At 46.2% G+C, this 277976-nt stretch overlaps 1 protein-coding gene and 1 non-coding gene across 2 annotated transcripts; both read left to right on the top strand.

Annotated features, from left to right (window-relative positions):
• The first annotated feature begins 12107 nt into the window (after positions 1 to 12107).
• Positions 12108 to 12180, top strand: TRNAR-UCG (transfer RNA arginine (anticodon UCG)). The gene has a single exon. It is a non-coding gene; the product is annotated as a tRNA-Arg (tRNA).
• A 23805-nt stretch (positions 12181 to 35985) lies between these two features.
• On the top strand, positions 35986 to 255798 carry LOC144828364 (uncharacterized). The gene is made up of 9 exons (XM_078686480.1): positions 35986 to 36670; positions 68753 to 68813; positions 75426 to 75521; positions 99472 to 99636; positions 165639 to 165752; positions 177667 to 177887; positions 178757 to 178788; positions 209515 to 209585; positions 252062 to 255798. Exons 1-9 carry the CDS (start codon positions 36135 to 36137, stop codon positions 253784 to 253786), a joined length of 3021 nt encoding a protein of 1006 aa, XP_078542606.1. The 5' UTR covers positions 35986 to 36134; the 3' UTR covers positions 253787 to 255798.
• Positions 255799 to 277976: the final 22178 nt, after the last annotated feature.

The raw sequence follows: 277976 nt of genomic DNA, 5'->3' as shown, positions 1-277976 counted from the left end.
TGATGCACATACGCTGTTAAGGTTTAATGCAAGTATTTATTATCGGAGCGCCGGGGCTGGCTTCTACTGCGGTCGGCGCTGCAGAGAACAGTATGGCTGCCTTCCGCTTCCAGGTGACGTGGCATCCGCTTCCGCTCTAGAAACACTAGAGCGCTACCACATATCTCCCCCCTTTATGCATAACGAACAAATATACAAAAGTCTTACTTCCAGTCCATCTCATAGTCCTTGAATCTCTCAGGTACCTTAATTCTCCGTCCTGCTCGAGTTTCCACTCTCTCACTTTTTCTCTCTCCTCCCGTAGTCTCGTGTTCCCTTCTCTCTCTCGTACCTTCTGCTTCTTCGTCCCTTGCCTTCTTCTCACTCCCTTCTTCGCCTCCTTCCGTTGTCTCTCTCCTTACTCTTCCTTCACCTGCTGTTTGTCCTTCTGTTCTGTTCACATTCTCTTCTTGCCTTTCTCCCCCTTCACTTTCTCCTTCCTCAAAGACATTCTCTGTTCCTTCTTCCGCCTCATCTTCCCACTTCAGTATCTTGCTGCATTTTGCCATTCTGTCCATGGACCAAATCTTACCATCGCTCAGGAGGGCTGATCTAGCATAGGGTTCCACCACTTTGAGGGGTGGCGAGAATTTGCTCTCTCCTTCTTCTTCATGATGGCTAGCTTCACCCTTACCCAATCGCCTTTGTCCAGTTCTGTACTCTGCGTGTTCCGTCTTCTGTTGTAATGAGCCGTGTAGACTTCCTGGGCTCTCTCTAAGTTTTTCCTGACCACCGCCGGTGACCACTTACTCTGGACAATCAACTTTCTCCATGCTGCATTGTCTTTGGTGAAGGCCTCTCTGCCTCTTAAGATCTTGAAGGGGCTGTAGCCTGTGCTACCCGGTGTGATTCGGTATGCCCAAATCATCTTCTCAAGCTCCTTTCCCAATCCATACCATCCTCAATGGCAGCTTGTATGGTGCCCATTATCACCCGATTAAAGCGTTCCACTTGGCCATTGCCCGCCGGATGGTAAATCGGGGTGTGCTTCACTTCAATTCCGTTTCTGTTGGTGAAGGCAGTCCACTTTTCTGAAGTGAACTGAGGTCCATTGTCGCAGGTGATGATCCTCGGGATACCTTCGCTGACAAATGTGGTCCGCAAAAAACTTTATCACTGCCTCAGTGTCCACTCGCTCCAAGACCTGTAGCTCGGGCCACTTGGAATACCTATCAATGGCAACCACCACGTACTTCTGAGTGCCCTCCTTGTTCAGGACTGGTCCCATTATGTCCACTGACAACATCTCCCACGGGCCGTCTGGAATCGGAAATCTTCCCAGCGGTGGTCTCAGCATGCTTTGAGCCTTGTCCGACTTCGCACAAGACTCGCAAGAGCGCACATGTCTTTCTACCTGCGCGTCGATGGCTGGCCACCAGTATGCTTGTCTGGCCAAAGCTTTCGTTTTCGTGATTCCCTGGTGCCCTTCATGCAGTAAGGACATCAACCGTTCCAAAATGTTCCTGGGCGGTACCACCTTGTCCCCTCGGAGTAAGAACATTGGGTTTTCAGCCAAAGACAGTTCCTCTCGGACTTCCCAGTATCTCTTCAGTTCCTCCTTTAAGTGTCTTTTCTCTGGCCAGCCATGAACTACATATCCTTTTACGGCCTCTAGGTCTGTGTCTTCCCTGTAGGCCTCTTCCCAGTCCTGGGCGCTTATCACCTCCTCAGTGTCCTGGATGGTGGCTACCACGTATCCATCCCACTCTTGCCTTTCTTCGTTCCTTGCCTCTTCCATGGCAGCTGCCCTACTTAGGAAGTCGGCTACTTTGTTCTGTGGACCTGGAATGTGCTCGACCTCATAGACAAAGTCCAATAGCCGTAGGGTCATCTTGGCTATCCTGGGTGTAGCATGGTCATGTCCACTTGATGTCAGTACGCGAACTAAGGGCTTGTGATCGGTTTTCACGAGGAACTTGGCACCCCACAAGTATTGCCTAAATTTCTCCACCGCCCAGACCACCGCCAGCATTTCTTTTTCCACCACACTGAACTTCTCCTCATTGGGTGATAACGAGCGGGAGGCGAAGCTGACAGTCGACATCTCTCCTGACTCTCTCTCTGCATCAGTACTGCTCCTAGGCCTCGATCACTGGCGTCTGTGGTGAGAATAGACTCAGCCTTGGGGTCAAATCCTTTGAGGGGAATGGCTGTTCCCATTTCTTGCTTGAGTGCGTCAAACTCTGTTTGCTCTTCTTTTCCCCACTGAAACCTGTTCTTTTCCTTGAGCAGTTGTCGTATGTGGTGTGTCTTTGTTGCGAAATGAGGAATGAATTTGCTGTAATACTCGGCCATTCCTAGGAATGACCGAACATCTTCCTTCTTTTCCGGTGTGGGCGCCTCCATGATGCTCTCATGTTTGTTTTCTTCGGAGTTATTCCTTGTCCACTCACCTCATGGCCGAGGTATGTGACCGACTGGACTCCCAAATTGCATTTGGTCCATTCGGCAGTCAATCCGCTGTCTTGCAGCTTCTGTAGTACTTTGTGAAGTTTCACATTGTGATCTTGCCTCGACTTCCCCATTACCAAAATGTCATCCTGGAAGAAGAGGACGTCCTTCATGTCTTTTAGGAGTTTGTGCATGATTTTCTGGAACACGGCAGCGGCAGAAGCTAGGCCGAAAGGCATCCTCACGAACTCGTAGCACCCGAATGGTGTGATGAACGACGTGAGGTGGGTGCACGACGGATGAAGCTTGACTTGATGGTAGGCCGACGAGAGGTCCACCGTGGAGAACCATGTGACGTCCTTCGTTTTCGCCAGCATTTCACTGATGCGTGGCAAGGGGAATTTGTCTATGACAATGTTTTTGTTTAATTCTCTTAAGTCCACGCAGAGACGTACCTTGCCGTTGGGCTTTTGGGCTACGACCAGGGGAGACAGCCACTCCGCACTCTCTATCGCCCTGATGACTCCTTTTTCTAACCTTTCTAGTTCTGTTTGTACCGCCTCCCTGCTGCGGAACGGAATGTTCCTCACTTTGTGGACCACTGGTACTGCCCCTTCTTTCAGTTTGATGAGGTGCGTGTATTTGCCCAGCTCGCCGATCTGCCCATTGAATACTTTGGGATATGCCTTCCGCCACAGCTGCACGTCTTCCCTGACTTCCATGTCCATGAGTAGGATTTTCTCTATGCCTCCCGGGTTGAGCTGGATCCCTAAGGCTCCTTGGTCCTTCCAACTCAGCACGGACGGGCCTCTCTCTGCAACGTACAGCTTGCACTGCGCGTGACGGCCTCTAAATTCAAACAGGAGCGGGCAGTAACCTAGCATGGGGATCTTTTGTCCAGTGTACGTTACCGGTCTCACATCCATGGGTAGGAGTGTTTCTTTGATCTTTGACGCAAAGTTGTCTTCCCATACCTGCCTCTGGACGATCGAGATAGGCGCTCCACTGTCCGCGATCATCTCCAAGGGTATGCCCCCTATGTGCATGTCGAGTCGGGGCCTGTCTGAGTTGGAACCATCCATCTCCAGAATCTGGACATCAATGTACAGGAATTCCTCCTCTTCCCCTTTGTCGTCCTGATCGCTGGAATCGTCTCGCTGATCTTGGTCTACCAAACGCACCACGGCATTCTTCGGTTTCCTGCGACACACCTTCTCGTAGTGTCCAAAGATGTTGCAGTAGGAACACCTGGCCTTGAAGGCAGGGCACGCCTTGTCGTTTCCCAGGTGGTTATTGCTCCCGCACCTGTAACACTGGTTTTTTCCTGTTTTGTGTGACTTGCTGTCCGCCTGTGATTTGGTGGAGGAATCAGCTCTGTTTCCTCCCTGGGTCTTCCGCGTCTCATTTTGCTTCCAGCGGTCGTTTCTGTTTGGCGCCATTACTCTACACACCGCTTGCGATTCCTGGGCGTCTCTCTTCGCTGCTTGAGCGCACCTTCTCGATAGCTCTGCTTTCTTGACCATCGCCCAGATTTCCTTGAGTGGAGCGTCGCCATTCACCCACAATTTCTCCTGTATGTGGGCACTAGAGGTATGCATAATAATTTGGTCCCTGATGAATTCATCATGCAGTCCCCCAAATTTGCACGTGACAGCCAACTTCCTCAGTGCTACGACGTACTCGTCAACAGACTCTCCGCTCTTCTGCTTCCTCTGAAAGAAGTTGAATCTGTCAATGGCGACACACACCACAGGCCTGTAATGTGCGTCTAAGTCTTCGATGGCATGATCAAACACTTCCGTATCCGTTGCGACTCTTTCCCCTTTCACAATGGTGTCGTAGATCCTGAGCCCTTCTGGACCTAAGTTATGGAGCAAAATCTTCTTTTTCCTCTTACTCGTGAATGGGGTGTCGCCTTCTTCTTCCAGCGCCTCCAGATAGTTAAGGAAGTACCTCTTCCAGTCTTCCCATTTCCTTTCCGGTTCTCCGCTTTTCGTGAGGAATGGAACTAATTGGGTGAGGGATGTGCTCTGGCTCGCCATGGCTGGGGCGTTCCTCCTGGCCTTAGGTACAGTGACTGTTTGCCTGGATGGACTCCCTGGGGCGTCTTGCTCTTCTCCCTCGTCCTCTCTGTGCTCCCCCTCGCTGTCCTCTCCCAGTCCACCCTCTGTGGTGGGAGATGCAGCTCGTGAGCTGCCTCTTGTCTTTGTACTCGATGGGCCTGCAGTCTCCGCCAGCGTGCGCCTCTTATCTTTAATGCTAGGGCACTAACGAAGACCTGCAGTGATGTTACGGGGCTTGGTACCTTGTAGTATCCCAGTAGGTGTCTTCTGCTGCTTTACTGTGCACTCTACCCCCTTCGGGCGGTATTTCTCCGTGCAGTGGCCTTTTCTGGGTTCTGGTGTCCGTGTAGTGCCCCCTTCTGGCTTGTGAGCGTGCTGGCGCTCTTTCCACGCTTCTTGCCGCCTTGCCTGCTCCTCTGCCGCGCTCCGTGGTCGTTTTCCGCCTGGTTTTCCGTCTCACGCGTAATGCGTGCAATCGCTAGGGGTCGCGTGAGTGTTCGGGTTTCACTCGTCCCGACTCGTCGCCATTGTAATGATGCACATACGCTGTTAAGGTTTAATGCAAGTATTTATTATCGGAGTGCCGGGGCTGGCTTCTACTGCGGTCGGCGCCAGAGAACAGTATGGCTGCCTTCCGCTTCCTGTGACGTGGCATCCGCTTCCGCTCTAGAAACACTAGAGCGCTACCACAATCCCCCCCCCCACACACACACACACACACACACACACATCTGCTGCTGTGTCTCAAACAACAACGCAAGCACATTCATGATGCAATCTAGCTCACAGATGGGTTCCATTTGAACGTTTAAAAAAAGAATGGCAAAGTAGTTAATGCTCAGAGAGGAGCGGAGGTCTACTTTATCCACCACCACTCCCAAACAAAGCACTATATTTAAGCGCCGCAAATTAAGACGGGCTTCTAGCCTTTGCAAAAAAGCGCGGCGGTTGCAGATAACCAAAAGCGCGCAGAGGCAACAAAAATCACACCCGCCTCTTTTCCCTGTCCCCGAGCCAAATACCGACGAAACAGAGCAAATCTTTCTTATTTTCCGCTCTAGTAAGCTCTCCCCGAATCTCCACACAGTCTACGAAGCAAGACTTTCTCTGCTCGCCTCCCTGGAGCCAGCGCCTCAACTTCCGCTTCCGTCCCTTGCAGAGGAGGCTCTACTCTATGGTTCAGGAAATAGAGAATGGACCAAGACACAGTATTAAGTGTGTGTGTGTGTGTAGTCATCAAGCACTGGCAATGACAACCGATCTCCTAACTTGCAAAGATGGGCGCCCAATTGGCACAGCTCTTCCTCCACCAACATGTTCTTGTATGTCTCCTTTGAAGCCAAAACAAATACCTGGTAAGGTCTGTGGTAGCGTTCTAGTGTTCCGCAGCAGGAACAGGATGTGGGAGCACAGGAAGCGGAAGGCGGCCATTTTGTGTTGGCGCCGACCGCTAGCAGTCAGTCGCATTCTCCCGGCGCTCCGGAATAAAGAGTTTCAAACCACTCATAACGTGTGCGCTCGTGCATTATTACAATGGCGACGAGTTATGGGATATGATCCCGAGAACATACGCGACGGCACCGCGAGCACACGCATTTCGCGTGAGAGCAGCACATATAAACGGAGCGTGGCAGAGGAGCAGCCGACAGACCAGAAATTAGCGCGCATACAGCCAACAACCCGAGGCCACCGCAGCACACAATTCCACGTCCAGTGCAGTGGAGAGAGACACCACTCCACCCTAACCAGACCAAGGTGAGCGGAGGGCACTGCAAAGCAGCTGGGGACCGCCCATACCATAGGCACTGTGGTACCCGGACCAGCAGACCATTGTGGTCCCTACAGAGTGACCAGGCACCCTGGCAGATAAGCAGGCACTGGCGGAAGCATCAGTCTCCTCGAAACCAGGTGCAGGAGGCAGCTCACAGGCTACCCCAAACCCCACAAAGAGAGGACAAGGGGAAAGAAGTGACGAGGAGTACAAAGAAGAAGACGAAGGGGGGCAGGAAGCTCCAGGGAGTCCGATCAGGCGGACGGTTACCACGGCAGGGAACAGAAGAAACGCTCCAGTGATGGCAGCCCAGAGCACATCCCTCACCCAACTAGTACCATTCTTGACGAAAAGCGGCGAACCAGAAAGAAAGTGGGAAGACTGGAAAAGGTACTTCCTTAACTATCTGGAGGCGCTAGAAGAGGAAGGTGACGCCCCGTTTTCCAGCAAAAGAAAAAAAAAAGATCTTGCTACACAATTTAGGCCCAGAAGGGCTCAGGGTGTATGACACCATTGTCAAGAGTGAGAGAGACGCCGGGGACGCGGAGGTGTTCGATCACGCCATCGCTGACCTAGATGCCCACTACAGACCGGTGGTGTGCGTCGCCATCGACAGATTCAATTTTTTTCAAAGGAAGCAAAAAGGCGGCGAAACGGTGGACGAATACGTGGTAGCGTTACGGAAATTGGCCCTCACGTGCAAATTTGGAGGGCTGCATGATGAACTCATCAGGGACCAGATTATCATGCACACTTCGAGCTCTCACATACAAGAAAAGTTGTGGGTGAATGGCGACGCTCCGCTCAAAGAAATCTGGGCAATGGTCAAGAAAGTTATCTAGAAGGTGCGCTCAGGCGGCGAAGAAGGATGTCCAGGAGTCGCAAACAGTATGCAAGGTAATGGCGCCAAGTAGAAATGACCGTTCGAAGCAGAACGAGACGCGGAGAAACCAAGGAGGCGGAAAGTACGACAACACCACCAGACACCAGACGGACAGCAAGTCCAACAAAGGAGGAAAAGCTCAATGTTACAGGTGTGGTAGCTATGCCCATCTGGGAAACGACAAGGCGTGCCCCGCCTTTAGAGCGAAATGCTCTTACTGCAACATTTTCGGTCACTACGAAAAGGTGTGTCGCAGGAAACCCAAGAATGCCATGGTACGCTTAGTAGACCAAGAACAGAAGGAGGAAGCCAGCGACCAAGACGAGGCGGCGGAAGAAGAGGAGTCCCTGTACATAGATGTCCAAATACTGGAAATGGACGGTTCGAACTCTGACAGGCCCCGACTCGACATGCACATTGGGGGAATACCACTAGAAATGATTGCAGACAGTGGGGCACCCATTTCTATCGTTCAAAGGCGAGTTTGGGAGGACAACTTTGTGTCACGCATCAAAGAGACTCTCCTACCCATGGACGTAAGGCCAGTCACTTACACGGGGCAAAAGATTCCCATGTTGGGATACTGTCCTCTCATGTTTGAATTTAGAGGCAGACACGCGAATTGCAAGCTGTACGTCGCGGAGAAAGGCCCATCCGTGCTGAGTTGGAAAGACCAAGGAGCGTTAGGAATCCAGCTCAACCCGGGTGGCATCGAAAAGATCTTGCTCATGGATATGGAGACAAAGGAAGATATGGCGTTGTGGCAGTCGGCGTATCCCAAAGTGTTCAACGGCCAGATTGGGGAACTGGGAAAATACACACACCTCATAAAGCTGAAAGAGGGAGCCGTGCCGGTGGTGCACAAAGTGAGAAATATCCCGTTCCGTAGCAGAGAGGCAGTACAAAGTGAACTGGACAGACTGGAAAAGGAAGGCGTCATCAAAGCTATCGAGAGCGCAGAGTGGCTCTCGCCCCTAGTTGTAGCCCAAAAGCCCAACGGCAAGGTACGTCTCTGTGTGGACCTCAGAGAGTTAAACAAAAACATCATCATAGACAAGTTTCCTTTGCCGCGCATCAATGAGATGTTGACGATGACAAAAGACGTCAAATGGTTCTCCACGGTCGACTTGTCATCGGCCTATCATCAGGTGAAGCTTCACCCATCATGCAGTCACCTTACGTCATTTATCACTCCGTTTGGGTGCTACGAGTTTGTGCGGATGCCCTTTGGCCTGGCCTCGGCCGCAGCAGTTTTCCAAAAGATTATGCACAAAATGTTGAAAGACTTGAAGGACGTCCTTTTCTTTCAGGACGACATTCTTATAATGGGGAAGTCGAAGCATGACCACAATGCGAAGCTCCACAAAGTATTACAGAGACTGCAAGACAACGGACTGACCGCTGAATGGTCCAAATGCAAGTTGGGAGTCTAATCTGTCACATACCTTGGCCACGAGGTGAGTGGACAAGGCATTACTCCCAAGAAGACAAACATGAAGGCCATCTTGGAGGCACCCACTCCGGGAAAAAAGGAAGATGTTCGGTCATTCCTCGGAATGGCCGAGTATTACAGCAAGTTCATTCCTCATTTTGCAACGAAAACGCACTTCATTCGACAACTGCTCAAAGAAAAGAACAGATTCCAGTGGGGAAAGGAAGAACAAATGGAGTTCGAAGCCCTCAAACAGGAGATGAGCAAGGCCATTCCCCTCAAGGGATTCGATCCACATGCAGAGTCCATTCTCACCACTGATGCCAGTGACCGAGGCCTAGGGGCAGTACTGATGCAAAAGGAGAAGTCAGGGGAACTGTCGACCATCAGTTTCGCCTCCCGTTCGTTGGCCCCAAACGAAGAAAAGTTCAGCGTGGTGGAGAAAGAAATGCTGGCCGTGGTTTGGGCGATGGAGAAATTTAGACAATATTTATGGGGAGCCAAGTTTCTAGTAAAGACAGACCACAAGCCGTTAGTCCGTGTCCTTACATCAAGCGGTCATGATCACGCAACTCCCAGAATCGCCAAGATGACCCTCAGGCTATTGGATTTCGTCTACGATGTGGAACATATACCGGGACCGCAGAACAAAGTGGCGGACTTCCTGAGTAGAGCTGCAGCCATGGATGAAGCAGAGAATGAAAGGAAGCAGAACTGGGAAGGATACGTAGTGGCCACTATCCAGGACACAGAAGAAGTGATAAGTGCACAGGACTGGGAAAGGGCCTACAAAGAAGACACGGATCTGGAGGCTGTGAAAGGGTATGTTGTCCATGGATGGCCAGAAAAGAGGCACCTGAAAGAAGAATTGAAGAGGTACTGGGAGGTCAGAGATGAACTGTCGTTGGCAGAGAACCCAGTGTTCCTACTCAGAGGCGACAAAGTGGTCCCGCCACAGAACATCCTGGATCGTCTGATGTCTTTACTCCATGAAGGGCACCAAGGGATTACGAAAACGAAAGCTTTGGCCAGGACAGCGTACTGGTGGCCGGCCATAGATGCACAGGTGGAACGGCATGTGCGCACGTGCGAGTCATGCGCAAAAGCTGACAAGACTCAGAGTATGCTGAGACCGCCTTTGGGGAAGTTCCCCATCCCGGATGGCCCATGGGAGATGATATCTGTGGACATAATGGGTCCCGTCCTGGATAAAGAGGGGACTCAGAAGTACGCAATAGTAGTCATTGACAAGTACTCTAAATGGCCGGAATTAGAAATCGTAGAGCATGCAGACACTGAAGCAGTGATTCGCTTCTTGCGGGCCACGTTCGTGAGGGAAGGCATTCCGAAGGTCATCACATGCGACAATGGCCCCCAATTCACGTCGGCCAAGTGGACTGCTTTTACCGACAGGAACGGCATCGAAGTAAAGCACACGCCAATGTATCACCCAGCGGGCAATGGCCAAGTAGAGCGCTTCAATCGCGTCATAATGGGCACCATACAAGCAGCCATTGAGGATGGTCTGGACTGGGAGAAGGAGTTGGAGAAGATGATTTGGGCCTACCACATCACACCTGGGAGCACAGGCTACAGCCCCTTCAAGGTTTTAAGGGGTAGAGAAGCGTTCACGAAAGACAACACAGCATGGAGGAAGTTGGTGGTGCAGAGCAAGTGGTCACCAGCAGTGGTCAGAAAGAATCTGGAGAGAGCACAAGCAATCTACACTGCACAATACAACAAGAGACGCAACACCCGAGAAGCAGAACTAGCCAAGGGTGATTGGGTTAGGGTGAAGCAAGCTGTCATGAAGAGAAAGGGAGAAAGCAAGTTTTCACCACCCCTCAAGGTAGTAGAACCCTTTGCCTGGTCAGCCCTTCTGAGCGATGGGAAAGTATGGTCTATGGACAGAATGGCGAGGTGCAGCAAAATACTGAAGTGGGAAGAGGACGTAGAGGAAGGAGCAGAGCAAGTATTCGAGGAAGGAGGAAGTGAAGGTAGAGAAAGGCGTGGAGAGGACATCGATGGAGCAGAGGATCTGGCGGCAAGTGGAGAAAGGGAAGAGAGAGAGACTACGGAGGAAGGAAGTAGAAGCAAGGAAATATGTGATGTAGCAGTGAAGGACAGAGAAGAAGAAGGAGCAAGAGAGCGGACGGAGAGCAAGGCGACAGGAAGAGAGAGTAATAGTGAGAGAGTGGAGACCCGAGCAGGAAGAAGAGTAAAGGCACCTGAGAGATTCAAGGACTATGAAGTAGACTGGAAGTAAGACTTTTGAATACTGTTTTATTGTTGCATAAAGGGGGGAGATATGTGGTAGCGTTCTAGTGTTCCGCAGCAGGAACAGGATGTGGGAGCACAGGAAGCGGAAGGCGGCCATTTTGTGTTGGCGCCGACCGCTAGCAGTCAGTCGCATTCTCCCGGCGCTCCGGAATAAAGAGTTTCAAACCACTCATAACGTGTGCGCTCGTGCATTATTACAAGGTCAATGAACTGCTTTTTATTACAGTCATGCTGCCAGCTACAAACAAGGCCACATACATTAATTTCAACATCACTGATAACAGTCCAAAACATCACACTGCTACGTTCAGACTAAATATTTGTAAAATAAGGGTGTTGTCTTTGTTTAAAAACAGATGTTACAAGCTAGAAGAAATTGTCAAGCCAGTAGCTCTTGCAGAGGCAAAACCTATTGGCGTTGCCAATGCTTGTTAAAATTGTAAACAGTGTCCGAGCATTGGTAGCACCTCATTAGTACCAGTTTAACTACCAAATATAGCAAAAAGCCTCAGAAGGGTGCCCAGTCAACCTTTGCAAAGAGCCATCCACTGCACATGCCGCTGCGCTTTTAGTAACTTTTGAATTGTTTGAGCTAGGAACAAACTTTGTTTTGTTAAAATCTACAGATTATGTGGCAGATGGTGGATTATGTGGCAAATGCGGATAATCTATAATTATGCGGAAATTGCTGCTGCAGCCAGTCAATCGCATACTTTCAGTGGATCTGACTTTAGGAGAGGCTACGAGATCAGGCAGAAAAAGAGAAACTCCATTTATCTTTCTTTATTACTTTTATGGCCATTCACTGGCACAGATGAGAAGTAAAAAGAAACAACGGGTCCAGGAATCAAAAGTCTTGTGTAAGGTTCAGCACAAACAGAAACGCACAGTTTTCGAGGCTGCTGCACCGATGCATTACAGAGGAACAAAAAAGGAAGGGACTATAGAAAACCGAAGTGTTAGACTGCTTCTCTTTCTGCACACATTTTTTTTAATTTTTTTAAATCCTTGCTTAACCATGACATGACATGCAGTAACCATGATTTGTTTAAACGAACAAACGCAGGGTTTCTGAAGGATGTTGTGGTCTCTCTTACTGATTGAACAGGTATGCAGAGGGGGGGGGGGGGGCCTGCACAGAAGAGGCGGTTCTCCCTTCCAGGAGCACACACGTTCAGCCGGGCCCCTTGATCCTCATCACAAGCAGAGTGCGTCAGGACACATCTGTAGCAGGGAGCTGTAATCAGTGACCGCGTGGCCTAATGGATAAGGCGTTTGACTTCGAATCAGAAGATTGAGGGTTCGAGTCCCTTCGTGGTCGAAATTATTGGGCAGAAAATGTGCCTTTTAATTAAACATATATAGGCAACATTGGCCTGTATTTCATACATCAGCAAAGTGAAAGCGTTGCTTCAAACTAAAACACGTATAACTGCAGACCTCGTGTTCACTCGCTGTGTTCAAGAGCAGGATGTCGTATGGAGGTGTGGTCGCGTCAACCAGTACCAGCACTGTTTCTTTGACACACAGCTGATGAGGAGAGTTGGGGTCCAGAGTCTGCAGCTGTGGAGCACCTCTTCACAAGCTCTTTTTCTTAAACTGGCAATTTGGCATCAATTTATCACAACGAGGACCTCCTGCGAAGTTAATGCCCTTCCATTTTTAGTGGTTTGCAGCAGTTTTAAGATGATCTTAAAGAGTTTCTCGGTCCTCAAATGGGTGTAATATATATATATATATATATATATATATATATATATATATATATATATATATATATATATATATATATATATATATATATATATATTACCTACTGGCGGTCGCCAGTAGGTATATATAGTTAGGATTTTTTCTCTATGGGTTTTTTGAAAATTCTATGTCTAATAACTTTGCCGTTTGTGGACGGAATTGGCTGAAATTTTCAGGAAAATGGCACATTTTGTTTCTGAGCAGCCTTTGAAAATTTGGGGGGGGGTTCGTCAAGGGGGGGCCGAGAAAAAAGGGGGGTCCCAAAACGCGTTTTTCCCATGTTAATTTCCATAGGGCGGTTGGCCTCACTTTTAGCCCGAACGGCTGAATGGATTTGCACGAAACTTGGCAAAATTGTAGGGACTGGTAGCCCGATGTGCCTTTTGTAGGTCTCAATATATGTGCTCCAGTGGATTTTGAGAAATTAACGTTTAAAAAAAGATATATATCTGTAAGCGCGGACCAGGCAGCGGTCTGGTTCGCGGACTTTTCGCGCAACGGAGCTTTGTGAAGCGAAGCTGATTGGTTCTCCGGCGTCTGTCAACATTCCAAACAGTCCGTAGCGGCCGCCATCTTGTCTCTCGGTAGGATCGAGAGACAAGAGGAGGCGAAAGCGAAGGGGCAAATGACCATAAGGGGGAATAGTAGATCCTCGCTGACCCCCTAGGTTTGATGTGGAGGTTTTAAAAGGGCCCCGCGGGGCAAAAAAATAAATAATAATAATAATCGAACGGCTGAATGGATTTGCACGAAACTTGGCAAAATTGTAGGGACTGGTAGCCCGATGTGCCTTTGCTAGGTCTCAATATATGTGCTCCAGTGGATTTTGAGAAATTAACGTTCAAAAAAAGATATATATCTGTAACAGCGCTCCGCTTCGCGTACTTTTCGCGTTACGGAGGTTTGCGAAGCTGATTGGTTTTTCGGCGTCTGTAAACATTCCAAACAGTCCGTAGCGGCCGCCATCTTGTCTCTCGGTAGGATCGAGAGACAAGAGGAGGCCAAAGCGAAGGGGCAAATGACCATAAGGGGGCATAGTAGATCGTCCCTGACCCCCTAGGTTTGATGTGGAGGCTTTGAAAGGTTCTCGCAGGGCAAAAAAATATATACCGTTTTTTTAGTTTTTTTGCGTGGAGTGCGCTCGGTTCGCGAACCGGGAAGCGTTCTGGGGAGCGTACTTTCTTGAAAATTAGTGAAAAAAGTTAGAGTACAATAATAATTGTGAGTGATCAGATGTAGGGTAGCTCTGAGAAGAGCTTTTGGGTTTATGGTACATTTAGGTACTTATAAGTAGGTACCAATGCACATTCTTAAATTCAGAGTGAAAACTCTGTTGCCCTCATCTGAGAAGTGAACTCCATCTCCTCTGTAGATATCTTGCATGTAGTAACGCAAGTTATTGTTGTACATGGAGCCCATTCCATGGTCTCTCATGTAAGCTGAAACAGATTTGTTTACATGCTTCCTCGATTTCTCAATTTGTGGACAAAATTGGTTCGACCACCTCCATTTCTGTCTTTGGCATATATTTGAATATACCAAGGCAGTCTGAGGAAAAAGTGCCATCAATTGCTCAAAGGTGTCCTTTAAAAGCATTTCCAGACCTACCCCAGTCAAAGTGCCCAAATCATTACCTCCACAGTGCACAATTAACAGGTCAGGTTTTGGCAAATGCATAAAGGTTTTCACCAATGGTATCAATTGGTGACATTTTAATCCTCTGTGGCCAAACCACTTAATTTCCACATCTTGTAAATTGAGGTTAGGTAAATTCCTGTTTTCAGCGTACCTTTGAGCCCAATAGATGTAGCTATGTCCAACAATCCAGACAGAAAACATGGCGAGAGAAGGTTCTCCTGCAGTCAGATGAAGTGTGGCAATGAAATGGCAGTTGAAAAAATGAGAGTGTAAAATGAAAAAAACTGAGGAGTTTCTGTGTTAATGAAGCAGTAAGAGTGATTGGTGGATTTTGATTGCTGAAAACAGAAAGTTAGTGTGCATGGATGAGTTCGTTGAAAGATGTATTTTGAGTGGCGAAGAAAAAATCATTAAATGAAAGAATGCTTTGGATATGCAGGTGCACTGAGAGTTCAGAGTTCAATTGCAACATTGTTGTGTGAGAGGTCTTGCAAGAGGTGGTTGCTATGCAGAAAAAGCAGAGAGGGGGCAGAGGGGGGAAGGGTTTTGCTTTGAAAAAAAGTGAGGGAAGAGTTTTGATTGGGTGACATGAGAGATCTGTGTGAGGAATTACAGCATTTCTGTGCTTTTGATAGCTGCAGACTCTGGAGTGCATACCTTTTGCTCTGCTGAAGACAAATTGGTGTGTTTCTGAGACTGTTTTGAAACTCAAAGTATTTGCTAAGGTGAGAAAAAATTTCTTTAATTTAGATAGAAAATAGTGTGCTTTAAGGAGAAAATTATGAAGAAAGTTGTATTTTCAAATGTTGCTTTGTCTCAAGTGTTTCACAAATAGATTTTGTTTGTTTGAGAAATTGTAATTGGAGAAAATGTGAAGTATTAGTACTGACAGGGCTTTTATGTGCATAGGAGCTGTGGAGTGTTTTCAAATTATGACTTGTAAATCGTTTTTGAGAAAAAGCAATGGTTTTAATATTGATGAGAAGGACATAATGGTGTCTGCTTCTTTATAAGGTAATTGAGAGTCTTTCCCATTTCAATGTAAGAAGTTTGTCTGTGGAGCAAATTGCTTGTAAATATGCTCCCACCTGTGCATGGCAAATTTAGATTTTGAATGTTTCCGTTACATAGGCATGTTAAAGGTGACTGAAACATGCTGCAAAGGCAATCAAAAAATGCTTTTATGTGTCTTAAGGACATTTTAAGTCATTTCCCCATGTGCAGTGTTTTCAAATTATGAGTTGAAAATCGTTTTTGAGGTAAAGGAATGTTTTCAAAATTTATGTGCGCCATATGACCCCAAATTTTTTTTTCAGGGGTGCAGCAGGGTGTTCTTGAGATACCCCTGCACCGTCGGAAAAATTCGTAATTTGCGATGAGGTAATTGCTAATCGCAAATTGCACCTTCATTCCTATGGGCCTCCTGCTGCATGGAAATGAATGGGTAATCTTGCTGAAATGCAAAGTCGAATCTGTATTTAAAAGGGTCTGCACCTCTGTACGGGTGTTCGCTATGTGAAGCACGAAAGTTTCACGGGCCGAACTCAAGGCCACCTCTCTCTGAGACAAAAGAGCTCTTATTCTTGCCATGCTGTTGAAATGTGCTCCCAAGGTTGGTATTTGTGGCCAGATTGAAAACTCCCTATGTTCATGTGTGGGAGGAAATAGAACATTTCTGCAGCAAATAACCCGTTCATTTACTGTTACGATAAAATGAATACTTTTAATTAACCCAGAACAATCTTCATTATTGAGCATCAAATAACTACCATTTTCCAAGAACTTGAACGTGGGGATGATAGCAGGAACTGGCGTGCCTTGCAACACGCAAGCCATATTTGGTCGGTGTTTGTTGCATGAACCGTGTAACTGTCTGTGCCTACACATTAGTGAATGATCTGGCGTCTCAGTGCATTCCTCTCCATTCAGATAAAGTTCTTGATCATCTTTGAAAATCTGTATGTGTATGGAAGCGACCAGACTTGATGAAGAAAACCACTACCTAAAGGTTAATAACGACCTATTGGTATATATTTCATACAATTTGAAAACTTATATAAAGCAAAAGGCAGCGTTATTAAACCGTGGATAAGGCACATTGCCAAAGCAGTCAACCTTTTGGATTTATACTGGAAATGTTAAAGGAAGAATTACGGAGTAGGGCCTGTAAATCTTTAATAGACAACGAGTAAAATTACTCCAACCATCGTATTCCTCTAACTCCGGGATAGTAGGGGTGTTTAATTTTTTAGAAGTAGCCAATCCAAAGCATTTGGTCTGGGAAATTGTTTCATTCACAAACAACATATGTTTTGGGATGAGACATGCACGGTGGAAAGCCTCAGTGCCTTGTACCTGCCAGGTTCGTGAACCCCAAACTGATGTAGATCCTGGATATTTTTACTCTGTATTACGTTAGCATGGTCTCATTACTGGTTTAAACGCCATTTTTCCTTTTTTGTAACTTCTGCACACGACACTTAGTTGTTGCTTTAGCTTTCAGCCTACCTGCGTCAAGATCTATGCCTGCTTCAAGCAGGCGCAGGGTTTTGATGTAGCTTTGTCCTATCTGATTGTAAATGCGGCACACCGTGGGTGGCAGAGCAGCGGTGCACGTTAACTGGTGCATCCCTGGGGATGTGCTAGTTAATATAAATCTGCCCCTTTACATTTAATTATGTGCAGGGGACACAGAGTAGGTGAGGTTTATCCAAGGTTAAGAAGAGATGAGTCCTGTTCAGTGAAAAATTGGAGATAGGCTTCAGTATATTATATACTTAAGTAGTGTGTTAAGTTTTTGATGACTGTTATTAATTTACTGTTGGGTAATAGTGGTTAATAACATTTTTTATTATATTTTACCACAGATTCAACTGCAGATTATTTCAAGATTTTAGGATGCCTAGCAAAGAAAGAGTAAGAAAGGCTGGAAAACGTCAAAGACAGCAGGAGCATGGAATATTGCAGCAGTCCTCTAACAAAAAGATTTGTCAAGTCACCAAGAAAGCACCGGGTAAGAGTCGAAAAACAGTCATAAGAAATATGTGTAGTAAAAAAAATATTACTACAGAAAATGTTTCACTCCAGAAAAGGAGACAGAATTCAAATGGTAAGGAAAGGCCAATGAGAAATATTACTGCTAGAGTAAGAGAGAACTCTATGCATGAAAGTAGAAGGAAACAACAGTTTAGGGATATTCGTAAACGAATGTTCCGCAACAGGATAATTGGGAATTTGTTAAAAAATATTAAGAAAGGTCAGCAGAAAGTGGTTTTTTATAAGAGAAAAAAAATAGTTGAGAAAGTTATTGATCAGGCATTTGAAATTAAACGTAAGTTATTTATTTTGACAATCAATAGAATTAGGAAGCTAAACAAGGTAATTTATGATTTCAAAAGAAATAGTAGATGGAAGAGAATAGTTAATCGTAGTAATTTTTGTGAAGTTTTTTCTGGAGAATGGATGCATAGTTCAAGCTCTGAGGCATTTTTTAATGAGGAGAGTTATTTCCAGGATAATGATTTGGTGCATGCAGTTGACACCAGTGGTCGAGCTTATGAAGTGAAAGATGGTTGTCCAGTTGAAAAAGAAAAACTTGTGAGAACAGAGATAGAAGAGGTGTTAGGTAATGAGGTTTTAGGGAGACGTCCTAAGGGTCCTGTGTACACCTGGAAGTGTAGTAGTATTTGCAGTGTACGACAGGATTCCATCAATTTGCTTTGTGATTTTATACGGTCATTTAGTAAGAAAAGTTTGAAGCAGAAAATGAAGTTGTTGCAAGAATTAGATCCTTGCAGAGTGAGAGAAGTGATAGGTTTGCATGGTCATTCACTGGCTTGTCTTTCCAGGAGAGTATGCCAGAGTGTTTTTCATCATTTCAGGATGCTAGCAGTGCATCATAATAAAGTGAGGAAATTAGTTAGAATGTTGTATTATGCTAAGAGTCCAGCAATTATGCTAAAACAATTATGCGCTGCTCTTTTGCATGGTTCTGAAATAGATGTGAAGAATATATGTGAAGAAATTGAGTTTTGTTACTTTGGAAGTAAAGAGGAGAATGTTGAAATTGACCAAGAAGAAGAGAGTAATGTGGAAGATAGTGTACAGGTTTCCAGTACAGATAATTTCCAGAGGGAAATTGCGACGTTTGAGGTGAAATCAAGTGAGAGGCCAAATTTCACTTGTGTGTGTTGTCGACGCACTTATTATAAGAATCAGACTAAGTTAGTGGATTTATATGGAAAAAGTGAAAGGGAAAATAATAGTGAATGGAAGGATTTTACAACATACTTGATGGTAGAAAATTGTTTTGATTTGGGATTGGATCAACGTGTGTGTACTTATTGTTGTAACAAATTAAATGAAAACCAGATGCCTGCTAGAGCAGTTCATAATAATCTGGAATTGGTTGAAATTCATTCTGAATTGAAGGATTTAAATACTTATGAATCTATTTTGATTCAAAGTATCCATCCCTTTCAGGCTATTGTAAGAATGGAGCCAAAGACAGGGAAATTGCCTCCATCAGATTTACAGAGAGGATTAAAGGGAAGAGTTGTTTATTTGCCTCTAGATTTGAAGAAAAACATTAACACAATTGGAGTAGAAAAAGTGGAAGAGGAACCTCTGGTTATCTTAGTTAATGGGGTTCCGACAAAGAATAAGAAAATATGGCAAGATTTAGTAGATGTTAGGAAAGTCAAAAGGGCAACATTGTATTTGAAAAAATATAATAAATACTATAAAAATGTATATGTTGCAGAAGAGGAAGTAAGTGAGGAAGAGGATAGCGATTTGTGTGCTGGTCAAATTGAGAAAGTAGAACCCTGTACTAGTGAAGAAATATATGAACATTATAGTGTTCATCCTTTGCATTCCAAGGAAGTCATGGGGAATGCTATTGAGTTGTTTCAAATGAAACAAGCGAAAGGGAGTCCCATTAGTGTTTGGGAGGAAAGTTTGGAAGCTCGGTGTTTCCCACAGCTTTTTCCAACAGGTCAGGGAGGAAGATATGATGAGCGACCTCATCAAATTCCTGCTTCTGAATACCGGACTTTGCGATTGTATGCAGGAGATCCTAGGTTTCGACAATGCATTCCTTATTTGTTTCATCTCCTGTTTGAAAGCGATCTGTCTGGACTGTCATATGCAGTGAACCACATCTTGAAAAGTGGTATACACATGCAAAACATCTCGGCAAGTGACTTTATGGATAAAGTCAATGTCCAAGACAGTATTTTGGATTCTCACCTGATTAATCTCATGGCGTGTCAGCGTGGTACTAATGAGTACTGGTACCGTCGTCATGGTGATTTAAAATGTATGCTGAGGAACTTAGGAACTCCCACATGGTTCCTCACTTTGAGCTGTGCTGAGTATGGCTGGGAAGACTTACTTGAATTTCTAAGAGAGGCAAATGCTAACGTAGAAAACATCGAATTCAAGACACCCGGAGAACTGTGCTCTTTGGATCCAGTCAATGTATGTAGGTACTTCAATCATAGATTTGAAGGTATGATGTCTTTCATCATGAATAAGAAGAATCCACCTCTTGGAGAGGTGTTGGATTTCTTCTGGAGGAAGGAGTACCAAGCAAGAGGTGCTCCTCATATACATATGTTGCTGTGGATCAAGGATGCACCTAAATTTGGAACGGATGCAGACGACTCAGTGATGAGTTTCATAGAACAGTATTCTACGTGTGCTGTTCCAAACGCAAAGGAGAAAAAAAGCCTAAGAGAAAAAGTTCTACGTTTCCAAAGCCATCGATGTGGAAAGTACTGTCGTCGTAAATTCCGGAACAAAGACAAGTTCTACACCAAATGTCGTTTCGGCTTTCCACGATCGGTGATTTCTAAAGGAAGAGTGAACAGTTTGATGTCTTCGCTGCGACATAATGTGATGAAGAAATCACCTAAAAACACATACAATTTGAAGAGGAACGAAGAGTCTAAGTACATCAACGACTACAACCCGGTGATTTTGTCCATGTGGAATGCTAACATGGATATACAGTTTGTGGCTGATAACTGTATGGCTGTGGCTAGGTATGTGACATCTTACATCACCAAAAAAGAGAAGACAGAATTGAAGGATATGTGGGAGGACATTTCCCATGAAAAGAGCCTCAGCAAGAAGTTGTACAGTTTCAGTCTGAAGATGTTGTCGCATCGAGAAATCGGAGCTTACGAATGTTCTGACCGGTTGTCTTCAGCAAGTCTCTATGCCAAGTCCAGGAGTATCGTTTGGGCGAGTGTTGGTCTTGCTGCAACGCGTAATCGAGTTCTGAAACCTGTGCGGGAAATTGAGTATTTGGCGGAAAAGGAGCCAAACAGTACCGACATTTTGAAGAGCAACATGTTGGATACATATTATCCAAATCGAAGCAGTCACCTCGAGAATGTTTGTCTGTATGAGGTTCTGCAAAATTACATATTCAAGAGGAACATCAAAGAAGATACTGAGAAAGGAGTGTATGCTGTAATAGGAAGTGAGGGATGTCTGGTGAAGCAAAGAAAATGCCACTTGATAAACCATCGAAAATTGAGTGGCGAATCTCCTGAAAAAAAGGAGTTTTTCTATTTAGCACTTTTGCAACTTTTTAAGCCTTGGCGTGCAGAAGAGGAACTGCTTGGAGATTTCCTCTGTTACGAAGACTCTTTCAATGCTGCCAAGGAGACCATAGAATGTCCTGCTTTTCCCAAATATGTAGAAATGTTGAATGTGGAAATTGAGCAGGAAGCAACGATTGCAGCCGAGATTGCCAGAGACAGTTCTCAGGACAGTCAGAGTTCTGCTTCATTGAGTCAGGATCCACTAGGAGGACCTCTTATCGAAAATGAAGCTGCCACTGCTATGAATGAAGTGGAAAGAGCCATGGCACATGCTCAGGAGGATGCGGTTAACTTAGAAGAGTTGGAAAGACAACTCAACGTTGAGCAGAGGAAAATATATGACGAACTTACCATGCAAATTGATCATGGATTAAGTCATGATAAGAAAGAGTGCTCATGTACGTCGTTGAAGCCTGTCCGACTGTACGTGAGTGGAGAAGCGGGAACTGGAAAAAGTTTCCTTATTAAAGCAATTTCATGTTATTTGCAGGAAAGGACAGAGTCCTCGCTGTCTTGTGTTGTCACCGCTCCAACTGGACTGGCAGCACATAACATTAAAGGGATTACTTTACATTGTTTACTGATGCTGCCAGTGGAGCATGACAACAAATTAGAATATCACAAGCTATCTGGAGATGCTTGTTTTGAAGTTTCAAGAGTCTTGAGGAAAATGAAACTTCTTATCATTGACGAAGTAAGCATGGTTTCCAATGTTATGCTTGCCTTTGTGCATTTGAGAATGCAAGAAGTTCTCAAAACAGAGTATGATGTGTTATTTGGTGGCAAACACATCATTGTTTTTGGAGATCTTCTGCAGCTGACACCAGTGAAAGGGCAACCTGTGTTCAAAATGCTCACGCATGAAGATACCAGGAAGTGCTTAGGGAGTATTGGCAACGTCAATATATGGTTAAACTTCAATTATGCTGAACTGCATGAAAATATGCGTCAGGCAAAGGATGAAGTTTACAAGACTATTCTACAAGATGTTAGAATTGGAAAAGTGACCGAGCATGGGAAAGAAGCTTTACATGCACGATTACTGACAAATTTATATCCAGACGAAGATGTTGTGCCTGAGAATATTTTTCAGAAAGTTACTGAGAAAAAATCTGGAATATGTTTGATGCCAACTCTTGCAGAATGTGCCAAATTCAACAACAAAATGTTGCATTTAGAAAAGCAAGAGATTGTGAAATTGGAAGCTATTGACAGAGTAGAGCATATGGGATCAACAATTATTTTGTCTGAGAATCTGAAATCAAAATTGGATTCATTAGAGAAGAGTATATCTAAAACTGCGGGTTTTGAAAAGACTCTGAATGTGTGCTTGAACTGCCGTATAATTTTAAGAAGGAATTTACATGTTGAAAGAGGTCTGGTAAATGGATCAATGGGTAATGTTGTTGATTTTGTGAAATACAGAAATAGAGATGGAATTGAATTTTTAAAAATTAAATTTGATGGCATTGAGGAAGTACAGCTAATTGCTCGTTGTTCTGCTAGATTTTTGCTTGTAAAAGACTTATATGTTCGTCGTAAGCAGTTTCCTGTTTGCTTGGCATATGCGGTGACAATCCATAAATCGCAAGGTTTAAGTGTAGACTGTGCATTGGTGAATATTGGCAGTTCTGTGTTCAAGGAGGGTATGGCATATGTGGCATTGTCACGAGTTAGGACTTTATCGGGATTGTACTTGATTGAGTGTGATGTCACAAACATTTGTGCGGATCTAGATTGTGTTAAGGAATACAATAGGTTGAGAAGAGAGTATGCGCCACATTTGCCTCAGTATCCTTTGTTTGAGAAACGTGTGGTAGGCCGGAAACGAAGAAATGTGACCAATACTGGGGAGGTTGTAGCAAAAAGACGAAAAGTTGATGAACCTGAAATTATAAGCAGAAACAAAAAGGATTCTGTTGAAGATGTTGTTGGTTTTCAATTTGAAAACAGTTCTGGTGTCAACTGCTATGCTAATGTAGTGGTTAATGTTGTCTTTTCTCTAGAAACTTTAAAAGAACAGATTGTGGTCAATTCGGATCAAAGATTTTGCAGTTTGTTAAATTCTGTGTTAGAGAAATGTAGCACTGATAGAACAAACATAGAAAGTGTGTCTGAAATTCGAAATCTGTTAGACAGATGTTCAGGCCAAACACAATTCTCTCAAAATAGTCAGCAAGATTGTCAGGAGTTTTTAATGTATATGCTTGATGTATTGCATGATGAAGGTGTAGATGTAGATCACCTGTTTGGGCTTTCTTATCAATGGCAGCATGACTGCGAGAACTGTAGGGTATCAGCTACTACTAGTGTAGACTCAGAAAGATTTATATATTTAACTTTGCCAGACAGTAAATCAGTCTCTTTTAATAAGCTAGTAAAAGCAGCTGATCACAACATGGAGTGTAGCCAATGTAAATCTGAAATGATGTCCACTTTATTTATACGAACATATGGCCAGTATGTCATTTTAATGTTCCAACGATGTAGGCCTGATGGAACAAAATTGACAACTTTAATTAAAAATGTTGTGGCTTCACAGTTGTCAATATCAGGAAGGACTTTTGTAACTGTAGCAATTATATATCATGATGGTCCTTCAATAACATCAGGACATTATACAGCTTATTTAAAGTGTAGAAATGGCTGGTCATTCTGCAATGATTCTGTTTTAATTTAAAAAAAAAAATTGCCATATGACCTTAAAAACTCTTACCTGGTGTTTTTAAAACCAAAATTTTAGGGAAAGAATCTCGGGATGTGCTCTGAGGAATTTCAAGAAGTTCTCATGGCTCCTACACTATTTGGCCTTGAGGATAAGTGTAGTACAGAGACATAACTTTTTACCATAACACTGGACGTTATTGAGAAATACGTGCACTTTGAATGAGTTCAGAAAAACTATTTCTTTTTATAAGCTAATTGAAGCAGTGAATCAAAACATGGAGTAGAGGGAATGTAAGTCTGCAATGCTGTTTACTGTTTTACATTGCTTTGTGATTAAAAGTGATGTAGAGAATTAAATAATTGTACTAGTCATAAAGGTAGTGTAAGTCTGCTTCATAGTAAGCAGTATCAGTGTGATAGGAAATGTAGAACATGATTGAGCAAGAAGGGGAAGATATTACTAGTCCAGGATTGTGTAAATGATCTTCAACATTTTAATTCTGAAAGTTGCGGAAATGCGAAAAGACGGGATTGGCTTACAAGAAATCCAAGAGTTATACATGGCTCTGACACGATTTGGCCTTGTGGAATCGTGTGGTAGAGAGCGAGAAGTCATTTATTGTATGTAACATGTTTTTGAAAACGATGGAGGTTTTCTTTCAGAAAGTGGCGGGTTGAAAGTAATAACAGCACAACAGAGTGTAAGCTGTTCATAGGACATCCTTGGCCGTCATGGAAAGTAAGTTAACTTTAAGGAGTTCTGAATTCTGATTTGTAATGTATGGGTTTTTTAAACACAATCATTTTGATTGTGTTTTTTTTTCCCCGCTGTTATATGATGAATACCTTCAAGTCACTGTTTTAGTGAAATTTGATACATTCTGAGAACAGCAAAAATAAACCATTTAACATGTATAATTAATTCTGTTCTGTTTGCATTTATGATGTACATGTAGAACTGTGTAGGAGGCACGGAGAAGGTGAGGCTTCTGTCAGTGTCAAAGTTGTTGCATACAGTGCTCATATTCTACGTAGTCTTTTATATTTCATTACTTTCACTGTTTCTGACAGATCTAAAAATTTTTTTTTTAAAAGAACAGTAAGTATAAGGGAAGGAAACAGACAGTTATGTTAAAAGAAACACAGCTATAGGGAATAAACTAGGGATACTGTTACCCGCAATCCTCTGCTGATGATGTCACTGAGCATGTCATGAATGATGTAATATGTGACATCATCAGCAGTGGATTACGGGTAATAGTATCTCTAGTTTACTCCCCTATAGCTGTCTTTCTTTTAACATAACTGTCTGTTTCCTTCCCTTATACTTACTGTTCTTTTTTATAAAAAAAAATTTTTGGTTCGCTTCCGGTTCGCGTACCGGGGAGCGAACTGGGAAGCGAACTAAGAGAAATAGAGGTTGGCACAGTTGCAAATATTGTACCAATTTTTTTATAACGGGGAGGTAGTTCTGAAAAGAACTTTTTTTTAAATTGTTTTTGTTGTTTTATATTTTTTTTATTATTTTTCTGAACATTTTTTTACTTTTTTTGAATTTTTCTGAACAGTTTTATATTTTTTTTGGTTTTTTTTCGGAGGGGGCAACGAAAACGATTCATTGTAAAGGGCTCAACAGGAGGAAGAAAACAAAAAAAAGAATTTATTGTTTGGGGAGTTTCGGACAAACATGAGCATGATTGTTAATAGCTCTGTTGATCAGAGTGATGCTACTTTCTGCGTAGCAAATGATTCCACTGCAATGTACGCAGACTTGTTTTACTTCACGAAATCTCGTTTGTATATTTGGCACCATCTCCCTGCCCTCTGGTCCCGTTACTTCCGGTACAACAGATCTTCTGGCCATAATAGGGAGATTATCTAGGTCGTCCTGTTCCTCTTCTTCCTCTTCTTGCTGAATTATAACTTTAGCAGGTGGTCCACTCTTCCTTGGATGTGGTGGAGGTGGTGGGGAAGCACCAGCTGAAGCTAGTAAAGAAGCCATTGCTCACTGGTAACAAAGGGTCTTTCTCTCACAATGATGAAAGTCAGAGTGAGGAAAGAAGGAGGGATTTTCACCATTTGGGAAAAAAAATAGTTCTCAACCAATGAAAAGTGTTCATTTTAGATCATATGACCTAGTCTTACATCATTAGGAAACCGAAAGTGAAATGAACCAATGAAAAGTGTTATTACCAAGTCACATGACCTGCTGTGTTTACGTTACGCGCTTTGCAGGGCCTCCCGGTTTGCTTCCAGAAACCTGTGCTTTGCGACTCGGTAAGCGTACGAGTTCGCTAACGTAGCACGTCATATGACGTATCACGCGACAACGCGAAACGTCATGCGGACGGGAGGCGTCACGATGTTGTTTTCTAACGCGGCAGTTGCGGTAAAGAAACGTTTACCGGCTCGCGGTCTATTTCGCGGCATCAAGGTCAGCTAACGGGAAGCTTCCCGATTCGCGAAGCGGGAACGAAGAAAAAAAAATATTTAAAAAAAAAAATTATTCATAAACATATAAAATATATTTTTGGATTTAAAGAAGAATACATTTTACAGCTACAGATATTAGCTGTTAAAAAACCAATGAAATTCACAGAAAAAACCATAGGTTATAGACCATATATAGTTAGGAATTAGCATTTACAAAACCTTGAAAATTCACTGAAAAAACCATAGGTTATAGACCATATATAGTTAGGAATTAGCATTTAAAAAACCTTATTTTACTCACAAAAAACCATTGAAATTCCATATATAGTTAGTTGCACTAACTATATATCGCGCACCCGTAATCCACTGCTGATGATGTCACATATTACATCATTCATGACATGGTCAGTGACATCACTGATGACATCACTGATGACATCTCAAATGACATCACTGATGATATCTCATTTGACATCAATGGTCACATCAATGATGATATCATTAATGTGACAATACAATGCATCTCCTCACACTTTAATATAACCTCTGTTACACCCAGTGTTAAATACATAGTATAATTTTTGAAACCATTGACACACCAATACTAGTTACTACATACCCACTCACTGATTCCTACGTCTACACACACATTCACTCATTCACCCATACAATCATTCATACATACAATCACTCATCTTTACAACACTATCATATGCACTCATACACCTATACAGACACTCACACTCTGCCACTCATCCATGGAGTTACTCACACACCTAGTCAGTCCTGTAAAGAATCAATCACAGTTCCATTTTCTAATCTACACAGTTAAACATAGAGTACCTTACATTTTAAAACATATACTAACACATACTTACTCTCTTATAGAATCACTGATACAAGTACACATTGATCTGCACAGAGTCACACACCTCCCAGCCAGTCATACACACACTCAGTCTCCCATACAAATACTTGTGCAACCAATCAATAACCCATATAGCTACTTATATAGCTACTGATCAACACATGCAGCAGCTTGCACAACAACAGACATGCTGATGCACACTTTCAGACAGTTTAGTCACTAACCCGTGCATTTAGTAAGACGCATTTAATCACTCACTCATACAGTCAATCACGCACCTACTAAAACCTTCATTCAGACACTTATACATCCACTCATTCTTCAATATGTAAAACATATTTAAACTTTACAGAAACACATAATCACTGGATGTTGTCATCAGTGATGTCATTTGAGATATCATCAGTGATGTCATCAGTGATGTCACTGACCATGTCATGAATGATGTAATATGTGACATCATCAGCAGTGGATTACGGGTGCGCGATATATAGTTAGTGCAACTAACTATATATGGAATTTCAATGGTTTTGTGTGAGTAAAATAAGGTTTTTTAAATGCTAATTCCTAACTATATATGGTCTATAACCTATGGTTTTTTCAGTGAATATATATATACACATATATATGTGTGTGTGTGTGTGTCCTTTGTCTTCATTACTTGATTTTGCTCGCGAGAAAGTGTCACTCACGGTCGCCGAATGTCACTCATAAGTACAATGAAATTTTAAACATGTCACACATAAGCAATCTGAAACCTTGGCAGCTATGCGAGCCTACAAATTAATAGCAAGTCTGGAGTTGGCTTAGGCTGTAAAAACCAGTGCACGAGCAATATTTGGTACGCGAGGATGCAACAAATCTCATGTTACAATAAAAGAAATGTGTCTTTAAACTTTTGAGTAAGTGCATTTCTTTCTTATGTTTTATAAATTGCTATCTTTTCAAAGTGAACGTTTTAAACAGTAAACTAAGAAACAATTCTGGCCCGCTCTGATAACATTTCTGAACTAAGAGACATACTCAGTGAGAGGTCTTGCGTATCACTGTATTTGCAGTTGTTTATATAGCGCGAATAATCTATTGGAGCGCTTTGCACGAGCAAACGGGCATTCATACCAAACCTCCCGATTCAGGTGGGAGACTATCGACTTTGAGACTAATCTCCCGCCTCCTGATTCATGACTGCAAAAATCCGACTTTGGGAATCTGCTGGTGCCAGACAAGGTAACTCAGAAAGTGGTGGAAAGACAGTGGCAGTGTCTGCACACCGCTAGCTGGCTCGCTGGCTTGCTGAATCAAGAGGGCAGAATCAATTTTGGGACAGATAGAGCGCATTTGCCAAACAAGCGCTTTTTAACACAACTTGCTTTTAAAATACTCGTGTGCACGATTTTAGAGTGCACAGCTCACAATTGTTTAATACTTATTTTAAACTGATCCGGAGTGCTGGTCTCGATTCCTGTGCCTGCCCGCCTCGGTCCGACTCGGTAATTCATTACCGTTGTGCGGAGGGCGGACAGGTGAGGGCCAGGCACTTCCGGGAGCGGTTAGCGCTCTAGGTCTCAACTGGGGCTATTTAGCCATCGCCTCACAGGAAGCGCGCAGCGTTTGCGCGCAGCCTCATCACAGCCGAAGACCAGCCAAAGAGCTGCCCGTCTGCGCCCGTCCGCGACAGGACGGGGCGCCGGGGCGGTAATTTTACATCATGCCGGCTCTTAGTGCTAACATCCATATCAGGTATGAGGCTTTGCAGCTGAAAACATTAAGGCAATTCTCCTCCCCATGCTATCCAGAGAATAATAGACCGTGTTTTGGAGGTCCATTCTCATGCAAAAAATGTCATTTTTCTTCGATGCAATTTCCTGATTCCCAAGAACTAATTAAGTCACCACATGATTTGCATTGCATTCTTATTAATGTTCGTTCGATGCCCAAGCACCAAATTGAGATCTGGGACCTAATACACTCTTTGACCCCAGATCTCTGTTTCATTACGGAAACTTGGCTAAAGCCACATACGGTATCTGCCATTAATGTAGGAGTGCCTATGGGTTACAAACTTCAACATTCTGACCGCCTTGATAAAACTGGCGGTGGCATCGCTATAATCTATAAAGATTCTCTTAAACTAGACATTTTAGATAAACAATGCAGCAAGGAAATGGAAATCATGATCTTTAGAATTACCCTCCCTAACAGAAAGACCAGCAAAGGTGCTCTTGTTTATAGACCACCTTCTTCATGTCCCAGCTTCTCCACATCTCTCTTAGAGATGTTAGGCCCCTATATACGGGCCAACGAAGACTTTCTTCTCCTCGGAGATTTTAATATTCATACTGACCAACCTGATTCCATTGGGACTAATGGTTTGTTTATTGATATGGCTACCATTGGTCTTACACAAAGGAATCAGGATCCCACTCATGAAGGTGGACACTGTATTGATTTGATATACACTAATTTTGATAATATTTTGTGTTACAAACCCACTAAAGTCAACTGGTCAGATCACTTTTTATTACACTTTACTATTTTTAAAGTTAACAATGGTCCTCAGAAGACTTTTTTACCTCCCACTATACGTAGACAGTGGCAGAAACTTACGCTAGAGTCGCTAGAAAAGGTGTGGAAAAAACCTGAGATCAGAGATACTGAGGATGTAGAACATAAGTTAACTATGTTTCAGCATTCTCTAACTGTGGCCATAGACAAAATCGCCCCTTTGAAAACTTTTAGACAACTACCTGTGGCCAAACAAGAAAAATGGTACACTGAGGCTCTCAGGAAAGAGAAACAAGAATGTAGGAGGATAGAAAAGAGATGGCGGCGATCACATACGGAGGAGAACAATAAGGCACATCGAGCAGCTCAAACCAATTACTATAAACACATCAAAGCTGCACGCAAAAATAATATTGCCCAACAGCTCGTGGAAGCCGGAAATTCTCCGAAAGAATTGTATAGGATTCTGGAAACATTTGTAAAACCTGTGGCTTGCATAAGCCCTGATGACTTTTCACAAAGTCTATGTGATGAAGTCTCATTATATTTTGAAAACAAAATAGAGACCATCCATGAAAAACTTCTAGTATCCCAACTAAATAGTGCCACTATGAATGTTTCCTCCCCCAGCAGAAATGCCAACCTTACATTAACCACATTTCCTCCTGTTAACATTGATGAACTCCACACCATAATGACCCAAATAAAATCTGGTTCACCGGATGATCTCATCCCCGTTAAAATCTTAACTTCCCTTCCTACCCTGTTAGCTCCCTACATTCAGGATGTAATTAACCAGTCTCTCAAAGAGGGGAAAGTTCCAACTGAATGGAAAATTGCAGTGGTGAACCCTATTCGCAAGAATGCGGCTCTCCCGTGGACGGAACTTTCCAACCTCCGTCCCATCTCCCTTCTGCCATATTACAGCAAGATGGTCGAGAAGCATGTAAATGCACACCTGTCGAATTACATCGAGGCAGCGGGTGGCCTAGACCACTCGCAATCTGGTTTTAGGCCCAACCATAGCACCGAATCAGCCCTCCTGTCAGTGACAGATAACATCAGAATGTCACTGGACAGGGGGAGCTCAGTGATTCTGGTGCTATTGGACTTATCCGCTGCCTTCGATACGGTGTCGCATGAAATTCTTCTCGACCGTCTGAAGGGAGCGGGAGTAAGGGGGACCGCTCTTGCATGGCTTGAAAGCTTTCTTGAAGGCAGACAACAGGGTGTCAAATTAGGCCCCCATAAATCTGTCTGCAGGAAGCTTACCAAAGGTGTGCCACAGGGCTCATGCTTGAGCCCTACGTTATTTAACGTGTATGTGGCCCCTCTGGCCGAGATTATTAGATCTTATGGGTTCTCACCAATTTCCTACGCTGACGATACTCAGCTGTTGTTTCCCTTTCAAACCATCACACCTGCAGTCATGCAATCCTTTCAAAATGGCATGAGGGCGGTAGCTGGTTGGATGGCCCAGAACTTCCTCCAGTGCAATGTGACCAAAACAGAGGTCATGTTGTTTGGAGGGGCCACCCTGCTATGGTCGCCGGATTGGTGGCCACTTGAGTTAGGACCTGTCCCATCGCCTAAACAGACCATCAAAAATTTGGGGGTACGACTGGACCAAAATCTGATTATGAAAGATCATGTCAGTCAGGTTGCGGGAACGTGTTTCCGCACAATTGGTCTCTTACGGCGTATCTTCCCTTTCCTACCGAACATCCATAGGAAAACGCTGGTACAGGCTCTAATTCTTGGGCGGGTAGACTACTGCAACAGTCTCCTTAGCTCCGCCAACCATGAACAACTACGCAGACTGCAGGTGGTGCAGAACACCGCGGCAAGACTCATCCTGAATGCTCCCCCTCGTACCCCTTCCCGTCCCCTCCTCTGCCACCTTCACTGGCTTCCAGTGCGACAGAGGGTGAGTTTTAAACTCTGCTGCATTATGCACAAGTGTATCTATGGGTCTGGTCCTAAATATTTAAAAGACATTTTTTTCCTTTACTCTCCCGGACGTGCTCTGCGATCCAGCAACACTATGCTGCTACACATACCAAAAGTTACCAGAGCTAGACAGGGAGGTCGAGCACCTTCCCTAAAAGGCCCCCTGCTGTGGAACTCTCTACCTACACAGCTGAGACAAATTTCCAATCTTTTCTCTTTTAGGAAGGAATTAAAAACTTTCCTATTTACTTCTGGTTAATTTGATCTTTTCCTCTGTCATTCCCCTAATATGATCTATCCCTCTTACTCAGGAGCCACGCGCGGAGATATCCCTTCGGGGCTGATTCAGGCGCGTTATAAGAATATAAATAAATAAATAAATAAATCTGCAATTCATTGTCAGCCTGGCATCCTAAACCTGCTAATTATTATGCGTAGCTTCAAATGTGGGGGGTGGAGTGGCTAACAAGCACGAGCTGAGGAAAGGTATTCACGATTCGGTGCCAGTCAATGTGCTGCCTGCACCTCCGTTTGACGTGATTGCAGTGACAGGCAGTGGGTCGCCCGGTACTTTGAAGTGTGCAGCGAGTAATCTGCTGCTCCAACCTACCAACACCTTGCAGCACTCTAATGCACCATGGTAATCAAACACTTGTGTCCCTCTGAGCCACAGCGCTCTCTGTAATCTGGCCACAGTTATCGGATAACAAAGTATTTATCCGCTAATGTAAAGCGGTGCCAGCCCACAGCAATACGGAGTGTGTATTGTGGGGGTCCTTCTGTAGCACAATCGGATCTTTCTGAGGCTGCTTCTTCCCTAATGTAACAAACCAAAAAAAGCTACCTAATTTGCTCTGCTCAGGAGTCAACTAGTGCACCATGTGTGCATTATTACTTAGCAATGGGAGAGGTTGTGGCCTTACGGCCAGATCTGCCGACTTTGGAGCGGTCTCGGCAATGACGCTGCTGTGATTCTGGGGAAGGTATACCCTCCCATGAAGTGAACGTTACTGGTGCTCGGGTCGGGTTTGCGTTGTATAAATCTGCACAAAAAAAACTGCATTTTAGAGCTCTGAGATTTTCACATCCCATAAAACAGGATCTAGACTTTCATTTAGTTAAGATTTGTTCTTTCTATTCTGGTGCTAATAGGTCGGAGTTTTATACACTGAACTACAAGTACCAAAATGCAAAGAAAAAATCTGGAATGGATATACTAAGATTGTTCCAAAAGGAGAGAAATTCGAGGCAAGACCCTACGCTCTCCCGCACCTGCACATAAAAAAAATAATTCTAGGTGTGTGCACATATTTCTTATGGGAAGTTTGCAAACAAACTGGTATATACTATGCAATACCGTGCAAAAGTAAAGTATTTCAGCTAAAGAAACAGCATTGCGATGCCAGATGCTCAACATTCTTTCACTTAATTTGAAGCTGCAAAACACTGCACTCCAGAAGAGAAAACCTTTTATAATGGTAAATGAACTCAGGAATGAGGCTGCTGGTGAAAATAAATAAGACCATAGATAGGCCAGATAAAGAAGGCAAAGTGAAAGTTAGGGTAGAGAGACTGCCCATAAGATTGCCTAGTTATACATGTGCAATGTTAATATTAAATACCTACTTCCAGGAAGGCAGCCAGGTCCGGACTTGGTATGCAAACCGGCCCTGTTAATTAAGTCGGACCGCCCATTGGTGAGGGGGAGGGCGGGAATGGGGTGCGGGAGGGAAGCACTGCTGTTGTTGCTTTATAAGGGGCCAATATTGCAGCACTGCTGCAAAATAGGCCCCCTGTTCACAAAACAGCCCCCACCGGTCCAAAACCGCCCCCCACCCTTCCAGCCCGCGGGGTAACGCCCGGAGCCAGCTACGGCCAGTCCGGCCCTGAAGGCAGCATACTACATTCTACTTACTGGTGTGTAAAGAACTTATTTGTATGAAGCACCATTTATTTGTATGTACATGAACATTTGTGAAATAGCTAAATGGTGTTCATTGTTCACTAATCAACAAATAATTCTGAAATTATCAATAAGGCTTATTTTTGTAAGAAAAATGAAACCAAAACAGAGAAAGGCTCTTGAAGTAAAAAGTAAGCCCTCCTCAAATAATCAGGGCCTGTTTAATTTTGCGAGGGCCTATGAAGTAATCAGATAGTCATCTTCAAAGCATCCTCAAATCCTCAGGAACAATCTCATCTTCAGACGCATTCGACTGCTCATCCCCTGATCATCAGGAACAATCACATCTTGTGGAGTCATCAGATACTCGTTTTCAAGTCATTCTCAAATCATCAGGTTCACTTTTCTAAGCTCTGCTGATGACTTCAAGAGCTTGATGATGTCTGATGATGTGAAAATGACGTCTAGAGTAGTTGGATGATCATCCAATCACTCTGGGATGGCTTCTACAGTAATCCTGTTTGACCTGGGCGGCGCACCCTCTCGCCCCCACTCCACCCGAATCAGGCTCCCTGGTAGAGAGACCGGAGCCACGACCGAAGGAGGGATGTGGATAGAAATGACTCCGCATATCACGGAGTAGGACGACTAGGGAGCACAGCGGCGTGCCAGACGATGGTGAACGACAGCCGCGGGGAGAGTCCACGCCTCTGAAGCTAGAGCCACTGATCCAGCATCTAAGAGCTGCTTGGCCTCCCGGCAGTGTGCCAGCGTGGGCCACGGCCCTGGTGCCCACCCAGCCTCAAAGTGGTGCAGCACCGAGGTAAACCATGCGGATGCCCCCCCACGCAGCAAGCAAGCCTGCATGGGCCATCGGCCCCGGAATAGCGCGGCTGCCATGACCGTGCAACTGCGGGGAGGCAAGCATCGCTCCCAAGATAGTGGACCGGGGCCCCATGGAAACAGGCAGCAAGGGCCCTAGCTGACCAAAGGTACTCCACCCCCAAAACCGCGATATGTGCTCCTGCCCCCACGCCGCTCTGAAGCGGGAGCCTAGCTGCACTCACTGGCCCTCTTGCCCCCGGCTCACCCCAGGCCGGCACAGAGCTGGGTCCTGCCCAGGGCTGTGCGACTTGGCTGAGTGGCCCAGGATGCTGGCCAGTGCCCACCGGGAGCTGCCCAACCCCCCCCCCCCCCTCGCCCTCAGGCGGGCAGCAGCCTCAGCGATGGCCGGGCTAGATCCCCTGGGGACTGCTGCCCCTGTAATGTGGACGGAGGGGGGGGGGGGGGGGCTGGCTCACCGCGTAAGCAGCTCCCGGCGGTCTCGGCAGGCGTCCAAACGGCATAACGGGCAGCTACAAAGAGGCCGCCAAATGGGTGGTGGGAAGCACTTATACTGCATCCCCCGCCCACCTCTTACCAGAAGTGACAAGGCACGCAGACCCTTAGTGGTTCCCTAAAAACTGGACTGACTCGTGTGCCCTCATGTGGAAATAAGGCGACCGCCCTCTTTGGCGGGTCCCCTTCGTGGACCACGGACAGCCGACAGAGTCCCTGCACAGCTGCTTAGACTCATACAGTATATCATGCGTGTAACCTTTGATCTAACATAGTGGTGGCTCCCACTGTATCATGCAGGCCACCCCAAAGAAGTAAAGTATCAGCTCGTGCACTTGCATCTAAACCTTCACTCTTCACGCGCACTTATCGAATACAAACTGCGCACACTTAGCCCAACACCTCCCATGCAGATCAAGGTAAAACCAACATACTTTTCAACCATGCACCCAAGACTCTGGTGCAAATCAGAATGCTTTATGGCCCCTAGCAGGGGTACGAAGCGCTGTGTATATAGTACTGCAGAATACAATGTGGTGTTCGATTGCAATGTGGATGATGCACTACTAACTATACTTTGAAATTACAATTGCAGGCTGTTCGTGGCTTAGTAGCTCAAAGACTCAGCTTACAGTGCATTATGGTCATTGAAGTTGTTTATGTGGTAAGGTAGTTCCTCACAGTACGCATCAATGCAACTCACTACTGTCTGTGTAATTATTGGCTTGGATTGTACAGTTATATTACTAGAAGGCACACTATACAGTTAAGGTCTGACTCATAAAGCCATTAACTGTAAACCTTTGTTTATAGATGAAAATAGCTCCATTTATGTCTGTCCAAGCAAAAATACCGGGCAGGTGTAAATGGTTTCCATAACTTTATCCCACGACTGCTTCAATTATACAGCAGTAAACTACATGCAGTGGTTGGGAAGTGGGAGGGACAGCGATAAGTTTGATTTTAGAGTTTGCACATTTTCGCAAACCTGGGTTTTATGGCATTTACAAACACATTTCTGACCCTTTCCCATCCTGGAAATCGTCAAAAAGTTGAAAGGGGAATGGAACGCCCCCGAACTGCGTGCGCGACAGTATCTTATTTCCTCTGAGGAGAAATTGAATTTCCACTCTCCAGCATTTGCTGTATTTTTGACGCTACAGCGGCATCTTTTTAGATTTTGTGGTGCTCAGCAAATCACGGAAACTAGTAAATAAAGACTTTGGTGCCCCTCCCTGAGCTGGTTGAAGTGGCTTTCTTTGCCTTCGTGCAAAAGAAGGAGGATGCTGATATGAAAAATAGGATTCACTGCCCTGGGCGCTGGGCGGAGTGGCCATACTGTCATGCCTGAAACCAAGATGATGGCAAGGAGTGGTTTATGATGCATTAGGTATGCAAGAAAGTGGGTGTGACGCGGTATAAGAGGCATTGCTTTGCTTGAAGAGAAGCAAACACTCATGGTTTTCCACTACATTGAACAAAGGAACTCGGACCTTCAGAAGCTATTCTTGGTATCGCCTCAGCCTATCAGTGCAACTTCTGATTAGTGGACAAGGCGACAGTGCAACAGTTCGAAGACCCAACTGTTGAACCAACCAACAAGCACCATGTCCTTTCGACAATCGGTCTATTCACCTTTCCATCCAGGTGCATTATCCTCTCAGCATGTGGCTGGTCCTCCCATCATTGGCTACACCATGGGCAACTTTGATGGCCGCAGGACTGCTACCAGCTCCTTCCCCTTGGTACTTGGGTTGTCCTGCGAGCTGCTGAACAGCCCTATGCCGGTCGAGGCCCCCCAACTTTCAACGTCCTGGGGCAGTGCCAGCGCCCCGATGGCGTGGTCATACCCCAGTGAAGGAGACGTCATGGAGGGCAACCGTAGGATGCTGAGCAGGGGCTACAGTGACAGGAGCGACCTGCAGAAGCTCAACGAGCGCTTCGCTTCCTTCATCGAGAAGGTGCGTAGTCTGGAGCTGAATAACACCGAGCTGAGGGGGGAGCTCAACCAAGTGAAGACCTTGAAATCCCAGGGCACCACTAACCTCTTCCAGCGACACCTCAAGAAGCTGCAGGAGAAGCTAGACCAGAAGACCAAGGAGCTGAACTGTGTGCTGATGGAGAGGAACAATCTGAAGCAGAGGTGAGGGCCTGGTGGGGCCCAGGGTGGGAGGACAGGTGGATGACCCACAGAAGAGAAGGGGAGAGGAGCAAACTGAAGCAGAGGTGAGGGCCTGGTGGGGCCCAGGGTGGGAGGACAGGTGGATGACCCACAGAAGAGAAGGGGAGAGGAGCAAACTGAAGCAGAGGTGAGGGCCTGGTGGGGCCCAGGGTGGGAGGACAGGTGGATGACCCACAGAAGAGAAGGGGAGAGGAGCAAACTGAAGCAGAGGTGAGGGCCTGGTGGGGCCCAGGGTGGGAGGACAGGTGGACGACCCAGAGAAGAGAGGGGGAGAGGCGCAAACTGAAGCAGAGGTGAGGGCCTGGTAGGGACTGGGGTGGATGGCCCAGAAAAGAGGGGGAAGAGGAGCAAACTGAAGCAGAGTGAGGGTCTGTGTGGAGATACCGTGCTACTGCATGAGGAAGACACCATCATTGCCCATGGGGGCCTCTGTAAGCTACAAATTAACTCCAGTACGCCAGGGCCAGTGGCAGAGTAGCAGCTTAGCAGGCCGACGCACATTCACTCATACCCACTTACATTCACTCGCTCACATTCTCTCTCATTCGCTCATTCTCATAGTCTCACTCTCTCTGGCATTCTCACTAAGCTGCACTTACAGCGACAACCTGAAACAGAAGGGAGGGTCCTGGGAGAGGTACGGGGGCAGCAGGACTGATGGAAGGGCATGTGAAGTTGGGGTAGGGTGTGGGGGGGACAAACTGAACCTGAGGTAATGGCCCATGATAGAGACGTGGAGACATGGGCTTAGGGACGAGGAAGACCCCAATGAAAGGGTGAAAGTCAGAGTTGAGGGTGTGAGGAGTCCGGGGAGAATTGGATGAGCAGGTGACGGGAAAGATGAACTATCTGATACAGAGAAGAAGATTTGAGTGGTCAATGGGCTTGAGGGATCCTGAAAGAGCATAGTGAAAGGTGCGAGAGTTACATGGGAAAAAGGTGTGAAAACGGAGCTGGACAGGCAGGAGGGCGGGGGTAGTGCAGAGTATTTGGAAAGCCTGGAGATTAATACAGCTTAAGCGGGAACAAGAAGGAATGGAGTGGTGGGACAACCTAAAGAGGTGCCTAAGGTGTTTAAACCAGTGGTGAAGTGTGGTGCGCCAGTGGTAGAAAGGGACAGTGGGGGTGGACAGAGTGAGGAGTGATGAGCGGCAGCTGTGACAAGATGACGAGGAGAGGGTGCCATTGGGAATCAACAGGATTGAAGATGTATGCTCTGTTTCCAGGGGCCTCCATGTCTAACGCGAGGAACTGCATGTGCTGTATACTTTAAGAGAAGTACAGAATAGCTTTAACTTAAACGAGGGCGAGACCTATTGCATTTTCTGTGCCCTTCAGTTGATCCTAATTTGTAGTCTATGTTTGTGAAATGTTCCAGTTGTTTTCAAAATCGGGTTGCTCTACTCATTGCATCTAAGAATATGATAGAAAAGCATTAGCAATGCGTATAGGCTTCAACTTTAAAATGTGATTGCTAATCTATAGGCTTAGCCAATTGTAAGAAAAACCGGAGGGCAGAATCCAGCTAAAAGAATAATGACGGATTCGGGAGGTTTGAGATAAAGTTCCAACCCCTTCGCTGCTAGGCCTCGAGACCCCCCTCCCCCCCCCCCCCCCCGCCGTGCCAAGCCTATGTGGGGTAGTTTGTGCTTAGGCCCCTGTAACCTTTTGACCACATAAATTCTCCACGCCAAATGTGCATCCTTTTCTTTTAATATCATGGGGATTCTAAAGGTACCCAGGGTTTGTGGATTCCCCTGTAGGGGACCCAGAAATTAGCCAAAATACAGCAACATTTTGTTTTCTTTTGGACAAAAGGGAAAAGGTGCTGTAAATGAAAGCATCTGGTTTTTTTTCTATGCAAATGATATCAACAAAGAGTTTGTGGGACTGAAATCACAATTTTCCAAGCTTTCAGAGATTGACAGATTTTTATTAGAAAACCAACATTTTTTACACAGTTTTGGCATTTTACTGGGACATAGCCTATTTTTGCTTTTTTTTGTGCTTTCAACCTTTTTCCAGTTATTTGTAGAAATGGGTATGAAAGCAATAATTGATCCTGGGAAGCTATACATTTTTGAAAAGTAGACCACATTCTGAATTCATCAAGGGGTCATTTGCATAGATCCTTCAAGGTTTTTAATAGGAAGTAACAGTTGAAAATAGGAAAAATTGAACATGAGTTGAAAAAAAGCCATTTGTGCCAACGTTTTCACCTGTACCTTCTTCTAATTATGACAGATGTTTGAAGGCAATATAACGTTACATCCGCTGGACCTTTTTCGTTATGGGGACTTGTAAGTTCACCAAGAACCCGATAAACCTAGAGCCAATAACTGAGCAGCATCTTGCAATGGTTTTTTATTATGTACTGGGTACATAGCAATTCATTTGGGAAAATATATACAGTGAAAAATCGGAATGAAAGACACCTATGTATTTCTGAAATTGGAACAAAATATAGAGTTTAGAAACAGTAGCTATTTGCACATTTCTGAAATTGTGAGTACCATACTAGCATGAGAATTATAGGACATTTTTCAAAGTGACTTCTTTTTTACACATTGTCTTTCATTTGGAAGGCACAAATGCACCAAAAGTCAATAGGTAATAACAGTTGCTCTACAATTCTGTGTTATCCTAAGTCTCCAGATAAAATTGGTACCTCACTTGTGTGGGTAGGCCTAGTGCCCACAACAAGAAATGGCCCAAAAAGCAACGTGGACACACTTTATTTTTACAGTGAAAACTGACCTTTTTTTTTAAAAAGTGCCTAGCTGTAGATTTTGAACCCTAGTTCTGCCGGCACTTAGGGAAACCTAGCTAACCTATACATTTTTTAAAACTAGATGGGGTGACTTGACTGACTTTCACCAGGTCTGTTACCCAGAATCCCTTGCAATCTTTAAACCTTGTAAAAAAAACATTTTCCTCAAATTTCTGTGGTGGAAAGTTCTGGAATCTGTGTAGATCCACAAGATTCCACCCACCCCGCAAAGACTTCAGAGAAAAATGTTACCTCACATGTGTCATTAGGCCTAGTGCCCGCGACAGGAAACGTCCCAAAACGCAACGTGGACACACCACATTTACACAGTGAAAACGGACCCCTTTTTTGCAAGGTGCCTAGCTGTAGATTTTGAACCCTAGCTCTGCCGGCACCTAGGGAAACCTAGCAAATCTATAAATTTTTTAAAACTAGACACCCAGGGAAATATAGTATGGGGCGACTTGTCTGGCTCTCACCAGGTTTTGTTACCCAGAATTCTTTGCAAACCTCAAACTTTGTCAAAAAACCCACATTTTCCTCGCATTTCTGTGGTTGGAAGTTCTGGATGGATCCACAAAATTCAACCCACCCGCGTTCCCCAAAGTCTTCAGAGAACAATGATACTTCACTTGTATGGGTAGGCGTAGTGCCCGCGACCGGCAACGGCCCAAAACGCAACGTGGACACACCACATTTTCACAGTGAAACCTGCCCCTTTTTTTTGCAAAGTGCCTAGCTGTAGATTTTGAACCCTAGCTCTGCCGACCTCTAGAGAAACCTAGCTAACCTATATATTTTTGAAAACTAGACACCAAGGGGAATCCAGTATGAGTTGACTTGTCTGGCTCTCACCAGGTTCTGTTACCTAGAATCACTTGCAAACCTCCAACTTGTACAAACTTGTAAAAAGAAAACAACAAATTTTCCTCACATTTCTGTGGTGGAAAGTTCTGGAATCTGCGTAGATCCACACATTTCCTACCACCCAGCGTTCCTCCAGGTCCTCTGATAAATATCCAAGTACCCGGGTGCGATAGGCAAGGGCCCAAAACATATTGAAGAGACATGAAAATGACCTATCACAAAACAACCTGGTTTTGCAAGGGGAGTCACCTGGGTTTTTCACCCCGGGCTGCACTGCAATCTTGGGAAACCCACCAAACCCACACATTTCTGAGAACTAGACACCAAGGTGAGTCCAGCGAGGTATAGCTTGCATGGGTCCCCCAACATTTTCCTAACCAGAATCCCCTGCAAACCTCAAATTTAGCTGGAAAAAACGATTTTTTTCTCAAATTTCTGTGTGGGAAAGTTCTGGAATCTGCGTGGATCCACAAATTTCCTATCACCCAGCATTCCCCCAGATCTCCTGATAAAAATGGTACCTACCTCACTCGCATAGGTGGGTCAAGTACTCGCGACAGGCAAGGGCCCAAAACGTATTGAGGAGACATCATAATGACCTATCACAAAACAACCTGGTTTGGCAAGGGGGGTTACTTGGGTTTTTGGTCCGGGCTCGGCGGCCATCTTGGGAAACTACCAAACTCACACATTTCTGAAAACTATACTCCTGGGGGAGTCTAGCAAGGTATGGCTTGCGTGGATCCCCCAAGGTTTTCCTTACAGCAGTGTAAGGTTCCAACCTCTGATCTACTCTATCAACTGTCATCATGGCTGGTAGTCAGCATGTACACATCCCTCCTGTCCACAAATTTCATAGCTAGCAGTTCCTCACTATACAAGGCACTGCACTTTCCCCTCTGAAGCTTTTTGCAAACAAGCTCTTTTGGGTAACCTTTACGGTCAGAACGGATTGTGCCACATGCAAAAGTGTCCAATTTGAACAATTCCTTTAACAATTGCACAGCAGTGTGGAAGTTATCAAGTACAAATGGTGACCTCTGTTAAATAGTCCTCTAGCAAGTTCCCACATAAGTATCTCTGAAACTCCAAAAGTGGACGGACAACCAGGGGGGTCAATAATGGAATCCCTACCAGGGTACACCCGGAAATTATAAACATAGCCTGTCCTACTCTCAGACAACATATACATCTTAATTCCATAACGTACCCTCTTGCTAGGAATGTACTGCCTAAAAACCAAACCGCCCTTGAACAGGGCCATAGACTCTTCAACAGCCATTTCTTCCCCTGGAGTATAGATCTCTGAAAGTCGAGCTACAAAGTGATCAAGAACAGGCCAATCTTAAAAAGACAGTCACAGTCAGGGTGATTTTGTGGCAACGCCAAAGCATTTGGCCACAAAAAGGAGCATCCGAAGCAAAAGTAAATACTGATCACGACTCATAATTGCAGGAAATATGCCCTTTGCTTTTGTTGGACTTGGCCCTTCTGGCAGGTTCACCCCTAAACTGTTTGCTTCTAATGGTGACCTGGTGTTAGTGATTTTTGGCTTCTGCGCACTTTACCACGGTGTCCCAGGGTAAAGTTCGTGCGTGTAGTAAGGTGGGCCTGCCCTCCCATAGGAATGCATGGAGAATGTATGTGTCCCTGGTAATTCCTAATGCGTGGGGAGTGCAAAGGTTGAGTTTGGTATGTGCGATCTCGTGAGATTAAATGCTGCGCGATGATGTGTGCGGCGTTCATGTGTCTTACCTACACCGCTGAATGGGTTTTTATGCATCATGTGTCTTACCTACACCGCTGAATGTGTTTTTATGCGTCATGTGTCTTACCTACACCGCTGAATGTGTTCTTATGCATCATGTGTTTTACCTACACCGCTGAATGTGTTTTTATGCGTCATGTGTCTTACCTACACCGCTGAATGTGTCTTCATGTATCATGTGTAAAGCTTGTAGCCTATACCCCTAAATGCATTTTTGTGCTTAGGTGGTTGTTTCTCCTAGTATAGTTATGATAGTGAGTTCATGGTTCCCTGCGTGATATATGCCTAAGGTGTTTAGGATTGCGTAGGTGTTACTTACCTTTTGCCAGTGGTTACTGGTTGTGGTCTACAGTTGCTATTTGGCACTATAGTTATTATATGTGCTATGTGCTAATTCTACCAAGTGCTAGTTCTAAAAGTGCTTATTCCTGACAGTGGTCCATGTGGCCCTGTCCCATGTATATAATCCCCTGTAAAATCTGCCCGTGCCTATGGCACATTGTAAAGTGTGTGTTTCTTATCTAATGTGTTTGGTATAATACAAAGGCTATTTTTATATAAACTTGTGTGGAGTTTCCTTTGTGGTGGGCCTTGGGTGTTGTTGCTGGGTGCGCGCGCAAACACTTAACCTACATTGCCTCCGGGATAAGGATCTTGCTGAATACTTTGTGAATTGTGTACTTCTGTTTTAGCTCAGACACCTAGGTTCCTTGTGTAAAACTTTTCTCGAGAAAATGGAGCCTGATTTTAATTCCTGTGGTCTGTTTACATACAGTATGTTAGAGTTGGTAAGGTTCTGTGAAGAGAGAGGCATAGAGGTGGGTGAGTCAGACACCCAGTCCAAACTGAGGGACAACCTGATCCTATGGCAAAAGGATCAATGGGATCTTGAGCGCAGTGAGGAGGAAGAAGATGACAGTGCAGGGATGCCAGCAGATAGTGAAGACCCCATAGATAGGGAGTCCCTTGCTGGGTCCAGTAGCGGAGGCAGTGCCTCATCCCTTTTCCTGTCCCCAGAGGAGTGGGTAGATAGGAGGGAAGAAAGAGAGCACCAGTTGGCTTTAGAGAAACTCCAGAAGGAGAGCTATGAGCATATGGAGAATAGGAAGTTAGCCTTAGAGGAGAAAAAGGCATTATTGGCTCAGGAGTTGAGTCTTAAGGCGTTGGGCCTTGAACAGCAGAAGCTAGAGACTGAGAGGGTCTTAGCGCAGGAGAGGATAGAGGAGGCTGAGAGGGCCTTCACCAGAGAGAAATTAGCTCTGGAGGGTAGACTATCCCCTGTGCGCCGTTATAATTTTCTGGATTCCCCAGGGAGGGTTGAGTCCAGTGGTGGCAGCGATATATACTTCAGTGCAGGAAGTCCCATTCCCAGTTCCCAAAGTATGGTACCTGTTTCCCAAGAAGAGGAGTATAGGTTGAAATTCAGGGGCAGTAGGAAACTGCCTCACCAGTCTTTGGAGGAGTTTGTGGATGAATGTGAGGATGCACTGTTTGATTGGATGAGTTCCCGCGGAATCTGATTTTGACAAACTGTGTGATCTGGTTCGCAAAGAACATCTGCTCAGTTGTTTTTTGCCGGGGTTGCGCCAACACCTGTTGGGGTGTGGATTGTCTGGGCCATTTGAGCTTGCAGATGAAGCAGAGCGCTGGTAAAGTGCCAGAGGTTCTTTAGAGTCATTGGTGAGTGACTCCAAAAGTAGTGGTTCAGGTATCTTCAAGCTCAGCGTGGTGGGCGAGGTTCAGAGTAGCCCAGCTAGGTCCCAGAGTAGCGAGGGGGGTGTAGGGGCTTACTACCTGTCTCAGTGGAGCGGGAGTGAGTGGGTTACCGAGAGTCCCCAGATGCCCGAAGCCCTGTCTCAGAACCTGGGGGGTTTCTTTAGGGAACACCAGGTTGGGGACCTAGGCTGTCCTGTTAGTCCATTTGAGGAGGATCTCCTAGTGTATAGAGGACCTGGAGCATCTGTAAGTGGAGCTCCAGTGGTTCTAGTGTCCGGCAGTGCTACTCCAGTTGGGAGGGCACAGGAGTCCGAAGTGAGGAGTGATTGGGGGATGAGATCCCCAGTGGAAGACCCAGTGGGTCAGGGACTACCCAGTGGGCTAAGTTACCATGTAGTGATCATGGTGACACCACTCTTGTTCTGGGGGATCTTCCCGCACTGTCAGGTGGACAGGGGACGGAAGATCTGTGCCAGACAGACAGTCACACAACATATGAGTCATTTATTAGCCTCAGGGGGATGGTGTGTAAGTCCCCAGAAGTCCTGGAGTGCCAGGCAAGTATTCCACCAAAGGTTTTAGACCAGAGGTTGGGAGGCCAGGTTCAGGATCCGCCTGACCTGAAGGGTAGGACGTCTGTAACCAGCGTCCTGACCGGTTCATCTTCCAGGGGTTCCGCTCCAGTTGGGAGGGTGCAGAACTCTGGAAGGGGGTGCAGAGGGTGGGAGAGCCCGCCTCTGACCCCTGTGCAACCTGAGGGGTTAAACCCTAGGTTGGGAGAATGGCGTTCTAAAGGTACCTGTCAAAGGAGGAAGAACCCTAGGAGGAGAGCCTCCCCGGTGACTCCTGGTCCGCCTGAGGGTGTAGACCCTAGGCTGGAGAACCAGTGGCAGTCTAGCCCTGTCCTACAGACAGGAAGAGTGGAGAATGGCTACTATGTACCAGGGGTTACTACCCCCCACTCTGTGAATAGGCAAGGACCAGTGGCACCTGGGTGGCCTAGGGCCTGGTCCTGGCCGCGGACAGCTTGGGAGTACCAGTGGGGTAGCCCAGTTGTTCCAGACAGTGTTTTTAGAAGGAATCCCATGGGTTCACCATGGTGTAGAACAGGAGGGTGTCCCTGCAGTTGCAGGCCCGCTTCCGTGTTCTATCGCCCCAAGCAGGGAAGCCCATCAAGGTGGTGATTGGTCTACCCTGCGTTTTGGCTGGAAGGGGGTTGTGTTGGACTTGGCCCTTCTGGCAGGTTCACCCCTAAACTGTTTGCTTCTAATGGTGACCTGGTGTCAGTGATTTTTGGCTGCTGCGCACTTTACCACGGTGTCCCAGGGTAAAGTGCGTGCGTGTAGTAAGGTTGGCCTGCCCTCCCATAGGAATGCATGGGGAATGTATGTGTCCCTGGTAATTCCTGATGCGTGGGGAGTGCAAGGTTGAGTTTGGTATGTGCGAACTCGTGAGATTAAATGCTGCGCTATGATGTGTGCGGCGTTCATGTGTCTTACCTACACCGCTGAATAGGTTTTTATGCATCATGTGTCTTACCTACACCGCTGAATGTGTTTTTATGCATCATGTGTCTTACCTACACCGCTGAATGTGTTTTTATGCGTCATGTGTCTTACCTACACTGCTGAATGTGTTTTTATGCGTCATGTCTTACCTACACCGCTGAATGTGTTTTTATGCATCATGTGTCTTACCTACACCGCTGAATGTGTTTTTATGCGTCATGTGTCTTACCTACACCTCTGAATGTGTTCTTATGCATCATGTGTTTTACCTACACCGCTGAATGTGTCTTCATGCATCATGTGTAAAGCTTCTAGCTTATACCCCTAAATGTATTTTTATGCTTAGGTGGTTGTTTCTCCTTAGTATAGTTATGCTAGTGAGTTCATGGTTCCCTGCGTGATATATGCCTAAGGTGTTTAGGATTGCTTAGGTGGTGCTTACCTTTTGTCAGTGGTTACTGGTTGTGGTCTACAGTTGCTATTTGGCGCTATAGTTATTATATGTGCTATGTGCTAATTCTACCAAGTGCTAGTTCTAAAAGTGCTTATTCCTGACAGTGGTCCATGTGACCCTGTCCCATGTATATAATCCCCTGAAAATTCTGCCCGTGCCTATGGCACATTGTAAAGTGTGTGTTTCTTATCTAATGTGTTTGGTATAATACAAAGGCTATTTTTATATAACCTTGTGTGGAGTTCCTTTTGTGGAGGGCTTTGGATGTTGTTGCTGGTGGGTGCGTGCGCAAATACTTAACTTACATTGCCTCCGGGGTAAGCCTTACTGCTCGTGTCATGCTACCAAGGGGGTGAGCAGGGGTTACCTTGGCGTGTAACTCCCTTGCCCTGACTAGAGTGGTGGTTTCTGCCTGGTTTTCGCGCCAGCCTTAGCCAACCAGAAATCCCATTTCTAACAGCCATCAAGAGACTGGTAGACCAATATAAAGCCAAGGACGGCTTCCTTATCCAGCCAATCAAAAAAGTCAAACCCAAAAACTTCTTGAGGGATTCCACTGGGTAGCTCTAGAGCGGGGTCTAAGTCTGGCACTGTAGTCCCTCAAAAACTGTTCAGAATACAAATTAGTCTGTTGAAAAATACATCATCCATAAACAACTGAAAAACATGTATAGGCAAAATAAAATCACAATCCACTCTACACCCTGCATCGCCACTAAAGGCAGACAACACCGACTGCACCATGTTTGGGGCAACCCGGAGTCCAGCACTTCCAGTAGGCAGCCTTGCAGCCAGAGGCTGCAATCCTCTTGCTGCACCATCGACACATCAGTGCCCTTCTCTAAAACAGGCACTTCATCAGCACCGAGAGTAGCTTCATCCACACTGAGAGTAGCTTCATCATTAGATGATTCCTCGTGGACAGAAAACTCACTGCCAGAATGTTGCACTCCCTCCTCTTCCTCAGACGCAAGGTCAGTCTCATAATCCTGCTCAGAGGAAGATTCAAAAAGCATACCAACCACCTGCTGAGCAGTAGTTCTACGGCTAGCCATATTCCTTACTAATAAAGGTAAGTTGTCAAACAAGTCAACAACAACAAACACTTTGTAAAATAAGTACTAAACAATATGTGGCTTTATCATAATGACCTATATACTCCAAAACTATACCACTCACTTGTCAGAAGCAGCTAGACTCACCACCACCTACTCTGCAAAGACACAGTAAGAATCAACAATATTCCACTAAAAACGAAAAAAGAAAAGAAAATTACACATAAGACGATGCAAAACACATCGCAAAGAATTTCTCTCTTTTAATTTTTATTTTTTTAATTAAAGAGTATACAAAGTACAAAAATATTCATACATGAGCAATTTTAAATACAAATGTAGCTAAAATATAATTACGAAAGAGCTTATTTTCCAACATTTCATAGAATAAAAAATCTCTAATCAATTATTTACCATCATAAGATCTAAAACTATGGTTCAGTCTAAATCCTTACATACCGGACTGTTTCAAGATCCATTTCCTCATAGGAGCCCAGATTATCATCCCTCTCCTGCTTGCAGCTCGGCCTTTACATTTATATAGTGATTTCTTCAGGTGATATATAGCAAGCAAACAACCTAACCAAGCCTGAAACAAGCGAGGGTCCTCATCTTTCCAGGGTGTAGCAATGAAAATCGGTGTCACCACTATTGAGATAAAAACAAACTTGTTTTTACGATGGTCACATTGTGTCTTCTCATCATATCCTAACAGCATTAGAGTTGGAGTTATGTTAATTGTAGTATCGATTGTTGCTGATAGAAACTCCTCTATTTGTTTTATCAAGATGCCCAATTTCTCGCAGCCATAAAACATGTGAATTGTGTCCGCTGGCCCTTGATCACATCGGGGACATTTATCGTCCTCTCTTTTACCCCAGCGATGTAATTATGCGGGAGTAAAATAGAGGTCATATATCATGTAGTGATGTTGGGTTTTTAAATTGGCTGCAAGGAATGTATCCTTGGCTAACGGTATTGAGTTATACAAATCGATATCCGGATCTCATACTCTAATTGCCCACTTAGTTTCTACTGCGTCAAGATCATCAGGAAGTGTATCTATCAAGATTTTATATATGGTTTTAATTCTTATCTGGGGTTGAAGCATAGTCTCCATTAAAAAATTCCTGTTCACAGTAAATCCCTCTTCATTAATTTGATTTAAGAAACTAGTAAACTGTTTATATTTAAAATGTGTTCCGACCATTATACCATACCTTTGCTGTAACTCAGTCTTTGTTCAACTAGATAAAGATCTCCCACCTTCAAAATTCCCCTTTCCTCCCATTGTCTACCCAATTTGTCATATATTGACATAGGAAAGAGAGGAGATCGCCACAATGGTGTATATCTATTGTATTTTGCTATTTTCATGACTCCTACCATTCTTTTCCATATTTTCCAAATCGCTGTTATCACCTTAAATCTGTTTTTTTTTGTAGTAGCTGGTCTCTATCTGTCGGAGAAGTCTTCCCTGTGCAGTTGTTCCTATGGCTAGCTCATATATTGTGGGGAGGACCCTATCTACATCATATTGCCTATCGTCAGTACCTGATGAGATCACATAAGCCATTTGTTGTAAGAAGGTTGCGTAATAATAATATCTGAGATTGGGAGCCGACCATCCAACTCGGTTTCGTGGTAGTGTTAAAAATTTGAGGGATCGTCAAATCTTTGAATATTTCCAAACAAAGTTGCTAAATATGGTGTCTAGGTTCTTTAAAAATAAATCTTCAATTTCTAGAGTTTTAAAGCAGGTCTCCGAGGGGAAACAATCAGTTTTGTAGGGAGGGCCATAAAACAAGAGAAGAATGAAATTCATATTTTGATAACAGAACTGGAAGAACTGGAAAAAACACACTAGTGCAATTAGACAAAAACAAGAGAGTGAAGAACTACTACTACGACAGAAAATAATGATTATAAAAGCCAAAATAAATAGCTATTACACTAAGAAGGGGGCAGCCACCTATCAGGCATACAAAAGCGAGAGATATGAATATGGGGAGACCGTAGGTAAGATACTGGCCCTGGGGACTAAACAGAGACCAGCCAGAAATAATATAACTGAAGTTAAAGATCAACACGGTATACTCCAGACAGAAACAAAATACATTATTAAGACTTTTGAAAAATGTTATCAAGATTTCTATCAACAGGATAATCTTGACCCCATGCTTTCTAACAAACTGAGCTAGCACGAGGGAGTCAGCGCAGGCTCAGCGCAGAAGTGCAACAGGAGATCGATGAAGAAATCACGATGGAAGAGGTATTACTAGCTTTGAAATTCATGGCATCAGGAAAAGCGGCAGGTCCGGATAGAATTCTATTAGAAATATATAAAGCAATTCAAGAGGAAATAGCCCCGCTGCTGTTAGACTTGTTTCTCTGAATACAGTATAGTGGGTGTGAGAAGTTGGCCTGGTATATGATGTTCACTATTCTAGTGAGCACCTTGCACCAGTGCAAACAACCCTTATGGTGATGGTTGTAAAGTCAACCTTACAGACCAGCTATCCTAGTGGTAGCATGGACAAAGCAGTCTTAGGCTAAAACTTCAGAGAGCATGTGAAGCCAGCTGTTTTACCATATGTAACCCTTGAATACCAAATGAAAGGACACCACACAGGTTATATATAAAATATATGTATTTATTACTAACACAACCCCTCTGAACTCTTTGAGCTCAGAGGCCAAAGCACATAACAAGATACTTCATTATCATACAATAAGTTGCATAAAATACAGTCGAGCCCTAGGGGCGTTGCAAACCATATACTAAAATAGTGGTATAAGTACTACGTCACGAACAGGGAGTAGGCCTAGGGCCTAGGGAAGCGCTGGGGCTACGCTGTACTACCAAAGGTTAGGAAGCAGGAGGCCCACGGGATGCGTGTGCAGTGTCTAAACACACACGCGAGTTACCATAGGGATACAATGGGAGTAAGAGTTTGAAACTAGTTGATTTAGGACACTTCCGGATGGACTAGGAGAAAGCTACTGAAAACTAGGACACTAGGATAGTCAATACCCACAGGAGCACCGGAGTACTCGCGTTACCTCACCCACCGGAGCTGGGAGCATAGGTGTCAAGTTGTGTCGGGTTTCGTTGCTCAATCCTATGGAGACCTGTAAAAAGATGCTGCAGGCGACCAGTAGAGAAGTGTCCGGTTGGATACAAGGGTGGATCGAGGATGAAGAGTACCTGAAAGCAGAGGGGACAGAGGGATGGGCAGAGCTGAGTGGAGATAGGATGTTGTTCCATGGCCAGCTGCACGTCATTTCTCATGGTTTCTGCTTTCTGTAGAAAGAAGGAGGCAAATTCCTCACAGTTTAGAAGTGAGTTGGCTCCAACCAGTGTCTGATTGGGTGCGCAGTTCGATTGTGTTTTTATTAAATCACATTGTTTTTGGGTCAGTTGCTCTGAATGTTATCTGAATACACTAGTGACTTTTCACAACTTAATGGAGCTTACTCACACATTTCCACAAGTGACTCACACATGCTGTGCTAGGTTTCCTGTTATCATTATAAGCCCAGAGGGTAGATACTGTTAGCCTGCTAGAGAGTACAATACTATCGGAGAACTCTTCAATTGGTGTAGAACCCTGGGGTGGAGAATTCTCAATTGCATCCAGCAGTGGGATAGTCTAGCAGAGATAATTCTTGAGTATTCTTCATCGGAAAGGAATCCAAAAGAGGACTTGTGGAAGTTTGGAGTATTTTCCATTACCACCTAACTCTAAATTGTGCTTGAAAACCCCCATGCAAATAAAAAGTGTCTGCTCCTCCTGGCTCTTGTGTTCAAATGATGAAAACCTTTTCACAAATATTACAATTCTAGGAAGTGTGTATGTATGTATGTATGTATGTATCTTGTAAAGCGAACTGCTGCCCTGAGGCGTCGTGGCGCTGTAGACCGCTGGGGAACCCGTCCTGGCTATCCCTGTGAGATGGTCCCTACTGGGTGTCTCCAAGGTGAAACCAGGCATCCCCTGCGAATGTGGGGGGCCGTTGTAGAGATGAGGCAAGCTAATGCCCAGAGTTGCCGGGTGTGATCCCTGGTTAGAGTAGACTCCGAGGCGAGAATTATCGAGTGCGCTGACCCTGGTCCACGACCCTGCCGCGTCGGGAATTGAGCCCTGGTCCCGGGCCGTTCTCTGCTTCCGGGTCAAGTGCATGCCTCTACTAGCTGGCTACATTTCCAGACATTAGGCTTCATGCCTTCAGTCTACCCTTTGACAAAATTGACTCCTCTTCATCAGATGCATTCATATTTGAGTCAGTGATTTTTTATGTGTATTGTGAAAGCTGGTGCCAAGGATTGGCATGAGTTGACTCAGCATCTCCTTCTCATCCATAGCCCGATTACTAGTTAGATGAGATTAAGAGAAGGAGGTAGAAGCCTTATTGTCCACCAGCTGTTAGATGATAAATGTTAATTGCCCTTTCCTTCATTATTGACCATGACTTTTGGCTCAGGCGAACTACAAGAGCAATGCTAAACACACCTGCACTAACATCTTTGTATAGCATGATGCACAAATAAATGGCAGCCCGTCCCCGGCACAGGGTCAGAGCTGATTTGCATATAGCCAGTGTCTAACCCAGGGTGGTGTGGAGTGCAAATAAACGATGGATTTAGGCCCAGATCCTTGTACTGGGGTGGATGTATGACATTGTTCTACATTCTGTCCATCAACTGTGTTCTTTGCAATTTTCACCCCGAGTGTGCTGGGTATGCTCAGACGTGAGTCCCAGGCTCTCCACACCACTGGAGTCAAGCTATCCAGGCTGATGAAGGCTGATAGCCAGAAACCGGTCCTTGGATGCTTGATTCCGGTCTGGGAAAGACATGGCTTGGTAGTTCGGACTGGACTGTTCCCATGAGGCACAGGGTCAGAGCTGATTTGCATATAGCCAGTGTCTAACCCAGGGTGGTGTGGAGTGCAAAAAACGATGGATTTAGGCCCAGATCCTTGTACTGGGGTGAATGTATGACATTGTTCTACATTCTGTCCATCAACTGTGTTTTTTGCAATTTTCGTCCCCGCTCCTAGCCTGGCATCCAAAGGAACATTTACTGGTATAAATTAGGGGTGCAATAAAGGAAAAGTTGCCTAAGGCAAGGCGATAACTTGAGCTACTATGGACAAAGAAACCATGGACAAACAGATTGCTATACAATTACAGTAAACAATGACATACAAAGATATGATGTTCAATGGTTTAATTTGTAAAAAAGTAATCATAAATATTTTATATAAACATGTTTCTGTATATATATTTAAAATACATTTCTTGGCATGAATTGATGATCATAATTATTCTTTATAGCAAACAACAGGATGTGGGACCTCCCAGGCAAGTTTCGCCCCGGGCATTCTGGTAAATGCAGTCTCTTGTAGCTCGCTCCGATATTTTTAAGTATTTAGCCAAGGTTGACGCAGATAGTGCTGATCTCTAGACACTTGTTTCTGGTTTATTAACCGTCATCAGTAGAGAATACAGTCTTTATTTGGGGGTTTGCTGAGTAGGCTGCCAAACATTAAATCAGGTCCGGTACCTCACACTGGCGCGCAGGTGCTTAATCGACGAGCTCGTCAGCTCAATGACTCACAGGTGTGCTTTAAATAGACAACAGGATGTGGGAGCACACCGCTGACCTCTCAGGCAAGGTTCGCCCCTCACATTCTGGTAAATGCAGTCTCTTGTAGCTTGCTCCGATATTTTTTAGTATTTCGCCAAGGTTAGCGCAGATAGTGCTGATCTCTAGACACGTGTTTCTGGTTTATTAACCATCATCAGTAGAGAATACAGTCTTTATTTTGGGGTTTGCTGAGTAGGCTGCCAAACATTAAATCAGGTCCAGTCCGGTACCTCTCACTGGCGTGCAGGTGCTTCATCCACAAGCTCGTCAGCTCAATAACCCACGGGAGTACTTTAAATAGACAACAGGATGTGGGAGCACGCCGCTGACCTCTCAGGCAAGGTTCGCCTCTGGCATTCTGGTAAATCCAGTCTCTTGTAGCTCGCTCCGATATTTTTGAGTAATTCCCCAAGGTTGGCGCAGATAGTGCTGATCTCTAGACAAGTGTTTCTGGTTTATTAACCGTCATCAGTAGAGAATACAGTCTTTATTTTGGGGCTTGCTGAGTAGGCTGCCAAACATTAAATTAGGTCCGGTACCTCTCACTGACGCGAAGGTTCTTCATTCACGAGCTCGTCAGTTCAATGACTCACGGGAGAACTTTAAATAGACAACAGGATGTGGGGGCACACCACTAACCTCTCAGGCAAAGTTCGCCCCTGGCATTCTGGTAAATGCAGTCTCTTATAGCTCGCTCCGATATTTTTGAGTATTTCACCAAGGTTGGCGCAGATAGTGCTGATCTCTAGACACATGTTTCTGGTTTATTAACCGTCATCAGTAGAGAATACAGTCTTTATTTTAGGGTTTGCTGAGTAGGCTGCCAAACATTAAATCAGGTCCGGTACCTCTCACTGGCGCGCAGGTGCTTCATCCACGAGCTCGTCAGCTCAGTGACTCACGGGAGTACTTTACATAGACAACAGGATGTGGGAGCACTCCGCTGACCTCTCAGGCAAGGTTCGCCCCTGGCATTCTGGTAAATGCAGTCTCTTGTAGCTCGCTCCGATATTTTTGAGTATTTCGCCAAGGTTGGCGCAGATAGTGCTGATCTCTAGACACGTGTTTCCGGTTTATTAACCGTCATCAGTAGAGAATACAGTCTTTATTTTGGGGTTTGCTGAGTAGGCTTCCAAACATTATATCAGGTCCGGTACCTCTCACTGGCGTGCAGGTGCTTCATCCACTAGCTCGTCAGCTCAATGACTCACGGGAGTACTTTAAATAGACAACAGGATGTGGGAGCACACCGATGACCTCTCAGGCAAGGTTCACCCCTGGCATTCTGGTAAATGCAGTCTCTTGTAGCTCGCTCCGATATTTTTGAGTATTTCGCCAAGGTTGGCGCAGATAGTGCTGATCTCTAGACACGTGTTTCTGGTTTATTAACCGTCATCAGTAGAGAATACAGTCTTTATTTTGGGGTTTGCTGAGTAGGCTGCCAAACATTAAATCAGGTCCACGAGCTCGAAAATATCATCGAGCTGACGAGCTCGTAGATGAAGCACCTGCGCGCCAGTGAGAGGTACCGGACCTGATATAATGTTTGGCAGCCTACTCAGCAAACCCCAAAATACAAGACTGTATTCTCTACTGATGACGGTTAATAAACCAGAAACCGGTGTCTAGAGATCCTCACTATCTGCGCCAACCTTGGCGAAATACTCGAAAATATCAGAGCGAGCTACAAGAGACTGCATTTCCCAGAATGCCAGGGGCGAACCTTGCCTGAGAGGTCAGCGGTGTCCTCCCAAATCCTGTTGTCTATTTAAAGTACTCCCGTGAGTCATTGAGCTGACAAGCTCGTGGATGAAGCACCTGCGCGCCAGTGAGAGGTACCGGACCTGATATAATATTTGGCAGCCTACTGGGAACTAGGAGTGGAGTCCTTGGTAGACCAAAGAACCGGCCGGCCAACTGGCCACAGACCCATCGGCCTATGGCTGATTGCCCGCCTTGCCAATCCGAGGCTGTTACTAGCTCATAATTCAAGAAAGATAAATGCCACAAACAGTGCTTTAAATGGAAAAAAATACGTGCGGGTACTCACCAAAAATAAGCAGTGGATTCGGGGTGGAGTTTGGGGTGGGGCAAGGGGCGGGCTATGTTTTTTACCTTTCTACGCTTTGCAAGCAAAAAAATATGCATGCATTGTAAAAATTTCAAATCATTTACATAGTATTTACCAATAAGCCCTTAATATTAACCAAAGTAACCTTTTTAGCAACCTTATAATAAAACATTGAGAAAAAAACTGCAAGTTTCCTAACGTGTGCCTTGTAGTTTGCATGCATATCCTTGATGCAGAATCATAAACCACTGAACTATATGACAACGTTTTTAATTTGTGACCTGCATGTAACACAATGATCTCTGCAGCAAAAAGAGTAACCAACAGTGCTCTCAATATAAAAAAGAAATCCGTGATCTGCATGTTTCATGCTGTGCGTTGCAGCAGGCACATTGATCCTCTATGCCAGTGGTTCCCAAACGTTTTCAACTCATGGCTCCCTTGACCTATTAGCCGTTGGCCGCGGCTCCCCACTATGTTACTTTTTTTTTAGGGTGGAGGATGTAAGCCCGGCCTCAGGAGTACTTCATGTGCGTCTTTTGTAGCCGGAGGTGCACTGCTACAAGCAACTGAGTTCTCCTATCAGGCTACAAGAGCAACCCATAAACCTATGGAAACCTGTTTAAGATACAGTATTAAGGCAATAGTGGTTCTCAATTGGTATCTTTCAGAAAGATAATGTTTCAATAGAAAGACTAAATAGCCTATATGCTTCATAGTATATAAAAATAAAATCACACTAAACCATCTTAATTGAGATTAATAGCTATTTATATATTCACTTTTTAAACAAAGTCCATGAGAAGTCACATTGCAAATTGCAACACAATGTAGTGTGTTCCATTGCTGCAGCCAAACTGATACAACTATCAGAAAGTAAAAAAAAAGGTTAATGTATGAGTAACAAACAACTCCAAAAGTTCTCTAAACATTCCAATTTGCAGTTAGAAAAGTTCTTTGTTTGTAACCAAGGGGTGTCTGCAACATTTCGACCTGATACTAGGGTCTCCTCAGAACCAAGAAGTAACATCCTGTAAGTACAGATAGAAAGAATTGGTAAATTATGGTGGTTTAAGTGGTGTGCTAGTAGGATATTTAACCACTTCCGCGCTCATGACGAGCTGAGCTCCTCATGTAACGCGGCTTTTTTTAAAACGCAGCGCGCAGCGGGAAAACCGCTTGAGCGCATGCGGTTAATAAAAAGGAGTTACCGGAAAGTCCCTGGATTACAGGGATTAGAATTCAAAGTCATACAGAGTGGCACACAATTGCACACCCTGATGTGAAATTTGAAAGGTAAGTAAGTACTCACTCACGGTGCAAGCCTATAATCACAAAAACAAAGTACGTATAATAAGTCAAAATGTAAAAAAATTACACATAAAGGGCCCCGTAAATTTTTACTACTCCTTTTACTCACCTCTGGGAGTCAGCTCCTATGCACAAACAGAACCACAATCGGCTGAAGGACTAAAGAGCGGCAACTGTAGTAAAGGTGCCAATATAACTGAGGACAGCGCAGAGGACCTGAATGGTCTGATGTAAGCATGCACTTGAAGTGCGCTTGAAGGATTGAAAAGAAATCTAGCCTAATTATCAACTAAACTCCATGAAAATAACAGGGTCTTGGAGTATCGAGTGCTCCAATGCCACGGCAGGCAGTGCGGTGTCCCAATCACTGTCAATGGGAACACGAACACTCGCTCATGATGCTCTATGAAGAAGGGGTTAAAAGGGAGGCTTGAAAGCAGAATGCAATCCAAGCCTCATTGTTAACAGATAAAGAGGACGTTAGTTCACAATCGCAGGAACTCAGTCGAACAATGTACAGTTACATGTATAAATATATGCAGAGCTACAACAATATAATAATGATCATAAAATGTTGTCAAAGGCCAAGACGCACATGTATTCAGACATTAAACAGAACCAATAGTGCAATGATAATTAGATTCAAAGTTCAGAGACCAAAGTGCTCCTATCAGCAGCCAACTCAAATAGTAGGTTGAGCAGCACTCTGTTAGATCCATCCTTAATGGAGTGTATTAATCATGAGGTTGGGAAATAAAACCCCTCTATTCCCCAAACAAGTTTATCCCTTTTGTAATGGAACTGCACATAATGATCCATTTGCATTCAAGTCTTTGTATATTGGAATGGCCGTGAGCTTGTTCAACGCGCTTGCGGTCATTGAAATAAAAAGAGGACCGCACGAACACGGTCCTCGGAGGATGCACTTCTTTCACCGCTCTATGCAATTTGTGGCCCACAAACTTTTATGGAAGAGGATGGGCGTGCCAGGTCATTGCATGACGGACGCATTTGAGAGTCACATCACTGCTGAGTGTCTCCGGGTGACGTAGAAAAAGTCTAGCATTGGATAGAAGGTGCACGCAAGTCTTACAGGTGGCAGAGGACTCTGTACAGACCCCCCAGGCTATAGCGGCATGGATTAGCAAATTTAGCGGCACAAATATGGAAATTTAGCGGCAGTTTTGCGGCATTTTATGTGGCCATTTTTCCTAGGTGTGGGGGGGGGTGTTGGTCCACTAGCGACAGTAATGATGACTCCTTTGTCTACAGCTGAGTGCCAGGTTCTCAGGTTACAGGAGAGATGCTGGATGGCAAGCGGGTACTTAGAAAGCTGTTGTCACTTCATGCAAATTGACAATTGACACATGACCCATGCTGGGAGACACGTCGCAGCTCGGTGCATGTCATACTCCAAATAACAAATTGACTTCTTCAGGCTTTGTAAATACTTGTTGTTATTTACAGATCCAAGTGGCATCTGCCATGTTGGTATGGTAAATAAAAAAAAGTTCGAAAATAGTGTCATTCTGCTGGTGCATGCATGCGTTGTGATACACTGCGCCTTTCAGTAGGCCGGGTCACCCCCCTTGTTCCAGCCGCTACCTGCTCCTGCTGGGACTCCCGCCCGCCTGCTCCTGCCGCCGCTGCCCTCCCTGCACCCGAGCGACCCAGCCTCAGCTGAGCCGCACGGCCGCCAGTTTTTCCCGCCGCTGACCCCCTGTGGCCCCGCCCACTACCAGCCCATTGGCCGCCCGCTCCCGCCAACCCAGCTGACCCGCCCTCCCGTCCCCCTACTTAAGGGGTCGTCGGGTGTGCTTGGGAGTGACCACTGCGCCTTTCAGTAGGCCGGGTCACCCCCCTTGTTCCAGCCGCTACCTGCTCCTGCTGGGACTCCCGCCCGCCTGCTCCTGCCGCCGCTGCCCTCCCTGCACGCGAGCGACCCAGCCTCAGCTGAGCCGCACGGCCGCCAGTTTTTCCCGCCGCTGACCCCCTGCGGCCCCGCCCACCACCAGCCCATTGGCCGCCCCGCTCCCGCCAACCCAGCTGACCCGCCCTCCCGTCCCCCTACTTAAGGGGTCGTTGGGTGTGCTCGGGAGTGACCACTGCGCCTTTCAGTAGGCCGGGTCACCCCCCTTGTTCCAGCCGCTACCTGCTCCTGCTGGGACTCCCGCCCGCCTGCTCCTGCCGCCGCTGCCCTCCCTGCACCCGAGCGACCCAGCCTCAGCTGAGCCGCACGTCCGCCAGTTTTTCCCGCCGCTGACCCCCTGCGGCCCCGCCCACCACCAGCCCATTGGCCGCCCCGCTCCCGCCAACCCAGCTGACCCGCCCTCCCGTCCCCCTACTTAAGGGGTCGTCGGGAGTGACCACCGCGCCTTTCAGTAGGCCAGATCACCCCCCTTGTTCCAGCCGCTACCTGCTCCTGCTGGGACTCCCGCCCGCCTGCTCCTGCCGCCGCTGCCCTCCCTGCACCCGAGCGACCCAGCCTCAGCTGAGCCGCACGTCCGCCAGTTTTTCCCGCCGCTGACCCCCTGCGGCCCCGCCCACCACCAGCCCATTGGCCGCCCCGCTCCCGCCAACCCAGCTGACCCGCCCTCCCGACCCCCTACTTATGACGCCCCCTGAGCGACCGCACAGCGGACGCGCGCAGCGGGAGCAACGAATGAGCGCCGAAGGTAAGCCCGTCTGCGCCCGTCCGCGCCTGGACCGCGCCCAGTGCCAGGACTCCTGTCTCCCGCAGACACCAGCCCACCCGCCGGACCTACAACGCCACCGAACTCTACGCACTCAACGCCGGCCGAATCCCGGGCTGCTGCCGAGCCACCCCGAGACGCACCCACGGACCCTTCTGCTGCCACTCCTGCAAGTTCACCTGCATCCGGACCTGCACTACACCAGCACCGACCAAGCCGAGCACCAGCAGCAACCACCTCAAGTGCATCCTGCTCAACACCCGCTCCGTCCACAGACACGCCGTCGAGCTCTGGAACCTGCTCGACACCACAGCCCCAGACGTCGCCTTCCTCACGGAAACCTGGATGAACGCCTCCTCAGCGCCCGACATCGCCATCGCCATCCCGGACGGCTACAAGATCATCCGGAGGTACCGCGTCAACCAGACAGGAGGAGACATCGCCATCATCCACAGGAACACCATCCGCATCACGACCAACACCGACGACACCCTCGCACCCGCCGAACACCTGCACTTCCAGATCCACATCAACCCCAAGACCACCCTCAGAGGCACCCTCATCTACAGACCCCCAGGACCACGCACACAATTCAGCGGAGACATCGCCGACGTCATCAGCCCGCACGCCCTCCTCTCCGCTGACTACATCCTCCTCGGGGACCTCAACTTCCACCTGGAGAACAACAACGACCGCAACACCACCACCCTGCTGGACAACCTCGCCAACCTCGGTCTCAAGCAGCTGGTGACCACCCCCACCCACTACGCCGGACACACACTCGACCCCGTGTTCTCATTCAGCAAGGACATCACCTTCAGCCACGCCACCGGACTCCACTGGACGGACCACAGCTGCATCTACTTCAGCTTCAGAAGGACCACGATCCACCACCACCAACAACAGGTTGCACGCAGAAGCTGGAACAAGATCACAGCCGACCAGCTTGCGACCTCCCTGAGCATGAACCCTCCCACCAGCGCAACTAACCCAAGCCAGGCGGCCACCAACCTCACGAAGTGGATTAGCAACTGCGCAGACGACCTCGCCCCTCTGAAGACCCCGCCTAGCAGACCCGGCAGCAAGAAAGCCCCATGGTTCACCGACGAACTCAAGAGCTCCAAGAAGAACTGCCGAGCACTCGAGAATGGCTGGCGCAGAGACCCTACACCGAACAACATGACTGCCCTCAAGCTCGCCACCCGAAAACACCACCAACTGATCCACGCCACCAAGAAAACTGCATTCAAGGAACGACTGGACAACAACGCACACAACAGCAAGGAACTCTTCAACATCGTTAAAGAGCTCTCCAACCCCAACGCTGGAAACAACGACATCACCCCTTCGCAAGACCTCTGCAACTCCCTAGCCTCCTACTTCCACAACAAGATCGCGGACATACACAACAGCTTCAGCACTCAACCGACGCACGCCACGACGGAACCACCGCCCCCCACCACCACCCTCCACGCCTGGACCCCGATCAGCACCGAAGACACCATCTGCACGATGAACTCCATCCACTCCGGATCTCCGACCGACCCCTGCCCTCACCACATCTTCAACAAGGCCGACGCTGTCATCGCACCCCACCTGCGGGACATCATCAACATCTCCTTCAACACCGCTACCTTCCCGGAGAGCTGGAAGCACGCCGAACTCAGCGCTCTACTAAAGAAGCCATCAGCCGACCCCACAGACCTCAAGAACGACCGCCCCATCTCGCTGCTCCCGTTTCCTGCAAAAGTCATCGAGAAGACCGTCAACAAGCAGCTGGCCGCCTTCCTAGAGACGAACGGATCCCTCGACCTCTCGCAGTCCGGCTTCCGGGCCAACCACAGCACCAAGACCGCCCTGATCGCAGCCACCGATGACATCCGAGCCCTGCTCGACAACGGAGAAACAGCGGCCCTCATCCTCCTAGACCGCTCCGCGGCCTTCGACACTGTCTGCCACCGTACCCTAGTGCGGCGCCTCAGCAACGTCGGAATCCAGGAGAAGGCACTGGAATGGATCATCTCGTTCCTCGCCGGAAGGACACAGAGAGTCCGCCTCCCCCCGTTCAGATCAGAAGCCACCGAAGTCATCTGCGGCGTTCCCCAAGGCTCCTCGCTCAGCCCAACCCTCTTCAACGTCTACATGAGCCCCCTCGCAGCCATCGCACGCCAACACAACCTCAACATCATCTCCTACGCCGACGACACCCAGCTGATCCTCTCCCTCACCAACCACCTCGCCACCGCCAGAGCCAACCTACACGAAGGGATGACAGACGTAGCCAAGTGGATGATGAACAGCCGCCTGAAACTGAACTTGGACAAGACGGAAGTCCTCATCCTGGGATCTTCACCCTCTGCCTGGGACGACTCCTGGTGGCCCCCCACCCTGGGCAGCGCACCCAAACCAACAGACCATGCACGCAACCTGGGCTTCATCCTGGACTCCTCCCTCTCCATGACCAGACAAGTCAGCGCCGTCTCCTCATCGTGCTTCAACATCCTGCGCATGCTACGTAAGATCTTCCGGTGGATCCCCACCGAGACCAGGAAGACGGTCACCCAGGCCCTCCTCACCAGCCGTCTGGACTACGGCAACTCCCTCTACGCCGGAACCACCGCCAAACTCCAGAAGAGACTCCAGCGGATTCAGAACGTCTCTGCACGACTCATCCTGGACATCCCCCGACGCAGCCACATCTCCGGACACCTGAGAGATCTGCACTGGCTCCCGGTCAACAAGAGAATCACCTTCCGGCTCCTCACCCACGCACACAAAGCCCTACACAACCAAGGCTCAGGATACACAACAGCCGCCTCAACTTCTACGCCAGCTTCGATTGACCGGCCATGCCCTCGCCTCCGTCCCCCGCATCCGAAGAGCCACCACAGGAGGAAGATCCTTCTCCTACCTAGCCGCCAAGACTTGGAACTCCCTCCCGACCCACCTCCGCCTGACCCAGGACCAACTTGCCTTCAGGAAGAAGCTCAAGACCTGGCTGTTCGAGCAGTAGCGGACCCCCCCTCCCCTAGCGCCTCGAGACCCTCCGGGTGAGTAGTGGCTATATAAATGCTTTGATTGATTGATTGATTGATTGATTGATTGTCTGCGGAATGCTTCAACTGGGTATGTCACATCATTGCGCCTTTTTTCTGTCTATCTCTCTGTCTGTTTACTTATCTTTCTTTCTTTAACCAATGTTGCACAGCATTGAGTTGGGAAAGGCATTCTTTTTCCCATTCTCCTTCCTTCCCCAACACTGTAAAGCGTCGCTAAAAGCCAGTGACCAAGCAATCAGGTACCAAGAAACAAGACCTATTGACTTTGCCAATGCCTGTTTTGACTAAAGCGCAGCCATGACTGTAAAGTGATAAATGCTCCCATAGTTTGGCCCTGTTTTCCAAGTTTTGTATGGTATTGCACCACCCTGTCCTCGATCTTGATCAGCATACCTAAATAATATCTTTGTCTGATGCATCATTTAGCGTAGCACCTTGAAGCCCTAATATTCATGTGGGGAGCAATACTAATGTGGCAGGTTCTCAATTCACTTTGCAAACATTGATTATATTTTGCCCTGAAAAGAGAGGGTGGTGCTCTGCGAGTGTCATTTGAAAGCAGATCAGACAGCAGAGCAGAGTTACAGGCCACAAAATGTCTTCCTTTTATTTCAACACACCTCTGCTTCTCTTTTTTTCGTCAGTGCCGCCCGTGTTTTGTATTCAGATGTAGCCGCTCACATTTGACAACGCGAATAGGTGTCCTAAATGGACGTGTTAAAGCCCGCCATTTTGACCGTTAGCCACAAATATTGGAAGCTCGCATTCACTTCGCTACGTGTTTTTGTATAGACCTTATTTCTATGCTTTCTCGGGGAGAAAGTAAGTGCAGACATACAAAACAGAGTCCACCGCCCCTCCTGAGAATGCCAGTCTCACTATGCTTAAACTAAAGTATATATGTAGAAGCCCTTGGAGGCACCACGTGCCATAGAATTGCATCGGGCTGCTGTCTTTACCATGTGCTGTGAGTGCACATCGGAGTGGCAGGGGCGTAGCTATCAATAGTGCGGCGTGTGCAGTGGCACCGGGACCCGCTGCACCCCAATTATAGCAGTTTATTTAGTGCTAAATCAGGGACTGGGGCCCTTGTTTCTTTCTTCTGCGAGGGCCCCTGCACCCTTGCCACGTCACTGCGGAGTTGGGAGGGACGCTCTGTGAAGGGTGTACACACAGGAGCTGATGGTGTTACCCTCCTGTGCGAGGGTAACAGGAGCTGATGCCCCAATGCACACAGGAGCAGATAGGGGGGTTATTTGAAGTGTCGATACACAGGTGCTTTTAGCGTTACATTGTGCATGGCGTGTGCGTGTACACTGCATACATCATTGCTGATAGCTCACTGTGTGCAGAGTGTGTACAGGTGTTTGCTACGTTTACGCAGTGGCTTTTAATTTTGCAGTGAATGCCAACGTCACACGAGCGCTACCTTATATAGGTAGACGATGAACGGTATGCGTCGGCACTGACCAGCAGGCATTCATTCTGTCACACCCTGGAGGGACTATAGTCGCTTGTGATTGGTGGATAAAATGAGAACAGTTGAAAAAACGGTGTTTGTTACGATTTATAGGCGGAGAAGAGGATTGTAAGATGCAGGTGCAGTTGTAGCGTTTCCGAGGCGCATGTGCATATCCCAAGTGTGGCTGCAGTAGCTGCCTTTAGAGACTCTGAATACCAGGCGCATAGTACGTGAAAGATCCCAGACTGTGTCCTTTAATGTGACAGGCAGTGCTTAGTTTGTAAATGAATAATTAATTGCCAGTGTAGTGACGCTGTCTAGTTGTTGCACGTCACGTAACAACGTGAAGTGTGTCGGCCATGTTTAGGGCTGCGCGCGCATCGCGCTTCATTGGCGCGAATAGCCGAGAGCCGCAGCAGCGGCTCGGCGCTCCTTAGGGCACATTTAAAGTAATAAACACCTGTTAACCCTAACTGCAGTAGCATCCTCATTGGGGGAAACCTCATCATTACAATGGCGACGAGGATGGGATCCTAGACCCCCAACCCCCCACAGAGAACAAGATCACCGAGGGGAACAGCAACTACCGGTGGCCACAGGTAACGCAGAGAGGAACAGAACCACGAAAACCTGTGACCAGGAGCAACAGACCGTCAGGAAGAGGCTAGCAGCCTCCACGCAGGTACCATACCCCAAGGAGCGTGGCAGAGCCCGGCATCTCCCAGGAGGGGTAATTATCAGCCCAAGGAGGCTACCCAGGCCCCAGAGACAACAAGCAACGCACGCTTGAACACGCGACGACCACCCAGGATTCCCCACACAAGTTCGAGGGAGCTGGCGAAGGTGGTCCCCAGGGTCACACAGGCAAAGAAGAGCAGGACAGCACGCCGGGAAGTCCCATAGGCCAAGGGAGCACGCATCCACGATCAAGAGTGAGAAGATGAGCGCGCAGGCGCGGTACGCAATGGCGCCAGTGCAATTCCTGCCCAGACCAGGAGAACCGTTAATGAAGTGGGAAGACTGGAGGGAGTACATCGACAATTTCATAGGAGTCTTGGAGGATGAGAATGAAGAACAATTCAACCCCAAGAGGAAGAAACGCATCCTACTCCTCAATCTGGGCCCGGAAGGCCTGAGAATTTACAAGAGCCTAGTGCCAAAAGAAAGAGGAAGCACCGATGGGGACGTGTATGCCCATGCCATTGAGGACCTGAACGAACACTACAGGCCGGCGGTGTGTGTCTCAGTGGATAGGTTCAATTTCCAGCAAAGGAAACAACGCCAGGGAGAGACGGTGGGGGAATATGTAGCTGCGCTGAAAAGACTAGCATCCACGTGCAAGTATCATAATTGGGAAGAGGAGTTCATCAAAGACCAGGTGGTGATGCATACCACGAGCACAGCAGTGCAGGACAAGTTGTGGGCCAGCGGAGACACCACCCTAAAGGAGGTAATGGTAATCGTTAAAAGGGCAGAACTGGCGCGCAGGTGTGCGGAAGCAACGAGGAAAGAGACTGCCCCCAATGCCATGGTGAACAGAATAGACCAGGAGGAACCCCGCAGGGACTATAAGAACAAGGGATCATCGGCGAAGGGGCCCAATAAATGGCAAGGTAACCCAGGCCCTCCAGGGAAACAAGCGGGAAGCAGCAAGAAATCATACTATCGGTGCGGGAGCTGGTCCCACGAGGCGCACGACAGGAAGTGCCCAGCATTTCGCGCCAAATGTTTGTACTGCGGGATAGTAGGCCACTATGAGAAGGTGTGTCAGAGAAAGTCCTCGAAGAGCATGGTAAAATACGTCGGTCAGGACAGTGAAGAACAAGAAGAGGGCACAGAGGAAGACGTCGTCACAGTCATCTACATAGAAGATCAAGTACTGGGTGTGGATGTGCTGAGCGTCGACGGCAAGAGAACGATGAAACCGGTCCTGGAAATGCTCATAGGCGGAATACCGATAAAAGTGGTGGCTGACACGGGCTCACCCTACACTATCATCCAGAGAGCGGTATGGGAGGAGAGTTTTGCACCGCACCTCGGCCCAGACTTGGAGAAGCTGTACATCCGCCCAGTGACGTACAATGGGGACCGTATTCCCATGGCTGGATTCAGACCGCTGAATTTTGAGTTCCGAGGCCGGTCCGCGTTCTGCAAGCTGTACATATCCGAGAGAGGACCATCGGTCCTAGGTTGGCTTGACCAAGGCGACCTGGGCATCAAGCTGGACCCAGGGGGCAAGGAACAGATACTACTCGCTGAATTGGAAACCTGGCCTGACCTAGACAAATGGAAAGCAGAGTACCCCAAGGTTTTTGGAGGCACAGTCGGAAGGATGGAGAAATTCACGCACAAGATAGTCCTGAAGGAAGATGCCACGCCAGTCGCCCACAAAGTGAGGAATGTTCCTTTGGCGGTGAGGGACGCAGTGCAAGAAGAACTACAGGATCTGGAAAGGAAAGGGATCATAGAACCCATCACGTGTGCGGAGTGGCTCGCGCCCTTAGTGGTAGTGAAGAAGCCAAGTGGGAAGGTCTGGCTGTGTGTCGACCTGCGCGAACTGAACAAGAGCATTGTTGTAGAGAGATTCCCTTTGCCCCGGATTGAGGAGATGCTGGCTAGAACCAGGGGGGTCAAATGGTACTCGACCATAGATTTGACCTCCGCATACCACCAGATTGCCCTGCACCCAGAAAGCCGGAAACTCACGTCTTTCATCACTCCATTTGGGTGCTATCAGTTCTGCCGCATGCCGTTTGGGCTAGCCTCGGCGGCCGCGGTGTTCCAAAAGTTAATGCACCAACTGTTTAAGGACACAGACGGAGTCCAATATTTCCAGGACGACATCCTGACAGACCGGATCACGACAGCAAACTCGGAAAGGTATTGAAGATCCTCGAGGGTAAGGGCCTCACAGCCTAATGGACCAAGTGCCGGATAGGAATGGAGTCCGTTACTTACCTGGGACACGAGATAGGGGTGCGAGGGATTACCCCGAAAGCAGACAACGTGAGAGCCATCTGTGAAGCGCCACCACCCTCCAACAAGGAAGAAGTCCGATCGTTCCTCGGAATGGCGGAGTATTATAGTAAGTTTGTGCAGCACTTCGCCTCCAAAACCCACCACATGAGGCAGATGACCAGAGACAACATAGAATTCCGCTGGTCGGAGGAAGCACAAGGGGAATTCGAAGTCATCAAGAGAGAGGTGGCCGGAGCAGTACCCCTCCAAGGATATGACCCCCAGGGAACCACTGTGCTCACCACGGACGCCAGCGACAAAGGGCTGGGTGCCGTCCTGATGCAAGATCGAGGTCAAGGTAGAATGGAAACGATCAGTTTCGCATCCCGCACGCTGACTGAAACCGAGAAGAAGTACAGCGTTATCGAGAAGGAGATGCTGGCGGTTGTGTGGGCCATGACCCGGTTCAGGCAGTTCTTGTGGGGCACGCGGTTCTTATTGAAGACAGATCACAAGCCCTTATTGAAGGTGCTAACGTCCAGCAGACATGCAAGTGCTACGCCAAGAATCTCAAAGATGACCCTCAAACTGCTAGAATTTAGGTACGACGTGGAACACATCCCCGGCAGCAGGAACAGGGTGGCAGACTATCTGAGCAGAGCAGCAGCCATGGACCAGAGTGGAGGAGACCAAGCAGGGGCAGACGAAATGGTGGCACTCATGGAAGACCACGAGACAATCATAGGTCATCAGGAATGGAAACAGGCATATGGAAATGATCAGATCCTGGAGGAGGTAAAATCATACATCACTGGGGGATGGCCAGACAAAAGACAAACCCGTGGGGACCTCAGCCCATACTTCGAAGTCAGAGAAGAGTTGTCGATGGATGACCTAGGAGTGTTTGTTTACAAAGGGGAGAAAGTCATCCCCACGGCAGGAATCATCCCCAGACTGTTGGACATGCTCCATGAAGGACACTTGGGGATAGGAAAACTGAAATTGAGGTCCAAGCAAAACTACTGGTGGCCATGGATGGACGTAAGGGCTGAGAGGCACGTCAGGGACTGCCCACAGTGCCAAGGGGCGGATAAAACGCTCAAACCACTGTGCCCCGCTCTTGGCAAATTTGACCCCCCGAGGAATCCGTGGGAGGAATTGTCAGTGGATATACTGGGCCCTATTCTGGATATGCATGGAGTCCAGAAGTATGTTTGCGTCCTTGTGGATAGGTACTCGAAATGGCCTGAGTTGAAAGTAGACGAGGCAATGGATACGGAGACCGTCATAAAGTTCTTGGCCGACACATTTGTGAGGGAAGGCATCCCGAAGTCCATCTTAAGCGACAACGGTCCCCAATTCAGATCAGAGAAATGGAGCAACTTCATGCAAAGAAATGGGATTCTGGCAAAACACACGTCAATATACCACCTGGCTGGGAACGGACTCGTGGAGCGATTTAACAGAGTGGTGATGGGCTCAGTGCAGCCAGCCATCTCCAACAACAAGGACTGGGAACGAGAGATAGAACACATGGTGTGGGCGTACAGGATCACCCCCACAGGAACAGGGTACAGCCCTTTTCAAATACTGAGAGGCCGTGAACCATTCACCAGGGACAACCGTGTTTGGAAGGAAAAGGTCATAACAAGCGAATGGTCCCCTGCTGTGGTGCGAGCCAACTTGGAAAAAGCACAAGCCATTTACTCGAGACACTACGATAACCGGAGGAATGTGAGAGAGACAGAGTTGGAGAAAGGGGAATGGGTACGAGTAAAGTTGGCCACGCTACGGAGGAAAGGAGACAGCAAGTACAGCAAGCCCCTGCAAGTCAAGGAAGTGAGGGGTAGAGCGGCTTTGCTGAGCGATGTAAACGTGTGGTCACAGGACCGCATGGCAAGATGCAACAGAGTGCAACGATGGGACCAAGACGGAGAAGAGGTAGAAGAAGAGACTCAAGAACAAGAACGGTCAAATGGAGACATGGAGCTGAGCAGAGGAGAGAGGACTGAGAAAGGTGATCAGGGAGCAGTGAATGAAGCGGAAATGAGCAGACGAGAGGGAGGCGCAGCCGCGCTTGGAAGTGAAGGAAGGAACGAAGGGACACAGGAAGGAGTGAGTTTGCCTGCTCCCCTGAGAATCACACGGAGTGGTAGGGCGGTGAACAAGCCCTCAAGATTTCGAGACTTTGATATGAACGACGGACAGTGAGTTAAATGTTGTTTGGTAAAAAGGGGAGATATGTAGTGACGCTGTCTAGTTGTTGCACGTCACGTAACGACGTGACGTGCGGCGGCCATGTTTAGGGCTGCGTGCGCTTCATTGGCGCGAATAGCCGAGAGCAGCAGCAGTGGCTCGGCGCTCCTTAGGGCACATTTAAAGTAATAAACACCTGTTAACCCTAACTGCAGTAGCATCCTCTTTGGGGGAAACCTCATCATTACAGCCAGTGCCCTAAATTTTTACCCTTAATCTCACTCGTAATGGATCTTTTCAATCCCTGCTTTGTCCCTTTTGTCACGATTTTTTCCATTTTTCCTATTATCCTTTTCCCCCCTCCTTGTGTATTTTTCGCTCTCTTGCTCTGGGTCAAAGTCTGTCACGGAAAATAAGAGTCAAATTAAATGTACATTCTGAGATAGTGATTTCTCAAGAGATACTCTCAGTAATGTCTCCTTTCTTTCCTTCACTGTCTCAGGCTGGACAAGGAGGTTCGCACACGGATAGAAGCTGAAACCAATTTCAACATGTGCTCTGAGGTGAGCTGCCAGTTCTTAAGTGCCTATCACATTCTCTTACCCCTTTGTACCTTCATCTAACTTTCTCCTTTGCTCTCTGCCTCGATCTCTCAATTTCTATTTAAGTCATATCCATCATTTGAAAAACCTATTTTTTAGTGACATTTCAGAGTTTGTTTAAACATACGGTAAGGTGTAATGAGAAGAAGAGACCATAATTTAACTTTGGCAAAGTTTTCTCAGGGATTTTGCTTTTTATATGGTGTACTAAATCCGGCTTCTACATGGACTTGTGAAGTTGAGGTTTGCCGAAGGGTTTGGTTATCCCACAACACTCTTCAAAATCCCAAAAATTAAAAAAAACTCCATGAAACCCACAAAAACAAGGACATTTGAATTACATATACAACTAAAAAAAATTGACAACACCCCATTATAACTATTTCAAAGTGTAAAACTATAGTAAACTGCAGCACTATCCTAACAACCTATCCCAACCATACACATAACAGCCTTAATTGTTAGCTAGAAAAGGCTCTTTACTGTACCAAGAGAACCACTTCGAAGAACCACCACACTGAAGACCCACAACTGAACAACAAAAACAAAGATAGGGTGCAAAATTCAACAACCATAAAATGCAGAAAATTAAAATGAAAAAATACTTTCTTAACATAGATAAAAATAGGATAAAGAAATATGACCATTGTAAGTTTATGTATGTCTAAATAATTTAAACATTTTAATAAACGGCAAAAAAGTTCTAAAATGTTAAATTGTTTTATAAAATATTGTTCATAAGATTGTAAAAATATATTAGAAAATAGCGGAACAGAAATAACATTCTATTTATTTAAAATATTTATTAATATGTATAAAAAGTACATTCAACGGAAATATGTCTAAAATGTATGTTAAAAAGTATGAGAGTAAAATGTATTAATAAACCATTAAGACATTTGTTTGTCACACAGAAAGTGTATTTGTACTTCATTACATGTTTTAGGTAATACAAATTGGAAATATTTTGTAATTATATTATTGGATTTTTTTATTTATAAATACTATTATTGAAATATTGTTCATTCAGAATTATTGTTAACTGTAAAATTATATAAAATATTAAGAAAACTTTTTAAATAATATATTATTTTTTGAGCAACTAATACCAAGCACTGCAACTCAAAATTAAACCTCATTTGAGAAAGTGTTGGACTACAGGGTCTCAGATTTACTATTACCACTCTTAATTTATCCACATTGGGAAAAGTGTTGGACTCTGGGGTGTCAGATTTATTATTCCTATTCCAAACATAACAACATGGGTACAGTATGAAACTCTAAAATGGTTACATTTACGCATGCCACTGAAAGCCTAGGCCTTTGACAAAAGTGTTTAGACACTTTGAGGTTTTCAATTTACTATTTACACTCAAACGTTAGCCACTTTGGAGAAAGTGTTAGACTTTGTGGTGGAGAGGGGCTAAAAAGTTACTTAAACTCTACAAAAATAAACAATACATATATACAACAGAACCATACTATTAAAAATCATGATTTCACAACATATTTAACCAATTTAGAAATAATTTAAGAAAATATAAAACAAACAAACTTTAACATAGAAAAATGTGACAAACCAATGTGACTAATTACATAAAGTACTAAATGAATGACCTGAAAAAAACGGTAAAACATAATATAGCAATTATCACAATAGGAAATCAACTACCTCAATAAATAAACAAATGCTAATAAATCAATAATATCCTTTCAGTAAACATCTGGTTAAAAACTACATATTATTAAATAAATTAGTAACTTATTAACAATGTTTACAAAAAGAATGTAATTACAATATGACATTTCAATTTAAAAATATAAAATTATAAATATATAACATTATTAATAATTAATAGTAACATAACCCCATAGGCCTCTACAAAATGTCTTAACATTTTTCTCACTTTTTAATTAATACCAATAGTACAAATAATATTTTAAAAGGAAACAATAATAATAAAAGTCAATTAAAATGGATTATATTAAACTTTTAATGAATTAAACAATTAGAATGTAAGTAAAAAAAATAAAAAATATATCAACAAAAACAATTTATAGAACAAAATTATAAAATGTAAATGTAATAATAAAAAAACATAAACTGCAATCAAAACTATTTTTTCTAAAACATGCTCAATTAGAAATATGTGAAAATAAACAACACATTTCTAAAATAATTTCCACCCTACTCCCCTGTGCCTTGAATATAATTAGAAATACACAAAATAAAAACAATAAACAATGGTTCCTTACGATGGTGCGGCGTCCGGCAGTCTCCCACATTGGTTATTGACTCCACAATGGTTTGCGGGAGGCGCTGGCGTTTGTTGGCGTCGGATGGTGCCCTTGGCCCAGATGCAGGCAGAAGCTTTGGTGATGATGTTGGAGTCGATGCAGGGACGACATTGGCAGGCGTTGGGGCGGCAGTGATGTTGCAGTCGGTTCTGCACTCACCTAGCGAGCGATGACCACGGCATCAGTGCAGGCAGCGGCCTTGGAGACAGCATGGGAAATCTTCTTCTTGGGGTTTGCAGTGTACACCTCCAGGGGCCCAAAACTGGGATTGGCACCACTAGGCAGGTCAGAACTCTGATCAGTGGAGATCAGGGATGCTGCAAGTGAAGTCTTTCTGTACCTGAGACTTCAGAACATGAGGCAAGGAAACACAACCCTTTCAAGATTTTTCTCAAGCAGGTTCACAGCAAAGCCCAGTCTTTGTCCTCTCCTTGGCAGAAGCAGCATCTGCAGGCCAACCCAGCAAAGCAGCACACAGCAAAGGGGCAGTCTCCTCCTCACAGCTCTTCAGCTCTTCAGCTCTTCTCCTTGGCAGAGGTTCCTCTTGATTTCAGAAGTAATCTAAAGTTCTAGGGTTTCAGGTCTGATATTTATACCTCATTTTCTCTTTGTAGTCTTTATTTCCAGAGTCTCTGAGCTCAGTAAAACAAGTTCTGTCCTCCCTGGCCCAGCTCCACTATAGAGGGTGGAGACAGCATAGTGCAGAGCAGACAGAGCCTATTCAGGTGCTAGTGAAAACTCCTCCCACCACTCTAAAGTAGTGTAGAAAGGTCTATTCGGCCTGGCTACGAGTCACCCAGGAAAGGTAGGACACACCTTGACCCCACTGTGACTGGCTGGAGTGAATGCACATTCCCAGATCCTGTCACTCCAAAACCAGACGGTGAATACACAAATAGGCAGAGGCACACAGGATGGTTAAAAAAGAAATGGGCCATTTTCTAAAAGTGGCATTTTCAAACACACAATTTAAAAACAACCTTCACTAAAAGGTGTGTTATTTAAATTTTGAGTTTAGAGAGCCAACTCCAAAACTCTAACTGTTCCCAATTGAAAGTTATACTTGTAAAATGTTACAAGGGAGCCCCAATAATAGCCTATGTAAGAACTAGTCCTTTTAATTGTAAAAAACAAAATTAGCAGTATTTCGCTAACACAACATGTAAAACACACCAGTACACATCCTACCTTTCATATTTACAGCACCTTGCCATGGGAGTGACTTGGGCCTACCTTATGGGTGCCTTACATGTAGAAAAAGGGGAAGTTGGGGCCTGGCAATTGGGTGCACTTGTCAGGTTAACATGGCAGTTAAAAACTGTGCGTGCATACACTGCTGTGGCAGGTCTGAGACATATTTATAGGGCTACTCATGTGGATGGCACAACCAGTGCGCCAAGACCACTAGTAGCATTTGATTTACGGGCCCTGGTACACGCAGTACACTTTAGTAGGGACTTACCAGTAAATAAAATATTTCACTAATGGATAACCAGTCAGAATCACTTTTTTCACAGGGAACTCTTGCACTTTAGCACAGATCAGCAGTGGCAAAGGGCCCAGAGGCCTATAGCAGTGGGGTAACGAAAGTTGCACACGGAGGGGCCCACACTCCGTATTTAATCCAGAGAATTTGGGGCTGAGTACTGTGCTAAGGGGGCCCCCTGCAGCTCAGGGTGCCCCCACACCACGGGGGCTGCTGGGGCTTGTGTTACGCGCCCCTGGCCTATAGCCAACAAAAGCATGTCAGAAAAATAGGAGGCAACATGTTTGGGGAAAAACCTGCAAAAAGGGCCAGGTCCCAAAAACACCAACAATATTTTTTCCAATACTACTAAGGTGGGAAGAACCCTTTACTTTACCCTCATTAGATGTGCCACTCCAGAGTCCAGTGGGGTTGGATACTCACATCCTATCTGGTAGCCCTTGTTCCACAGATGGGGATTTAGGAGGCATTATGGGGATGCAGAAAGTGCAATAGATTTCCAAGTGTGGCTTCATATAAAAGAACAAGTCTTGATTTACTGATAATGTCAGAGTGGAAATTGCATTATGCCTCTTTTTCTGCCAGCTAGAGGTTTTGTCCAGCAAAATGTGCATGTAGCATTTGTGGTTTATGTCTGGAAGTAGGCTAATCAATAGAACCTTAAATTCCTTTACAGTCAGTTTTATTCTACTGAATGGTGTCAATTCTCATTTGATATTATAGTTATATAGTATGAATATGGCTAGGTAACAGCAGAGCGCAGTGTGTAATTCTGAGGATAGCAGATGCTTTGACTGATTTGTTGGGAGTATTCCACATATTGGCTTTGTAAAGGTTTGAGTGCACACCTATCCGGAGCCCTGTGATGCCTCGGCATGTTACCCCATTTTTGGCATGCATTGGCATGCATATTCCTTTTTCTATTCCAGTAGGTTAGGACAAAATGAATTATTCGATCTCTATAAGTTTTCATGTGCCTTATAGATTCTTTTACTGTCCCTCTAGTGCAATGTATCTTCTTAAGGTGCCTTGGTATTCATTCAGTTCTCCAGAGCTGGTATCTGGTTCTCTATGTTTTCGACTGGGCAGTTTACTAAGCTCTTTGTGAAGAGCTACAAGGCCAGAGTCTAATCAAGGGATCTGTAGCTTTTCATGCTGTCTCTATCATATGGTGTACCCACAGTTCCCACACTTAATGAAAGTGTGTGATATCCCTAGAAGTGAGTTTCATTTCCTTGGGTTTGAGACAGCACACCTTTTGTAGGAAGAGCGTAGGTGTGTTCCTCTTTCTATCGAGGTTTTACTCACATTGGGCTCTGCAGAAGTTTGTCCTCAGGGGCTTTTGCTAAAATGTCAGTTTGGTGATAGTCGAAAGGTTTCTGAAGGCGAATCTTTGATTAAATTGGTTTGGGTTTCAGTGATTATATTATTTATTATACTGTTCTCAAAGAACAAACTGTTCGAAAATCAGACATCTTTTTCTAGTAGTACAAAGCCTTAGGGCTTTGCATAGATGTATTTGCTTATTTAAATCACTATTTATTTTGCTGTGAGAGCGGATTCTATGTTTATTAATGACATGTTGAGATATAGCTTACTGCTGTGTCTGCTCCTGCTCTTGGGCTCGACATACCAGATTATTCACCAAGGTCTAGGAGTGGAGTCTCTGTCATGCTGAAGGTGTCCTGGCAATGGAAGGGAACTCAGACATGAGTCCCGTGCTCTTCATGCCACTGGAGTCAAGCTAGCCTGGTTGAGGGGTGATAACTAAAAACCGGTCCCAGGAGGCTTGTTACCAGTCCAGGGAGGATCTTGCATGGCAGTTCGGGCTGGACTATTCCCATGGGGAGCAGGGTTAAGACTGATTTGCATAGAATGAGTCTAAACTCGAATGGCATTGTGAGCACAATTACGATGGCTTTAGGCCCGGATCTCTGTACTGGGGGTGAATGTTTGTCATTGTTCTGCATTCAGTCCATCAATTGTTCTTTTTGAACGGGTATGCCCAGACGTGGGTTCCGTGCTCACCATGCCACTGGAGTCAAGCTAACCTGGTTGATGAGGTATGATACCCACAAACCGGTTCCACGATGCATGTTTCTGATCCTAGGAGGACCTCGTCTAACAGTTATGGCCGGACTGTTCCCATGGGGAGCAGAGTTCCAGACATTTGTACATGGCTGGGTCCAAATAAGAATGGCATGGGGAGCATAATTACGATGGATTTAAGCCCAGATCTCTGTACTGGGGTTGAATGTTTGACATTGTTCAGCATTCTGTCCATCAATTGTTATTTTGCCATTCACTGACTGGATGTTTTCCACGACCATTTACCTGGTAGAGGAGCGTTTTGCTTGTGGTTGGCATTAGCTTCCCCTGTGGTGTCCTACTCTTAAGATTTACTGTTGCACACCCCATTCCTGACATGCAACTTCCATAATGAACCATTCCTTCTCCTAGTTTCCACACTGTCACGCTTGCATGCGTCTCTCCTGCCGCTCAGCATTGAAACCCCCTTGCTCTGTAGTTTCAAATCCATCTCTCTCGTTCTGCTCCACAGTGTCCCTCGAGGTTTCTTATTCTATACATGAGGGAGCCTAGCTCTATATATGTTTTCCTCTGTTCTCCTCTCTTTTTCCTCTCTCTTCCTCTCCAGTTCTCTCTCTCCTCTGTCCCTGTGGCTCTACTCTCCCCTCTCTACGTCTCTCCTCTGTCACCTTTATCCCACAGTAGAGCATTAACTTATCCCCCACATCTTTCTTCCTTCCTTTGGTCCTGCCTCCGTGCAGCAAGTTGACAATGCTACGCTGGAGCGCCTGGAGCTGGAGCGCAAGATTGAGTCATTGAATGAAGAGATGGAGTGCTTGAGGAAATTCCACCAGCAGGTAATGGGGGAGCCCAGGGATGCGGGGTGGGGGTTGGAGAGTTGGTCCCCACCTGCCTGGAGCAATCTGCCATTTTTCAGATAGGGTAACACATTTTTAGTAACACCAAGGGCTTTCAGATACGGGGTGTAGAAAAGTTTGATATCCAAGCTTGCGAGCACAATAATTCCCACCCAATACGGGTTCCAATTAAAAGGGATATTCTGATTCTGTTTGCTGATTAAAACACATATCTTGAGGATTTACCGTAACTCTTACTAAGGAGAACACTACTCTATGTGCAATGCTCCTGTAAACTATTGTCCTGAAAAGTATGTTTTCACCATATACCCCATATATGCGTTTTGACTGATTTTATTCATCAAGTAAAACAATAATCAAACTTTAAGGATCCCTTTCTCAATATTTAACCTGTCATCACAAATTAAAATGTATTATTCATCAATTGCATCTTACACCTTTTAATTACTTTAAATGTTTGTCCTGATATGCTCGCCCTCCCACTCACTCCCAGGATGAGCTTTTACCGAAACGGCGTTGCTATTGGACACATGTATTCTTGTTCCACCTTCTGTAATAAGTACGCTCTTTATTTTTAAGGCAACATATCATATTCCATGCGCGCAATGATGCAAACGTGCCCTCAATAATATGCTGTGTCACAGTTAATTCAGATTTGGGGTCGATTACGATTCCGCATTACCGTGAAGGGACCGGTCGACATGTAGTCGGCAGTCCCGACCACCAAATTTAGGGGCATATTACCAAGCAATAGCGATAATTATCGCTATTGCTTGGTTAGAGAGAAAATTTTACCGCTGAGCTGCGGCGATTTTTATCGCAGATAAACCTTGGTATTACCAAGGTTTATCGCAAATGCGATAAAAAACTGCCGCAATGCATGAATATCGCTGAAAAGTCAGCGATATTCATGCACCGAGATAATGCTCTTAGCCATGTTATCCACCTCCCATTGGATAACATGGCTAAGAACTGCTCAGGGCAGGTGTTAGCTTTTGGAGATATTCGCGCTTAGCGCGAATATCTCCAAAAGTTGGTAATAGGAGATAGCAATGTTAGCGACTGTTTCCAGTCGCTAACATCTTGGTGTAGTGTCCTCCAGTAATTATACATGGACACTTGCTTGATTGTGCTTAACTCTTTATTGCTACGTCTGCTCAGTACCCCGTCCCTACTCTAACTAACTCCTTCCTGTCCTGTCCCCACCTCTTCCCCTCAGCCTACCTAGCTCCGCCCCCCCAGCTACTGGACTGCTAACTTCTTTACATCTCCCCCTTTCTTAATAAATCAACAAGTGAAAATAGGGATCAGTCCATCTCTGTGATCAGTCTCTTGGGAGGCTGCACGTGACGGCCGGGCCTCGCTGGTGTGGACACGGCGCCTTCAGTTGAGGGTTCCTTTACTGCTGAGTGCCTGGTGTCGGGTGCGACAGATTCAGGATTGTCTCGGGCTTCAGGTGTGGGGATCATGGTTATATTTTCATGGTCCTCAGGAGAGCATTTCTTGAAATGAGAAGCGTTGCGGGTGACTCGCCGGTTCTCTGATTCCGCAGTCACCATAGTGCCCTTTTGTTGGGTAATTGTTAGAGGCTCATCTTTGAAACGACAATCAGTCTTGTGGCGCTGTTCCTGCCTGACAAGGACTCTGTCGCCTTCCCTCAGGGAGGGGGACCGGGCTCTTCGTTTGTGATCCGCATACTCTTTCATTTTGTCTTTGCGGCGCTGATCTGTTGCGGCCATGTCTCGGTGTTGTTGATCCGACAGGGGCTTCCCCAGTGCTCCGTCCCATGTGGGAATTCGATTTCTCATTGTTCTCCCGAGCATGAGGGTCGCAGGGCATTGACCCGTTGTGGAGTGGGGAGTGGTTCTGTAGGCACTGAGGACCTCGTTCAGCGCTGACTGTAGATCTTTCTTCTCGGCCGTGGCTTGCTGGAATGTTCTCTTAATGGTGGACATGAATCTTTCCACAGTGCCGTTGGCTTGGGGCCAGAGTGGTGTGACTTTGCGGTGTTGAAAGTCCATGTGTTTCGCGAAGTCGCTGAATTCGTGACTATTGAATGGGGGCCCGTTGTCTGTCTTGATGACCTTGGGGACGCCCCATGTCGCGAAAGTTTCTTCAAGTACCTTGAGGGTGCAGGCGGCACTGGTGGATGATATGAACTGGGCCACTGGGAATCTGGAATATTCGTCCATGATGACGACTACATACTTCCCTGATTGCAGGGGGCCATAAAAGTCCATGGCGACTTCTTGCCATACCCCATCAGGCAATGGGGTCATCTGTAGAGGTGCGGGTGGATTACCGTGGCTTGTCAGTTGACAGAGGTGGCAGTCTTTCAATGTGTCTTCGACCATCTGGTTGAGAGCTGGGAACCAGACACGTTCTCTCAGAGCTCTTTTGGTGGACACGACCCCTCGATGGCCTTCGTGGGCCAGGTCGATTACTCCTTGCCTCAGTGCCGCTGGGATGACTAGTCTGTGATCTCTGAGGAGGAGGTCGTCACTGGTTACAGAGAGTTCGTTGGAGACATGTCGGAAGGCTTGGAGTTCTTTCTTGACAGCGGGGTTTTCCTCTTCCTCCTGCGGGTGGTATCTCCATCTGTTGGTTTGTGTACGCTTCATTACTGTTTGTAGGATGGTGTCTTGATTGGTCGCTTCCCGAATGGCGTGCATGGGGATGGCCGGTGGACGGGCATGACTCGTCACAAAGTGAATGTATTCTTCCGCGATGGAGGGCTCAGTCTCTGAGGAGTCTCGGGGGTGGCGGGACATATAGTCAGCTGGATTCTCAGCCTTCCCTGGTTTGTGGATGATTGAGAACGTGTACTCTTGCAGCCGTAGGCCCCATCTTTCGATCCTGGGGGGCATCTTGCACTTGGGATTCCCGTAGATCGTGACAAGGGCCTTGTGATCGGTTATGAGTGTGAAGTGCTTCCCGAATATGAAGATGTGGAAGTGTTCGCACGCCCACACAACAGCCAGGCTCTCTTTCTCTGGTTGGGAGTACCGTTTCTCAGGGTCGGTTAGGCTCCGACTGGCATAGGCGATGATTCTCCTCTGATCCGACTCGTTGTCGTACTGTGCCAAGATGGCTCCTAAGCCCACGGGGCTTGCGTCCACAGTGATTTCCGTTTTCCTCTTGGGGTTGAAGTAGGAGAGGCAATCAGCCGATTCCACTGCGCGTTTGATGTTCTTGAAAGCACGTTCACACTCCGGGGTCCATAGGAATTGCGTGCCAGCTTTCGTGAGGAGCCTCAGTGGATGACTTACAGTGGCGTAATCACAAATGTAGCGGGCGCAGTAACTCGCCATTCCGAGGAAGGAACGTAGGTCGTTGACGTCAGCCGGACTCTTGGTGTTATTGAGCGTGGCGATCTTGTCTGGGTCCGGTTTCATGCCACTAGCCGAGAAAATGTGTCCGAAGAATTTCAGGGTCGACTGATGAAATTCACATTTCTCCTTGTTGAGGGTCAGACCGGCTTCCATCAGGGCGTGGCAGACACGATCGAGAGCGATGTCATGCTCTCGCGCGTCTGATCCGTAGACCAAGATATCATCACTGTAATTAATGGCGTTTGGAACGTGGTGGATGACGAGTCGTATGGCCTCCTGGAAGATTTCAGCGGCTGATGAAACGCCAAAACTGAGCCGTTTGTAATGGAATAGACCAAGGTGTGTGGCAAATGTCGTGATGGAACGAGAACTGTCATCGAGTTCGAGCTGATGGTAGCCCTTGTTCAGGTCCAGTTTAGAAAACACTGTTGCCCCGTTGAGCGCTGTGATCATGTCGCTCAGGAGTGGGCCGGGGTGTCTCTCCCGTTCAATGGCCGTGTTCGGTAGGCGCATGTCCACACAGAGGCGGACCTTGTTGTGGGTCCCTTTCTTGGGGACGATGACCACCGGGGACACCCAGGGAGTGGGGCCCTCGGTGCGTTCAATGATGTCAGCGTCCAAAAGTTCCTGCAGTTCATTCTCAACCGCAGATTGCAAGTGAAATGGCACCCGTCGCGGGTGTTGAGCCACCGGTTTGATTTGCTCGTTGATGTGCAGATGAATTTGCCGGCCTTTCAATTTTCCTAACCCTTGGAACAGTGATGGGAATTTCGCAGCGCAATCCGAGCTGTCATTAACGTTGAAGAGGATGTGCACCAACCGAAGGCGTTCAGCGGTGGGAAGGCTCAGCAGACAGTCGGCCTCGGGCCCTTTAATGACGTGGATGACAGCAGGTATTGAGACGTCACCATACGTAAGGGTGGTGTCAAACTTGCCCAAGCATTGGAGTGGTTTCTTCGCCATCCAAGTGTAGACACGGACAGGCGCGAAACGCAGACGGGGTTTTGGATTCATGCGGTCATGTTCAGCAACCGATATGTAGTTGAGCGACGCTCCACTGTCCATCACGAACTTAGCAGCGTGGTCGCCCACCTTGATGTTGAGACGTGGATAGCGTTTAAACTGATCGTGGTCCGCAAAGTTGACGTATTCAACGGTGTATGACGACCGCCTGGATGAGGATGATCCGGAGTCCCTTGATGGAGAGCGACGGTCCCATCTGGAGCGTCGAGATTCGTGACTGGAGTGTGAAGACGCGGGAGATCTAGGTGGCTCTTCTTGAACTGCTCTGATGTGATGACGTTTGGCCTCTGATCGTGAGGGCCGCTGCGAGCCATCGCGTCTGTCATTATCGCTGCGTCTTTCTTTGTGGTAGTCCCCACACATGGCCTCAAAGTGGTTGGACCGTCCACATTTCCTGCACCGTTGGCCCATGGCAGGGCAGGAGTCGATGTGAGGGTAGTCGTATCCGCACCTGAAGCATCGCCTCGTGCGTTCGGGTCGTCGATCCCTCCTTTCAGATTCTTTCCTCCTGTAGTCTGGGAGTCGCCTGGGCGAGAACCTGGAGCGCCGTGACCTGTCTCGCGGGCGACGTCTTCCACTGTCGCGCCGATCCTGTCGTCCATGCCGTCGTTCAGTAACACGGTTGGCGTGTTCACGGCTGGTACTGGGTCCAGTTTCGATTTCCACTGCATTTTCTTCAGCTTGGTCGTACAACCGGGAGTTCTCTTCGATGTCAGCTAGTTCCTGTGGTTTTCTTAGCAATCGTCGTCGTAGCGATTCCGAATGGCACCCAGTGATAATTTGGGATTTGATGGCTGCATCCGGCGAGAAGTTTGTAAACTCACAATGTTGGGACTGCCGTCACAGTCGATGTATGAAGGAGCTCAGTGGTTCTTCCTTCCCCTGGCGCTGCTGGTGGAATTTGTGTCGCTCATAGTCGACGTTTCTCTTGTGCAGGAAACGGTTGTTCAGGACGTCTCTTACTTTGGCATAGGTGTCACCATCTGCGGTTGGGATCTCTCGTACAATTTTGCTTATGCTTATCTCGTGCCCTCCTAGATTGCGAAGGGCTATTATCTTGTCTTTGTCCGGTTCTATTTTGGACCCTTCAATGTAATCCTCAAAGTCCTCTAGCCATTCTTGCCATTTTAGGCCCATGCTGCTTCCTGTTGTGACAGTCAGTGGCTCAGGTGCTCGCAGGTGTGTGCCTCCCTTGATTTCCTTTTGCGCGGGAGGGTTAGACATCCTGGCGGTGAGGTTCCTAGTGCTTGTATCCGCTTTTGTTTTAGTGACTGGTGTGCGATTCCACGAATTGTCCTCTTGTGGCTATCAATGCTTGTTTGCTTCGTTAGATCCGCTGGCGTCTGTGCCACAGCCGGAGAATTTCACTATAAGTGCTCGTTTTATTATATTTTTCCTCTTTTTTTTTTTTTTTTTTGATTCTTGCCTGACTCAAAGATGGCCGCCGTCCATTCACGTAGGGTCTGTTCTCCAAGTTGCCTGACCTCAAGATGGCCGCCCCCTCTGCAGCACACGAGGTTCTCTCCCTCACTCCAGATACACGTCCAGGGCTGCTGGACTCACAGGTGATGACGGCGTCAGTGCTGGCTGGTGCGCTCTGCCACTCACTCGCGTGGCGCTTCTCTCGCTTGTGCTGCGCTTTGGGAGAGTGATGGGGCAATGTCGGAGTGGGCTCCCGACTTTCACTCACGGTTCTGTCGGGTCTTCGCGCCCATGGATCTCGCGCGTCCAGCGCGACCGGCTCCTTTTCTCTGGCGCTCTCGCTCGGCGCTCTTTCTTCTTCCCTCGGTCTCTCTGCTTTCGAGGTCGCTGGGTCACTCCTGGGGCCTCTCTTCTGTCGCCGCAGGGTCACGGTCGCAGCGGAGCTCGGGACGCTCCACGCTGCGGGACGGGGTTCGCTCTGGTGGGTTTGCTGCTGAATCCCGCCTTCTGTCGCCAGTTGTAGTGTCCTCCAGTAATTATACACGGACACTTGCTTGATTGTGCTTAACTCTATATTGCTACGTCTGCTCAGTACCCCGTCCCTACTCTAACTAACTCCTTCCTGTCCTGTCCCCACCTCTTCCCCTCAGCCCACCTAGCTCCGCTCCCCAGCTACTGGACTGCTAACTTCTTTACACTTGGCACGCCCACTTTGCATGTCATTAGTGATAAATATCACTGACATGCAAAGTGGGGCCCAAGATGGTCACTATCTCCTACTAGCTGTCGCTAAGTGGTGTTAGCGACAGCTAGGTAATAGGGAGATCATTTTATCTCCGCTTTTTTGGCTTTTAAAGCCAAAAAAGCGGAGATAAACCCCCTTGATAATATGCCCCTAAGATCCAAATGCCGTGGAGGCGGTCGGAATGCATCCTTGCATTGAGATTTGTGAAGCCCGGAAAAAAGCCGCAGCACAAGGCCCAAATGCAAAGAGGCATGTTTTTAAACATCCGTGCACCCTGTATTGTTACACGTATTGTTACTTGTATAGTGCATGGCTACCCTGGAGGCATCCCAGCGCTGCGCGGATCTGAAGGGGGGTGGGAGGACGGGGTGGAGAAAAGATCTTTTGCAGCCAGGTCTTCTGTTTACGGAATTTCAGATGATTAGGTTTGCTCTCTGCCTGCCACACGATAACAGGAATGTTTAAATGCCGACCCATAGCTGAGGTCCACGGGGGACAGGGGCCCTGCCAGGGTTCCCAATAAAACCTTTCCATCAGCCCTTTTAAGTCGAAGAACCAATGTGAAATGGCTGGTGTAAAGGTGGACCATTATCCCCATGGCGGTGCCCGAGAAGGCACTGCCTTAATTGTGGGGAATGCGATCCAACCAAACTCCCACAGGCTCCTTGAGCCCATCGGAAGCTGTCGGTCAGTCCCTGGGGTACTGCAGTCCGAATGACTGCATCGTAATGCGGCGGTCTGACCGCGGGTAGAGATGTCGGTGGCACAGACACCAACAGCATGTCGTGTCGGTCAGACCGAAATCATAATCGGCCCTTTTATGTATTGAATCCACTGTTTTGAGCGGTAGTAGAGCTACTTCATCCACAAAAATACCCCTTCCATTTTGTGGAATCCAGAGCCTGTCGGTTATTCATTTTAATCTTAAATTACATCATTAAGTCTACCTGACTTCCTCCGAGGCGTTTTAAGGCATGGGCAAAGTGGGCGATTGCCCTGGGCTCCCACCCTCTAAGAGACCCCAGTAGGAAAGTGATTGTTCCCTCAGCTTCCCGTCTATTTTTCAGCCCATATTCTTCTCTCTGCCTTTTCACTCTGACTCTCTCTCTCTCTCTCTCTCTCTCTCTCTCTATAGAGTGGTATTTTAAGGAGTTTTGTGACCTGGGTAAGACATGCTTCCGATTGACCTTGTTTCTGAAAGATTAAGTTATAATTCAATATTAGCTGGCATCATGCAAACTTGAAATAACAGAAAAAGAGTAATGAAAGTTGTTTAAAACAGGGGCCCCGGGGGCATGGCCAAGATGGTGGCTGGTAGGAAGCACTGTTCTCGGTTCCTACCTGCCGCCCGCCTGTACCAGCACAGCACAGTCACCAGAGGTGACTAGGTGAAGCGCCGCAGTGGGCACTGGACCCGGCCGGTGCCCGAAAATCTGACCTGCACAGCCTCCACGAGTCTCCGGCGGGAGCCGCGGGAGACCACTCCGGCCGCCCTACATCTGGGTGGCCTCGACAATGAGGTGGCTGGCGGAGTCACCACCGAGGCTAGCTTCCATTCTCCCGGCTCCCCCAACTCATGTTTGCAGACTAGTTGCCCAGGGCCGGCCTAAGGCATGTGCAAGCTGTGCACCTGCACAGGGCCGCCAAACCCCAGGGGCCGCCACGCCAATATATATCCTTAGATACATATTTGCGTGGCGGCCCCTGGCAGGGATTTGGCGGCCTCGGGCCCACTACCTACACTCCCTGCTCAGGGCCTCCGTGAGCCTAGAGCCGGCCCTGAGTTGCCCCTCCCGGCGTGGAGACTGCCGCTCATCGGGCGACCCACCGGAGGGGCTGTGCCCGACACCATCAAGGGAGGAGAGGAGCGTCAACATCGTCATTAGCACCTCACGACGCCTCGGGAGTGCGCCGAGGGACCCCTGCTGAGCGCCTTCGACAGGCAGCAGGCAGGCTTCGGGCTGGACTGGAGCGCCGAGCCCCAGGGGTGCTAGGCCGTGCGAGCCTGCCTCAACAGAGATTCCATTTTGAGACCACCGCTAAGGGCGCACAGTTCTGCACACAAGGGACGTAGCAGGAGATCTGCGGTTCCACCTATGCCTCCGCCTTCTACAGTTCAGAAAAGGGGGTGGTGATGAACAGAGTGTCTGAATTAAGCAGACCACTCTTACCCAGTCCAAAGATCAGGGCTTGATCCATCACCGTTATTTAGCTCACTGCCCCATCCCAGCTCAGAACCTGGCTATATGCAAATTAGTCTGTCCCTGGCCCAGTGCATCATGGGAACAGGGCAGACCAAACTACCAAGCCAATTCTTCACCAGAAAGGAGACAAGCTACCGGGGACCGGTTTCTGGCATTTCAGCCTCGTCGGCCCGGCTTGCTTGAATCCTGATGGAGCAGTGAGCAAGGGACTCATGTCTGATTATACCCTGCCACACCTATAGTGGCCAAAAACGATTCAGAAAAGGGGGTGGTGATGAACAGAGTGTCTGAATTAAGCAGACCACTCTTACCCAGTCCAAAGATCAGGGCTTGATCCATCACCGTTATTTAGCTCACTGCCCCATCCCAGCTCAGAACCTGGCTATATGCAAATTAGTCTGTCCCTGGCCCAGTGCATCATGGGAACAGGGCAGACCAAACTACCAAGCCAATTCTTCACCAGAAAGGAGACAAGCTACCGGGGACCGGTTTCTGGCATTTCAGCCTCGTCGGCCCGGCTTGCTTGAATCCTGATGGAGCAGTGAGCAAGGGACTCATGTCTGAGTATACCCTGCCACACCTATAGTGGCCAAAAACGATTCAGAAAAGGGGGTGGTGATGAACAGAGTGTCTGAATTAAGCAGACCACTCTTACCCAGTCCAAAGATCAGGGCTTGATCCATCACCGTTATTTAGCTCACTGCCCCATCCCAGCTCAGAACCTGGCTATATGCAAATTAGTCTGTCCCTGGCCCAGTGCATCATGGGAACAGGGCAGACCAAACTACCAAGCCAATTCTTCACCAGAAAGGAGACAAGCTACCGGGGACCTGTCCGACCATGTCCTGATCTCGGAGGGCACTGCAAGACAGCGGCAGTGGTGGCTCACGGACCGCGATTGGGTCAGTGGCAGATCCCTCTCCCTTCCCCAACCGGAGCACACATTGGTGATGGATGCGTCCCTCCTGGGATGGGGGGGGGGCCACATGGAAGAGGCGGAGATCAGAGGTCTCTGGTCTCCGGCGGAGTCCCGGCTCCATATCAACCTTCTGGAGTTGCGGGCGATCCGCCTTGCAGTGAAGGCATTCCTTCCCTCTGTCCGAGGAAGTGTATTGCAGGTGTTCACGGACAACACCACAGGCATGTGGTACTGCAACAAACAGGGCGGGGTGGCGTCATGGACCCTTTGTCAGAAGGTTCTGCACCTCTGGACATGGCTGGAACACCAAGGCATTACCCTTGTTACGCATTACAACGGTCTGTTGTACGCCTTTCCGCCTATACCACTTCTGCCCAGAGTGCTGAAGAAGATCCGACGCGACCCTGATCTTTGGACTGGGTAAGAGTGGTCTGCTTAATTCAGGCACTCTGTTCATCACCACCCCCTTTTCTGAATCCGCCTTCTACAGTGGCATCTGCTGGTATAGCGGGCGTCCCTCCCTCCATTCATCACACGAGAGGATGATCGCCGGCTGGCTACCAAGTGCAAGGAGCCCCCGGGTACATGCACAGCTTGGATACAGGAGGTTGGTTCTCCCATTCAGTAGGATATTTAGCTTCCTGCTGAGAAGAGGGCCAGGGGAGGCCACAGAGGATATTCGCGAGACCGGCGGAGCGCCAGGTGCCCCTGCCCTGCCGACCCTATCCTAAGAAGCAACTTGTTCATTCACCAGCCCACCACAGTGCAGTTAGGCGACGGCTGGACAGCATGTCCAAAACCAGGAACAACAAAGCAAAACACCTTAAAGATATCTTTGGCCGCTCACAGTCCTAACCAAACATGGCCACTGTGACTCCCGAGGCTGGGACCTCAAAGCCCTCCACAGCCACCGGAGATGAACCTATCACGAAGGCCTTCCTGGAGTTGCTGTTACTCAATTTTAGGGAGGACATCCAATCAGTGAAGTTGGAATTCGCCAAGTCAGAGAGATCCGCTGGGACATATATGGAGTGGGTGAACGAGTGGCGACTCTCGAGGAGAACAGCGACGCTACAGCATCCAAAATCACCCTACTCCAGCAGGAGGTCATCCGACTTCAAGACCAGAACGTGGACATTCAAACCCATATGGAAGACCTGGAAAACCGGTCCCGAAGACACAACATTAGGATCCGTGGAGTTAAGTCCTCAGATGACACCCGAGATCTCTTCACGTTTATACAGGGCCTCTTCCGTCACATACTGGGGAGTCGCAGGATGCGGACATTGTATTGGACAGGGCGCATAGAGTGGGGCCGCCACGCGCCCCCAACGCTCCGCCGGCAGACATCTTGGTGTGTGTCCAGGACTTCAGGATCAAGGAAGCCATCCTCGCAAAAGCAAGAACCCTCCACCCTATCACGTTCCAGGGTCGCTCCCCTGTACTGTACCAGGACTCGGCTCTGATTACCCTGCAACGACGGCGGCAGTTCTGCCCAGTGACTGAGCACCTCCGGCAACAGGGGAAATCGTATTCTTGGGGGCATCCTTTTCGCCATATTGTTTGCCATAATGGAAATCTCCATCAACTCCGCTCATTAGTGGAAGCATGCCGCATTCTGGGAATGGCGACGCCGAGTGAAGACGATGAAGATCGTAGCACTACTTCGGGACCCGAGACGTCCCCATCAGGATGGCAACACCAGGGCATATGGCAGCGTCCCAGACATCTGCACACCTCAGAAATTGCCAGAGGTCGACAAGCAGCCCTGACAGCAGCCACCGAAGCGCTTGCCGGAGAAGACTCTACTGCCAAATGATCACCTTACAGCGTTGAACCCTCTATTTGCTTATTTGCTGAGATTGGGAGGGCGGCGGGGGGAATGCACCCCCTCTTGGTTCCACGATGGACCCCAACTTGTTGACTGACCAGTCGTCCCAGGACGGCGGACTATTTTTGTTTATTGAACTTGTTCGAACTGTTCTCAAATGGGGGTGGGTTGGGGATAGGGGTCTTTTCTAGGGGGTTTTTGGGGGTTGTTTGGGTTGCTTCCCCTCGTCCACCTTTCCCCCTACTTTACGGGCACAGTTCGCCCGCTGGCGCACCTTGATACTGTCTCCATACGATGCATACCCAGAACTCTCCTACAGCGCAAGACATGGCCTACTCCCCTCTCAAGAGGAAAGGAAACGCATGTTGAAACTCCAGTTCAACCAACGAGGAATACGCACTCAAAGGCATGCAGTTCTTGCCTGCTTAGTTCCCGACGACCCGCAGTTGAACTGCAGCTTGGTGAAGTTTATGAAGGAGGTGGTGAAAAACATGCAGAAACTTGATACTTAACTTAGTTTGTAGTTACTTGAACAAGCTGACCTATACTTAAAATGATGGTTAATATTACTAAATCTACGATGGTGGCGGAAAGAGGCTGCTGGAACTCGACCTTCTCTTTTAAAGCTTACAAAGAAGTCAATCTATTATTTCATGATTTAAAAAAAAGAATTATACAATTTTATATGTAATATTAGGACTACGGTGATAATGTACAGTATGTATATTTTTTTTAAATGGAGAAATAGCAATGGTTTTTATTAACTATGCAAATAAAATGTACTTACTTACTTACTTACTTACTTACTCCCCTCTCACATACTAGATGACACATAAACCACTCAGGATTTTAACACTCAATGTGTGAGGCCTCAATAACCCAATCAAACGCAGAGCTGTCCTCAATTATCTGGAACAATCCACTGCCGATATTTGCCTACTGCAGGAGACACATCTAATCCCCGAAGACCACCACAGGTTGAAATTCCGCGCCTTCCCCACACAGATGTTTTCCTCCATTCTATAAAATCGGCAGGGGTGGCCATACTTGTTTCCCGCTCCTTCCAGGGTAAAGTTCTCTAAAAAGAGGCTGAGATCAAGGGGCGCTTGCTCACATATCAGTTTCTGGTAGCTGGGGTGTCCCTCATAATAGGATCCATATACGCCCCTAATGAAGGTCAGGACAAATTCTTTCACAATGCACTCACTGAAGCTATGGCCAACACAGAACGACGCCTGCTTTTGGGGGGAGATCTGAATTTGGTCTTTGACAATCTCATTGATCACTCCTGTCAGAGCACAAGCCAGGTAGGGGCTCTAGCTTTGGCGGGGTTGGTTTGTGTCCGGGAATTTGGTCTCGTAGATCTAAGGCGCCATTTCCATCCCACAGCCGCACTTACACCAATTACTCAGGGGCTCATAAAACTTATGCAAAATTAGATTATTTCCTTTACTCCATCCCTTCACAGGCGCTAGGTACTCACAGCGTCCTTATCAGATGATCCCCCAGTTATGGCCTCTTTCCAGTTTCCACACATGCAGCAACCACAGCTACACTGGCACTTGCGGGACTCGATATTGCACCGGGCCTCCAACTTGGACCAAACTAAAACTGCCATTTCAAACTATCTCGCCCTTGGCCCCAACTCAGACACCTCGCTAGCAACGCAGTGGACTGCTCTTAAAGAAGTCCTGAGGGGGGAATTCATAGCCATTTCCACGGCCAGCAATAAAGAACATAGTTAGAAACGGGCAGAGCTCACTCAGTGGGTGGCAGAACTAGAACAGATGCACCAACGTACTGGGGCAGCCAGGGCATGGCGCCAACTCTGCTTAGAGCAGAAACAGTTACCAGCGCTGGATCAAGATAGAGCCGAATACGCGGCTCTTCGTCTCCGCCACTCCAATTACACTGGGGGTGACAGGTGCGGCTGCCTCCTAGCTCACAAACAACGAGAGGTCTGACAATGGCAGGGGGTTCAGGCTATCCGACCCTCGGGGGGTGACCCTACTGAAGACAACGTGGCTATCGCGGAAGCCTTTTGAGACTTCTACGCTCAGTTATACACAGATGATTCTCTGAATGCTCTCCACAGCTCAACTTACTTGGAGGCCTCACCAATACCCACTCTTAACGCAGCGCAGGCAGCTCACTTAGATAGAGATATACGGACGGAGTAGGTGATCGCGGCGATATCCCGGCTCCGGCCCGGTAAATCGCCTAGACCGGATGGTTACTCAGCAGCCTTCTACAAAACCTTTTGCAACCAGGTTGCCCCCCTGTTTCTGGACTTGTTCAACACCTTCACACAACAGGGAGAGATCCCTGAGGAAATGCTAGCGGCATCGCTTGTAGTTATCCTGAAACCCGGGAAAGACAAAACTCTCTGTAGCTCATACAGACCAATCTCCCTCCTTAACATAGATATTAAGCTCTACACGAGCATCCTTGCGACCCGGTTAGCGCCCTACATGCCGCAGGTGGTGGAGCCAGACCAAGCGGGCTTCATACCACAACGGCAAACAAGAGACAATACAAAGAGAGTTCTGCACCTCATTGAGAAGGCGTCTCGCACGGACCGGGAATACATGCTACTGGCCATCGACACTGAGAAAACCTTCGATAGGGTGCATTGGCCTTATCTAGAACTAGTCCTGCAACGATTTGGCTTTCGAGAGAAGCTGCGTACCTGCATCCTTAACTGCTACCGCTCCCCCAAAGCCACAATCCGAGTTATTGGTCAGACTTCATCCCGGTTCCCCATAGGTAGGGGTACTCGACAGGGATGCCCCTTGTCCCCCCTCCTTTTTGCGCTCTACATGGAGCCACTGGCACTGAGAGTTCAACACCACCCCCTCATCACCGGGATACAATTTGGTGGAGATACACATACAATCAGTTTATATGCTGACGACATCCTGCTCTCTCTCTGTAGCCTGGCCCAGGCACTAAGGGCTCTCTTTGTCGAACTACAGTGCTTCGCACAGGCATCGGGTTTCAAGATCAACATGGACAAATAAACAGCACTTAATATCTCTCTCCCCGACTACGCTAGCCCACATACAGGAAGAACATCCTATTTAATGGTCCTCCTCCACGATCCCATACCTAGGGTTGTAATTAGGCTCCCCCATACAGGCCACTATCACCGCCAATTACGACAGGCTCCGCACCCACATTCGCAAAAAACTGGGCCAATGGAAACATCACCCCCTCTCCTGGCTGGGTAGAATAGCAGCTACCAAAATGACAGTACTCCCCCAGATCCTCTATCTCTTCCAGACCCACCCCCTGCGCCCTCCTGCTGGCTGGATCCAGCAAACTCAGTCAGACTTGGCATGATTTATTTGGCAAGGACGCAATCCGCAGTTTAAGCACGCAATCGCAATCCTACCCTCGGAGCAAGGAGGAGTAGGGGTCCCTGACCTACAGCTCTACTTCTATGCTACACAGGTCCGCTACTTGGTGGAGTGGAACCGTCTGGAATCTGAAAAGCACTGGCTGTTCCAAGACCAAGCGGTAGTGGGCAGGCCCCCGCAAGGTATTCCCTTTCTCCGGAAGATGCATAGGCCACCCAATCTATATGCATCTTATATGACGAGCACGACCATGGAGGCCTGGGATCGCACTGCTACCGCCTACAAGCTGACGTCCTTCCCTTCCCCTCTAACGCCGCTGTTCAACAATCCTGACTTTCACCCAGGCGTGGACCCTAAGGCTTTCGCGAACTGGCGCCCCACCCCGTGTCAATCTCTTGGACACCTATTTGACTTAAAGGGAACCATCCCGTTCCCACAACTCAAAACAGACTATGGCATCCCAGAAATGGAGTGACTGCCCTATTTACAGCTCAGGCACTGGGCCCTTCAGCCACAGGTTAAACCTGGCGCTCAACGGCTCTTGACCCCATACGAGAAATGACTGATTACCTGTTCCTCTGATAAAAAGTTAATTTCTGACCTCTATAAACACTTACTAACGACTACTGCACTTACATACAACGCAGTTCGGACACGCTGGGAGTGGGAACTGGGTAGGACACTATCCTGCAAAGAATGGGAAGGCATCTACTATAGGGCTTGACACTCAGCATATCACGCTGGTCTTACTGAGACACTCACCAAAGTGGCCACTTATTGGTACTATACACCAGAGCGTCTTCATCAGTTTGACCCCATCTAAGCACCCTGGCTGGAGAGGTTGTGGGGGGGTGGGCACCCTAGAGCATCTTTTGTGGAGCTGTGACCATATGCAACCATATTGGAACCCAATCCTGGATGACATAGACGCTCATCTCGATACACAGCTCCCACGTTTCCCGGCGTACATCCTTCTGGGGCTCCCCAACCCGATAACGTATCCTTTGAAATCCAGAAGGGGTCGACTAATTGCCATTGCCCTGGGAGCAGCCCTCCAGAATATACTGGCACATTGGCGCTCTCCCCAGCCTCCACCACACGCAGGCTGGAAGCAGAGGCTGTGGATGATACTAAGAATGGAGAAGCTCACACTCACAATAGCAGGCAGGGGACGGAGTTCCCGGAGCTGTGGCGTCCCTTCCTGATGCTACTCGTCACTGAATTCCGGGAGCTGACACATCCACGATACCTCAGGCTTCTCCGCCTCTCTGACACACAAATTCCTCAGGAGCGTAACCCCAAAAGGCCTCGATAACACTCCGTGTTTTGCTGTTTTTTTTTTTCCTTCCCTTTTTCTGTTTGGTGGACGAGGGGTGGGGGGTGGGGGGCAGGGTTCTATATGTTGATCTGTTTCTTCAGCCCCTGCTGAATGTTTTTTTTCTACAGATCCGCTTCATGCATATTACTGGGTAATGCTATCTTTAGCAACACTTGGTGTCTGTATCGCAATGTCTCTAAGGAGTTGGGGTCTTGTTCTTCTTTCTTCTATCTGAAAATCAATAAAAGATTTAAACCATAAAACAGGGCCCCAAAATATGTCATGCTCGGGCCTAAAATATTCTTATGTTGACCCTGGGCTTCCTGCATGTCACCTCAGGAGTAGAGGTGGACAAGACGTCCATCTCGCTATCTACCTCCTCTTTTTCTTTCTATCATTTTCGAACCCCGACCCGCCCCCCTGTTTTACTCCCCTCAGCTTTCTCTTTTTATCTTTCTGTCTCCTCTCTTTCTAGCTCCACTTTCTTTTACTCTTCACTCCCTGGCTTTCTCCCTACAACATCTCTACCTTTAGCTGATTCTCTTTTGCTTTGTGTTCTTTTCCTCTCACTCCCTGTGCCCCATTTCTCTCTCCCTCTCTCTCTCTCTCTAAGAATGACAGACACAGGTTAAAGTTTGGAAATTTATATCAGAAAGTAATACGCCAATTACAGGAAATATGTCACCAGTAATCTTAGTAGCAAAGCGTACAAATCATAAGTACAAAGACCTTAGCAAAGTTCTATAAGAAATCCGGCATAGATTCACCCTGTGAGAATGGGAAATGGCGGTTCCAGGATACAGAGAAAAATTGATCCTTTTATAGGACTTTAGCCAATGCTTTTTTACATTACTACACAAGTACATGTTTCTCAGGAAATGTACCATTGAGGAATAAGCAAGAAGAAACATTTTACTACAGAATACATTTGAGGATTCTCTCAAAGTACTATTACATTGGGTTCAGTTGTTCTCACAGTTTATTCAAGCATTGTAATTAATACATTGTACAATGATAGCCTGGGACAGTTGGGATATCCTTGATTAGGAATAGAGCGAGATAAATCTCTGGGAACATTTACCATTTATTTTTGTAAAGCTTGCAATCCTTTATTTAGAACAGTAGTAGTCATCATGTGGTGTATTACAATATCACATCAATTCAAGACGGAGGACAGTATAGCCGCTTCGGCGCGGTATATTTTCCCCCGCCGTGCGGGGGCGAATTCCACGCTTGTACCGAATGGATGGCCCCGGCCGTCCTCCGCACATTCCCACCTTGACGTCGGACGGCCCCTGGAAGAGGATAAACACTGTTTATGTTAGCGTAAGCTCAGTTTCTAATGTATTTAAAGCTAACAAAAGGAAACACTGCCCTCAAACCCACTTCTACTCAGGAAATACTGATACACAATCCTGTAACTCTTTATATAACTCTGATATTTTCCAACATTCATTAAGTATCTCATCTGATTTTGGGTGTACTTTTCTCAGTCATGTTCCCTTCTACAATCTCCATTTGTGAAAGTTCTTTTTGGCAACCAGATTTTCTTGTCCAGCATATTTCTTTTTGATCATTTTAAGTGACAACTAGATAAGAATAAGCTCGATTTATTCCAGTGGGGTTTTGATATGTGCTTGCAGTCAATAACATTTTAATAACATTTACTAACTAACTTTTGAACTTTAAGAACAATATTGATACTCTGCTTTTTTCGTAAACAAATTTCAAACTGACTTTATTATTAGTTGTATTATATTCTTATCAGTTTGTCAATAAATTACAAAGGTTCCATGGCAGGCCATATCATTTAGCTATAATAATACATGAGCATTATATATTATCTATTATATATTGACCTGCACCATGCCCTCTTATCACCTAATTTAAGGGTTTGCATATGAAGGAGCAAGGACACCCCTCCTGCAGTCCAATTTGCCAAAGGTAGTTATTGTCACTAAACATAGAATAATAATATCTGATGACAAGCACTAACATTTGTAGTTGCATTCCATTCTAGCTATTAAATATAGGGGTGGGCAGAATTTGCGTAGCTGCATGACGCAAAGTTCTGTGAAATGGCAAAAAATCTCCGCAAGCACACGGAATTCTGCATGCTCGCAGAGATTTATTTCTTGTATTCTGCCTAGTGACCTTGTAACATTGCCACAGCACCGAAAGGCGCAGAGATCCTTTGAGTGAGCTGTCCATCATAGTGGGTAAAGGGCTGGAAGACTTGCATACCGCTGGTGTGTGTGGGGCGGGGAGGGCAGGGCTTCTATTCAAGTTCACATGCCTCTTGTTAATAAAAGGTCCGAGACCAATAAGAGCAGCAGATGAGGAGAAAGAACCTCCTGGTCACAGGAACTACACGGGGATTGAGCCCGAGAAAGTCATGGATGGAAAGACCTCCATCACCCAACACAGCTAATGTTTGACTGTAGATATGGGGAGAAAGCACACCTGCCCAGCCTCGACCGAGCTCACAAATTTTTGGAGCTGATTAATGCGTTACCGATTTTGAGCTGCAACTCAGCTGCTTCATTTATATCTCTAAGTGCTTCCTGTTGAAGTTTAATTTTTGGGACAGGAGCATCGTGCCAGAATGAATCCTGCCCTGCATATTAGTTCAATAAGATGCCACTGTGTTGCGAAATATCTCTACTCAATGGGAGTACTTTCTGCTGGCTAATCATCAGTAAGTGCTACCTCCGTGGGTAAATATATAGTGCTTTTCCTACACTACAGCTGCGGGCCAGAAGAGTTGTCTCCAGTGACCATGGGTGTCTGTAACTTTGCCACCATGCCGAAAGGCACCAGGGTCCCTTGAGTGAGCTGTCAATCATAGTGGGTAAAGGGCGGGAAGACTTGAATACTTCTAGTATGTGTGGGGCGGGGCAAACAGGCAGGGCTTTTATGCGAGTTCACCTACCACTTGTTAATAAAAGGTCAGAGACCGATCAGAGCAGCACATGAGGAGAAAGAACCTCGTGGTCACAGGAACTGCACAGGGACTGCGCTCAGGAAAGTCATGGATGCAAAAACCTCCATCACGCATCACAGCTAATGTTTGACGGTAGTTATGGGGAGAAAGCACATCTGCCCAGCCTCAACCGAGCTCACAAATATTTTGGGCTGATTAATTTATTTATTTATTTGTATTTATTTATTTATTTATTTGTAAAGCGCACCACTCATCCCGAGGGATATCACGGCGCTGGAAGCAAAAATACGAGGCCTGGCTGCTGAGAGGGGGTGCGAGTCATTTAATGTTTAGAAAATAGGTGAGTTTTTAGTTTTTTCTGGAAAATCAGGTAGCTGGGGGTGAGCCGTAGGTCCAAGGGGAGTTCATTCCATTTCCTGGCTGCCAGATATGAGAAGGAGCGGCCTCCAGTCTTCACCTTCTTAATACGCTTAGTTCTGGCTTATGCTTGGTGTAAGGAGCAGAGGCTCCTTGTAGGGACATAAAACTCAATTTTCTCCTGGAGGATCTTTGAGCCGCTTAAATACAAGGCTCTGTGTGCATGGCAGAGCAGTTTAAATACTGCTCTTTGACAAATAGGTAGCCAGTGGAGACTTTTCATGCACATTGATGCAGAGCTAAATTTGTTTTTATTGCAGACCAGTTTGGCTGCGGCATTTTGAAGTACATGCAGCCGCGCAAAAAGGTGCTCATTCATGCCCACGAACAGTGCGTTTCCATAATCGAGCTGACTTATGAGCAGGGCCTGTGTGACTGTTCTTCTGCAGTCCAGCGGAACCCAGGGGAAGAGTCTGGATAGCAGTTTCAGTGTTGCGAAACCTTTACCGCAAAGGGCCCGCACATGGTCCTTCATGGAGAAGGGCATCATCGATAAGAATGCCCAGGTTTCTTACCCTTTGTTTAGGGACAGGGGCAGCTCCGAGTGTTTGTGGCCACCAGGTGGCATCCCAAATTAGTTTGGCCCCTCCAAAGAGCAAGATCTCCGATTTCCCTGCGTTTAGTTTCAAGCAGTGCTCGAGCATCCACTGTGCCATCTCCGAGAGGCAGTTGTGGAGTTTTATTTTCGAAAATTCTGTTTTTTCCCCCAGGGCTACCATCAGCTGTGTGTCATCCGCATAAGAGCAAATTGCGATTCCCCACTTCTCGCAGATTTTGGCCAAGGATGATACATAGGCATTAAATAGGGTGGGGCTCAGTGATGCTCCCTGCGGGACACCATAGCTGATGGCGCTTGGTCTGGATTGGAACTGACCTAGTTGGACTATTTGTGTTCGGTTACTAAGGAATGAGCTGAGCCATTTCAGAGCTTTTGAATGAATTCCTTTTTCCTAAAGGATTTCCAGAAGCTTGTTGTGGGAGACCGTGTCGAACGCTGCCGACAGGTCTAAAAGTATAAGAGCTACGGCTCCTCCCTAGTCCGTGCATGCTCTGATGTTATCCAACACTGCCAGTAGCGTAGCCTCTGTACTATTGTTGGCCCTGAAACCAGTATGTGATGGGTCCAGTCCACCATTCATTTCTAGGTAATTTGAAAGTTGTCTGTTTACCATTTTCTCCATGACCTTGGAGAGGTATGGCAGTTGTGAAATTGGGCGATAGTTTTCCGGATTAAGGATGTCTAAGCCTGCTTTTTTGATCAGGGGAGTTACTATTGCCTGTTTCCGGGTATCGGGGAAGGTGGCAGTCATGAGGGAGTGGTTAAGAAGTTGAGTAATGTATGGGCAGAGGGTTGGTGAAATCTGGGTGAAAATAAAGTAGGGACATGGGTCAAGGGGGGATCCTGACCTTACTTCGCCCATTGTTTTAAGACCTCTGCCTATGTGAAGGGCGTGAAATCACTTAGAGCTGGTGATACTTCCGAGAGTGGAGTTTGGAATTTCTGAATAGTTATATCCGCTTTTGTGGTGGGGCTAAAAGTACAGTAGATTTTTTTAATCTTGTCTGAAAAGAAGTTGCTGATTTTCTCGCAAGCATCTACTGAAGCGGGTAGAGTTTGGGACATGCTAGCTGGTTTGCTTAGTTCTTTCACTATGTTGTATAGCTTCTTCGCTGAATTGCGGTTGTCATTTATACGTTGTGCATAATAGGTCTTCTTTGCACTCCTTATGGCGTGATTATAAGTTCTGAGTTATACTGTAGCTTGTCAGTATCCAATTTGGACAGCCTCCATTGATGTTCAATATTCTGACATTTCCTTTTTAATGCGTTACCGAATTTGATCTGCAACTCGGGCACCTGCTTTATTTATATCTGTAAGTGCTTCCTGTTGAGGTTTAATTTGGGGGATAGGAGCATCGTCCCAGACTGAATCCTGCCCTGCATATTATTTATCCAAGAAGATGCCACCGTGTTGTGAAATACCTTTACTCAACAGGAGTGCTTTCTACTGGCTAATCATCAGTAAGTGCTACCTCCTTGGGTTAATGTATAGAGCTTTTCCTACACTACAGCTGCGGGCCAGAAGAGTTGTCTCCAGTGACCATGTGTGTCTGTAACTTTGCCACCACCCCAAAAGGTGCCGGGGTCCCTTGATTGAGCTGTCCATCATAGTGGTTAAAGGGCGGGAAGAGTTAGATACGGCTAGTGTGTGGGGCGGGGCAAATGGGCAGGGCTTCTATGCCAGTTCACATGCCTCTTGTTAATAAAAGGTCAGAGACCGATCAGAGCAGCAGATGAGAAAAAAAGAACCTCCTGGTCACAGGAACTACACGGGGATTGCGCTCGAGAAACTCATGGATGCAAAGACCTCCATCAGGCATCACAGCTAATGTTTTCCGGTAGATATGGGGAGAAAGCACACCTGCCCAGCCTCAACCGAGCTCACAAATGTTTTGGGCTGATTAATGTGTTACCGAATTTGAGCTGCTATTTGGGCGCCTGCTTTATTTATATCTGTAAGTGCTTCCTGTTGAGGTTTGATTTTTGTAACAGGAGCATGATTTCCGTTCCGCAGCGGATCGTGGAATTTTTGTCAATTACGTGTTCCGTGCGGAACGCGGATTTGCGGAAATTTTGCAATATCCGCGGACGGAACTGAATTTGCCGCCCACCCCTAATTAAATGTAGGGCTACAGTAGGATCTGTCGGTGCTGGTGCCCAATGATGATGGTCACTTGAATTGTGCGGACATGGGATCCACCAGGGTGAAACCTATTACATTGGTTTTCTTGGAGTGTAGGTTTACCTCACTGGATGACATCAAACTCTGGATGCGGCTAGGGTAGTAAGTTTGTTGCTAATGATCGCCATCACCTTCTAGTACTTTGATGTCTAGATGTGTGTCACTGGTGTACAGGTGGAAATCCAAGTGAAAATTACGATCTCATTCCTTATCAACTAGATTAGAGTTACGGTGTATTGGCAGGCAGGATTAGAGGTTCATTCTGTTGTGAAGACACACGTCTCTACTTCTCACATATGCTCTCTTCATTAATGTTAAATCCCACTATAAATTTGCATAAGCATTTGAGGGTATTCAGTTGGCATAATGCACTACTCAAACGTTTGCTCACACACATTTTTACTTCTTCAGCAGATTTAAATTTGTTAGAATGTAGATAAGTAAAATATGCATGATTTGCCTTTGCAGCTTACTAAGGCGTTCTTAGGAGCTCATTACGATGGCGGGTGGACATCAGTCCGCCGGCCATCGTTGCGGTCCCACCACTGCAATTAGGATGTGCCCGCCAGTATTTAACATTGCGGACCCTGCTGCTGGGTGCTGCACCATACGCAATGCTAAAATGCCATGCTGTGCATTTACCTGCACTACGTGGCAGGTACCATGTGGTGCCTGCCGCGCAGTGTAGGGAAATACCGGGGGTACCATGGGTACACCCCCAGTGCCCCCCCCCCCACACTGAGGGGGCCCGCAATGGCCCCCCAAAACCAGCCTTGCCTGTGTGGACAGGCGGAAAGGGATATCCTAATTCCTACGGCGGTGCCTGCAAGGCACCGCTGCAATGCTGGCCTGTGTTTTGGTCCGCAAGGTGGGCGGAAAAAGACTGCCTTGCAGAACTGTGGCAGGCAGACTTTCCGTCCGCCTGGGACAGATTGGGATTCCCACAGCCATCCTAATTCGGAGGTGGGAATATCCTGTGTGATGGCGGAAGGACCGCCGGCCCGGCATCCTAATGACCCCCTAAGTTCCTAGACTTGCATATGATGTGTCATTACTAGTTGCATCTTCAACTGATCTGGGCTTCATCAGCAGTCAGTCGCGGTGGAGCTGCTGGTACATCTAACTGTCCCATTGAACATGCTTATCATTCTAGATGTATTGTGGGCTTGCTTATACACATCTAATTAACACTGTACCTGTTTATGGCCCTTTGGAGGATGTACCTGCCGGTGTACATGTGTATAATTGTAAAATTGATAGTTTACCTACCCATCATTGTGTATTTGTTGGTGCACATATCTATTGAAGGTGTAATTGCTAGTTTATCTGTGAGTGATGAAGTAACTGCAGTGAAGGTGGGTATGTTGTATCTGTTTGTGCACTTGCCGGTGGTGGCGTAGTTCCTGGTGCACATATTCTTAAGTGTTTACCTGGTGGTGCACCTCTCTGTGTTGTGTATTAGTCTGTATTTTATGGTGTACATTTTTGCACACCTGTGGCTGATTGTCTGCCTGCTGGTGTACTTCTGTGAAATTGACGTTGCTGGTGCATTGATGCAGAGTGCCTATGTGCTTTACTAAAGCACGTTAGTATATGGTGTTTGTCGTGGAGAGCTTGTTCTGCATGTAATTGTAAGTCATCTAATATTTAGTATGTTCTCCATGTTGTCCAGGAGTTATATGACCAACGTACGACCAGTGGCAGCGATTGGTATGAGACGAATATTGGCGCTTCCGGACATCTCGATCTGACCACCGCACTCCGGGACTTCCGCAGCCAGTACGAGAATGTTGCCGTGAAGATTCAGCTGGAGTCTGAGGAGTGGTACAGCTCCAAGGTATCCGCAGGCCAGAGAAAGGACAGCAGGTTTAGGCACATGTTGACATAGGACGGAGGGGACAGCTGAGTAACATATCGAAGTGGAGGGTAGAGAGGGATTGATGCAGAGTATATATTGTGTGAAGTGTGTTCCTAATGTGTGAAAGCTACAGGGTGAGGCCATGATGGTATAGGTGCATATAGTGAGCCATAGGGGTGGATGAAGAGCAGTAAAGGGGCTGCATTATGAAATAATGATGTTAAGAAAATGAAGAACACTTGAATCTGAAAAGTGAGACAGAGTTGAATGCGAGGTTCAAGAGGCTGCTTGGTGCGACAAGGATAGGAAAGGCTGAGGCACAGAGGATTGTGCTGCTGTAACAGGCACCGATGGGAGGCACTGATGGAAGTGTCTGTTGAACCAGGCACTGATGGCAGGAACACCAAGCACATCAAGTATTGGCCTCATTGCTGCACAGAAACGAAAGTGAGGGGAAGGCAACAAACTACAGTGGCACCTGTGGAGGTTTGAAAGTTTCAGGCGTAGCGCGTGCTCAAATTTCAAGAAGTGAGTGAGCTTGACTGGGTCAAGCGAGGTTTTGGGGGTTTGAAGGGTTGAAAGTTTGGAGGTTTGTGTGTACCCCCTGAGAAAATGTTTGAAATGTGGTAAAATAGTGCACTTTACATCTTTTTTTTTCATAACATTTATAAAAATCAAAATTACTGAAGGGGCACGTAGTGTTCCAACATTCTGAGGCATAAGACAGACGGCCTGACCTTCCTCAGGAGTAAAGCACCTGCACTATGATAATAAAAAAATGCTAGCAAAATAGTGTTTTTTTAACAGAATTTCCCTTAAAAATTTAAAAAAGACATAAGTGAAACAGGTACTTTAGGAAATGAACTAGAATGTGGCCTATTATTTATCATACCATCTTTCTAGAATTCAACATTATCTTATTTTTTCCATCATGTCCCTTTCAAGAAGACCTATCATCATATTTTATACTCGAGAGTAACAACGCAGGAGCAGGGTAAAAAGCTGCTCAAATCTCACAATCTCTGCACCATGCCACACCGTGCAGGAACGGGGTGCAATTCAAGGGGGGCACAACATGTGCCCCGGCATGCACCCCTAGGCTCAGATCCAGCTGGAAAAACCTGTTACGGCCTTTTATTCGGCATGTCTGCCACCCTTTTAATGGTGGTCTCACCTCCATGAAAAGGGGGGTGGATATGTAGGTTAGGATATGCTCGGCGTTTGCTGGCATCGGCACCACCAGCATATTGAGGCCAGTGACAGACCACAGCGCAGTGGTATCCTTGATCCCAGCAGAACCGGCAGTCTCGTGGCAGTCCAACCTCCACACTCCAAATATGACGGGTTGACTTGCAGGGTTGGCTGTGGTCGGAAAACCACCGTGAGTTTGGGCGGTCCTGAGGACTGCTGTACTCGTTATAAGGCTCTAAGTCTAGGAAGGGCACAATCCTACAATTGATGGTTCCAAAATGACTGGTATTAGACTTCATGTATCACAACCTCTCCAAACTAACAATCAGTAATCTCCTATACTTTATCCATTAATCCCACCAAACATCTGCATGACCTTACATACTACCCACAAATGATCACACCTAACACCTACTAATTTAATCTACCACAAAGAAATCAGAATATATGCTTCAAAAGGTTTTCTTGATAGCACAAAAACAACACTTTGTCAGGGGTAGTATGTGCTATATAAATGCAATACCAACACAATTACAACTAAATGGGCCATAGGTGGGCCTAAAATGTTCAACATCAATAAGCCTAGAAGAGGAGCTGGTCAGTCTCTTGCTCACACTTAAATACACTGATGTGCTTACGCACACACACACACTCGTCTTCAGTCACTCAGTCTCTCACACATACAAGCTCATGAAGAAACACATACACTCTTTTATCCGTTGCATGCACACATCATTAGAGAATTTTTGTGTTTCATTTCCCTCCTGCTCCTTTTGTAAAATGCTTCATGGACCACTCAAGTCACACAGCTCTCTACCAATGAAACGTACAAGGCCTGGAGCCGCATGCACAATGTGACAGTCCTCACCAGGCCAGATTGGATCCTGTGTGGTCAAGCATCATGTAAGTGTGGCGTAAGGCCTTACCATTTTTAGGTATAGCCTACTAGGCTCTGCACCTGCTGTCTGTTGCAAGATGTATAGTCAGCTTACAGTGGGCATATAGCTCCCCATTGTTTACCGTTGGTTGCCTGTGTTGTCCCTACTCTTATGCTTGCTTCAGCTTGTGTGCTTTACTTCCTCTTCTTGTGTTTGTCCCTCTCCCGGAGCATGGACATATTATTTGGGTCTTTCCACTGCTTATTTTCCAAGCACTACGTACTTCTTTGTTTAAGCACTCCATGAGAGGGCATGTATTTTACAGCTGTCTCCCTGTGTACTTCTCTTCTTCCCTATGTGCTCTATGTTGCTCTCTTTCACCCTTTAGTTTTCTCCCTCCCACCCCGCCCCGCTCCATATTGCTCTCTCTCACCTATTTGCTTGTCTTCGGTCCATACTGTGTGTTCCACCCCTCTGTGCTATCCTTGTTGCTTCCCTCGCCTGCATCCTCCGTTCTTACTTTGCCCCCTGTGTTGCTTCTGCGGGTCCTCATGTTGCTTCTGACCTTCATGTTACTTTCGCCAGGCCCCACTCTCCAATCATTGCGTTGCTTCCACCCATCCAAAATAAAAACATGTAACACATTTTTTTTTAAATTAATCCGATTCAGATAAGTAAATAAAACAAGCATTTGCAATGCAATAGGTCTCGCATTAGGAAAGTTTGAGCTATTGGTATTGTAAATTACAAATTTTGTATTTATGTGTTGGTTTTGAAAATAGCTAAATTAATAGCTTTGTCATTTACAATGCCAATAGTTTTAACTTTCACAAATGTGACACCTCTAGCATTTGTAATGCAATATGTGTTGTATTTACGTGACTTAGATGTATTGATATTACAAATGACAATGGCTTTTATTTTTTGTTAATAATTAATACTTAAATAAAAGTTATTGTTTTTATAATGGCAATAACTTACATTTTTGTAAATAACTTTTGTGAAGATTATGTTCAGTTTATTTTATTGTTACGAAAATCCAATAACAGAAGTGAAATATTAACATCTTTCTGTGACATTTGTAATAAAGCTTGAAACATTGAGAGACCATATTTGAACCAGTTGTTGTTGAATGGTTGCACAGACTGATGTGTTGTGGTGGCGCTGAGTGATGTTGTGGTGGTGAACGTGTGATGTTGTGGCGTTCAGTGATGATGTGGTAGCGCATGGTGATGTTGTGGTGCCCCTGAGTGATGCTGTGGTGGTGCTGAGTGATGCTGTATGCTATGCTATGTTTTGTTTTGCTATCCTATGTTTTGTTTTGCTATGCTATGTTTTGCTATCCTATGCTTTGATTTGTTATGCTATGCTATGTTTTGTTATGCTATGCTATGCTATGTTTTGTTGTGTTTGGTATGCTATGCTTTTTTTTGCTATGCTATGTTTTGTTATGCTATGCTATGCTTTGTTATGCTATGCTATGTTTTGGTATGCTACGCTATGTTTTGCTATGCTATGTTTTTTGTGTTTTGTTATGCTATACTTTGTTTTGCTATGCTATGTTATGCTATGTTTTGTTATGCTATGCTATGTTTTGTTTTTCTATGCTATGTTTTGTTATGCTATGCTATGTTTTGTTGTGTTTTGCCATGCTATGTTTTTTGTGTTTTGTTATGCTATACTATGTTTTGTTATTCTATGCTATGTTATGCTATGTTTTGTTATGCTATGCTATGTTTTGTTTTTCTATGCTATATTTTGGTATCCTGGTGTGTGTGTGTGGTTGAGTGTGTGTGTGGTTGTGTGGTTGTGTATGTGTGGGGTTGTGTGTGTGTGGGGTTGTGTGTGTGTGGGGTTGTGTGCGTGGCGTTGTGTGTGGGGGTTGTTTGTGTGTGGGGGTCTGAGGGAGCACTGTGTGAGGGGGCATTGTGTGAGGGGGCAGTGTGTGAGTGGTCTGCATGAGTGGGCAGTGTGTGAGTGGGTTGTGTGTGTGAGTGGGTTGTGTGTGTGTGTGGGGGTGTGTGGTTGTGTGTGTGTGGGTATATGTGTGTGGGGGGTTGTGTGTGTGTGTGGGGTGGAGTGGTGTTGCTCCAGACTGAAAGCGCTTCCCCCATAGAGATGTCCCCCGGAACAGGAGACTGTGCTCCAAATAAAGACCTCGAGAAGTGATGCAAAGCTCCAGCTGGGTTTTCCAGCCCTCAAGCAATGCTGGCGCGAAGCCATTAATAACGGACACAAGGCGTGTGACGAGGATGCCCCTCGAACGCACACGTACCGCCCGGCTAGGTGCAGTTTTCTAATGTATAGCTTTGGCAATCCTTGGACCTTCGGTAATGCCAATAAAGCATTATTGCATAGCATTGCATTGTATCCTTGACTGTTTACATTCCTGGCCTACATACATTATGCAACGTTTCTTTGAAGTTACCAGTCCGGACAGTTGTTGTTGTTTGTAATGACTGCTTATCACCTTAATAACTCTCCCTGTCTCCACCAGCCCCCTCCCGCCCGGCCCCCGCAGGTCCCCCTCCCCTTGGTGTCAGGGCCCACCGAGTTGCCACATGGCCACTGATAAGAGTGATGGATGGGCTGTGGCTGGCTCCACTGGGACCAGTGCTCGGCTGGGAGCATCTTAGTGCACCGGTGGCCAGGAGTCTGGCAGTGTGAGAGGAGGAGAGAGAGGGAGGGCACTGGAGAAGTAACAGCTGCAGGAATGTCTCAAAGGACAAACAAAACAAACAAGCATTGGAAATGCAATAGGGCTCGCATTAGGAAAGTTTGAGCTATTGGTCTTATAAATGAATTTTTTTTATTTATGTGTTTAAAATAGCTAAATTAATAGCTTTGTCATTTACAATGCCAATAGTTATAACTTTCGCAAATGTGACACCTATAGCATTTGTAATGCAACATGTTTTGTATTTACGTGACTTAGATGTATTGATATTACAAATAACAATGGCTTTTAATTTTTTTAAATAATTAATACTTAAATAATTTATTTAATTTGTAATGGCAATAGCTTAAACTTTTGTAAATAACTTTTGTGAAGATTATGTTCAGTGTTTTTTATTGTGACGAAAATCCAAGATCAGAAGTGAAATATTAACATGTTTCTGTGATTTGTAATAAAGCGTGAAAGCTTGAAAACAGCTTGAAACATTGATAGAACATATTTGAACCAGTGATGCTGTGGTTGCGCTGAGTGATGCTGTGGTTGCGCTGAGTGATGCTGTGGTGGTGCTGAGTGGTGCTGTGGTGGTGCTTAGTGGTGCTGTGGTGGTGCTGAGTGATGCTGTGGTGATGCTGTGGTGGTGCTGAGTGATACTGGGGTGGTGCTGAGTGATGCTGGGGTGGTGCTGAGTGATGCTGGGGTGGTGCTGAGTGGTGCTGTGGTGGTGCTGAGTGATGCTGAGTGATGCTGTGGTGGCGCTGAGTGATGCTGTGGTTGCGCTGAGTGATGCTGTGGTTGTGCTGAGTGATGCTGTGGTTGCGCTGAGTGATGCTGTGGTTGCGCTGAGTGATGCTGGGGTTGCGCTGAGTGATGCTGTGGTTGCGCTGAGTGATGCTGTGGTGGTGCTGAGTGATGCTGGGGTGGCACTGAGTGATGCTGGGGTGGCGCTGAGTGATAATGTGGTGGTGCTGAGTGATAATGTGGTGTTGCTGAGTGATGCTGGGATAGCGCTGAGTGATGATGTGGTGATGATGAGTGGTGCTGTGGTAGTGGCTGAGTGATGCTGGGGTGATGCTGAGTGATGATGTGGTGATGGTGAGTGGTGCTGAGTGATGCTGGGGTGGTGCTGAGTGATGCTGTGGTGGCGATGAGTAATGCTGTGGCATTCAGTGATGCTGTAGTGGCGCATAGTGATGTTGTGGTGCCCCTGAGTGATGCTATGTTGGTGCTGAGGGGAGCGGGACGAGAGGAGAGAGGTAAGAGGGTAGAGAGTAGATAGGAGAAGAGAGGTGAGAGAGAATAAGAGAGGGGATAGAGGAGAGTAAGGAGAGGGGAGAGTGAGGAGAGGGTTGAGTGAGGAGAGGGTTGAGTGAGGAGAGGGGAGAGTGAGGAGAGGGGAGATGGAGAGGAGAGAGGAGAGTGAGGAGAGAGGTGAGTGAAGAGAGAGGGTAGTGAGGAGAAAGGGGAGTGGGGAGAGAGGGGAAAGAGAAGGAGGGGAGAGAGGGATTGGAGAGTGAGGAGAGGGGGGAGTGAGGAGAGGGGAGAGGGAGGGGAGAGGGGAGTGAGGGGGAGAGAGGGGAGAGTGGTGAGAGGGGACAGTGGTGAAAGGAGAGTGGTGAGAGGGGAGAGTGGGGATAGTGAGGATAGTGAGGAGAAGGGAGATTGAGGTGAGAGGGAGGTGAGTGAGGGAGGGGAGAATGGTGAGAGTAAGGAGAGCGGAGAGATAAGAGGGGCCACGCATCCCTCATTTCATTCTTCTGTTGTGGGCAGTGGAGTATCTTTACTCACTATTGTTTGGTGAGAATATTAGAAGCGTTTCTGCGCAGAAGATTTTACGCCTCAGGAAGTAAAATATCGGATAAACACGTCCTGTTTGTTTGCAGCGTTTCTAAAAAGTGAAAACAAGCGGCAGCTACAGTAAACAGCGCAGTCTGGCGAGGAGGCGGCCTGCTGGGGACAGGGTGTCAGCCTCCTCCCCATTAGAGGCACAGCGTGCTCATGAGTCATGGCGAGTGTAAAGAGCAGGCGATGGCGCAGGGTTGTCAGCGCCTCTGGGCAATGGAGGAGAGAGTCTAGAATTCAGCAAATGGAGCCTGACTTTTTTGCACAACAGTACAAGCTGCTGTGCTACATAGCTTAATGTAAAATAAAAAATAAAAAATGTGGTCAGATCGTGTCATATCGCTTTTTTTTTACTTTAAGCTATGCAGGTACAAAGAATTTAAATTGTTATTTTTCCTATACTTAATGCCCAGTGAAGTTACTAGCGTGCCAAAGTGTAGCTAGCTGGAACGCGGAGCATGGACAGACTGGTGTTACGGCCAGAGGTGCTAACTTTGAAACTGGGGAACCAGATTGTAGTCTCGGCACCAGATCAACATCCTGTAATTCTGGGCAAATCAAATAGCCGCCCCTTGCCTGAAAAATGATGTGTCCTTCTGCAATGTAACTGGTGCTCATCTAAATCATTTAAAGTCCTTCCAGTGGACTCTGCGCTATATAAAACAAGCTATGATTGAGGGAGGCAATTAGCAATGGGGTAGGGAAGGGGCATGCAGTGACAGGATCTAGGTAGTGAGAGACAGGCCAGCAACGAAGGGGAAGAAGCATGCAGCGACAGACGTGAGGTCGTGGTAGGGACAGGCAAGCAACAAAATAGAATGTGGACGCTGGACAGTGAAAAAAAAAACATGGATATTACAAGTGCAAGGCCAGTGGAAGGACACTGGATGCTGAAAACATTTCTTGAGCCAGGCGCCACAGCAAGAACAAAGACGTGAAGCCAGACAGGAAGCTGGAGGGAGGAGGCACTGACCAACAGGAAGAAAGGAAAAACGAGTTTCGTGGGAAACAACTAGTAGTAAGTAAAGGTAAGTAATGCCAGGGCTCTAACCCATTTAAGATTTTTTTTCTCGTAACAAGAGATTTTGCAATCGCCGTCTAGGCTTAACTCACACTTCTAACGCACAAAGTCGAATCACACATTAAAGCTATACTATTTGTGCAGGCATTGGGAAAAGGTCAAAATCCACCTAGGACAAGGAGAAATACGTAAAACTTGTACAGTCAGAAGGAACTACATATGCATATTAAGCCAAACAAAATCTATAAACACAGCCCGATAACAAGACTGAGCTATACAAGACTTATGTAAGCACATCCGTAGGCCAAGCAAAATCCACGACAACAGAGAATCTCCATGTGTATGGATCCAAACAACTACACAAAGCAATGCTAAATCTATAGCCAGCGAAGTCAAATGTAAAATAGGATGTGCAACCAAAGCCAAGACGTGAAACAAGCCCTCGGCATTGCTGTGGTGGGGAGGGGGGGGCGGGGAGAGGCAAGAAGGGAAGAATAGGGGAGAGTAAGGGTGACGAGACGCACGGGGAGCAGCAGCCTTTGATGTGCCGGCCGGCCGTGGGCAGTGAATAATTAGGGGAGGAGAAATGCCAGAGCGCACGCTGGGGGAAGCTTGTGGGAGGAAGGCTGGTGGCTTTGATGCGTGCACTCGCTTTTTTCACGGCCACAGCATCAAATCGCCCGTTTGGTTAAGCTCTCATTAAGCCCCAATATGTCTCGACATCTGCAATGCGCAAGGGCATTGGCAGAGGTCGAGCCCTAAGAACAAGCAGACAGATATGCCGAATTCGAAAAGAGAGCGTTTGATGTACCCAACGATTGTAGAGCTTGTTAGTGTGGAATAAAACAATATAGAGATCCTTATGGTTTTTTTTTTTTAAATGTGGTGTTTTCAATATATCAACTTTTAAGGCTAAGGGACTGAGAACGTGCTAAGAGCAATGTACACAAAGTTTGGCTGTACCAAAGTACTGTGTTTTCCTTGTGTAGTTTTTAATATTTTGAATAACCCCCTTTTCACATTTCCAGCACCTGTGTGCACTGTTATGTTATGTTATGTTAAAATCAATTTATAGAGCGCTCGTACGCCCGTGGGCTTCATGGCGCTATAGGAAAAGTGAAGAATCCGTCCAACATAACACTGAGCTAACAATGGCTAAAGGTAGGCTTGAGAGAACAACCAAGTTTTTAATCCCTTACAAAAGGTGAGCAAATCCTTGCTCTGCCTAATCGGTAAGGGGATGGAGTTCCAAAGTGAGGCTGCTAGATGGCAAAAACAGCAGCCTCCCTGTCGCTTCCTTTTGAAGCGAGACACCTCCAGTAGGAATTTTTGCGCAGAGCGCAAGCTTCTGGTGGGTATATATTTAGAGATCAGGCAACGAATAAAGGCAGGGCCTTTATCTTGTGTGGCCTTGAAGGTGATACAACCTACTTTAAAGGCTATGCGCTGGGAGATCGGAAGCCAGTGTAGCTTTTCTAGTCCAGGTTTAATAGAAGACCATTTTGGCTGTTGTAGGATGAGTCTCGCCGCCTGATTCTGGACAAGTTGAAGTCGCTTCAACAGGCCCACTGGAAGTCCCAAATAGACGCTGTTGGAATAGTCCAGGCGGGACATGACCAGAGCAATAGTAACCTGGATTAAGGCAGACTGGGTGAGAAGGTGAGCAATTTTTTTTTATTTTCCTCATTTGGAAAAAGCTTGCTGAGACCACGGCACCCACCTGGGTTTTTAAGGACAGGTCCGAGTGGAGCGTGATGCCTAGGCTCTTTACAGCAGTGGACCTTACAGGGGGGATGCCCAGGTCTGCTGGCCAGTAGTTATCACTCCAGCTGGATAAACTGTTCCCGGGCAAAAGTAGTTCTGTTTTGCCCGGGTTAAGTTTTAGATGATTTTCGTTCATCCAGCATTGGATGTGTTTCATAGTGTTCTGAAATACGGACACAGCATCAGGGATGTTCAGATGAAATATTAGCTGTAAATCGTCCGCATAGTTGAACACCGTGACATTAAACTTCTTAAGGGAATAAAGAAGAGGGCGGAGATAAAGATTAAATAATAAGGGGGATAATGACGACCCCTGCGGAACTCCACAGGTGGACGTATGCCTAGTGCCTTTAAAGTTGCCCAGTTGACACTGTATTGTGTTTGTTTTAACATATTGCTTTAGCATACACTTTTGTTTGTTACGGTCCTGCCATGCACACTAGGGGGCATTTTCCAAAAACATGTTGTTGCTGAAAACGTGAACTTTAAGAAGTATTACTGCTTTCAGGCATGGGAGGGAAGGAAGGATGGACAGGATGGAGAGAAGTGCACACAGAGAGTGAGGGAGCGAGACAGAGAGAGAGAGAGGGAGAAGGAGGGAGTACTTGGATAAGGGCATATAGTTATACAAAAGCAAAGAGAGTTATTACTTCCTGTTCAAGGCTATGAGAGTCATAGCCTGTGACCCAAGGTCACAGAGTAAATACAAGGGAGAGTGCCGCGACCGCACCTTTCTAGTAAGGCTACACTGCAGGGATCAGACTAGTGTCGTAGGAAACAAGGAAGGACACCTTTTAGACATTTATCCGAAGAAGGTAGAAATATAAACAAAACCCTTAGACAGTTTAAGCCTAATTAATACCAAAGGACAGTTATGTTTTCATTTCCAGCTCCAGGTTGGAAATGCATCTATTTTGAACATTTAATCTACAGCCAAACCGGATGTCAGCATGCCTTTTAGAAACGGAGGTCAAATGTGTCTCTCACACGTACACACACAGTTTCACAGCTTAAGACAACATTGCTTTAAATAGTGGTATTTGACAACATGCACTTTTGGCAACAATAACGCAGATAGCTCACCGCAAATGGAGTTGGAGAGGAGTGCATTTAAAAGAGAGAGACGGGCGGAGTTAGGGGTGGGAGGAGAGGTGGGGAGATCGGGCATTTGAGGGTGAGAGAGAGTTTGGCGAACAGAGACAGGCAGAATTTGGGCTTGAGGAACAGGGTAATTTTAGAAGAGACAGGCAGACTTTTGGGGTGGAAGTATGGATGCTGGGTTTAAAGCATCTCAAAGTAATACTACATAAACACGGGAAAACCAACAAGGCTTTACACTGCCGCTAAGATGCCGAGGGTTACAGGGTGCCTGGGTCGTCAGCGCAGCTGGAACAGTTCGGTTAGGAATTTGTTAAGGTTGGCTTTTGGGAAATGATGCAGGAAGCAGCAGCGGAGAGGTGGGAGGGAATTCCTTCTTCCGACCCCAAACATGGATGAGTGTGTGCTCGGAGCTTGGGGAGCAGGACACTGAGCCGTGGCAGCGCTGCCAGTCTCCAGGAGCATGGGCGCTGTATAAGGCCACCCACTGCCTATATGAAAGGGTGGCACAGCTGAGAGCACGGACCCGACCTGCTAAGCCACCTTCAGTTCACTCCTCGCCAGTAACAGCACAAAACACACACATGTTTTACATGGGTTGCCAAGTAAGCGCCTAGAAACCCACTTCTGGTTGAGCCATATCAACGGGGTATGCAGGCGATCCATGAATTATGGGCACGTACATTGTCTAGCTCAGGGTCTGCAAGTGCCAGCGGGTGCATAGCGCCTATAGCTCTGCAGCGCTTCCGCTCCGGAACATCGGTTAGTGGCGGGCTAGAAATCTGTTAAGGACGGCTTGTGGGAAATGATGCAGGAAGCAGCGGAGGAGAGGTGGGAGGGATTTCCTCTCTGCAGCCCCAAGCATGGATGCGTGTGTAAGCGCTGTGGGATGGAAAGCGGCGCACGAGTGTATACATTTACAAAACAAACATTGGCAGCAGTGCCGGGCGGCGAAATACAATAATAAAAAAAACAAGCTGTTTCTAATGTTTTAAAAGTACTGCTTTTAATGTCCAGACTTACCTCTCGGGGCTGAAAGCCGTGGAACATCTGAAACAATAGACTCTATTTGACGATCTTTCGTACCTATTGAAAAACAAGTGAGAAAGGGTGGGGGTGTAGTGAATCGTCGACAAACGAGAAGCGGTAAGGAGAAAAACAAGTCGGATGGGGGTGGGGGGAGCAGGGTAGTGAGCATATGGGGTGTGAGTGAGGCCAAGCGCGCGCAGGCGAAGCATCGCACTTCAAGAGCTTGGTGGTGTGTGAAGCTTTGTGTCGGATGGGGTGGGGGGGCGGGGGAGCGAGTGGGAGGTAACGAGCATATGTTAGGCCAAGCGCGCGCTTACGAAGCGTCATGCTTCAATAGATCACATAAACTGCATGTAATCCGCTTGGAATCCGCTTGTTCAAAGAGTTTGTGTCAAGTACTATAGATCTCGACATCTGCAATGCGCAAGCACATTGGCAGAGGTCGAGACCTAAAAAAAACACCAGCATCATTTTGTAGGTGCACGCATGCGTGGTGTACACGTCTACAGAAAGAGGCAGGCAGCTGAACCAAAGGCATTTTTTTATTGAGTTTTATGACATTATTACAGAAAACATCGTACACTTCTCAAGAGGTGACAGTATATATCCTACTGGGGTATGTCCTCACGGGTGATACAGCACTCATAATACAAGATTTGCAATACAAAATATCCTTAGTGGGAAGGATTACATTCAAAGTAAGGGACGTGGAAGTGTGAGGATAAAACAAGGGTGACATTCTATCATAAACCCCCCTGGGAGGATTAAGGAGTATCCCCAATGGTAGCGAGACATCTAACACCCCTCAATAGAAGTGCATTTTTTTAGGCAGTAATACAAAAACACAAAGCTGGGCAATGAAAGAAGAAAAAGAATGAAAAGGGAAAAAGAAGAAAAGACTGAAACAGAAGAGAGAGGGAGAAGAGAAGATTATGTTGTGTAAGGTCGACAGGACCATCGGCATTCCAGAACTGGATATAGACCCCACCTGAAGGTACCTGAAGTGCAGTTCGCATGTGCGCTGTGTGTTCTTATTTATTTATTTATTTATTTTATGCGTTTTTGTATAGCACAGACTTTACCCGAAGGTGTCAGAGCGCTTCACAATAGGATCAGAACTGATACATGAGGAGAACATTACCAGTGAACAAATTACAAAAGCAAACGTTAAGTTACATGAGGCAAAAATTACAATTGTGACCAAACAAAATACAAGAGGTAGCAAACGGTGCATTACAGGAGGAAAAAGTGACATGTGTGCAGGTTACAAAAGCGTACAAAGTACAAGTAGAGGTATAGTGCTGCAATATATGACCACTCAAACACAAGAACAAACGTTACGTAGGCATGGGTGGCACTTGTGCAAGTATCTAAAGCAAACAAAATGTAAGAGGTAGCAAACAGTGTGTTACAAGAGAAATGTGACGTGTGCATATTACAAACGAGTACCAAACACAGGTAGAAGAACAATACTGCAATAAATGTCAGAACACACTGGGAAGGCACTTCCATAGTCATGGAGAAAAGGATTCTCTATAATGGAGGGTCTTCCTTCAGATAATAGAGAGGGTGTGAATTACATTTGGAAGTGTCTTTGAAGGAGGAGAACTTTGAGGTCAGTTTTGAAGGCCTGGGAGGAGGTGGTGGCCTAGAGCTGAGGTGGAAGTGAGTTCCAGATTCTCACCGCGTTGCCTGAAAAGGATTGGGCCATCGATCTTTCCTTCTTGAAAGTGGGAGGTTCAAGCAGTACATTTTCTGCATTACGCGATGGTCTAGAGCATCCAGAGAGTTTCAGTTTATTCACCAGGTAGCAAGGAGAGGAGGAGTGCAAGGCTTTGTGGGTGATAGAGGCAGTCTTGTAGATAGATCTTGCCTCGATGGGTGCCAGCGGAGGGTGGATAGCATGGGTGTGATGTGGTCGCTTCTTTTGGCCCCATAAATGAAGCGAGTTGCTGAATGGAGAACAGATTTAAGGGGGGGACAGGTAGAATTTGGGGAGGCCAGTGAGAAGAGAATTGCAGTAGTCTAGTCTGGAGAGGACCAGCGATTGGACTAGGGTTTTACGGTCTTGCTCCGGGAAGAAGCGATAAATTCCCCAAAGAAGGCGCAGTTGGTATCGAGCAGACTTTCACTGGAGTTGATGTGGGAGATTAGATTGAGTTTTTTGTCGAGTATGACACCCAGGGATTTTGCGCTGTCGACAATGATGGGTTTATTGTTAAGTAGATTCATCTGATCCATCCATGATTGAACCAGGGGAGGAGAGAGTGAGGAGGAGAGGAGGAGGAATTCAGTTTTGGAGGGATTCAGAATCAGTTGATGTGTTGACATCCAGGTTTGAATAGAGTCCAGAGTAGAGCTTAGGACGGAGAGATCGTGAGTGGAGGCAACCTTGAGGTAGATTTGAGTGTCGTCTGAGATGATAGTGGACCCCGGATTTACTTAGGAGATCTCCCAGTGGTTCTAAACGGAGATTGAACAGTGTGGGTGCAAGTATAGAGCCTTGAGGAACACCTTGACTTACCACTGAAGGAGGTGAAAGACTGGTCCCTATTTTGATCATTTGGGAACTATCAGAGAGGAAGGAAGCAAACCATTTAAGCACAGTGCCCTCCATGTACATTCTCTGTTGAAGAGTGTTGAGGAGAGTGTTGTGATTGACAGTGCCAAAGGCTGCAGAAAGGTCAAGGATAATTAGAAGACAAGACCCTCCCGAATCGAGTATCAGCAGCGCGTCATCAATCACTTGCAGCAGGGCTGTTTCAGGGCTGCAGTTTTGGATGAAGCCGGACTGAAAATTGTCCAGAAGATCATTGTCCTTTATATGACAAGAGAGTTGTTTCGCTACACATCTTTCTGTGATCTTCGCAAGAAAGGGTAGGATAGTGATGGGGCGGAAGTTGTTGAGGTAATTCGCATCAGCAGTGGGTTTTTTAAGCAGAGGGGTGACCTGCCCAGTTTTGAAGGGGACAGGAAGGGAGCCTTGACAGAGGGAGAGGTTGACTAGATTGGTCCAATAGGGAAGAGAATGGGTATAGAAGTCAATGGCAATGACACTAGGAATGGGGTCAAGAGAATGGTTGGAGGGCTTTGTTTCGCGGATGCAATTGAGGAGGGCATCTTCAGAGATGGGGGTCAAAGTTCTGCCAAATGACTAGTGATTTGCGCTCCTCTTAAGGGATAGGATGAGCGACCTGATCCACCAGTGATTTCACTTTTTCGTCAAAGAATACAGCGAAATCCGCTGCTTTCTTTGTAGAATCCTCCAGCTTGGAGGTTGGGGGAGAGCAGTTAGTATTCTTGATGAGATCAAATAGTTTTTTGGGTCTATTTTTGGCTGAATCAAGGAGGGTTCTGAAGTGTGACGCTTTCCCAAGGAAGAGGTGCTTGTGGTACTTGGATCTTGCTGAAAGAAGGGTGGTCAAATTAACGGTGGAGGGCACTTGCCTCCATTGTTTCTCCAGGAGTCTTAGGTGCTTCCTTTCTTCATAGAGGGATTTGTTGAACCACGGTGCTGAGGGAATGGGCCTTTTCTTTTTGCTTTGGAGAGGAGCTACGTTATTGATTTCGACTGCAAGGACTGTGAGGCATTGGGAGGTGAGTTTGTCAACATCTAGGTTCGGGTCTAGCCTTGGAAGTGACAGCAAAGCTGAATCACAGAGGGAAACAGTGTCAATATTTTTAGTGTCACGGAAACAGGAGGTAGCCCTCTTAGGTTGGCCAAGAGTTATAGAGTGTGTAAGGTGAAGAGAGAATGGGATGAGGAGGTGGTCAGACCAGTCTACATGAATAGGGGTAGCGATAGAAAGCATGCCTGCTTTAGAAATAACAAAGTCCAGGATTGGGCCCTTGGAGTGTGTTGATTCTGTGCAGTGTTGGATAAGATCATTTGCAGAGAGGAAGGTGGCCAGTGAATTCGCGGAAGAGTCTTGCGGTAAGCCCCAGTAGAGATTGAAGTCACCCACGAAGGTCTGATTGTCACTTTGCGAGTCTTGGTCGCTGATGAAGTCAGTGAGTTCCTCCATAAACGAAGGGCCGCTGCCAGGCGGGCGGTAAATGGCATGGAACCTGAGGGGTGAGCGATGGTGTAGTTGAAGCTCAAGAGATAGGCATTCAAAAGTGCGGAAGAAGCTGATAGGAAAAGCCTTAAGTTGAAGGGAGTTTCTAAAGATGACTGCAACACCTCCCCCAAGTTTGTCAGTTCTGTCATTTCTAAAAATAAAATAGACTGTGGGTAATAGGAGATCAAACATAGAGTGAGAGGTATCGTTGAACCAGGTCTCTGTGAGGACGAGCATGTCAATATTGCGAAGGGTGATGGTATCGGAGAATTCAAGTTTGTGTTTTCTTGCTGATCTACAGTTGTGGAGCAGACAGCGCAGCTCTGTCAAGACTGTTTTGGTGACGGGGCACTTGGGCTATGAAGAGTGATAGGGATATTGTACTTAGACGGGGGTGCACGGGTGGGTTTAGGTGGATGCTTGGCTCTGACAGAGGAGATGGTCGAGTTGAGGAAACGTGGCGTTCAAGGGCTTGTGTGAATTAACGATGGTTGCAGATGACTAGTTATGCTTGGCTATACTGGGGTGTGGGGGTGAGGTGCATCTCGTGGGAAGGTGAGAGTTTTCCAGAGGAGTAGAGGTGTAAGGAAAAGTGGAGATCTTGGAGCTTAAAAGTGAAATGGTAGCTACAAGCTGGGAGATGGAGGTGATAAGAGAGCCTAGCTTATTTTACAGAGAGAGTAGGGCAGAGCACGGAAGGTTGTGTGGCTGATGGAAACAGGAGGGGTGAAATTGGTGGTGAAGACAGGGCAGGAGGAGGACAGGAGGAGAGTTGGGGTCTAGGGTTCATAGGTGGGGAAAAGTGGAGGTTGAGAGCGGGAGTTGGTGTATCAGAGGTGCAGGGCGGGTTGTCTTTGTTGGCGTTGCAAGAAGGAAATTAATTAACCCCTTCCGTGCTCATGACGAGCTGAGCTCGTCATGAGTTGCGCCGCTCGCATGCTCATGACGAGCTCAGCTCGTCATGTAACGCGACTTTTGGAAAAAAGCCGCACAGCGCGAAAATAGCGGCCGCACGCATGCGGTTAAGGACAAATTTAGGGGGAGATGGGTGCGGCTCAAGGCGGTGGGGTAGAAGGGGAGGGGAGGGCTGTGTGGAATCATAGGGAAGTGGGAGGTTAGGGCGGAAAGGAGGGGAGGTGGTTGGAGAGGTCCTGTCAGCTAGGCGATGTGGCTGTGAGGGAACAGTCATCCGGCAGAGTGAGTGGCTTTGGGAGAAGGGGAAGTTGAAGAAAGGAAACTGTTCTGCTGGGCCCGAGGGAGGGAAATGGAAAGGGTTACCAAGGGGGGAGAGGGGGCAGCATAGCAATGCTGGAGGAGTGGGGGGAAGGAGAGAGATGCAATGGGTTTGTGGAGAAATCGGGGTAAATAGCGAGGGGAGGAGGGGGTGGAGAATAGGAGGAGAGGGAGGAATAAGGGGAGCGTAAGGAAAGTTAACTGGGGAGAAGGTTGGAGGAGAGGTGGACTAAAAAGGGGGGTTGTAGGTACCGCTGGTATTTGTTGGGCCCTCCAACTAGGTATACATGATGTCCTGGCACTAGATGATGTTTACAAAGGGAATTGTTTACATATGACAGGGCCAACTGGACCACTGTCAGAACCATCACAAAGCAAATTTAGTAAAAGTAAAACAGGTCATAAACGAACACCCAGTCTCCACTGGTGATCCCTGAACTTAGCATCAGCCTGTAGCAAAAACCACATTTGGCACCAACCGCCCATAATCTCAACAGACTAATATTGGACCCTAATCTCCTGAGAATCACTAACATGAGGGGCATAAAGCCCAGGTTGGAAAAAAATCTCACTAGCATAACCAAAATATGCAAGACAACCTCATCATCATGTAACCATCTTTAGAGGTACTCAGAACAGGGTGCGTAAATCATACTACTTGAAAAACATTTCATACTACATGAAAAATATTTCCTAGCACCACAAAATCGTAATAGGGCCTGAAGCCCTGTATCCAGAATGTCAGCTGGCACTAAGTGCTGCGCAGCTGTGAGGGAATGGGGCGAAGTAGTGCATCTCACTGCAAACTCAATCAGAACTGTCCCCACAGATAGAGTGGCCTAAACGGTGCAGCTGGCATTACTTGCTGCACAGCTGTTAATGGCCTAAATGGTGCAGCTGGCACTACTTGCTGCACAGCTGTAAAAGGCCTAAATGGTGCAGCTGGCACTACTTGCTGCGCATCTGTAAATGAGGGAGAGGCCGCCAGGGCACTCAAAGTGTCCTTTAAGTAGATAGGAAGAAACTTTGCAGCTGCCCACGCTGTTGCTGCACTTGATCTATTGACCGATGGTAATGTTTTATCAGTAGCACATGGGCGATGTTAAGAGGTGAGTTCCTGAACCAGATCTGTGGGATAATGTCAATTTGCCCACTCCAAGATGGCCCCCAAATGCAGAGGGTGGAACCAGCCCATTTTACTCTCTATGCATGAGTGAATGAAGGCAAGGATGTGCTGGCAGGCTCCCAGGCGAGGGGTCAGCATAGGGGTGAACCAGGGCTGTGAGCCAATAGCAACTTGGCATTGATCTGGCCTCCACGATCTTTAATTATTTAACAGATATCACTACCATTTCCGGATTTACTGTTGGTTTTATTTCCTTGGCAAGCTCCAACACTAGATCCATCAGAACACATATCCTTTGAAACTCACGCTATAGTATAGCAGCTCCGAGCAGACCAGCCAAAGGGGCAACATCTGGTTTCAATCATAGGACGTCAGTTTTCCTTTTAATAAGCACCCTGTTTGTTCCAGGTGGCTAGCAACCTTGATGTAGTGACTGTGTGTTACGTATTTACAGTAGGGCAATGACATCCGTTACACAACCGTTACGAACCTGCATTCGTTAGCTTTGCAGAGATCTGAAGATACTATGCCACTCTGTGGCATACTGTTAAAACCGCTCTGATCCCTTAATTCGGTCGGTATTCCAAATAGAAATATCTGATAGAAGCCGCTCCGGGACAAAGGAAAAGTCAGCCCGAAGATTATGCCGCCATTTTGACATCAGGTAAATAGACGCATAGAGCGTTTAACGAGTCTCTGGGCCAAATTAGCAAATAAACACCTCACCGGAGCTCAGATGATGATCCCAGGATGAAACGCTACCCTTCAGCAAGGCACAGCGAGTCCTTGTCGCACCTCCACCGTTCGCATCGCACCGTCGGCTTCATCTGCCCTTTTTAGCCACCATGCGCTCTCGGGACAGAACCTCGCCCAAAAGACAGAAAAATGCCAATTTTGCCTCAAGTACATATATACATCGGCTCCGCTGGAGTTCTGATCTTGAATTTCATGCTCCGCGTGAGTATGAGCTGCATTTTGACAGTGATGGCCCACTCTGCACTTATACTTTCAGCCCCCCTCCTGTATGGCCTGTGAGTGCCGCTAGTTTGCTGCCGAGGGTTGGAAAGGAGGTTTCAGGTGGAAAAACAGGGGCACCAATGAGGTGAATAAAGAGGAGGCAACGTACCTGCTGCAGCTCTGGTGGCGTGAGCCAGTGATGTTCTGTGACCTGATTGCATCTAAGGTTGTTTACGTTTCTGCAAGTATTTACCTAGGGAGGTCCTATAGCACCTGTACCCGGCGGTGGAGTGAAGCCTCGCATATATTATGTTATCAGCGCTTCTAACACAACATGGCATGCTGTACTACTTTTTGAAAGGGATGAAAGGGATTACTGAAGTTAATTTCCACTACATCAGAACCACCTTATTGCCCACCGATAGTGGCAGGTCTAACAGCCTTGTGTCTAGCGCAGATTGCTCTGGTGAGGATGTGCACCCTATTCGCCCCAATGCAGTTCCCAAGATATCAATCTTGAGCGGTATCCCAAAGATATCAAGCAACATTTTTAATTTTACCCCATAGAGGTTGTACTACTTGAAAAAAGAGCATGTGGTCTAAGGAACCTGCACCATCCTCACATCTCCAACTTATGTCCGATGTGGACAGGCCTAACTTATGTAGTCTTGCTGGGGTCCATTAAGTTTTGTGTGTAGACCAGAATCTAGTTTGTGCTAGGGCCGGGGTGATTTTTGCTTTGAGGGGGAAAGCCATATTTTCTTCTACAGTTCATCCGAAAGGGGTCTGTCTGGTGGAGCTTGGAAATGGGAAACCCATTTATTTTCCAGATCTCTCAACAAGTGTTTATTAGGCCTGGAGGACACTTCCTGAAGCATAGAGCCCTAAAGCGCAGAATTAGGATGCATCGGAAGACTGGGGACGCAGAGCCGAGAGCACTGGCGGGATGCAGGTATGTTGCACTATCAGCAGGAAGGATCAAAACGGTGTCCTGCCTCTAAAGAGCAATACAGCAGGAAATGCAACAACCGCTAGAGCACGTGCGAACACAATAGGAGGAGGACCTTGGTAGACAAATACCTGAGAAAGACTGGGACAAGATCCTAGAACGCACCCCGAAAGTGCCTCGGAATGCGCGCTTCAAATTAATTAACTGTTACCTACTGCCTAGAACATATCTAATGCTGGCTAGCATCAGGGGGTACTTTGGCGTAGACTCAGCAGGTTACCCCAGATGTGGAGAAAGAGAGGCGCACATACTCCATATGTTCTGGAGCTGCCCAATATTGCAAACATTCTGGGAGGAACTTAGACATATCATAAGCGACCTGATCGACAAAGAAATTCCACAGACCCCAGAACACTTCCTGCTTGGGTGGTTCCCTCACACAGCTAGAAACAGGGTGACAGGAAAGTTTCAGTACCCTGCCTATATATCATTTTGCCTATATATTAGCTAAGCGGGAGATAGCCAGGAACTGGAAGACGCCGGGCGGGCCGAGACTCACTGTCTGGAGAAGAGATCTTGAAAGAAGGGCGTGGGCGGAGTGGAGACTGCTTCTCCGAGAGGCCAGCAAGGGAATAGGTACGATAGAGAAAGCCAGCGCATGGGAGGCTCTGGTGGGTGAACTAGTGGCAGCAGACGCTGACAGCGAAGGAAACACCCCGAGGGTGGCAGCACCAGACCCATGGGACAGGCACTAGGAGTGACCAGCCCCACGCACCTGAGAGACACAGCTGACCAACTGCTGCTAACCGGGGCCCTAGAGCCCAGCAACCTCCTCACATGCTTATTCCACATCTTACTTCTTAGCAAGCAACTCAAGGAGGGGAGGGGGGACAGTTTGGTTTGGAAAGGTTATAGATAAAGGTGCATTGGTGACTGAACCAGGATATTTACTACTGTATGCACTGTCAATGTTTAAATGCCAATAAAATATGGTTAAAAAAACAAGTGTTTATTGGGCAGTTCAAGTAATTTGTAGAATTGTGACGCAGAGTGCCCAAGCTTCCTAAACTTACCAAGCAGCCCTGGGAGATCGGGGAGTGGGGTTGGGCTAGTTTTCCAATTATACTTTTCAATTTCAGAAAGTTGTAGAATTCACTGTTGGGTAGACCAAATTTCTCATGCAGGTTAGAAAAGGGTATGGGGTGGTGTCATTTACCCAGGTCACCTATGTTGGTTATGCCGCTATTTGCCCACATTTCCCAATACATCATTTTTCCCTCCATTTTAATTATATAGTTGGGCCGCAGAGAGGCCTCTTTCGAGCCGGACATTCTCCCATTTAATAGCATATCCAACCGGCGAAGGACAGATACCATGTCTAGCATTGGGACTTCGAATGTTTCAGAGGGAGTTTTGCTGTAGGGTGTATAGATAGTGTTTATATGAGCAGTAGTGAGTGGACTAAATTGGCCTCAATATGGAGCCATGGGAGGACATCGTCTTCCTGTCTCTTGCACCACCAGGTGCTTTGTTATGCCAAAAAGGCCAGTTGGTATCAAGGGAAGTCGGGGAGGCCAAGACCACCTTTGTTCTTATTCAGTTTCAGTGAGTTTAGCGAGATTCTGGCTTTCTTGCCCTCCCATAGGAATTCAGAAACAAGTTTGTCCACATATTTAAAAAAGAAGATGGAAAGGGCGATAGGTAACACATTTGAGAGGAAATTGAACAATGGGGCTGCCATCATCTTGATAGTCTCAGCTCATTCCCACCAAGTATTATATTTAGGGGTGCATGCATTCAAATAGAACTTTTATTTTGGACAGGGTTTTGTTTTAATTGATAGTGAGCTTTTTAAATATTTGCCAAAGTAGATACCCAAGTATTTAGGGGAATAGGAGTGCCCCCTCAGGCTGAATCATCAATCACTGAAGGAGTGCAGTGGACGTTTAGTCGAAATTCCTTTACCTTGTTACGATGAGGGAGTAACCAGAGACCAAAGAGTATCTTTATATCTCCTACATATTGTGCAGAATGGCCAAATCTGCATCTTCTGTAAAAAGGAAAACATAATCTGCATATTCTGCGATGAGTTGTCTACCGGAGCTGAAGTGGACACCCTCAATATTACGGTTGTGTTTGAAAGCTGTGAGCAAATGCTCCATATCTAGCAGGAAAAGTAGCGGGGAGAGCGGCCAGCCCTGTCGTGTGCTTTGAGGACGTGGGAAGGATTTGGAGAGGTGACCATTAACCCTGATTTTCGCAATTGGGTTTAAGTTTAGAGCTATCACCATGTGTATAAATTCCTCCCCCAAGTGATACTTATTGCATGTAGGAAGGGTCAACAGACCTTATCCAATGCCTTTTCGGAATCAAGTGCTAGAGCAGCTGTCAATAAACCTAGCTTTATCAATGCCTGGTAGAATACTCTAATATTGTCTGTGGCAAGTCTTCCCTTGAGAAAACCAGTTTGAGGTGGGCAAGTTAGTTTTAATATGACTGTCTCCAGCCAGCGCAAGATGATTTAGCGTATATTTTGCAATCAAGATTAATTAACGATAAGGGTATATAATATTTGACTTCCAATTTATCCTTCCCCTCCTTTGGGATGACCACTATAGTGGCCTCAGTAGCCGTGCTGGAAATAGTCCAAGATTCTGTAAGTTGATGGAAGAACACTTTCATTGGGGCTGTCATCAGTTCTTCAAAGGTTTCATAGAATTTGCCTGAATACTCATCCAGACCCAGGACTTTCCCAGATTTAAGGCTGTGAATGGCATCTTCATCGATGGGTGCATTGACGTTAGATTGGTCTGTCTGGTTTACGTGCGGAAGGACCCAGTAATCTAGATATTCATTCTATCTGTCTATGAAGATTGCTTTATTTGAGTTATATAGGTCAGAGTAGAATTGTCTAAAGGTATCCAAGATGCACTGGGGAGACAACACATATTGTCCAGCCGCATCTCTAATCGCAGATATCAGGGGTCTGTTCTTAGTGTATTTCAGGCAATTAGCCAATGTTTTCCCTGCTCTGCTCCTGTAGTACATCTTTCCAGTTATTGAGACCTTAATCCATTTTCGTGATCTATTACTCAATATTTTGCTGTAATCATACTTTAGTTTGCATAGTTCTGATAAATCAGCTGAACCCTTACTATGTCTGAGTTAGTTATCTAGCTATTTTATTTCCGCTTCTAAAGATGTTAAATGCTTAGAGAGAGTTTTGTTTTTGATCGCTTTTAGGTTCATCAATACTCCTCTAGTGGAAGCCAAGGAGCCTTCATATTGTTTTTTTCCAGGAACTGACCTCTATTTTCTCTCTAGCATTCTCATCATCAAGCAGGTTGTCATTGATATGCCATTGTCTGGGGAAAGCAACGGCATCCCCAACGTCAAGTTTGAAGGATACACAGAAATGGTCTGAGATAATAATTGGTTACATTTTGGATCTCGGGACATAGCCAGCAGGCATTTGCTAACCATTTTTTTTTAAACAAAGTTTTATTAGCAGTTTTTCCAACATACATTATACCACCAGCACGTTACTGTAAACAATAGAAATGGTACATACTGCAACAGTGCCACATCATGTAGCATAGCAGTAAAAAAGCCTGCTGTGCATCTTAATAAGTTGTCAGTAAAAATCTGCACCCAACTTCCCCAACTAGTTATCCCTCCCCTCCCTCCAGTCCTTTATCTCTTTGCAGTATTCCCTTAGGGAATCTTGATCCACACTTTCCGGCAGGCATCATCCTTATAAAATCAATAACAGTTCTGGTATGAGATCCGATGCCATCTATTGCTAACCAGTGAATCGTAAACTTGTCATTGTAAGTATTGCACCCGGGGAACGGTTCTGGGATTCACAGCCATCACTGTGAGCTATTGTGAGATTCCACGACATCCACTTCCTGCAATTTAAGAGTTTCTAACATTACATCCCACTCCAATGCTATCGTGCTATCGGGGTTTTCCGTAATCCCTTGGTTTCTGGGGCGCCCCACTTGACCATTTCGCTATGCCATGCGTGTGTGGGGGTGGTTTCTTGGACTTCCACCGCATGGTGATGGACCGTACTGCGAGGAGTAATGACAGGTTTATAAACCTATATTGTACTTTGTGTTTAGATGGGGACTTATGGAGGCCCAAGATACATTCCTCCATGATATTGGTTACATCCCTTTGTGCTGCAGCAGTTACGTGTCGTCTGACCGAGTCCCAAAATCTCCCCAAGTGTGGACAGGACCACACCATGTGAGCCAAATCAGCTCCCATTTCATAACATCTGGGACAATGGTGTTGTGTTTGCGGAAACATTTTGTCCAACGACGAGGGGTAAGGTAGGCCCTATGCAATACCATGGTTTGAATAAATTTGAATTTTGCATTTCTAGTGATTTTTCTAGGGTGTTCTATGATTTTCTCCCATTCTTTATCGTCCATGACCCACCCTATATTTTCCGACCATGTGTTTCACAGCGCAGTGAGGGCTATTCCCGTATGAGCTCGGATCCCAACATATAGCCATTTTACCAAGTGCCTACCCCTTCCCATGCAGTATAGCATCTTAACCAATTAGTTTGTGGCTGGCTCCTGTCGCTGTGGGGCCCAATGTGCTTTGACATAGTGTGTTACTGCTGCATGCAATATGTACATGTGGTTGGGCACTCCCGTCTCCCTAACAAAGTTGCCATAGTCCAGTAGCTGCCCCTCATGGAACAGGTCCAACACTGTGTTAACTCCTGCATTGGTCCATGGAGCAATGGTGAGCTTTGTTATATGCCCAGCTGTTAGCAGTATACCCACTAGGGGGATGTTGGCGGCTTAAGCTGGATGTGTACCCGTGTAGTGGAGTGCTGCTTTCCAACATTGTAAGGCTGTGCGAAACAGGGTAGGGAGCTGCTGTGGGAGTTTGCAGCGAGGCAGTAGTAGTGCATGCAAGGTGCCTCCTGCAACATCACGGTCGGTGTACCCTATTTCTTTGAGGTTGCGTACGGCCGTCCAATAGGACAGCCATTGCAGTTGGCAAGCATAGTAGTATGCCCTGAGGTCCGGTACTCCGAGGCCTCCTTTATCTGTGCTCAGTTGGAGCTTTTTGAGACTTATCCTTTGTCTGCCAGATCCCCATATGAGGTCCACCATCATTGTGTTTAAGAGTTTAAAAGTATGTTGTGGGAGCAACACCGGTATGTTCGTAAAATAGTAAAGCAGTCACGGAAGGACCACTATTTTTGTTATAGCCACTATTCCCATTACCAACAGCGGCAATGTGGTCCAGAAGGCAATGCTGGACCGTAGGGCTCTGATTGCTCTATGTAAGTTGTCATCTACCAGATCGGTGGGCGTCCGATAGACATGTATACCCAAATGTTTAAAGGTATGTGGAGCGACCTTCAGTATCATGGGCCCAAATGAAATATCCGTAGGTAGAGCATGTTCTCGGAAGAAAAAGGCATGTGATTTTGTTGGGTTAATGGCCAGACCCGATATACACTCAAATGCAGCAAATATCTCAGCCAGAGGTGCCAAATCGACCTCAGGTCCCTAATATATAGAATGAAGTTGTCCGCGTACGCCGAGAAGAGGTGGGTGGTAGGTCCAACCGGAATGCCCATCTCCTGTGCATCCGCTCGTAGCTTAATAGCCAGGGGTTCCAACGCTAGTATAAACAGGAGTGGCGAAAGTGGGCATTCCTGCCTCATCCCACGGAATATCGGATATTCAGCCGAGATACGGCCTCCAGTACGGACACGGGCAGTGGGGGCATGGTATAGCAAGCGGAGCCATTTAAAATAATCTTCCGGCAGTCCGAATTTTGCAAGGGCCTTGAACATGTATTCCCAGTTTAGCGTGTAAAACGCTTGGCGGAGGTCTAGTGATAGGCACACCAGTGTGAATGTGCTGTGGTGAGGCAGCCAATATGAGGTAGTGTAGTCTCCTGGTATTCAGAGACGTGCTTAGGGCTGGTAGAAAACCCGTTTGGTCTATGTGTATCAGTTTATTCAGGAGGGGCAGGAGTCTGTTTGCTAGGATCTCGCTAAGAATTTTATATTCTGTTGCTAAGAGCGATAGGGGACGGTAGCTCGTTATATCAGTGGGGTCCCTCCCTGGCTTCGGGGAGCGTGACTACCAGTGCTTGTGCCGTTGTGAGTGGCAGTGTCCCCTTTTCCAGTGCCGTATTATATAAAAGCTCTAGGTGGGGTAGGACGGAGTCCATGTAAATATCATAGAATTCCGCAGGCAACCCATCGAACCCCAGGGTTTTGTTACCTGGAAGTCCTTTAATTGCAGCCTTGATTTCAGCTATGGTGACTGGGCCTGAGAGGTCTTTCAGAGCTGCTGGGATTGGTTGTGGGCACGGCAACTCATGCAAGAAGTCATCTATTTGCATGTCCGCGCTATTTGCAGGTTTACTGTACAGTGCGGCGTAATATGTACAAAAGGCTGTATTAATGTCATTTTGGGTGTAAACTTTATCGCACTCTGGGGTATTGATTTCCCCATTCATAATGGCAGGTGGGTAATCTCGCAGCAATTTAGCTAAAAGTGCTCCTGATTTTTCCACTTCAGTGTGGCATCTCTGTGTATAACGCTGGTAATCTATGGTGCGAAGGGATTCTAATAACTCTGCGTGTTGGATATGTAGTTCCTGGAGGGACTCCTGCTACCCCCTATCGTGTGCGGCCTCCTGCTCTAGTCTATCGATCTTACGTTCCGTGTCTGTGTGGGACTTATGGACCTCCTGTCTAGCTCCCTCCGTCGCGCTGATAGCACTCCCTTGAGGTACCACCTTAAAGGCGCCCCACTCGATTAGGCCATTAGAAGCTGTGTCAGTATTTAAGGGGAAGTAATGTGTGATGGTGTCAGCCATGGCGGTACGGAACACTGTGGCCCCCATTAGGATGGCGGGCGGACTTTGCCCGGCCGCCATCCCCGTGCAAAACGGGAACGCCCGCCATAGAAGCGGCAGTCCCACCTTGGCAATTAGGATGCGCCCGCCACACTGGCGGGCGATTCCTGTAATTTTACCATTGCGGCGGGTGGTGCTGACAGCGCCGCCCGCTGCAATGGCAAAAATGCACGTTGTGCATTTCAAAGCACAACATGACCCCCCCTCCCCCCCCCCCCGGAGTCCCTGGGGGACCGCAACGGGCTCCCGCAGGGATTCTCCGCATGCCTTTCCGTGGCGGCAAGGCATTCAAATTTGCCCATCGTAATATGGCTGGCGGTGTCTGATAGACACGCCTCCATATTATACCTTTTCCGACCGGGGCGGAAAAGCGGCGGACGGTCCCCCCACCATCCTAATATGGCGGGGTCTTTAGAGCAAGGATGGAGGGCGATCCGCCATTCTAATGGGTCCCTGTGTCCTCAAGTAACTGTGGCCATAACCTCCATGTTGGTACTGGAGTAGGTATACTGCCCCACGTAATTGTTAACTCCAATGGGTTGTGATCTGAAAAGGTCTTTGCAAGATATGTAGTGTGTGTGACCTGCATCACAATTGTGTGTTGAGCAATAAATCGTATCTATCCTTGTGTGTAGCATATGCACCGGGTAGTAAAATGAGTATTCCCTGTGCGTTGGGTGTCGCATACTCCACGCATCGCATAAGGCCCAGCCATCCGCCCAACAGAGCGCCTTTGCTTGCTTATTCACTCCCACGCCATTCAGGGGGGGTGGGACCTGTCCAGTGTGATTTCCATAATCGTGTTGCAGTCCCCTCCTATGATCCAGGGGTGTGCCTCCCAGCCTGCTAATTCTAGATTCAGAGTGGTGAAAAAACGTTCCTGCTCAGTATTTGGTGCATATATCCTACCCAGCACAATTTGCTGGCCATCATGGGACCCTCGGATAAAAATGTATCACCCCTGTTTGTCAACTCGCTGTTCCATTGATGTAAATGGTACCCCATGTCGTATCCATATGGTGACACCGCGCGGATACCCAGAGTATCTAGTAGTAAAAACCTGCCCTCTCCACTTCCTACGGAGCTTCACAGCCTCCTGGTCCAGCATATGGGATTCTTGTAAACACACTATTTGTGCCTTCCTCCTGAGTAGTTGTGCATGTATTCTATCGCGCTTCTGTATCGAACACAATCCCCTAACGTTCCACGTTACAATGTTATACTGACTGAGTGTGTGCATTGAAATAGCAAGAAGACCCATGGTCAGCCCATAGCATGAACCCTGCAGTGACGATCCGCCTCATATCTAACAAATAAAAAGGACTGCATCCCGCCCCAAAAATCCCAATACTCGGTCCGGTCAAACAACTATACCAGACCATGCAACAGAACATGGTAAACAGAACAATGCCTTGTGCTACAACAGCATTCGCAGATTGGGGGACATCGCCAACACCGTACTCTGTGCGCAGGCCGCGCTCCATTATACACTCGAGCTCTGTCCTCACGGAACTCCGGGCTCAAGCAAATAAAGACCCACAACGCTGTAAACATAGGTGCAGTATGAAAAAAAGGGATATTATATCAGCGACAGAATATAGTCCTTAGGCAGCAACACTTGATGGTAGTCAGCCAAACAGTCCATCTGCCGTTTGAGGGGTCACCGTGGGAAATAGTGCCACACTGCCTCCAGAGTCCGATTTGTTCAAATCTTCTTCCGAGGATACTGAATCCTCTATGAGCGTAGTCTGCCAGAAAATAGCGGCTGCAATGAGCGCCTGCTCCTTGCTCTGTAGCTGTTGATGTGATTAGGTTTCCGAGGGTTTTTGCGTATTCGTCTGCTTCGGCGGACGCCATTTTGTTCCGTTCGACCGGAGCTACGTTGTGTGCTTTGGGAGGCGTTATCCCCGGTCTCTTTAGGGTCTACTACCTCCAGCCATTCCTCGGCATCCTCCGGGCTTTCGAAAAAATGTGTCTTGCCATCATAGATAATTTTTAGTCAGGCTGGGAAGAGTAATGCATATTTTAGGTTCAGGTCCCTCAGTTTTCTTTTAACGGCCAGGAAGGAGGAGCGCTGTCTCTGCATCATAAGTGTGTAGTCCGGGTACAGGGATATTCTTCTGTTCTCAAAGTTTATTCGGTCCAGCATTCCCGCTTTCTGCAACATCGTGTTCCTGTCCCTATAATTTAGTAGTCGGACAATGAGAGGCCGCGGTGGAGCACCTGGTTTGGGCTGATCGGTAGGTATCCTATGTGCTCTTTCCACGCAGTATTGAGCAGAAAGGCCCTCCGATGTAACATGGTCCCGGAACCACTGCTTCATATATGTGGCTGGGTCTGTCCCTTCGCTTCTTTCTGGCAGCCCAATGGCGCGTATGTTCCGCCGTGTCCTTCCTTCCGCGTCTTCCACAAGGTCTAACAGGGTATTGACTTGTTTCTGGAGTTGCTGTATTTGGGCTGTATTCTGGGCTTGTTTGGGGGACAGATCAGCTAGTGCCACGGTGTTCTCTTTTACCTTATCCGCTAATTTGGCATGGTCCGCCTTGAGCAGTGTAAAACCAGTCGTGAGTGCGCCTAACTGTTGTTCAATATCCTCCTAGAGTCCTGTTCTTCCTGTAGTATAAGGTCCAGTGTATCCACGGGGTCCATTTCATCCGTAGGCGGTATGAAGCTGGGTAGTTGTGATTGACCGCTAGGGTCTGCCTGTGACATCGTGGGGTTCGCATTAGAGTCAGCATTTTGATGTTTTCCCCTGTTGCTGCGGCCCATCATCGCCGGTCAGAGTACGTGAGCCAAACAGGGTGTTGTCGCAACGTAGTGCGCTCGGTGAACTGTAATGTCAGGTTATCGGATCAATAGGCTCGTAGACACAGAGGTGCAGTCCCCAGGTGGGTATTGTAGGTACGGTGGGGTCAGCACAGGCCGTGGCGCGCCGCAGCTCTAAGTGACGTGGATCCCTCCGCTAGCTCAGGTGTCTCATTCAGTAGCACAATGCGCCTAGGGGGACCGCTACGCAGGGATCACTCTCAGGGCTGTACATATACAGTGTCTCCTTTGCCTCTGGTGTCCTGTTAGTGGAGGCAATCAGGCATGCATCCGGCCCCCGCTTCCAGAACCAGGTACCTGCACTGGGTCCTGCACGCCGTTCTCTTCCTCCCCGGGCGTGGCAAGGGTTCCCAGGACTCTAGAGTATGGTGCCACCCACTAGCTGGTGCGTAGGCCCGGCGCTGTGATGATGTTGCAGATTCTGTACCCGGGGCCCACTGCAGGTGTGTATGCCTCCTCACTGGTATTTTCTGGGGTCCACTCGGCATTAGCAGGCATAGCTAGGCAACCGGGCTCTCTGAGATGGCCGCCAAATCTGAGGCCGCAGCACATCCCGGGGCTCGCGTGGATCTGGCCCCGGGGACTACCCCCAAGACTGAGCTGTGCCCGACGTCTCCATCTGGGCCAGTCCACCGAAGTCTACGCCTATGGAATCCCACGTCGCATACCTCGGATTCCTCCCGCAGGAGCTCCGTCGCCGCCCGGACTCTCCCAGGATCCACCTTTGGCCCGCAGCGCAAACCAGCTGGCTCGCGTCCCAGGGCCCGCCTCGCCCTTCCTCGCAGCAGAAAGGCTCCGGGACACTGCGGCCTCCAAGTGCAGCCGACCGCTGGGCCAAGGAGTGGACCGGACAACAGCACTTCTCCTCTTTATCATGGCACGCTGCAAGGACCGTCTCGGTACAGCATGTGACAGGGTAGAAACAGGATTTTCGGGGCCCAGGTCCCGAGCTTCACTAGCAGGCAGCCGCCATGTTCGGCAGTCGGCCACGCCCCCCTTGCTAACCATAAAATAATCGATCCTGGACTGCTGAGGAGGGGAGTAAAAGGTGAAGTCCCTGCTAGTTGGATTGATTAGTCTCCATACATCAACCAGATTGCTATTTTCTTAACAGAGTTTCATATGTTAATGTGATCTATTACCCAGGAATGTGTCGATCTCCTATCTAGGGACCCTTCCATCGAAGTTAAAATCCCCCCACAAGTAGCACTTCTAAATTATCGGGTTGCTTTGAGATTCGTTTGTCCAGTTCTTTCCAGAATTCTACTGAGTTGTCATTTGGAGCATAAATAGTCGCAACACAGAATTCCGTTTTTTCCTCCCTCTTGGGAAAGTCATCTGCCCTTGTGATCGTGTGAGGCAGCACTGTGATTTTGGACTTTTTGGTCATTATGGTAAGGACACCATTTTTTTAGGTCTCACCACGGCAGCGCTTTCTCTGTCTCTACGAGACATGCTATATTCAGGTATGGACTTGGTATGGGCTTGAAGCTCCGCCCATTTTCCACTCTTATTTTCAATTGGCTCCTGTTACTGTCCTTTTTATTTGGTTGCTTTCGATTTGTGAATCAGCTTAGTAGCCTCTCCTCAGTACTGCCTTTTTTCCATTTGTAACCTTCCATGAGGACTAGCCCACTTATGTGTGTCGTTATTTTGTATGTTTTATTTACAGTCTCTGAGCACTATTTTACTTATGACTTTCTACTAACTGCTGTTGCAGACACGACAAGTTTTCCCGCTTTACCCGGCACATGTAGCGAGGCACACATGCATCTTTAACAATGGCGACCACGCCTTTTTTACCTCTGGTGCGGCTTGCCAAACTCTATTTTCAATATACTTTTAGTAACCAGTGTGGCATAGGCAGCGTGTTGCACTGCTTACAAAAAAAGTCCAATATTGAAAAAAGTAGAGTTTGGCGAGCTGCGCCTTTCTTTTCTCTCGTGCGGCTCCTCCAAACTCTAGTTTTTCAATGTTATCTGCTTTTAGTAACCAGTTCGGCACAAGCATGCTGCGCTGCTTATGAAAAACGTACAATATTGAAAAAATAGAGTTTGGCAAGCCGCGTCAAAGAAAAGAGAGGAATGGCTCTCCAAACTATTTTTTCAATATTGCAAGTTTTTCGTAAGAAGTACAGCACTCTGCCTATCTGCTGGTTACTAAAAGCAAATAATATTGAAAAAATAGAGCAACAGGTCTTAATTTATTAAAAGGTTGAGCGTGTGGCATTGCAAATAATATTGCAATGCCAATAGCTCAAACTTTCAGTAATGCAAGATATATTGCATTAAAATGCTTGTCTTCTGTATTGCTGGAGAGAGACCACCTGCTGTGCAAATTGGCAAATATTCTCGCTCGGTAAAACTTGTGCAGTTTGTGTATGTTTTTTCTACTGCCACTCTTCTAGTGCGAAGCTGTGGTGTACAGAGATCGTTTTCCTCTTTACATCCACTTACAAGTGGCTCCATGTGCAATGTACAAATTACTGTGATACTAAATAGAGCCATGCTTGAAACAGCATCAGCAGCATAGAAAGTAGTGCTTAACTTGTAAAAGAAAAAAATTTTGGTGCTTAGGGCTGTGCACAGAAGCTGGTGTAATTCAATGTTGACACATCGACTTCCAAGGCTGCAGAGCCCTAAATCCACCTCATGCCTCTTTAATCCAGTACCAGACACTCCCAACCCTTATATTTCTCTGGGTTCTTGCTTTCTCTTCCTCTGTCTTTATGCTCTGAACGTTTATTCCTTCTCTACCTGCTGGTCCCCAAAAAAGAGGGTTGTTAGCTGGCCCCCTTCAGTAGCCACCGACTCAAATTGAGCACTGATAGGAAGACAGCGGGATAATTCATTACCACACTTATCGCATTTGTTGCCACATCAATCATTCCATTAGAGTTAGTTCATCTCCGCAAATAGGCAACTCTGCTTAGCCTCTAAGTCCCAGATTTACCAAGAATTGACACAGTGCAACGCAACAGGGCAACTTGTTGCGCTGAGCTGCATCACATGGAGAGGGTAAGAATGCACGATATCTACTATGAAATGGTGTATTGATGACTTTTTCCCTGCACTGGCGCACAAAGTGCAGCCTGGCGCATGTATTCTTGCACCAAGGCACACTTTCCTGCACAAAACACTCCTTAAAGGCTTTTTCCTCTTTCAACGTGTGCTGCATTCTACAGCGCATGTAGAAAGAAAAACAACAAGAAGAAATAAAGTTATTTCTCCTTGTTGACCCCCCTGAGATGCCGTACCTTTTTGAACCATTCCCAGATTGACTACCGGTAGTAAATATGAGTCTGAGTGGAAATAGAGGATGTATTGAGAGAGGTATGGGATGAGATAAAGATTAGTGCATTGGAGAGAGTTCTATTATATAAAGTCCCATATGTGCATGTATGGATAAATAGTTAGAAACTATGATTTTCAAGTGTTGCTGTTCATAAAGTTAATTTATTTGTGTATTTGTATTATTTTCTGGTGAGAAATTATATGCGATTTCTGTTTATTTATTTATGTCTATTTATATTTATTTTGTATTTCCCCCAATATTTCAATAGTGACACACTTATAGATACAATTGTTATGATTATATTTACATATATTCACATAGTGATGAATAAAATCAAATAAAATAGAGATCCAGAAGCATCTAATCAAATAACTTGTATAACACATCACACATTGTGATAGATAAAATACATGAAGCAGAGACCCAAAAGCATATAATCGAATAATGTATATGTAAACTATGCAATGACCTCCATACATATTAAGCATCAATAATACGTATATGTATTTAACTATAAGTAGGATATACATCTGTTAAGTAGACCTATAAGAATATCTACAAAGTAGTATATATATTGTACAAAAAAATGCCTACATCTAAATACATACATATTAACAAATTATACATGTTTAGATGATACACAGGCATATGCTGTACATTTGTGTTTTGAATATGGATGTGTTAGAAAGGAATTTTTGGGAGGCTAGGGCATGCACCAAGGCCAGGCAGAAACCACCACTCTAGTCAGGATAAGGGAGTTACACTCCTAAAATAACCCCTGCTCACCCCCTTGGAAGCTTGGCACGAGCAGTCAGGCTTATCTTAGAGGCAGTGTGTGAAGCATTTACACAGAAGCAACAGTAATACAGTGTAAATACTACAAAAGGACACCAAACCAGCTTAGAAAAATACCCAATATGTTATATACTTAAGACAAGACCAAAATGATAAAAATCCACAATACAGTACTTAAAAATCTTTGGTTATCAAAATATGCTTGAAAAACAGTTCCTTGATGCCGATAGCTCCGTCCGGGGCTATCACGGCGTCGTGAGCAAACAAATCCAAACAGTTCTGGCTGACCGCGGTGTCGCGAGCCAGCTATGGTGTCAGAAAGACCCGCAAACAGTACCTTTTAGAAATGCAGGGTGTCTGCGACCTGTTGTTGAGCTTCCGAAAGCATGGCGTCCACAGCCGTCAGTTCTGGAGGTCGGTGCAGGAGTCGTCAGGCCCTCGAGGTCACAAAAGTTGCAGATCGATCTACTCTCTGTTGGAGTCAGGAGCTCTGGCGTCGGCAGGCGTCGGGCGCTGCAATGCGTAGTGCAGCAGTGCGGCTTGTGGTACCCTCAGGTCGCAGTGCGAGCAGCGGCTCGGTGGCGGCGTTAGATGGTGTCGTCGGTGAGACCAGGGTCGCGGTGCGAGGTGAAGGCGGTGCTCGTCGCGGTGCTGGCAGGTCGCTGTGCAAGCAGCGTCATCCTCGAGGCTGAAGCGATGTCGTCGGCTGACGAACTGGAGTTGATGGCGCCGGCATCGGTAGGCAAAGGCTTCGGTGCGGGATGAGGGCGGTGCATCGAGTAACTTTACGAGCAGTGCCATCAAACCACGGTGCAAGCAGCAGCGTAGATTTCGAAGTGGAGCGGCGTCATTGGGGAGACCAAGGTGTATTCGTGAAGTGAGGCGGTGCAAAGTGCGGTGCCCACAGGTCGCGGTGCGAGCAGCGGCTCGGTGGCGGCGTCAGCAGGCGTGGTCGGTGAGACCAGGGTCACGTTACGACATTGCGGCGTTGCCCTCTGCGGTGCCTTCAGGACATGGAGTCGGCAGCGGCATCGTAGACGTCATCAGGTTGCTTTTCTTCTGTTGCAGCACAAAACACACAGTCATCAGTGCTGAGGGCAAGAGAGCTTGAAGACTTTGCTGTTCCTGAGACTTATTGAACATGGGGCAAGCTCTACCTCAAGCCCTTGAAGAAACTCACAAAGTAGATTGCAGAAAGTTCAGTCCAGTCCTTTCACTGTCCAAGACAGAAGCAGCCACTGCACGCCAACACAGCAAAGCACAGCAAAGCACACAGCAAAGTGGCAGCTCCTCCTCACAGCTTCTCCAGCTCTTCTTCTTGGCAGTGTTCTTAGTCCAAAAGAGTTCCAAAGTTCAGGGGTGTGGGACCCAATATTTATATCCCCAAATCCTTTGATCTCTTGGGCAGAGAGGGTCTGTGCCCAGCCAGAACCAGTTCTGCCTTCTCTGGTTTGACTTCCTGGCAGGAGGTGGAGACGGCATGGTCAGAGGCAGCCCAGGCCATTTGAGGTGCAAGGAAATCTCCTCCCCTTCCCCAATTGCAGCCCAGGTCTATTCAGCCCTTTCCTGACCCACCTAGACTCTCTGGAGCCACTCCTGCTCCCCATCCTTATGTCACCCAAAACCCAGACAGGCAATCCACATTCCAGGATGATTGAGCAAGAAAATACCTACTTTCTAAAAGTGGTATTTTCAAACACAGAATGTAAAAATCATCTTCACTAAAAGATGCATCTTTAGATTCTGAGTTCAGGGATACTAAACTTTATTTTCCTACCTAATTCCCCGGGCCAGTTATGTTTATAAGATAAACAACCTCCCCATTCTGTCCTATGGGAAACACGTAGCCTTGCAATAGCGAAAAACGAAATTGGCCGTAATTCGCAATCAGGACATGCCACACACACCATGGTGTATCGTGCTTAATTGTTTTTTAATGTACCTGTGTTCTTCCATTAGCATGCCATACACGGTATTTCTTTGAGTAGCTCCATGCTAATGAAACCCTATGCTCTGACTGTTGGATTAGTGTGAGTCAGTTCACCTGACAGCCTGCTGGATGGATGGGACCTTTACTCTTGGAATAAACCTGCTTATGTTTCAATCCTGAAACCTCCTTCTTTGATTATTTACTTGATTTTACACTGGGGACGAGCTAAGGAAACCTGCCCCAGTGCATCTTTAAGGATAAGTTCAGGTCTCAACATCTACTATTTTCTCTATAAGGAAGAAAATCCACATGATGGGAGTAACTCTTCCACTTCACTTCATTGATCTCAAGGAGTCACATGAGTGAATAACCCTACTTTTCATATTGGGGCCACACCTACTTTCCTGTGACGTGGGAGCGTTCACTGCGCATCTCACTCAGTTTAATTTCTAGTTGGGTTTGGAGTTCTCAGCGTGGGCTCATTCACACATTTCTCCCTGGCTCTGAATTGGGAGCTTTCGCCGCACATCTCACCCTGTTACAATAACCAGGTTTATGAGATTTAAAAAAATATATATATATTTTATTGAATAAGCACAACACAGTACAATATTGAGCATCACGCCATACATCTCCATGTCTTAACGATTTGCCTTCTGCCCGTAGGGAAAACAGTGCGAAGATATAACTGCCCATTACAGCCATTGGGATAGCTTGTGGCACGGGTAAAGCCATTGTCCATTCGAAAAGTACGGTGCCCATAGGCCGTCAAGCTATCATTTTCAGAGTAAACAAAATAAACAGAACACATACAGAACCAAGAACCTACCCCCCCCCCCCCACCCCCTTAAGGCTCGGTAACACAAAAAATATACAGCATAGTACATCATTGGCCTCAGCCTGACCCTTCTGGTGTCGTCTATAGAATTACACATCATCCTCGGTCGAAACTGTAACCCTCCAGTATTGCCCGTCATATATGCTCTTTAATAAGACAATCTTCCATCGAACATAACTCCTGTAGGGGAGCACTCCATAGTTTCAGGGCTCTGCATCCCAGAGACCTCTGCTGCAGCCCTATAACTAGCACAGAAGGGCACCGAACAATTGAAGACCAGACTACCAGGGAGCTGAATCTAATGAGCCATTAACAAACTGTAACTTCCCCTCCCCCCCCCACCCCAACATGCGCAACAATCCACTGGGTTTGAGTCACAGAACAACGTAGGACCACAAGAATAATAAATAAGCACATAAGCCGATCCACAAAACCGCACCCCACCATAGGTCCCGCCCCCTCCCCTCCATCCCAGACCCCCATGCATAGGTCCCCCTGGTCAACCCCCAGGGAGATCAGCAGGCGCAGCCGGGGCATCCAACCATCATCCTCTATAATCAGCCCACCTCTTCCATATTTTATAATGCTTGCGAGGGCAGCCACGGGCCAGGAAAATGGGTTGTTTCAGCCCTATATTAAAGTCGAGGACATTTTTCCAGGCCGATAGCGGCGGAGCCTGTGCATCCCTCCATCTCCTAGCAATATCACGCTTTGCTAAGGTAAGCCCCAGGAGCAGCAAATGACGCTTGTATTCATTGCCCCCGACCCCTTCCATGACATGCAAAAGAGCAAGCTGTGGAGTTCGCAAGAGCGTCCACGCCAGGACCTCCGAAAGGCACGAGAATACCCCCCGCCAAAAGCGGTCCAAAGCAGAGCATGACCACACCGTGTGCAAGAACGTGCCTTCCTCCCGACCACACCGCACGCATTCCGGGAAGGCCACCATTCCCGCCCGCCACAGCCGGACCCTCTGGAAGTATACCTAATGTAAATATTTAAACTGAATGAGCCGGAGACGCATGGCTATTGCCGCCCCCCGCGGAGCAGCCAGGGCCTCCCTCCAGTCCTCATCCTCCAAAGTACCCACATCCTCCTCCCACGTCCTTCGCAACCCCTCTAAGGTCAGAGCACTGTGAGTAACTAGTGATTGATAGATCTTTGAAATCTTCTTCGTCTCTAGATCTCCCATGAAGACCTTGGCCTCTAGGGGCTAAACTCCGGAAGTGTGGTAACACCCTCCAGAGAGGGGGATAACGCATGGCGGAGCTGTAAATAGCGAAAGAACTGAGTTCTAGGCATGCCAAACTCCCTCTGAAGCTCCATAAAGGACTTAAGAGACCCATGCCTCACCACGTCTCCAAGGGTCGAAAAACCCAATGGCATCCCATCCCTTAAAGCCCTCGTCAGAGTATTCCACCACCCAATGCGTTTCAAAGACTGTCTCCAGATGCGAAAGACCAGCCGTGTAACCGGCGGCAAATCTTTTTGCAGCGGTGCCGAGTATAGAGTGGTGTGTAGGGCGTGTGGATCCATCAGGTAGCACTCCAGTGTGTATGCCGGGTCCCCTCTGTCCCCATACCACCATTGGTTAAGCACAAGGAGATGGGAGGCATGGTAGTAGGAGAGGACATCGGAGGTCGCCAGCCCCCCGCAGTAGGTGGAAAGAAAACACTTGCGTATTGCCAAACGCACCACTCCACCCCCCCAAAGGAACTGCCCCAGCGCTGAGTTCAGTTGCTGAAACCATTTGGGCGCTATCGGATATGGGTGGTTCTGCAGCTGGTATTACATCTGGGGAAGCGTGACCATTTTAAAAATTGCTGACCGGCCATAGATGGTGAGGGGCATGCGCGACCAGAGCTTCATATCTGCACGAGCTCGGTCCCACACCGGTGCCAGATTCCTCTCCCGAGCCACCTCCAGCCTGTCCGACAGGAACAGCCCCAGGTACTTAAGGCCTCCATCGGCCAGCTGCAGCGCAGAGGCCCAGGATCCCACAGAGTAGACTTCCGGGGGTTCATGTATTGCCCAGAGGACTCCCCGAAGATACGCATAATCTCCAGGATCATCGGTCCCGACTTGTCCAGCTCCGTCACAAAGAAGAGGACATCGTCGGCGTATAGCGCAATCCTGCCTGAAACACCAGGTGCCCAGTCCAGCCCCTTCAGTTGCACATCTATACGCACCCAGGCCGCTAGCGGCTCCATCGCTAGGGCAAATAAATATGGCGACAGAGGGCAGCCCTGCCTAGTTCCGCGCCTCACCGAGAAACTAAATGATACAGCCCCGGCCACTCTTACCGATGCAGTCAGGTCAGTATACAGAAGGAGGATATACGACAAAAACCGGGGGCCGAAATTGCGTCTGCACAGCAGGGCGAATAGGTAGACCCAGCTGAGGGAGTCGAACGCCCAATCCATGTCCGCCAGTAGGAAGGGTGCAGGGACCCCAAACGCAGGTTTATGAGATTTTGGTGCGGGCTCATCCTTTTTCTTTCTACTGTGCGACCGGTATTGTTTAATCAACGCTATGCTGGCTGTTCAAATTCTACTCTGACTACGTTTTTCCTATCCTGAAATGAACTCACTATTCATTTGATTTCTACATGGTGATAGAATTGGTGCTCGCATTGTCTACTCACACGCGTTGCTGTACTTGCCATTTGTCATCCTTTACATCCGTACAGTGCCGCTTTGCACACCGATGTGTGTAACTATATTCATATCAGAATATTTATCGTTTTGCAAAGAGACATATTAATCAAGCATTTTGGAGTGTGTTTTCAACCTATACAGTACTTCATTTCACGGCGCAACACAAGACTCCTGTAACAGCAGTTCATTTTAAAAATAAGCAACATCATCATTTCAAGGTGCAGCGTGAGACTCCTGTGACAACAGTTCATTTTAAAAATAAGCAGGATCTTGCCTTCACGACTTCTGGAGTGCGGGAGTGTGCTTCTTCACGTTCGTCTTCCTCTTCATTTCATATATCTTCCGTGACGTCCTGGATTGCTGGGGAAGTGCGTACCAGTGCTCTCTCTTTCAATGTGCTCTCGTCACTAGCGCACGTTCGTCACATTACATGGCGGCCATTTTGTTTAAGCTACAGTGTGTAGTTTAACCCGTTCTCAGGACCTTGACTGTTCCAGTAGATGCGATCACTTTAAATACACCTCAAGTAACAATTTGAATATTTATAGCGACATGAGTTCTTTTGACAACATTTTATTACTTAACTTGTTACTGCTTTTAACGACTCATTTTCTCTCATAGGTGTGTACATAGTGAATCCCAAGGTTTATTTGTACATTTTGAATGCTAAAGATTTATTAAGTCTATGTACTCTGAAAAGTAATTCCAAACTACTCTATTGTTTTTTTTTTTCTTTGGGCCTAGGTATTTCACACTCATTTTCTCTCATAGGTGTGTACATTTTGAATCCCAAGGTTTATTTGTACATTTTGAATGCTAAAGATTTATTAAGTCTATGTACTCTGAAAAGTAATTCCAAACTACTCTATTGTTTTTTATTTTCTTTGGGCCTAGGTATTTCACACTCTGCTTATATTTCTTCAAGTTCTTTTTATATGAACTAATACTATTGACATTAGTTTCTAAAAGTTATTACTACTCTGCTTTGACCTATTTTGGTTTAATTTTATTGTGCAACCATGCAAAATGTTCCTACCCCTCCTTCTTTCTTAACAACCCCTGGGGACCCACCCATTGAATGGTCTAAATGCACAAAAGTGCTTGAAAGATACGCAAAGGTGTGTGGAACCAATCTCAGTGCAGAGAGAAGGACTGCTCTTCTCTTACATTGTCTTGGTTCAGAGGGCCAAGAAGTGTTTGATCATTTACCCGGAATAGATGATCCAAACTTAAATGAGTTTGAAATCTGCATGCTAAAACTTGACAGGCATTATTTACCAAGGGAAGCACAATCCTAGAACGCTATCACTTTGGTCGTAGAACTCAAAATGAAGGGGAGTCTGTAGAGAACTATGTTACTTACCATTGCCAAACAAATTGAACACTCACTAAAGTGTGTTGAAGTCATAACTAAACGTGAAGCTAAGGCCAATTTTGCTCATGTGATAAAAAGCTCTACCAAAGAAAAAGACTTAAAGAAAATGCATTATGTCAAACCAGAGGTTAAACATTCTCACACTTTTCAACCCAAGTGTTACAGGTGTGGAAATTTAGGGCAATTTGCTAATGACAAGAAGTGCCCAGCGCTTAAAGCTACTTGCTCAAATTGTAAAAAAAATTACATTTTACCGCAGTGGGTAAAACTAAGAGGAAAAAAAGCAAAGTTAACATTATCTCTCATGAGAGGGACAGTGATAGTTATAGCTGTTCTGAGTGTGACTGTGGTCAAATAGTGTCACAGGTGACAGATAATGGGAAGTTAGGTCCTTTGGATGAAATCGTTGTTGAAGGAGGAAGTACCAAGGTGCTTTTCGACTCAGGAGCAAAAATCACCATTGTCTCCAGACAGTTTTATATGTGCAAATTGAAAGATAAAGTAAAAATACTATGTGCTGACATCAAAGCTTGTGCCTATGGTGGAGAACCCATAAAGCTTTTAGGATATTTTTGTGGTTTGATAGGACTACAAAGGGAGGTATATTTCAGGAAAAATTTATGTTTCACAAAAAGGTGAGTTGGTTCCACCAGAGAGATTTGGGTGTGATTTTAGATCCAAACAATGACCCTCTGATTATTTTGAAAGAGAATTTTCAGGTGAGCGAGGTTGCTATTGAGCAAACTAATGACGATAAGTACATGTGTATGCTAAAAAGTGATTTTCCCACTGTGTTCAGGAATGAGCTGGGATGCCTGGGTGTGACTATGTACATATATACAACTGGTTTCTGGGGCAGTACCAGTAGCAGGTAAAGTGCGAGGTGTGCCTCTTGCTGTAAGGGATGAAATGAAATCTGAATTAGAAAAACGTAAGACTGAAGGCATTATAGAGGAGGTTGAAGGTACTCAATGGTTGGCTCCGGTTGTAGCCGCCAAGAAGGGCAATGGCAAATTGCGCTTATGCATTGATTTGAGGGAACTCAATAAACATGTCATAGTAGATACATATCCACTTCCCAAAATCTCGGACATGCTTATGTTGTTACAGGGGCCCAAAGTCTTTTCTACCGTGGATCTTAAATCAGCGTATCACCAAATAATGTTAGATGAAGAATCTAAAAATCCCACCGCTTTCGTAACACCATTTGGGACGTACAGATTCGTAAGGTTACCCTTTGGATTGGTGTCAGCAGCCTCCGTATTCCAAAGAGCGTTAGAAAAATATCTAAGAGGTCAGTTGGGTGTGAAAATCTATCAAGATGATGTCTTGATTTATGGTAAAGATGAGCAAGAACATGACAAGAGGCTTAGACAAGTACTGGAGAAATTTCATCAACACAATCTTACTATTAGATTAGACAAATGTAAGTTTTAAAAAGTGCTCTATTGATTACTTGGGCCACACCATATCTGGCAAAGGCGTGGAACACAAGATCTTACACACTGCATTTCACTCCTGAGGCGGAAGCCGGGAGTTAGCTCTCTTTTAACTGCACCTGTATTGTGATTTTGATTTACTAAAATCGCCGAATTTTATTTCACGCATTTTGTGTTATTTGCGCTTGAATTTTAAAATATATTGTGCCATTCACGTGTACTGTAGTGCTCCCTCTCAGCAGAGTACGTGCTGAGTGGTTTTGGGGCTTGGAGGTGGCCGGCAACTCTTAGCGGCCATCTTGGGGTGGAGGCAGGTTAGCGCTGCAGCTGTGGGGAAGGAGGGAGGCCCTCGCGCTGAAGCGCATAAATTGAGCCCAGCTGTAGGGATCTGGTAAGATCTTACACACTGCATTTCACTCCTGAGGCGGAAGCCGGGAGTTAGTTCTCTTTTAACTGCACCTGTATTGTGATTTTGATTTACTAAAATTGCCGAATTTTATTTAACGCATTTTGTGTTATTTGCGCTCGAATTTTAAAATATATTGTGCCATTCACGTGTACTGTAGCACTCCCTCTCAGCAGAGTACGTGCTGAGTGGTTTTGGGGCTTGGAGGTGGCCGGCAACTCTTAGCGGCCATCTTGGGGTGGAGGCAGGTTAGCGCTGCAGCTGTGGGGAAGGAGGGAGGCCCTCGCGCTGAAGCGCATAAATTGAGATGTCCATACCTCCGCACAGCGGACGCGGTCAGCGGGCGCGCCCTTACCGCGCCAAAGAAGCGCCTAAGGACAGCCCGTCTGCGCCCCTCAGCGTCCCGAAGGCGGTCGGGGGCGGGCGATCAAGCGATCTCCTGAGACACTCACAGCAATCCCTTCTCAGGTATTCTTCTGCGCAGCTTTTGAGCCTGAGACATGCTGGTAGTAGGGAATGTATTCCCCAGGATCATCTCTTTGAGGGTATCTCTGCCTGTCCCGGCTGTGGCTGGTCACTCTGCGATACCTTGCCGACTTGAAACATTTGGGAGAAGGGGCGCGTAGCTGCCCTCTTGTCAGGAGAGGACCATTCTGATCACATTTTTAGCTGTCCCCTCCTAAACACTCGGTCAGTGAGTAAACATGCTCAGGACTTATTCAATTTTTTGGCTGATTCTAAACCAGCCTGTTTGTTCTTGACAGAAACATGGCTTGGCGAGGCATCGGAGCCGGATATAGCTAATGCTTTACCCTCTAACTACTTTATGTTGAGGAAAGATCGAGGTTTGGGCAGAGGAGGGGGTATTGCCCTAGTGATAGATTGCGCTTTAAATGTAATATTATACCAACTGAAGATATTCAGGTAGCTGAAACGTTGGGTTTCTGCTTATCACTATCTCCAGCCCAATCTTGAGCTGGACTGTTGGTCTACAGACCTCCAGGTCCTATTGGATCTTTCCATGAGGGACTTTCCTCAGTGATGTCGTCACTGTGCGTACAGTTTAAACACTGTATACTCCTTGGCGACTTCAACATCCACTTTGATGAAGTGGATGCGGTGTATACGATCAAGCTCTTAGACTCCACGGAGCCACTGGGCTTACTACCTTACCTGATGTCACCTACACACAACAAAGGACATACGTTGGATCAAATTTTTCTACTGCCTTTATTAGAGTCTCCCCTCCTTTACCAGTACTGTGGTCTGATCATTTGTTGGTGTCCTTTGGTGTCTTGCATAAATCTAGCGCCACTATTAGGGACAAAGGACATCTATCCCAGCTCCCGCGTGCCTTCCATAAAGTGTCCCCTGACATGATCGATCAATACTTGATGAATCATCCGTGTCGTCTGTCAGGTGATGTGGAGACTGATATTAATCTCTTTCAGAGTTGGCTTACGCGCTGTTTGGAGGAGTTGGCGCCGCTCGGGGGTTCCTTTAAGGCCTCGTCCCGCGCCTCCGCTCCATGGTTCACTTCAGCTCTTAACTCCAGCCGTAGGCTCTGTAAGAAAGCTGAGAGAGCATGGAGAGTTAGCTATCTGGAGCCTTTGAAGGAAGCTTATAAGAGCAGGATCAAGGCTTACCACAGGGAAATTTATCTAGAGAAAAAAGCCTATTTTGCCAGAAGGATTGAGGAGGCCAGCAACACCAGTAAAGAAGTTTTCCTGGTAGTAAAGGAATTTACCTCCCCGGCCGCCATCACACCTAAATGTTCATTCTCGGAACCTTGGGTGGCCTAACTGGCCAGCTTCTTCTCTAATAAGATCATTAGCATTCAGGACACTTTTCCTGTGGGGGCGAGAGTGGGCCCGCTCGATCTAGCCCTGGGTTCTCCTAAGGTGATCGCGGGACAGCCCACTTTGATGACTTTTCCCCCGTTCGAGCTGCAATCCTCTCTGGAAATTTTGTCCAAACTGAGAACGGGCTCCCCGTGTGACCCATGCCCTGCTAAGTTTTTAGCTAAAATTGCTTATGTTATCAATGGGAGTGGTGTGGCGCCGCGGCCAGGGTGACTGATGCTGGAATCTGGGGATCAGGGTTCGATCCCCGGCTCCGGCGGCAGGTTAGCCCAGCACCATGTGACTCTGGGCAATAGCTCGCTTAATCTTCCCGACGGCCCCCAGCGCCTAGAGACCCTTACGGGTGATTGTGCGCTTTACAAATGTGGATTATTATTATTATTATTATCAATCCGACTGTCAATCAGATCCTAAATAGTTCTTTGGAAACCGGATCCGTACCGCAAGCATGGAAACAGGCGATGGTTCTCCCTCTCTTGAAGAAGACGTCCTTGGACCCCAGTAATCATGCCAACTATAGGCCTATTTCGCTGCTACCGGCCTTGCCCAAGGTGACTGAAAAGCATGTGCACTCAGTCCTGGCCAATTTGTGGAATCCAATGAGATCTTGCATTATACCCAGTCCGGTTTTAGGGCTAACATGAGCACTGAGTCGGCATTGTTGGAGGTGTCAGAAGCCATCAAGGAAGTCCTAGACAGTGGAGGGAAAGCAGTTCTGGCGTTTGACACCGTTCCCCATGACCGGCTCTTGGCGAGACTCTGGGAGATTGGGGTTCGGGGAACGGTGTTCAGATGGTTTGAGTTGTTTCTTTCTAACCGACATCAGACAGTCTGGGCTCCTCCGTACTCTGCTACAGTGCCGCCTCTTGAGGTGGGAGTTCCTCAGGGGTCAATTTTGAGCCCCACCCTTTTCAATATCTATATGGCCCCCCTCGCGGCACTGGCAGAGTCGTTTGGCGCCCAGATTATATCGTTCGCCGACGATACCCAGCTTCTCTTCACCTGCAGTAAGAACATGGACTTCTATGGCGAGAGCGTTAAGAACTGCTTGGGCGCAATATTCACTTGGTTTCAACTTAACCAGTTGAAATGCAACTCCGACAAGTCCGAGCTCCTCTTCTTCGGTTGTCCCCCCGATCCCGGATAGAAGACCTGGTGGCCTGAAGGAATGTTTCCCCCTGCCACTGATTCCAAGGTAGCTAAGAACCTGGGAATCAGGATGGACAACTGCCTTTCACTGAAATCTCAGATTCTTGGCCTGGTGGGGCAGTGTTTCGGTATACTCAAAATGCTGAGGAAATAACTTCCCCTTCTCTCTATCGCCCATAGAAAAACAACGGTGCAAGCCCTGATCGGATCGAGGCTGGACTACGTGAACGTACTCTACCTCGGCCTGCCTGAATACCTTTTGTCTCGGCTGCAGGTGGTGCAGAATGCGGCGGCTCGGGCAATTTTTGGCCTTGGTCGCCGTTCTCATGCCACTGGCCTCCTGGAGTCCCTTCACTGGCTTCCAATCAGGAAACGCATTAATTTTAAGGCCCTTACCATGGCGTTTAAAGCTCTGCATGGCATTGAGGCTCTCTATTTGCGGAAGAGAGTGGTCTTCCACCATCCTACCAGAGCCTTACGTTCGGCTGCCTTGTCACTGGCGAGGATCCCTGTAATCAGGCGTGCGCGGACTGGGGGCCGTTCTTTTCAACATCTAGCGTCACGCGCCTGGAATGATCTGCCGCTTGCTCTGAGAAAGAGCGAGAATTTGGCATCCTTCAGGAAAGATCTTAAAACGTGGCTGTTCGCCCTTTAATCTGCCCCTCGTTGGATGTGTTGTGCTGTGTTTGATCTGTCAGCGCCGGGACACTCTGCTAGAGTAGCTGAGCGCTTAATAAAACCTATGATAACATAACATAACATAACATAACAAGTGTTGTAGTGTAGTTCCTATATTCCCAATAGGCTCTGCACATTGGAATAATATATCCTATAGATGTGACGCAGGACTTACATCTACTAGGTCTCTATCGAATATATTGGACTTAATTATGAGTGCCAGCTAGCTCAGAGGTCACTAGAAACTTTCTCGAATAAACAAGAAGGGATTCGTTTCTGACAACCGCATAAACATGACAACTTTGTTTCCCCAAGATAAAACTGATCTTCAGAGTCGTGGAAACAATATTTTACTCAGTCAATCGTGCATGCTTCGTTTCACCAGAGGTGCAGAGAAATAGAAAGACGGGCATTTTCAATAAAAGTATTTATTGAACAGTCTTCTTTCTCATGCAGAAGAAATGAACTGCTACAATCATAATACTGGCTGTAAAGTATAATGCGTACAGCAAGAAGAGTATTATAAAATAATACTGTAAAAGCATGGTATGGTTTCTAAGCCATAAAATACATACATGAATAAATAAAGACTAAAAGTACTCAACTGGTGATTCTTAAATACGCCTACCCCAATGTACCTAACCTAAGTCTAGTACGAGGGAAGAAGTAAGTGTGGTGTAGCATAAGTTTAGTTTCTTTTTGCCAAGAATCTATCCAAGATTTCTCTTAGGGTCTAATCAGCTCCGTACCTTGGTTTAGAATGAAGGAGGTCTGGTATCTCTCTGTCACAGGACTCGGTTTCCCAGCAAGGGGAGCTTGGAAACACTGGAGCTGGATTTCTTGGCAGAAGAAAAGACAGCGTCTCTCTCAGTACGTCTGCTGGAGGGTCGGCTTCTTTCGGCACTTGCTGTAGCAGGATGCATTGGGCAAGTAGATAGTCGAACTGCTCCAAACCACTGTGTGTTTGCTAGGGTGAGTGTGGGCATATTTTTACCTTGAAGGTGCCGAGTTTGACGTAAAGTTGGACATAACAACGTCATCAAAGAGTCTCAGTTCTTTGAAAACTCTATGAGATCTTGGACACATCAATATTTAAGCAAGGGGAGGCCCCTAACTGCTGAAGCTGAGTTTTCCAAGAAATCATTGGGAATTCCGGAACTAGTGGAAGTAGCCATGCCGTATTTGGACTGCATGAGCTATGTCTAAATATGGTTATAATTTCTATGCCTATATAAGGATATGGTGATTTATACCTATATAAGGGCATGATTCGGGAAAATTACACTAGGGTCCTAAAATGCTATACAACACCCACTCCACTTTATTATGTTCGACATTAGTAAATGTAAGCACTAAAACATATCTAAAGCATGTGTGTACAATCCCACCCAAAAATACATTAAATGCATTAGAAAATGGTTGTACACATAATATGAGCATTTGTACAGTACGCATTTAAAAGCAATGATTTCATTGTAAGCGGATGTATGACATTACAACGCATGCTTTTACCACGCATGCCTTTACAACGCGGTTTTTACAACGCATGCCTTTACAACGCATAGTGCTTAGGGGTGCTGGATAGTGAATAGTTTAATTTACTATTCCAACTCCAGTCCCCGTGGATAGTAGGGAAGGTGTTGGATAGTAAATTAAATCTATTCCCTATCCTAGAGCGCCCCCCAGCGCAATGCGTTGTAATGGTTTGCGTTGTAAAAGTTGCGTCGTAAAGGCACTGCGTGGTAAAAGTTGCGTTGTAAAGGATGTTTCCCATTGTAAGCATATAATATGATATTGGCAATGCTAACCGAATGAATCATGAAATTACATTTATGAAATGGCTCTTAGTTACAGTAAAAAATTGAGACCAGCCCTTAGCAGAACATATAAACTGTTTTGGTTTGTGGATAAGGTCAATATTGTTTCTAGGAAGTATTCAAATAATTCTTGTTCTCTAAGAATAGTTCTACTTTAAGTAGATTACTTTGTGCCAAAGTTCCAAAGCTAGAAGTGTTTGTTTTGCAAAGTGAAGGTCAAATTCAGAATTCAGAGACGCTGTGTGCTAATTTCAAAAATTATTTTCGGTGTCAGGAGAAAACAGGAAATCTTCTAGATTGGCAAATAAATCGTCTACCACAGTAGGTGAAAGTTGAACCACTTCATTAAGTAGATCAATCGTACACAGATGAGAAGCATCACCGTCAGTCGCATTAGCAATGTTCACAGTAGATGGGACCTGTGTGCTTGTTGGTCCACGTATCTCACCCACAGCTGGAATTGCCGATGAGACCTCAATGAATGCCGTCATCAGGATTGGTAGCCGTTGGGAGCAACACAATCATTGAGCCGTTACCGAACCAAGCAAAGCTTCAACATCCGTTGGCAGTGCTGATGGAAGTGTCAGACAAATATCCAACACGCATTCCTCTCCACAAAGTAGGCATTTTAAAACAGGTAAGATGCAATCTTTCCAGATTGGTCTGAACGATAGGAACCACGTAGTATTCAGATCTCTCAAACGAGCCAAGCCAAGAATCTGTGCTATGCGTTCACGATACTGCATTGCCAGAAGAGTGTTCTCCATGGTAATCTGGGTATAGCTGGTGACTGGACTTGCCATAACGGAGCAGGAGGAATAAAAATAGTATCCCTTCTACGAGTCCCAAGATGAGAGGCAGGCCGCCGAAAACAGAGTGCACGAAGTTTGGAAAAATGCCTAGGACTGCTTCAAAGGGTGCTAACACTCCCGAAAAAAATCGTCTTAAATACATGTACAATACCACTGGTATCAGACATGTTTAAGATATGACCTAACATTTCTGCGAAATGTATTGGGCAGTTTGTTGATAATAGGGCATGTATCTCTGCAGAGGACCTTCCAACTTGCAGATCATTCATCTCTCTGGACGAGGTAAGTGGCACAGTTTTTTGTAAAAGAATGGCTTTCATCCTGCTTAAAGTATCAATCCGTATAGAAGAGATGTTCAGTGAAGGCCATAACGGCGACTCCCCATCTGTCTTAGTTTTAGGAAACAATACTTGCATGCAACAAGTGACCCTGGCTGACACACTAACGAGATAGGCTATTCCTGGCATCATTCCACAACAGCTGTGATCATTCAACATTATGTAGCTCCCATTAGAAAGCTGCCTAAAAATTGGATCTATCACTGCTGCCGGGGAACCCTGCAGGTGGCATGATAAGTTGGTTAAAGAACCATCGCAGGCTCCATGTAAATTAATGCCTTGACATAGAAGCGTAAAACGTAGTGCGCTTTTGCAATTTTTACCACTAAGAAATACCTCCTTCTCCCCACTCCAACATTTGTGTGTGTATGGTAAATCCCAGGTCGGCTTTATGTACTCTTTACCCAACCTTTCATACAGGCCTGCTGGTATGTGTTTCAAGCAATACTGAAACTGGAAAATTGGCACTGGTATCGTGATGATGCCATGTATTATCCATTTAACGGCTGGCTTCTCAGAAAAGGTTAATGGTAATCTTTCCAGTTTTTCTATGCTCAGCACCGTATAGTCTGCTCCCCTCTGTGCCAAAGTGATTTGTTTATCTGTAAGGTTAAATCCAGTATACAATGACGTGGTGTTGATTAGACGCCAAGGCACATAGCCTGAACGCAGATTTTGTAACGTCCAGCCTTGCAGCATTATAGAACTCAATTGAGACTGGCCATGTTGTAACATGAGCAAGTCCTGTTCCATTATGTCTATGGCAGAGGATACAATGCTGTTCAAAAATAAATTCTGGATGACAGAGTTGTTAAACCATTGTCAACTACAGAGAGAGCTTTCTCTAAATTAATACGATCAATTTCTCGAATTCGGTCTGCAGTTTCCATTTGCGTGACTTTCCATGCTTCATTATAAGCAGCGTATATACCGGCGTATATGAAACGTTTATGACATTGTTTGCGAGGTCCTAGTAAGAATTCTCTCAAATCAATGCCATCTTTAAGTAAAGTTAAGTGTTGTTTTATATCTGGGAGTGTGGATGTTTGTAGCCACTCAAGGCACAGTTTTCCTACACTGTAAGTTGTTATTATCCCTGGATGTTGTCTTTGGATATATCTTGGATCTGGCCTAGATACTGTAAACCCTTGAATCTATCTTGACAGTTATTCATGTCTGTGGCCAGATTAACCATTTTTTCCAATCAGGATTAGTTCTGTTTTGTTGTAAAATATAATTTACTATCAGTTATGGGCTTAGGTATGGACGGTTTGTTTTAATCTTTTATCTTAGCCAGGACAAGACAAGATGTCTGTTGAATAGTTTCATTTAAAAACATTATTTATTCTGGGATGATGCAGGCCCTAAATAAGGCTTCTAAACCTTGCACCTGCCAGACAGTTTTTGTCTCCATGTTGTCTTTCCAAAAGTCAAAACCTAATGTGGACAATTGAGCATAAAAGGCTGCAGAATACATTTGCTTAGTATTAGTCAGCATACTTTTCATGCCTGTCTTATTAACATTTTTAAAGTAAAAAGTTTCTGGACTTGTGATATTGAAGCCAGAAAAGTATGGACATTTTTCATAAAATGTTTTAGAGCTACCTTTTGGTGGCGTTGGACAATGTTCCCATTGATTATAAGTTAAAACATTTCTAGGGTTTGCAGATTTGTGCAAATAATGATGACCAAAATGATTAAAACAATACATTTTTTCATAATTTGATGAACCTTCTAGGTCAAAGCAAGCTTTATTCGATTTCATGTAAAATCATAAACGCACACATTATAGTTTCAGTCTATACAATCGAAAAAAAAGCCAGTATACAGATAGTTAATTTTCATTTAGATATTTAGGTCACTTTGAGTTAAAATATTTCAAAACAACAATAATTCTAAAAAGCAATATTAGATAAAAACAATTTATATTAGTTAAGAAGGCTCAGATTGTGTTCCGAGATTTGATCACTGATTTTAGAAAACTGGTTACTGCAAGGATAACATGGTCTTCTTCTAGTTTTTGCAGCTTTGCATAAGCTGCAAGACAGGGCCGTATCCCCCAGTTTTTAAGAATAGGTAATAAAAAGGCCCTTCGTGGTACATAATACAATTTACAAAACAAAAGACAATGTATGTTTGATTGGAACGAACAATCATCGCAGGGGCAAACGAGATTGTCCATTGACCAGTTATTAATTAAAGGAAATGTAATTAGACGAAAAAAAGGTACCTAGCCTGAAGCGCGTAAGCAAAATGCGGGCATACAGGCTTGCTACAACAACAAGATACTTTTGAAGCCCCTCGTGAGCAGTGATTTGCTGATATCTAAGAGTAGTCATTTTCCTTTTTTCAAGATTCCACCTGACACCAACTAAGTAATCCGAGGCCATCTTTTTCAAGGAACCTCTCGATACCATCTCCAAGCTGGCAGGCCTCTCAAAAAATTCTGGATGTCCTATCTCATTAAACATACCTCTGACATAGGTGGTCCATTTTATGTTAGAGGCCCCATCCAGAGATAAACAGTCATTAATTAAGTCTCTATTTAGGGCGGTCTCGTTGGTAACCCAAACCTTGTGCCAGAGTAATAAGGGGGAGATCCTAATGGTATCTAAAAGGTAGGGAAGACCTGCTTCTATGTGTCATATACATGGAAGACGTTTGCGGGAGTCCCAGTAGATAACAGATAAACTGTTTTTCACAGGTTTGTAAGACCTGTGCTTTTTCAATCTCCCATACGCCCGCCCCATATGATGCTACAGGCACACATTTAGCTTTATAAATATCGATCAGTTCTTTTACTGGTTTCCCCCTTAATTTGAACGCAAAATTTCTTAATGCTCCCGTGGAACGCGTGAGGTCTAATTGCCTGGCGTGCACTGCTGTATGCCAAGTCCCCCTCCTATCGAAGTTCACACCTAGATAGGAGAACCTATCAGTGTATTCAATTTTTCTACCTTCAAGATAAATCGGGCATGGCACCCTCTTTGTCCCCTTCCCGCAGGACATTGTGTAAGTTTTTGCAATAGGCCTCTAACCCTCATAAAGCTAGCTAATTTCTCCACGGTCTTCTGGAGTCCTATTCTTGTACGCGACATTAATGCCGCGTCATCCGCGTATAGCAATATCGGTGTGGGGGTCCCGCCAATAGTTGGATAATCATGTTGCAAATCCCTAAGATGGTGTGCTACTGAATTTATATATAGGGTAAATAACAGGGGTGCCAAAATGCACCCCTGTCTTACCCCCCTCTTTATAGGGAATTTGGATCACTGAAAGAATATCGACTACCAAAATATCGACTACCCAAAATATCGAGGAAAAAATATCTACAGCAAAAATATCGAGTTTGTATGTACAAACAGGTAATTACAAAAATATCGAGTACAAAATATCGTTTACAAAAATATAGTTGTAAAAAATATCGTATTTACTAAAAACAGTGTTAAATTAAATTAATATGAATAATTAATTACTAAAATATACTTACAATTACTTAAATTAACTTATAATAATTAAATCATTAATGAAAGTTAAATAAATATTTTTTTATTTCATATTTATTAAACATATATATATAGTAATAAAATATAATAAAATAATACCCAAAAACTGAAAACTGACCCTGAACCCTAAAAATACCCCTTTACCCAAAAACTGAAAACTGACCCTGAACCCTAAAAATACCCCTTTACCCAAAAACTGAAAACTGACCCTGAACCCTAAAAATACCCCTTTACCCAAAAACTGAAAACTGACCCTGAACCCTAAAAATACCCCTTTGCCCAAAAACTGAAAACTGACCCTGAACCCTAAAAATACCCCTTTGCCCAAAAACTGACTGAAAACTGACCCTGAACCCTAAAAATACCCCTTTACCCAAAAACTGAAAACTGACCCTGAACCCTAAAAATACCCCTTTGCCCAAAAACTGAAAACTGACCCTGAACCCTAAAAATACCCCTTTGCCCAAAAACTGAAAACTGACCCTGAACCCTAAAAATACCCCTTTACCCAAAAACCCAAAACTGACCCTGAACCCTAAAAATACCCCTTTACCCAAAAACCCAAAACTGACCCTGAACCCTAAAAATAAAAACGATATTACTTCACTTACCTTAAAAACGATATTACTTCACTTACCTTAAAAACGATATTTTGGCTGTCGATATTCTGTCCTGTCGATATTTTCTCCAAACGATATTTTGGAGTCGATATTATGTCCAAACGATATTTTGGAGTCGATATTATGTCTGTGTACCAGGGAATTTGTCCGAGCACTCCCCCCTACGTCCAAACCGTACCCTTGTCCCAGCTCCTCTGTAGAGTTCCATAATAAAGAAAATAAGGTTGCTATCGACACCCATATCACTCAACGTTCTCCACATAAAATCATGATCAACACAGTCAAATGCCGAAGTTAAATCAATAAAAATAATAAAAAGCTTCCCATTCTTTGCCTGAGTGTATTTTGCGTTCAGCAATGCTAGGTTTAGACATTGCTCAACAGTCCCTTTACCGGACCTGAAACCATATTGCACGTTTGATATAATATGGTTTTCCTCCCCCTAAGTTTGGATCCTATTCAGGATGATGCGTCCTGCCACCTTCATCAAACTGTCTAACAGAGAAATTGGGCGGTAGCATGCGGGGTCGTGCCGATCACCTTTTTTAAAGATTGGCACCACGATGGCATCCGTCCAGAAGGGTATAAACCCAATTTGATTGGCTTTATTTAAAACATTGGTTATCAATGGAGCCCAGAGGTCCGTCTCCGCCTTATAGGTGTTGATCGGGACCCCAACTGGCCCCGGAGCCTTTCCTGATGAACTAATCTTTATCGCTTTAGTGACCTCGTGATAACTAAAGGTTATAGGTAATGGAAAAGGACAAGGGTGGTTTCTAGCCGGAGAGCTGGCAGTCCGGATGTTATCGGACTGCTCTTCTTCCTTTGGGGTAACTTTGTCGTACAATTGTGAGAAATGAGTCACCCAAGTATCCCCGGTTATGGCAATGTCTATCATATCACCCTCATTATTTTGGAAGTAAGGGGCATTTATCACTTTCCAAAAGGCTATGTTGTCTCTTTTTTGGGATGCTTCTTTCAAGGCCGCCCATGCCTCTTTCTTCAGAGTGGCTTTTCTCTCCTTAATTGTATCCTTATAGGACTTTCTGGCTTGCCTAATTAATCCAGGGTTTCTCGGTTTAGCCTGTAATGCTTTTTTAAGGATTGAAAGTGACTTAGTACACTTACTATCAAACCACCCTTGGTCGTTACTAGGCGTAGCCCGAAATTCTCTAGTCAATAAAGTCTTTATAGTTTCTTGTATGTGTGAGAAAGAGGCCATTACCTTGTCTGGTTCCTCATCTAATGCCAGACAGATAGAGATGTCCTCCAAGCAGACCTTAACTAATTTTTCCAGGAAACACAACGGCTCCACCTTATTCCATTTAATGGTGTAACCGTTTTTTGACGCCAGACTGATCTCTGTTGGATATAGAGTGGCAGTCCCTATACTAGAGGTATGTTTTTTACTTTTTAAAATGTAGGATAGGGGATAGTGGTCACTGATCGGGGAGGGACTGGTTTCCCATGATACGACCAGCCCTGCATGGGCAGCAGTAATTAGTGTAAAATCAATTGTGAACCTTCTAAGTATTCATGTTTTGCAAATTTCGCTGACATTTCTAAGTCTGCCATCATGTTATTAACAGTCTCAAAGTCCCAATCATCAGAAAATGTGCTGGGTGAAACAAAGTCACTCAAGGAAACCTTAAATTGGTGGGGAATCTTCAAGAGCTCTATCGGAACATAAATATCATAATCAGTTCTGTCCCACGCTATACCACCAAGTAGAGGAACGGCTGTGATGTTCACTGATGACAGGTCTGTTTGTTCACGATGAGATGATTTGTGTGGCTTCAGGAGCAAGTTGATATTCTTACTTGCTGTGTCCATTTTACTATATTTTCCATCTATCAGCTTTCCCAAACTTAAAAGGAGAATTGGCCAAAGTAGGAGAAAAAGTACACCTAACACAATCCAAAACTCAACACATGGTGAAACGAGATATGTGTTTGCAAGCTGGTGACAAAGTTCTATTACTTGTTCCTTGAATGTTTTATTAGCTGGCATTGTTTCGGGCTCACTGGGATCCTCAGAAAACATATCAAAGTTGATGAAATAGCCAGAGGCAGTTCTGTCAATTGTTGGTATTGCATTCGGATTATTTGAAATAGCTGGAGCTGCTTGTTTTTTTGTCATATTGGTATATTCAGATGCTACATCATTGTAGACAGGACTGTCTTGACGAACTGTTGTTTGAGTTTCAAGAGGCACAAGTTCCATGGCTTTGTTGCATAGTCCTTCTTTTCTCACTGCAGATTCTTCAAAAGAGTCTTTCAGTTTGAACCTCTTGGATAGTAGCAGGATTTGGTCATCTGCTACATCTTTGGAGTCCACTGGGCCTATGGTGTGGTTTAACCAGGTCAATTGATACGGACCGGTTCTCCTTTCTTCCAGCAAGGGGCGGCAGTAACACTGTTCTTGATCCGTGGACTGCTAGTACAGGTACTGGTTTTCTGTAAGAAGGCCCAAATTCCTTCTTATCTGCTATTTTCTCTCTGAGTAGATCCCCAATCTTTGGAATCCAGACAGGTCTTGCTGGGACAGGTGTTTTTTCTTCAGTGGTCTTTGGCTTCTGTAATGTGTTGCTTAGACTTCTTCGTGTTTCATTTAAGTCCTGCAAAATAGCCAAACGGTCTTTGATATCAAAGGGTTTATGTTCTACCACTGAAGTATGACGATCGAGGTCTTCGACTATCATTCTAGTACCAAAAAGGATTTCATATGGAGTGATTCCACCCAGAGAATTTCTTGGCAGATTGTTAAGACTACGTTGGACACTTATTAGATGTTTGACCCACCCGTCATCCGAGCCTAATACCCTAGCTGTTATAGATTGCTTTATGTCACGTTTTTTTCTTTCCACTACAGAATTTCCCTCAAGATGGAATGGACTCGAAAATCGCAATGCAACGCCCAGATTGGCCATGGCCTCCTTGTAGGCTCGAGAGCTAAACGCAGGACCCTGGTCAGAATGTAGCGTGCCAATTGCGTATGTGCCAATAAAGACTCGCAAATCTTTTAAAACAGTTAGGGCGTCAGCCGAGCGCTGAGGCTACATCCAAATGAATCTTGAGCAGGAATCCACTGCGACCATGATATATTTATAGTTGCCATCCCTCTGTAAGGGACCACAGTGGTCCAGGTAAACACATGCTAATGGTTTATTTGAAATTAGAAGGGGCGTCTGCGCCGGGCGTTTTACTATTGAAACTTTCATTTTCTGGCAGATTTCACATTCCAAAACATAGTTTCTGGTCTGTTTCCTCATGCGCGGCCACCAGTATCTTTGCTTTAATAATGACACTGTAGCAGAAACACCTGCATGTGCAGAGGCAAGCCCGTTATGTGCTGCTAAGATTAGTCCTAATCTATGTTCCATGTTTAGAATTACCCTATCCCCCACTCCAGGGATTCGAGCAAAAGGGACATTATTTGCATCAGTTATATATGACTACTTGAGTGGAAAGCTTTTGGTAATCTTTTACCGCTGTCTTTGATGGAAGCGGTGACAGCCTGCATTATTTCGCTGTCGATTTTTGTTTTTGAACGAGTGATTGCAGCTACGGAAGCCGTTTGCACAGCTGCCTTCGCCGCTTCATCCGCCAATGAATTCCCTGCAACGTTAACGCCATCACGCTGATGACTCAGTGTATAAATCACATGAGTCTTTTGTAGTTCTTTCTGTAATAGAACTACTTGTTCCCAAAGCAATTTATGCTTGATTGTGCCACATTTTGCGTCTTTGAAACCGTTTTGAACCCAGTTCTGCAAGTATTCATTGTAAGCATGGACGCAGTAATACGAATCGCACACTATGAATGTGGGGAATTCGCGATCAGTATTTTCAAGCGTCATCTTGAAAGTCTGTAGTTCAGCTCGCTGAGCTGTACAGTCTCCTTGTGATTTAGTTTTTGTGACCATCGGTCTGAATTTACCATCGCGCCAGCGACCTTTAACAATCGCACACGCTGCACTATAAGCTTGTTTACTCCCAATTGCGGGCTGTGCTGATCCGTCTGTATAAACTATACATCCATAATGTTCTAGAGGCAGAATCTCAGTGGGCAGAGGACATTCTTGTTCGTATTGAAGAAATTCTTGAGTTTTCAAGTAGGGGTCAAAAACGTATTCAACGTCTGTTGCAGCAAGAGAGTTACCCAGCCCATTGTATCCATCTCGGATGTAAAGCTTTTGCATTCGGAATGCTCGCTTTTGTCACTGCCTCTAAGGCAGGTACAGGCGTAACAACTTTTATGGGCTTACCCTGTGCGAGAGCTCTCTCTTTTGCTACTGCAGTTTGAACCGCTGTCAGAGTTTTCTCTGTAGAAGTGAATTTCATTTCAGCTTGTATGTAAAAGTATGATTTGTAAGATATTGGTACCTTTTCACCTTTATTAAAGGTTAGGTATGTGAATCCGCATCTCCCTGGGATGATTCGGATTACAAGGTTGCATACGTTTTCGCATGTCTGTAAATGTGTTGTTGCTAGCATGTCTGTTTGCACTGAACGAAAAATTTCTGTGTGTTTTCAAGTCCAATTAGTTGATTTGAAATCAGGTTTGATTAATTCGTAGAGAGGTTTAACCCTTTTTGCTTACTTTAGAATGTAAGTTCTTCCAAAATTCAGGAATCCTAGAATTAGAGTTTTTCAGCGTTTTTGGAGGTTGGAGCGAGCAGCGCACACTTTTCTAAAAAGTCTGCTGCCAGGCATTTGCCTTCACTTTAAAGTTCGTATCCTAAGAAAAGGACGTTGAGGTGGGCAATTCTTGATTTTTTAAAATTGAATTTTTACCCTTCAGATGCGAAACCAAGTATTATGGTGTTCACTCTTTTCAAATGCCTGTCCAAATCATTGTCTGTAAGATAGATGTCATCGACATAAGATAATGCCTCTTCATCATACGTTTGCAGTAACTCTGTTACTCTGGCTGAAAATAACCCTGGACTATTCTTGAATCCCTGGGGGAGACAACAGAAGTGACCCTGTGTCCCCATGATTGAGAAAGCACCTGCTTTCAGGTGCAATGCTTTGACAGAAGAAACCGTTAGAAATATCTAATGGGGTTTTATATTTTTTGCACACGATGTTATTCATCAGTGCTGCACTGTGTGCATTTTGTACTGCAAAGGTTTTGCAACAAGAATTTAAATGTCTGTAATCCAAAACTATTTATTTATTTATTTATTTATTTATTTATTTATTTATTTATTTAACTTATAAAGCGCACTATCACCTTGCAGGCATCCTGGCGCTGGTGGCTCAAAAGGGCGGGAGAGTGTCAGGCAGGACAAGACGGAGTGAGCAAGTTACAGTTATTTGGGAAACAACCAGGTTTTGATCTTTTTCCTAAAGGGGAGAAACTCCCTGGTTTGCCTTATCTCGCACGGTAGCAGATTCCAAAGTTTGGCCGCGGCCACCTCAAAGGATCTGCCCCCTGATCTAACCTTTCTAAATCTAGGCACCCTCACCAGCCTAGCCGCTGAAGAACGAAGCAGCTTGGTTGGTGTATACCAAGCGAATTTTTATTGCAGGGAGAGGGGGCCTATTCCATGGAGGGCCTTGAAAACAAGACAAAGGGCCTTAAATTGTACCCTCTGTCTCAGAGGGAGCCAATGCAGTTTCGCCAAAGCAGCCGGCCCATGTGCTCTCCTAGGAAGCCCCAGGACCAACCTAGCGGCCGCTGATTGCATTCTTTGGAGTCTGTCCAGCAAAAAGCCAGGGGACTCCAGCAGTAGGGCATTACAATAGTCCAACCTACTAAGGATCGTACACCTTGCCACTTGTGCACGTGCCTGGAATGGTAGAAGTAGGAGAATCTTCCGCAGAGACCGCAGAATAGAAAAACAACAGGCGGTCATTTTTTTAACATGAGTCTCCATGCTAAGCTTCTGATCAAGCATAACCCCTAGGTTACGGCTGATTCCACTGGCCGCACTTTAGTCGCTGTCTCAGGAGGCCAAAAATTCTCTGGAAATGGACAGGAGATCTTATTCCCGGCGCTAAAAAGCACCCCAGTCTTCCCCGCATTAAACTGAAGAGAATTGTTTTTTAGCCACTGTGACGTATCCCGTAGACAGTTGTGGAATACCTCCACAGGTGTCGATTCCTCTCCCTCAAAGGAGAGGATCATCTGCGTATCTCCAGCGTAGTTTATTATCTTTATTTTATAGGCTTTAATGAGCGCTACCAGAGGTCTTAGATATGGATTAAAAAGGATGGGGCTGATAGCTGATCCCTGTGGCACCCCGTGTGGGACAAGAGAGAACACTGATTGAAAGGGGGGCAAGGACACCGCCTGCTGTCTGTCCTGCAAAAATGACCGAAATCACATCAGAGCGCTACCTCTCACCCCAGCATCACTTAAACGGCCCAGTAGGATCTCGTGGTTAACCGTATCAAAGGCGGCAGACATGTCAAGCAGAATCAAAAACGCTGCCTGTCCCCTGTCTGCACGCCTTTGAAGCTCATCCACGGCGGTGACCAAGGCCATTTCGGTCCCATGAGCCGGGCGAAAGCCAAATTGATCATCCTCTAATAAGTGATGCTGTTCCAGATGTTCGGAGAGGGTTACACTGACCAAACGCTCGACAATTTTGGCCGGAAAGGGCAGCAGGGAAATGGGTCTATAGTTCTTGGAACATTCTGGGTCCAAAGAAGGCTTTTTCAACAGGGGAGATATCACAGCCTGCTTCCACTGGGCTGGAACAGTACCTGTGGCTAAAGATTGGTTACAGATCAGGCGGATAGTAGGAAATAATTCCTCCTCATACTCCTTCCAGATCTTGTGTGGCACGGGGTCCAAAGGAGAACCGGAAGAAATCCCCCCTGCCAGCCCATTAAAGGCTTCTTCCGTAAGAGGTGGGAACTCTAATAAAGGTTCACCCAGCGACCAAGCTGGATCTTTAATCCTATATACCGGAAACCCATGTCCGGTGGCCGGGGGACAGCCGCTCTCCAGAGAATCCTCCAAATCCTCAGACGGTACAATGGCGTTCTTAGAACACTCAGGGCTAGTAAGACTATTTAGTATATTGAAAATACTTCTAGAACTATTAGTAGCAGTACAAATCAAGGAGGAATAATAGTCCGCCTTAGATTTCCTAATCAGACTCTTGTATTCCAAGATTTTTCGCTTCCACTGCACCCTACTAGCCTTCTCATATTCGCGCCTCCAACTTCTCTCCGCTTGTTTACAACCCCGCTTCAAATTTTTCAGTGTGTCGTTAAACCAAGGGGCGGAGATCTTTACCTTGCAGCTGTGAATTTTAAGGGGGGCATGAGAATCCAACACAGCCATAATCCCTGTGCAAAGTGAGGCATAGTTCTCCTCAACTTGCTTATCCAAAGCAAAACACTCTCCCACCTTAAACACCAAGTTGGAGGTCTTCAATCGTGCAAGAGCCTTCCAGTCTCTGCACCAAAACTTCTTGGTAGCCTGTGGATCCTTTGTCTGAGAGCCCTTGATATTGACATAGAATTTGACAAGGGAATGGTCTGTCCAGTCCATAGGCAGGATTTCCCCCATAACCAACAGGTCAGGAACAGTGAACACCGGATCAAGGAGGTGCCCCGCCTTATGAGTAGCTTCTGTGACTAGCTGATAAAGGCCGAAGCTTTCACAAGAATGACAGAAGTGACACTGTGTGCATTTTGTACTGAAAAGGTTTTGAAACAAGAATTTAAATGTCTGTAATCCAAAACTAGACGATATGTATTGTCTGGTTTGTAGACAAGAAACAAAGGATTGTTCATAGACGAGGTATTCAAGTTGATCTAAGATCTACCTGACCAGTTTTTTAGCTTCTTGCTTAACTGGATACTGCCTCTGAGCAGTAGGTTGATTTTTTTATCTGGATCTTATGGTTAGGAGAGTCCTCATCCCATCCCAAATGATTTTTATATAATGCTGGAGCCTATTCTCTGGCATAAGTGTATTTTCTATGAATAGGAATATGATTGGAGAAGGCTGGCATAATTATTTCTACGCCATGTGGGCACTCCCTGACAAATTCAGGTTGCCAGTCTTTTTCATCAATTATTGTTGCTTTATGATTATAGTTTTAGTTACCATTAGTACGCCACACTAGAATATCATTCTTTGTCACTCTCAAAGTTTTATTTTTTTAAAAAGGAAACATATTACATTTGTAAACCTTATTGAGAAATACACTTAAAATTATAAAAGGGTGCTCTGTTACACTCTTAACCACTTTCTAACAATTCCGAGTTACGGTATCTAATGCAGAGTCACACCGGATTTAAAAAATGTTTTTGTATAATCAGATTAAGTACACAATACAAACAATTCATATACAGTAAAAAGTCCCATTGTCGACGCGTTTCGGTGCGTAGGTTACATTTGTGGCACCTTCCTCAGGACAGACGAAATATAAAAACCAATGATTTTTACTTCTTTCTAGAAAAAGAGAAATAAATGTAATCAGTGCATTGTTCCTATAGAGAGTTTTTGTTCTAGTTGTGGACAAAAATACAATAGCAGATACTCTTTCAAGATTGGCACCATGTGAAAGTGATAAATCTGATGCTGAAGAAGATTAACTAAATGAATGGGTGTGTAATGTGGAGTATAACGGTGTGAAAGAAAGCAAATGGTACGATGAGTGTGCCTCGGACAAAGAGTTACAAGAACTATCCTTGTTACTTAAGGAAGATTGGAGAAGAAAAATTAAGGGAGATTGTGAAAAGTATTGGAATGTCAGACATGAACTTTCGGTGAGAGATGGTTTAGTATTTAGAGGGACTAGGCTTTTTCCTCCTATAGTGCTTCATCAATATTTGTTGGCTTTAACTCATCGAGGGCATCAAGGCATGTAAAAAACAAAAGAAAGACTTAGACTAAATTACTCTTGGCCCGGAATGGATCTGCATGTTGAGGCCATGGAAAGAGATAGCACTTTGCATTTTGGGCCCCATACAATTCAGGTAATGTTTATGTGTTTGTACATCATGATATGTATTCTAGGTGGCCGAAATTAAGCTTACTAAAGGCATTGATACAAAACATGTTATATTGTTTCTCAAAGAAGTGTTTGGTAGGGAAGGACTACCTGGGGTCATATTAACTGATAATGGTGTCCAGTTTGTCTCCACTGAAATGGAAGAATTTTTAAGAAGTTGCTCTATTAAACCTAAAAAGTGTTCCCTATATCATCCCGAGACAAAATGGCATAGTGGAGCCCTTCAATAGAGTTCTTAAGGAAACCATTGCCATGGCTAAACAGAATAACTTGAACTGGAGAAAGGAGCAGAATAAAAAATGTTGAAATTTACAGGTTTTCTCCACATGCTGTCATTGGGAAGACTCCTTTCGACTTGTTGACCCATTGGGTCAACAAGGCTACATCAGAAAGAGGGGCATTGGTTTCTGATGACAAATGGAGGGTCAAAGAGGCTGAAAAAATTGAAGCTCGAAAGCAAACTTATGATTCAAAGAAATCTGTGAAGGTTACTCCTGTGAAAGTAGGCGATTGTGTTATGATTAGAGCTTCTTTTGGGAGAAAGGCATCGAAGTTATTTCAGGTACCACACTAAGTGATTCAAGTTTTAACCAATGCCATAAATACTGAAGATTCTCGCATTTGGAACCTCAATAGGGTTGTTGTTATAAGGAAGAATTTTTAAGCCATAGTGCAAGCAATACTCCCTTCTCAGATTCTGCATCACCATTTTCAACAACATTGTCTCAAGGAAGTGAAAAAAAGTTTGTGAGTCCTCCAAGAGAAAGAAGAATTACAAAACAACCCTCAAATTTTAAAGACTATTTCATGGAACAATGTGTGTGATTTTAAATCTTCTGTTTCTTCATTGTATCTCTTGCATTTTGTTTTTTTTCTTTTATTATGAAGAGGGAAGGTGTGTAGTATTGTGCTTAATGTACCTGTGTTCTTCCATAAGCATGCCATACACTGTATCTCTTTGAGTAGCTCCATGGTGATGGAACCTTATGCTCTGACTGTTGGACTAGTGTGAGTCAGTTAACCTGACACAGCCTGCTGGATGGAAGGGACCTTTACTCTTGGATTAAACCTGCTTATGTTTCAATCCTGAAACCTCCTTCCTTGATTATTTACTTGATTTTACAGTATGTATGTGTTTTTTGTAAATCTTCTGGAAAGATTCCTATAGTTAAAGAATTATTAAGGATTGTTCTGACATGTGTCACATCAGAGGTAGTTTAAATAATGTTCTAGAAGATGTGTGGTGGACAAGGGTCAAAAGGGAAGCTGGCTGGCCTGAGCGCTTTGACAAGATCCATAAATTCAGTTTCTGATAGTTGTTTGAAAGAATGTAGAGGCTGGGTTACCCTACTCTTGGAGGGGATTGTTGGAAATGGGTTGGTGCTGTTGGTTTTCCTTTGTTTTAAATAGGAGTCCAACATGTCTGCTTTGGTTGTGTAATGATTTGCCAGCATGTCAGTAAATTCTTGATGAGTTCCTTCTGTGCATTTCAGATAACGAAATTTAGTGAGAACTTTTGTAAAATTCTTTATCTGCACATTTAGCTTTTTGAATTCTGTATGAATAGTGTGTTTTTTAAAGTTTTTTTGATAGTTGCTTTAAATATTCTGTTAAGTTTGTGTAGGCAGAGTTTGTCTTGATTGTGATTTATTTTGAGCCAGATGTGTTGCAGCTTTGCAGTTTGTTGTTTTATCTTTTTTAGTACTGCATTCATCCAAGGTGCTGTTTTCTTGTGTCCTTTTTTGTTGTCTTAGTGGTATTAGGATATCAAAAGCTTCCTGGAGCCACTCCTAAAGTTTTTAAACTGAATTTACTGTGTCAAGATCTGTGTTGGATGTTGATTGTGTTTTTAAGTATTCAAAATTGAGGTTCTTCCACGGTCGATATGTGGTTGCCTTAGGTGTTGTGATTTATGGTGTTTTGTGTTGGAAAGCTTCCAGATGGTAGTCTGACCATGTGACTTGAGTAATCCTTTGAAAGGTAACTAGTCCTGTATTGCAAAAAGTATATCTAAGATGTGTCTAGCAATGTGTGTGGGTCTGTGGACAATCTGTAGTTTCAGCATGTCTAGGCCATTGATGATAGTTCATTGATGCGGTATATTGGGTTTGTCAAACCATATATTTAGGTCACCAAGGATGCATAGGATGGAGTTTAGTGTCATAAGGTCTGAAACTGTGTCTAGAAACGTGTCTAGGGATGTTGTATTGCTAGGTGGTGGTCTGTAAAGTCGGACAAGTTACAGGCAGAAGTTGGCATAGGGTTGCATCTGGTGATGAGGGCCTCACAACCTTGTTCGGAAATATTGTCAGCTTTAGTGAGACTTTTTGTTTAATTGAAGATAACAGGTTGTCCTCCTCCTCTTTTGCCAATGTGATTATGTGTGACAGTTTTATAGCTTGGAGGAACGGCTATCAGAGTGGATACCAAGAATCTCAGTTTCTACATCTGATGAAATTAGTAATCAGAACAACCAGCATATAAGTTAAATATATAACTAATTTATTGTTTTATCTATTTTCCTTCATAGGTTATGTTGTAGCCAAACATAATACTTCACCATAAAAAAGCCCACAAAAATTACCAGGCATGATTTATCATTTGATCTTTCATATCCATCAAAGATCAAATTCTGTTGATTTATAGAAGGGAAAAAGACCAAGCGGATAACTATGCCAAAAAAGTGGTACAGGAATAGATTATTATAATATTTCCTCTTTTAGTATAAGTACATTTAGTTTGTTTAAAGAGCATTTAATTTGACCACTGCATCAGTTCATCTCCCTCCCTGGGTCCATATGTCAATGTTTCAGAGCCCAAATTACTAAGGCCCTCCTTCGTCGGGAGAAAACCTACTTTTCAAAATACATAATGCTGAGCAATTGCACCATAACATGTGTTTCACAACCCATATGATACAAAGGCTGAACTGCCACCCAGCATTCAAGGCATCAAAAGTAAAGAAGCCATGTTAAAAACCTATGCCAAAGAGTTGAGGTGTATTTGTCCATTCAAAGCACCCTCATACATGCTGTCTGATTAATCAAGAGAAGTTGCTCTGAAAGATATGCAACTTCCGAGCTGTTTGCAGTACTACTTATGGTCATGCAAACCAATATTTACATTTCATATAATAATCTTACTATGTAAAATCCAGTCATTCCATCAGTCGTAAATCCCAGATGCTGGGTTCTCCATTAGGTAATATTCCCTTGGAAGGGTTAGAGACTACTTCACAAACATCTTTAACTTCATGCTGCAGCAAACCTCCCTTACTTGTCTCAGTGGTTTGTTGCTATTTTGTACTTTTATTTCCCTGTAAGTTCTTTGTAGATTGTTCTTCATTAATGAGATTGGTGCTGACAAACAATTGACTCATTTGAGGAAAGGTCCCTCTGCTTGGAAAGGATTAACACTGCTGATCTGGCTGAAATCTGGGAATCCTGGTATTGTATAGCGGAGATGACAGGGACACACACAGTCGCTACTTCTCCAGGAGTTGCGCTTAGCCAGATTGTCGGTGTGCTTTTTTTGTCTAGTTTTGGCCTGTGGCCTTGCTATGCATTGATTCAGCAAGGGTCCATATTGAGATGGTTCTTCTCATGTTGCTGCCACACCCACACACCGCAGATATCAGGATCAACTCCTGCTTGGAGATGAGGGGGCTGCAGTTTGGTGTCTCTTCCATCCTTTTAGAGACTAAATTCGGCTATTCATTCAAAACGGTGGTGGGGATGTAGTTTATCAAGCTCCTTTAAGGGCTTGCGTTTTTTTTAGATTCAAGGCTTTGCTGAGTTGATTTGCACTTTCTCTTCCTTGTGTAGTCATCATTTTGAAGTTCCATTACTTTGCTAAGCATTCGATAAGGCACATTTTATTTCCGAATTTCAACATCCAAGACCAGGCTAAAGGTTCTTTTATCTTCCAGTTTGCTGCTGCAGAGACCAAGTCACCCTCTCTCCGGAAGACCCTGCAGGAGGTGACCGAATACCAGCTTCAGATCCAAAGCTTAAAGCGAGAGATTAATTCGCTGACCACAGACGTGAGTATGGATCTAAGTTATTTCATAGAGTCAAAATGTGTCTACCTCCAAGCCCAAACTTCATGTCCTTATGCTCCCAAACAATGCATTAACAAAGACGTTTTCCTTTCTGCGCTAAGTGATGTCCCACAATCATAGGCTCACCTGGAGAGGATAAAATTAAAGTTGGAGCAGTAACATTCTGCTTGTTTAGGAGATTAAAGCAACTTTGTAATATAGAACCTTACTTCTTGTATTAAAACTCATAAATGCAATTTACCACAATGTGCAGTATGTGCAATATATATGTGTCCTACAAATCAAAAGCTTAGATAGAAAATCAGCATAAAACAAGAGATGTATGTACCCGTCTTGAACACACAACTGTAAATGTAAAACAAACAAACCCTTTTATATAAGTAAAGAGAAAGAGTGTATTTTAGACATCAAAATGGTCAACAAGGAATTGAAGCAAGGATGTGCACATCAGCGAAAGGCCACCAGAACGCAAAGTGGTAACACAACGTTGTTAGAATTATTCATGAAAGTTGTGTGCATCAGCACATGCGCATTAACATTGTCTTGATATGTGTGCATCAGAGGTGCAGAACTCACCACAATTATGTGCATTGAGATTGCTAGTTTGAATCTGTGCGCATCAGTGGTGTAGAACTTGGATTGAGTTTAACAATTCCCTTGTGCACTTCACTAACACCATTGTGCTCAACTGTGTTATTTTTAGAGCTGTGCGCATCAGCAACGCAAAACTCAATGCATTTGTGCGTAATCACAGGCTGTGCGCATCAGAACCTAGATTTGGTTAATTAATATCGTAGTGTGCTACGCAAATACAGCTGTGTGCCTCAAAGCAGGGCCGTTTCTAGGTGTTTTGCTGCCCTAGGCGAGAATTGAAAAATGCCGCCCCCTCCCATTTACTACCATCACTCTCTCCCCTGTCATCCAAGCTAGAAGAATGAATGCATTAGATATTTTATTTGTATTTCCCTTTGCAGCAATTGGATATTAGCATGACTAGGGTATGGCATCTTGTGAAAGCAAACAAAACGGACCCACAACCTCGGGCTTTGAAACAAAACAACTGTAATTAGAAAGCAGTGAGCTTCTTACACACCGTACCTGATGCAGTATTTACAGCTACTCACCTGGCTTCTTCCTTAGACTTTCCATAGACTTTGTAATGAAATCAAATGGGATATGAAATGTGCTTAAAATTCTATGTCAAAATAAAAATCTTTAAAAAAAATAGTAAAGCCAAGATTAAGGCAAATTGTGGGATTCCTAACTATCTGCTAAATGGTACATGTGAATAACATTTTGTGTGTGGAATTCTCACTTGTGGATCAGCTGTGACTGGGGCGGTGAGGCAGGAAGGTTACAGCAGGGAACCCCTTTAGCAGGCAGGTTCCTCCTGGCTGCTCTGCTGAATAAGGAAGGGCTCAATGAAGAGAGAGCTGGTGCAGCCAGAAGTAAATCAAAACAACTCATAGTGATTGTGTGTGCGTGTGCGTGGATGTGTGTGGGCTTCAGTGTCTGGAAGAGAGTTTATCTATGTGTGGGGGTTTGCAGGCATGTTTATGGGTGTGTCTGCGTGAATGTGTGCTTAGGTGTCTACAGAGCGGTTGTGTGATTTGCTTAGATGTCTCTATGGGGAGTTGTGTGTGTTTGGATATCTATGGGGAGTTTGAATGCGTGTGTCTAGATAGGGAGATCATTTGTGTGTGTTTGTGTGTCTATATAGAGAGCTTGTGTATATGTGCCTGAGTTTCTATATAGCGAGATAATGTGTGTAAGCATGCTTGTATGTGTGGAAGCATTCTTGTATGTGTGGAAGCATTCTTGTATGTGTGGAAGGCTGCTTACGTGCATATGTGGGAGAGGGTTGTGGGTACGGGACATTTGTGTGAGAAGGGATGTGTGTATGTGTTGGAGACAGTAGGCTTGTGTAGGATTGCTCGCATGTACAATGTGATGCTTCTGTGTTTGTGTGTGTGGTGCGTGTTTGTGAAGTCTGTTAGGGGTTTATGGTGAAAGAAATACCTTTTTAAAAGATGTCATCAAGGTATTGCTCGAGGTTGAAGTGGGCAGTTCTCCTTCCAAAAAGAGCTTCAACGAAATCACTTTAAAATAAACTATTTTTAATGTAAACTAAATCAGCGGTACCTGCATATATATGAACCCAAAAGTGGGTTCAACGTGCAGTTCTTACATGCTGTGCGGCGCGAGGGGCTTCGTTCCTGTGCCGAAAAAAGCACACCTTGCCTTCCTAGAACGAGGAGCCCGTCAGAAACCTGATATTCTGGACTAAATAGAGGGACAGACCCTTCACCTCCCCCTTGCCCCCTAACAGCCCCATGCAGCTCGTCTGGATATTTGGCACAGGGCATACATACATTGTAGCAAGAACTGACACAAAATAGTTCTCATAGGAAAGTTTGCCTCCCAATAAGGCTGTATGGAATGAGAGTAGGCACTGAATAAAAACAGCAACGCCCCAAATTCTCCCACCCACACCCCCACTTGTGAACGCTGCTCAGAAACAATACAGTAACGTATAACCGATCAGATACACAACATATTAAATAGCTCGGTAACTTACACTGGGGACCCTCCACAAGCAATCAGCAGGTATATTCCATTTTGGGCTGTGGCCTGCGGGTAAAGTCCGAGTACATGGAGTAGAGAGGCGCCTGCATACAATTCAGTCAAAAATTCACCAAGTGCCACTGCCCGGAAAGTGCAGCCAGTGACAAGTTTCGATCGTGCACACATGGGTTGTTCCTGGAGCAGAGGGCTGTCGAAAGCGAAATCAGAAGTCGCATAGCGGCACGCACAGCCCCTGCCTGTGACGCTGAACGTGAAGTCACGTCACGATGTTGAATTATAGAAGGCGCTAGCTTTCGAAGTTGAAAGCTGTTCAGGGATTCCCAAACACATCTTTTTTGCCGCCCCCTCCCTTTTGCCGCCCTAGGCGACCGCCTAGTCTGGCCTAATGGTAGAAACGGCCCTGCCTCAAAGTAAAGTAGAAAGCTGTGCGCATCAACGAAGTTGAGCCCACACAAAGATAGCTGCCAAACCGTCCTCCGTAGCGTGAGAGTGAAGTGTACTTAATGATTTCAATCATGCAGAGACGTTGAGCTTGCGTGCTCCAGACTCAATATAGCTGTGGGCATCAATGTAATGTAAAAAGCTGTGCGCATCAGCGGTGTAGAGCCCACACAAAGACGGCTGCCAAAACGTCCTCCGTAGCGTGAGAGTGAAGCGTACTTGATGGCTTTACACACGCGGTGACTTTGAGCTTGCGTGCGCCAGGCTCACGCATAGTCAAAGAGGCTCGCTCATAATAATGCGCCCAGGCTTCCTCGCAGCTCACAGAAAAATACTTAAATGTACTTACATTAGAACGTGTGTGCTAGTGTGCCTAGCCTTCCTTACCACAGCTGAAACAGCAAACTCAGACGACGGCGAGAGAGTGGTACAGCCGGAACACAATCCTCGACGCTCGTTGAGCAGCGTATGTTTAAAGGTGAAGGACTGTTCCTTGGAACGGAGAAGAAAACGGAACATCGGCTCAGTCAATTCTGATGACATCAAAGGGCATGTGTTTGAAAATGAAGCATTCCACATAGTCTAGATGAAGAAAAGGTAGGCTCGATGTGTTGCTGTTGAAGAAGTACGCATAGGTAGTTCCAGTCGTCACCAAATGTAAAAGAGAGATCAGCAGCGTTGAGTAGATTAGGATGTAGTTTTAATAAGTAGAGTACAAATAACCCCATCCAGCATACTAGCTCTGCAACTGTCAACTGACAAGTTGCTTACATTCTCCATGAATCTTACCCCCAGATGCATCAACAACCCATTTTGCGATTCCTTAATAGCGAAAAATACCGATTCGCTATTAAGGAATAGCAAAATGGAATGCATCAAGAAATCACAAAAAAGATAGCGATTTCTTAGAATTCCTTAATTGCGACTCGCAAATTAGGACTCGCAATTAAGGAATGCCTCCCCATTCATTCCTATGGGCCCAGAGGCCCATAGGAATGAATGGGAAGACATCTCAATTTGCGAATCGCAATTAGCGAATCGCAAATTGAGATTGCGATTTCAAGGGTGCAGGGGTGTCCAAAGGACAACCTGTTGCACCCCTGAAATTGATCTGTGCACATATGTTGCGCACACACATGCCTTAGGGCATGTGTGTGCGCTGTCAGGTTCTCACCTGTGTTTTCTGCGGAAATGCCAAGGAACTGAAGAAAGGTCCACTACTTCACCCCATCATCGATCGGGCCTGGCTACAACCAAGGCCACAATGATAACTCGGGGAAGAAGGGAAACAAAACAAGGAAAGGAGGGTATGAGATCCCTCAACGTCTTATCACCACAGGAGACTTCGTGTAAACAACACAGGCTAGAAGAAATAAACAATAATTAGGAAAAACACCGATAGTTATTACTGGTACAGCTCAAGGGAATCCTAATATGTCTTTACCTTAACTTTCCCTTCTTCAGCATGAACATGAAGATATAGATTAAGTTCAGTTATAATGAGTGTGTGGGTGCAAAGAACAAGAAGGTAAATACACACTACTGTTTGGCAAAACCATGTATTCACTATAACAAATGAAGCCTACCTGATTTATGTTAAAGAATTTCTTATGAATTGGGTCCTGTGGTAATCTTGAATACCAATGTGTGGAGTGCTATAGTGAGAACACTGGTAACTGAGGGTTACCATGAGAGGAAGCACTATCACGTAAAGAAACTTTATCTTCAATACAAGAACAAAAAAAAGGCAGCACTGGAAGCGCTGTTACCGTATTCCGTATCATACAGCTTGGAGGAGGTCCTGTGTGCAACGTCGAAGTCCCAAGGGGAGACGGGGACGGGAGCTCAGAAATCCGCTCGGCAAGCGGAGCAGGAGGCACCAGGGTCCGGATGGATGACAGAGCCGATACTAGTCCGGCCAGCCAGCGGAACACTAACCACTCCGCCCGGCTCACCCGAGAAGAAAGAGCTATGAACAGCCCGACTACAAGGGCAGCTCAATGAAGGCAGAGGCTTCGAAGGAGATTTTGGCAGCAAGCTGAAATCCAGAAGATATCCAAGAAATCAGGACAGGCAATACCGAATCGGCAAAGTATATGGAGTGACAAGGCAATCCAAAACGAACAAACAAGAGTCCAGGACACGCGAACAAACAAGGCACCGACGAGGGGAAGTGCTGGACGCGAACGACCCGGAAGTGATCCCGAGAAGGTCGAAACACTAGAAAGCGAAGCGCTGAGCCTCAGGGAGAGTCAGGTTTTATGCTGACCTGATCTCTCTGTGCTTGCGTGAATCGCGGCTGCCATATAAATGGAGCGCTTCACCACACCCGCACTCCGGCAATTGTGACATGCGCAACATATTTTAGTGCATTTTTCAAAGTTTTTGCAAATTACCATGAAATTGTACTACATGGTAATTTGCGTGCCCTATTAGCGAATTTGCTATTTTCAAAACGTTCATGCATTGCATTTAAGGGATCTCAATTTGAGATACCTTAAATGCAAATAATCGCAAATTAGCGATTTCTCATTTTGCGATTTTTGCATTTGGGATGATGCATCCCAAATGCAAAAATACAGGATTCTCAGAATCTGCCCCTTTGTGAACAGATTTTTGTTTGATGCATCTAGCTGTTAGTTCCACATTTCAGACCATGTAGCCTTGCAACGGTAAGCTACATTCTGAGGCAGAATGAGGACACTACACCCTCCTCTCTATTGTGCTCTCAAGTTCTCATGCATGCTATTCTCTGTCAACAGAATCAGTGACAAAACCCTCCACCACAAATATTTTGTCACCGTAAAAGACCAAGTTCATTTGGTAGAGAACTCCGTACTGTGTCAAATGCTGCTTACTACAAAGCCATTTTCAAAGCACCCATTAACAGAAACAGAGCCCTTGATAATGCAATCAAACAGTCCATCAATCCAAATTTAAACCGACCTTTTGAAATTTCCATTGCTCAGCGATTCTTAATTAAAAGACTTCTTATAGACAAAAAGTAAGTACCAAAATATTAGCCTTAGTGCCATCAGTCCTCAACCCAGCACACCTGAATAGATGAACTTCAACCAACACACCCCCAATGAGCAATCAAACTGCCTCAACTGACTCAAAATGACCTTTGAGAAAGATGAAGACAACATGTAAAGACATCCTCATGTAATTAGAACACCATTCTATAATCTGCTGCAAAGTCCATCTCCCATGAAGCTCTCAAGTCTCTTTTAAAGATAGTCATAGCCCATGAGCACTGAGGCATTCAGAAACTGACAGATACTCTCTCTGTAAAAGAAGGCCAATGTACACTCTAACAATATCAGCAACTCTCTGCCAATTACTCCTCTAACATTTCTGGAATAAATGTTAAATAAATAATTTCACATGCTCTCCAAATCACAGAAAATAGAAACGTGTGTGTTCTCATCCAATTCAACAAGCCTACAGAACATATGGTAACATGTATGGGCTTCAATGAGATTGTCCTGCAAAGGTTTGTCTCCTTCTAAACATCAGAGACCTGCTCTTCCCAAACTTTCCTCCAGATCCTAAGGCATTCACATGAACTGCAACATAACTCTAGGTACATTCCTATCACCTCTTATGCTCAACCTCTACACGTAACCACTCCCCAAACTACTAGCCGACCTAGCATCAAAATCAGGCAGTGTGTTGAAGGCATGCAGCTTCTAACTGAAGGTCTCGGTACCAGTGACATCTTCTTCCTCAGTGACTACTCCTTTATCTTCGAAGTCTGGATTATAAAGCCCTCCCTGAAGCTGGAACTGCTGAAAACAGAGTTTGTCCCCATGGACAACAATTGCCTCACCAAGGTTCAATTCTGGCTCTTGAATCAGAACCTGGACGGATTCAAATACCACATCTTGAACAATGCCAAGATTCTACACAACAACAACTTCTCTCTCAAAACTCACATAAACAAGAAAATACAGACAGCCTGACATCACACCCGGAAAGATTTCCTCAGCCACAACGGAATCTTGCTTATCACACCCGTTGGAGAAGAAGAAAACGGACAAGTGTCTCTCATTTTTCTCTATGAGGAGTTAGGCTTGTTCAGATCCACAGTGTTATGAGTCTGACAACCCTGCCAGAGAAGCTATGTAGTGTTTTATTATTGATGTGATTCCTGAAAGCAGCAGACGTGCACAGCAGTAGGTGTTTTACAATATTTGGTTATTTATTATGTACAAATCGCATACCAACCTTAGGGAACAAAATGATGAAAATGATTATTGTAATCTCAGCAGTGATAATATATAATAAGATCAACATTAGAAAAATCAAAGCATTTTATACCACGCATCGCTACTATCTGTAATAATTCCTCTAAACTCCATCTGATGCCTCTGTTATTATTATCCTCACAGTTGTGGTATTGGCTGAATAATTCGTATTTTATTTCTCAATGTAATGCCAAGCCATGTACTATCCCTGCATTTGTTTAGAAAGCACCTGGGCCTGCAGTCGGATATCGTCTCTCCAGCATTTCCCTCTAGCACCGGTCTTTGTGCCTGACTCCCAAAGGGCCTCCGCACTGTGGCAAAGGCCCCACAGTCGCGGGGGAGTTTCCGCATTCTAGAATTCTCATTACTGAGATTTCGCCCCGAGTGTGGAGACTCCCCTACGACTGCGGGTCCTCTATCACAAGTGCGGAGGACCTTTCTGAACGGCTGATCCTTGACATCCCTCGACACAGCCACATCACAGTCCACCTGAGATACCTGCACTGGCTCCCCATCAATAAGAGGATAACCTTCAAGCTCCTCACCCACGCACACAAGGCACTCCACAACACCGGACCAGCATACCTCAACAGACGACTCAGCTTCTACACCCCAAACCGCAAGCTCTGCTCGACCGGCCTTGCCCTCGCCGCTGTCCCCCGCATCCAAAGATCAATCGCCGGCGGCAGATCCTTCTCTCACCTCGCCGCCATGACCTGGAACACCCTCCCCACCCAGCTACGGCAGACCCAAGACCTACTGACCTTCAGAAGACTCCTCAATACCTGGCTCTTCGAACAGTAGCAGCACTCCCCTACACCCAGTGCCTTGAGACCCTCATGGGTAAGTAGTGCCCTTTACAAGTGATATGATCACTGCGGTCAGATCAGGTGGTGGCAGTTCCTGATTCCTGCTGGGGGTACTGTGGCAGCGTGGGGCATTACTATTTCTGTCACTGCGATATTTTTAATCACTGGCAGCTCCTGCATGACTACTATGCAGGCGCCAGTTTCTTTTATTTAATTGCTGTTTGCACGATATTGAGCTCCGTTTTAAAAACACTTTGGCATTTTATAACTTACCTCTCTTCTGTGGTCTCCCCTGCCTCCTGTCCCGGCTGTTTGTGCCGATTGTGTGGAGAGCGGGACGCCATCTTTGGTGGGTCCCGAAGCGCGGTTGGACCGAAGTTAGCAGTCCAGCTGGTCATGGGAGCACGCCATACAACGCACATGTGTCCTCGTGCACGCAGCGGACGCGTGCAGCGGGCGCTCCTCTGGCACGCCGAAGGCAAGCCCGTCGGCGCCCGTCTGCGCCCCGGAAGCGCACAGCGCCAGCAATGCTGGCCGCTTTGCGGTCGGGGATGGGGCAGATAGGAAATCTATTAACCGGGAGGAACTATTAAGGCTTGACACAACATCGTGTAATAAAGGTAAGCATTGGGAAGTCCTACACAGTTTGTCCAGGACTTGCCCCTCCTGTCATTTCTGCTTTCAAACCATGCAGCCTGCTCTCCCTCCGCATATAGCACGAGAGACTAAGATTCGGGCGGCTCTTATCAATGCGCGTTCATTGGCTAAGCATGCCTCTGACGTGCATGAGTTGATCATAGATGAACAGCTAGATCTCCTGTTTATCACTGAGACTTGGCTGAACGATTCCTGCGCCCCAATGGTAGAACTAGCCATTCCACGGGATTTCAAAATAGCCAGAGTGGATCGTAAATCAGGCAGAGGGGGTGGCGTTGCTTTGGTATTTAGGGATGTATGGTCATTTACCAATGAGATTTCTGGGGAGCTTGAGGGCAGCGAAGCTTTGGAGTTCTCACTGGCTATGCCCCCCCACTTCACGCTAGACGGTATCTTGGTTTACCGGGCCCACCGGGCACTTTCCTTAAATCTCTTGATGATGTAATCACCTCGCGGGCGCTTCGCTTTTCCAAGTTTCTGTTGTTAGGGGATTTTAATATTCATCTGGAGAATCTGGAAGCTCCAGGGACTAGAGACCTGCTGGACATATGTAATCTCACCCATTTGACTCAGTGGGTCGGGGTGCTACACACAAATGTGGTCATCTGATCGACATAGTCTGTTCCAGCTTTGATCTCTCTGGTTCGGACCCCTTGCCTGTCAGATCATTTTCTGATCAGGTTCTGATGGGATATTGATAAACCTTTCCCACCCTCTTGCCCGGCAATAGGCCCTCCACCTCAGCAGATTAATATTCCAGCTCTGTCTAAAGCACTGTCACTAGTTCACCCGGGAGAAGCCCACAACCTTAATGGAGCAGTGGAGAGCTTCTCCGCCTGGATTAGCCAGGGGGTTAACTCTTTACCTAAGCCCTCCTCCAGATGTCAACCGTGTGGCTCTCCCTCTAAACCTTGGTTCACGGATTCACTAAAAGAACTTAAGCTAGGGTGTAAAAAGCTTGAGAGGTGCTGGCGACGCGGGTACTGCCCTCTAGCCAAGGCGGCCCTTCGCGTTGCCCAGCGGGACTACTATGCAGCCATTAAAGAAGCTAAAGGCAATTTTTTTTGCAGAAAGAATCTCTAGAGCTAATAACAACAACAAAGAAATATTCTCCATTGTCCGTAGCTTTTTGTCACCCCTTGCAGAACAAACTACCCTCCCTATCTCCTCTCAATGGTGCGAACATCTCTCTACTTTCTTCATTGCTAAGATCCAAAGATCCAAGATAGTCTAGTGACCATCCCCCATGAACACAGTTCTCTGTTTTTGCTCCCTCTCCCTAGCTCTAAAACACCAAGCCAGCTCTTCTCGCAGTTTAGGCCGGCAGAGGGGAGGGATGTCTTAGCCATCCTTAAATCTTTAAAATCAGGCTCCCCTTCGGACCCTTGTCCGGCCAGAGTTTAGGGCGGGGTGGCTGAGGCAGTTTTTCTTGTGGCAGCAGCTCTTGTTAACGGCTCACTTCAATCAGGCATAGTCCCCCAGCAATGGATGCATGCCAAACTCCTTCCTCTCCTCAAGAAGCCTTCTGCTGATCCCTCCATCCTCTCTAATTATCGTCCCTTTTTCCTTTTACCGGCCTTGGCTAAAGTCTGTGAAAAGGTGGCCTTTAGGCAACTGGAGGAATTTGTGGAGTCCTCTGGTGCTCTCTACCCGGCTCAATCAGGGTTTAGGACATCTTTTGGCACTGAGACAGTGCTGGTGGAGATTACGGAGGCGATTAGGGAGTGCCTGGACGCGGGCGGCAGGGCAGCTCTGATTTTATTGGACCTCTCTGCCGCCTTCGACACGGTACCCCACCACCAGCTCCTTTCCCGACTGTCTGCCATCGGTATTACGGGCTTGGCGTAGGATTGGGTAAAATCCTTCCTTGATAACCGCACCCAACAGGTGTGGATGCCGCCTTTTTCATCTTCAGTTAGCAAACTGTCCACGGGGGTCCCTCAGGTGTCTAGTGTGAACCCTCTTCTTTTTAATATTTATCTGACACCCTTGATTTATTTGGCAGATGAGCTGGGTGCCAAAATAATGGCTTATGCCGTTGACACTGAGCTCCTATTCACTTAGAAGGGCTCTGATCTTCAAACTGACACTGCCCATCAGTGCCTGTCTTCGGTATTTTCCTGGCTGGCTCAAGCCAGTCTCAGATGCAATGAAGACAAGTCTGAGGTGCTCCTCTATGGCCAGTTTCTCCCTACTTTTAGAAAATCTCTCTGGCCGCCTGAAAATCTGTGCCCTAAGTCTGAAGGTGGCCCTGCCAAGAACCTAGGAATATGGTTTGGGGAAGATCAGGCTTTCCACGAGCAAATCCAAAAACTCTCAGGAGCCTGTTTTGGCTCGCTCAAAGCCTTGAGGAGATTTTTCTCCTTTGCTGCCCCGCACCACTAGGGAGACGGTTGCTCGGGCGCTCATTCATTCCCGCCTCGACTATGCTAATGCTCTCTACATTGGCATACCGGGGTATCTTCTAGGGAAACTTCAGGTTATAAAAAACGCAGCCGGCTCCTGTTCAACATCCCGAGGAGAGTGAGTGTCCGACAGCAGTTAAGGGACCTTCATTGGCTTCCCGTTGCCCAGCGAGTACGCTTTAAAGCTTTGACCATGTTTCATAAGGCACTACACGGCTCTGGCCCTGTCTACATCAGAACGCGGTTCGCGTTCTACCTACCCAGGCGCCCTCTACGTTCCGCTCTCCAAAGTCGGCTGGTGGTCCCTAGGTTCCGCCGGTCGCGGATTGGGGGTCAGTCCTTTGTGGTAAAAGCAGCCACGTTGTGAAATGCTCTTTCAGCTGACCTCCGGCATACCCAGGAGCTTCCTATCTTTAAAAAACTTCTCAAAACTTTCCTGTTCAAACAGCTGATCTAGTATTACTGTCCACGCCTGCCACTGTTCACCTACGCGCCAGGACACTCCAGAGTATTAGTGCGCAGTCTAAATCTTGTATAACATAACATAACATGATTGATTGATTGATTGATTGAAGGTAAGTGGTTTTATTTATTGCTTTTATTTTCCCTATCCCATTGTATGTCTATTTCTGCCTGCCCCGCCCCGAAGCTCTTACCTGTACCGGACATGTCTGTAAACCATTCCAAGGAACTCACTCAGATTCACACTATTTACTGCAAATTATTCTTTCTGCCTTCTTTTCTACAGAATGGATCACTGCTGGACCAGATGAAGCAGATGGAACTGGAGAGTCGCACGAAGACCAAGAGCCAACAGGAGACCATTGAGCGACAGGAGAAAGAGCTCCAGCAACTGAGAGAGGAAGTGGCATGGCGCATCCAAAAATACCAGGACCTTCTTAACAGCAAGCTAGCAGCAGACATTGAAAATGCGACCTACCGTAAAATGCTGGAATTACAGGAAATCAGGTTGGCATCTGGGTAGACCACAGAAGAAGTTTTTAGCAATGATATCAGTTTGACCGCTCCAAATTCACACTTCCTGATATGAAGCAGAAAAGTGGGTTGGGGGGAAAGGTGCAATGTGAGTCATTTGAAAGACTGAGGACCACCAAATGGGGCACAGAGAAACAGGTAGTGGCGCAATGAATTACCAGCACCGATGCAGCAGAACGCAGTGCCTGGCTCTGGAGAAGGCCTGCACTGATGCAGCACTGGTGCAATGGAATGTCCATATTTGAATCCTGAAATAGGACAATAGCACCAGAGCAGTAAAAGTCTGGTTCTGTTGTGGATACAGGCACTGCTGCATTGGAATGGAATGGTACTGGTGGAATGGAATGATGGCTATAGTGTAGTGGAATGTCGGCAGTTGAGCATTGGAATAGACCTGCTAGTGCAGTGAAATGCAGGCGCTTGAACAGTGGAATGTCAGCAATCTCGAAGCATGAGACTGGCAGGTCAGATTGAACTATTATTGTAGAAACACATGTAGGAACAGCTGGTTGGGTTGGTAGTGACCTTCGGTGTATAGAGCAGCAGGTGATGTCACATGGATGTCAATGAGTGAACGGGTACTGGCAGTCGGGGGGGGTGGGTAGAGGTGACAGTATTTGTAAAGTCAGATGTGCACAGAGTGAACAGGAGCTGTGGTGGTCACATGAAATGTCAGCATGTGTACAAGGTGGTTTCCATGTCTGTGGGTGAACAGATGCTGGTAGGCATGTAGACGGATGTCACAGGGGCTTGCAAGGATAAAGGAGCTTACCTAAGATGAGTGCTGAATACATATTCTGCACATATACGTTTCATCTAACACCTCATTTTTTCCCCTGCAGATATCTCAACACCATTGACATTAAAAACGCAGGTAAGTCAGCCCAAGGATAAGTGCATGTGGTTTGTACACTTGAATCTAGTTCTACATCCCAGCTCCATCCCTCAAAATATTAGGACTAATGCACATTAGACAAGAGCCTGGAACAAACGCCCCAGTTATTGTTGTAACAAACATTGGCAAAGCCAATAGGTCTAGCTTTTTCTTAGGGAAATTATATAGTATTATTTGGGAGATAGTGTGTGTTGCCCCCAACTGATCTAGAAAGAAAATTCCATAATGAAGCAACATAATAGGCTGCGAGAATATGGCACTGGTAGTGGGGCCCCTTTCCCATAGAGACTGCCCTAGCAAGGTTAAGCTGTCCCATGAACAGAGGGTGATACGAGTCATAAGACAATGATTGTATGTGTCATAAGTGGGGAACCAATAAGACAGGCATAGTTACATTTTTCATAGTAAATACTTTTAGCAAATGGCTGGTATTTTCAATGCATCTTTAAGAAAGCCTATGCGCACAATCATCCTTACTTTCTGAAAACAAAATGTAAAGCCAACATGATCATCACAACAAAGAAAAATAAATGACGCTCAAGAAGATTAGTGAATATCACTGTGTCTTTATGACACACTAAGACATCACATCAGCGACAACTTCTGAAGCGAAAATGTGTAAAATAGCAAGTAAAACATTCTTGTTTCAGTAAATGCATCACATAACACTCAGTGAATTGTTATTAAAAGCTACATGTTGCATCTGCTCTCCAACAAAAAAGACTACTTGATGCACAACACCTAATAGCAATTCAAATGGAACAATATAGCCATCCTCAAAATGCCTTGGCATTGATGAACAGCCCATCCAAGTCATGGCAAAGCTTGAAAACACCTGGCACCAATGACAGAAGGGGACTGACCCAAAGCCCACTCTCTCTTTTCTTAGTGTACTGTTTGTAGAATTGATAACATGAGGTAAATAAATAAGCTAAATCTGTCTATTGCCAATCCTTAAAATCAGGATTCATAACTGGCATCTACTGGAGCTGGGTGAGTCCTGCTTCCAAGAGGGCGACTGCCTTGCTTCGTACAAACCCTTTGCCTCACTTCATTCTCCGGAGTCCCTGAATCTTACTTGTTTTGCTTGCCATTTCGTGTTGTGATTTACTTACAGAGTGCTGTGCAGTGCCATAGTCAAATATTGGAGACATAGCACTGTTCCATAAGCAATGTTACTGCACCCTGATGTAGCGTTTCAACTCTTTCATAAACTGGAGCAGTGCTGATGGACATGAGGATACAAGCCTAGCTCCTGGCTGCCCAGACTGAGAAGGTCTGCTGCCTTGATTTTTCTTTTTCCACCACATTGCCTACAGTCTGATGGTGTCCTGGCAGCAGGTGTGCTATCAGCCTTCGGAGATAGTGAACTAGTGACCCAGATATGCATGGGTGCTTGTTGTGATGACTTTGTAATTGATGCCGCTTATTTTTTTATATTTCTTTTATATTTCAAAGTATTTTATTAATTTTATCAGCAAAGACGTTACATTTCTGTTTCAGGGTTAGCCAATCGCGTTTTTACATTCACGTATTGAGATACATATATTTAGCCAACCCCCAACTGATGTTGTTTGCTAAGAACAAGAAGAGAAAGAAAGGGGAAAGCACAGAAAGGCAGGAAGAAAGGGGTGATGAAAGTGCAAGAGGACAGCCTCTGTGGAGGGATGGGGACACCTGTTGGGACGCCTACTGATCCGAGGGGTCCTGGTCTTTGCGGTCTGTTGCCTTTACCTTACCGCACATAGAGTGGGGAGCAGGGGGTGTGCCTCCGGGTGAGTTGGTTTCATGGTTCGTAGAAATCTAAGTACGTGTCAAGTGATTTCCACATTCCTCTGTGCGTTGGTCTCCAAGGTGAGTTCTGTAGTGCAATGTTGTCTGCCCCTCTAAGGTGCGTGATCCAATTAAACCAGCCTTTGTATGAGGTCTTGCTTGTGTCCTTCCAGTTGGCTCGAACCATTTTCGCTGCCGCAGTTCGAAAGAGGTCTAAAAGATCTCTATTGTGATCTGATCTTAGATCTGCAGTCATGAATGCGATGGTGAGGGGGGAAAATCATCTGTTAGCTTATAGCCCAGTACCCTATTTATAAACCCAAAGATTGTCTCCCAGAATGTTTTGAGTGTCGGGCAATAGTAGATCAGGTGTGCTAGGTCCCCCTTCCCCTTGTTACAGTTCCAGCATAGTGCATCTTCCCTTACCGGGGTGTCCACTATCCCCCTCGCTATTTTTACTGGCATTAGAACCCCTGATTCGTGACATCAAACTAAACACAAACATAAAAGGGGTTAATATTAACGGCGTGGAGATTAAGCTTGCCGCATACGCCAATGACATTCTAATAGTAACAGAGTAGCCGAAGACTTCAATCGACAGCTTGATAGAAACCATAGCAGTGATAGAGCGCGCAGGGACCTACTAGCTCAGTTTTACCATACTCACCTTGGGTCCATACAACATTCACACTTTGAACTAGCAGTCCTGCCTAACCAATTACTAATTTAGTCACCCTATCAGTTGCCCAGAGGTTCGATTTAGGACTTATACCTGTAAACCATGACTTACCAATCCTTGTCACCTTACTATAAGTCCTGTGAATCAGAGAGTTAGAATAAACAGGCAGTATTTAAACACATTTACGTTTTCTGTAATAACCACAGACTCGGGGAAAGTTTTAAAACCTTTATTTATGAGAGATTTTCTGAGTCAAATTTGAAAGGGCCACAATCTTGTGACCATAAATTTTACAAGCAAGAATATAACCAGTAGGACATAAAGTTTGTAAGACATCACAGTAACTCCTTTAGACATTGGTACCTGGGAAGGGTGAGAAAGGGAAATAGCACAAGGACATACCACATGGATTATATTTACCTAGAATGTGTAATGACCAATCCTGGCCATGGACTGGGGCAAAATGACCAGGACCAGGCTCCCGACTAATCAGGTGCCCACGGGACAAGACAGATGCAGATCAGGACAGGTGACCTCAGCTAAGTGCAACGCCAGCATCACACCCCTCTCTCTATGAAAAGCCAATTAGTACCTAGACTGGGTAATCGATTCTTCTGACAGAGTGCTCCGCCAGCACCTCTGTTCTCGATCGCCTATTGAGTGCATTGGGTCAGTGACAGGTCAGCTATTCGGACAAGTCGGACAATTTCTCTATCTAAACCTACCTTAGTTATACTATTTCGAGGGCAATGTACCCCCCCTAAATGTTGCAAATCTATGTGTTCCCCTTCAGTGATTGGTTGGAAAGACGAGGAGATGTCATCACACCATACTAAGATGATGTAATTTTAGTTCGATTCATATTGATTGCATCGCCACCCACAATTTACTTTTCCATGACTTTATTCCGCCCAACAATATTGGCATACAAATCATATACATTGTATTTATGTGAGTCTTCTTGCTTCCTCTTTAGAGGTCAGTAGAGCAGGTCCCCAGGAACATCATGGGTAAGAAGGGTGTTGGCAATCATTCAATGCCAATGCTTCAGCAATTTCGGAGCAGCATCATCCAAGATGGAGAATGTGACAGTATTCAGGCCCAAAGTACGAGCTAGTAGCAAAGTCAAAAAGAAACATATTAGAATACAAAAATAAATGAATGCACTGTATACCACTTATCTACTCTAACCCTATTACTTTATTTTAACTTGTGCATTAATAGTCAAGCCGAACGAATAGGCTTAGTACAAACTGCAGCATAAGCATTAGCATGTGACATTTAAAGCGGCCATTTCTGGCATTAGTGCGCAGAAGCAAAGATTTCCCACCAAGCATAGAGGTACGTCATGCCGCGTAGATGTGACAGACGCATGCGCAGAAGGTTTCCGGCGTTTTCGGCGGCCATTTTAATGCATTTGAGTTAATATTAGTAAAAGCACATAGGCAAGCTTCCCCTAAATATTAGAAATGTCGTGCAGAGCAAATATTAGTAAACAAAACATGTTGGTTAACATATTACAGGTTCTTTAGAGAGGGCTGAGTACAAGCAAGTTTCTGTATATGTGAAACCTTGCTTCATCAGCAGAATACTCGTGGCACTCAGGGTATAAGCTTAACAGAGATAAATCAGAATGCAAAGCACTAAACATCCACTGCACTAAAGACATACATTCTAGCGGCCTAGCCTGGCAAACAGGATACATCAAATATCTAGGGATTCACTTTGGGAGCGATCTAATGAACGCAATAAGCCACAACGAGAAATTACTGTAAGAAAAGATCAAGAAACTCCTGGAATCCTGGTCCCCAAAATTCATATCTTGGTGGGGCAGAGTTGAGATGATCAAAATCATGATCACCCCAATGATTAACTACCTGCTCAGCATGCTTCCTCTTGTACTAACAGACGACTTTCACCGCAAGGTAGAGATCCTGATCTCAAAATTCCTCTGGCGGGGGAAAAAGGCACGGATAAGTATAAAAAAGCTAAGACTAGGGAATAACCAAGAAGGAGTAAACCTGGCGGACTTCAGAACATTCCAGTTAGCTTTTTGGGCAAAGCAAGGGTCTTACTGGATATCACCCCTAATGGCTACACACCGGCGGGGCTCCAAGTAGAGAGGGCAATTCTTCACAGCCTAAGCCCCCTGACGCTGCTAATAGCAATTAAGCACAACCACGCCCCCAAGACCATTTTCAAAAATACAAAAATTGCACTACTAAAGGTAGACAGGAAAATGGAGGTCAGCATCAAGGACACCAAGATGGAGTCATTCTGGGCCAACAGTAGATCCGATACAAAGGGAAATGCCTAGCTTTCGACACATGGATTGAGAAGGGTATCTGTCACCCCTACCAACTAGAAGATGGCGCATATCCCGCCACTTTTACAGACCTCAAAGCTAGGCATACCCTAGCAGACATCGAATTCTATAACTTCTTGTCAGGACAGCCTTGACCAAAGCCAAACTATCCACAGCACAACCGCTTATTTTTTAATATGGTCCGGTACATCACTGGGAATCAAAGTTGCTTCATCGGGACAAGGGCCTTGACGAGACATGCTACGGCATGCAGGATGCCCTGAAGCAGACCTCTCAACTCACCTACCAACTGTGGGTGTCGCCCCTATTCAGATTTTTACACCCACAAATGTAGGGGTTTCACCCACAATAAAGAAGAGTAATTGAGACTTTAGTGGATAAGTTACTGAGCAGGCTTCAGCCGGGGCTGCCATGCATGTCAGAGAGGAGAGAAGCATCTGCAGCTCACCAGGCATTCTCACAGCTCCAGCACAGGCGTTCTGAGAGGTGATTAGCTTTCTTTCTTAAAGTTAAGACATTTATTTTTCTGCTTTAGTTTAAGAGAAATTGTGACACTTACTTGCAAAAATTATTTTAGGTCTTTCTTGCAGACAGGTTTTAACTGTTTGTTATTGAAAGACCTGTTGTAGACCATACCGAAAACGTACGGTGGGCATAGAGCCAGCACATTCCTTAACAATGGTCGACTTTCTTGTCACTCTCATTTGCTCACTTTATATTGAATGTCTTTCCTTTCTCTTCCAGTGTTTATCACTCTTCTAGAGCATAGCTTCGTTACCATCCTTTTGATTGGGTGCGCTATATCTTTCCACTGCTCGCATTCTGGGAACTAAGGGGCCCATTATGATGTCGGGCCTGGCGGGGGCAATCCGCCCACATCCACACTTGTTTCCCCCCCGCCATATTAGTATGGCGGGGGGACCTGGGCGGACGGAAAGACCGTCCGCCGCTTTTCCGCCCCGGATGCCTTGCGGCAGGGGCGGAAAAGGAATAATATGGTGGCGGTTTCTATCAGACACCGCCAGCCATATTATGATGGGCGACTGTAGGTGCCTTTCCGCGGCGGCGATGCCGCCACGGAAAGGCATGCGGTCTTCACTCTGGGGGCCCCCTGCGGGCCCCCAGGGTGAAGGAGAGGTGGGGGTGCACACGGGGGGTACCTGTGGTACCCCCCTTCATTTGCATAAACAAAGCGGCAGGCACCGCGCGGTGCCTGCCGCTTTGTTTATGCAATGCATCAATGCATTTTTAGCATTGTGGCGGGCGGTGCTCTTTGCACCGCCCGCCACAATTCTAAAAATGCAGGATGTGCCCGCCACTGTGGCGGGCACATCCTAATACCCCCACGGGACCCCCGCCCTTATGGCGGGCGGTCCTGAATTCCGACAGGATGGCGGGCGGACAAAGTCCGCCCGTCATCCTAATGAGCCCTTACTGTGTATACTTTTCATTCAGCACTCTAAAACAGTGCATGTGTACTGTAAAAGTACTAAAAAGAACAACAATGGCTAAGATTCAGGGGAGAAAAAGTCCCAAAATAAGGCCAAAAAGTACATCCTGGGAACCAGCAGATGTTCCTCATGTAACCTAGGACTGACACTCTTAAAGGAGTGTATCCCTCCATTATAAATGCTAATATCAGTGCTTTATTTCTGCCGGTTGTTGTTGCGGGTGGTGGGCAGCAGCATTTATTTTTTGGACCCAAATACATTTTTCATCGTCAGCAAAAGACAGAAAGGCAGAAATGTAACAAAGGATGAGGAAAAGAAAGATAGGAAAACAGAGACAAAATGAAAAAGGAGGTATGGAAATGAATCAGCAAGAGTTATAAAGAGAAAGAAAGTGTAGGATGGGTAAATAAGCCGGCATGTCGTGGAATCAATACTAGGCAGCCTTGGTATTTGGCAACCTGGCGACTGGCAGAGTGGTGGTGTGGGTGGTGAGTTCTTAAGAAAAACTGATGAAGGAAGTTTTTAGTTCAAGGGGAAAGGATCCTGTCTCTAGGGTATTGTTCAGCAAGTTGTTTGTTACATGCTGACGCTTAGGATGAGTTCCATCAGCTAATTTATGCTCACATATACACCGTGTTTAGTTGATCATCCAGGCCAAGTTTTGATTTGCATTTTGGTACTTGTCTTCCTGTTTATGCCATTATACATTCAGGGCTACAACTACCAAAAAACAACTTGACGGCATACTTAATTGTGGGAATGAATAACTAGAAGATCTGCAATTATTGCCTCTTACTGCTGTGCACATCATTCATTAAGACGTTAACAAGGTACAAGCATCAGTTGTAGCTGTATATTTATCATTTTCACTTCAAATTTCAAAGAAGACAAGGTTGGGTAGGCATTCTACAACTGGTGGATGTTTAGTGCCAAACATCCTCAAACTATTTGATCATTGAGTTTAGATCACAATACGTATTAGTAAAGGAAGAAGCTAGATTTCTTTGGAGGTTGTGGTGGTGGGCTTTGGCTAGACAGCATCAAAGAGCAAGAGCTACAAGAGTACAATGCAAAATTAGCAAACCGACCTTGTCAATGTCCTTCAAAATTCCCTTTTGTCAACAACATTTCCAAAACTTTTCTTGGGAGTATGCCCAACCCACAGTGTCAGTAAAGTTCTGACCAATGTACTGCCCCGGATTGCTTTAAATGTATACTATTCCCTTTTCTGAGACTCGCCACCTTGAAGTGTTCGAGGGGGTGGCGTGTCTCAGTATCGTGGAGAGCTATGCTGGTAGGAGCTTAGTCTCCTGGCAGAGTCGCCAAAGTCGGACAGGTCAAAGGCGTGATCCACTGGTCCTCCAGGTTGGGGGCTGGGAACATGGCTAACAACCTTGGCTTATAATATAATATATAGTATTTGTTACTGAAACATCAGCAAGAACCACTAAATCTTCTGGGTATGAGGGATGTCCACCAGGGTCACTGCATGAGACAAGTATGATTGACAATAGTCATAGCTGCAAGGAAACGACTGACAGGATGACAGAAGGTCTGAGTGCCAAGTGCAATTGCAGAAATGGATTCAGAAAGGTAAGGCCTATGTATGACACAGGAAAGCTGGTTCAAGTTACATGTGAGATGATGCGCTACAATGTATACATCCTGGGGTCCGCGAAAGTAGCTGGCAGAATGAAAACCACCACAGGAGAGAAACTACTGTAGTTCGGAAGGGATGATAACCTACATCACTAAGGAGTAGTCATCAACATGAACAAGGAGACAAAAAAATGCCTAAATGAGTGGAAGCCAGTCAACAGTTAACACATGACAGCCAGGTTGAAAGGCAGACCCATTAACACCACTATTATCCAGTGATATGCTCCAACAAATGACACAGTGGAGTTGGCCTAACGGCCAGGGCGGTAGACCTTGAATCTGGGGAACTGGGCTTGAGTCTCTGCAATGACGCTGAACATCCTGTGATTCTGGGCAAATCACTTAATCTCCCCGTGCCTAACAAAAAAAAAATGTTTCCTCATGTAATGCAACTGGTGCTATGTAAAGTGCTCTGATACCCGATTTGGGTCACGTTTGCGCTAAATAAAACTGTGTAAAACAAAAAAAAAAATAACTCAAAGACCAGTACATGCAAGCTGAGCCTGAAGCTGTGTCAAACTACGACCAGAAGATTGTGATTGGAGGCTTGAATGCTAAAGTGGGAAATTACAAAACGAGCCATAGGAAGGGAGGGTTGTGGAACAACAAACAAAGAAAGACTGAGGGAATTTTGCACCACAAATAATCTAGTCATAGGAGGGAGGGAAACATCCTTTTTCTCGCAGTCTTCACAATGACCTGCTTTTGCATTGAAGTCACTACCCCAACGGCGATGCTACCACGAGTTACTTTAACCTGCAAGTTGTAACCTCTTGCTGTAGGGGGTGCGTTGTTTGACTGGTGTTTGACTGGTGTTGGATTTTTAAGTTCAATACCTTCCCAATTGCTGCGTAGACTGGAATAGTATAAATTACTCATCCAACTCCAAAGTCCAGCACCCCCTAAAGCAAGTCATTGTAACGACTTGCGTGGTAAAGTAACACATGGTAAAGTCACATTCGGGGTAGTGACTGCATTGTAAAGGCATGAGGGGTAAATGCATGCGGGGTTCCATCACACAACCTAGGAGGGACTCTTTCCCACCACTCTGATTCACAAACTAACTTGGTGCTCACCCAATGTCAGCAACAGAAACCAGATTGACCATTTGATGATATGTGGCACCTGGAGATGCTCACTGCAAGATTTCAGCAAACAGAGCAATTGGTGGACAGAATGCAGAACAATGTCATACATTCGCCCCTGTACAGAGATCTGGGCCTGAATCCATCGTTTTTTTGCTCCCCATGCCATTCCAGTTTGAACCCAGTCATATGCAAATCAGTCTTGACATTGCACCTAATGGGAACAGTCCAGCCCAAACTGCCAGGCCATGTCCTCCCTGGACTGGAAACAAGTATCCTAGGACCGGTTTTGGAGTTTCACCCCTTATCAGCCAGGGTAGTTTAACTCCAGTGGCATGGAGAGCACAGGACCCACGTCTGGACATACCCGTCCCACTCGGGGTGACAAATGTAAAAAGAACAATTGATGGACAGAATGCAGAACAATGTCATACATTTACCCCAGTACAGAAATCTGGACCTAAATCCATTGTTTTTTTACTCTCCATGCCATTCCAGTTTGAACCCAGCCATATGCAAATCAGTCTTGACCCTGTGCCCAATAGAAACAGTCCAGCCCAACCTGCCAGGCTAGGTCCTCCCTGGACTGGAAATAAGCATCCTAGGACAGGTTTCAGGGTTTCACCCCTCATCAGCAAGGATAGTTTGACTCCAGTGGCATGGAGAGCACGGGACGCACATCGGGGAATATCCGTCCCACTCGGGGTAACAAATGCAGAAAGAACAATTAATAAAAGAATGCAGAACAATGTCATACATTTACCCCAGTACACAGATTTGGGCCTAAATCCATTGTTGTTTTGCTCCTCATGCCATAGTGATGCTCCGAAACCAGTCCCAGGATGCTTGTTTCCTGTCCAGGGAGGTCCTGGCTTTGTAGTAAGGGCTGGACTATTTCCATGAGGCACTGGGTCAAGACTGATTTGCATATGGCTAGGTCCAAACTGGGGTGGCGTGGTGAGCAAAAGAACAATTAATTAAATCCAGATCTTTGTGACTGGGGGTGAACGTCTGCATTGTTCATTATTCCATCCATTGTTTGTTCTTTTTGCCACTGCAAGATTTCAGCATGAGAATGAGAGTCGATGTCAGCAGTGATCACCATCTAGTGACCACTCTTTTGAAGCTGAAGCTCAGAAAATCTGTGCGCAAAACATCATGAGAACAGCACGTTATCTGGTAAAATTAAAAGACCCCAAGATTGGGAAGACATTCCTCTTACAAATCAGAAAGAGGTTCCAGCTCCTTGCAGACACAGAAGAGAAGACTGAGGCAGCTGCAGACATAGTCAACAAGAAACATGAACGTGTCTTGTCAATATATGTGAAGAGCAGTGAAACATGCCTGGCGATGAGAAGACACAGAAGAGAAAAGAATGGATAAAACAAGTCACATGGCGGAGGGCAACAAGAAAGAAACTCAATGGAGGTCAAATCTGAAAGGCTGCTAAAGAAGTACAAGCAATAATACATAGAAGCAAACAGAGCAGTCAAAAAATAAAAAAACAGCAGACAAGAGGGTGTGTATGGATAACCTTGCCATCCAAGCAGGATAGGAGAACTTGTGAAGGTCTTCAAGATCACGAAGATAGTCAGTGGTAAATCTTGTGCAAAACATTCAAGAAGAAGAGAAAGACTTGGATGTGAACACCGCCCCAACACAGAAGATAGAAATCATTACTGCCATCCATTCTCAAGTACAAAAAAGACAACCTGAATGGAGAAGTGTTCAAGGCGGATACCCGAAACATCAGCCAAGATCCTCCAACCACCGTTTATATCAATTTAGTAGGGAAAGAAAGAACCGGATGACTGGAAACAAGGCTTCATTAACAATATTCCAAAGAAGGGAGCATTAACCAACTGTAACAATTGGTGTGTAATATTCCTTCTGACAATCCTGTGAATAATACTGGCAAAAACCATTATACAGGGCATTTCTGATACTGTTGAAAAGCAGTTCAGAAAAGAACAGGTTGGGTTCCGCAAGAGCCAAGGGAAGTGTGTGTGTTTATTAGATCCTTACTCTACTCAACTTCATAGATAAGTGCATAGATCGGAAGAACAACTATATATAAACGTTATTGGTTTTGTGAAATCCGTTGGCAGTATCCACAGTGACAGTCTCTGCTGTTTACTAAGAGCCTATAGCAAACTGCATCATATACCCTTCTTATCAAGAGATTCTATTATAATTTTACCTGCAAGGTGGAAGACAGTGAGTATAGCTTTGAAGTCAAGATTGGTGTGAGACAGGGATGCGTGATGTCAGCATTGCTCTTCAACCTAGTCATTGACTAGGTGATGCAACGCACAACTGAAGACCAAGCCAGAGGCATCAGATGGACTTGAATTCTCTGCATAGGAGGACTTTGACTATGCTACGACCTAGCTTTGCTCTCACACACACATAAGCAGATGGAGAAAAAGTGTCTCTCTTCAGCATCTATGCACAGCAAGTAGGCCTGAAGATCAACAAGAATAAATCAGAAGTCATGCCATTCAACATCCCAAATTCCTCACCAGTCAAGGTGAATGGAGAGGACCCAGAGAGGACTGAAGAGTTCACCTACCTAGGCAGTACTATCAGACATGATGGACGGTCAGGGAGTGATATCAACAGCAGACTGAACAAGGCTAGGAATGCCTTCAGGCTGCTGAGCAACGTGTGGAGGTTATCTCAGTACAGTACAGCTGAGGCTTTTCCAGAACTGCATTCTGTCCATACTCTTGCATGGATCAGAATACTGGTGGATGATAAAGAGTGACATTACCAAACTGTCAGCCTTGTTCACTAGTAACCTGAGAAGAATCTTCTGCATTTTCTGGTCGCAAACCATCTCCAACCAGGAACTGCTCACCAGATCCAAGCAAGAGAGCATGGACACCATCATTCTGAGAAAAAGATAGAGATGGATAGGCTGATAACAATTGTTGAAAGAACGGTCACAACTAGATACTGTGTTTTGACATGACAAGGATCAATCGACAATCTTATCTTAAATGTACATTGTAAGGAAATGCCTATTTTAGCATGCTCACCCCCAGAATTTTCGATTGATGCTGCTGGTTTTCTGAATACGAGAGTCCACTTAGGCTTCTAGCCAGACCTCAGTGCCAAGTGTATATTGAATTGACTACTACCAATTGGCATAAGCTGGTTTACTTATAAGTCCTTAGCATAGGGTATATGGTGCCCAGGGTATGTAAGCCAGAGTGTCCACCCAGGGCTACAGCATTGGTTGTGCCAACCTGTGTGTGAAAAAGTACAAAATGACTCTCATCCTGCCACTGCAGCCTGGAAGAGGAGTTTGTTTTAAAACTGTTGGTTCGAACTTTGCCATTTAAACCAAAGGCAAAACCACTTCTTCCCTTAACAGTGTATGTAAGTCCCCCATAGGATAGGCCTACTGAGCCCTTCGCAAGAAGCTGTAGATTAGTAAGTAGGACATATATGTTTAATAGGCCTAACAGTAAAACGTCCAAATTGTCGCTTTTGCTGTGGAAGAGTTACTAGCCCCATTGGCTAACATAGAGTTACTGGCTGACCGTTTCGCCTGGCTAACTTCTGAATGGGCCAACTAAAATGGGTACTTAGAGGTATCAAAATAACTGTGGCATTAAACCCAAATTGATGCCCAAGTTGAATTTAATGTCACTTTTATGGAAAAGCAACTTTGAGAAAGTTGCCACTCTGTAGCCCATTCTGTACAGTGGCCACACATGGTAACTGGCCACCAGGCAATCTTCTGTCATCCTGGGGAGTAGTGTAACTGACTCCCAGGCTCAGGAACAATAAATGCCGGCTACTGGGTTACCTCCCCCTTGCAGGAAGCAACTCAGAGTGTTGACCCAAAAGGCAAGCTTCAAAGGCCAAGCCACCTTCGGTGGGCAAATGGCAATCGCACTCCTGAAGGGTTGCCTCTTTGTTCAGGTAGGCAGACTGGCGGCGGAAACAGAGAAAGGAGACAAGTTCCTGGGGCCTTGCAAGTGTACACCTGTGGTTATTTGGGCACCAAAAGAAGGTTTGAGAACTTTTGAATACTTTTATTCCAGAGCTTCAGCGGGACCCACCAGAAAAAGTATCTGAACAGCAGTTCCACAACATCGGATTGGATTTCAGCTTTGTACTGCTTAGAGCTCCCAGCACATCTGAGAAAACAACTAAGTCCCATTTTGTGTTGGGACTGGAGCGAAGTGGGCACATGCCACAAGTACACCAGCGCATCATCTGCTTAGAGGTATATAATGTGGTGTAGACCATGTGCCTGTATCCCCCATTGTTGCCCTCGCAGCCACAAGCTGCCGACCAAAGATTTCATGGCCAGGGCAAAGATCCAAGGCGACAGAAGGCACGCCTGCCTGGTACCCTCTGGATATCAAAGTTATCGGAGATCATCAGACCTGTGCGCACACACGCTTTCGGATTTTTATACAATGTGTGGATGTAGCTGAGGTAATTTGGTCCCATACCCCCAGAGAAGCCAGTAAGTAGTCCCACAGTAGGGTATCAAATGCTTTCTCAATATCCGGGCGCCAGCTTGGGTAATGTCTACCATGTGCAGCAGCCTGTGAATATTCAGGAAGGTACTGCGTTCAGGTATAAATCCAATGACGGGAAATAACCTGTTTACTAACACCTTCTCCAGTACCATATAATCGAGGTTTAAGAGAGATAATTTAGGAGAGATAGTGGGTGGTAAGAACGAACATGTATGTGGTCACAACCTGGTTTGACCACAGTCAACGCCTTCCGAAGAGACTGCGGCAGCTGTCCCTGTCGCCTGGTCTCATATACGACCTCTACGAGTTTTTGAGCGAGGTAATAAATACCCAGGCTGCCATTAATGCAGCTTTTTGGGACTATTACACTGCTTAATGCTTATGGTATAATATTCAATTGGTGGCCCATCCATTCCCGGAGTTTTATTTCAGGCAAGTTAAACTAAGACAGTCTGAATCTCCTCCCGTTGCAGTGGTGTCAGTCGGGCAGTGATAGATCTCATAAGAATCCTTGTAATCGAGTATGAGAGAGAGCATTCACAGCCATATAGAGGAGATAATACTCCAGAAAAGCTGCAATAAAGGCAGCCTGAGTATTTACCACTGTGCCATTGGCCAGTTGAATGACCACTATCGGTGGGCGGTGTTGATCTGCTCTCACTAGCGAAGCCAACAGTTTGGACTTCCATAAAAGGGGAATCTAACAGGGTCTCGATTTGGAGCCTCCAGGGGGGTATCCTGGGTCACGGTCACCTCCATTTAAGTGTTGCCAACAATTGAAAGTGGTCAGAAACTGTGGGCACCAGGTACTCCGTCCTTGCAATTTGCCCACCCAGTGAGTCGCTACAGTGAAAAGGTCCAGCCTAGTATGAATGCCATGGACCGTGGAATAAAATGAAAACTTGCTATCAGTAGGATGCCCCAAACTCCACACATCATGCAAGTGATTGCTATCCATCCACTCTTGAAAGTGTTGTGATGTGCAAACACACGAAGCCCTGCAGTGGGTGGGACAGAACAGTCTCTGTTCATATCTAGTACACAGGAATATGACACTATACAAAGCACGAGTTACAATGCGTGTCATTACAACGCATTTTTACATCGCAAAATCCATTACAATGCATGTTGTTACAACGCATGTCGTTACAACGCGTAATCCATTACAACAAAATTACTATTCTAACTCCGCTGGGGCGTTACTTTGGGGAATGCGTTGTAATGGATTATGCGATGTAATGACATGCGTTGTAATGGATTTTGCGATGTAAAAAATGTGTTGTAATGACACGCATTTTAATGCGTGCGTTGTAAACTATGTTTCCCAGTACACAGCTATACTCACCACCCCATATTCAGGCGGCTGTGGATCTTGGAGCAGCGCCGGAGTTAGAGTGTCGAAGAAGGCTGACTGATTAAAGTTGGGGCAGAAATGCCCACCAGCTAAGTGGTCCTCTAACATCACAAATCTGCCCTCGTTGTCAATCCTATGAAACTCTGTAATGAACAGAACAACTGGAGCTACCCAGACCAAACTCCCTTGCATAGCCCGAGGATATCAATCAATCAATCAATCAATCACTAGTAAAGCACGCTACTTACCCGTGAGGGTCTCAAGGCGCTGAGGGGAGGGGGTGCTGCTACTGCTCGAAGAGCCAGGTCTTGAGGAGTCTTCTGAAGTTGAGCAGGTCTTGGGTTCACCGCAGGTGGGTAGGGAGGGTGTTCCAGGTCTTGGCGGCGAGGAAGGAGAAGGATCTGCCACCGGAGGTCGTTCTTTGGATGTGGGGGACAGCGGTGAGGGCGAGGCTGGTGGAGCGGAGCTGGCGGGTGGGGGTGTAGAAGCTGAGTCTGCTGTTCAGGTAGGCTGGTCCGGTGTTGTGGAGTGCTTTGTGTGGGTGAGGAGCTTGAAGATGATCCTCTTGTTGACGGGGAGCCAGTGTAGACCTCTCAGTTAGGGGGTGATGTGGCTGCGATGGGGGATGTTGAGGATCAATCGGGCGGACGCGTTTTGGATGCGTTGCAGTCGTCTTAGGTGTTTGGAAGGGATTCCTGCGTAGAGTGCATTGCCATAGTCTAGCCTGCTGCTGACGAGGTCTTGGGTCACCGTTCTCCATGTTTCAGTCGGGATCCACTTGCATGCGGAGGGTGTTGTAGCAGGAGGAGGAATTGGCGTTGACCTGCTTCGACATGGAGAGGGAGGAGTCGAGGATGAATCCTAGGTTGCGTGCGTGGTCTGTAGGTGTCGGTGCTGTTCCCAGTGTGGTCGGCCGCCAGGCGTCGTTCCAGGCAGAAGTGGTGGGGCTGAGGATGAGGACCTCTGTCTTGTCCGAGTTCAGTTTCAGACGGCTGCTCCTCATCCACTCGGCGACGGCCATCATTCCCTTGTGGAGGTTGATTTTGGCGGTGTGTGGGTCCTTGGTGAGGGAGAGGATGAGCTGGGTGTCATCGGTGTAGTAGATGACGTTGAGGTCGTGCTGGCTGGCTACTTGTGCGAGGGGGGCCATGTAGACGTTGAACAGGGTAGGGCTGAGGGATGATCCCTGGGGTACGCCGCAGATGATGTTGGTGGCTTCGGATTGAAAGGGTGGGAGGCGGATTCTCTGTGTTCTGCCGGAGAGGAAGGACGTGGTCCAGTCCAGGGCCTTCTCTTGGATTCCGGCTTCTTGGAGGCGTGTCTTTAGTGTGCGGTGGCAGACCGTGTCGAAGGAGGCTGACAGGTCCAGGAGGATGAGGGCTGATGTTTCGCCATTGTCTAGTTGGCGCCTGATGTCGTCTATGGTGGCGATGAGGGCTGTCTCGGTGCTGTGATTTTGTCTGAATCCGGACTGGGACAGGTCTAAGATGTTGTCTTCCTCGAGGTGGCGGGCCAGTTGTGTGTCGACGATTTTCCCGATGGCCTTTGCCGGAAAAGGGAGCAGGAAGATGGGCCGGAAGTTCTTGAGGTCCTTGGGGTCCGACTTGGGCTTTTTGAGGAGGGCGTTGATTTCGGTGTGCTTCCAGCTTTCCGGGAATGTGGCTGTCTCGAAGGAGATGTTGATGACCTTCCGTAGTTGGGGTGCGATGGTTGCGTCTGCTTTGTTGAATATGTGGTGTGGGCATGGGTCTGATGGTGATCCTGAGTGGATGGAGTTCATGACCTTACGTGTCTTGTTGTCGTTGACGTTGGACTAGGAGGTCAGGTGGTTGGTGCTGGTGGTGTTTGTTGGGGGGTGGAGTCTGCCGTAGTCGGGGCGGTCGTGGTCTTGAAGCTGTTGTGGATGTCAGCGATCTTGCTGTGGAAGAAGGTGGCCAGTGAGTCGCACAGATCTTGTGAGGCGGGATGTCGTTGATGTTGGCGCTGGGGTTGGAGAGTTCCTTCACTAGGCTGAAGAGTTCTTTGCTGTCGTGTGCGTTGTTGTCCAGGCGGGCTTTGAAGGAAGATCTCTTGGTTGTTCTGATGAGGTGGTGATGTCTGCATTGCTGTGTTGCTGTCTAGTGGACGTTCGTGGAGCCATTTCTTCTCCAGTTTCCGGCATGTGCGTTTGGAGGTCTGGAGCTCTTTGGTGAACCAGGTGGCTTTCTTGCTGGTGTGGCTGTTGGTTTCTTTTTTTGAACGGGGCGAGGGTGTTGGCGCAGTCGTCGATCCACTGTCTGAGATTGCAGGCGGCGGCGTTCGGGTCGGTGGGTGGGTTCTGAGAAAGGGTGGAGGTCAGCTGGTCTTCGGAGACTTTGCTCCAGCAGCGGCGGGCAGCTGTTGGATGCGGTGGTGCGTGGTTGGTTTCTTGAAGGTGAAATGGATGCAGCGGTGGTCGGTCCAGTGGAGTTCGGTGGTGTGGTTGAAGGCGACGTGGGTGCTTGTGGAGAAGACGGGGTCAAGTGTGTGCCCAGCGGCGTGGGTGGGTGTGGTGACGAGTTGTCTGAGGCCGAGGTTGGCGAGGTTGGCGATCAGGGTGGCGGAGTTGGCATAGTTGTTGTTCTCGAGGTGGAAGTTCAGGTCCCCGAGGAGGACGTAGTCCGTGGAGGTGAGTGCGTGGGTGCTGGCGAGGTCGGCGATGGAGTCGCTGAACTGAGCCCGGGGACCGGGGGGTCTGTAGACGAGTGTTCCTCTGAGGGTGGTGTTGGGGTCGGTGTGGATCCGGAAGTGCAGGTGTTCGGCGGTGTTGAGGGTGTCGTCTGCGTGGGTGTGGACCTGGAGGGTGGATTTGTGGATGATGGCTACGCCACCTCCAATTCCGTTGGCGCGATCCCTGCAGCTGATTTTGTAGACGTCCGGGATGGCTATAGCGATGTTGGGTGCCGAGGAGTCGTTCCACCAGGTCTCTGTCAGGAAGGCAACGTCTGGGGCAGAGGTTTAAGTGTGAGCATAAGTTCCTAGTATCTATAATATAATGCGGGTAAATCCTTTTTTGTCTTGTATTTTTGATAACCAAATCAATCCTTCCATATTTCGTTCATTCGACTTTTTAAAAAATAAATCCATTCTCATTGTAGATTTTCTTAACTTTATTGTCCAAGAGAATAAATGATTTCTCAAGTACTATGTCTTAAAAAGTGAAAAAAAGTTATAGCAGTGTCAGTGTAAAAGATGCCACTTCCCATGCTGTCCCGTAGACATAGTAATTGAGAAATCATTTATTCTCTTTATGAACTTTAAACTGAATACTTTGGAACTAACTATTCTACAGAATTTTTATATAAAATAAATAAAAGAATACAAAAATGAAAAGAACTTTTATTACTACACGCTCTTGAGCACCCTTCTTTTCACTCTTTGGGGTCCACTGCTATAATGTTCAATTTTTCTGACAAATGCATCATGTTTATGTTACAGCCTTGAAAAAGCCCTGGTGTTATTCGCCACATGGGGTGAAACACGTGTCGGCTGTTCTTTTTTCTTGTACAATAAAGTTAAGAAAATCTACAATGAGAATGGATTTTTTTTAAAAAGTCGAATGAATGAAATATGGAAGGATTGATTTGGTTATCAAATATACAAGAGACAAAAAAGGATTTACCTGCATTATATTATAGATACTATGAACGTATGTTTTGAAGGGGCAGGACTCAGATGATTCAAAGAAGGTATCTATTAGGTGATAGAGCGCGCAGGTCACCCGACTATAATTTTACCATATGCACATTTGGGCCCATAAATTCAATTTACCATATTTATTAATCGGGTAACCTACACTCTACTACCAGTAACTCAGTTCATTCCTATATATTTCCAATGTACCCGACTTACCAATCCTCATCACGGGTACCTAAGATCACAATGGATCAGGGAGCTAGCTGAAAAGATAAGCAGTCACCAAAATACAATAACATTTATATTATTTGCACTTTTTATAATAACCACAGACTCGGGAAGTTTTGAAAACCTTTATCTAGTTCTCGTCAAAGTCAGAAAACATGAAATTCACAGAGAGTAAACTATCAACAACCAAAATCATGAAAAGCGTATAGCCATGTAAGAAGAAAATAAGGCCAACCATTTAGAAGTCTAAAGGGAAGGTAAGAACAGGGAACATACTATAATGAACTCACAGAATCTTTATTTAGAAAGGTGTTTCTTAAGGACGGGAAAATAAGGAACATGCTAGAATGTCACAGTTTATTGTTTCCTACAGGATGGGTAAGAAAAGGGAACATGGAACAATAATAACGTAAATTTTGAGTTCACCATGTAACTATAAGGTGGGAAATAAATTTGTATGATTCAGAATGACCACTTTAGTACCATAAAGGGAAGGTAAAGAAAAGGAACATCTATTTATTCAGAGACAGTATCTTAGTATCCAACCTATAAGGTAGGGGGAAAATGGAACATGCTAATAAAGGCACTTTCACGACTTCAGTGTTTTATCACAAGGGAAGGGGAAAAGAAAGGAACATATGCAATTATAACTTTTAGCAAGGTTTCAGTAAAGGGTAAGGGAAAAAAGGACGCAAGTGTGTTTCCCTCACAGACTTATATTTACCTAGAACGGTGTGGAGACCAACCCTGGCCACGGGTTAGTTAAGGACAGTAGGAACCCCAAGGAATGCAGTCGCCAGTAGGCCAGCAGGTGCAGAATGGAAAACCCAGGACAGGAAAACCAGATTAGGATCGGGACAGGGCCACCAAAGATGAGACCAGCACCCGCAGTTCAGTTGCAACGCCTGCGCTACACCTTCTCTGCAGCTATCAGTCAAAACACCGATTGGGTTCTCGAATTCCCCAGCAAAGTGCTTCGCCAGCACTTAAGGTTTTAAAAAAAAAAACGAATGGGTCTGTGAGTCTGTCTGACAGAGTGCTCCGCAGCACCTCTGTTTCTCGATCAGCTATTGAGTGCGTTGGGTCAGTGACAGGTCAGCTATTCGGACAAGTCGGACAATTTCTCTAACTAACCTAGGCTAGTTATACTGTTTTCGGGTCAGTGGTCCATTCTCCAAATGTTGCAAGTGTAAGGATCCCCAATTTCGATTGGGCAAAAGAAAGGACAGGTCATCACACCACCTAGGATTTGACTTTCTCAAGTCCCTTATTTAAATTTTTATACACGCCCATCGAACTCTAGGTTCACATGACATATGCTCTACACATAACAATGGAGAATTTATCCTTAAATACAATGTATTTTGTTGGGTACAGTTCTGCTTCTTCGACTAGGTGAGAAACTTCTTCCCAGGCGCATCTTGGCTGGGACTGCCATCTGGCTTCAATTCAAAGGTCATCTACTGTAGAGGCTTGTGGATCTCGCGCAGACTCAGTTTCACGCAAAATGGGAAGCAGGCCAGATTTCGTAATGTACCATGAAATAGAAAAGAAACAGTTTTAGAACACAGAAAAAATGAATGCACTGTATACCAGGAATCCCTACATTACTCCCATTATTTCATAATAACTATAGCCTTAATGATTAGTGCAGAACAAACAGCATAGCAAAAGCATCGCTGCAAGCTTCAAGTATGTGAGGACACAAAGCAGCCATTTTAGTTCTACTGCGCAAGTGCAAAGAGATTCCCACCAGAACTGTGAGTACGTCACATCACATGGCTATGACCGACGCATGCGCAGAAGAAATTCCCGCATAGCAGCAGCCATCTTGGGTAGCAAGCATATTAGGATTAGTAAACACATAGGCAAGCGTCTCTCGGACACCCATAATGTCAGAATAAGGGTAAATTAATAAGACAAACAGGTTGATTAATACTATTAGGGTTATTCGAGGTTCATGAATTCAAGCAAGGCGCTTTACGTGCGAATCCTTGCTCCATCAATCCCCTCTTTGATGATATTTTATATCATCACAAATTAATGGAACCAGATGCCAACTTCTCACATTTTACCCAGTTCAATCTCTTCAAACATTCTGTTTAGCTTTTTCTCAGTATCTTTATGAGGATGAGAATTCTTTACCCTTTTATAAATTTGATTATTTAATTCTTCTAATTCAAGCTCATCAACATTTCTTTTCACTCCTCGCTTATTCACAGTATATTTCTTTTTGTGTTTTCAACATTTGCAACAAATTAATATTATGAACACTACTAAACCTATTCCCGCTATTGGCATCAGTATTTTGCTTACAAGACTTTTACCTAGGTTAGAAAACCAACTACCTACAGCGGAGAGACCATCAGTAAGTCTCTTCCAGGCACTGTCAACCTCAAGTGGTTTAAGCTCTTTTTCCAAATTAGTAATGTTCCTCACATACCCTTTGATCTCCACACTTTTGTCAGGTATGTAAGTGCAACAATGTTGCGCTTTCAACATTCTGCAGACTCCGCCCTCTTTTACCAATAATGTATCAAGAGCAAGTCTGTTTTGTAAAACCATTGATCTGACCGCAACCAATTCGGTATTGACCTTCAGAAAACCTCCAGCAGTGTCAGTTGATAACCGATCTACTACTGTTGACAATTTGCAAATTCTGTGTGTATTCAGAGCCACTCCAACTGTAGGTATCAATGCACTAAAAATATCACCTACTATTTCACCAACACTTTCTCTTTTAGTACGTACTAATTCATTAGTCTTTTCAGTGCTTCCAGTGATTTTCCCCACATGGTATATCTTTGGGAAGACAATACCAAAGTAACAGCTTCCGTATCAATGGTCGGGCAATTTGAAATAAGCCTTGTTCCCACATATATAATAAATTCCAGGAAACACAGGCTCTGACCCATCTTTGAAACCCCAACCCCCAATTACCTTGTAATTGTGCTCGCATTCACTGGAACCAATGAATATATTGTTATAATAACTGGTTCTTTCTCTTTGAAGACAGAGTTTCCCTTTCTTTTCGAAATCCAGCAACATAGCAGCATTAGCCCCACCATTTGAGGTGCTCTCTATGCTTTCAGCCCATTTAGGGGTTTTCTGATTTTTGTCTTTTGCTTTCTTTTGGAAACTTTCTCTTCTTTTCTCTACCATGTTTAGAAACATTTTCTCTTTTTCGTGTAATGAACAGGTCAAGTTATCTTTGTGTGCGTCATCTATATTTATTTTACCTACAGTTAGAAAATAATCACTCATGTATTTTGCTACATCTCTAGTTGTATGTACAGGGTTCAGGTTTCTTCGCACAGGAAGTTCAGAAAATATCACATCAAAGTTTGAGTAGTAATACTGTAAAGGTCCTCTTCTATAGAATTCACTAGTTAGTATACTACATTTGGTTCAAGTTCGTCTTCTGTATTTTCCCCTAACTGGCTAGGTCCAGGTCTTTCCTCATTTTCTTCTGCCTGGTCACTAAACTGGCCTTGTTCAGGTGTATGCTGATTTTGACTTTGGTTTGTTTTGATTTCTTCTTCCTGAACACAATTGTCTAGTCCTATCTGATTCTGTTCAAGCACTTCAAACTTTTGATTTTCTTCTGCTGCTTGAACTTCCACCCTAATTTCTATCTGTCCCTCTTCTGGCTCAGGAGTTCTTGGTGGAGTGTCAATTATCTGTTCTCTCCCTATCTGGTCCTCCTCAGAATCAGATTTGACTTGGATTTCGATGATCTGAGTATCTTCCTCTTCACCTGTCTCGTCCTCACTATCCCACTGTCTATCTAAATAGATTTGCCTTCTAGTTCGTATAGGATCTATGGTCAGGTCGATTATTGGGACCCAATCTTCTTGACTGGAGCTCGGTTGTTCTTCTTCAGCTACTGCAGGACCGATATCTTGGGACTCCTCAGCTGCACAACCTTCAACCTCAGTTTGTTCAGGTTCAGTCACTTTCTTCGTATGGCTGGCATGGATCCAGCGAGGTACTCCTGCACACTTTACAGCCGTGGTGGTCACCAGAATTACCTGGCGTGCCTTACCCCACCTTGGTGCAAGACAATTTTTCCGAGTATGTTTCTTAATTACGACCCAGTCACCTGGATTCAGGTCACCTGCTGGAGTTGTTGGCCTGGCGACAGCGTCTTCCCCAACCTGGTGAGAGATAGAACGCACTTGGTCAGCCAGTTCTTTGCAGTATTCTAGTACCAAATCATCAGATATGCTTATCAGTTTGTATCCTGGCACCCATGCTTGCCCCATTGCTCTTCCCATTAGTATCTCATGGGGACTCAAGCCTGTGTTCCGGTCTGGAATACTTCTGAGTCCCATCAACACAAGTGGCAAAGCATCAGGCCATTCCAATTGAGTGTATTCACACATTTTTCCCAATCTTGCTTTAATTGTGCCATTCAGTTGTTCTACCACTCCAGAAGCCTCTGGGTGATATGCACAGTGCAGTTTTTGCGTGATTTTGAATGCTTCACAAATCTGTTTTATTATTTCATTTTAGAAATGACTTCCTCTGTCTGATTCAATTGTCACTGGAAATCCGTACCTAGGTATGAGTTTTCTATGTAATAATTTGGCTACTGTAATGATGTCATTTCTACGTGCAGGGTATGCCTCCACCCATTTTGAAAACAGGCAGACTATGACAAGTAGGTATTTCATTCCTCGACAAGGGGGTAACTGAATGAAGTCAAGTTGTAGTCTAATAAAAGGGCCTTCTGCCTTTCCAATCTTTCCTGGTAACACTATGTTTTCTTTCCAGGGTTAAATTGTTGACAAATCAGGCACCTTTGGCAGAGTGCCTCTGCTACGTTTCTGAATTTCGAATTGAACCATGTCTGTCGGAACATACGAATCATGGCGTCTCTGCCTAAATGTGTGTCTCCATGTATCAATCTAGCCATAGGAGCAAGCAGACAGTCTTGCAACACAGGCATACCATCAAGGTAAACAATGACACCATCTTCATTTCTCCTCTGACAACCAAATTTCCTCCAATTTTCCTTTTCCTTTGCCTCTGCTGCATCCTGTAAATCTCTCACTTCCTCCCATGTATTTCTTCCTTCTAGCATCATAAGTTGGCAGCTGTTTCCGTTTCCCCCCTCCTTTTTATTAATTGCCATTTTGTATTTTGCACAATGTTGGGCTAACTGGTCAGCATATCGATTACCTGCTGTCACAGTGTCGTTGCCAGATTTGTGAGCAGCACACATGACCACAGCCAATTCTTTTGGTAACTGGATTGATTCCAGTAGATCCTGTACATATTTCCCATTTCTGATAGGGGTGCCTGATGAAGTCAGGAACTCCCTTTGCATCCATAATTGGCCAAAGGCATGCACAACCCCATAACCATACTGGCAATCAGTATATATGGTTATCTTCGAGTTCTTCCCAAATTTGCAAGCTCTTGTCAAGGCAACCAATTCAGCTACTTGTGCAGACTTGACTCCATGTAAATAGGATGCTTCCACTGGACCTCCCACTGTGCATACTGAATAAGCAGCTCTTAGGCCTCCCTCCTCATGTCTCAGACACGAGCCATATACAAATAACTCATAATCTTCGTCAGTTAAGGGTGCTTCCTTTATGTCTGGGCGTAGTTTTGTACTAAACTCAGTCAAATCAATGCAATCATGTTCAATTTCTTCCCTCACTTCTGCTGAAAATGAATTTGAAGTAAGGTGGCTGGATTCAGAATATTACATTGAGCAATTGTCACGTTTCCTGCACCTACAAGGATTCTCTCATATTTAGTCAGCCGACTTGGTGTGAGATACTGAGTCTTTGTTCTTGTCAGCAAACTTACAACAGAATGTGGAACATACACAGTTACTGGATGTCCCATAACAATGGACTCACTCTGCTCTAGACTTGTCCATGTTGCAGCTACAGCTTTCAAACATCCAGGTAATCCAGCTGCTACTGGGTCCAATGTGGAAGAAAAATATGCCACTGGACGTCGGGTTAAACCATGAATTTGGGTCAGGACTGAAAGTGCACAATGGTCTCGGGTGTCACAAAATAGTACAAATTCTTTCGAATAGTCAGGCATTCCTAATGCAGGAGCAGTACACAGACACTCTCGCAGTTTCACAAAAGCAGTCATGCTTTCGTCATCCCATTCCACAGGATCTTTTGCTCCTTTCTTTGTCATCTTTATCAATGGTCTTGCTAGGACTGCAAATCCCACAATCCACTGCCTACAGTATCCTACAACTCCAAGAAACATTCAGATTTCTTTCTGGGTATTGGGCAATTCCATGTTTCGAATTATTTTAATTCTTTCCGTGGTAACTTTCCTGATACCTCTCTCCATCTGGTGCCCCAGATATTTCACAGATGAGGTACAGAACTGCAGTTTGTCTGGTGATACTTTATGTCCTCCTTCACCTAAATGGTTCAGTAAGGCAATGGTGTCGACAACACAGTCTTTCCTGCTCTTAGACGCCACCAAGAGGTCGTCTATATATTGCACCAGGACTGATTTTCTGGGCAATACCAGAGTTTCAAGGCACTTTTTCAAAATGTGATTAAAAATCGAAGGACTCTCCGTGTACCCCTGAGGAATACGATTCCAGACATATACATGACTGTCAAATTCAAATGAGAAAAGAAATTTGCTGTCTGGATGCAATGGAATTGAAAAGAATGCATGACATAAGTCAATGACGGTAAACCATCCAGCATTCCACAGTATTTGGTATAGAATCACTGCAGGGTTTGGCACGACAGGACAGCAAGGAACGACAATTTTATTAACCTTGCGCAGGTCCTGTACGATCCTGTACTTTCCACTCGGTTTCTTTATGCCCATTATCGGTGAGTTACAAGGACTGCTCAACACTTCTTGCAATATGCCTGCTTCTAGCAATCGTTTGATTTCGATAGCAACTCCTGCCTTGACTTCTGCACTCATTTTATACTGTTTAGTATTTGGGTAGACTGCATTTTCTTTTATAGCTATTTTAATTGGGTCAGCATTTGCCATTAATCCTACATCTTTTCCAGTAAAATCCCATACTTCCGGTTTCACTGTCTCTTGGAGTTCTTCAGGTAAATCTTGTACTGTCAGTCTTTTAATTTCTGAGTCGGGTCCTGCTAACATTAATTTGTAAATTCCATCTTCAACTGGGGCTTGAATTTCGACGCCATTTGGAGTGCAAAAGATAGTGCAGTTCATTTTGCACAACAAATCTCGTCCTAGTAGGTTTACAGGACTGGAATCACAAACAACAAATCTATGCATTTCTTTAAAATTCCCAATTTTAATCTCCATAGGTTCTGTAACTGGGGTACTAATTAGCTGATTAGAAACGCCCACTACTTGGATCGCTTCTTCCGAGAGGTGTAGGTTTGGAACGTCTGCTGTTCTCACAGTAGAACATGTAGCACCAGTGTCCAACAGAAAGGTGACGTCATTTCCTTCAACCTTTCCTTCAATGTATGGTCCTGACTGGTCCACCGGCAAGGATGCGCCAAGTACGCACTCCTCGTCCTCCCCCCTCAGGCACCGTCAGTAGGTGTCATCGCAGAGAAATGTGTCATTTAACAGAAATTGTGAAGTTGCTGCATTTCTATCCTCCCTTCCTTCCCAAACTTCGGTGTCTTCACCCTGTTGTGCTTTGCTCCTATAATTTAGCCTAGGTGCACGAGGCAACTGATTCTGTTTTACCTGCTGCTGGGTCTTCCGTGGTGTTTCATTCTGCGTCTGTGGATTTAAATCATTAATTTGCACATTACCATTCTGCACAGCCTTACACTCGTCTCTCCAGTGTCCTATCTTTCCGCACCCGTGACAGGGAAACTTCTTTCGTGCCTCTTCTCTGCTCATTTTTACTCTGGGCTTTCCCCCACCCCCAGGGCCCTGACTCTGATTACTAGTCATTTTGCTTAACTGCTGTTCCTTGTGCTCTGCTAATTTTACCTGTGCCCACATGACCTTTTCCTTTAATTTGTTCCATTTATTTTCCAGCTCATCTTCACAGTACTTAGCATACTTCAGGACTTCATCAATTGGTTTAGCTTGTCAGCAGATTTTATTGTCTTTGATCCACTGTGAAATTTCAGGCCTTAACCCTAACACAAATTGATATATGAAGTGGGTCATGTCCTTCATTTCTATGTTATCCAGGCCACTGTATGTCTTGAACACTTGTAACAGTCGCTCATAGTATGAATGCACAGTTTCATCTCTATTCTGAGTAGTTCTGTCTATTCGGGTCCAATCAGTTTCCTTTGCAGGCACCATTCCTTTCAGATACAACATTACCTGGTTGTACTTCCTCATCACATCTCCTGAAGGAGCCCCTGTCTTTGGGTCTCTAGGGAACTCTTCACTAGGCCAATCAATAGCAATTGTACATTCTGTCCATAAATCTACAGGGACTGCAATGTCAAAGAAGCCATCTAGATCTTTCAGAAGACATTTTTGAACTTTCCCAAATCTCTCGACCTGTCTGTACCATTCTACAGGTTTTTCTCGTAATTTTGGGAAGTCATTCGTAAAGGACACAATATCCTGTCGGGACCATGGAACATGTACATATCCTCCACCTGGCTCTTCTCGCATAGGATATAATTTTTCCACCTTTTCTGTTTCTTTTAAAACATATTCGGATGTCATTTGCTTTGATCTACTATCTTCCTTTTTCTTGGCCCACCGGGCTTTCCATTTTTCTAAATCTCCCCATTTTTGTAACAGGTTTAGCAATTCTCTGATCTGTACCTTTTTCCCTGACACATTCATGTTCTCTAAATCTTTGTCTGAGAATTCTGCTCTGTAGGGTTTTTGCAACACTTTCGATCGGCTAATGTCTATTCCCATGCTAGCTGCAGTGTCCATTAATTTCTCATGGTACACTCTGGTATTACGGGTAAGACTTTTACAAATGAATAACAATTCTTCTTCACTAAGGGTGTTTAGTCTGTCCAAACCCACATTCCCAGCCATCAGTTCTTCCAATTCTATTCTCAGTTTATATTAATGGTTTTGGCTGAGTATTTGGTTTCTCTAATTCTCGAGTCCATCTGTCAATTTCTTCAGGAGTCACCACTGTGGCACTTCTTGTACCAGAAGATGACTCAATTTGCACTTCTCTTGAACTAAAAGGAGTGTTCTTTCTCTGTGAACTCCCTTCTGGTTCCCTTATCGGTAAATCCATCAAGGAAATCACAGATTCACATTCACTTGCCTGATCATCTACTATTAAGGGCTCTTTTCTTGGCTGAACTACAGATGGGGTTATAATTGGAGTTTTCGGACTACTTTGCTTATCCCCGTACAAAGGAACAACTGGGCCAATAGTTACTGGAATTGTCAGAGCTTCAGGACTGGTATTTATTTGGGAGATTTTCTGAATTAGTTCTGTCCTTTGTTTAACCAAAGCCTCTCGTTCTCTATCCTGCAGTACCTTATCCATGGAGGTTTCATGTACTATCTGCGGAATCAAAGGAGGGTTATAATTCGGGGCACTTGGATTTGTCATACTCGGTCCCTCACCGTAATTAGGTTTCAGGAATGGGTTTCTCGTACTTAGGGATCTAGGTTCCTCATTATAAGGTGGTGGAGTCTTCATTAACAAATCCTCTAGATAATCATCGTCTGAATCACCACTGGTCATTAAATGCTTTGTTTTCTCTGTCCTTTTCCCTCCCATGGGCTCTTCTACTGTTATTACAGGGTACAGTCCTTCTACCATCATGTTCTGTCTCGATTCTTTCATTCTTTTTTCTCGGGTCTCTTTTTGTACCTTCGGATAAAATTTAGCTAACCCTTTGTCAATTCTGGGTCTGTCTCGCTGAAAAGCCTCTATTTCCCATTCTTCTAATGCCTCATATTGCGTTAGTCTAGGTCTGGGATGTAAATCATTCATTCGGGTTCTCAGATTGAACAAAATTCTTCCGTTAAAAGTACCTTCTAAGGGACATGCTAAAATTCCGTCATCTTTAGTATATTCCACCCAATTTTCCAACCATACGCAAGCATGGTAGCCTCTGTCAAACAACATAAATGATGCGGGAGTATTAGGTGGTGGAATGATAACTCCTTCTCTAGTTTTGATGGGTTTGTCTTTCTTGAAGTAATTCTTTACTTTGTCTACAAATGTCATTTTTCTCTTGCTTCCGTACATAATGTTATATCTAGCGGATTTCCACTGATCCCTCGCAAAACCTTGATATCTTGGATCAGGTCGGGTCTCGGGATGAGTCGGATACCACATATACTTTTTGCATGTTACTTTTTCAGAACTTAACTTTACCCACACATAATAAATATTAATGAAGTTAATTTAGATTCAGAAAGAAAAGAATTCCAAGAGATGAAACTATTTTAGAACTAAGTCACTCTTCCTTGTTAAACAGAAAAACTGGGCACATTTTGAAAGTGTCAACCTCCCGACCACTACATTGATTTCTGCCGTGGAGGCAGGGCTCCTTTTTTGGCGCTACGAGTGGGCAACGACTGCTTGGATCAAAGGAGTGTGAAAAGACCAACTGACGTGGGCATAGACTGCATGGACTGAAGGAGCGGTTACCTCCAGCGGTCGAAGTGCATTTAAAATAGTATGGGAACTGTGATGCAGCATGAAATGAAGGCGGAGTGAATGAGCGTGGGGTTATGGTCAAGGCGTGGCTAAAAACCCAAAATATTCTGTAACTTTTCCATCTTTCACATTCAGGTGACTACATATAAAATAACGCACAGGCACAGCTTATATGAAAATCAAATGCATGTAATGTTAATCAGTAGGAAATGCACTATCGTACATTATGAAACCTCAACTAGTTAATGCACTGTAACAGAAAGCTCTAGAATTGAATCCAGGTTGGTGCAGTGGCTTGTGTGTGTTTAGTGCTACTAGGTCCCAGTCTTCGACAGAAAGCACAGTGAACATGTTAGCCATTATTTAAAAACGCGCACTGCAGCCGGTATAAGATAGGCTGCTACAAAATGCGCAAAAAGGTTTAAGATTAAAAAAAGTACTTCCAAATACTGATTTTAGTAATATCCAGACTGTAGGTAGTGCAATTTTTTTAATAACTGTCTCTTAAAAGCACACGTCACAGCTTAGCTGGTAGCTCCCATACAATACCACTCAAAAATAATAAATGTGTCATCGGGAAGCTTCAAGTGACGCCATCGATTAAAGGCAATACCGGCTTCAACACAGCATTTACGTTTTCAGATTAACCAGTTGTGCACATTTACATTTCTTTCAGGCAAGCAGATACCCTGGCATGAAGACTTGTTTAGCTGTCTGCCCCTCTCTTTGATTCACATCACAGGAGACTTCCAGCCTTACACTTCAGCTGAAGCATTTCAGCTGATGGAAGTAACTGTCTCTGGACGATTGTCTTTTCACAAAAATAGGCGAACGATTTTCTAAAATCAAAAAAGTGAGGGCATGTCGTGCCCCTCAGACCCCCCCTCACTTCGACCACTGGTTACCTAATGCTTCTGTTGAATTGCCGTCTTTCAGAGGTGACTGACTCTGCCTTTACCCAATAGATTTTTGCAAGCTGTTGTTGGCGTGGTGTGAAAGTTGGCGGTTTACTCATTTCATTTACCAGTATCTGGGAAATTGTGTGCATGTCTCTTAGCTGCGGATATGATGAGAGGATATTCAGATGACGTGGCTCTGCGCTCAGCTCCAAACCCTTTTAGCTCAGTTACCTTTGACCTTCTTCCTAACCAATAAATCAACAAAGGGGGCTGCAATGTATCAAAATCAACCAAGATTCGTAAACTTAGATCATCTCCCAAAGAAAGACAACAAACATGCAAGTAGAGTGAACACATTTCTATAGACTCTTCATCCTTTATTATACAAAAGTATATTAAAATAAAAGGCCTATTCATATACACATTAGGCAAAAATATCATTTAACATCAAAAGTGAAAATCTACATTTCTATCAGGCAGTTTATTCGCATCCATGTCAAATATCAATTCCTTTTGTTAATTTATTTACTGCAGATGTAGATTCCAACTTCAAGGCACGCCAGAAGATGGTGGAGATTGAAATCAGCAAAGCCGGGGATGCAGAGGTGAGTTGGCAGCATACTAGCTTATGGAGTTTTAGCCCTGGCGGGGAGTGGGGCAGATCTGAGGTGGAGACCTGGAGAGCCACTAACACTAGGGCTGTAGAGCCTGAGAGCCTGATTTAGACCTCAACAGACGGATTACTCCCTCACAATGATGAAGGATATCCATCCACTAAAATATAAATCACATTACATCCTATGGAATTATATTTCGGCGGACGGGATATCCGTCACCATTATGACGGAGGAAACCGGCCAGCGAACTCTAAATCAGGCTGTAAGTGTCAGAGGCGATGCTGCGGCATACGAGTGTGAAGTGTTTTAGGTTTCAAGGGCTGGAGGTGAGGAAAGACAGTAACCTTGTGGGTTTTAGACAGAGGCGGCTCCGCCATGTGGGCGGAGGGGCGTTACCCCACTGCTTTCTTGCAGTGCGAGAAGCAGAAACATAAAATGGTATTATGAAATACCATTTTATGTTTCTGCTTCTCACACTGCAAGAAAGCAGAAGAAGAGTTTGGTTGGGGGCAGGTGGGTGGGCAGTCCTGCTCGAGGGCAGGGGAGGAGTTGGCTAGCCCAATGTTGCAGACCCTGAATGTTTGGTCAGCCCTCTGAGGCCGACCAAACCAGTCATGTGCATGCAGCCTACATGGGGAGAATGGCCTCTCCATAGACGCCTGTGCGGTCGGCGTCCCAGCCAATCACAACGCTGCCATTGCAGCATTGCCATTGGCTTACGGGAGGGGGAGGAATCCTTCCTGCTCCCTGTTCCTGCGGAGGCAGGAAAGCAGGAGCCGGAGCTTGGAAAACGCGGGACCTGGTAAAGGTATGTTTTTCAATTATTATTTAACCCCCCCACACAACCACTCCCCGTATTGCACCCCAGCACCCGCGACCACCCCCCCCACCCATGAGCCATGCCGGCCAGGACTGTTTTAGGACCTAAGCGTTAGAGGTGGTGGGGCATACTGGCATACGTGTGGGATGCAGTGTAATACAGGGTCCAAACAATTTTTGTGAAGTCTATTACTCCATTGCCCAGCCTGTGAGGGGAACATGATGGGTATCTCAATTGAAGGTGAAGGACACTCATACTTTTCAGGACAGTCTGAAGACACACACGCCACTTGCACACTCATATTTGGTAAATACTGTCTCTGCCCTTACTGGGTCCTACATGTACTTGGTGAGAAGTATCAGGAGCAGGAGGACACATGAGGTTCTTTGGTTGTTATTCGCGCAAGGCCTCCAGACTACCCTATTGTTTGGTCTCTGCAGCTTCCTTAGCCTGGAGAAACTCTCTGATCAAAGGGGAAAGTAACGAACCTTGTCATGTGGTGGCAAGAAATGCACAGCTTGTGAGACTACATCGTTGAACCATCCCTTTTCTCCACATGCTCCTCACCCTACCCCCTCTTGGGGAACCAATTACAAACAGGCTGTAAAAACTCCTACACCAAATCCTGTCTAGGTCTTCCAAATGGCATGGCACCAAGACTTTGGATAAGCACACACGCCAGGACTGGGTAGGGGCCTGCCAGTCGAATACACTAAGTCGTTTAGTGACTCTACATTTTCTACAGTTGTGATCAGCATTGTGGCTCGCTGTGTGAAGTGCAAAATGATCAGAGTTGCCAGCTCCCTAAATCCATGCGCCATCTCCCCAAACATTCTGATCCAGGCAGAATTCAAGCATTGCAATCCATAAACCAGACATATCACATGCTGGCAGACCGGTCCTGTCAATGTACCATGTCATGCCACCTGTTTCTTGGTAGGGTTTTTTTCAGTTGTTTTACCCCTGGAAGGTTATTTGTTCTCACCTAAAGGAACAAACACGAGCATGCACAAGAGCATTCAGCCATCTCATATTGAAATTCTTTTTCATTACCTTGTTGAAAACCTCCTTTTTCTTAGTACAAATTATTGTTTGAACATTATCATCCTAGATGTCTTTGGATCAGTCTTTTTGTCTTAAAGCTTTATCTTGTTTTATCTTTTCACTCATCTTCTTCCTCATGCCATTTCTTACTATTATGAGTGATAGGCTCTGCTTACTCCACTGGGCACACCTTTAAATGTTTTTTTAGGTCTCAGCCTGCGAAAGAATGCGCAGTCGAGCTGGCGAGACTTAATGGGATAGAGTGAGTTTCTCTAGTGAGGTTAAGCCCGCCCCTCTTCTCCATTGGCTGGCCTCCTAAACGGTGGTCAGCCATTGGAGAAGAAGTCCCAGTGATGTTCTTGTTTTTCTTTTAGCCCCGTCCTTTTCAGACTGACTGACTTGACTTCCTGCTGGCGTAAAAGCTTTCTTATCTTCTTTATGGGGCCATCTGTTTTGCCCCATAAAGAAGATAAGAAAGCTTTTACACCACCAGAAAGTCAGGCCAAGCCAGTCTGAAAAGGACGGGGCTAAAAGCGGAAAGCTGACGTCAACCCGAGCGCTTGTCCCGAGTACTTGTTTTCACCCTTCTTGTCAAGTTCAAGTTCAAGTTCAAAACCACTTTAATCGATTAATTAAAATCATAAAAGTTCATCAAAATCACAATACATTGCAAAAATACATATAGATAACAATGTTATTAAAAGAAATTATCAAGATACAAATATATGTCAAATTTTATGTTAAAAATACACAAAAAATGCGAAGATCATTCATGTAATGGTCAAAACAGGGCATCTAATTTTCTTCTTCCTAGCAGCAGCTACCAAAAAGTTTGCAATGTTATAAATAACCCATGGGGTGTCCAGTAGTTGCAAATACACTAAGGCTGGTTTCACCTGTAAAAACCCCTTTCCTCGTAAAAGTGGCAGAATAAACTTTTTCCTACAGTCGGAGTACAAGTCACAGAACAATACAAAATGGGAGGTATCTTGGATTGAGGTGTGATCACAATCACAGAGTGCTGCATCCTCCGGTTTCTTCCAGCCTTGATAATTCCCCAATATAAAATGGATCAAGTTAAAACGGAACCTTATCAATAACCAGCAATGGAACGGTTTGGTTACTGACTTATGGTAAGGTTCAATAAATGGAGATGTAATTAGAAGAAAATGAGCCCTTACCATGGGTTTTTTAAGTTCCTCGCTCTCACGTTCCTGTGCCATTAAAGACAAAAAATGTGTTTTTACCCAGCTAACATCAGCTTTAGTAACTCCCACCGGGTTGATATAAATTTTTGGGCGCCCCAATTTATAAAACATTTCCTTAACGTAAGAGAGCCATGGAATGTTGGTTGCTCTATCTAAAAGCATACAGTCCTTTAAAATCAGACGGTTCATAATGAGTTCGGGGTTCAGCCATGTTTTGATCCAGTGAATTAAAGGGGCCATGCTTATCAGATCTGAAACATAACCCATCCCCAGCTCCTGGTGGACAGCAAAAGTAGGTGACGATTGGGGTAGGGAAAGCCGGGAACGAAAAAATTTGTTTTCAGCCTGCTGAACCCCCTCTGCTTTCTTGTGCCCCCATATTCCTGCACCATACACCGCTATTGCGATGCATTTAGCTTTATAGATTGCAAGGATCGCCTCACTTGGCTTACCACCCAGACGACGAGCAAAACTTAATATAGCAGATGAAGACCTGCTTACACTGTTACGTTTAGCTAAAATTTGGGGGGGCCCATGACCCTCTGTCGTCGAATAAGGCTCCTAAGTAAGTAAAAATCTTAACTTTGGTGACTTCCAGCCCTTTACAATAACATTTTCTAACTTTATCCTTTCGGGGTCCCATAGTTAGCACGTGTGATTTTGCTATATTAACAACCAGGTCCAAAGAACTCATGAAATCACCAAAGGCGTTCAGGAGTCTTTGTAGGCCTAGTGGGGTGCGTGCTAATAAAACTGTGTCATTCGCGTATAGAAGAACCGGGATGGGTTGGCCTCCCACACGCGGAATGTCCAAAGTAGCTTCCCCTAAGATTTTATTAATATTATTTATATATAGTGTAAAAAGAAGGGGGCCAATATGCATCCTTGTCGCACCCCTCTACCTGATTTAAAGAGTTGTTTACAGTTTCCCGTATGGGACGTCCTTACTGCCGCATACAAGTCCTGATGCAGGTCAGCTAAGAACTATACCAAGCTGGGATCTAAACCCATATCCAGGAGAATGGTCCACAGCCTCGATCTATTTACTAAATCGAAAGCCGTGGATAAGTCCATAAATCCCATATACATGGAGCCTTTGGTAGCAATGGTGAACTTACTTATCAATAAATATAGGTTTAGGCACTGATCCATTGTGCCTCTTCCAGATCTAAACCCGTATTGGCAATCCGACAGGATCCCATTCTCTGTCACCTAGTTTGACACCTTATTCAGGATTACTTTGCCTAAGATTTTTACGGCAGAGTCAATTAAGGAAATGGGCCTGTAGCACCTTGGATCACTTCTCTGCCCTTTTTTAAAAACAGGCACTATAATCGCTTTTGACCAGGACTTAGGGAACCCCTGCGTGGCACAAACATTAAAAACATTGTTCAGGATATTGGCCCAAACTTCCACATTGCTCTTGTAAAAATCTACTGGAACCCCGTCAGGTCCAGGGGCCTTATTGCTCGCAGAATCCATTATTGCCTTCCTAACGTCCTGTACATTAAAACTTAGTACGGGTAGGGGAGGGTTACTAATAGGCACCTGGAAAGATTCAAACCCATCGTTGCTAGCATAAATGCCTTCAAAGTGGGTCAACCACTCGTCATCGGAAATATTAATATCAAGTGCCCCATTTTCATCCCCCGTGAGTAGGGGACTATTAACGATAGTCCAAAACTTGGAACTGTCTTTAAGGACCTCTTGCGTGGTTAGGGCATCCCAAGCCATCTTTTTAACCTCATTTTTTTGTGTCTAAACGATAAGTTTATATTCTTTTCTCAAACGAGCTATAAGGATTTTATCCCGGGGGACACTTTTAAGTGACTTAATCAAATTTTGATGGGCCCTAGAGCATTTGGAGTCAAACCATCTTTTTACCTGTCCTACTCTAGGTGTCAGAGTGGTAGTAAGGTCAGTAGCGACCTGCCTACAGATGGTTTCAAAGGCTGAAATGGTATCCCTACCCGGGTTTAAAGGGTCTAAACAGTCCTTGATTTCTACCTTAACTTTATAATTTAGACTATCATGGAAGTGAGCAGGAACTATTTTTGACCATTTCAATCTCCTCCCTTGGTCTTTAGGAACCATAGAGGTAGGACCTGACAATATAGATTTAACAACCTCCGGACAGAACCCCTTTTCCAGTGTTAGGATCACTGGATTGTGATCACTAAAAGGGGAAAGGGATGCATTATACTTCAATGTAATCCCTAAGAGTGCAGGGGATATAAAAATGTAATCAATGATAGACTCACAACCTCTGGCTTCAAAAGTTGCAACCCGCTCACCTTTATCAAAAAAGCCTGGCTCGTAGAGATCTGCATGTAAAAGGAGTTCTTCCAGTGCCTCCCCTCTGGAGGTATGTTCAAAATGGGGTAAATCAGAATGGGGGGGCCGTGGGGTTCACTTATACGACAGTTAAGATTACATAAATGAGTGTTAAAATCTCCCATAAGAATAATGTTAAAAAAAGTGGTATACTGAGCTTTATATAAGTCTAAAAACCGTGTCAAATAACACAAATGTTCATTCGGGAGCATACATTCACCAGAATTATAGAAGTTGATCATTAACGTCTTCGGGTGATTCACCGGGGTAAGCTCAATTATTAAACAGTTTGGTGAAGCTGAATCTATTATTTTTATCGAAGCACTAAGGTTAACTGATATAAGAAACATCAACCCCCCCTTTGCTCTACCCGCTGTAGTTGGACAGGCGGGCTTGGAGTAAGATTTATATCCATCAACCCACAAATTACAATTGGTGTCCCAAGTTTCTTGTAGGGCTATAATCTCATGGGTACGGACAAAACTTAACCAGTTTTCATCTTCCCTCTTAGAGCGTAACCCTGCGATGTTCCAGCTCATTAGCCTTATAGTGGCCCCAAGTTCTTCGGGGGTGCTAGGTTCCTTGGCCGGGGTGCAAGTAGCAGTTTGGGCTAGTCAATCATTTTCATCAAGCTGTGACAAGGGCGAGAACCTATTAGTAAGAAGGGTGGTAGTATTACTAATATTTGACTGGTTAGTGTTTAACTGGGTTGAGGTTCTAGCGATACTCCTGCTGGACTGGTCGATCCCAATTGAGGCATTATGTATGTTACGAGCTACATTCCCCATAGACTATTCTGGGCAACTAATCCTTGCCGCTATTCTGCTTGAGGGATGCGGGGGATAAAAATAACCTAGTGGTAATGCTCTTATTCCCCCAGCGTCCCCCTTAAGATCTGAGGCATCCCACAGCATGCAGGCGCTGCATGGGGACTATTAAAGTTCACAACTACACAATCCCCCGTTACGCCCTTCTTAATCCCCCCGATCCACCCCACCCGCCTGGCCATTATAATATAAGAGGAGATTACGGAATCACCTGAGCAATTACGATCGCACCAATTTCTGGTCAACGATAATAATGCGTCAGTCAATTCCACCTCCCCACTTGCCAGAGGGGGGACTCTCACAAGAACTGCCACTAGCAGAGCTGCCGCCGGCGGGAGGTTGATATGGGGTTGATTTACTGTGTTATGCCCATGCAGTAGAGCCCCAGGTTTCTCATTTAGCTTAGATAGGGGTGCAAGTAACTCAGCGTCGGGTTCCCTTATTGCAGGCCTCTCCTGCTCCCCTTCCTGGGTGGTTGTTGGGTCAGGACAAATAACTGACTCAGGATTTTTTGCCATTTCAGGCTTTGCGGGCATAGAGTTTACCTAGACCTCCCGGTTAACCCCACCCTGGCAGTGAGGAGCATTGGGTTGGGATAAATGATTGGGTAATACCTGTTATTTGATTTTGCGACATTAAAAGGGAATTGATACGGTCACACTTCTCCAGCAAGTTTGAAACACAAATGTTGAAAGTATCAACAATTTATCCAGTATTATGGGTATCTTTCATAGATTCACATGCCTGAATCATTCCCCGTCGTCGAGGTGGGAGTCCCCGGTAAATAATTAGAGTAATTTCACATGGACATATACTTAGTACTAGGCCAGAGGCCTCACATTAGTAGCCTATCTAGGTCCTTATGTAAAAAGGACCAAACTTTGGCCAGTAGCCAATCAGCCCTTATCACCCTCCTGACCTTCCTGGAAGGAGCCCTTGTCCCTCAGATTTTCTACCGCACGTCGTGCTGAAGGGAGTCTCCACTGAGCTCTGCTCAGGTTTTTTCCTATATCTTTGGATTTTATCCTTTTATCCTTTTATTCTCAACTTTTGGTAGTAAATATGGCTACTACTCCTAAAAAAGGGCTTTTTAGACCCTGTGCCTCTTGTAGTAAAATGAGGTTACATATAGAGGACAAACATGAAGATTGCCTGTATTGCCTCTATCCTCAGCATTCTGTCAAGGAATGTAAGATTTGTCGCACTCTCCCCGTCAAGACGTTGAAGGACAGGGAAGGGCGACTGCTTCTGTGGCTCCAGAGACTAAAGAACAAAGAGCAGGTAGTCTCCTCAGGTGAGAGCGAGTGTTCCTTCAGGAGCTTCCACTCCGCTTCAAAAAGGCCTGGGCAGTCATCTCCAGATCAGTCTGTGGCGCCTCCTCACAAGAAGCCAAAGTCTATTGAGGGTCATCCTAAGGTCAAGCCTTCTCTTCAGATGACAGAATTAAAAAAGCCTGCTGTAATGTCGTCTTGCCTGCCTGTGACGTTGTCGACAGTCTCCATTTCGACATCCACGGCGTCTACTTTCTCCTTGGCATCGACTACAACCACGTCGTCGACGATGGGTAGGTCAATAGCTTCTGTCATTCCTGTCACAAAGTCGTCGTCGTCGCCTTTGACAGCGCTCCCGTCGACGTCTGCTTCATCATCGACGAAGGCAAAGCTTCCAGCGTCGACGAAAATCCCACCGTCGACGAGGACTTCCTCGTCGACGAAGATCCCATCGTCGACGAAGATCCCATCGTCGACGAAGATCCCATCGTCGACGAAGACACAACCGTCGACGAAGATACAGCCGTCGACGAGTTCCTCGTCGGCGAGGTCGTCGACGCCACCGTCGACGGGTCTGTCGACGACGAGACCGTCGACGACGAGACCGTCGACGGTGGCATCGTCGTCGTCGAATGCTACAGTGTCGACGCCGCCGTCGACGAGGACGTTGTCGTCGTCGACGAAGACATCAATGACAATGAAATCGCCTGAAACATCAAAAATAGTAGACGCTACTCCATCAACAGACGCCGCGTCAAAGGATTTACACTCCAAGGGCTCTCCCTCATTGAAGTATACATATACACATTTTAAAATGTCGTCACGTTTGGTCACACCAGAGATTACCTCACCCAGCAAGGTCCAACAGTTGTTGCCAACGCAGTTTTTAGAAACGGAAGACGCAGAAGATCAGTCCATGTTTCCCATAGCATCCAGTCCCTCTCATCTCAACATCAAAATTCATGAGAGTTCGGACTGTGAAGATTTTGAGGAAATCACAATTCAAGAATCAGTTCAAGAGCATACCACTGTTCAACCTATGGTGTGCCTTCCAGCTTCAATTGTTTCTGACCTACAATTTCTAATTTCAGATTATAAACAAAGATTTCCATCATCTGCTCCTGCCTCTGGAGTACAGGTACCACAGGAAACAACAACTCCTACACATCGACAGCGGCCTCTCCCGCGAGATGTGCATCAGGAACAAGAGACATTTCCTCCTCAAAATTCTACGGATGAGGAAGAATATGAGGAAGAAGTGGGAATTGATGAGGCCCAGGATGAAGAAGGCGAAATACATGATGACGATGATATGGATTCTGATGATAATGCTAACCCAGATCCAATATCCCCAGACCAAGTACAGGACGATTCAACCCCTGAGGACTTAGGGGAATTCCATAATATCGTAGGAAGAGCGGCTGCAAGATTCAACATCCAAATAGCATCGGAAACGAAGGACTGTTTTCTTCATGATTTCAAAGAACCCTTCAAGAGATCAGCTCGCTCCATTCCAGTAATCGATTATATATGGGAGCAAGGACAAAAAATAATGAAAATTCCTCTCTCTCTCATTCCAGTGCCAGCTAGACTTGAAAAGAAATACAAAGCCCCAGACACTGCACCCGCATGTTTGACTGGTCAAACTAAACCTGATTCAGTTATATCTCAGGCCGCGCAGCGGAAGTCCAGCAATCCGTCAGCGACAATGACCGCTCCTCATGATAAAGAAGGAAGAAAGCTTGATGTCATTGGCAAGAGATTTTCCTCCATGTCCGCCCTATCAATCAGGGCTGCAAATTCTCTGGCTTTACTAGGTCGCTATAATCGACAGATATGGGCAGATATAGCCCCATATCTCGGGGCGATTGCAGAAGACCAGAAAGACGAGGTTAAAAAGATTTTGCTGGAGGGTGAACGCTCTGCTTCAGAGATGATAGAGGTGGCCCTGGATATTGCCTCCACAGGGTTCCGTCAATTGGCGGGAGCAGCAGTTTTAAGGCCCCAGGGCTGGCTTAAAGCCACAGCATTCCGGCCTGAAGTGCAAGCCAAAGTCCTCGACATGCCTTTTGATGGGGAGCGCCTTTTCGGTGAACATATTGATGACATGCTGCAAGGCATTAAGAAGGATACCGAAACGGCGAAAGCCCTAGGCACTCTACAATTCAAGCAGAATTCCTTTCGAGGCTCCAGAGGTCGAGGACAACAGTCTCGTGGCAACTATCAAGGTTACAAGTCCTCTTATAATTCTTCCCAGCAGTACAAACCTCAATATCAGCAGAGGCAACAACACCAAGGACAATCCTCATATAACAAGTCGTCCTTTCGAGGAAGAGGAGGAAAGAAAGACAATAACAGGCGTCAATGACTGCTTTCTCCAGCTGGCCTCCACCTCTTCTCCACAGTTCGTAGTTGGAGGAAAAATTACCAACTTCCTTCACAATTGGAAGAAAATTACTACAGATCGTTGGGTGTTGCAGTTAGTCCGCTTCGGACACACTCTGGAGTTTCTGGAGCATCCTCCTCCAAATCCACCATGTCCGGCGCAACACAAAAATCTAAACATACTTCAACAGGAACTCTTGCTAATGCTCCAGAAAAAAGCAGTGGAAAGAGTTCCTCGAGAACAAAAGGGGAGAGGATTCTACTCCAGATTCTTCCTGATCAGAAAAAAGGAGAAGAAGCAGTGGAGACCGATACTGGATTTGAGAAACCTAAACAAATACCTCAAAAAGCAGTCTTTTCGTATGGTCACCCTTCAGGAGGTATTACACCTGCTCAATTCAAAAGACTATATGGTATCCTTGGACCTCCAGGATGCCTATTTTCATATCCTCATTCACAAGAGTCATCGATAATTCCTGAGGTTTACAGTGGCAGGCAGGCACTACCAGTTCAGAGTCTTACCATTCGGCCTAAAGTCAGCTCCACGCATCTTTACAAAGTGTCTGTCTCCGGTAGCAGCATACCTTCGCCAACATCATCATCAAGTCTTTCCCTACCTGGACGACTGGCTTGTCAAGGCTCCTACTCGGACAGGCGTGGCCAAGTCCTCTACCGCCTGCCTTCGTCTCTTCGAGAACTTAGGCCTAACGCTCAACCAGGAAAAGTCAAATCTACGTCCATCACAACGTCTCAATTTCCTAGTAGCGACATTGGATACACAACAGGAGAAAGCCTTCCCTTCCAAGGAACGTCAGGTCAAGCTGAGAAACCTGGCCGTCCAAATTCAGACCAAAAAGAGAGTCAGAGTTCGACTATTCAAGTCGTTGCTAGGAATGATGTCTTCCAACATATTTCTCATTCCGCATTGTCGTCTCCACATGCGACCTCTACAGGAAGCTTTAACAAATCAGTGGATCCAAAGTACAGGATCCTTCGACGACTGGGTCAAGATCACTCAGGTCATGAAAAAGGCTCTGAGATGGTGGATTCTGGGCGACAACTTGAACAAAGGCCTTCCTTTTTTACTCCCAGTCTCTCCTTATGTCATAACCACGGACGCATCACTGGAAGGATGGGGAGCGTTCCTTCAGGAATTGCAAGTACAAGGTCAGTGGTCAGTGGCAGAAAAACGACTCCACATCAATTTGCTAGAGTTACGAGCAGTACGCTTAGCTCTTCGGGCATTTCTACCCCGAATCAGGAGCTTCCCAGTGCTTGTGAGGACGGACAACACCACCACAATGCACTACCTAAACAAACAGGGAGGTACTCGATCCAAGACGTTGTCTCGCGAATCTCAGCAAATTTGGAGGTGGCTACTCCAGCACAACATTTCTCTGCGGGCAGAGAATGTCCCAGGAGTAGACAACATCCTGGCAGACTCGCTAAGCAGACAGCGCTCAATTTGCCACGAGTGGGAACTCGACCAGAAGACGCTCGACTCAGTGTTCTCCCGTTGGGGCAAGCCTCACCTGGATCTCTTTGCGACGGAAATGAATGCGAAATGCCAACGTTACGCAAGCTGGCTTCCCCAGAAAAGATCCCTTGGGAATGCTTTTTCGATGACATGGTGCAAGACCTTTGCTTACGCCTTTCCACCGTTTCCCCTAATCCCAAGGGTTCTCCGGAAATTGAAAGCAGAGAGTTGTACCATGATCCTGATAGCCCCAGCGTGGCCGCGCCAGCACTGGTATACGGAACTACACCTTCTATCGCTGGAACCTCCAATTCTATTCAGGACATGCCCACATCTCCTTACAATGAACCAGGGACAAGTCCAACATCCGGATCCAACATCTCTCAAATTATCGGCTTGGCTCCTGAGTTCAGAGAGTTCCAGAATCTAGATCTTCCACAAGAATGCAGAGTCGTTCTAGCCCGGGCCCGGGCTGAAAGTACTAATAAGACATATTCCCTTAAGTGGAAAAGATTCTGTTTGTGGTGTAGGGCTCAGAAATTGCATCCGTTCACTTCTACTCCAGCACAAATTCTGCCCTATTTGCTCCACCTAGCCAATTCAGGACTGGCACACGCTTCAATAAAAGTCCATCTGGCGGCCATCTCCAGGTTTAGACGTTCTTCGTGTGGCGCTTCACTATGGACTAACAGACTGGTGAAGCAGTTTCTGAAGGGATTATTCAGAACTTTCCCTCCAATACGAGCGTCACCACCTACATGGCAACTAAATGTGGTACTAGCTCAACTAATGAAACACCCGTTCGAGCCAATTCACAAAACAGATCTTAAATATTTATCATGGAAAACGGCTCTACTACTGGCGCTCACGTCAGCAAGGAGAGTGAGTGAACTGCAGGCTTTTTCTGTGCAAGACCCTTTTATCCAGTTTAAGAATGACAGGGTCATTTTAAGGACTAATCCAAAATTTATACCAAAGGTTCCGTCCTCTTTCCATCTCAATGAACCTATTGTCCTGAGATCTTTCTTCCCAAATCCATCATCTGCGGCTGAAAGATCTCTACACTCATTGGACCTCAAGCGATGTCTCAAATTCTACATACACAGGACTGAGCAATTTCGGAAGTCTAACCAATTGTTTGTTGCATTTAGCAGGCCCAGGAAAGGCTTAGCATTGACAAAACAGAGCATTTCCAGATGGATTCTGTCACCAACAGGCGGGCCATCCTCTGCCTTCAAAGGTTCGAGCACACTCCACTAGAGCGGTAGCCACCTCCATGGCGCTCTTTGCTGGGGTACCCATTGTCGACATCTGCAGAGCGGCGACATGGAAGACGCCGCATACGTTCACCAAGCACTACTGCTTGGATTCGGAACTTATGAAGGATGCAGCAGTAGGACAGGCTGTCCTACGTCATCTATTTCATTAGAGGTGAGCCTTCTTCCTCTCATCCCACCTTCCAGGTAATTTCTCGCACATTTCTTATCAGGTTGTGAGTATCATGTAAAAGGTGTAACAACTTATGATAAGTTTATTATGTCTTTCAAGATGTATGTGAGAAATGTGCTCATTATTGCTTGCTATTCTGATTCAGGCATGTGAATCTATGAAAGATACCCATAATACTGGATAAGAAATGCGTTACTTACCTGTAACAGCAGTTATCCAGTATTGGTATCTTTCATAGATTCACATTATTATTATTATTATTATTATTCTGAGTTTTGTATAGCGCCTGGTTACCTATAGGCATCCCAGCGCTTACCAGAACATAACACTACTAGAGAATGAAGGGATTAAACAGAAAACAAAAAAGTTTTAAAAAGTTTTCGAAACCGAAGAAGGCTAGCTTCCGAGCGCAGTTGTAGGGGCAACGAGTTCCACAAAGAGGCCACATTTATTGAAAACCTTCTGCCACCCGTTCTTGCCTTTTTCACCCTGCCAACCTGAAGGAGATGTTGATGGTCAGAGCGAAGAGAGCGAGGGGCCTTGTAAGGCTGGACCATCTCCTCCAGAATAGGTGGGCCTACCCCGTGCAGAACTTTGTGAGCGATACAAAGTGACTTGAATTTCACCCTGTCCCTCACAGGGAGCCAGTGCAATGCCCTCAACGCCGGGCGAGCAGATTGACGCCTGGGAAGACCCGTCAAAAGCCTGGCCGCCGCGTTCTGCACTTGCTGCAGTTTATTCAGGGTAGATTCGGGTGCACCCAGGAATAACGCATTGCTGAAGTCCAGCCGCGAGATGATAAGTCCCTGGATGAGAAGCCTTCGGGTGGTCACTGGGAGCAGGGGCAGAATCTTCTGAGCTGCGCGGAGCAGGCCAAAGCACACACCAGCAGTCTTTTTGGCATGAGTTTTAAACGATAGGTCCTGCTCCAGCCATACCCCCAAGCTCTTGATCTCCTGTTTGGGGGGGGGTACCGGTCCCAGACAGTCTGGCCAGCTGCTGGGGGACAGAGATGGAGAGGAGTTCCCCAGCAGCATCAGTTCCGTCTTGGAGCCATTTAACTTTAGGGCTGAGCTGCACATCCACGTGTAGATCTTCTCGAGACACGTGTGCAGCCGGTCGGGATGGTGCGCCGACTGGGAGAGGCCTACCACCAGCTGAGTATCATCAGCATAACTGATGATTTTAATACCCAGCGGCAGTACCACACTCTCCAGGGGGGCCATGTAAATGTTGAATAAGGTAGGGCTCAATGAAGAGCCCTGTGGCACACCACACTGGAGAGGGGTTGAAGATGATTTTTCATGGCCTTCCCACACCTCAAATGAACGATCTTCCAAAAAGGAAGCGAACCATTTGAGGGCCAGACCCGTGACCCCCACCCCTGACAGCCGTTGGAGAAGCACCTGATGGTCCACGGTGTCAAAAGCAGCGCTGAGGTCCAGGAGGATCACTGCCACTGATCCCCCCGAATCCAGCATGCTCCTAGCATTCTCCACGACCGCCAACAGGGCAGTGTCAGTCCCCTGACCGGGACGAAAACCCGTTTGGGAATCGCCCAGAAGGGAATTGGCTTCCAAGAAGTCCGAGAGGCGCCTGTTCACCAGCTTCTCAGCCACCTTACTGATACCCGGCAGCAAGGAGATAGGCCGAAAGTTGGCGAGATCGGCGGGATCGAGGTTAGGCTTTTTCAAAAGGGCCTTAACCACCGCCCCTTTCCAACTGGGGGGGACTACCCCATGGGCGAGGGACAGGTTTATCAGGTCCGTCACAGGGCCGCCAATCGCAGAGGACACCTGTTTGAGATATTTAATAGGTGCTGGGTCTTTCGGGGAGCCGCTCTTCATAGAGCCCAGAACCGCCAGAACTTCCTCCATAGTGACTGGACCCAGGGAGGCCATCTCCACCGATTGCATCATAGATTGAGAGCTGGAATTGTCCACCAAGGAGGGGACCTCGCCTAGCCGGGGGAGGGAAGCCAATATGTTGTCAATTTTTCTTTTGAAAAACGAGGCCAGTTCTGTGCATTTTTTGCGAGGGTCCTCGTGTAAAACCTGGGGTTCAGGGGCATTAAGTAGCTCCTTAATAACCCTGAATGACTCTTTGGAAGAGTTGGCCGCAGAACCTATACGCTCTTCAAAGAATCTTGATTTTGCCACCCGTATAGCGGATTTATACCTGCTCAGAGCCGTACGGTATTCTTTACGACTCGCCTCACTCCAGTCTCTCCTCCAGGACCGCTCTAGCTTCTTGCACCCCTTCCTCAAGGTTCTCAATTCCGACGAATACCAAGGTGCCGAGCCCACTCTCTTCCCCTTTGTAAGTTGTTTCTTCTTGGGAAGGAGGGTGTCCAGAGAATCCACGAGCCAAGCATGTAGATTCGCATCAGCGACTATCGGATCAGCTCCTTGAGGGGGCCGCGTAGCCTCCAGGTGTGCCACCCATGTGTCAACTAGGAGCCTCGACCAGGCTCTCTCCAGGGTGTGAACCCTTGGGGCTACCGCAGCTGGACTATCAAATTGCCAAGTCGCGGACACCAGAAAGTGGTCTGTCCAAGGCATGGCAAGAGCCGGAGATGGAATAAGATGGTCCAAGTTAGAAAGTATAGGATCGAGCAGGTGGCCCTTCTCATGAGTCGCGCCCGAGTTGACCAGGTTGATTCCAAAAGAGTTGAAATCGTCGATCAGATCGACTCCCGCGGTGTTAGTAGGGTCATCCAGATGGATATTAAAATCCCCGAGGACCACAAAGTTGGCAGTAGAAGAGGCGAGAAGTGCGGTAGTTTCTAAAAGAGAGTTAGGGAAGCTACCCAAGGGTCCAGGAGGGCGGTAAATCAACAAGCCTACCAAAGACACTGTAGGTGACAACCGAAGGGAGAACTGTAAGCTCTCACATTCAGTCACCCCTCCATTCTGGATCTTACAAGCGAGCGTGTCTCTGTAAAGAATAGCAATTCCTCCTCCCCTCCCTTTAGGTCTATCAAGGTGGAGTATGTGAAAGCCCGGAGGGAGTGCTCTAACCATGTCAGGGCCAGAACTGGGGGAGAGCCAAGTCTCCGTGAGAAACAGCACATCGAGCTCGTGGTCCAGGATAAGTGAGTGAATTTCAATGGCATGGCTCGGCAAAGACCGACAATTAAGTAAGGCCATGGAGAGAGCACATATCACAGCCACTGAATTATGGCCGGAGGAACAGGCTCTACACGGTAGAAATGGAAAGGTTCCCACCTGTGCAAATCTACAAATAGTAGGGTGGGGCGGACGTAAGGCGATAAGAGCGTCCCTCCCATATCGGAGCCTGGTAGTAGAAGATGGCAAAGAGTCGGGCATGGTGACAGGCCCTGGGCCCGTCTGGGCCCGGACGGGCACAGACGGGCTGAACTCTGGCGTAACTCCGGCGTCAATTCGGCGTCCCCGCTGCGCGTGACCGCTGCGCGTTGGCAGGGTTGCCTACCTTTATACTGAACCAGCAAGGTAGAGAAAGGACTGACTGCGCGCTGCTCCCCCTCAACAAAGATGGCCGCCTCGAGACAGGGCGAAGGACCCGCAAAGAGCGGTGAGTTGACCAATTAGGGTGCAAGCTAGGATGGCAGAGGTGGGGGTAAGTGGGTCAGGCAATTTAAAAACGAGGATTAAGTATCCTAAATTAACTGCAAAAGAAATACAAAACGGGAGCTTAAAAACGAGCGAGCTGCCACTCCACACACACTTCTACAAATAGCGCCACACGCTGGTAAAGGACGCACTGAGCAGGGTTGCCTACCTTTATACTGAACCAGCAAGGTAGAGAAAGGACTGACTGCGCGCTGCTCCCCCTCAACAAAGATGGCCGCCTCGAGACAGGGCGAAGGACCCGCAAAGAGCGGTGAGTTGACCAATTAGGGTGCAAGCTAAGATGGCAGAGGTGGGGGTAAGTGGGTCAGGCAATTTAAAAACGAGGATTAAGTATCCTAAATTAACTGCAAAAGAAATACAAAACGGGAGCTTAAAAACGAGCGAGCTGCCACTCCACACACACTTCTACAAATAGCGCCACACGCTGGTAAAGGACGCACTGAGCAGGGTTGCCTACCTTTATACTCAACCAGCAAGGTAGAGAAAGGACTGACTGCGCGCTGCTCCCCCTCAACAAAGATGGCCGCCTCGAGACAGGGCGAAGGACCCGCAAAGAGCGGTGAGTTGACCAATTAGGGTGCAAGCTAGGATGGCAGAGGTGGGGGTAAGTGGGTCAGGCAATTTAAAAACGAGGATTAAGTATCCTAAATTAACTGCAAAAGAAATACAAAACGGGAGCTTAAAAACGAGCGAGCTGCCACTCCACACACACTTCTACAAATAGCGCCACACGCTGGTAAAAGCATGCAACCCACCCGCCTCCCCTGGAAGGGCTCACCTAAGTCTTCTCAGTAGGTACTACTTGGCACGGTGCTTACGAAAATCTGAGGGACAAGGGCTCCTTCCAGGAAGGTCAGGAGGGTGATAAGGGCTGATTGGCTACTGGCCAAAGTTTGGTCCTTTTTACATAAGGACCTAGATAGGCTACTAATGTGAGGCCTCTGGCCTAGTACTAAGTATATGTCCATGTGACATTACTATAATTATTTACCGGGGACTCCCACCCCGACGACGGGGAATGATTCAGGCATGTGAATCTATGAAAGATACCAATACTGGATAACTGCTGTTACAGGTAAGTAACGCATTTCGTCCTTGGCAACAGTTGTTAAAGCCTTCTCCAGTCTGGTAGTAAAGATCTCCTCAACCATGACCCGCACAGTAGACTGGATTTTCTTGGTAAGGACTGGGTCATTAACCAGAGGGTCTCCCTTAGTCGTTTTGTCCCGTTTCTACACCCTTTTTGTAACTCTGTTTGTCTCCTTGTTGTGGATATTGGGGTTGCCCTTGATTACAGTGTCGGTACTGGGTAGTTCACATAGGGTGTCATTAAAAGATACAGACACCCTCTCTACCGGGGTAACATCCTCAGTCTCCGGGGCACGGGAAGGGTTATTTACAAGGACAGTAGGCTACAATGGAACAGGATTTTTCAAGGGGGGAGGAGATAAGCTGGGTAGATTAACAGTATTTGGCTCAAGTCCAAGTTCTGTTTCTGCTATGGCAATTTCAGATGACAATACACCCACCGCAGAGGTTAAATATGAAATTATAGACGCAGACCTTCTTGGAACTTTGGCTTTCGCGCACCCCTGGTCATGTGAGCGCTGGAGTTTACGCTTACCCATTATGCGTTCTATTCAGTGGCGAATAGATCAAAGCAAGGCTCGCACCACCTCAGAGTGAAGACACCATTCGTGATCCATCATGCACCTGCGGCTGAGTACGTCCGCACTGGCGTTCAGTGAACCTGTCAGGTGTTGAACCACCAGGGATATGCCCTGATGTTCCAGCCAAGTCCAGAGGCGGACCCCACTCCGCCCTGTTTGCTGCAGTACCACATGGCAGTGGTGTTGTTCGTGAACACCTGCACTACTCTTCGCCGGACAGAGGGAAGGATGGCTTTGAGTGCAAGACAGATAGCCTGAAGCGTCAGAAGGTTGATGTGGAGCTCGGACTCAGTCAGAGACCAGAGACCTCTGATCTCCGCCTCTCCCATGTGGCCACCCCATCCCAGAAGGGATGCGTCCGTCACCACCGTGTGTTCTGGTTGGCGAAGGGAGAAGGATTTGCCGTTGACCCAATCCCAGTTCGCGAAACCCCACTGCAATTGTCGTGCAGTGTCCTCTGAGATCTGGACACAATCAGACTCATTCCCCTGATGCTGCACCTACTGGAATTTCAGGTCCCACTGCAGAGCCCGCATATGCCACCTGGTATGATTGACATGCAGGAGGCCATGAGGCCCAGCAGCCTCAGGGTCATCCTGACCGAAACCCGGGATAAGGGCTGAAAGATCGGAATCATAACCCAAATACCCCGGACTCGCTGTTCGGGGGATAAAACCAAAACTGCCTTGTGTCCAGAACCATTACGATGAAGAGGAGCTTCTGAGAGGGGATCAGGTGTGACTTCGACATGTTGATGGACAACCCCAGCGAATGCAGGAGGTCAGACGTAGTCTGGAGGTGGGAGACGACAGCCTGGGGCAAGCCTGCTGTGGAAAAGTAAATTTTGCCATGTTATATGTGCCTACGTGTTCCCCATCTTATGCTATATGTGCATGATCGATATGCATATATCCCCCTATGATCGATTAAAGACGCAATTATAGTTGTGTCCAACTCTAGTACGCCAGTTTCCAGTTCTCGTGAAAGCAACGAGTATTAGGCCTATGTTGCCACATTATACAGTGTGCACGTTAATTCATTGAATTGTCCCCGTTCCTAGGCCTCAAAAGGGCCCGGACACCAGATTCAGCTCCAGTCTCCTGAACCCATTCCGAGGAGCGATGCAGCCCCCACCTGCATCCCTGACCCTTCACTTACTTCCTGCCTCGCAGTGCCCGGCCCGGCCTGGCTCTGCCTCCCAGTCTGCCAAGAGTATGTTATGCTTCTAGTTATCAGTCCAGCCCTCCTTCTCTGCATTCCTAAGCTACTGAATCGCATCAATAGTTCCAGCTATGGTCTAGCCTTTCTGTCTCCATGTAAGAGAAATACTGTATTAATATTCATAGAATATTCCTAGCACACGCAATACATGTAGAATTACGCATGCACCAGTCTTAGTGTCAAGTAGCCCTTGCCCTGATAACCTTTGGATTCTCTCAACATGTACTCCAAACACCAGATACCAGATATGATATAGGTACATGTCGTTCTGACACTGCAGACTTTAGTCTCCTCTTCTAGCGCAGAAGTCATAGCCCCCAGTTCTTCCTGGTAACACGTCATTGCCCGTTTGCGCGCACCACTAGGTTAAAGGTCCCAGCTGCTCAGGTAGCCCCCTCCATGTTTCCGCCCCATTTATGACACTTCCATGACGTCTACATCACATGTCTATGTATACGCCTTGTACACGCCTTCTTGTTACACCCATTTTACTCTTATCTTTCGCGACTGCTACGAGTTACGCCTACTGCTACGCCTACTGTATTGAATGTAATGTAATTGTTTTAGTATATATACTATGTACTGTTACTGAAAGCTACCCTTCCCTTCCTCCCCTTACCCATGCCATTCCCATTCCCTGGCAGCTGCCTTCATTCTATTTCCGTGCAGGCTATCCCGTTCCTGTCCCTTCCCTTATGCCTGATTAAAGCCTGTAAGACTCAAGATACCTCGAATCCTGTCTCTTATTTATTGAGCTATCTGTTTTATTCACTGTATTCAAAAATAGTACCGGTAATTAATTATTTATTTACCACACTGCCTTCAACAGCCAGTCATCGAGATAGGGGAAGACTGGAACCCCTGATCTGCACAGATGAGCTGCGACACCACCATCACTTTCGTGAACACCGAGGGGCGCTGGTAAGGCCAAAGGGGAGCAAGGTAAACTGAAAGTGCTCATGGCCTACTGTGAACCGCAGGTATTGCCGGTGGGCCGGCAGGACGGGGATGTGAAAGTAAGCGTCCTGCAAGTTCAACGCTACCATCCAGTCTCCGGGGTCGAGGGCAGACAAGACCTGAGCGAGCATCAACATCTTGAACTTCTCCTTCCGGAGGAAGCGGTTGACGTTCCTGAGATCAAAGATAGAATGCAGGCCTTTGTCCTTGGGTACCAGAAAGTAGTGGGAATAGCAGCCACAACTTAGTTCTGGGGCAAGAAAGCACTCAATGGCACCCTTGGCCAAGAATGCCGAAACTTCCTGTTGGAGATGGGCTAGGTGATCCTCCGACATGTGATGGTACTGAGGTGGCATGGAGGGAAGGGTAGTCTAGAAGGGGAGGGAGTAGCCCCTTCAGACTATTTGCAAAACCCCCCTGTCCGACATGATGGTGCGCCAGTGGGGGAGGTGATGGCGGATCCTGATGCCCACTGGCGTTTGATGCCTCTGAAAGGTCAGACTAGGAAGGTTTGGAGGCTGCTGCAGAGGGGGCTGTGGTGGACTGGCCCACCCGCTGGCCCCCAGAACCACGCCGGTGGTTCCAACATCCCCGGCCACGCTGGGTCTGAACAGCTTGTGCCGGCCTGTGGCTCTGGGTGGGATGTAGCAGGGCACCCCTTACGCAGCCACGAAAGGGGCGAAAGGCAGACTGCACAGGTCGGGTGATGGAGAGGCCCAAGGTCCTGGCCGTAGCCCGAGAGTCCTTAAAGCACTCTAGTGCCTTGTCTGCCTTGTCGCCGAAAAGGCAACTGCCATCAAAGGGCATGTCCATAAGGGTGGATTGGACATCCCCGGAGAAACCAGTCGAACGCAAGCAGGCGTAGCGTCGAAGGGCTACTGACATTGAAATCGTCCTGCCAAATGTGTCGGCAGTATCCAGCCCAAAGCGAATGGTAAACTTTGCTGCGTCTCTCCCCTCTGCAACTGCATGGGGGAGTATGACCCGGGCCTCCTCCGGGCACTGAGGCAGCACCTGCGCCACCGTATCCCACACGGAGTGGGTGTAACAGCTCAACAGGCATGAAGTGTTTACCGACCGCAGTCCCAAGCTGGCGGAAGTAAAGATTTTCTTCCCAAGGTGGTCCAGCTTTTTGGATTCCCTTTCCGGTGGTGCAGTAGGGAAGGCGCCTTTAGAAGTGGAGGCTTGAACCAACAAGCTCTCAGGAGTGGCATGTTGGGAGAGGAAAGTGGTGTCGCCCGGGGCCGGGCGGTGGTGGCAGGCAATCATCCTGTCCACAGGAGCCCCTGTGTTGAGCTGGACCAGGTGCCCAAAAGGATGTACTTGAGGGCTTCATTAAACGGGAGCAGGGGCTCCGCAGAGCTCACTGCCGGCTGAAGCACCTCTGTCAGGAGGTTGGTCCTGACCGCCACCGTAGGAAGCTCGAGGTTGAGAGCCTTGGCCACCCTACGCAACACCACTGCGTATGCACATGCCTAGGTCTGGGGAGGTATCCGGACCACTGGCATCCCCAGTTCTTCTCTTCAGTCTGGATCGTACTCCAACTGGTCTGTCAAAGGGTCACCAACCCCTCCCAGTCTTCCTCACCCTCCTTTGGCTGCCAATCTGGCTGAAACTGGCCAGGGTGGAACACAGGGACAAAAGTACCCATTGGCGCCGGATCCGGCGTCGGCTGCGGACATGGTGCCAGTGGGATCAGCGCCAGTGAATGTGTAACCAGGTCGACCGACCCGATCTAGATCCAGGCCTGGATCCAAGGGGGCCTGTGGTACCGAGGCTGAAGCCGCCGGTGTCGAAGTCCTAGGGCCCCCAGCCGAGTCCGCGGGGCCCGAAGGTGAGCAGGCGGAGTCGGGCTGTCCAAAGCTGGCGTGCATCGCTTCGTAGAATTGATGAAGCTGGGCAGGAGTCGCTCCCGGTCAGGGAGGGAAGGCCGGAGTCGACCCTGAATGCTCCGCACATGGAGCAGCAGGGTGGCACCACCCGCACCCTTCGTCTCATTGGCTGACGGACGAGGGGAAGTCGAAGAGCAACGATGCTTCTTGGACTTCTTCTTGTGCTTCAACTAACCTGACCCGAGTGCGAAGACTTAGAAGAGGAGTGATGATGATGATGACTCCGCGATAGGTCCCTTGACCTCCCACGGGACCAGGACCTTGAGTGACGTGGAGCTGACTGCCGGGCCTCGAGGAGCTTTTGGGAAAGCTCCCGCAAAGACTTCGGGCCATGGTTCGACAGTCGGAGCACGATTTGGGATCATTGTCGCGCTCCAGGCAGTAGAGGCACTCGCGGTGCGGATCCGTCACCGACATAAATCGGGTACAGGAATCACATGCCTTTAAATCAGGCATCCCTCGTGCACCAGAAGTCGGTTAAGACTCACAAAAAAGGTCAACAAAAGTTGCAAAAAACTCAGTCAAAAAGTGACTGGGGCTACCACTCTCTCCAGATCTACGCTTGCTGGTGCAGAAAAAGAAAGAACTGACGTCAGCGCGCGAGGCCAGCATCTAAGTAGCTACTGCGAAGTCATCCAGGCAACCCCGACAACGAACATAGAGTCGACCAACGCCACCTTCCGACGCTCAGGGGTACTGCTAACAAAAAACTTTCCGGTTCCAGTCAGACGCTTGGGGGTAATTCTAAGGTAAGGAATCTATAACTAACTTTTTTTTTCATATCTACTGATCAGGATTTCCTGAGGGTCATACTAAGCCCTTTCTGAGCTTCAAAGTGCTGCCTCAATGCTTGCACACCCACTTTCTGACCTCTCAAGCTGCCTGCCTTGCCACTGATAAATGCAGCTCACACCTTGGCCTGCCTGCCCTTTGTTACCCTAGACAGTTTGGGGCTAAATCACAAAAAGGGGAAGGGTAGACCAAGGAGCATTCCCATCCTACACTCTGACACTGGGGTTAAAGTGGCACCTTCAGAACACTCCTGGAACCATGCAAGATTCACAAGAAGGACTGCCTTGCTGTCTGAAAAAGGAAGATTGGACCAGCTTGCGTTAAACCCAGGCTCCCCAGAAGTGACTGATGGCTGACCTGTTTGAGCTACAGGGACACAACATGCTTCCAGCGGCCTTCCCCCAACTGCCCAGCAGACCAACACCAACTGGATCAGCCTGGACCTTACTGAACCCTGCTACTGGCCTCTGCTGGAGTGAGTTCTGATCTCCAAGAGGTGCCCCCCATATCCTAAACTCTTGATTAGCATCAAAGTTTACTACTGAACTCATGTTGAAGATACAGATCTTTTGGGCTCCTTGCAATGGCGAAGTAACTTCTTCGTGCCAAGAAATAACCACCTGCCACAACAGCCAACGTGAGGCATCAGCAAGTCCTGCATGTCCTGCTAACAGCAACAGTTTGTGTTGACCAAAGTGAAGCTCCAGCAAAAAGCAGCTCTTTGCACCAAAACATCAATTGAACGCCAATGTCCAATCTTCTCCTGGGGCTTACAACAAACTTGTTATGTCCCCTGCCAACGCAAATAGAGGCTCCTCGGGCAGACTAGGAAGGTAACTCTTCAGTGGGATGAACCTGGTCTCTGTATCTGACCCACGGTCCATGGCTTGGTAGTTCGGACTGGACTGTTCCCATGAGGCACAGGGTCAGAGCTGATTTGCATATAGCCAGTGTCTAACCCAGGGTGGTGTGGAGTGCAAAAAAACGATGGATTTAGGCCCAGATCCTTATACTCGGGTGAATGTATGACATTGTTCTACATTCTGTCCATCAACTGTGTTTTTTGCCATTTTCACCCCGAGTGGGCTGGGGATGCTCAGACGTGAGTCCCAGGCTCTCCACACCACTGGAGTCAAGCTATCCATGCTGATGAAGGCTGATAGCCAGAAACCGGTCCTTGGATGCTTGATTCTGGTCTGGGAAAGACATGGCTTGGTAGTTCGGACTGGACTGTTCCCATGAGGAACAGGGTCAGAGCTGATTTGCATATAGCCAGTGTCTAACCCAGGGTGGTGTGGAGTGCAAAAAAACGATGGATTTAGGCCCAGATCCTTGTACTGGGGTGAATGTATGACATTTTTCTACATTCTGTCCATCAACTGTGTTTTTTGCAATTTTCACCCCGAGTGGGCTGGGTATGCTCAGACGTGAGTCCCAGGCTCTCCACACCACTGGAGTCAAGCTATCCAGGCTGATGAAGGCTGATAGCCAGAAACCGGTCCTTGGATGCTTGATTCCGGTCTGGGAAAGACATGGCTTGGTAGTTCGGACTGGACTGTTCCCATGAGGCACAGGGTCAGAGCTGATGTGCATATAGCCAGTGTCTAACCCAGGGTGGTGTGGAGTGCAAAAAAACGATGGATTTAGGCCCAGATCCTTGTACTGGGGTGAATGTATGACATTGTTCTACATTCTGTCCATCAACTGTGTTTTTTGCAATTTTCACCCCGAGTGGGCTGGGTATGCTCAGACGTGAGTCCCAGGCTCTCCACACCACTGCAGTCAAGCTATCCAGGCTGATGAAGGCTGATAGCCAGAAACCGGTCCTTGGATGCTTGATTCCGGTCTGGGAAAGACATGGCTTGGTAGTTCGGACTGGACTGTTCCCATGAGGCACAGGGTCAGAGCTGATTTGCATATAGCCAGAGTCTAACCCAGGGTGGTGTGAAGTGCAAAAAAAACGATGGAGTTAGGCCCAGATCCTTGTACTGGGGTGAATGTATGACATTGTTCTACATTCTGTCCATCAACTGTGTTTTTTGCAATTTTCACCCCGAGTGGGCTGGGTATGCTCAGACGTGAGTCCCAGGCTTTCCACACCACTGGAGTCAAGCTATCCAGGCTGATGAAGGCTGATAGCCAGAAACCGGTCCTTGGATGCTTCATTCCGGTCTGGGAAAGACATGGCTTGGTAGTTCGGACTTTACTGTTCCCATGAGGCACAGGGTCAGAGCTGATTTGCATATAGCCAGTGTCTAACCCAGGGTGGTGTGGAGTGCAAAAAAAACAATGGATTTAGGCCCAGATCCTTGTACTGGGGTGAATGTATGACATTGTTCTACATTCTGTCCATCAACTGTGATTTTTGCAATTTTCACCCCAAGTGGGCTGGGTATGCTCAGACGTGAGTCCCAGGCTCTCCACACCACTGGAGTCAAGCTATCCAGGCTGATGAAGGCTGATAGCCAGAAACCGGTCCTTGGATGCTTGATTCCGGTCTGGGAAAGACATGGCTTGGTAGTTCGGACTGGACTGTTCCCATGAGGCACAGGGTCAGAGCTGATTTGCATATAGCCAGTGTCTAACCCAGGGTGGTGTGGAGTGCAAAAAAACGATGGATTTAGGCCCAGAACCTTGTACTGGGGTGAATGTATGACATTGTTCTACATTCTGTCCATCAACTGTGTTTTTTGCAATTTTCACCCCGAGTGGGCTGGGTATGCTCAGACGTGAGTCCCAGGCTCTCCACACCACTGGAGTCAAGCTATCCAACCTGATGAAGGCTGATAGCCTGAAACCGGTCCTTGGATGCTTGATTCCGGTCTGGGAAAGATATGGCTTGGTAGTTCGGACTGGACTGTTCCCATGAGGCACAGGGTCAGAGCTGATTTGCATATAGCCAGTGTATAACCCAGGGTGGTGTGGAGTGCAAAAAAACGATGGATTTAGGCCCAGATCCTTGTACTGGGGTGAATGTATGACATTGTTCTACATTCTGTCCATCAACTGTGTTTTTTGCAATATTCACCCCGAGTGGTCTGGGTATGCTCAGACGTGAGTCTCAGGCTGTCCACACCACTGGAGTCAAGCTATCCAGGCTGATGAAGGCTGATAGCCAGAAACCGGTCCTTGGATGCTTGATTCCGGTCTTGGAAAGACATGGCTTGGTAGTTCGGACTGGACTGTTCCCATGAGGCACAGGGTCAGAGCTGATTTGCATATAGCCAGTGTCTAACCCAGGGTAGTGTGGAGTGCAAAAAAATGATGGATTTAGGCCCAGATCCTTGTACTGGGGTGAATGTATGACATTGTTCTACATTCTGTCCATCAACTGTGTTTTTTGCAATTTTCACCCAGAGTGGGCTGGGTATGCTCAGACGTGAGTCCCAGGCTCTCCACACCACTGGAGTCAAGCTATCCAGGCTGATGAAGGCTGATAGCCAGAAACCGGTCCTTGGATGCTTGATTCCGGTCTGGGAAAGACATGGTTTGGTGGTTCGGACTGGACTGTTCCCATGAGGCACAGGGTCAGAGCTGATTTGCATATAGCCAGTGTCTAACCCAGGGTGGTGTGGAGTTTAAAAAAACGATGGATTTAGGCCCAGATCCTTGTACTGGGGTGAATGTATGACATTGTTCTACATTCTGTCCATCAACTGTGTTTTTTGCAATTTTCACCTCGAGTGGGCTGGGTATGCTCAGACGTGAGTCCCAGGCTCTCCACACCACTGGAGTCAAGCTATCCAGGCTGATGAAGGCTGATAGCCAGAAACCGGTCCTTGGATGCTTGATTCCGGTCTGGGAAAGACATGGCTTGGTAGTTCGGACTGGACTGTTCCCATGAGGCACAGGGTCAGAGCTGATTTGCATATAGCCAGTGTCTAACCCAGGGTGGTGTGAAGTGCAAAAAAAATGATGGATTTAGGCCCATATCCTTGTACTGGGGTGAATGTATGACATTGTTCTACATTCTGTCCATCAACTGTATTTTTTGCAATTTTCACCCCGAGTGGGCTGGGTATGCTCAGACGTGAGTCCCAGGCTCTCCACACCACTGGAGTCAAGCTATCCAGGCTGATGAAGGCTGATAGCCAGAACCGGTCCTTGGATGCTTGATTCCGGTCTGGGAAAGACATGGCTTGGTAGTTCGGACTGGACTGTTCCCATGAGGCACAGGGTCAGAGCTGATTTGCATATAGCCAGTGTCTAACCCAGGGTGGTGTGGAGTGCAAAAAAACGATGGATTTAGGCCCAGATCCTTGTACTGGGGTGAATGTATGACATTGTTCTACATTCTGTCCATCAAATGTGTTTTTTGCAATTTTCACCCCGAGTGGGCTGGGTATGCTCAGACGTGTGTCCCAGGCTCTCCACACCACTGGAGTCAAGCTATCCAGGCTGATGAAGGCTGATAGCCAGAAACTGGTCCTTGGATGCTTGATTCCGGTCTGGGAAAGACATGGTTTGGTAGTTCGGACTGGACTGTTCCCATGAGGCACAGGGTCAGAGCTGATTTACATACAGCCAGTGTCTAACCCAGGGTGGTGTGGAGTGCAAAAAAACGATGGATTTAGGCCCAGATCCTTGTACTGGGGTGAATGTATGACATTGTTCTACATTCTGTCCATCAACTGTGTTTTTTGCAATTTTCACCCAGAGTGGGCTGGGTATGCTCAGACGCGAGTCCCAGGCTCTCCACACCACTGGAGTCAAGCTATCCAGGCTGATGAAGGCTGATAGCCAGAAACCGGTCCTTGGATGCTTGATTCCGGTCTGGGAAAGACATGGCTTGGTAGTTCGGACTGGACTGTTCCCATGAGGCACAGGGTCAGAGCTGATTTGCAAATAGCCAGTGTCTAACCCAGGGTGGTGTGGAGTGCAAAAAAACCGATGGATTTAGGCCCAGATCCTTGTACTGGGGTGAATGTATGACATTGTTCTACATTCTGTCCATCAACTGTGTTTTTTGCAATTTTCACCCAGAGTGGGCTGGGTATGCTCAGACGTGAGTCCCAGGCTCTCCAAAGCACTGGAGTCAAGCTATCCAGGCTGATGAAGGCTGATAGCCAGAAACCGGTCCTTGGATGCTTGATTCCGGTCTGGGAAAGACATGGCTTGGTAGTTCGGACTGGACTGTTCCCATGAGGCACAGGGTCAGAGCTGATTTGCATATAGCCAGTGTCTAACCCAGGGTGGTGTGGAGTGCAAAAAAACGATGGATTTAGGCCCAGAGCCTTGTACTGGGGTGAATGTATGACATTGTTCTACATTCTGTCCATCAACTGTGTTTTTTGCAATTTTCACCCCGAGTGGGCTGGGTATGCTCAGACGTGAGTCCCAGGCTCTCCACACCACTGGAGTCAAGCTATCCCGGCTGATGAAGGCTGATAGCCAGAAACCGGTCCTTGGATGCTTGATTCCGGTCTGGGAAAGACATGGCTTGGTAATTCGGACTGGACTGTTCCCATGAGGCACAGGGTCAGAGCTGATTTGCATATAGCCAGTGTCTAACCCAGGGTGGTGTGGAGTGCAAAAAAACGATGGATTTAGGCCCAGATCCTTGTACTGGGGTGAATGTATGACATTGTTCTACATTCTGTCCATCAACTGTGTTTTTTGCAATTTTCACCCCGAGTGGGCTGGGTATGCTCAGACGTGAGTCCCAGGCTCTCCACACCACTGGAGTCAAGCTATCCAGGCTGATGAAGGCTGATAGCCAGAAACCGGTCCTTGGATGCTTGATTCCGGTCTGGGAAAGACATGGCTTGGTAGTTCGGACTGGACTGTTCCCATGAGGCACAGGGTCAGAGCTGATTTGCATATAGCCAGTGTCTAACCCAGGGTGGTGTGGAGTGCAAAAAAACGATGGATTTAGGCCCAGATCCTTGTACTGGGGTGAATGTATGACATTGTTCTACATTCTGTCCATCAACTGTGTTTTTTGCAATTTTCACCCCGAGTGGTCTGGGTATGCTCAGACGTGAGTCCCAGGCTCTCCACACCCCTGGAGGCAAGCTATTCAGGCTGATGAAGGCTGATAGCCAGAAACCGGTCCTTGGATGCTTGATTCCGGTTTGGGAAAGACATGGCTTGGTAGTTCGGACTGGACTGTTCCCATGAGGCACAGGGTCAGAGCTGATTTGCATATAGCCAGTGTCTAACCCAGGGTGGTGTGGAGTGCAAAAAAACGATGGATTTAGGCCCAGAGCCTTGTACTGGGGTGAATGTATGACATTGTTCTACATTCTGTCCATCAACTGTGTTTTTTGCAATTTTCACCCCGAGTGGGCTGGGTATGCTCAGACGTGAGTCCCAGGCTCTCCACACCACTGGAGTCAAGCTATCCCGGCTGATGAAGGCTGATAGCCAGAAACCGGTCCTTGGATGCTTGATTCCGGTCTGGGAAAGACTTGGCTTGGTAGTTCGGACTGGACTGTTCCCATGAGGCACAGGGTCAGAGCTGATTTGCATATAGCCAGTGTCTAACCCAGGGTGGTGTGGAGTGCAAAAAAACGATGGATTTAGGCCCAGATCCTTGTACTGGGGTGAATGTATGACATTGTTCTACATTCTGTCCATCAACTGTGTTTTTTGCAATTTTCACCCCGAGTGGGCTGGGTATGCTCAGACGTGAGTCCCAGGCTCTCCACACCACTGGAGTCAAGCTATCCAGGCTGATGAAGGCTGATAGCCAGAAACCGGTCCTTGGATGCTTGATTCCGGTCTGGGAAAGACATGGCTTGGTAGTTCGGACTGGACTGTTCCCATGAGGCACAGGGTCAGAGCTGATTTGCATATAGCCAGTGTCTAACCCAGGGTGGTGTGGAGTGCAAAAAAACGATGGATTTAGGCCCAGATCCTTGTACTGGGGTGAATGTATGACATTGTTCTACATTCTGTCCATCAACTGTGTTTTTTGCAATTTTCACCCCGAGTGGTCTGGGTATGCTCAGACGTGAGTCCCAGGCTCTCCACACCCCTGGAGTCAAGCTATCCAGGCTGATGAAGGCTGATAGCCAGAAACCGGTCCTTGGATGCTTGATTCCGGTCTTGGAAAGACATGGCTTGGTAGTCCGGACTGGACTGTTCCCATGAGGCACAGGGTCAGAGCTGATTTGCATATAGCCAGTGTCTAACCCAGGGTGGTGTGGAGTGCAAAAAAACGATGGATTTAGGCCCAGATCCTTGTACTGGGGTGAATGTATGACATTGTTCTACATTCTGTCCATCAACTGTGTTTTTTGCAATTTTCACCCCGAGTGGGCTGGGTATGCTCAGACGTGAGTCCCAGGCTCTCCACACCACTGGAGTCAAGCTATCCAGGCTGATGAAGGCTGATAGCCAGAAACCGGTCCTTGGATGCTTGATTCCGGTCTGGGAAAGACATGGTTTGGTAGTTCGGACTGGACTGTTCCCATGAGGCACAGGGTCAGAGCTGATTTGCATATAGCCAGTGTCTAACCCAGGGTGGTGTGGAGTGCAAAAAAACGATGGATTTAGGCCCAGATCCTTGTACTGGGGTGAATGTATGACATTGTTCTACATTCTGTCCATCAACTGTGTTTTTTGCAATTTTCACCCCGAATGGGCTGGGTATGCTCAGACGTGAGTCCCAGGCTCTCCACACCACTGGAGTCAAGCTATCCAGGCTGATGAAGGCTGATAGCCAGAAACCGGTCCTTGGATGCTTGATTCCGGTCTGGGAAAGACATGGCTTGGTAGTTCGGACTGGACTGTTCCCATGAGGCACAGGGTCAGAGCTGATTTGCATATAGCCAGTGTCTAACCCAGGGTGGTGTGGAGTGAAAAAAAACGATGGATTTAGGCCCAGATCCTTGTACTGGGGTGAATGTATGACATTGTTCTACATTCTGTCCATCAACTGTGTTTTTTGCAATTTTCACCCCGAGTGGGCTGGGTATGCTCAGACGTGAGTCCCAGGCTCTCCACACCACTGGAGTCAAGCTATCCAGGCTGATGAAGGCTGATAGCCAGAAACCGGTCCTTGGATGCTTGATTCCGGTCTTGGAAAGACATGGCTTGGTAGTTCGGACTGGACTGTTCCCATGAGGCACAGGGTCAGAGCTGATTTGCATATAGCCAGTGTCTAACCCAGGGTGGTGTGGAGTGCAAAAAAACGATGGATTTAGGCCCAGATCCTTGTACTGGGGTGAATGTATGGCATTGTTCTACATTCTATCCATCAACTGTGTTTTTTTCAATTTTCACCCCGAGTGGGCTGGGTATGCTCAGACGTGAGTCCCAGGCTTTCCACACCACTGGAGTCAAGCTATCCAGGCTGATGAAGGCTGATAGCCAGAAACCGGTCCTTGGATGCTTGATTCCGGTCTGGGAAAGACATGGTTTGGTTGTTCGGACTGGACTGTTCCCATGAGGCACAGGGTCAGAGCTGATTTGCATATAGCCAGTGTCTAACCCAGGGTGGTGTGGAGTGCAAAAAAACGATGGATTTAGGCCCAGATCCTTGTACTGGGGTGAATGTATGACATTGTTCTACATTCTGTCCATCAACTGTGTTTTTTGCAATTTTCACCCCGAGTGGGCTGGGTATGCTCAGACTTGAGTCCCAGGCTCTCCACACTACTGGAGTCAAGCTATCCAGGCTGATGAAGGCTGATAGCCAGAAACCGGTCCTTGGATGCTTGATTCCGGTCTGGGAAAGACATGGCTTGGTAGTTCGGACTGGACTGTTCCCATGAGGCACAGGGTCAGAGCTGATTTGCATATAGCCAGTGTCTAACCCAGGGTGGTATGGAGTGCAAAAAAACGATGGATTTAGGCCCAGATCCTTGTACTGGGGTGAATGTATGACATTGTTCTACATTCTGTCCATCAACTGTGTTTTTTGCAATTTTCACCCCGGGTGGGCTGGGTATGCTCAGACGTGAGTCCCAGGCTCTCCACACCACTGGAGTCAAGCTATCCAGGCTGATGAAGGCTGATAGCCAGAAACCGGTCCTTGGATGCTTGATTCCGGTCTGGGAAAGACATGGCTTGGTAGTTCGGACTGGACTGTTCCCATGAGGCACAGGGTCAGAGCTGATTTGCATATAGCCAGTGTCTAACCCAGGGTGGTGTGGAGTGCAAAAAAACGATGGATTTAGGCCCAGATCCTTGTACTGGGGTGAATGTATGACATTGTTCTACATTCTGTCCATCAACTGTGTTTTTTGCAATTTTCACCCCGAGTGGGCTGGGTATGCTCAGACGTGAGTCCCAGGCTCTCCACACCACTGGAGTCAAGCTATCCAGGCTGATGAAGGCTGATAGCCAGAAACCGGTCCTTGGATGCTTGATTCCGGTCTGGGAAAGACATGGCTTGGTAGTTCGGACTGGACTGTTCCCATGAGGCACAGGGTCAGAGCTGATTTGCATATAGCCAGTGTCTAACCAGGGTGGTGTGGAGTGCAAAAAAACCGATGGATTTAGGCCCAGATCCTTGTACTGGGGTGAATGTATGACATTGTTCTACATTCTGTCCATCAACTGTGTTTTTTGCAATTTTCACCCCGAGTGGGCTGGGTATGCTCAGACGTGAGTCCCAGGCTCTCCACACCACTGGAGTCAAGCTATCCAGGCTGATGAAGGCTGATAGCCAGAAACCGGTCCTTGGATGCTTGATTCCGGTCTTGGAAAGACATGGCTTGGTAGTTCGGACTGGACTGTTCCCATGAGGCACAGGGTCAGAGCTGATTTGCATATAGCCAGTGTCTAACCCAGGGTGGTGTGGAGTGCAAAAAAACGATGGATTTAGGCCCAGATCCTTGTACTGGGGTGAATGTATGACATTGTTCTACATTCTGTCCATCAACTGTGTTTTTTGCAATTTTCACCCCGAGTGGGCTGGGTATGCTCAGACTTGAGTCCCAGGCTCTCCACACTACTGGAGTCAAGCTATCCAGGCTGATGAAGGCTGAGAGCCAGAAACCGGTCCTTGGATGCTTGATTCCGGTCTGGGAAAGACATGGCTTGGTAGTTCGGACTGGACTGTTCCCATGAGGCACAGGGTCAGAGCTGATTTGCATATAGCCAGTGTCTAACCCAGGGTGGTATGGAGTGCAAAAAAACGATGGATTTAGGCCCAGATCCTTGTACTGGGGTGAATGTATGACATTGTTCTACATTCTGTCCATCAACTGTGTTTTTTGCAATTTTCACCCCGGGTGGGCTGGGTATGCTCAGATGTGAGTCCCAGGCTCTCCACACCACTGGAGTCAAGCTATCCAGGCTGATGAAGGCTGATAGCCAGAAACCGGTCCTTGGATGCTTGATTCCGGTCCGGGAAAGACATGGCTTGGCAGTTCGGGCTGGACTTTTCCCATGAGGCACAGGGTCAAGGCTGATTTGCATATGGCCATGTCTGACCCGGGGTGGTGTGGAGTGCAAAAAAATGATGGATTTAGGCCCAGATATCTGTACTGGGGTGAATGTATGACAATGTTCTGCATTCTGTCCATCACCTGTTGTTTTTGCCTCAGGCTCTAGATGCATCAAAATCTGAGAGCAACTCATTTTGTTTTTGCATTTTCTCCAAAATATCAGAACACTGCACATCCTCCTGCATAAATTAAAATAGCTCTTTAAAATCCACAAGTAAGTAATGCGCAGTATAGACACCATAAATACTTGAGTAGAGGGCCAAATGAGAACCAGAAGCGCTTTCTTATTTTCCAGCTACTTGAAGATATTTTCGCCTACCACTGATGATCACCCAACAAGACAGGCAACAACAGAGTCTACAAGGATTGAATCAGGATTGTTATCTTTCAGAGGATAAAGCTTTGCCATAAACTTCTGTGCGTTATTCTTGTCTGGATCCTTCTACTCATTAAGCACCCCCTACAAAACAAATTGATGAATAGGAACTCCGCAGCCAGCAGTTTTTTTTAACTGTCTTAGGATAGTGTTCTTGGACGAACTGGTAACCTTTTCTTCTGGGAAATCCATGTTCTCCTTGATGTGACACAATAATTCAGGAAATATACCTTTTGAAATATACTTCCCTTTAGGATCTATAATTTAGTGAAAGGGAAGAGGAGCCATCTGATAAGCCTGAAATCAAAAGATCACAATAACTACTTTCTTGTCAAAATCAATCAATCAATCAAGGATTTATAGAGCGCACTACATACCCGTGAGGGTCTCAAGGCGCTGGGGAGGGTGGCTGCAGCTAGCGGTCGAAGAGCCAGGTCTTGAGTAGTCTCCTGAAGGTCTGTGGGTCGTCTGTCTGCCCTAGGTGTAGAGGGAGGGCGTTCCACGCCATGGCGGCTAGGTGGGAGAAGAGTCTTCCCCCGGAGGAAGTTCTGTGGATGCGTGGGATGGTGGCCAGTGAGATGTCGGCTGAGCGAAGTTCTCTGTTGGGTACGTAGAATGACAGTCGGCTGTTGAGGTATTCAGGGCCGGTGTTGTGGAGTGCTTTGTGTGCGTGGGTCAGGAGTTTGAAGGTGATTCTTTTGTTGACGGGGAGCCAGTGCAGGTCTCTCAGGTGGGGGGTGATGTGGTTTCGGCGAGGGACGTTGAGGACCAGGCGTGCAGAGGCGTTCTGGATTCTTTGAAGTCTGCTGATGAGCTTGGCCGGGGCTCCGGCATAGAGGGCGTTGCCGTAGTCGAGTCTGCTGCTGATGAGGGCGTGGGTGACGGTTTTCCGTGTGCCTGTAGGGATCCATCTGAAGAACTTTCGGAGCATGCGGAGGGTGTAGCAGCAGGTTGAGGAGACTGCGTTGATTTGGTTGGCCATGGTGAGTTTCGAGTCGAGGATGACTCCCAGGTTGCGTGCGTGGTTGGTTGGTGTTGGGGCGGCGCACAGGGAGGTGGGCCACCAGGAGTCGTCCCAGGCAGAGGGGTTGAGTCCGAGGAGGAGGATCTCTGTCTTGTCCGTGTTCAGTTTGAGCCGACTGTCTTCCATCCAGTTGACAATGGCCCTCATACCCCGGTGGAGGTTGCCTTTGGCGGTGAGGGGGTCTTTGGTGAGGGAGAGGATCAGCTGGGTGTCGTCAGCGTACGAGATCAAGTTGAGGTCGTGGAGTCTGGCGATGCGTGCGAGTGGAGCCATGTAGATGTTGAAGAGTGTCGGGCTGAGGGATGATCCTTGCGGGACGCCGCAGATGGTCTTGGTGATTCCTGAGTGGAACGGGGAGAGGCGGACTCTTTGGGTTCTGTCGGAGAGGTAGGAGGTGATCCATTCCAGGGCCTTGTCGCGGATCCTTGCGTCGTGGAGGCTTGTGCGTAGTGTGCAATGACAGACTGTGTCGAAGGCAGCGGAGAGGTCCAGGAGGATGAGGGCTGCTGTCTCGCCGTTGTGGAGTAGGACTCTGACGTCGTCTGTGGCGGCGATGAGGGCGGTCTCGGTGCTGTGGTTCTTGCGGAAGCCTGACTGGGAGGGGTCGAGGATCTTGTTCTCTTCCAGGTACCGTGTGAGCTGGGTGTTGACGATCCATTCGATGACCTTCGCCGGGAAAGTGAGCAGGGAGATGGGCCGGAAGTTCTTGAGATCGCTCGGGTCCACCTTGGGTTTCTTCAGTAGGGCATTGATATCGGCGTGTTTCCAGCACGCAGGGAAGGTTGCGGTCTCAAATGAGAGGTTAATGATGTTCCGCAGGTGGGGTGTGATGGAGCTGTCGGCCTTGTTGGCGACGTGGTGGGGAAGAGGGTCGGATGGGGCGCCGGAGTGGATGGTGCTCATGGTTGTGATGGTATCTTCGGTGGTTACGCTTGTCCATGTGTTGAGGTGGTCGTGGTCGGTTGGTGATTGTGGTAGCGGTGCGATGGGGTTGGTGTGGTGCGTCCGTGGGGTTGAGGCTGTCGTGGATGTCGGTGATCTTGCGGCGGAAGAAGGCCGCGAGGGCGTCGCAGAGGGCTTGCGATGGCGGGATGTCGTTGGTGCAGGAGCCCGGGTTTGAGAGTTCCTTCACGATGCCGAAGAGCTCCTTGCTGTTGTTGTCGAGGCGGTCTTTGATGGAGGCTTTCTTGGTGGTTCTGATGAGGTGGTGGTGGTTGCGGATGGCGTCCTTGAGGGCTGCGCGGCTTTCAGGCGTTTTGTCGTTGTGCCAGGTGTTTTCCAGTCTCCGACAGGCGCGCTTGGAGGCTAGGAGCTCCGGGGTGAACCAGCTGGCTCTCTGGCTGGTGTGTGTAAACAATACACGCCTTACCTACTACTAATACATCAAAGCTTCATGACCAACATAGGTAATCTGATGAACAATCTAGATCCTTCAAGGGTGTTAAATAACACTAATCTCATGGGTCAAGGATGTAAGTTTTAAGAAAGACAGACACAGGTCCCCAAAGCCACAAAATATGTGTGAAGACAGAGAGAGTGCCTCACGGTCGTAACTCCCGAGGGGGTTCCTGGTTAACAATCGCCAGTGTACCCACTTCTCATCATCGGTCACTCTCTCTGTATAAAGTGTGAAAAATGACCAAAAACAACCAAGTGTATAAATGATAATAGTGGTATGTTAAGAAAATAACCAATACCAATGTGCACTCTTGTAAATCGTGTACCAGTGCACCTATAACCCCAAGAAATAAACCATTGTGTTAGGTTCAACCAAAATTTAAAAGCGTAGGGTAAGGGTTGCTAGCTCTCTATCTTTATTTTGGTGCTGCAAGCCTCCCAGATTAAAAATGGGTTTTCATATCCCATCCATATTCTCTGGCTGGTGTCCCTGCCGGTGTGTTGTCTCAATGGGGCTAAGGTGTTGGCGCAGTCTTCCATCCAGTGTCTGAGGGCGCGGACCCCCTCCTCGGGGTCGGTGAGGTTGGTCGGTGGGTTGAGTGCGAGGTGGGCCTGTGGTAGTTCCTTAGTGGCCTTGCCCCAGCGACGTCGGAGGATCTGTAGGGTGCGGTGATGTGAGACGGGTTTCTGGAAGCTGAAGTTGCCGCAGTGGTGGTCGTCCAGGTGAGTTCAGAGGCGTGGCTGAAGGCAACGTGGGGGCTGGAGGTGAAGATGGCATCTAGCGTGTGGCCGGCGATGTGGGTGGGTGTCGTGACGATCTGTGTCAGTCCCAGGGTGGTGAGTTTGTCGATCAGGGTGGATGAGTTGCTGTCATTGTTGTTTTCCAGGTGGTAGTTCAGGTGCCGAGGAGGATGTAGTTGGAGGAGGTCAGGGCATGCGTGCTGATAAAGTCGGCGATGGAGTTGCAGAATTGGGGACGGGGTCCAGGTGGTCTGTAGATGAGGGTGCCTCTTAGGGTGGTCTTGGGGTCCGTGTGAATTTGGAAGTGCATGTGTTCAGCGGTGCTGAGGGTGTCTGTGGTGCTTGTGGATATCCTGATGGTGCTCTTGTGGATGATTGCGATCCCCCCGCCGACTCCGTTGGCGCGGTCCCTGCGGGTGATTTTGTATCCATCAGGGATGGCCACTGCGATGTCTGGGGCGGAGGCTTCGGTCATCCAGGTCTCGTCAGGAAGGCGATGCCAGGTGATGTGGAGTCGAGCAGGTCCCAGAGCTCGACGGCGTGTTTGCATGCGGAGCGGATGTTGAGCAGGATGCAGCGGAGCTGGTTGGGTTCCGTCGCCGTCGGAGGTCCGGCGTCTTTGGTGCAGGAGAAGCAGCAGTTCCGGCAGGTGAAGGGGCCGTGGGTGCGCTTAGGGGCGGCTTTGTGGCAGCTGGATGGTCGTCCGAGGTTGAGTGCGATGAGGGTGTTGGCATTGTACCGAGTGCGGGCTTCATGAGAGGAGCATGGTCCAGGGGTCGTGGCGCTGAGCGCGGTCCAGGCGCATACGAGAACAGACGGGCTTTCCTTAGGCGCGCCTTCCGCGCGCCAGCGGCGCGGCCTTGCAGCGACCACCATAGGAGGAGGAGTGGGAGGGCGGCTCAGCTGGGAGGGGGTGGGGCAGGAGGGGAGAGCGAATCGGCAGCAGGGGGGCGGGCCGCAGGGGAGGCAGCGGCGGGAAAACAAGGGCAAGCGCGGGGAGCTAGTGGGGTCCTGGGGAGGGCGTCGACCGCAGGGACGCCGAGGAGATGAGAACCAGAGTCAGCACACAGCGCAGGCAGGAGGCGGTGACAGCAACGAGCTGCAGCAGGAGGGGAGCGACCTACCAGAGGTCAAGGGTCGCTCTCCTCTGCCTCGCAGCGCCGCCTTAAGAGGAGGAGTGGGAGGGCGGCTCAGCTGGGAGGGGGTGGGGCAGGAGGGGAGAGCGAATCGGCGGCAGGGGGGCTGGGCCGCAGGGGAGGCAGCAGCGGGAAAACAGGGGGAAGCGCGGGGAGCGGGTGGGGTCCTGGGGAGGGCGGCGACAGCAGGGAACTAGAGTCGGCACACAGCGCAGGCAGGAGGCGGTTCCACTCCTTCTCCCACATCCCCTTTCTCCTTTTTTAGAGAAACCAATGTCTCCAAAATTGGCTTACTTATTCTCTCATCCTCATCCGAGGATTTATTCTTCTCAGGTGAGAGGTGGAGGAGGGGATCTCGATCTGCTGTCACACAAAGATGAGGAAGAAGAGCAATTGCTTTTTTGAGAATGTTTCCCCATACTTGGCAATTTACAATCTGGAATTAAGAATAAAATGTAATCAGAATTAAGAAAATAAATATAGCAACTGACAGCTATGCGCAATGGAACTGCACTCATTCCTTCTGCAGTAGCCAGAACCTGAAAGCAACTTCCATCCAACTCCCATATGGACCTACTACCTCTGTAGCCGCTGCCTTACGCTCAACTCAGAAGCACTCAGAATGCATGCATGGTGAGAAGACACTCTCTCTGAAACATTACACAGGCACAGAGTGAATTCCCCTAAGTTGCGATGCCGATTACAATCCCTGAACACCATCTCACTGCAGAGCACTGCATCTCACTGCATCCGTACAAATTGAATGACAACATCAACTCAGATATGAAAACACTAACCTTGGTTTCTGTAAAGTAAACTAGAGTATTTTATGAAAGGCATCAGCTTACTCCATATGGTGTGCTTTACCACCCAATACAGTGTGCATACTTGAAGATTTTAAGCTCAGAGATCTCTTCCTAAAAGTCCCCAGAGCGTGGAGCTCCCTCAGTGGTAATAGAGTTCTCTCCAAGCCCAGCAGGAAAAGAAACTCTAATACACATTGGAGGTTTAAGCCCAGCACCAACCTCAGGGTGGCTAGGTTAGCAAAAGCATTTCCTGTTTTGTTACCTGTCTCGAGTTTGGAGACAATACTCATGGTTATTGACTGTGTTGAAGATGAGAGACAAACAGGTAATGTGGGGTTGCTCCAATGTATCTCATGAAAGGTGTAGTCCTTTCTTAGTTTTACTCACCTTGTTCATCTTTACTAGTAGTGTAGGATTACAAATAGCTTTTTTCCCTAATGTGCAGGGTGGCAAGTGCCAACTTAAAGGTGGTTGCAGTGCCTGCATCAAAGGATTCTCCATTCTTCATCCTAGTACTTAAGTTACTTCCCTGCCCCATCTGCCTTTCATCAATGATTTTGTCTAAATTTCAGGCTCTTATTAAATAGAGAATTAGAAAGTGAGAAGGGGAGAAATGCCCTTTCGGGTCTGTTGAGGGATGGGGTAGGACTGAGCCAGTATTGAAGACAAAGAGCGAAACTTGAAAATGGATGCGCTAAGTTAGGGGGGCGCCTATAACGCACAAAAGTAAGAATTTGGATGAGGAAGGGAGAATTCGTGTAGTCAAGATCACTGGTAATTAATTGATTAATTATATTTGTAGTGTACATTTATTGGCCAAAAAGTGCTGTCTCACTGCTTTGTCACTACCTCTATAAGAATCAGTACTCTGCCCCTCTTTCCCTAGGCCTATGACAAAAGAGCAAGAGGGAATCAATGTCAATGTGTCAGTAAAGAGGAGGATGGCTCTGCAGCAAGCAGTCATCTCGATCTAAAACTAAAGATAATCCCTCTTCAGGGGTGGCTTCTCAGTTGGAGCAGAGGAGCATCGCCCCACTTAAATTACCCCCAAAAAGTCCCTAGAGATGAAAAATAAAATGATAATCCACTACCATTTTGTTTTTCATCCCCCATCTCAAACAGAACATCAGGATGGTGCAGGGCCTTCTGAATGACATCAGCAGGGAGGGGGGTGGGCTGTCAATGCACTGTTTAAAGTGTACATGTCATTATTGCCAGCCTTCTTGTGATGGGCAGCCACACACGCGCTCTTTTAACATCTTTAACCCAGCGGTCTTAAGACAGCTGGGTTAGAGCAAGTGCAAGCCTCCACGGTGCTGTGGAGCACTGAGTGAGGCTGCTCCCTCCAATCAGGGCGAGAGCAGTACCAGGATTGGTCAAGGGAGTTTCCTGGTGACCGGGTTGCAGTGGAAGGAAGAAGACGTGCGTCGGGCGGACATGGCACAACGCCGTGATCTACTCCTGAGACAGCACGCCGATTCTTTCAGACGTGCTGACATACCGGCTGATCGTAGACGGCCGCGTAAAGCATTGCTTCAGTCAGTGCCCTTAGGCTGATCTTCGATCGCCTTATCCTGGGGAACCAGAATACTTCATAGGCTACCCCTCACGACGTATGGGACACTCCAAACAAAGTATGAGCTCTCCCTACGCACGGAATTAAACCAAGCACGCCCTAACTCCGACAACCCAGTCCTGATGACGATCTAAAATTACATGGATCGAAATGCCGTCGACCTAACAGCGTATTAACAGGCGTACTCCTCTTCTGTGGCTTAACAACCAATTGAAAAATGTTGTGTATTGTGATATCACGTTGTCACTTACTTTGGAGCCACTCACTAAATAATTTGCACTTCGTCACAGTGCGCCGTCCTTGCTGTTCACCTTTTTTCACTTGCGTCGCTACTTCCATCACAATCACCTTCCAGCACCAAGTGTTCTATGGTTGTCTTCAATTTATTTATGCAGTGCTGTTCCTAACTGTATTTTCTACGACCATAACTTATGTGACAATATAAAGATGACTAACTATCTTTTTCCAAATTAATGTGGTTTCTCCTTCTTTCTTTGTGAGTAATGCTGTATGCATGCACAATTAACTGCCTATACATCCTTACCGATCAGGACATTGTTTTTTAATGCACCTTACTTACCCAGTCCTGAACTGGTCTATGGGTTACACTCCTGTAAACTTTACACGACTATTATTGAAGCAGGAGACAAAGCGTGATCCTAGAGTAGACAGGACACACATTCCTGGCCTACTGACATGCAAACGTCCTCTCTCCTCCTGCCATATAGGGCCAAGTTGCCAGCGGGTAGATATATCTCTTAAATGACCATGGTGAAACGATGCAGGAGAGTATAACAGAGGCCGTCGCGGGATGCAGAAGAATAAGAGCAGCGAGAAGTAGAATGAGAAGTAGGATGCAGGTGCTACAGCAGTCACTGAGGTCTGTGCAGTGTGCTATAAACAGCAGCCTTTTTATTCTAAAAAAAGTTTGAAATAATATAGACATTATTACAGGTAAAAGAACAAAAATATAAATTTCAGAACTGAAAGATGAACAAGAAAAAGTTTTAATGTGAATTTATTACAAAAACATTTTACAGTTAAAAACACATTGAATTGAGGGCTTTTGGGTCTGAGGGACAGCCGTAAGGTAGGATGTAGTACCATGATGGATTTAGGACATGACATGGCCAAGAGTGCCATTGCTTTATTAACATGTAGGAACAGAGCCTCCAATGGAGGGGATGTTATAACATGGGGAGGTTTAAGGTATAGGGGCAGAGGAATGTTCTAAAATAGAATGCTTTAGGACCACAAGTGGAGGGGTGAGGTGGAATACATAGTAACACAAAGGGTTAGGTGGAAAAGGTATACTAACCTGGTTGGTGTTAGGAGTTTGGGACAGGTTGAATTTAAAAGCTAGAATCAGAATCCGACATGTGGGTTCAAAAAAGATAAAGTATTGCAGAGAAAGACAATTTACACCAATATAACACCGGGAGACACTGCATCTCACTGTTCAGTTATCCCTAGAGGAATGAAGAGATGCTATGAAGACATAGAAATACCCTACATGCCAGTGTTCAGAGGCTGTTTGATAGGCAGGGAGGAACAGAGGTCCATATCTGAAGCCCCTAGGATGTAGGAAGAAATGTGCTGGGGCCACAACATAGACACACAGGGATAGATGCCCTGTATATCAGAGACAAGGCCCGTAGGATGGGCAGATAAGGAGAGATACCTTACCTGTCAGTGTACACGGGCCCTATGCTGCTGGAGGAGGAACCCTTCATGCAGTATCAAGGGCTGATTGAAAATATGGAGAATTGCCCTACATATTACTGTGTAAGTGCTTACATAAAGAATGGAGAAATTGCATAAAGATCTCTTCAAAGAAACCTACAATGTTCACAGATGACCAGATCCCATGCAAGTGTGTGTCACAAACTCCAGTATTTGAGAGACAGATAGAAAACTCTAGTCTTAGGTTGGGAGGACACCACGGACCACACTTAAGATGTTGGTAGGAGAGGGATCTGAGGCTTCCGGGATTGCACAGTGTTTGCTCACATTCAACCTTCATGTTATTCACTGTTTTGTTTGCAGGTTGTGCTACAGTCCAGAGAGAAGGAGACTAAGGAGGTGGATGCGGAGAGCTCATGCCAAGGGAAGATGCTCGTTGAGAAGGAGGAGGATCTCTTGTTACAAGTGTCAAAGTCAAAAGTGGCAGAGGTGGACATCTCATTCCAGGTGGAACAATCTAGAGCAGTGAAAGTGGATTCCTCATACCAAGTGCAGGAGTCCACAGCTGAGGGAATGGGAATCTCATACCAGGTGGCGAAGCCCACGGTTGAGGTGGTGGACATCTCATATCAGCTACAGCAGTCCGCAGACAATGGGGTGAACATCGCATACCAGGTGGGAGAATCCTCAGTTGAGGGGGTGGACATTTCATACCAGGTGGGGGCATCCACAATCGAGGAGGTGGACATTGCATACCAGGTGGGGGAAGCCAGTGTCAAGGGGGTGGATATTTCATACCAGGTGGGAGAATCCTCAGTTGAGGGGGTGGACATTTCATACCAGGTGGGGGCATCCACAATCGAGGAGGTGGACATTGCATACCAGGTGGGGGAAGCCAGTGTCAAGGGGGTGGATATTTCATACCAGGTGGGAGAATCCTCAGTTGAGGGGGTGGACATTGTATATGAGGTAGAGGACTCCACAGTTGAAGGGGTAGAAATATCATACCAGGTGGGAGATTCCACCATTGGGGGAGACTTCTCATATCAGATGGTGGCATCTACAGCTGAGGGGGTGGATATAGCATGCCAGTTGGAAAAATCCAAAGTTGTGGAAGCAGGTATCTCATACCAGGTTGAGGAGTCCACGGTCACAGGGCTGGATTTCTCATACCAGGTAGGTGAGTCTGCAGTAGAGGGGGTGCAAGTCTTACGACAAGATGTTGAGTCTACAGTAGAGGGGGTTGACATCTCATACCAAATCGTGGAATCCACAACAGAGGGGGCAGACATCACATATCAGACAGGGGAGTACACAGTTGAGGGGGTGGACATTGCATACCAGGTGGATGAATCAACATTAAATGGGGCAAACATCTCATACCAGGCAGGGGAGTACACAGGTAATGTGGTGGACATATCATACCAAGTTGGTGAGTATACCGAAGAGGGGGCAGATATTTCATTAAAGTTGGGAGGATACACCATAGAGGGGACAGAACTTTCTTACCAGGTGGGGGATACTGCAGTAGAGGGAGTGGACATTTCATACGAGGTGGTAGGGTCTACCGTAGAGGGTGCAGATATCACATACCAAATAGAGGGTTACACAGTTGATGGAGTCGATATCTCATACCAGGTGAGGGAGACTGTAACAGAAGGAGAAAGTATTTCATATCAGGTGGAGGGGTATACAATAGATGGAGGAAGTGTGTCATATCAGGTGGGAGACACTACTGTAGAGGGAGGAGACATTTCATACCAGATTGGTCAGTGCACACTAGAGGGAGCAGACGGCTCATACAAGGTAGAAGGCTACACAATCGATGAAGGGGACATCTCATACCAGGTGGGGGGGTCTGCAGTGAAGCGTGAGGGTATGTCATACCAGGTAGGTGGGTACATAAGTGATGGAGTCGACATCTCATACCAGGTGGGGGGGTCTGCAGTAGATGGGACAGATGTCTCCTATCAAGTGGGAGAGTATACAGTTGGAGAAGTGGACATCACATACCAGGTGGGGGAATACACTGTCGAAGGGGGAGGCATCTCATACCAGGTGGAGGAGATCTCACGTGTGGTGGAGTAAAGGTCTCTCAGTCTCGGACGTCAGTTTTCATTCGCTGAGAGGGAGCTTAGCCTGGAACCACTTACGACATTTAACCCAATAACAGCAGAAGATGAGATCTCCTACTCATCCTCATCTGGTTGAAGCTCGACCTTGGATCCCCTAATGTCCCTCTCTCGATGAAAACTCAACCTGTGATTCTTTAACCTCACTCAGCCAGGAGAGCTCAGCTTGTAACCATGTGCATTCTTACCAATTAAGAGTGTCAGTCTGGGACCCAGTGCATATTCACCAGTTCATTCCTACTAAACCAGTTTGAGCTGGCATGAGATCCCCTTTCATCCCTTTTCCCCAAAGACATCTTTGCTGGGACACTCAACGTCTAATAAGCCAATAGGTTCTCAGCCTGGGATTTAGACTGGGCAGGGATGCCCAAAAACTAATTGCATTGAATTATTAAAGAACTATATGCAAGGTAGCTGAAAGAACACCCTACTGATTACAAAGAGACATGTACCAAATTAAACTGGGCAGAGGATTAGCTCCCAGGCCATTTTGTGACAGACCTTCAGGTCGCTCTTCCTTTAAAACAAATCCCACAGAATTGTTGCCTTGGCCTAAATTAAAATAGATGATAAAATAAATAATGCATATGTGTTAACAAGAGTCTCAGGCTCAGTTAAAAAGGGAGCTTGCATCTATAATACGTTCGTGTAAATAAAATCTGGCTGCCTGGCAGCGGCCAGTCAAATAACCCAATGCGCTGGCCATAACTCATGAAGGTTTTCTGTTGAGTTTCAACTCCTCCAGCAGGCACTCCAACTAAGCAAGCAGAACAGCAACAACGGGGATCAACTAAACAAGAGCCATGTTTCTATGTTGGAAGGCAATGCTACTAGGCAGCCTGTCTGCTTATTTAGACATGGTCTGCAAGTGGTTTGCAGAATAATGAATGGCTCTTTAGCATGTACATTATTTTTTCCATGATGCTATTTATGCATCAGCCTAGCAATAATTATTTACCTTGCATGCTCATACTGGCCTTGTTAATGATCTCTTGAGCCCTCAGGCTCCTTTGAGCCACCTTCATCTTGCTTCTTCTTAGTCACAACCCAACAACGACTAATCCCAAAAAGTCTCATCTGGTGTATACAAGCGATCCATTATTCATATAGGTGTCAGTGTGTAGCTCAGTACCTGCAGAAGCCTGCTCCTCTGTATCGCTAGCAGCTCTCAGGTTGCAACCTATCTACCAAATATAGAAACAAATACGACTCCATCGCCGCACTGGCCGTCGTTGTATCATAGACACAACTGCAACATGAGATACTCTACCCAGACAGCAGTCTCTCTGGGCACATGGAGGAATAGTAGTAGTTATTGAGAATCCAGGCCACATGCTCTATTACTTTCCTCTCTAACATTTAAGGTAAGGGGTCTGCAGCGTCCTGACAGTAACTATACACTTAAAACAGTTTCCTTTCCAAGAAGATGAGAGGTGTGGATTTATCAGGATACACATTTTTGGTAATCGAGAAATGTTTTCCTTTTGGTTTCTATGTATTTTTAGCTTTCTACAAGCCAATTCACTGTGAAATTGCTGCTGTAGTTTCATCATGTCTGTAGTGATGGATGTGGACTCAGTAGTACCGCTGTAGAAGAACATGGTGGGCAGCAGGCTTGAAACGAGCAGAAAGGAGAAATCACAATGACGGAATCTGTTGCGTGATTGTACAGGATTCCGCTCCTCCAAAACCCCCGTCCAGGTATCCTGATGTTGCTTAGGAAAGCATTATTTTATTGGTTCTTTTCATCTGAATGAGGCTGGAAAATAGAAGACAAAACGAGCTCCACCTTTAATAAGCTTCTAAAACTCAGGGGCATATTATCAAGGGGGTTTATCTCCGCTTTTTTGGCTTTAAAAGCCAAGAAAGCGGAGATAAAATTATCTCCCTATTACCTAGCTGTCGCTAACACCAGTTAGCGACAGCTAGTAGGAGATAGCGACCATCTTGGGCCCCACTTTGCATGTTAGTGATATTTATCACTAATGACATGCAAAGTGGGCGTGCCAAGATGTTAGCGACTGGAAACAGTCGCTAACATCGCTATCTCCTATTACCAACTTATGGAGATATTCGCGCTAAGCGCGAATATCTCCAAAAGCTAACACCTGCCCTGAGCAGTTCTTAGCCATGTTATCCAATGGGAGGTGGATAACATGGCTAAGAGCATTAGCTCCGTAATGCATGAATATCGCTGACTTTTCAGCGATATTCATGCATTGCGGCCGATTTTTATCGCATTTGCGATAAACCTTGGTAATACCAAGGTTCATTTGCGATAAAAAATCGCCGCAGCTCAGCGGTAAAGTTTTGTTTCTAACCAAGCAATAGCGATAATTATCGCTATTGCTTGGTAATATGCCCCTGAGTTCCAGAGCTCATAAGTACTACTGATACCTGCTAAAATTGAAACAATTCCATGAAGGCGATATGCCTCTATAAAAAATTAAAATCAGAGTCAAATTCATTGCAGAAGACAGGCTATTCCTAACACACTCAAATGAGCAATTTAGGGCAATAAAGTCACTAGCAGAAACGTAGTCTGCATTTCAAATAGGAAGTAACATTCAAGAAAATCATACACCATGGTCCTTTACGTGCTGGCAATCGTAGGAAGAATCCACTCAATATCTATGGAAATGATTTGACATCCACAAACCCCAGTTCAGTCTTCCACATTGCTCATTTATTCATTTGTGAAAGCCAACCAGAACCATTTTGTACTTAGATTAATCACCATTCACCTTCTGCGAGGTCCTCGTATAAAACTGTAAGGTTCCACCTTAAGAACCTCTCTGTTAAATTTGTTTTGCACATGGATACACATGCTGACCTTCCTTAGTAGGTATTCCTCTAAGTCTGATACAGCAGGGTTCTCATTCTATATTAATTTGCCCCAGCATTTCCAGAGGTGACGAGATATCCTTAGTGAGATGATGCCTGTTCGATCGATCCATAACTCTTCAGATGTATAATTGGTGAAGTGGTCAACGTTTTTCTTTAGGAAACTGCTCTAATGTTGTTCTTGATATGGCATTTGCTGTACCATACTGTGGTATTCTACTAATGTGGGAGTCTCTGTGGAATGGGTCTATGTCTTGATTGTGAGAAGACGAGTTAAATGTTTCTGATGAGGTCCCAGGACCCACAAGTTGAAGGCCATGGTTTAGGAAAGATCTGTTAAGTACAACTCTGAATATACCTCTGTTACCTGTTTAGAAAGAAAGAAATTAGCACCGGGTTATGTGCATATATTTACATCACACTAGTGAACGCTAAATAATAAAGTCAATGCCTAATTGAATTTTGTGTGAAAATATTTTTCTTTTATTTTATTATGATTATAAACCTTTCTCCCATATTTGAAACAATTGATAACTGGCTGAATAATTATTTACATGTGTATAATACAAATTAGTGCTTTACAATTCAAAACAAAATCAAGATAAATTATTTCAAATAATACAGAATTAATTCCCCTTCAACGCGTTTCGGCGGTTAGCCTTCCTCAGGAATTCTGTATGTACAAGTTGATACTACAAAAAGAGAATCATATTTACAATTAGTCTTATACACTTTGACTTTAAAGTATCAGCGTTCATGCAGTTATGTTATTAAAACGACTACGAGTCTGTAATTCAGTCTTAGTCTGGGGGGACTACTCTGTCACTGTTAGGTTCTTGCTCAGTCTGACAGTTCTTTTGATACTGAATACTTTCTATGTGCAACCTTTCTATACATATATATACATTACTTCTCCCAATACATTTTATACAAATATACACTATATACAATATTTAAAACAAATCACAGTTGAACAGAGATGTTAATATAGTGATTCTAAATAGGATCAAAGAATACATTTCTGCAGATAACAGGACTGTTGGGGTGGGTGGAGGAAAATCGGGACCCCTATTTGGATACTAAGGATATGTTAAGGGCAGGCTGAGAAGCTTCCAACTGCTGGGCCGGGCGGTTGGCACTTATCTAAGTATAGACTGGAAATATGCACTATTAGCGAAAATGTTTCTGTCTACATGGCTCTGTACCTTTTAGCAAGGCTGGAGGGGGCCTTGATTAGTGTCTTGGTCCGGAAACTCTCGATTGGATTCTATCTTGTTGGTGTTTCTTTAGTAATTTCTAGATAGTATAAAAGAAACAGAGAGTTGTGTGTAACGACCAAGTCCGGATGACTAAATAACATACCCTATTCGTTCAGAAATGATTATGATAGACCTTTACATACCTGTGGCCACCTAGATCTGCGCCGAGATGGATAGTGAAAAGTTGTTGCGATCCCCAATTAATTATTTAGGGTGCGAGCCACGCTGTGGTACATCTCAAAAAGGGTGTAAGTTCCCATCTTGAAGAGCGCGGCTGCAATGATCTGTGAACCCAGAAAGTGCCGTTTATTAGTCGTGACCTGGGGAGTGCCGTCTATTTATCGTTTCTGCGCAGCGCGGCGGTGGCATATTGTGCAGTACTAGGCACATGTGGATACTTAAATTTAATGGACCCTGGTTGGTGATTCTAGTCGGGAAAGTAAATAATCGGCATTCTGGTACGGCGTTCTTTAGCATAGCGGTGATGTTTAAAAGAGAACAATGCTGTTTAAATAGATAGGCTATGGCTTGAGTTTATGCCGGGTGGAGATAGGTTCTTATGCGTGTTCTAAACACGGGACGTTACACGTGTCCCCAACTGAGCGGTTAAAGCAATGCTGAACGAGGTGCCTATGCTTAATTATATTAAGCAAAGCGATGGTAACAGAATAAACAGTGCTTGCACGATTGTGCCGTTTAATTAGGTGGGCTCTGGCTCGCATTACTTGCGGGTAGAGTTAAGCTCTTATCCGTGTTATAAACGCATGCTATTTACCGGCGTCCCCACCCTAACGGTCAAAGCATAATTGTGTGTGGCGCCTGTACTTACTATTGATCACGGTGTAACCCGTCCGCGCGATGGTCTCCTGAATGGTTGTTGCCGAGTCTCTGGATCAAGGTCTCCTTAAATGTGACCCTTCCTAACGTGCCTCACAGGTAATCTCGCGATATGCGGTGAGGCAAAATTCCCAGCGAGATGTAAAGGTGGAACTACGCTAGTATAGACGCCATCTTAAAATGATCATGGGGCCATAAGATGTTGCCTGAAACCTATAGAGTCGTCGGGTAAACCGATATGATAGCGAGTGTTTTATGTTATAACTGGGCTGCAATCAGTGGGATCAATAAATCGCCTCCATCTACCGAAATTGAATTGCCTGTACTTTTGAAGAGGTGCCCCTGCATGTCATATGTGCGCTTGTTTCTAAATAGACGTTACATGTCACGCTCGGCGCCAGGTTTCAATATGCCTAAACTAGAAAGGGATAACTCCTACATTTCATATGCGCGCCTGTTTCTGAATGGACGCTACATATCACGTGCGGCGCCAGGTTACATTTCATGTCTCGAGGACCATGGCAAAAAGCGCTCGGTAAAAAGAACGTCGCAAATGCGGGCGCCATCTTTAGACGGAGTTTAGATGAGATGTGTGTATATGGCCTGCTAACAAATGGAGATCTGGCACAGTAAACTCAGCCAATCTGTGTCTCACTAAGGGGGCCGAACCAGGGTGGCATAATTGTGTATGCTAGGGACCCAAAAAGAAATGAATGAATATATGCAAAAATGTTATGATCCCATATTAGAATGACTGTACAAGGTTCTTGGTATGACTACTCTTCTACATCGCCTAGACCTGCTGGAGCTAATTATATTATTGCTTGTTCCCACGGAATGTCCATATTCAATCCATTGGTGGCTGTCCCCAAAATGAAAATCCAATATACCTCTCTCATTTTTCTGATTTTGTCTATATCCAATCCTGTCTTGTGGTGTATCCTTTCTAAAATGTACCAAGACATGTTCTCAGGGGTGGGGTTATTCTCTACGTAGTGAGATACCATCGGTGCTGTCAGTTTTTTAGTACGGATCGCTGACCTGTGTTCTGTTAATCTGACATTCAATGCTCGGCCTGTTTGTCCAACGTATCCCTTCTGGCAGGGGCAGATTATTAAATAAATTACGTTGGTACTTTTGCAATTATTGAGGTCTGCCGGTCTAATTAATTGTCTATTGAACTTCAAGGTAGGGCCTTGAATCACTGTGGTACAGGATTTACAGTTCAGACAACTATATGTGCCTTGCACTGGTTGTAGATCTACCAACGATTGTTGATTACTTGATGTTATAGATGTCATGCGTGATCTAACGATATGATCTTTCAAGGACTTATTTCTTTTATATGCGAACATGGGTTTTGGCAAATGATCTTCTTTTTCCACATTCACATTCAAAATGCGCATATAGTTTGTCGAATTCTTTCATTGAGCATTGAATGTTTGGTGATGAACACTAGGCTAGGAGTATCTTTGTTCACCTTAGGTTCCAAGAGGTGCTGTCTATCATAAAAGCGGGCCCGCTTATATGAATCCCGTATGATTTTTTTGGTGTAACCTCGGGATAAGAATTTAGATTTCATCATGGCTGAGTTGTTATCATAGTCTAAGATACTGGTGCAGTTGCGTCTTAGACGTAAAAATTCCCCAAATGGGACGCTGTTCTTTTGGATTGCGGGATGGTAACTATCGTAATGTAGTAATGTGTTCCTAGCCGTGGGTTTAACAAATAGATCCACGGCCAGGGTTCCATCACGATGTTTAATCAAGACATCTAGATATTCCACTTGGGAATTATCCGCATGATGAGTAAATCTAATATTCTGATCACAGAGGTTTATCCATTGAAGGAACTGGTCCAGATTGTCTTCATTGTCTATCCAAATGAAGAAGACGTCGTCTATGTACCGTGACCAGGAGGTCACGGATTCATAGAACGGCGCCGCCTCATTGAATATAAATTGTTCTTCGAACCTTGCCATGTATATGTTGGCGATTGTTGGGGCGCATGAAGCTCCCATACTGACGCCTTGTTGTTGTGTATACAGGTTCCCATTGAATTCAAATATGTTGTCCGTGAGAACAATCTTCAGACATTCCAAAATGAATATAGTAGGACCAATAACCTTGTACTTCTTCATGAACCAATGGGTGGCATCTAGAGCTCCCATGATGGGAATGTTGCTATACAGAGCTTCTATGTCCATCGTAACTAACCAGTGAGATGTATTACAGAATTTTACATTTTCCACTACATTTATTATCTGTCTTGTGTCTTGCACATAACCTGGGATCTTAGAGACATATGGGCATAGAATAGCATCTATATATTTCGCAAGAGGCTCTGTCACTGAGCCAATGGTCGTGACTATGGGCCTAAGGGGCGGATCTGTTGCATTTTTGTGCACCTTAGGAATGCCATAGATGCTGGCAAGTCTCGGATTGTTTACATTTAAGTATTCCCACTCTTTTTTACAGATTTCTTCTTCCCTCAGGGCCTTATCTGTCAATTTCTTTATCTTGTTTTTAGTTTGGGCAGTCGTATCTCTTGTAATGGGGGCATAAAATCTTATATCATTTAACATTTCCTCCATTTTAGCGATGTAGCCAGATGTATTGTATACTACAATCCCTCCCCCCTTATCACATGCCTTCACTGTGATGTTGTTATCTTGTTTGATATCTGTCATAGCTTTGTATTGTTCAGATGTCAAATTGAATTGTGTTTTAGGGGTGAAATTAGTTATATTAGTGAATTTATCACTTATAACTTTTTCAAAGATAGCAACCTGGGGTGGCAATTGATCAACGGATGGTGTGAACTGTGATTTAGGTTTTAACCCGGATCGGTTCACTTCGTCCAAGGTACAATCTTGCCCTGAAAAGAAGAATTTTAATCTGATCTTGCGCAAAAAATTTTGTAAATCTCTAAATAGGTCAAATTTGTTCAACCCAGAATGGGGAGCAAAAGTGAGACCTTTTGATAAGACTGAGATGGTATCTGTTGTCAAGTTTTTCTTGCTAAGATTGAATATGGGTAATAATTCTAATTTCTCCAATACCGGTTGTTTCTCGTTTCTAAATATTGATTGGGCATCATGGGCTGATGTCCCGGGAATTGACTGAAGTCCTGTTGTGGGGCATGTTGGAAGCGGGGTTGGTAATGTGGCCTCCAGTTGCCTCTCCTCTGGCGCTGCCCTAAAAAAGATGGCCTATTTTGGTATCTCGCATTTGGTCTGGTTTGCTGATGGCTACCATCAAAATAAGTGCCTTCTCCATCTGAGCCTGATGATTCTGAGAAGGTGTTTATTCTCTTACCATATTGGTTTGGTCTATTCCCCCAACTGTCTGTTGGACCTTCAGTATTGGAAAAGAAATTATCTGACAGGTAAGGATATACTGTTTCTTTTTTGAAAAATTTTATATCTTTTTGTAATTTGTCTGTTTTTCTTTTTATTAGATAATCCGAATATGAGTTCAGGTCTTTTTCTATCTCGTCTAATTTCTGTTTGACATTTTCTACTATCCCTGAACTTTTGATTTTTTCTTCCAAATCAGCTATTTCTTTTGCCAATTGCTCTAAAATGCCCTTCGATGTTTCAACAATTAACATCATATAGTCTCTGGAGCATCGGTTGGAAATGAGGGCCCAACGCTCCAGAAACTCTTTGATGTGTACGAACAAGCCCGGAATGTTGCGAACTCTCAGACCCTGTGGGATCACTCCAGCTTTTAGGTATTGGAGCATGAAATGCCCATGCTGTTCAATGCGTTTTAATTTCTTTCTAAGTCCTAATAATGTGTTCACATCTTCATTTTTATCTTGTCCTGTGACTGTAGATTCACCAAATGATACTGTGCTTCCTACCATGGAGGCGTATTGTTCATCTGAGAAGCCAAAAGTTAGTAATTTGGCCATGATTTGAACACTCTACACAACTACATAAAAAGTTTAAAAGGGAGAGTTTGAAGCTGTATACACTCGAAAATATTAAAGGTTATTAACGTTGTTATAATATAACCAAGTATAAATCTGACGGGCTGAACCACCCAGTGAACTCGAAAAGCCCCTCTCTGATTTGATGTATTCCCTAGTTAATGATTATCTTTGATATGTACTTAACTCTACCCCTCATGGACCTGCCACGAGTCTTCTATTTGTGAAAAAACAGGGGCCCCTGCCTTAAAGGATAAACCCTAGCAAGGAAACTAAACTTGTTTAGAAAGAAAGAAATTAGCGCCGGGTTATGTGCATATATTTACATCACACTAGTGAACGCTAAATAATAAAGTCAATGCCTATTGAATTTTGTGTGAAAATATTTTTCTTTTATTTTATTATGATTATAAACCTTTCTCCCATATTTGAAACAATTGATAACTGGCTGAATAATTATTTACATGGGTATAATACAAATTAGTGCTTTACAATTCCAAACAAAATCAAGATAAATTATTTCAAATAATACAGAATTAATTCCCCTTCAACGCGTTTCGGCGGTTAGCCTTCCTCAGGAATTCTGTATGTACAAGTTGATACTACAAAAAGAGAATCATATTTACAATTAGTCTTATACACTTTGACTTTAAAGTATCAGCGTTCATGCAGTTATGTTATTAAAACGACTACGAGTCAGTAATTCAGTCTTAGTCTGGGGGGACTACTCTGTCACTGTTAGGTTCTTGCTCAGTCTGACAGTTCTTTTGATACTGAATACTTTCTATGTGCAACCTTTCTATACATATATATACATTACTTCTCCCAATACATTTTATACAAATATACACTATATACAATATTTAAAACAAATCACAGTTGAACAGAGATGTTAATATAGTGATTCTAAATAGGATCAAAGAATACATTTCTGCAGATAACAGGACTGTTGGGGTGGGTGGAGGAAAATCGGGACCCCTATTTGGATACTAAGGATATGTTAAGGGCAGGCTGAGAAGCTTCCAACTGCTGGGCCGGGCGGTTGGCACTTATCTAAGTATAGACTGGAAATATGCACTATTAGCGAAAATGTTTCTGTCTACATGGCTCTGTACCTTTTAGCAAGGCTGGAGGGGGCCTTGATTAGTGTCTTGGTCCGGAAACTCTCGATTGGATTCTATCTTGTTGGTGTTTCTTTAGTAATTTCTAGATAGTATAAAAGAAACAGAGAGTTGTGTGTAACGACCAAGTCCGGACGACTAAATAACATACCCTATTCGTTCAGAAATGATTATGATGGACCTTTACATACCTGTGGCCACCTAGATCTGCGCCGAGATGGATAGTGAAAAGTTGTTGCGATCCCCAATTGATTATTTAGGGTGCGAGCCACGCTGTGGTACATCTCAAAAAGGGTGTAAGTTCCCATCTTGAAGAGCGCGGCTGCAATGATCTGTGAACCCAGAAAGTGCCGTTTATTAGTCGTGACCTGGGGAGTGCCGTCTATTTATCGTTTCTGCGCAGCGCGGAGGTGGCATATTGTGCAGTACTAGGCACATGTGGATACTTACATTTAATGGACCCTGGTTGGTGATTCTAGTCGGGAAAGTAAATAATCGGCATTCTGGTACGGCGTTCTTTAGCATAGCGGTGATGTTTAAAAGAGAACAATGCTGTTTAAATAGATAGGCTATGGCTTGAGTTTATGCCGGGTGGAGATAGGTTCTTATGCGTGTTCTAAACACGGGACGTTACACGTGTCCCCAACTGAGCGGTTAAAGCAATGCTGAACGAGGTGACTATGCTTAATTATATTAAGCAAAGCGATGGTAACAGAATAAACAGTGCTTGCACGATTGTGCCGTTTAATTAGGTGGGCTCTGGCTCGCATTACTTGCGGGTAGAGTTAAGCTCTTATCCGTGTTATAAACGCATGCTATTTACCGGCGTCCCCACCCTAACGGTCAAAGCATAATTGTGTGTGGCGCCTGTACTTACTATTGATCACGGTGTAACCCGTCCGCGCGATGGTCTCCTGAATGGTTGTTGCCGAGTCTCTGGATCAAGGTCTCCTTAAATGTGACCCTTCCTAACGTGCCTCACAGGTAATCTCGCGATATGCGGTGAGGCAAAATTCCCAGCGAGATGTAAAGGTGGAACTACGCTAGTATAGACGCCATCTTAAAATGATCATGGGGCCATAAGATGTTGCCTGAAACCTATAGAGTCGTCGGGTAAACCGATATCATAGCGAGTGTTTTATGTTATAACTGGGCTGCAATCAGTGGGATCAATAAATCGCCTCCATCCACCGAAATTGAATTGCCTGTACTTTTGAAGAGGTGCCCCTGCATGTCATATGTGCGCTTGTTTCTAAATAGACGTTACATGTCACGCTCGGCGCCAGGTTTCAATATGCCTAAACTAGAAAGGGATAACTCCTACATTTCATATGCGCGCCTGTTTCTGAATGGGCGCTACATATCACGTGCGGCGCCAGGTTACATTTCATGTCTCGAGGACCATGGCAAAAAGCGCTCGGTAAAAAGAACGTCGCAAATGCGGGCGCCATCTTTAGACGGAGTTTAGATGAGATGTGTGTATATGGCCTGCTAACAAATGGAGATCTGGCACAGTAAACTCAGCCAATCTGTGTCTCACTAAGGGGGCCGAACCAGGGTGGCATAATCGTGTATGCTAGGGACCCAAAAAGAAATGAATGAATATATGCAAAAATGTTATGATCCCATATTAAAATGACTGTACAAGGTTCCTGGTATGACTACTCTTCTACATCGCCTAGACCTGATGGAGCTAATTATATTATTGCTTGTTCCCACGGAATGTCCATATTCAATCCATTGGTGGCTGTCCCCAAAATGAAAATCCAATATACCTCTCTAATTTTTCTGATTTTGTCTATATCCAATCCTGTCTTGTGGTGTATCCTTTCTAAAATGTACCAAGACATGTTCTCAGGGGTGTGGTTATTCTCTACGTAGTGAGATACCATCGGTGCTGTCAGTTTTTTAGTACGGATCGCTGACCTGTGTTCTGTTAATCTGACATTCAATGCTCGGCCTGTTTGTCCAACGTATCCCTTCTGGCAGGGGCAGATTATTAAATAAATTACGTTGGTACTTTTGCAATTATTGAGGTCTGCCGGTCTATTTAATTGTCTATTGAACTTCAAGGTAGGGCCTTGAATCACTGTGGTACAGGATTTACAGTTCAGACAACTATATGTGCCTTGCACTGGTTGTAGATCTACCAACGATTGTTGATTACTTGATGTTATAGATGTCATGCGTGATCTAACGATATGATCTTTCAAGGACTTATTTCTTTTATATGCGAACATGGGTTTTGGCAAATGATCTTCTTTTTCCACATTCACATTCAAAATATGCCAATTGGCGCATATAGTTTGTCGAATTCTTTCATTGAGCATTGAATGTTTGGTGATGAACACTAGGCTAGGAGTATCTTTGTTCACCTTAGGTTCCAAGAGGTGCTGTCTATCATAAAAGCGGGCCCGCTTATTTGAATCCCGTATAATTTTTTTGGGGTAACCTCGGGATAAGAATTTAGATTTCATCATGGCTGAGTTGTTATCATAGTCTAAGATACTGGTGCAGTTGCGTCTTAGACGTAAAAATTCCCCAAATGGGACGCTGTTCTTTTGGATTGCGGGATGGTAACTATCGTAATGTAGTAATGTGTTCCTAGCCGTGGGTTTAACAAATAGATCCACGGCCAGGGTTCCATCACGATGTTTAATCAAGACATCTAGATATTCCACTTGGGAATTATCCGCATGATGAGTAAATCTAATATTCTGATCACAGAGGTTTATCCATTGAAGGAACCGGTCCAGATTGCCTTCATTGTCTATCCAAATGAAGAAGACGTCGTCTATGTACCGTGACCAGGAGGTCACGGATTCATAGAACGGCGCCGCCTCATTGAATATAAATTGTTCTTCGAACCTTGCCATGTATATGTTGGCGATTGTTGGGGGGCATGAAGCTCCCATACTGACGCCTTGTTGTTGTGTATGCAGGTTCCCATTGAATTCAAATATGTTGTCCGTGAGAACAATCTTCAGACATTCCAAAATGAATATAGTAGGACCAATAACCTTGTACTTCTTCATGAACCAATGGGTGGCATCTAGAGCTCCCATGATGGGAATGTTGCTATACAGAGCTTCTATGTCCATCGTAACTGGACATAGATGTCAAATTGAATTGTGTTTTAGGGGTGAAATTAGTTATATTAGTGAATTTATCACTTATAACTTTTTCAAAGATAGCAACCTGGGGTGGCAATTGATCATACCTCTGTTACCTGCCTTCTGAGATGTCTTCTTGCGTCAACTGGACATCAAGGTAAATGCCTGACATTTTGCACACAACCCCATGATAGTGAATGAATCCATCCAGCAGGTCCTTTTGTCTAACACTGAGAAAAAGGTGTTTGTGCTGATGATGTATTTGAGTCGATAGCCCTGTATTTCTCATTAGTCTATGTGCCTATCAATCCTGCCGTTGTCACATTTGTCATCTTCAGCTGTACAAGCATGAGCTGTGCTGCCTGACTGAATTGTCTTTTAGATAGAGGGCCCTATTTATGAGGCCCGTACCCCACCAATGCGTCACTTTTTGTGATGCTGCAGCGGCATAAAAAATGTGCCACACTGCACCATATTCACAAAGTGATGCATCTAGGCAGATGCATCACTCTGTAAACCCCTGCGCTACATTATACCTGTGACACTTCTAGGACGCCACTGCATCAAATCCTTACACCTGCCTCACAGCAGGCGTGAGGAGTGACGCAGGCCCTTTCACATGGGGCTTTTCCCATGTGAAAGGACACATTGCTGGAGTTGCGTCTGTTTTCAGACACACCCCATTAATGCTCCCCTTTTGTGCCTACAGATACGTCAGGAATACTGATGTATCTGTAAATCCTTGCAACATGGCGCATCCATGGTGTCAGAAGGAGGGCGCACTGATAAGTGTTGCATAGCTGTTTTGGCACAGCGATGCAACACTTCTCATAAATAACGCCCAGTGCATCTGGAGTGAAACTTGCAAGTTTCATCAGGGAGCCACTTGCCTGGAGCTGGTGTTGTGTGAAAGCAGTGGGTGAGCACTGCTGGTGTTTCTGACATGGTGTGTGACTGGAGAACTCAGTATGGTGGCTGATTCAAGTACAACTATCACTGTTTTGGTGGAAACCTGTTTGATATCGAGTGAAAAGAGAAAAGTTTGGAGTCACCAGATATAACACCTTTAGTTCTCAGTTGTTAGAAGGGCTCTTTGTTATTTCTGAGAAAGGATATTGTTTAAGGGGTGATGAACAGAAGATATGATGTACAGCCCCAAGGGTAGTATGCAATTATTCGGCAGCAGCACCGGGATGATCTCAGTAATGTTTTAAAAACCAAGTCTCAAGAAACAAATACTGCAGGGGAATAAAGAGGAGGCTTTGCAGAGAATACTATAGGATTTAAAAAGGCATTTTGATGCTAGGTTGTGGGAGTTTACAGGTTTCCTTCTTTGGATAAGGCTGAAGTAAACTGATCTTATCACAAATAAAGTATGAAGCACGTTCATTAGCGCAATCAGGAATTGCCGAATTCTGGAACAAAAGGGGGTGGTGATGGACGGAGCATCTGAACCAATCAAACACTCACACCCAGTCAACAGATCTGGGTTTAATCCATCACCGTTCTTTAGCCCACTCTGCCACCCCAGTTCAGACATGGCCATATGCAAATCAGTCTGACCCTGTGCCTCATGGGAACAGTCCAGCCCGAACTGCCAAGCCATGCCTTCCCTGGACCGGAATCAAGCTTCCTAGGACCGGTTTCTGGCATTTCAGCCGTCTTCAGCCAGGCTTGCTTGAATCCAGTAGCAAAGTGAGCAAGGGACTCACGTCTGAGCATACCCCGCCAACTTATGGCGAACAAAGCGTTACAAATGGGGGTGGTGATGGACGGAGCATCTGAACCAATCAAACACTCACACCCAGTCAACAGATCTGGGTTTAATCCATCACCATTCTTTATCCCACTCTGCCACCCCAGTTCAGACATGGCCATATGCAAATCAGTCTGACCCTGTGCCTCATGGGAACAGTCCAGCCCGAACTGCCAAGCCATGCCTTCCCTGGACCGGAATCAAGCTTCCTAGGACCGGTTTCTGGCATTTCAGCCGTCTTCAGCCAGGCTTGCTTGAATCCAGTGGCAAAGTGAGCAAGGGACTCACGTCTGAGCATACCCCGCCAACTGATGGCAAACAAAGCGCTACAAAAGGAGGTGGTGATGGACGGAGCATCTGAACCAATCAAACACTCACACCCAGTCAACAGATCTGTGTTTAATCCATCACCGTTCTTTAGCCCACTCTGCCACCCCAGTTCAGACATGGCCATATGCAAATCAGTCTGACCCTGTGCCTCATGGGAACAGTCCAGCCCCAACTGCCAAGCCATGCCTTCCCTGGACCGGAATCGAGCTTCCTAGGACCGGTTTCTGGCATTTCAGCCCTATTCAGCCAGGCTTGCTTGAATCCAGTGGCAAAGTGATCAAGGGACTCGCGTCTGAGCATACCCCGCCAACTTATGGCGAACAAAGCGCCACAAAAGGGGGTGGTGATGGACGGAGCATCTGAACCAATCAAACACCCACACCCAGTCAACAGATCTGGGTTTAATCCATCACCGTTCTTTAGCCGACTCTGCCACCCCAGTTCAGACATAGGCCATATGCAAATAAGTCTGACCCTGTGCCTCATGGGAACACTCCAGCCCGAACTGCCAAGCCATGCCTTCCCTGGACCGGAATCAAGCTTCCTAGGACCGGTTTCTGGCTTTTCAGCCGTCTTCAGCCAGGCTTGCTTGAATCCAGTGGCAAAGTGAGCAAGGGACTCACGTCTGAGCATACCCCGCCAACTTATGGCGAACAAAGCGTTACAAATGGGGGTGGTGATGGACGGAGCATCTGAACCAATCAAACACTCACACCCAGTAAACAGATCTGGGTTTAATCCATCACCGTTCTTTAGCCCACTCTGCCACCCCAGTACAGACATGGCCATATGCAAATCAGTCTGACCCTGTGCCTCATGGGAACAGTCCTGCCCGAACTGCCAAGACATGCCTTCCCTGGACCGGAATCAAGCTTCCTAGGACCGGTTTCTGGCATTTCAGCCGTCTTCAGCCAGGCTTGCTTGAATCCAGTGGCAAAGTGAGCAAGGGACTCACGTCTGAGCATACCCCGCCAACTTATGCCGAACAAAGCGCTACAAAAGGAGGTGGTGATGAACGGAGCATCTGAACCAATCAAACACTCACACCCAGTCAACAGATCTGTGTTTAATCCATCACCGTTCTTTAGCCCACTCTGCCACCCCAGTTCAGACATGGTCATATGCAAATCAGTCTGACCCTGTGCCTCATGGGAACAGTCCAGCCCCAACTGCCAAGCCATGCCTTCCCTGGACCGGAATCGAGCTTCCTAGGACCGGTTTCTGGCATTTCAGCCCTATTCAGCCAGGCTTGCTTGAATCCAGTGGCAAAGTGATCAAGGGACTCGCGTCTGAGCATACCCCGCCAACTTATGGCGAACAAAGCGCCACAAAAGGGGGTGGTGATGGACGGAGCATCTGAAACAATCAAACACCCACACCCAGTCAACAGATCTTGGTTTAATCCATCACCGTTCTTTAGCCCACTCTGCCACCCCAGTTCAGACATGGCCATATGCAAATCAGTCTTACCCTGTGCCTCATGGGAACAGTCCAGCCCGTTCTGCCAAGCCATGCCTTCCCTGGACCGGAATCAAGCTTCCTAGGACCGGTTTCTGGCATTTCAGCCGTCTTCAGCCAGGCTTGCTTGAATCCAGTGGCAAAGTGAGCAAGGGACTCACGTCTGAGCATACCCCGCCAACTTATGGCGAACAAAGCGCTACAAAAGGGGGTGGTGATGGACGGAGCATCTGAAACAATCAAACACTCACACCCAGTCAACAGATCTGGGTTTAATCCATCACCATTCTTTAGCCCACTCTGCCACCCCAGTTCAGACATGGCCATATGCAAATCAGTCTGACCCTGTGCCTCATGGGAACAGTCCAGCCCGTTCTGCCAAGCCAAGCCATGCCTTCCCTGGACCGGAATCAAGCTTCCTAGGACCGGTTTCTGGCATTTCCGCCGTCTTCAGCCAGGCTTGCTTGAATCCAGTGGCAAAGTGAGCAAGGGACTCACGTCTGAGCCTACCCCGCCAACTTATGGCGAACAAAGCGGTACAAAAGGGGGTGGTGATGGACGGAGCATCTGAAACAATCAAACACTCACACCCAGTCAACAGATCAGGGTTTAATCCATCACCGTTCTTTAGCCCACTCTGCCATCCCAGTTCAGACATGGCCATATGCAAATCAGTCTGACCCTGTGCCTCATGGGAACAGTCCAGTCCGAACTGCCAAGCCATGCCTTCCCTGGACCAGAATCAGGCTTCCTAGGACCGGTTTCTGGCATTTCAGCCGTCTTCAGCCAGGCTTGCTTGAATCCAGTGGCAAAGTGAGCAAGGGACTCACGTCTGAGCATACACCGCCAACTTATGGCGAACAAAGCGCTACAAAAGGGGGTGGTGATGGACGGAGCATCTGAACCAATCAAACACTCACACCCAGTCAACATATCTGGGTTTAATCCATCACCGTTCTTAAGCCCACTCTGCCACCCCAGTTCAGACATGACCACATGCAAATCAGTCTGACCCTGTGCCTCATGGGAACAGTCCAGCCCGAACTGCCAAGCCATGCCTTCCCTGGACCGGAATCAAGCTTCCTAGGACCGGTTTCTGGCATTTCAGCCTTCTTCAGCAAGGCTTGCTTGAATCCAGTTGCAAAGTGAGCAAGGGACTCACGTCTGAGCATACCCCGCCAACTTATGGCGGACAAAGCGCTACAAAAGGGGGTGGTGATGTACGGAACATCTGAACCAATCAAACACTCACACCCAGTCAACAGATCTGGGTTTAATCCATCACCGTTCTTTAGCCCACTCTGCCACCCCAGTTCAGACATGGCCATATGCAAATAAATGCAAATAAGTCTGACCCTGTGCCTCATGGGAACACTCCAGCCCGAACTGCCAAGCCATGCCTTCCCTGGACCGGAATCAAGCTTCCTAGGACCGGTTTCTGGCATTTCAGCCGTCTTCAGCCAGGCTTGCCTGAATCCAGTGGCAAAGTGAGCAAGGGACTCACGTCTGAGCATACCCCGCCAACTTATGGCGAACAAAGCGGTACAAAAGGGGGTGGTGATGGACGGAGCATCTGAACCAATCAAACACTCACACCCAGTCAACAGATCTGAGTTTAATCCATCACCGTTCTTTAGCCCACTCTGCCACCCCAGTTCAGACATGGCCATATGCAAATCAGTCTGACCCTGTGCCTCATGGGAACAGTCCAGCCCGAACTGCCAAGCCATGCCTTTCCTGGACCGGAATCAAGCTTCCTAGGACCGGTTTCTGGCATTTTGACGTCTTTAGCCAGGCTTGCTTGAATCCAGTGGCAAAGTGAGCAAGGGACTCACGTCTGAGCATACCCCGCCAACTTATGGCGAACAAAGCGGTACAAAAGGGGGTGGTGATGGACGGAGCATCTGAACCAATCAAACACTCACACCCAGTCAACAGATCTGAGTTTAATCCATCACCGTTCTTTAGCCCACTCTGCCACCCCAGTTCAGGCATGGCCATATGCAAATCAGTCTGACCCTGTGCCTCATGGGAACAGTCCAGCCCGAACTGCCAAGCCATGCCTTCCCTGGACCGGAATCAAGCTTCCTAGGACCGGTTTCTGGCATTTCAGCCGTCTTCAGCCAGGCTTGCTTGAGTCCAGTGGCAAAGTGAGCAAGGGACACTGGATTCAAGCAAGCCTGGCTGAAGACGACTGTGGACTCTTGCAAGGAAGGCATGGCAGAGTGTGTCCAGGAGAGAGAAAAGCTGCGTTCTGGCAGCACTCCTATCCGGGTGGGTCTTCGCTGGTGGTTTTTCCATGAATCAGGCACAAGCCCCTCACCCAAACAATAAGGAGAGGCCTCTCCAATCACAATGATAGTCTGGTGGAAGTCAGTGGAAAACCGTTGATTGGCGTATATCATCTTGCATGTGCTCCCATTCTCTCAAGGTTCTGGGTTTCAATTGAAGTGACTCAAAGTCAGAAATATGATTCCCTTTTGGTACATCAATTCACAAACACTCCACATGTACTCACATATGTCTAACCATAAATCACAGGCACAAAAATAGACCGGATATCAAAACACTTATAAATTCCATTTAATAAAAAGTTCTTTATCTCAAATATCTAGTAAACAATAGCTAAAACCATAAATAAAACACGATTCATAATCTAAAAATTGGAAAAGACCAGAAAGACAAAAAATGTGTCATTATTAAATTCATTCATTTGTAAAAGTATATAAACTGAACATCAGACAAATCATCAATTCTTTGTCAGAAAATGGTTCAGTCCAATACAAATTTAATGACAAAACAATTGAAGTGACCACCAATGTGCCGCCTTGATTCTTCAGGCATCCCTGCAGACACTGGTGCTTTACTTATTTGAATGCCATATGGACCCTAAGGTTTCAAGGTCTCACCACACAGCCTTGCAGTGCCGCTCCTTCCCTGCGCACAGCTCCTCCTGTCTCATCTCCACGCAGTCCTCCTTTTCAGTGCAGCATCTTCATGCAAGGGCACCTCCAGCACCCCTCCTCAGCAGTAAGTTAGATCCACCCCACAAAGTATGCCCCAGGCACCATCTCCTAGCTGATTTGCAGAAAGTTCGGGTTCATATGCCAGAATAGCCTGAAGTAGTTGGCAGGCAGCAAACCCAACCCTGGCACACAAGAGTTGCTTGTTGTCCACTGGTGTGGGACCCCAGCATTCTGATAAAGATATCCTGTCACACTGGTTGGTAGTGTCATACTAAGATTGCAGACAGAGTTTGTGCATAACGGGGATCTGGCTCTGGGATTACATTTGGGCATTTCCTGCCTTTTGCTTATTCCTCCCATAATGGTGTACCCAGAGTCTTTGCATTTAGATCCCAATAGGAAAGTGAAGTGAAGTTGGAAGGATAGGGAAATATCCATGCACTTCACAAGGACCCTCTGCCTCCTAACTTCCACACCCTAGAGACTGGTCCATGGCAAAGGGTCTCATGCATGCTTTGGCGAAACCCAGTTACACAGATTTCTGTCCTGTGTAGCCATAGTCACAGGTAACAGACACAGTCTGAGCACAGGTTTCTGTTCACACATGCTACACATAAACAAGTGGCATCCATGTTCCACAGGGATAAGGCAAATAACCCAGTTGCCGGGGACTGGCAGACCAATAAACAAATGCACACAGCAGAGGTCAGTAGGTGATGGCCCCTGGCAGGAAACAGGTAAAAATGCCAGTCCTGCAACTATAAGGGGTTGCTGCCACCACAGTGAGTTCTCACCAGCCCAGTAAGTGTCTGGTAGTCAAACTGACTAAAAGGAGGGCACACTTGGTGTGTGCTTCCAGAATACAGAGCCCTACTCTCCATGTCAAAGGAAGCCCTCAGCAAACATGCATGAATGTCATGTGCGCTCAGGTGAGAAGTCACAAACCTACAGAACATTCTGTGGGCAACTCAAAGTATGGTCTCCAGGGCTATGCAGGAAGCTTTTTCCGTCCCAGCAGCATGCAAGAAGGCAATAGATTTCGAGCAAGTTAAATTAGCCCTCATAAGCACTCTAGCATTTACCCTGAGGGAAAATGTATTGTGACAGCGGACGCAAATGCGACTGGTGGAATCTATATATTCTTTCAATTATCTCTAGGACACTCCTTCAGATTGACCTTATCTACACTGAGAAGTAAATGCTGGCCTGTGCATAAGTCGTGGATGTCGTGCATATATGGAAGCTCTTGTGAAATATGTCAAATGTTAGAGAGCTTGTTTAAAGAAAGAGCAATGGAAAAGGACTATGGAAATAGGCTAATTGATAAATCGGTAACAAAGTATATTTTGGAGGAGTTGCCAAGGACGCATAGTGTTTCACCAAAGGTTTATTCTTTTGAGTAAATTGTGCAAATGTGTTCCTCTGGAAATCCTAAAGACACATTTTAATACAGGTGGTGCATTGGTGACGTCTTGCCACGACCATTATGAAGAGAAGGATAAGGAAAGTATTCTGGTTGCCAACAACTGGCAGGGTTATCAAGTAGGCTGTGAAGATAGTATTATGTATCTTTTGTTTCATAAGCATCTACAGACTTGCGTACCCATTGGAAATTCTGTTCCTTCATTCCAGCAATTTGGAAAAAAAGATATTGCCGTTGCTTGCCTAATCGTTGTGATCATTGTTCCACAGTAGAGCTTACTTTTCTAATTGGGTGGAGTTCCATTTCAGGCAGCACCAAAGGTTTTTACCTGTGATTGTAGGGATTTTGGATCAATCCCATTATCTCCCGACACTTACTCAAACAGAGAACCTAAAAATGATCCTTTGACTAAAACAACAGTAGGGAAATAGTAATTTATTGATTTATCAACTGTATTTTATAGCACGGATTTAGTCAATTGGATAGCACAGCGCTTTACATATAAATGGAAAAGTAGACACAACATAGGCAGAAATGTCTAAGGAATCAATATGGAGTAGAACATATCAGTCTTTGAGGTGGATTCTGAAGATGCAAGTCTTGCAGTCTCTCCTGAAGGGTAGCACAGGGTTGAGTTTAGTGTTTTTCAGGAAGTCAGTTCCAAAGTCCCAGAGTAGCCTTTGATATCCATCGGAGTAACAGTGCAGGCCTCGGACTGGCTAGCATCATTTCTAGCTAATAGGAGTCAACAAGTTTGGATTCCTCCCTGCTCCGCCAACGAATGTGATGGACTGATGGGAGTCTCCCAGGTATCTGCCCCAAACCCTACCATTTGTAAATTATACTTTACCCCTCTGTCCCAACTAACAGAAAATCTAAGTGCCAAAGTGATCTCCTATGCAGATGATATGCAACTGCTATTCTCCTGGGGCAAGGGAGTAGAGTTGCAGGGCACACAGATTAAAACCTGCCTTACAGCTGTCTTTCACTGGCTCGCAACTGCTCAACTTAAATGTAATGAAGAGAAAACTAAAAGTATTTTCTTTGGTAAGTTCCCATCAGATTTCTTCCTGACTTTCTGGCCAGATGGTACCTCTACCCCAGGATCCCAGAAAGATCCAGTCAAAAATCTGGGGACTACATTTGATAACAGCTTGTCTTTTAGGCCTAAAAGCATTGGTAGGCACTTGTTTTGGTATTATGAGGTCCCTAACGAAATTTCTTCTTCTCTTATCCTTTCCATCAAAGAAATTGGTCATTCAGGCTATGATAACATCCAGAATTGACTAGGGCAATGCCTTATATTTCTGGTTACCGGAGTGCTTCTTGTACAGACTCCAGGTGATCCAAAATGTGGCGGCCAATCTTCTTTTAAATATGCCATTGAGAACACGGATTTCACATTATTTATAGACACTACATTGGCAGTTTATTAGGGAAAGAGTCAAATTTAGGGCTTTTACCTCAAAGCCAGATTTGGATTCCATAATCCTTCTAGGCAGTTGAGATCTGCCAACAAATTGGTGGCAGAGAACCCCAGAATTCAGCGTGCAATAGTGAGAAAAAGGTCCTTAATGTAGCTGGGATTGGTACCTGAAATCAGCGTCCTTCGGCATTGCGGACAGGTGAGTGATGTTGCAGTGTTTGAGAAAAAATGAAAACCTGGCTTTCTGTGCAGGCTTAATCCTCTGCTGCTCACCTTCCGATCTATGCGGTCTCGTGCCGGACACTTCTTGGAGTAGCTGTGCATGCTACAAATTGCTGATAACATTATCACCAGAGCTTGACAGGAAAAGGCCTGATTCAGAGCTGTGGCTTTATGGTTTTTGAGATTCCCAGAGGTTGGTGGGGTTAGCTTCTCACGTTTCTTTCTGCTCCTGTTGTGGACAGTTTTTTTTTCACAAACTGGAGAATGATGCATTGTCTGTTATATAGTCCACTTTAAAGTTAATTCTGGATTGCATTTGAAGCAAGTCAAGGAATTTTAAAATGCCCGAGAGTGTGAGTGTTCTTGAATGAACCAGTCACCACATGTAGATTCTTAAAGGAAGGAAGTGGGAATTACCACAAGACATCAAAGGCATGAATACTTATAGAAAATAGATGATCAGAGACTCAGAAACAGCATTTGTCGAAATTCTTGCAAGCCTGTAGAATAGAAGTATTGACCAGTAGGTCAGCCAAGATTCAAGTCAAAAAAATGGTTAGTAAGTCACATGTAATTTACAAACGGCAGCCTGTAGAGGCTGAGTCAGGAGAGCTGAGGAGGAAGGCACACAAAAACATACCTAAACAAAAAGGACAAAGGTTACGGAGTGAAATGCAGGTGCAAAGACAATCCACGTAACTCCCAAAGTTGCCAGGCAGAAGGAATTGGAAAGGAAGGTGAGCTCTCAAGCTGACTTTGCCTCTTCAACAACATCACAGTGGATGCAGAATGAGCCTCAGGCTGCATGATTACTAGATCACAACAACTTCAAGGGCTGCCACAATCACCATCTCTTTTTTCCAGGCTTATCATATCTGTGAATACTGAATGAGTCTTCAACTTTTCTCAATTTTTTTGTAAGAAAATAGAATTCTAGATTTGTAATCATGGCTGTTGAATGTGTTGATGGCATGACTGCCGGATGAGAGGACAGCTGGAGGAGCTGGGTGAGGGAAGTCTGGGAATAAACATTTGTTTGCCCGACTTATGAATCTTGGAATTTCTTCTTGCATCAGTACAACACTCGTATGCTTTGCTATCCTTTCTCTGGAGTTGCACCATGATTGCTTCGTTGAATCTTGAGATTAACAGCATCTGCATTGCTTGGCTCAGATGCATCTATTGAATAGTTTTAAAATATATCGATCTTAGTTATTCCCTTACCTTCAAGTTTTTTTTAAAAACACCATATGCTTCCTTGAGTACCAGAAAATATTTGTTTAAAACATTCTGTTGTCATCATGACCAGGCTCCCTCCAAATCTCAACGTGTGAGTCTCTCTGCCAACTTAAGCCAGCGAGAAATACAGGCAGGAATGGAGACCCTAATAGCAGGACTTGAAACTGGCTTACACACATTTTTGCATTAATGCAAGATCTGCATCCATGCATCATA

The sequence above is a fragment of the Lissotriton helveticus genome, chromosome 1_1 (genome assembly GCF_964261635.1).
Source record: "Lissotriton helveticus chromosome 1_1, aLisHel1.1, whole genome shotgun sequence".
Taxonomy (NCBI): Eukaryota; Metazoa; Chordata; class Amphibia; order Caudata; family Salamandridae; genus Lissotriton; species Lissotriton helveticus.
This window is presented reverse-complemented; position numbering and strand designations above follow the sequence as displayed.

What these genes read in the sequence shown, in the direction of transcription:
- LOC144828364 (XM_078686480.1), top strand. Translation starts at nt 36,135, where the DNA reads ATGTCCTTTCGACAATCGGTCTATTCACCTTTCCATCCAGGTGCATTA. An exon ending in CTGGAATTACAGGAAATCAG is followed by an intron (nt 177,888 to 178,756) that starts GTTGGCATCTGG and finishes TTTCCCCTGCAG; the next exon opens with ATATCTCAACACCATTGACA. An exon ending in GCAAAGCCGGGGATGCAGAG is followed by an intron (nt 209,586 to 252,061) that starts GTGAGTTGGCAG and finishes TTTTGTTTGCAG; the next exon opens with GTTGTGCTACAGTCCAGAGA.